We start from the raw sequence: 287,614 nt of genomic DNA, 5'->3' as shown, positions 1-287,614 counted from the left end.
CTGAAGGAACTGGTGTGATGTGAACAACCAAAATTCTGACCATGGTAGTTTCTCTCAGCTACTAATCTTGTGTGTTGGTTTATTTGGGGATGGCTGTGAGACGCAGTAGAAGAAAATACTGTGTGAACTGTCCACTCTTGACCAGATGGCACATTTATGATCTGGTGTTAAAGAACATTTGGGGGCTTCCCTGGTGGCGCAGTGGTTGAGAATCTGCCTGCCAATGCAGGGGACACGGGTTCGAGCCCTGGTCTGGGAAGATCCCACATGCCGCGGAGCAACTGGGCCCGTGAGCCACAACTACTGAGCCTGAGCGTCTGGAGCCTCTGCTCCGCAACAAGAGAGGCCGCGATAGTGACAGGCCCGCGCACCGCGATGAAGAGTGGCCCCCGCTTGCCGCAACTAGAGAAAGTCCTCGCACAGAAACGAAGACCCAACACAGCCAAAAATAAACATAATAAGTAAATAATAAATAAAAATTAAAAAAAAAAAAAAGAACATTTGGGCTCTGGAATGATACACTCCAGGCCAGACCGGGCCCCTGCCCAGCTGTGTGACTACAGGCAGGTCACCTCACCTTTGTGAGCCTCTGCTGGGGAAGGATATATGAAAATATTTATTTCTTAGAGTTGATGTGGGGATTATGTGAAAGAGTGCATGTTAAGTCCTTAACACGGCATATAGTTAGTGTTCAATAAAGAGTAATTGCAGTTAGTAATTTGTAGTTCTCTTTTTAGAACGATTACTGACAATCAGGCATACAGATCATCCTGACCAGTTAATAGGGTCTCATCTCAAGAATCTATAAAGTAAATATTTATTTGGTATTAGCCTAAGAAACATTTTACCTTTCTGTGGTCAAAATGGTTATGTATCTCAGTAGGACTAGGATGAGACAGTAAATGGAACAGGACTTGCACAGCATAGAATCTCTTAACCCTGAACCAAAGGCTTTTTTTTTTTTTTTTTTTTTTTTTTGGCAGAAGGAAGTGTTTTAAATTGTAGAGTAAGGCTTCTTCAAGCCTGAGGGGCTATTTTGTGGCGGCTGGGAAGTGTGGCTAGGTTTTGAAGGCATTCACTGTTAGGTTTAAATACAGCTGTGCATTATGCTTCACTTACATCGTTTTAATTGTGGCATCTGAGCTTTAGTCCAGCTCGAGACTAAATTCAAATCATGCTGGAGCTGCAGACATTCTCATTTTCCCTGCCCGTGGGTTTCTCTTTTCCTGTTCTGTATGCAGTTCTCTAAATGTAGTACATCCCTTGTGATTGTAGGTTCTTTCCTTTTGCTCTGGGCTGATGGTGGTTATGTACACGTTTTTATTTTTATTTAAAGTTATTTTTACATGGCAGTGGAATGTGCCTTTCTCTATGTGTCCACATTAACCCCATTGGACTTGCAGGGCACTCCCTTAAAAGGAACTGTCGCTTAGGGGATTAGGCAGCTAAGCCGGACCTCCTGGGTCATTTCTCCCAGTGTGCCATCTGAGGAAATGCTGATTGGTTGATGTTAACGAAGGATTCACTAAGGATTCAAATTCAGGATCTTTGTTCCTGGGGCAGGTGAAACTGCCCACAGGCAAAAACTCTGCGGGTCTGAAAGATAGATTGTTTTGTGGAAAGTAAAGAGTCTGGTCTGGAAGAAGCTGTTTCCCTAAGGCGTGTTCTGGTGTGATTCTGGTGTGTGGGGCTTCGAAGCTACTGCATGAATCACAATGGTTCATTGAAATGTACCGACCAGGGACTGCTTCCTCAAGCAAGCTCTGAACGCTGGTGGGACTGGTTTTTTTTTTTTTTATAATTTTTTTTTTTTTTAATTTACTTTTGGCTGTATTCGGTCTTCATTTCTGTGCGAGGGCTTTCTCTAGTTGCGGCAAGCAGGGGCCACTCTTCATCGCGGTGCGCGGGCCTCTCACTATCGCGGCCTCTCTTGTTGCGGAGCACAGGCTCCAGACGCGCAGGCTCAGCAGTTGTGGCTCACGGGAGTAGTTGCTCCGCGGCATGTGGGATCTTCCCAGACCAGGGCTCGAACCCGTGTCCCCTGTATTGGCAGGCAGATTCTCAACCACTGCGCCACCAGGGAAGCCCCGGGACTGGTTTTTAGAAGCTAAGATTTAAAACCCTTTTGAGTGTCTGCTACTGGAGTTTGTTTCTGTTCGTGTTGTACAATCATTATTGTATATATAAAGGCTTCAACTTTTATGTTTAAAACTTCTCTTCCATGGACCTATGACTTTAACTCTTGTGTAAAAAATTACTGTGCCCCAGAATATTTTCTGAAATCCAGTATTATCTGACTTTTTCTTTCTAAAGAACCTGAGAGTTTTGTGACTTATTTTAAACTCTGCTTCCACTGTAAAGTGAGGATGGTAACCATGCCTGCCTTCTAAGGTTCTTGTGAGGCGAAGTGGAATAGCAGGCGAAGTCAGTAGAGGCTAGCCCCCTTTCTTTAAAGAGATTTTCAGAATTGTTAGACGGTCTTAGGTGAAATCCGATCCCTTATTTCATTTAGTTGTGGTCTCCTTCTTTTGTATTGATCAGAAGTGCAGTGGGGGTGGTATATTACAGAACTGGCTTTTGATACCAGCAGTGTGACCTTTGGCAAGTATTCAGTCTTTCCAATTGCAGTTTCCTCATTGAAAATAAAGGGGATAATAGCAGTAAAGCTACTCCATAGGGTTGAGGGTTGCTGGGTGGACTAAGTGAGATAAGCCTTTAACATGCTTATCATAGGAACTTCCCTGGTGGCCCAGTGGATAAGACTCCATGCTCCCAATGCAGGGGGCCTGGGGTCCATCCCTGGTCAGGAAACTAGATCCCACATGCATGCCGCAACTAAGGAGCCCATGTGCCACAACTAAGACCCAGTGTAACCAACCAGTGAAACAAATAAATGAATCTTTTTAAAAAAAAAAAAAAAAAGATGTTTATCATGGTACCTGGCACAGAGTGAACACTCAGTAAACTGTTATTATTCAGTAGTATTGCCAAAACTAGAAGGCATAGTGTCCTTTCTGCCATTTCAAGAGATTCCATTTCGTTTAAATGCTGTGGAGCACTTACTGTGTGCGAGGCATTATAAAGGATAGAAACATGAATAGCATATACTTCCTATATTATCATCTAGGAAAGAAACCAAGTACACAGACATCAGTACAAGAGAGAGTAAGAGGTAGGGAGCTTCAGTTTGGGGAGATGAAAAAGGTTATGGTGGCGCTGATGGTACAGCAACGTGAGTGTACGTAACACCGCAGGAAGCGTGCGCTTAAAAATGGCTAAAGGGGTCAATTTCATGTTTTGTATATTTTACCACAGTTTTTTTGTTTTTGTTTTTTTTTTTTAGAGAGAGGGAGAAAGTAAGAAAAAGGCCACATGTGAATTGTAAATGACATTGAAGTTCAGATGAGAGGCTTTCTGGCTAGATTAGGTTCCTACTGCAAGAGATGGACTTTGATAGGCAAGTAAGATTTAAGAAAATAAATGATCAAATACAGTAATTCCTATACGAGGGTGTGGAATGATACAAGAAACATCTGTGTACTTGCAAGCGGCTTTGGAAGAAAACACGACCAAGCCAGAGAAGAGCCCTCTGTGCTCCATCCTGAACGTGATTCCCCACCCCCCAGGGAGCCACTGTCTTGAATTAGGTATTTATTTCTCTAAGTAGTATTTTGACAAAAGTGGGGGCCCGCGAAGGAGTGACAGCCTGAGCACGGCACTGAGCAGGAAAGCACGGGACAGGTTTTATGACTCGTTGAGTTACCAGATCAGATATGCTTGTGCGAAGGGAAGTGATAGGAAATAAGGCTGGCGAGGCGGAGAGTCAGGCGAGAACTCAATGGCGGTTCCTTTGGTAGCACTGAGTTTCCGTGACTCTTTGGAGCAGGGCAGCAGTGTGACCAGAAGAGGACTTTAGGAAGAGTATTTTGGCGGCAGGGTGTGGGCGGGAGTGGCATGGGGAGGTTCAGGAAGACCAGGTCAGAGGTGGAAACGGAAGGGCAGGTAAGAAGAGGTTAGGATTTGAGCTAGAGTTCTGGGAGGGGAGTTGCAGACCAGCTGGTCGGACCCCTTCACACCACGGTGCCCTTGTGGAGCTGTCCCTCCCCCTCCCCTGCCCACCGAGGGACCCCATCAGCTTTGCCTTCCAAATGCTCTCCCCCCGTCAGTCCCAGACACACGGTCCCTTAGCCTCTTTGTATGCCTCCTCGGTGGAATTTGAGACACATTTTGTAAGTCCCTTGCTTCCCTGTGTCCCCGACTGCCCTGGGGGTTCCATTTTATCACGTTTATTTTTGTGTCCTTGGCACCCAGCACATGCCTGGCACACAGGATGTGCCCAGTTAGTGCCGCTGAGTGAGTGGAGGTAGCTGGGCTTTGAGTGGAAGTGAGAGGGTGGGCCAGAGCGAGGCTGGAGGAGGGAAGAGGGGGTCCTTGAGACCGTGGTGGCCTGGGTGTGGGGGACAAGCAGGGCAGCTACATGACATCGTCCGGTGGGCAGCTGAGAGTGCAGTTCTGGAGCTCAGGGGGATGGTTTGCTTAGAGATACAAATCTGGGGGCTGACTTCGTCCAAGCGCTTGTGGAAGTCAAGGAGAATATAAAAGTTTGAAAAGCCATTAGGAGTAATTGGGTTGCGAGAAGGAAGGAGGAGCCATGGACGGACACGGTCCGATGACTCGACTTTACAGGCAAGTTGACATCCTGTTGCAGTGCCTGTACCGTACAGACTAGTCAGGAGGAACCCAGAAACAGGCTGCACTGGTTGAACCTCATTGTCGTGTGCAGAATCGAGGTGCTCTTGAGCTAAGCCAGCCTCGTTGTAGATTTGGCTTTTATCACAGTATTTGTAGCGGAACGTTGCTATGGGGATCATGCCAGGTAGCAGTGCAGGGTTGCCTCTAACGACCTGTGCGTCAGCCGCTGCTCACAGATGTGATCGCTGAGGCTCAGCACATGCCGGGGCAAGGGTTCTAGCTGGTTTATTTCCTTCCTCAGCTGTGTGGGGTTTCCACATCCCATCATTATTCAGGAAAACCATCTTACCCAGTGGCACAAAGACAGAGGAAAGTTCTTCGTAGAGTTACTTCATAGGGAAGAGTGAAAGTAGAGCAGTAGATGGAGTTTTGTGGGCAGTAGGTTACCTTGCAGTGCGTCAGGGGAAAGCTTGTCAACGCATTTCTCATGGAACTGTGAGCAGCATTGGTCATCGTACCAAAGAGTGCGTGTGAAGAGCAGATGTTTGAATAGCTGTTATATTACAAGCAACGTCATAGTTAATAAAAGGCTTGATTTGAAAGAAACATTATCTCCAAGGTTAGCTAATGGCACCTTGAGGTTATATTCGTACCCATAGCCCAGGGCTGAGGTTGGCAGAGGGACAGTAAGTGCTAATTGGTGTTTGCCGTCAGACAGCGGCTTTCATTAATGTGAGCACAGCTGAGGTGGGGTAAGTTTATTCATTTACTCAACCTTTATGGAGCACCTTGCGTGTGGGGCACGGGGTGTGAAACCGCTCAGCCAGAGTTTTCATCTTGTAGGATCTCGCAGGTATGCAAAAGCCAGTTTCAATGTATGGGTGAAACAGTAGGAGTGAGGACATGCCTTAGTGGGAGGGAGGCCTGGTGAACCTTTGCAGGGCTCAGGGAGATCCTTGGGAGTGTTTCCTGGAGGAGATGACTCATGAGCTATGATTGGAAGGGTGAGTTAACCAGGTAATGAGGGAGAAAGACTTCCAGGCTTGGGGCTGGGCTGCATGAACAGAGGCACAGAGGAGAGAAGCAGAGATTGTGTGCACAGGAATCCTGCAGGCCTTGCTGGAGGGGCCAGGGCAGGGCGTGGGGGGAACGAGGCCAGAGAGGCGGGCAGAAACCAGACAGCCCCATGTTTCCTGAGAAAGCTTGGGCTTCACTCTCCAGTCAGAGGATTTTAAACCAGGGAGTGGTGTGGTCATACTTGGCGATTTATGTAGATGATTCAGGCAGCCAGGAGAGGATGGATTTGAGGGGGTAAGACCAGAAAGTGGGGAGATCAGTTAGAAGGCTGAAAGAGGATTGAGAAGAAAGATTTTCAGGCAGCCAGACTCTTTGACTTGGAGGCTTACACCAGACTCATTGCACAGCCTGCTGAGTCTTGCTTTGCACACAATTCAGATAACAACAGGCTTGGTCCTATGGCTAATCTGTCAGCGGCAGATTTTTTAAAGGGTGTAGGGAAAAACTAGTAGAGCCAATTTACACCATCCAGAAATACATGAAGCTGCACAAAAAATGTAAGATCAGCTGTTAAGCATAGGATTTGGGTTGCTAGAAGACTTCGGACACGGATTAACCTTTCTAAGTATTGGTTTCCTCATCTTTAAAAGGGGAGAATTAAAATACCGTCCTTATGAGACTTTGGAGGATTAAATAAGATAATGTTTGTAAACTGTGGAACACAGCGCATGACCATGATAAATGCCAGTAAATGAAGCTGCGACGGTTGTTAATGAAGTGGTTGAGGCTGTTTGGTTTAGGGTAGTGCTTCCCTAATTCTGTGATTGTTAATGGCGATTACAGTAAGAGGGCTCTGGTAAAGAAATCGGGGGAATCTGGTTAAATAAGAGGGGTTTTGCTTTGCTTTGCTTTGTTTGGTTTGGTTCTTACAGCTAGTGTGTGTTGTAGTATTTCCCACACTTACTCCATCGCGGAACTCAGTCTGGTGGGGCTAGGTTCCCCGGGGCACACTTGGGCAAATGCTTATTTAAGGACATAAATGTATCCATCTGCTTCCATGGCCCAGGGGTATTGGTTTTTCATAGACCCACTGTAGTTACTTGATATTGATGATTCTGTCTCATCAAAGGCTGTCCTTTGTGCTTTCATGTGCTCTGTTTAAGAAGGCAAGGAAGGAGACTTCCCTGGTGGTGCAGTGGTTAAGAATCTGCCTGCCAACGCAGGGGACGCGGGTTTGAGCCCTGGTCTGGGAAGATCTTACATGCCACGGAGCAGCTAAGCCCGTGCACCACAACTAATGAAGCCTGTTCACCTAGAGCCTATGCTCCGCAACAAGAGAAGCCACAGCAATAAGAAGCCCAGGCACCGCAACTAGAGAAAGCCTGTGCACAGCAACGAAGACTCAGTGCAGCCAAAAATAAATAAATTAATTAATTTTAAAAAAATAAAGCAAGGAAGTGTATATAGTATTTAAGATTTCTGATCCCAATTGATCAAACCTTTAAAAAATGACATTTTTAACATGTTTATTATAGAAAAATTTAAAAATACAGAACTATAAAGAAGAAAAACATAATCACGTGTAATACCACCGCTCAGATAAACACTGTTAAACATTTTATACATTTTCTTTATGTGTTTTCTACCACTAGGATCATTCTGCATGTAGAGTTTTTGACTTCTTCTTTATCTAAATTTATGCTCTGGGCATTTTCTTATTTTTTGTCAGAAGATCCTTACATGACATGATTTTTAGTGGCTTATGATATTTTATCATGGAGGTATGCCACAATTTATGTGACTAGTCCTTTATTACTGGATATTAAGGTACTGGGTTTTTTCGCTTTCATAAATTATATTGCGGTTAACATCTTTGAACATAAATCTGTTAAAATATCAACACCTAATTTTTTTGAAAATGAGTCAGTCTTAAGTATCTAGGCAGTTCTTTTAGTTAGAACATCTTATTCCCTACATCACTTATAATTGCAGTTTTTTTGTTGTGAAATTTAAGTAGAATAATTTAGAATAACTCATCCTCCTTTGACTAATCCCTTTCTCTACCCACAGACTAAAAAAAAAAAATCTCGTTATTAGAATAGCATTTTCTCATACTGAATAGAAGATGAATAATTTCAGTCATGTGAGAGTAAACTTTTATCTATTAAACTGAATTCTTGAGTCAGGTGTTGGAAAGTTCATGTCATGATGTATTTTAAATGTAAAAGCAAAATTGTCAAAAGATGTAGTCTTAATATACATCTGGGATCTACCTGGATAGGCATTTTCTTATCTGCATCTGTGTAAAGACTATCCCGGAAAATTCACATACATGCTTTTCTTGTAGTTTGTGGTGAAGAGGGGAAAACCCCAAAGCTCTTACTAAACAAGTGAACGCTTTGGTTGGTTGTCTTGGCAAGAAACTACTAATAAGAAAAGGAAAGTTTAGAAATTCTGTCTTCTGTAGGCTGCTTTCTTTTGGGGACGGGGGGAGGGATCTGGATTTTTAAATTACGGTAGAAGCTATTAATTGACCTCCCTCTACTTAACTAAAGTGTTCCAATAATTGGCATTCTCCATGCCCTTCATCAAATATAATGATTGATGCCTCCCCCCCAATCATGATTAGATGCCCGGGCATTTCTGCTCCCACACCACACTTGCGTAATTACCGAGAGTCAAGTGTGTTTTCTCTCAGACCTGTTCATTCTGATTTTTTTTCTTTTTTTTTAAATTTTTGACATTTAATTAATTAATTAATTAATTTATGGCTGCGTTGGTTCTTCGTTGCTGCGTGCAGGCTCTCTCTAGTTGCCGCGAGTGGGGGCTACTCTTCGTCGTGGTGCGCAGGCTTCTCATTGCAGTGGCTTCTTGTTGCGGAGTACGGGCTCTAGGCGCGCGGGCTTCAGTAGTTGTGGCACACGGGCTCAGTAGTTATGGCTTGCAGGCTCTAGAGCGCAGGCTCAGTAGCTGTGGCGCACGGGCTTAGCTGCTCCGTGGCATGTGGGATCTTCCCGGACCAGGGCTCGAACCCATGTCCCCTGCATTGGCAGGCGGATTCTTAACCACTGCGCCACCAGGGAAGTCCCTCATTGTGATTTTGTTGCAGTAATTACATGATTTCATTAAGTACTGTGGCAACCGAGGAACCGTGTGTGAAAAGAGTGAAAACTGTAAGCTGAGTGCTTTGGAAAGAGTTACTATAAGGTGATTCACTAGGGAAAAAAAAGCTTGCTAGTATTCCAGGAGGATTCTGCTCTCATCTTGCTTGTCCAGTGTCTTCAGTTTCCCCACATTAGAAGGTATGGTCTAGGCAAAGAACTTCTGGAAATCGAGCTAGTGGACCCTTTCTCTAAGAAAGGACCTTTGCCTTAAGTGAAAAAAATGGATAGATCTTTAAAATTCTATGTGTTTAGTGAGTTACTGCTTTAACCAAACTGCTTAGTTAACCAGCAGCTGACTGGTTCTGATTATATGAAGTGAGGGCTTCTCTGTGTTTTCCTGGCTCACCTGCTGTGAGATTCTGATTCTGTAGGACTAGGCTAGGGCCAAGTGTGCCAAGCCCCTTGCTTTTGGGAGATGAGGGACAGAGGCAGGTAACATTGTGTTCAGCTTGGGTCCCGTCCTGCCTTCTGCTTCTCATCCCTTTCTTCTTCCACCCGGAGTCCCCAGGAATTACAAGGCCAGTGATACTAGGAAAGTAACATGTATTATCGACACCACTATCCACACAAGTCCAGGAAGTGGGGAGATCTTGGTTCCCCCCGCCCCCCCCCCGCCAAATATTAGGAAATACGTCTTCTAGGAAACAAAAAAACAAAAAAACAACGGAACACCCTGGTATGTTGTGCCTGCCAGAAGTAGAAAACAATCAAATCCTGTGTAGCTGAGACCACGTCTTCCCTGGGGCTAGTCCGTTTATTTTCAAGCCCAGCTTTTTGCATTTCCTGTGGTCAATTGCACTTACAGTGAATAACATACTAATTTTTAAGATGCGAGTCAGCTCCATATGGAAGGGATTGGTCGAGTCTATGTCCATTGTCTGCTACTTTCTGAGGACAGCAAGTTTCTCTCAACAAGAAGGATTTTGATATCTGCGATCAGAAGTAGCAGTCGTTATTAATCTAATATGTTCTGCTTGTTGAGTGGTTGTTTCGGTGGAACATTTGATAAGCAGCTGGCAAATTTACTTTCCCGAGTAGGCTGTAGCCTTGGAGATGGTTTCACACAGCCCACGAGATTGCTGTATTTTAGAACAGTTTCATAATGTTCTACAGTTCTTTCACTGCATTTTTTGTATTTTCATATCCTTAATTTTTTTTAACATGTTAAACAGTCCAACTCAGCAACTGTTAAGTTTTTTCATAGAAACTCAGGGAACATTTGGATTGAATCAAGCCACATTGGGTTGTGTTTACAGGTCACCTCTGGGTTATTATAGGCTTGGATTACAGGCTCCACCTGAAAGCCTGCCTTCAAATGGAAGACTGGTGAAATGAGTGCATCACTGGGAAGGTCTTTTCACTGAATGGAAGATGAATTTGGGTTTTCTGATAACCTAACCTTTAGTATTAAAGCCCAAACTCAAATTGCATGTGACTTTGGTGAAATCTACCGTAAAATTAATTGGTGAACTAGATCAAGTGTAGCACGATAAAAGGAAACGAGGTTAACCTGGCTGAATGCATGCCAACCTTTTTATCACCTAATCCATAAGCCTGCTGTGTTTAACGTCTGAATGCAACCTGAACTTTTCTAGTGGAAAGTAAAAGGCTAAGATTTCTTTCATTCTGTATCTTTGTATTATATATAACTTTCTATTTAATTTTATTTGGAGAGGAAAAAATCAAAATGAATTTCCCACCAAAAGGAACCAGTGTTTCTTTGAGAAGGACCCATCTGAGTTAGGGGCAGCAAATGTACAGATTGGTCTGGGACATCTTGTTTTACCAGAGAGCAGGGCAGCTGTCAAACCTCTGGAGTATGTCAGCCTAAGAGCCAGCTCGAAGTGTCTCCCACTGGCCATGGACAATTTGAGCATTAGAAAGATTAATGACTACAGCTGATTAAAAATCTGTTACTTAATAATGATACCTCCAAAAAAAGCTTATTGGTCGTTTTTGGAGGTTGCTTGAGCACTAACTCAATCTTCTAAAAGTTGGCTTTAAAAGTGGAGGGGCGGCAAAATCAAACATTAATCCTGCTTTTTCCTATATAAATTATTTCCGATACTCAAACAGATGAGGCAGAATGCTCATAGAGGAATTCAAGCCAATACATACAAAAGATGAAATTAAAGAATTTTTAGTAAGTGTAGTTACAGCATTGTAGTTAGAGTTATGAAGTTCTTGCCCATTAAACATACATATTAAAGTTTTTAAGGGTGAAATGATATTATGTGGAGATTTGCTTTAAAATACTTCCCCCCCAAAAGTGGGGAGTACAGAAGAAACAAGACTGGCAAATGTTGCTAATTGCTGAACCTGGGAGAAGGGCGCACAGGGATTCATTATACTACTTACCTCTGCTTTTGCTTTCTGTTTGAAATATCCTAATAAAAGGGTAAATGAGAGGCATAAATAGAAATGAAATTTAGGTGATTACTGGAACTTGAAAATAGAGAAGTGGTGGTAGACTGGATTTTGTGTAGTAGGGTAGATTCTGTGGCATAATTCATGGTGTAATCCTGTAGAAAACACACCTGGAGACAAAATACCCTAACTCTTAATGTCATACCTCTGGAGTTACTTCCTGGCACTTGTGACTTTGGTGATCTCTAAAACCTCCCTAAGATTGCATTTCCTTTTTCCTGAGTAAAATGGGGACAAATCTGTCTCACCCTCGCTGAGAGGATTAAGGAGATATAATGCATGAAGGGACGGTGGCAAAGCGCCAAGCACGCGGTGAGAGCTCAAGAAATGTTCACAGGTACTGTTGAACTGTGTCAGGTGCTGGCGAGAGTGAAGCTGTCACGTCACCACCAGTAACTTGTCTTACTTAAATCTTTAAGTTCACATCTGTTTGATTTTTTTTTCCCCTTTTTCTCCCCTGAACCTTTCTTTTTTAAACTTTTTATTTTATATTGGAGTATAGCCGATTAACAATGTTGATAGTTTCAGGTGTACAGCAGAGCGACTCAGCCGTAGATATACATGTGTCTGTTCTCCTCCCCTGAGCCTTTTCTTTGAAGAGCAAACACAGTCAGGGCTACAGGCTGCAGTACAGGGTGAACGGCGCCCTCTGGCGTTAGGCCCTGGGAGCTGAACCCCGCCCATCTCCGTGGCGGTCTTGGCGCGGAGACTTAGGCTCAGGAGGACAGACTGTGTTCTGGTTGCTGCCCTCCCAGAGCCTGGCGTGTAATGGTGCTTCTTAAGTATTTTTTGAATGAATGAATGAAACGCGCAAGCCGCTGTGCTGGAGCATGTTGCGGTGGCTGTTAGGAGCCATACATAGTCTAGGTACTGGAGTTCATTGAGTGTCTTTTTTTTTTTTTCCCACGTTCTTTTATTTATTTATTTATGACTGTGTTGAGTCTTCGTTTCTGTGCGAGGGCTTTCTCTAGTTGCGGCAAGTGGGGACCACTCTTCATCGCGGTGCGCGGGCCTCTCACCATCGCGGCCTCTCTTGTTGCGGAGCACAGGCTCCAGACGCGCAGGCTCAGTAATTGTGGCTCACGGGCCCAGTTGCTCCGCGGCATGTGGGATCTTCCCAGACCAGGGCTCGAACCCGTGTCCCCTGCATTGGCAGGCAGATTCTCAACCACTGCGCCACCAGGGAAGCCCCCATTGAGTGTTTTAAAGAAAAAAAAAAAGATGTGTAAAGTATTGTAGGTTCCAGGCCATCACAATCATAAACATTACTCCCACATTCTCGTAGGCTTTCCAAGAGGGCTGAATTTCAGCTCAAGAGAAGGGATTGTGTGACGCTGACCCACCTCTAATGAGTCTCCACATATGTGTTGCATGTCTGATGTCTACGCAGTAATGGGTAGTTTTGCTTTAGAGCAATCACTGTCATAATCTTAATTTTTTCCCTTTATGCTTTGCTTCCAAACTGTGATCACTCCTGTGGTGAAGTAGGGGTGCAGATAGTTTCACCTGGCTGGTTGTAATAACGAGCATTAATCTATGATGTTACTGTTTAAAAATTTATTATAAACATTCAAAGAAGCTAATCTTCAGAACAGCTTAGCAAGGTTTTAACAACTGACAGGTAGTGGCCTGAGGCCCAGCAATCAAGAGTCCTCCAGATTGAGTTGAACACATATTTAGCAGTAGGCATGTGTTGGCCTGGGTACTGTGCTGGGTTCTGGGTATCGGGGAGTGAACAGGGCTCAGTTTTCCTCTTAAGGGGCCTGAGGTTCTCATCAGAAGGGTGAGCGTGAGCTCAGACGCCATTGTATTTCATGGGGAAAGCCATTCCAGTTCTGTCAGTCAGGCCTTTGGCGAGACACGGCACTCAGCTTGGGGAAGGTGGGTGTAGACGCCCCCAGGACTGGTGCAGGACTGGCCACAGGTGTGCACTTCTCAGCCCCAGGCCTGAGGGATGGAACTGGGTGTGGAGAACGAGAGAGGGGGCTGCTTTTGATTGGGTTGGGGGGTTTGGTCACCTACAGCGACCCCAGAGGGAGGGGACCCAGAGAACCCCCGCCTCATTTCACTCTCGTCCCACCCTCAGTCCCCATCGCTGAATCCAGCTAGAACCAGAAGGCAAGGGGCCTCGGTGGTGGATGTGGATTAGCCAGTTGGCCCCTGGGGCACAGAGCAGGATGGAGAGGGGATCTCAAGGAGAGATGGAAGATTCCAGCCCTGGATTAGTCCTCTGGATGCCATAACACATTACACAACTTGGTGGCTTAAAACAAGACAAATTTATTCTCTCACAATCCGGGAGACCAGAAGTCCTAAATCAGGGGTGTCCATGCTCCCTCCAGAGACTCTAGGAGAGAATCCGTCCCTTGCCTCTTCCAGCTTCTGGTGTTGCTGGCCTCCTTGGCTTGTGGCCGTATCACTCCATTCCCTGCCTCTTGTCTTCACATGACCTTCTCCTCTCTCTGTGTTCTCCTCTGTGTGTCTTGTATAAATCCACTGGCCATTGGATTTAGGACGACCCAGGTAATCTGGGATGATCTTTGTCTTCTTTAACTTAATTACATCTGCAAAGAGTCTTTCCCCAAATAAGGTCACATTCCCAGGTTCCAGGGATTAGAATGTGGACATTTCTTTTGGGGAGCCACCATTCAGCCCACTACACGCACCCGTCACTCGCAGGAGAGTTAAAACGCCATTGTGATACCGTGATAGCTGTTGGTGTGACTTTGTTTAATTTGCCTTCAGTCGAGGGGCACTCCGCGAGGGCAGGGTCCGGCCTGCCTCGTTCACCCCTGTGTCCATCGCCGGCCCTGCCCAGGGTCAGCGCGTAACAGTGCCTCAGAAAATCCTTGTTTGGATGAATGAATAAACAGATGAACAGACAAGCACCATGAACTACAACACAGAGTAAAACCAGGGGTGTGCTCTGTGAGGCCACAAAAAAGAGAGCTCAGATGTCACTGTGTGCTGAAGGAAAGCCAGTTCAGTTACATCAGTTGGGTCTCTGGCACGACAGGGGCTGCTCAGCTTGGGGGAGTCGAGGGACGTTTAGTAAAGGTGTTCTTTACAAGGAGATGGTGGGTGTAGACCCCTCAGGGCTGGTGCAGTTCAGCTTCGAGCCGAACACTTGCAGGGACGGATCGAGCAGTGTGTGAGTTGTGCCTCGGAGAGCACCCGGCGATCAGGCAGCGAGAGCGTGTGTAGCTTTGCGTGTGGCTCTCGGAGTCGAAAAAGGCCCAGAGCCACAGCCAGGGCAGGGGTTTGAGGAGGGGCGTTATATATAGGCCGGGGAGCAGCGTGAGCAGAGTTGTTGGTGAGGAGTGTTTTATCTGCCAGACGGAATGTTTACTTGTTAAATAAAATGGGATCCTTGACTTTGTACAAATACTAGGCCTCTGAGCATGGCAGTAGGTGAGAGGGCAAACCTGTGTTTTTTTGTTTGTTTTGTTTTTTGTTTTTGGGCTGCACCTCGTGGCATGCGGGGATCTAGTTCCCCGAGCTGGGATCGAACCTGTGCCCCCTGCAGTGGAAGTGCAGAGTCTTAACCACTGGACTGCCAGGGACGTCCCCCAAACCTGTGTTTTTATCTTAGTTCCCCAGCCCAGATTCTGTGTCCTTACTGGGTTTTGAGCATTTAAAGGACTTCAGTACGATCAAGAATTTCCATCTATTTTGTTGAAATTTGCTAACATAATTCAATAATGTCATTTACTTTGTTATGATAAGGATTATATTATAGTGTAAAGGGGGAATAAGGGACTACTCTGAGTATTTTTCCATAAAAGATTTAGCTTGGAAACGTGGGCAGATTTGCCCATTGTAGTGTTTATAGGAAGGCACAGTTATAATTATAGTTGAAGGGGCAGACAGGCCAGCTTAAATCGGAACTTCACATTGTGGAAGCATCTGGTTTGGAAAACATCCAGTACAGACTCAAACCTTGACCCAGCTCTGGACAGTGGGGCGCAGGCAGGCCCCCGTCCTGGCCCCGAGTGCCTCTCAGTTGTAACTACTGCATGTGTCATGCAGAGGGGGGTTTGTCTGTTTTCCTCCTCACCAACTTTATTTTCTACCACACTCCCCCAACCCAAATAAATAATGACCTGTGCATTTGAGGTAGAATGTACATTCTGTGAGAACGTCATATAGTGATGTAAGCCTCCCAGGAGAGAACAATATCTCCACTCTGCCTGGACAAGTATATGTAAAAGACCTTGGTTTTTTGTTTGTTTTAAACAAAGGCAGCTTATCTCCCTAGAGCCTCTGCCCTTCTGGTTCTACTAATACCTAACAGGTTTTTTCTTTTTTAATTAAAACATAATTACTTTTCTATAAATTTATATATGCTTATTATAAATGATTCAAACACTATACACAAGTAGAAAGAGGAAAGTAAAAATAAAAGTCACACCATTGAGAGGTCGCTGTTAGCTTTGGGTGACCGTCCTTTCAGACTGCCCTGCTCACGGATGGACAGATGGGCAGAAATCACTGTATAAGTGGATCTTACTGTAAATGCTGCTATCACACATCTCAGTTTTCTTTGCTTTTGAACAGAAAAGGAAACTGAAGTGAAACTGAGTACATTTATAAAAATGTTTCATTACCACAGAGAGATTATTTCCTGAAAAGATTTCTCTATGGTTAAGAAAAAGAATCATGAGAAACCATCAAGAGGCTGGGACCCAGTTTTCAATTTCAGGGTGTATGGCTCCGCACGAGGCCTCGGATCAGTAGGACGGGGTGGAGAGTCAGACCGCGCATCACCCAGCGTGGCTGCCACTTAAGCCTTGCTGAGTGTGGTGGGCATGGTGCCCCGAGTCCTTTGCAAACGATAGAACAAGGCTGGCTGCTTCCTCCCAGTTTTCCTCAACTGGGATGATGAAAAGGAACGTTGGGGAGGAAGGTCTTTCTCTAATGCAATATCAAAGGCGTGTTTGGGCGCTGATGCTTGTGCTGGAAGAGCTTTATCAGAGGCTTAAGAAAGAGGCTTTTCCCCACTTCAGCCTACGCCCTGGCCACCGCTCCCGCCACCACTGTCTCCACTGTCCACCTGGAGAGGGTGCGGGTGTGCCCTGGGTGGCCACTGAGAATTTCCTGATAGTCTTGTAGAAACATCTGAGTACCCGGGGATAGAAAGAGTACAGTCAGCATAACGGTCGTCTCCATCGGTTGGAATTCTATTTTGCCTCTGCATTCTGTGCATGACATGTTGTAGGAGAAGTGATTCTGACCTGACTTGGACCCCAGGAGAATAAGCTTTATTCGTAGATATATTTTAGGGTGGAACTGTGAGGCAGGGATCACCTGGGGGCTTTGAAGACACTCTCTAGGCCTGGGTCCCCTCATAGAGAATTGGGCTCATCTGGGGCTGGTCTGGGCCTGGGGAACTTGTCAGCGCCCCCTTGCCTTCAGGTAGTTCAGCTGACGCTGAGAACCCCTGCGGTAGGCTGGCACTTGGCGGTGCTAGGACGGTGCACTTCCGTCACGCGATGCCTTTCCAGTGGCCCCTCGGGAGCCCTGTGCTTGTGGTCTGCCTGCGCTGAAGACTTGGGGAAACTCCTGATCGGATGGCCCTTAGATCCAGGACGAGTGAGGCCCTCCACCGCAGTCCCCAAGGGTTCCTCTATTACGGGAGCCCGTCTGTTGCATAAAGGATTTGGGGCATTTGTTGCTTGACAAGCACAGCTCATGGTTTTTTTCTTTTTGACTCTGCATTTTGTTACCCACCTTGTTTGCCAGATCTGGCCTCAAGTGACTGGCTTTTTAGGGGATGAGAGGGTCTCTGATTGATTGAGCAGATCCTTGCTGAGTGGCTGCTGTGTGCTGGCTGTTGGGCACACCACAGACGCCAGGACGCCCAGAGGGGGTAAGAGTGAGCGGGCGCACAGACGTAGTGCTCACTGGTTGCCGTTGGTGGCAGGAAGGAAACAGGTGCTGTGACAGAGGGCGGCTGCTGGCTTAGCGACGACGGCCAGGGAGGCCTCTGCGGACACGGCGCTCAGCTGGGGCCGGGCAGTGAGGCGGGGCCGGGGGCCTGCTGGGGAGAGCTTGGCTGGTCCTCAGAACTGCTGGGACGGGGCGAGCGAGGGCCAGGTCACCCCAGGGCTCAGAGATCAGGGCCTGTCGAGTTCGGTTCCATTTTCGCTGATTCTCAGTTTGAGAATAGGAGGGTGCCTGTTCCTCTCAATTCTCTGGGCCTCACTCAGGGCCTGGCAAATAACAGTTGCTCGCTAAGTGTTTATTGAACACAGAACTGATTGAGTCAGAATGATGGCGTGCACGGGGCAGTGGGTCCTGACGGTGGCCTTGAATACCTGTCCCTTCCCGTCCATCAGATGAGACCAGTGGGAGCAAAAGATCTCATCAACAGTCTGTTTTATTTATTTATAATTAAAGTTTAAATTTTGAGATAATTGTAGATTCACATGCAGCTGTAAGAAATAACACAGAGATCCTGTGTAGCCTTCACCCGGGTTCCCCCACTGACAACATCTTGCAAAATTCTAGTCCACTCCCAAGCCAGGATTTTGACACCGATATGGTCAGAGCAGGGCACCGTGGCCACGAGGAGCCGTCCTCTTGCCTCTTACAGCCACTTCCCTCCCGCCAACCACGAATCCATCTCCATTTCTGTAGTTTTGTCCTTTCAAGAATGTTGTATACACAGAATCTTGGAGTCTGTGACCCTCTGGGCGGGTTTGTTTCTTTCGCTTAGCCTTGTCCCCTGGATCTTCGTCCAAGCTGCACGTGTCTCAGCAGCTCATTCTTTCTTAGGTCTGCGCTCTGCTCGTGGTGTGGGTGTAGTACTGCATTAAGCCGTTCACCTGCTGGACACCTGGGTGGCTTCAAGTTTTTGATTACAGAGAAGGCCGTTCTGAACATTCATGTGCAGGTTTCTGTGTGAACATAAATTTTCATTTCTCTGGAATAAATGCCCAAGTGTACAATTTCTGGATGATACGGTAGTTACCTGTTTTGCTTTAAAAGAAATTGCCGAGCTGTTTTCCAGGGTGGCTGTACAATGGCTGGTTGGTTTGTTCTTTTAAATGGCTTAATCGAAGGAAAGACTCTTCTGCAGGACCTCTGCATGCAGTGTACCTGGAGGCTGAGCTGCTGTGGGTAGGGGTTGGGGTGGTGCTGGGAGCCCCCCAGGACCCCTCCAAAGTCTGCAGGACCAGGAACCCGATTAAACCAGGTCTTTCCAGCCCCCATAGTCCTTGCTGGCTGAAAGCAGCAGCAAGAGAGGAGAGTATTTCTACTGTACTAGTTTTATAGTGTTGAGCTAGAGGCTTAATATTCTATTTTAACTTAAATTTCGCTTTACCCTGAGCCTAATCTTGAGGGCCCTGCCCTGTGGTCCATGCGAGAGATGCAGATTATGTGTCTGCTGAGGAGAGGAGCCCCCCACTCGGTGCAGGGCCTCCTGCTAGAGACCTGCATCCATGGCTCTTTCTTTGTTCTCACACGTGTGAGAGTGTGTGTGTGTGTGTGTGTGCGCGCGCGCGTGCTGGGAATTGTGCACTAGCACCAAAGGGTATGACTGGAGGGGGTGGGGTTGACGCGGAGGCAGCAAGACCAGGAATCTACAGTCAGACGAGCAAGAGGAAGGAAGTAGCAGCGAAAATAGCCTGGGTGGGGTGGGGTGTAGAAAATATCAAGGGGAGGACAGGATTGCTGGTGTGGGGCTGACAGAGAGCTTCGGAGAGAAACGGGGGCAAATAAGACTTCAAGTCCAGAAAGCGAGGCGGCTGCAGGCCGTGGAGGAGCCCCTCACCAGCGAGCGGAAAGGGGACTGAGCTAGAAGTAAGACACGTTGGTATTTTTGCTTTTTTATTCAAATGTACTCTGGTTACGTTTCATTAGGACTTCCTCACCTTTTCTCAGACCTCGCATTAACCCCTCTCACCCCTGAGGTCCAGGCGGGCTTCTCCACCCACTCGTGACCTGCCACCCCCGGAAGCACAGGACCCCTGTCGGGCAGATAAATCCCCGCCCCCAGCTTTGGGTCAGCGGTCAGGAGCTGGGGAGACTCAAGCCTCCGCTCAGACGTGAAGAGCCGGTGTCGGGCGTAGGGGCAGAGTAGAACAGGGCCCCTGAGTGGATTCCTTCCCAGGGTCTCGGGCTTTCGTGTTTGATCTCAAAGCCTGATGACTAAGCCTGAATTGACACCATGCCAACTGGCCCTCCTCTGATAAAAAGTGATTCTTTCACTTCTCTGGAACAGCAGCAACTCGTTTTGGAAAACTCTAGCTCCAAATCTTTAGAGCTGTCCGCTCCTAAGAGCACAATGGCAGTGGTAAGGAATTCCGGTCACAGCGCAGCTCCTGGGGTGAAAGCTTCAGCAGGTCCTGGGACAAAGCCCGTCCTGCAGGCCTGAAGGAGAGGAAGTGGTCTCGCTCTTTAAGAACGGGAACAGCGTCCAAACTAGAAATCGGGGCTGGCGTCGGGATGGGGGCAGCTGCCCAGCCAAACGGAAGCTGCTGCGGTGGCCCCGGGGGTGGGGCTCGGGGCTCACACTCTGGTTCTCATCACCCTGTATGGTCTTTGCAGACGCAGAATGTTCAGCTTAACAAAGAAATGACGCTGGCCAGCAACCGGAGCCTGGCAGAAGGAAACCTTCTCTACCAGCCCCAGCTGGACTCTCTGAAAGCACGTTTGACCCAAAAATACCAGGAACTCCAGGTGCTCTTTGAAGCCTATCAGATAAAAAAGACCAAATTAGGTAACTCTTTTAGGGTGATCTTTCAAGAATAAAGAGCTGAGGCAAGGGTGCATTTTCAAGCTGTTGCACTAACCAGGAAAGAAATGTTATTATGGAACAATTTCAGATTAAGACAGTCATTACTGCTGTGAAAAAATAGTTTATATATAGGATTGTGTCAGTAATTTAGAAAAAGAGACTTGACTACTTTTTAAACAAGACCATACCTTTTCCAAACAGTATAGAAAAAAGGCAATTTTCTGAATTATGATATACAACTAATGTTTTATCCTTGAAGTTAGGCCCTCACAGTTAATGTTGAAAAATATTCATCCCTGGAATACTTTATTTTAATGTCACACTTTACTTTGGAGCCATTATGAAGTGACACAAGCATTGACTATTGTTGAAGCCTGAGTGCATTGGGGGTAGCTTTCAAGGAAACTCTGAGATTAAGAGAAGGTTAAAAGGGGAGTTCCCTGGTGGTCCAGTGGTTAGGACTCAGTGCTTTCACTGCCGTGGCCCTGGGTTCAATCCCTGATCAGAGAACTAAGATCTCACAAGCCGAGGGGCACAGCCCCCAAAAAAAAAAGGAGAGAGAAGGTTAAGAAATCACCCCCTTCAGTGAAGTGTACAGTGACGTCCGATACCATGATCCCTATATCCGTATAACTGCAGTAAAAATGCACTGTAACATGCCCGACCAGAATGAGTAAAGGTGAAAAGACGGGCAACACCCGTGCTGGTGGGGATGTGCGGTTCTTCCATTGCTGGGAGGAGTGAAAATTGGAGAAGCTGTTTGTTAGCACCTGCTACAGTGAAAAGTAGGCATGCTCTGTGATTCAGCAGTTCCACTGCTGGGTGTCTCCCCAGCAGAAGCGAATGTTCACTCATGTCTATCAAAAGATGCACGCAAGAATGTTCGTTATAGCTTGCTCTGTGAGAGCCAAACTTGGAAACAGTCTAAGTGTCCATCTACAGAATGATGGGTAAGTCGTGACACTTACACAACTTTCAGTGCCGCAAAGCGCTGAAAGAAATGAACTGCCGATTCGTGCAGCAACACGGATGGTCTCAGAGACGTGGTATTGAGTGAAAGAGGCCAGAACAGAGCACTACTGTGTGAGTCCACTTGTGTGAAGTTCAGAACCAGGCAGAACTCTTGGGTAGTGAAGGTCAGCACCTCTGGGAGTGGGCCTGGGAGCCTGTGCAAACATTCTGTATCCCAGTCTGGGTCATGGTGGTTGGGTTTGTGTGTGTAAAAATTCAGGTGGTACGCTTAAGATGTGTATACTTTATGTATTTATGTAAATTATCACTCAGAACTCCAAAGGAAATAAATTACGGGGTGACTGCAGGGTTAGGTTGCAAGGTTAGGTCACATGCTCAGTAATCGCCGCTGTGTTGTGAGGCAGGCGGGTGACACTGGCTGCGTTACGGCCTTTCCTGTCAGCTTCCTGGAAAGTCAGCTCAGTAGCTGTGACTCTCCTGTCGCCTATCCAGCGAAAGTGCACTCTTTCTTCGAAAGGGAAGTGGGGAGGAGACTGGGGGAGCGTGTCGTCCTGAGGGGCCGGGGGTCATGGTGGTTTCTGAGGGTGTGCCGGTGCCCCTCACCCGATCGTGCCTCCTGCTTCTTCCAGATAAACAGTCCAGCAGCGCTTCCTTGGAGACCCTGCTAGCGCTTCTGCAGGCGGAAGGGGCCAAGATCGAGGAGGACACGGAGGTAAATCCAGCCAGCCCAGCGGGACGCCCCAGGGCAGTTACCCGGGCCTGGGCCCAGCTCCCCCAGGGCCAGGCATGCCGGCTGCGCGGAGAGGGCGGCCCAGCCAGTGGGCTGGGGAGAGCGCCAGCCTGGGGGCCAGGGGAGCAGCGGGGGCAGTCTGGTCCGCAGGTGAGGGGTGCACGCTACACTGAATCGGCGCCCGTCCCGTGGGTGCCGCTGGCTGAGTTACCTTCTGTCTGCGTCAGCTGGCCGGGCACAGCCTGTGGGCACAGCCAGCTGAGCACCCGAGGCTTGAGCCTCGCTGAGCGATAAGGAAATGAGTCAGGGTCCAAAGTTGTGCAGTTGTAGCCTCGCCGGACTAGGCCGAGTGCTCTGAGGAACCGTCGGGCGGGGCGGCCGTCGTGGGCGCGAGCAGGTTTCTGTCCTGCCGACCGTGTGGGGCTGTCAGGGCGCAGCCAGTGGAGGGAAGGAAACGCTGGTCTCCGGCCGGGGGCTTAGCAGCTCGGGCCCCTCACCTTAAGGCGGGCTCTCCCCAGGGCCCGCCACCTGTCCGGCAGGTGGGACCAGCCCACCTGTCTTCCCGCTCACTCGGCCCGGGTGGGGCGCCAGCGGGGTCTGCAGCGAGCAGCGGCCGGGGACAGGGAAGGGATGCGTGTTGGGAGGAAGCTGGCCCTGCCTCCCCCGGTGCCCTGGGGGGTGAAGGGCGCTTCCTTCCCTCACGGCTGACCTGCCCCGTAAACCGGGTTTCTCCTGCTCCCTCAGAACATGGCAGAGAAGTTTCTCGATGGAGAGCTTCCCCTGGACTCCTTCATCGATGTCTATCAGAGCAAGCGGAAACTGGCCCACATGCGAAGGGTTAAAATCGAGAAGCTCCAGGAGATGGTGCTGAAGGGGCAGAGACTTCCCCAGGCCCCGCCGCCGGCCCCGCTGCCCCCCAGGGTGCCCGAGCCGGTGCCCGCTGCCCCCCTGCCCTACTCCTCCCCAGAGGCCAGCGGGCCCCCCTCCGCGGTGCCTCGGCGCATCCCTCCTCCACCGCCCCCGGTGCCTGCGGGACGCTTAGCCGCGCCGTTCGCCGCCGCCCTGGGCTCAGGACAGGGCCCCCTGCACCCAGTGGCGCAGTGCCCACCGCTGCCCCCGCGCGGGGGCCTCCCCGCACAGCAGGGCTTCTCCCTGCAGCAGTTTGTGTTGCCACCGTACCCGCCGGCGCTGCCCCAGAGACCCCCGCCCCGGCTGCCTCCGCACCAGCCGGGCTTCATCCTCCAGTGAGCGGCCCTCGCCCTCCCCGCGAGACTGCCTCGCCGGCGCCTGCTGGCCGGGTCCGCGCGCGCAGATGGGGGCCGTGAGCACCGGCTGCTCTGCCAGGGGCTCTGGTGCTCGGGCCAGGGCGTCCATCTGGTTGTAGAGCCGTAGGTCAGGGGTAAGCAGACGTAGAACCCTGGTTGTGGACACCTAGGCGGTTGTGCGCTGGGCCTCAGCCGGGCCTCCCCGTGGTCGCGCTGGTTTGTCTTCTCGGTGTGATTCCTCAGTCTGGTGTTGAAGTCGTGAGTTTGGGAAAAGGCTCCCCCCACCGCCTCCGTTCCCACGTAGGATCGTGGTCCTCCCGTTGCAGCTTTATTTAATAAGCATGGTTCATCATTTCTGCTTTATTTTCAAGACGGTTTTGTGTGTCCCAGCCCACCGCCCACCGCAGCCCCTGGTGGGGGTCGGTCGGTGGGCCAGCCCGGAAGGTGCTTACTGAACCCGTGTGGGGCGGGCGGCCCTCACAGCCCCTCCCTCCCCCGAACCTGGATGCTTCAAAGCCACCCTCGGAGTTTGCACTTGGCCCACTGCCACGTCCAGAGGCCGGGCGAGTTGCAGCTGGGTGAGGAGGTGGCCGGGAGCTGGACTTTGCACAGCAAATGACGGCCCCAGCTCCTCCTCCTCTGCCTCCGCCTCGAGCCAGCCCGAGGCTCTCTATGAAGAAATACTCCTCCAATATTTTTACTATGTGTGTAATTTTCCTGTTTTATATTGGGAAAGAAAACTTTTTTGACACTCATAAGACCATTCAGGGAAACTTTATGAACAATGCACATACTGTTCTGAGCAGGTTGAGAACACAGATGACGTGAACGCGGTTTCCTTTCTTGCAAGCAGCGCGCGGTCGCCCCTGCGGGGGCCCGTGCTGTGCCTTCGCTTACCTGGTGCCGAGTGGCCGGCCAGGCGCTGGGGCGGCGTCACCAGCCGCTGCTGCCCCTGCGGCTCTGCGTTCCTTGTCGTGTTGCAGGTGGAAGAAAAGCCCACCCACCTTGAACCAGAATACCCTTAGCCAATATTCTCTGCCTCTGACTGGGCCTTGGGGCAGGGGTGTGACAGAGGGATGCCAGCAGCATCTCAGCTCGGCCTGGAGAAAGCCTGCCCCGCAGCGTTAGGGAGGTACCAGCAAGCTCCGATGCTCTGGCAACACCCCGGGCTCTGCCTGCCCCCTGGGTTCTCATCCGCACGTGCCATGGGTGCTGGATTCCCAGGGCCCCAGGCGGGGCTGGGGGTAGTGTTGCCGCCCACCTGTTGACCAAAAAAGGCCCGTGTGCTCAGTTGTGGAACTCCCGACTCCGGCCTGTGACTCCCCAGCTGGCTGCTGCCCAGGTGACGGAACCCAGGCAGCGCTCACACGGGGTCTGTCCTGGCAGGCCCTGGGCGAGGCCACCAACCTTTGTCCTCAGTTACTGTACATTTCTACTCCTGGACTTGAACTCTGCTGTATCGAAATTGTTTTTAAAGAGAACAGCTGCACAGGACGATTTACTGCCCTGCCAGTCAGGTGGGCCTGTTCACGTCTGTGACTCTCGAGAGTGGTGCCACCCACCCCGTACCTCTGCCGCCTGCAAGGGGCACAGCCAAACGTGTGAGCTCGGTGGTGATGCGGGGGAGGGCCGCCAGGCTGGCCTTGCCGTCTCCAGGGCCACACCTGCGCTGTGGTTCTAAAGCTGTTAAGACCCTTTTTAATAAATAGAGAATTGTTAATAACGGCCCTGTCCTTTATTTGCCTGGGGACCCTCATGACGTGTTTGGTTCTAGAGTATCAGCCATCAGTGTTCCAACAGTGAGGCTGGCTGGTGTGGCTCTTGAAGTTACAAAAACTAAAGGCCACTGAGGTGGCTGAAGTGGCCGCCTGGCCCTAACAGCAGAGTTGTTCTTGATCCGAGATTCTCACGTGCGTCCAAAGAGTCAGAAGGAAGCGCGCTCCTCCTGTGTCGGGGTGTCTTTGGGATCTTAGCTGCCCTGCCAGGGCCTCAGCACGGGACTCAGGGTGCCCCCCGGCTTCTGTCCACAGGGCCAGCTGCACAGCTGATGGAAACTCTACTTAGAACATTCTCTGCTGATTTCAAGTAAATGATACAATCCTGTGGCTGGCATTTTGCTCTCGAGACTCGCCCACAGGTGTTTAAAGGGGACCCATGGCTGAGTCACGCGCTGCTGGCGGCTGGGAGGAGGGACCTCACTGCCCACTGGCGCCTTTGTGCCCCTGGGAGGGACTCTCCTCAGGGTGTTTGTGGAGCAGGAGTGCGAAGCAGCCCCATGAAAGCTTCCCTGTCACTGTGTCCTCTGAACGGATGCCATTGCCTTCGCGGCACGGTGCCAGGAGGGCGTCTAGGAGACACTGCTGTGCTTCTCCTGTAAGAGGGGAGCGTCTCCTGAGAAATCATCTTGCTTTTGTTTATGAGAATGTGTCTGACAGTTTTGTCTTTTCCCAGTGGCTGCTGGGAAGCTTACAGCCAAATCTGCAGTCCACCCCGCCTGGGGGCGCTGGGCTGGACAGAGCCACGTGTGACTCTCTCCTCCCTCCTCGGGGCCGCTTTGCTCACGGGACAGCCAGGGAGGACCAGTGCCTGACCTCAGCCGACGGGTAGGTGCCGCGCGTGCTCACTGAGGACCTAGGTGCGGTCGGCTCACGCCATCCTTCACTGGTTTGGATTTGGTGAGAGAACCGTCTGCTTTAGTCTGTTTGCCGGAGCGGTTTTCCTTTCAAACAGGGACCAGACACCGCTCCCTCTCACTGCCCTTCCGGTTCACGGAGGCTGCTTTTCAAAGCCCTTTCTCACCTGACCACAGCCGCCCCCTCACAGCCCCACTTCATCCTCCGGGAAACCGAGGCAGGGGGCGTGGCATGCTTGCCACGCGGCAGGAGCCACACGAGGTGCCCTTTTCCTCCCCCGACCTGCACTGTCCTTTGGATCCACAAATGCTGGTGACCTTGGGGGAGGGGTGCGGTTGCTGAGGGCAGCCGGCCACGGGGTGCTTTCAGGGAAAGTGGGTGCGGACACAGCCAGCTGTGCGCTCAGGAACCTAGATGCCTGGTAAGTTCTCCAGTGTCAAGGCTGGTTTGGCCACTCCAGTCAAGTCCAGCCAGGGGGTCAGGGTCACCACCAAGCTCAGACGTGAAATTCAGGTAAAATTTGTAACTGAGGAATCGGCCTCATCCCCCCCCCACCCCCACCCCGGTTCCTGAAAGAGGCAGAGCTTCCAACAGCGCTGCGGGGAGGGGGCTCAAGACCCGAGGGGGCCTCTGGCTGGGAACAGAGGCCTCTCAGACAAAAGCCCTGCGACTCCCCAAACAAGCGTGCCAGAGTCACAAACCTCCCGGGGAAGCGAGCCGGACACTTCTTGGCAGAACCGGAGGCGGCAAGGTTTTCTGTGGCTCCCGTGTTCCACTGTTTGCTGCAGAAACTAAGGGGGTCCCTCCCCTCCCCTCCCCTCCCCAGCGTACTGGCCCCGGAGAAATCAACAACCAGGCGCAGCCCCTCACTGTGGGGCGACGGTGACAACAGTCAAAGTGCGGTTTATTGCCAATCATCTGACACTTCCAACACAAGGAAACACTACACGCAAAGCAAATCGAGCTGGCCCCTTGTGCTCCTCTCCAGACCGAGGTTTCCTCCTTCCAGCCAGGCCTCCCTCTGCCCAGGAGGAGGTGGGGGGCTCGAGGAGCGCGCGTTCATCCCTCCCTGAGGGCAGCCCCCGCCCGAGGAGCGCCAGGTGCCTTTGGTCCTGATCCGCAGAGGGGGCAGGCGGCTCGTTTCTGGGCTTTTTCTGGCTGAGCTGGAGAGGCCTGCGGGAGGGCCGGAAACCTCCCAGGGATGGGGAGGCAAAGGGAGGAATGAGGTGGCTGGGCATGGGGAGTGGCCAGCGCGGGGCTTCCAGCGCAGGGGCAGCCAGACCAGGGGAAAGAAAAGCAGGAAGCAGGAGAGTCCCCGCAGGTGCCAGCAGGAACAGAGACTCCAGGAGGATGGCAGCACCTGGCCTGCCCCCCTGCCCAGGCAAGGGTCTCCTTGTCCTCAGCGCTCACCGTCACTGACGCCCTAGAGCGAGGCCCAAGGAGAAAGGGGCGATACCCCCAGCCCACCTAAGAGCATCCTGCTTCGCCTGAGGCTGCACCAGGTCCCAAGAAGGCCACGAACAGGTGATGTCTTCCCCGTATCCCCAACAGCCAGCACAGACTGTGTTCTAGTCACCTCTAACCTCAGACCGGGAGTCCCAGGGGCAGGGGATGCACGGCCCAAACACCCGCTCCAGGGGCCCTGCTTTCTGGTGTGTTGCACACAACTCACAAAAGAAAGATCTAACTCAGAATATTAGAAATGCTCTGTATTTCCTGAAGTGCTGTGGCTCAGGCCTGCTGGGTCCTGGCTGCTCTGAGAAGTTCCTGTTGCAGGTAACTAGGCGCTCGTCTGGGAAGAACTGCTCTGGTCAGCCCCGGTCAGCCCTGAGCCCTTGCGCTCAGTGAGGGCTGGGCCTTCTCAGAGGCTCCTCAGCCACGAGGCCCAGGCCTGGCCGTCAGCCTCTCCGCTGGACCCCTCCGGGGGGTGGGGGGGGGAACCTAGTAGTTGACGAGTTGAGCCGCGTAGCTGCCATCCTTTTTGTCAAGCTGCAGGAATCAAAGGTGAGGGGCTCAGTGGCCACATCCAGGGGTGCCTGACGTACCCTGCGTCAGGCCCCAGGCACCCCGCCGCTCCTCGGCCCCTGCCTTCCCTGGCGCAGGCCCTTGGCACCTGCCGTGCTCCCCGCGTTGCTGGGGCCGCGTGTCTGCACCCACCGGTCAGTGGCTTCTGACCGTCCCCAAGGTCCACTGCCCCCCAGGCCAGTGAGCAGAGTCCAGGACAGCACTCCCTGGGCTCCTCCCGTCACCCCCCCACCTGCACTGACTCCCCGCACCTGGTGGTCCTGCCTGGGGGCCACGCTGGGCTTCTGGGCCAGGGGCGGCTTCTTGGAGGTCCCACCGCGGGGGGCAGCGCTGGGCCGGCCGGGCTCCTCCTCGCCGGGCGTCCCCACGGCCCCGGCCAGCATGTAGTGCTGCTTCCGCAGCTCGCCCAGCCGCACGCGCTCCACCTCCAGAGTCTTCTCCAGCTCCAGGACCCGCACCTGCAGCCCCGCGTGCAGGTGCTCAGCAGGCCCCACAGCCTCGCCCCAGGGGCCTTCCCGGAGCTCAGCCGCGGGAGAGGGACGCATGGGCGAGGGACGCGGGTAGGAGAGGGACGGCCGAGGGCGCCCACCTGGGTCTCCATCTCCTGCTTCTTCAGCTTGATGAGGGAGAGGCCGGAGAAGTCCATGGTGTCTGCAGCCAGAGGGGAGAGGATAAGCGTCTGGGCACCCGCCCCCAGCCCAGCCGCTGCACCGGGGCCCCAGCACTCGCCTCTGTCCTCGATCTGCTCCTGGCCCGACCTGGTGGAGGCTACCACGCTGGCGGCCATCTCGTTGACAGCGCGCGAGCATTCCTGCAGGCGACTCAGGTGTGGGCTGTGCTTGTCGGCCTTCACCTGGGGGGCGGGGCGGGTTAGGGGGCGGGACGGCCTGCTGGCTGCACCACCCCCACGCCCACGGTCTCCCCGCCACACGTGGTGCCACCGCCGCGGCTGGGAGCCCAGGAGCCCGAGGGGAGCCTCACCTTGGAGGCCGCCACCAGCTGCGCCGTGCTGGCCGCGATCTCGTGGGAGCAGACGATGAGCTCCTCGTACTTGCCCGTGTGAAGCACCACCTTGTCAGCCGACTCCCTGGGGGCAGAGCCGAGCAGGGCCTGGGTCTCTGAACCCCTGGACGGCGGGCCGCCTCCACACCCCTCCCCAGACCCTGAGCACCACACACCCTGCTGCCCCCCGACCTGGGGCAACATACACCAGCTGCGTGGCTCCCCAGCCCACGGCCTTGGAGGCGGAGATGAGGCCTTCCGTCCACCTCGAATTCTTGGCGTAAAATTCCTGCTGCGTGGCTGCCCCCTAGTGGCGACAGGAGGGCGGGGCGGACCAGTCAAGGAAGTCCCGGGTGGCAACAGATCCCCGCGGGTGGGCCCTCCTGCCCTCACCCCGGCCCTGAGAGCGCATCCCTGGGCTGTGGGGGATTGGACTGGGACTCCCAGTACGCTGCACGCACTGGGAGGGCCTGTCGGCACTCTGCACACTCAGGCATCTTGTGCCCGAGAGGAGTCCCGTGGCCGGCGTAAGCCACAGGGCGGGTGATACGGACGGAGAGGGCTCTGGGGTCAGGCCCCGCTCAGGAACCTGTCCCTCAATGGCCTAGCTGTGTGGCCTGCCCACTAGGCAGGGGCCCCACCTGGCCCCACCAGGGAGGGCCACCAGGGAGGCCCCGTGAGACCAGCGGCCCAGCTCACCCTGCCGCTCTCCACGATCTCCTTCTGCAGGCTCGTGGATGCTGTCACCAGGAGCCGGATGGCCTGCCAAGACCCAGACGTGTGTCATCCTCGGGGGCCCGGCCAGGCACAGGGCCCGCCCTGGGTCCCAGCCGGCCACTCACCTTCATCAGGTCTGTGCAGGAGTTGAGGATCCTGAGAGGAGCAAAAGGGTGAGGAAAACAAAAGGATCTGCAAGGCGGCCCCAGAAGCCACGGGGGCGTCAGGGTGCTCAGCAGGCAGGCCCACAGGGTCAGGCATGCTCTGCGGTTCCCAGCCCTTCTTTCTGGAGAGCTAAGCAGTCAGGAGGGCAGAAGCCACCTCTCCCCTCCCCCAATCTGGAAAAACTGGGGAACCCGCCCTGGGGCGACTGGAAGGCAGAAGTAGGTCTCACCTCTCATTCACCTCCAGCTTCACCCCAGAGCTGGCATGGCGGGCCTGGTTCATCATGTCCTACACCCGATGACAGAGCTTTGAGTGGGTTGGGAGGAGGGCAGCGTGCAAGGACAGGGGACACCCGCACTGGACCAGCCGCGGAGTCGGAGGGGAGGGCGCGGCCCAGGGAGGGAAAGCTAGGGCCCCTGCCCACCCTCCCACCTCTGACCTGCAGAGGCCGCCTGGCCCTCGCACGGAGGCTGAGTGCGGAGGTGGGTGCAGCCGGCACTCAGCCCAGCGCCCCCCGGGCTCCTGCACCCTGGTCCTCACCTGGATCCTCCGCACCGCATCTTCGATGGCCGCAGACGTGGCCGCCATCTCCTTGTCCACCATGGCCCCAAGCTCCTCCTGACGCACATCCAGGCTCTTGGGCTTCAGCTCCTGGGGGATGAGGGAATCCAGGAGTCAGATGGGGTGGATTCGACCCCCCACCACCCCCACAGAGCCTGGGAGCGAGACTGGGGCAGCCGGGCCCTAGAGGGTGGTGCTCTGTCCCCGCCCCGTGTCTGCAGCTACAGGTTCTGCACGTGAGCACCTGTTCAGCCCAAACTGGAAGGAGGTGCAGAGAAGCTGGGGACCCCAGCCCAGCCCCACCGCCCCCTCCAGACCCTGGGCCACGCTCGGCATCCCGGCTGCACACCGCACCTGGCCCAGCTGAAGGATGCCCTGCAGGGGGATCCGCACCAGGCCGGGCTGGGCCTGCAGCAGAGCTCGCTGATCCTGCAGCTGCCCCACGAGCTCCAGAGCCCGGGCTCCACACTCCCTGCAGGTGTCCATCAGGCCTGGGGGGAGAGGGCTGAGGGGACCCGGCGCCGAGAACCCCGGGAGACCCCAGCCAGGTCTGACACCAGGACCTAGCGGCAGCCGCCCCCCTTTCCCGGGTCCAGCGTGAGGAGCATGTGGGACAAGCCCAGGGCACACTTACGGTCAGCAGGGTCAGTGGGGGCCAGGTGGGAGGTGGCACTGCCGTGGACGATGGTGTCCGCGGCCAGGTGGGAGAACCGGGTCAGGGCTGCCACAAGGGCAGAGGCGTCTGCTCGGGAAGGACAACCACCCTCAATGCTGCTGCTCTGGAGCAAGTCCCGGTGGTGCCTCTCCTGCCCGGCAAGCCCGCACAGCCGGAGAGCAGCATCGCAGGAACCGCCCCCGGGTCTAGGTGACCCCTGGCCCGAAGGGCTGATCTCTGGAACGGGGCTGGGGCTTCCTGGAGAGGCGCCTGTGGTGGGAAACCGCCCCAAAAGCAGGAGGCGGCCATGGCCCGTGGGCCCGGGTCAGCACCGCTGGCGGCCTCTGCCCTGCCCAGGCCCGCCCCGGCTGCACTCACCTGCCGTGGAGATCAGGTACTGGGCATGGCCCTTCTCCAGGGCGCTCACGGCATCGAGGGCAGCCTGGGCCCTGCTCACCAGGTAGTCTGCCAGCACAGGGAGAACCGGTGAGGGGCAGAGCCTGGCCTGAGGCCTCAGCACCCTCCTGCCCGCCTCCCTGAGGGGGGGCGGGGGTGGGAAGTAGGGAAGGGCGACGCCCGAGCGCCTGCCGCCGCGGCCCTACCTGGAGAGCTGGTGCAGCGCAGGTGCAGGGGGTCGTCCAGCTTGCCCACGGCGTCCTGCAGGATGCGCTCGGCCTCGGCGGCGGTGCCCCGCAGCATCGCAAACTGCTCATCCAGCAGCCTGCGCTGCAGCCCCTCCTCCTGAGACTCCTGGCAGGAGAGGGCGAGGCGGCGGTGAGCCGGCCAGGCCCCAGTGGAGACCCTCGCTAGGGAGGGGGCTTTAGCGAGAGGCCCTGCTGCACTGCCCCCCTCCCCGTGCCGGGGCTGCTCCCTCAAGCGGGGTGCACACAGCTCGTGATAAAAGAGAATTCTGCCCCAATTCAGCTGTTACGGGGGGAAGAGGGGGGGGAGGGGGAGGGGGGCCCGCACCTTGTCCGCCAGCCGCCCCTGCAGCTCGTCCCTCTCCCTGGAGCTGCGCTGCTGCTCCCAGCTCAGCGCCTCCTCCTTCTCCCGCACCAGGCTCTGGGCCGCCACCAGCTCAGCCTGCCGCTGCTGCACGACGCTGCTCAGTGTGTCCTTCTCCGCACTCAGCGCATCCAGCCTCGAGCTCAGCTCCAACCCGCTCTGTGAACACCTGGCCGGTGAGCAGGGCTTCCAGAGGCCCCGCCCCCATCCCCACCCAAATCTACAGACCATCCCTAGGGCCCCAGGAGATTGAAGGCTGACTGAGGGCCAAGGAGCGGGTCCTGTTCCCTGCGTACCCCCCGGGGCTGGGTCAGAGCCACACCTCAAGGCCAGGGTGAGCCGCTCTGAACCACCCCGCGCTCCAGTGGCAGCCCGGCCTGGGAAGGCCCACACCTGCTCCGCGAGGCTCAGGGCCTCCTGCGCCCGCACCAGCTCTCCCGCCTTGGCCTCCAGCTCCCTCTTGAGCTTCTCCAGCTGGTCACTCTGCTCCTCCAGCTACGACGGGAGGGGACAGGACATCACGGAGGCAGTGGAGCTGGGGGGCACGGGGGTTGCAGGGGGTGCCTGCGGGGTCTACGAGGCAGGGCCTGTGCTCACGGGACGCACCTTCATCTCTGACTCCCGTTTCACCTGCTCCACCTGGAAGGCCAGCTGCTCCTTCACCCGCGCCACCTCCTCCTGGCTCTGCTGTGTCACCGTCAGCTGCTTGGCCGTGTCTGCGTTCTGCACCGGCGGGGACCGGGGACAGGCTCGGCTGGGCTGCGCTCGGGGCCCCCCACATCCCACCGGCCCCCGTCCGCGCCCCCTGGGCCTACCTTCCGGAGCAGCTCGGCGTGCGTGTTGATGAGCTCGCTGTGCTTTTCCTTCAGCTTGTTGTAGCGCGCCTCGGTGGCGCTGGCCTTCTCTGCGGGGGAGGGGGAGGCCGCGGCCGTGACCCCCAGCCCCCCCAGCGGCGGACCCCGTCGCCCCGCCCCGCCCACGCCCTCTCCGCCCAGCCCATGCACTCTCCACCCCGCCCCGCCCCGCCCCGCGCACGCACTCTCCGCCTCCTCTCGCAGCCCCCGGTCTCGCTCGCCCTCCAGCTGGGCGGCGCACAGTCGGGCCACCTCGTGGCGCAGCTGCTCGTTGTCCACCAGGGCCTTCTGCTTCTGCTTCCGCTGCTCCTCCAGCTCGGCCTCCAGCGCGTTCACCTGGCCCTTCAGCTGCGCCATGTACCGCTGCGCCTAGGCGGCGGGAGGGGAGGGGAGGGGGTGGGGTGTAGGTCCCCCGCGCGGGGCAGCCGCCCGGCCCTGCGCCTCCGCCCGCGCCCCTCACCTCCAGCTGGATCTTGTCGAGCTCCGTGCGGAGCGTCTCCACCTCCCTCTTCAAGGTCTCCATCTGGAGGTCCCTGGGGACAGAGGTCAGGCGGGGTTTTCCCCAGCCCGCGTGGTCCTGGCGTTCAAGTTCACTCAACCAGCACGATCAGGGGACCCGGGCACGGCCACTGGCCCTCTCATCAGCACCCCCTCGGGGTTTGAGCATCTCAGGTCTGTGTCCCCAGCCGAGATCTTTCGGGATCACAGTTCCCGGAAGGCTGTTTCCCACTATGGTGGGCTCCCCAGGCCCTCACCTGTCGTCCTTCATGGAGCCATTGGGGGGTCCAAATGTCTGCTCGAAGAGGTCAGCCACCACCTGCCACGGCAAAGCACGGTGACCTCCACCCCCACTCCCCCAGGCCAGGAGGGAGACCCAGCCACCCCCAGTGCCCCCAGCAAGAAGGGGGCAGCTCACCGCTGGTTCCGCGGCAGGCGGCCCCGTGCCGATCTCGATGAGGCTCTCGGGCTCCTCGTCCTCGGGGGCCTCCTCGGGGATCACCACCACCGGCTTGATGTGCTCGGCCAGCGCCGAGGCCCGCAGGAAGTTGGGGGGTCCCTGAGGGGGCAGCGGGTGAAAGCGACCCAGCGCTCCCCCCACCGGAAGGCCCTCTCTCTGCCGCTCCCACAGCCCACACGAGGCCCCACGCGGGGCCCAGCCAGGCGGCCGCGGTCCTCAAGCCCAGAGCCCAGGGCAGAACAGGGCTGCAGGCAGGCGGCGGCCTCTGGAGGACGCAGGTACCTCGGGCAGCCGGGGGATCTGGATGAGCCGCTTGAAGTAGAGCATGTCAGAGGCTCTGCGGAAGAAGTTTCTGAGGCTGCGGGGACAGAGGCGGGAGGTCAGAGGAGCCAGGCCCCAGCCCGGTAGCCCCAGCACACGTCGCCGGGAGCCGAGGAGCTTCTTTCCCAGCCATCCTCAACCCCGCCCAGGCTGGTACCTGTGAAACTGCTCATGGAACCGGTCCCGGTGGCCTTGCAGGGTGTCCGCTGGGAGACCTGGGGGCAGGGAGGTTTAACGGGACTTCCTCCTTGCTCACTGCTCTGTGCCCGAGACTTCAGATCCGCTCCCTCCCTTCCCCCTCCCTGCTCCTCCACGTTCTAGAAACCGTCATAGATTAGACAGATTACCTGCCACCTGGCTGCGTCCCACCCACCATCAGGAGGGCCCAAAGAACCCCCTGTGAGGAGTTCAGCTCTTGACTGAGGGAGGGAAGGAACCAGTGAGTGGGATGGCCAGAACCTTGACCGCAGCGCACTGCATGTGGGCCCTGCTGGTCTGTCAGGTCGCTCTCACTCGAGTTTGCCCAGGGTTGACACTGGAACAGCTCACAGAACCCAGGCCAGCAGCCCAGACCCTCTCTGAGCACTCAGGAGCCACCACGTGCCTCCCCCAGTCCTCCCCGCCAGCCCAGCGAGCACGGGTGAGGTCCCGCTGCCGCCTCCAAGGCCAGGTGGTTAAGAAAACTGCAAACACGTAAAACTACGTGGCTCTTCCCACTAAATCTTTGTTTTGGAAAATAGTGATTTTTTTTTTTATAACAAGTATGTTATTTATGTTAATGGGTAATGAGTTCATTACTGTTAAGTTTAATTAATAAATATCTTAAAGACTGCTTGATTCCCATCCCTGATGCAGTCTATCAACATAGCCCTATGGGGCTTCGGCTGACCCTCAGGGCCGAGGCAGGCAGGGGTGGGGGCAGGGGGACTCACAGGAGTGCAGCTTGAACATGAGCTTGACCGTGTAGTGGTAGAGGTGGCTGCAGTCCTGGATGACCTGGATGAGGGGGGCCAGGCGGCACTGGCCCGAGGACATCTGGGACACGGCAATGGCCGTGTTGAGCTGCCGGAAAACTGTAAAAAAAAAAAAAAAAGGGGGGGGGAGGCGGGAGGAGCCTGAGCACGCGGAACCGGGAGACGCAGGCGCAGACCCCACTCTGCTTACAGGCGTAGTGACGGCCACAGCGAGGGCAGCGGCCGAGCGCTGGCCCCGACCGGCATCTCACGGCACCGTCACGGCAACCTAGAGAGCTGGGTTTGAAGACGGGGCAATGGCCTGGGTAACTGGCTTTACCAGTCCCAGTCAGGCAGTGGGACTCTGCCCCAGGCCCTCGGACACCAACATGCTCCTCGCGGCGAGGAAGGACCCCGTGCGCTGAAGCTGCCGAGGACTAAGGCCCAGCGCTCCCACGAACTAAGGTGGCGGCAAGGTGGGGGGCAAATGAAACGCAGCTCAGCTCGGCCAGGGTCTCTGGAGAGCTTCCAGGCAGTGGGCCCAGGACGCGGAGCTGGAGAGACAGGGTGACTTCAACAGTCCTGTACCCATGGGCTTCCAGCTCACTCTGAATCTTAGGGACGGATGGAGGCCTAAGGCTGTGCAGCCCCAAGGCCTCGTTCTGCAGATGTGGAAACAGGCCCGGGCTTGGTCAGTCTCACAGCAGCGGGCTCAGGACGTGGTTCTGCAAACCCCAAGGGACCCCAAAACCTCACTTGCTCTCGGGGTCAATCTCCCCTGACCCTGAGAATCAGCCTTTCATCCGATGGACCAACTAGGAGGGAAAGAGGCAGACATACTGCCACCCCTGACCGGCTTGCTCTCTGGGGCAAGGAGAGAAATGAGCACGTGACACCCAGGGCGGCCCACGTGGGACCCTGTTCCAGATGGGTGGCCCCCAACCCAGGCCTACTCTCACCTTGCCTGGGGTGGGGCGATCTGCAAACCTCCGCAGTGACACAAGGACGCCTGGGAGGGAAGGGACCAGGAGGAAGGCGCTAAGCGCTGTCCCTCACCCGCTTAAAACTTAATTACATGTCACGTCAAGTCCATTTTCCTTGTAAACAATTAAAATACACACACAATACTGTTTTGCGTTTTAAAACACAATGCAGCCATTTCTCATCTGAAGGGCGTTCAGGACATTTCCCATTTGGGGCTGTTACAAACCTCGGGGCGGGGAATGCCCACTCCCCCTCACTCTCAGGGAGACGCTGGCACAGGGGGTGTGGGCGCTGGCTGTGGCCTTTCTCCGCCTCCTGTCGTGGCGACTGGGGAGAGGCCCATCTCTGCAGCACAGCTGCCCCAGACTCGCCCAGCCTCAGGGTCCAGCCCCGGCGCCAGGAGGCTGCCCAGACACCTCTTCCTCATTCCTGGTTTTCCATTAAAAGGCATTTGCCTCTCACTCTCCCGCGGAGAGTGAGAGCGTCGAGTCACCCACAAGTTGTTCTGAAGCTGCCACTGAAAACAGTCACCTCTGCAGCCCCAGGAGGGTGAGCCCCCTGAGATTTCCTGTTCAACGGCTGCCGCCGCGTTCCTGGGCTGGGAAATCTGACCTGACTCAGAGGCCTTTTACAGCAGAGAATGGGCAAGAAGGCTGAAACCAACTGCCTCAGGGCAGGCTCAGCTGGGAGGTGGATCAGGAACCTGAAGAGGCGGCTCCTGGCTCCCCCCCGGCTCCCCCCGGCAACCCCCCACCCCGCGCCTTGGTGCCAGAGTGGGTTTCCTTCGGCCGAGACTGTTCCCTGGACGTGCCTGGCGTCCTGCAGGGGCGGTAAAAGCCTCTCCTTCCCATGCTCTGGGGGCACCTGGAGGCCCCGTGACCTGCTCCTGGTGGGAGTGTGGTCCCCAGGGGGCAGGTGTGTCCAAGAATGGCTGGCCCCCAGAGGCAGCAGGCCCCGGGTCAACCCCCGGCCGGCTCACCTGATTCAGAGAGCTTCAGCTCACCGTCCATGTAATCGAACATCTCCACGGTAAGCTGGAAGCTACGGGGGAAGGAGGAGGGAGAGATGAGCGGGAGGGGTGCGGGGCATGGCCCTGCGAGGACCCCCAGGTGGGAGAGGGAGCGCAGCGCGTGCCCACGCCTTTGCACGGATGCACAGACGGCAGTCCTTCAGCCGAAATGCCCAGCTCCAAGTAAGCCCCATCCCTTTAGCTTTAGCCACATCTGCTGGGCACGTGACGACCTCCAGCCCCAGACAGAGCACGGCCCCCGGTGGGAACCTGGGTGAGGAACGCCGCAGGAACAGACGGGAAACCGGGGGACTCACATGTTGTTGACGTCGGTCCCAGCTGCCTTCTCCAACACCTCGTCTGTCACCTCCAGGCCCGCAGGGAACTCGGGGTGCTGCGGAGAGGACACCCCCACTCAACCGCAGCCCCTCTCAGCTCTGGCCCAGCACCGCTTCTAGCTTTTGAGGGAGGCGAAGGGGCCAGAGAAGCCCCCTAGCCTGTGAAGCCACCGTCTGCCCCGGGCAGTGACTACAGAGACCAGGACATAGAGGATGGGACATCCATCGGAGCTGAGGGCAGGGCTGAGACCACCTCCCACGCTGGGAAATGCCTCCGGGCCTTCTGACTTCCCTGCCGTCTGTCCCAAGCTTCCCCTTGGTTCAGGTGGGGACAGGACAGATCCCACCCTCTGAGACATCTTGGAGGGAAGAGCCCAGGGTCCCACCAGCCCCACGATTCCCCCGAGGAAACTACCTTGAGGTGGAAGGAGATCTTGGTCAGCAAGAGTTTGGTGTAAATATTCACCAGCTGCCCATATCGGTCATGCAGATGGCCCTGTGGAGAAAGGGCCCTGGGTAAGGACACACTGCCCATGAGCTCGCCCAGGAACCCCGCGGGGCAAACAAGGAAGGTGAGGCCGGAAGATGCAAGATGATGAGCAGGGTGTCAATCCTTCACCCTCCCACGCTGTCACTTATTCATTCAACAACCACTGCTCAACCCACCAGAGGTGGCCAACCTTCTTTCCCAAGGGCCTCTGCCAGCCCCCTCTCTGCCTATCGCTCTCTTCTTCTCACTCTTGCCAGAGAGACTCTCGTGACAAGAGAGCTCCTCGTCCAGGGCAAGAGGACAGTTCTGAGGTGGGACACTCTTCGGAAATGCTGGTGGTGGCTGGGGAGGTACGTTCCGACGGGCACGTGAACACATCCTCCCCGCAGCCGCCTCCAGACACCAGGTCCCCTGCGGCCACGCCCGCTGGGCCCACATCTGCAGATGGCACCAGGGGTGCCACCTTCCTTGCTTTAAGGGGTGTCCCCTCTGCAAGCCGGTCAGTTCCCAGAGGCCACCCGGCCCCCGCCCCGGCTGCTGGGGCCCCAGCAGTGCTCCCAGAGGACAGATAAGGCCAGAAGCCCTCTCTCCACGCAGGGGACGCCCCTAACTCCTGAGGGTCGTGGAGTGGATCTAGAATACAAGCTCCTAGGGCTCTGAGACTTCACTGTGGAGGAGACGCTGCTGGAGAGCCTGCTGAAAATGCAGACTTCCAAGATTCAAGAGCTGCCGGTCTTGGGGGCCCAGAGTCTGCACCACTTACCCAGACTCAGGGCGGGGTAGTGAACTCACAGGGACTGAAGGGCTGCTGATTTCTGGAGCCGGAGGGCCCGTGAGGGGTGTGTTTGGGACTTGCTGCGCCAGGCCTTAAAAGCAAGGCTCAGTTTCATTTACGGACGCTCATCGCCCGCTGCCACGGCCCCACTGAACGTGGCTCTAACTCTGCTGGGACGAGGAGGATGGGGGCACCACTGCAGGTGCTCTGTTCCCCCCTCGGCCCTGTGTGCCAAGCAGGACGGCGGTGGACTTTCCGGGTGGTGTTGCTGGCGAGGCGCTAAGGCCACCGTGCCTGCTCCCCGCACCTACCCACAAGTCTCCGATCTCCCGAATGTTGCTCCGGTACCGCTGGCAGTCGTGCAGCACCTGCCCAGAGGGGGAGACGAGGAGGGAGGATAAAGGGGCCAGAGCCTTCGTCGGTGGTGGTGGTGGTGGGGAGCCGTCCCGACACTTGCTCCCATGTATGGGGTGCGGGCAGCAGGCAGGGCAGGCCAGCCTGGAGCTGAGGGACACAGACGCCGGGACAGCCCTCATTTTAAAGGATGCGGCTCTGTGCCTCCCTGGGGTGTTCAAGAGGCGGCAGATGCAGGGCCCGGGCCCCCGGACCAGCGGCTACTCACGTTGGGGTGCCCGTCTCGAAGGACCTTGTGGAGGACGTGGCAGAACTTCCAGCTGAGGATGGAGCTGCTGGGAAGAGGCAGCCCGATGGCGTAGGACCAGAAGGTGAAGGCCCCCTTCTCGTGGTGAGTGCCCAGGATGATGCCTACCAGGGTCAAGGCCAAGTGCACGCAGCAGGGACTCAAGCGTGGGGGAGGTCGGGTGCTCAGCAGGTGCAGCTGAACAGGTGACTGAGCGCAGAGACGCGGGTGGAAGGCCGCCCTCCCCCCTCCCCACACCCCTCCCTCGGCATCGGCCACAGCTCACCAAGAGCTACGGCTCTCAGCCAAGCAAGAGAAAGGGCAAGGTCATGCCCCACAAATTTAGCTGGGCCCAATGGCCTAAGACAATAGGTGGCCTTCCTGAGATGGGACTGAGTCTGGAAGGAGCTGAGCGAGGCTGGCCCAAGGCCACAGGGGGACACCCCTCATCAGGCCATCTGCCACGCCCACTGCTCCCCTAATTCATTTCCCCCACGTCCTCCTCACACTCCCCGCCTCCCCTGGGGCCCCGAGGGACGGAGGCCGGCCGGCAGCAGGGAGGATACGCCGGGCATGCTTCTCCTTCACGGGGGCCTCCTGGGTGTTGATGGCTTTGCTGATGCTGATGGCCTGGGAGGGAACAGAGGAGGCAGAGGTCAGAAACCCACCCGGCAGGCTTCCCGGGACAGACCACCGAAAGGGGGAAGGGGCGACACACAGACGGGACCGATCCTTCCAGCCGGTTAAAGGCGAGAGTACACAGATAAGGGAAAAATAGAAATTCTCTAACCTAAGCAAACCAGACCACTCAAGACTCTTCTTCACGTGACATGTGCAGCTCAAACTACAGCTAATACCCGATGCCACAACCACACAGAGCTTCCAGAGGCCTGGGAGGTAAGGACAAAAGCCGGCTTGTGCTGCAGGAGAGCAACTCTGATCTGAAAGCTGCGTGTGATTCGTTTTCCCCAGAAGGCATGGCCCCTGGGCCCCAGGGGAGCCGCCAGTCCCCACAGGACATCCTCCATCGGGTCTCTCCTCTGGGAGAGGCTGCTGTGGCCTGAGCCCTCTTGCACTCCACCAAAACATGCACGTCACCCCTGCTTTACCACGGGGCACGGCCTGGAGACATGAGGCCTCACAGCCACTTCGTGGAAAACCAGGATAAACCAGGTCCCATCGCCTGTCTACATGCCTCCTGGGTGAGGGCGAATCCTGACTCAGCTCCCACTCCCACCGACACAAACAGCGACCGCGGCCCCGCCAGTGGTGGCAGGAAGGGGGACCCGCTTAGCACACATGCTGCTACCACTCAGGCCCTGAGCAAGCGGCAAACTCATCCTTGATGCAGGTCCCCTCCCACCTCCACCTGCTGGAGTCTCGTCTCTTCCCCCTTAGTTCAACGCTGCCTCTTCCGATAAGTCTTCCTGGATGTGACTGCGCCCTCACACAGGCTCAGGGCACTTACTGTCACCCCCATCCCACTCACCCAGGAACCACCGCCGGCCCTGGGTTTACTTATGGATATGTTTTAATTCTCTACCTGGCGGCAGGTCTTGTAAGCCTCTGTCCACCCACCTAGCCCCGAGCTGGGGGCATCTGTGCTTGCGGACCAAATGAGAAGAGCTGCCAGTGCCGTTGGTGGGAGGGATGGGATGAGGTCCCTGACCCGTGCAGACTCCTCTCCAGGTCAGCCGATTCTCCCAAGTCTCCCACAGGTCCTCCACCAGGGCCCACACTGCCCCAGGCTGTCCAGGGAGCTCGCTGAGCAGGGCAAGCTGTGCGCTCACCCTGCAGCCCGGCCCTGCGTGGACTTGTCCACGGCAGGCCCAGCAGTGGCGGGAGCAGGACAGGGCGGAGAGAGAGCCCCGAGGGGCAGCAGGAGCTTTCTTTCTTTTTAACCCAGAAGCCACTGTGCTCTCCACCTCTGGCCTGGGAACAATATTAACTGTCCCTGCCGGGCAAGGAAGCGACTTCTCTCATCTACGGTCTATTGTGACCCTTCTGTGGTCCTGCTTTGCAAAGCAGTGAGATTTCCTCTGTAAGAAAAGCAACCCCCTGAGAGCCATGGCCGTGCTCTCTGCTCAGATTCACGGACCTAGGAGCTGCTGGGGGCTGGGCTAGCCCCTCGCACCCACCCCAGCCAGGCTGGCTGACCTCCTTTCACACACAGCGCCCATTGTGGCCATTCCCCGGGGCTCAGGGAGAGCGGGTCTGCAGCACACAGCACAGCGGGCCCCTGGGACACGGACGACTCTCCCAGCATCAAGGCTGGGCTGGGGGAGTGGCTCTGGCCTCGCGGTACCGGGGTCCTGAGAGGAACGCAGACAGGCTCTGGCTCCTCTTACCCTCAAAGCCTCAGCGAGCCAGACACGAGAGCTCCCTCACCATCTGTTCTGTGTTTGCCGATCCTCTGCCAACTCGGCCTCCCCGAGGCCCCAGCGCCTGCCTTCCCTCCACAGGCATCACTGTGAGAGAGGCCGGACCCCGAGCGTACCGTTCCCGGCCCCGCGAACATCACGCCCCGCCAGGCAGAACTCTGCCCACAGCAGCAGCGACGAGGACAACGATCGACAACCAGCCATTCCTGGGTGCTTCTCCCCTGCGCCAAGCACAGGCAACACGCTGCCAGCAACAGCCCCAGCAAGTGGGCATGCCCCCACTTTCCTGATGAGGAAACTGAGGCTCAGGGAGTTGGGGTATCTCGTCCGTACAGCTAATAAGGGCCAAGGCAGGTCTGGCTGTGTCCTGAACGATTCTGCTATCCAGCTCCCAGGCACCCCCCTCCAGTACAGGTACAGAGCTGGGAAGAGACACCAGCCCATAAGCCGGGAGTGCCTGTCTCCCTGACAGGGGGTGTGTAACCCTGTCCCCCAGCTGCCCTGACACCTGAGCTGGCTCTGACGACTGCCACCTGTTCAGAAGATCCCAGGCAAGAACAGAGCAGAGCCAAAGTCACACAGGCAGAGCAAGCTGCCCAGGAGGCCGGGGATGCAAAGATGCCACCTGCAGTCCCAGCAAGTGCTCTGTCCTCCGCAGACGCCCATGAGGCGCGTGCCGACCCCCTCCCCCCAGGGCCTGCAGCAGACACGCCCTGAAGGGATGGGCTGGTGGGGCCGGCGGCCCAGGCTAAGCATTCCCACCGCGGAGCCTCCCCCAGAGGCCGCTGGGCACAGGCTTTTACTTCACTATCGGTCCAAACGTATACGGAGCGCCCTCATGGCTGGGCCCTGGACCCCCAGAAAGAGTGCCTGCCCCTCCCCTCCGGGGAACCTGCTCACCTGTCCCCTTCCTGCTGCCACCCTATGTAAATCTCCCGGTTCATGCTTCTCCATGTGGTCAGCACCCCCGACAGTGTCTTCCTTATTTGTCTATTACCCTCCCCCCACTCCCAGCCCATGTCTACGCCGCGGGGGGAGTGGTTCTGCCTCTCGGGGGCGGCTGTGGCCCCAGCCCCTACACGGCGCCTGGCACACGCAAGGTCTTCAGAGGCTCCCGGGCCCCAGAGAGAGGTGGCGACTCAGGCACACGGGAGTCTGTCTGGCCCCCTCCGCCCAACCAGTGCCGCCCGCTCCCCGCGCCGGCTGTGGGAACAGGGTCCCTCCCGGCGGGAACACGGCCCTGCTGTGTGCAGGCGGCAGATGTGTGGACCGGGAGGCCTCACAAGGAGGCACAGTTCTCACACAGAGGCGGGTCTGTGGACACTGCACAAGCCTGCTTTTCCTGCCAGGCGCAGCAGCCGAGCCCCGTCCCAGGCGGGGACGGCAGGCCCCAGGGATGCCCGTCCCTCCCCTGCGCGTCCTGAGTGGGCCGAGCACTGGGGCGCCTCTCCTCAGCCCTGGAACCTGTGCTGGGCGATTCTGACATGGCTTAGCTCCTGGGTTGACAGTCCAGCTGCAGCTCTGACTGCAACATCTGCTTCCGTCTACACAAGCATGGCAACCTCACACCAGCCCAACGAGCGACTGCAGGAAGACTGAAGGAGGAGGGGGGGTCAGAGGGGCACCGGGGACCATCGTGTGGGTTCTCTCTAGCTTGCCAGCCTGAAAAAGGCTTCCTTCCGCCCTGGTACAGGGGCAGTTCTGACAACAGCAAGCATAATCCCTCACGACGGGCGGGATCAATTGCCATGGAGAGAGCCTTCTGGGAGACAGAAACTTCAAGTGGAATGGATTGATTAGGGGCCTGGGTGCCGAGATGGAAGAGCCAGAGCCGGAGAGAAAGGGTCCTGGGGGGTGGGGGGGCGGGCAGAGGGGGGCAGGTGGCGACCGCCTTGGGGATCTGTTTATCTGACTTCCCACTCGACCTCTGAGTGGCCACGGATGGGGGGCAGGGAGCAGCAAAGCAGGACAACAGCAGTAACGGTGGGTCTATGACACCCCCAGATATGCCCAGGGGGGCTCTGGGGGAGGGAGCTGGAGGGTTTGCAAAGACAGCGGAGGGCGGGCAGAGACACGCTTCTCAGACCCGTGAGGGTGGGTGACTAAACAGTTTCACGGGCATTCAGACCACTGCTGCTCCTGCTGTGCTGGAAAAATCCAAGCCCAGGCCCGGGAAGCCACTCACAGCGAGGGGCCTGACCCTCCGGAGGGTGGCGGGGGACAAGGCCGAGGGGTGGAGAGGCTCTAGCGGGCTCTGGAGACACGGTCGGAATTGCTGGCCCCGGGAAGCTCGCAGGAGGCATATCTCATGCCAAAGGCCAGCAAACTGGCCTCAGTAAACGAATAATAAAATGATTTTTATCGAGTTCAGCCATGTGCCAGGCACCGTGCGGAGCACCTCACCGTTATCATCTCATTTAATCTCCTAAGTAACCCTTGAAGCATGTGGATGAGGAAATCAAAGCTCAAGGTCACAATGACGAACACAGGCACTATTCTAGGCACTGTCCCCACAGAGACAACCCTCCCCCGCTAACCCGGGTCGAGCAGTCCCCAAGGTGGCCGCGCAGGAAGGGAACCCAGGCTGCTGGCTCTGTAGACTGTCCCCTCAGCCACCACCGGGTCCCCGGCCGCCTCTCTCGCTGGGGGAGGGGGCTGGGCTGAGGGAGCCGTGCGCCAGCACGCACGTCCTTCTGGTCCCTCTTTGTCCCACTGCAGGGACCCAGCTCCCGAGGGCCTGGTGTCACTCAGGGAGGACCTGGCCCAACTCCAAGTCAAAAACGCAGGTTCTGGATCCAGGATTCGTTCAAAGCCCGGGTAAGAACAGCAACTGGGTGGCACCGAGCGGCTCAGGGGGCTCCCCCACGGCTCCCCCGTTCCTGCAGGCGAGGCCTTCGGGCCCTGGGCCCCCTCTGGGCCTTCAGCTCGGCCCACTCCGGCTCCCTCCCGGGGCGGCTTCTGTCTGCAGCCAGGGCGGGGACGTCTGGGAAGGCCTCTTACAAGGGCCCCACTGGGTCCATGGGAGCCAGAGCCTCAGGACACACTTGCCCCTGCTTCCAGGAACAATCTCGTTCTTGTTTGTCAAATAAAAACCCCATCTGGTGCCAGGAGAGGCCCTGGGAGTCAAGCCTGAGGAGGCAATCCCAGGACCGGGCCAGACAGAGTCACCAATGGCACTTGTCCCTGGGCAGGTGACTCCCAGGGACACACGAGAAAGCATCTCGGTGTCGGTTCAGAAGAAAGGCGACCCGGCTGGGGCAGCGGGGCCGGGGCAGAAGCCCCAGCAGGTGATACTCCCAAGAGCCTCAGCGCCTGCTGCGGACTCGAGACAGAAGCCTTGGGGTGTGGACACCGTCAGCGAAGCCGGGCAACCAAGCTGGGACGCTCTGGTCAGCAGTTGCACACAGCAAGCCCGTCCCTGCCCCATCGCCTGTGGGGCTGCACGCCAGGCAAAGGGGCCCCAGGAAGAGCCATGGGGAGAGGACAGTCACTGAGGACGGAGCAGGAGCCAGAGCGGCTCACGAGGCCACAGCCCGGTGCGTACCAACATTGGCAACACCGTTCTAGAAACCCACAGCCCCCTGCAGGGGGTCAGAACCACGTGACCGCAGAGGCTGCAGCCCCGGACGTTCTCTGCGAGATCTGACATCCTCCAGGCTGTGGGGAGCTCTGCACAGCAGAGGAACGTGGATTCGGGGAGACCCCTTCCACAGGAGCCCACGTGAATGGGGCCAAATACAGGTCTGCTCACCCAGTTCCACCATTGCCAGCCGTGGCACCCCAGCGCACAGACCCCGGTCCCATCCACTCCGACCCACAGGGGCGCCTTCACTTTAGAAACTTCCCCTTTTCCTGTCTGGGAAGCAGAAGCAAAAAACCCTTGAAATCTTCGAGAATGCAAACATACACAAAGTGTGTCTGGAACATCTTGCTTTGTTCTAGCCACACCGTCTTCCTTCTGTCCCTCAAACAGGACAAGCCCGGTCCCACCCCCAAGCCCGGCTGTGCTTCTGGGGTCACCCTGCTCGGAGTTAAAACGCCCCTCCTGGGGGGTCTCCCCCAACCATCCTATCTAAAGCAGCCCCCCACACACACACAGACAGCTTCCTCCCGGTTACTTTCACCCAGGACATTTATTCCCTGAAACCGTCTTGTTTACCATGTGTTCTGTTTCTACCTCTGGCCCCTGAACAGACGTGCTCGGTACAACAAACCCTGCTGTGCCTCCCGAAACCCGTGCCTGGGGGTCAATAAATCTTTGCTGGATGAATGGAAGAGTGAATACTTGAATGAACGAAAGCGCTTTCAAATACAAGTACTGGTTAAATTCAAGGCAATGTGTGTGTCTCTTTCTCTAGCTAATAATTTATCCACTAGAGTTAAATAGTAAAGGCAACTATAAAACAATTTCCATTTTTAAAATCAACCCTGAAATGAATCAGACTCAATCCTCCTTGTACCATTATCATGACGCGCTTCATGGTGGCACTTGGCAGGGACAAAAAAACATCCTTCAAAGAGCCGGGTCACAGGGGCTGGCAGAGAGGTGGGTTATCCTGCTTTAGTGTTTCCAAAGAGTTGTTTGAAGGACAGAAAGATCTCATTCAAATGCTTCTGTCACCTCAAAGGCCACTGATGAAAGCAAACACAGGATTTCTGTAGCCAAGGAGGCAGCTGAATGTGGTCTCAGGCAAAGCGGTGGGGAGCTCTGGGCTGGAGGTCTGCAGCTCAGTCATTTCAGCAGAGGGAAGTCAGTGCAGCAACACCATCCTGCGATTCAACCGTCTTTTCCCTTTATTCACGTCCCCCAGTGCCCGCTCTGTCCGGGCCTCTCAATCACTCGACCGTTTATGAAACCGGAGGGAGGGCCGCGCTGCAGCTGCTACTCCTCTGCAGGAGCCGTGGGCGGGATCCTCCCATCCACCAGGATGAGGCCCACTGGGGGACACTGCCACCCCTCCCCCGGGGCTCTGCAGGTGACACATGAGGAGGAGGAGATGGTAGAGGAGGACGCGGCCCTGAGTCCCGCCTCCAGGAAGGACAGGCAGCCAGCCTGGGCAGCTCCTTGCCTGGGCCCTGGTGACATCACTCCATAGACCTGTCTGTCCCACAAACCAGGGGGCTGAGTCACTCCCTGGCGGGAGAACCTAATGCAGTTTGAAGGTTGTGTTTATTTCAGCAAGAGGAAAAACAACCCCGCCTCTACTAAACTTTTCTCCAAGAACTCAGTCTTTCCCTGCAGTGGGAGTCATGGCTTTTTAGGCCTCACTGAGTGGCAGCATCAAAACAGGGAGACCCACGGGCCCCCGTGGCACCCATTTATTCAGCGCACGCACACCGAGAGGGTCCCCTGAGCCGGGCACTCCTGGGTGCTGGCACACAAGGAGCCAACATTGTCCGTGCCTGAGGATCTTGGGGTTCAGAGGGTAGTGCTTAGGGGCTCGGAGGGGGAGGCAATGCAATCCCTTCTCCGTGACCCTGGATCTAAACACACGCCCGACCTCACGGCCGTCCACTCCTGCCGGTTCGGCTGCAGGGTTTGGGGAGACAGGGGAATAGTGGGAATAGTATCGCGAGAACTAGGGCAGCCTAGTAAGGCTCGGGCAGGAGGAAAGCGGTTGACAGCTTCGCAAACAAGGTGATATTTGAGTCCTCCCTGGAGTCAGGTGGAGCTGGGGGGAGCAGGTTGGGGGGAAGGGTATCGCTGACAGTGCGGCCGGCTGGCAAAGGCTCTTCAGGCCCCAGCTCAGGTTAGCCCGCTGCGTTTCCCTGTCCCCCCGCCAAGCAGGCCTAGACTCGACTCCAGAGTTTCCACTTCGCACTGCTGGACTCAGAGCCCAGGCAGGTTTTATTCACAAACGGGAGGCTGGCCTGGGGGCAAGGTCAGGAGGGCCCGCGTTTAAGTCACGGCTGGCTTCCCCAGACCTCCCTGGGGCACCTCCCTGGGGCTCCCCTCACCTGGGAGCAGGGCCTGCTGTCCTGGAGAAGCGGGGCACCGCAGGATGGCTCTTCCAGGAATGGGCTGCTCCCCACCTTCCCAAGTCCGCCCAACCCCTGTGGCGGATCTACTGTCCTCCCCAACAGCCCCAGCTCCCCATTTACAGAGGCTCAACTAGGGGCTCAGGGACGGAACCAAGAGGGCATCATTTCCATCTCTTCAGTCCAGCCCGCCTTCCCATACACAACGTAACAGCCAACAGCCGCTCAGTGCAGCATTCACTCCGCACCAGGAGCTGTGTCATCCTGCAAATCCTCCATGACTCGGGCACTACGATTATATCCATTTTGCAGATGAGGAGACTGAGGCACAGAGTCTCACTCTTAACAGCTCTGCCACAGCACACCTGTTCATCTCCCACCTCCGTCGTCAAGATGAAAACCCTTGGAGGGGATGAGAATGATCTTCATCTTCCCGTAGCACATCCCAGAGCACCAGAAACAAGCCAACACATACACAGTAAGTGGTCCCTCATGAACGTGTCGTGGGACAAACGTACAAAGATGGGAAGGGGGAGGGGAAGGACGAGCAGCCACAACCCCACCCCAGCCTGAACCAAGAGGTCACCGGATACCCGGGGAGCCCAGGGGGACTGCGGCAGGAAACCCCAGGAACCAGGAAGTCAGCAGCTGCCCTGAGCATCACCAAGCTGGCTGATGCGGCAGAAGCAGGTGGAGGGTGTCTGAGGGGCGGGCAACAGCAGCGCAGCTGGAAGGAAGGGCACAGCTCACCACCCACCGCAGCTGGCCCACCTCCAGGGGCCGGGGAGGAAGGCAAGCGCTGCTGGGGCAGCTCACACGAGGCTTTGCAGGCAGCATCCTAGGGGTCGTGAGCCTGGTTCTTTCTCTCCTCCTTTTCAGAAAGCCTCGCTCACCTCTGTTCTTTAGCCATTCGACCAGCCTGCAGTGGGTGCCAGGCCCCTTGCCCCTGCCCTCAGGGAGCTGACCGACGTGGGCGGAGCTGGGGAGGTTTTCTGGCTTTCACCATGTGGTTTAGATTTCCTCCCAAGCTCGGGGGTGGGGGAACTTTTTTAAAATAAACATTTAAATGAGGCCCAGAAAGGGGTTGGTAGCTAACAGTGTGGTAATGCCACAGCATCTATAAGAAATAATGAAGACAGAAAGGGAGCGTGTGTAACTATTCACAATAGCCAAGACACGGAAACAACCTAAATGTCCATCGACAGATAGATGGATAAAAATGTGGTATGTATATATACATATATATACATACATATATATATATATATATATATCCACACACACACAAACACACACACACACACACAAAATGGAATATTATTCAGCCCTTAAAAAGAATGAAATAATGCCATTTGCAGCAACATGGATGAACCTAGAGATTATCATACTAAGTGAAGCGAGTCAGAAAGAGAAAGATAAATACCATATGATATCACTTATATGTGGAATCTAAAGTACGACACAAATGAACCTAAATACGAAACAAAAACAGACTTACAGACTAGAGAACAGACTTGTGGTTGCCAAGGGGGAGGGGGTGGGGGAGGGAAGGACGGAGTTTGGGGTCAGCAGATGTAAACCATTACATATGGGATAGATAAACAACAAGGTCCTACTGTAGAGCACAGGGAACTATATTCAATATCCTGTGATGAACCACAATAGAAAAGAATATATATGTATAATTGAGTCACTGTGCTGTACAACAGAAATTAAACACAACATTGTAAATCAAATATACTTCAGTAAAATTTTTTTAAAAAAGGGAGTGTGCATAAGTCTGCCTGCCTGGCAGAGGGGGTGATGGCATATGTGGGAAGGGAAGTCAGGGCAGAGGAAACAGTGTGCAAAGGATGGGAGTCCAAAAGACTATTGCCAATTTGGGAACAGCCTTCAAACCAGAAACTCAAGTTAAGTTCCGAAACACCTGTCTGTGTCCTGTGGCTTGCCTTCAATAATGAGATTCTAAAGAATTCCTGGCTGGGGAACTTGAAGAAAATAGACCTATGTGCCCAGGACTCCAATCCAAGCCAAATCACTCCAAATCTCCAGCATTTAGACATGGAAGAGTTTAAAAGCACCCCAGGTGATTCTAACACCCTGACGTCCAATCCGGTAGCTGCTGGCCACGTGTGGCTAATGAGTGCCTGAAATGTGAGCCCAAATTGAGATGTGCTATAACAAACACAAAATGGAGTTTGAAGACTTGGTAGGAGGAAAAGAATGTAAAATATCCCATTCATAATTTTTATAGTGATTACGTGTTGGAATGGCTATATTCTGGATACACTGGGCTAAATAAAATATATGATTAAAGTGAATTTCACCTGTTTCTGTTGGTGTCTTAGTGTGGCTAAGTAATCTAAAAACGATACACGTGGCTCCTGTTCTGTTTCTACTGGACAGCGTTTTTCTAACGTGAGCCGGCCTGAGAAGCCCTGAGTGTCAATAAATGTTAATTCTTACAAGATTTCACTTCCACAGAGGCTGCAGAGGGGACGTGTCACCGACCTGGAAAACTGGACCTACGAACAGTTTTCCTCCCGCTGCTTCCCCTCCACAGCTCCCACCCCACCAGAAAACCCCTAACACCTGGCGAGCCTTACGCCGTATGCCTGTATCTAATGCCCTTCTTCCCCGCCAGGCCTGGTTTACTGAGCAGCGTGGCCCCTCTCTCATCCTAACCTTAGAGGAAGCTTTTGGGCTCTGTTTCCATTTCCTGCAGGGGAAACCGAGGCCCAGATGGCAAAGGCGCACTTAGACAAGGAAGAAGCAAGGTTGGAGTTTAGCATTTCCAGGACTCCCATCTGCTGCATCCTCACCCATGCTATACCTCAAAGACGGATCTCCTCCCTCGTGGAGGGTCTGAAACAGTTCTCAAATTTTAAAGCTTTTTGTGGGTGGGGAAGGGAGAAAGATGGCTAGCTGACCATTTGCAGAGCACCGTACTACGTGTTTTGCATCCTGTAGGTATTCGTGGCCTATTGTTGCTACAACAAACGGCCACTATTGGCTCAGTGGTTTAAAACGACACAAATTTATCATCTTACAGTTCTGGAGGTCAGAAGTCCAAAACGGATCTTCCGGGGCTAAAATCAAGGTGCCAGCAGGGCTGCGTTTCTTTCTAGAGGCTCTGTGGAAGAGTCCATTTCTTTGCCTTTTCCAGCTTCTAGAGGATGCCCACGTTCCTCCAGCTTCAAAGCCAGCGATGTCCGGTGGCGTTGTCCTCACCTCACACCACCCTGACCTCCTCCCCAGCCTCCCTCTTCCACATTTAAAGGCCCCGTGATTACACTGGGCCCACCTGGATAACCCAGGCTACGCCCCCTATTTTTAAGGTCAGCTGATTAGCATTTTCTTACCCAGGGCTGTAACATATTTACAGGTTCCAGGAATTAGGATGTGGACATCTTTGAGGGGTCCCTCTTTAGCCCACCCCACCATTTCTATACCTTAAAACAGCCCTAGGAAGTAGATGGAATTACCTCTATTTTTATAGACCAAAAAACAGGAGTTAAGCACCATGCCCAGGAACACAGGCTAGCACTCGGGTGTTAGTTACCGCTTTCCATGATACCACACCATCTTTTTAACGAGACGGTCAATTTTCAGGTTCAGAACACACAGGTATACTGTATTCCACGCTATTCTGCATTCAGAATACTACAACAACAAAAAGCCAATACAATTTTGTCACTTCCATTTTGAAAAGGGGTTTTATCACCAAAGGGACTAAAGTCTTGGGGAAGAATAGGCCAGCTTTCTGGACGGTGCCCCTGGGATTACACACATGCACTCGCATACCCACATCATACAGCAAACACAAGTACCTGCCACACGAAGGACGCATGACTGCCCCCTTCCTTCACACTCCCAACTGGGGCGGGGAAGGAACCTTTTTGCAAAACAGGGTGTGGCCAGTCAAGAAAGCAAATATGGAAGTATTTTTCCTCCTCTTGACCCAGAAACCCAGGAGGAAAAGCAAGGCTGGCAGGATGGTGGGAGACTTAAGTTCTAAGGAAACCAAAGCGCCCCTCTGCTACACAGGACGCTGTGGTCAACGTGAAGCCACAGGCAGTGCAGTCCAAAGGGAAGGTGCGTCGGTGGGTTGAATGTACTATTTTCTGTCCAGAAGGAGACATGTAAGCAGCAACCTCAGCTCTCCTCGTTCTTTTCACCAATGAGGTCTGGCTGGCAGCTCACTAGATATTTCTGGGAGCGATCTAATTAAATATTAACCATGCACAAAACCTTATTCCTACATCCCTCAATAAGTCACTCTGAAGACAAGCAAATCTAGACACTGAACCTGAATTCCATCTTTCCAGAAAAGAGCCCTGGAATGGGTAAATCCTATGAGATTCACCTATTAGAAAGAATTATTCATGAAAAGTAACCCTCTCGGCCCCTGAGAAAAACCCAGCCAGCAAAAACAAAACACCCTCTTGTTTACCAAACCAACCACCAGAATAAGTTGTCCTGTATCAGAGATGCTTCCTCTTTGACATTCAGAAAGCTTGCCCTTGATTTATAACAATTTAAGAGTAAGATCAATGAACTTGGCCCTTTAAATTCCATCTCCTCTATGTAGCAATCTGACCTCTTTATAGCTCCTCAAAACCACAGAAAAAACAAAAAATCAGTGAATGAATAAATCTTCTGACAACATCCAGATTCTCTCTGCCAATTAAAATTTTCTCCCCTTCCTTCCGCAAGTTCCTGGCACAATTAATTATGTATTAATGATTTTAAATTAAATGCCACATTTGTTTTTATGACGGGCTATCCGGGCTGAAAATACACCAGGGGCCAGATGATGATGATTTCAAGGATAAATTAATAATTTGCGGCTAGGTTGGTTCAGCACTAATCCTTTATAGAGCCAAGGTTTTATCATTTTCCTTGTTAATCTCAAGCACAAAGGTTAGATGTTTCCCCTGCATTTTTTCTTACTTCAAAACCAAAGTTATTGTAGGCTGCATGTGCTAACTTGATTTGAAAGACACAGCACAAGTCACTGCTCCTGGCAGGGAGAGGTGGGAAGGACCTTGCTAACGGCAGACACAAATGTCATCATCCTACTTCAGACAGGCGTGAGTGGGTTCCTTCTGGCTTTTGTTTTTTTTTTTTGGCCGCGTCGTGCGGGATCTTAGTTCCCGGACCAGGGATCGAACCCGTGCCCCCTGCACTGGGGGCGCGGGGTCTTAACCACTTTCCGCCAGGGAAGTCCATGGTTTATTTCTAAAGTAAAAATTTTCTGCTGTTTCAGTCCTGGTTGACTTACTTTGGCAAAAAAACCCAGTATGCTCCCCCCCTCCCCCAGGCATAAGAATACCTCAGTGTTTGTAAAATAAAAAGGAACAGAAAACCAGAAACAGCACCGCCCTCATCAGTGTGGTCTCAGCAGGAACACAGGGACAAATACACACCCCCGTCATTGTTTCATTTTTAAAATAACCTTCCCAGGATAGGCCACCCTCTGGAAGAGATGCGGGCGCGTGGGAAGTGCAGGAAGGGAGCCCTAGGAAGTTTCTGTCTGTCAGGCGCCGTCATTTAATAAGGGGGTGTGAACCTGTTTATACGTGGGCCAGCGCTCGGGCAAACAAGTCTGGCTACAGACGTGAAACTTTTCGCCCAGCAGATAATAAGATATTGTGCGGTCCTGAAAAACAGCTCAGGAGAAAAGGAAGCAGGGAGTTTCCTTTAAGGAAATGCATTGCTTCTCCGAGGAGGGGGCATTCTTTTAAGGCGTGGGAAAAGTGGACGGAGCCCGGGAGAGGCGGCGCGGCCAGGGCGGAGAAATCCAGTCGGGCCGCCCCGGCCGGCCGCACCCGGGCCCGGGACGCACCTTGACCCCACCTGGCCCCCCGCCGCGTCTCGGCTCCCTCCACCTGGCCCCCTCCCGCCCCCTCGGCTCCTAGTCACCTCGGTCCCCGGCCGCCTCTCAGTCCCTGGACACCTCGGTCGCCTGGCCATCTGGTCCCCCGGTCGCATCTCAGTGCCCGGCTGCATCCCAGTCCCCGGCCACCCCGGTCCCCCGCCACCTCGGGCCCGGGCGCCGGCTCGCGCTTCCGGTTCACCTGCGCGCGGGGCGGCTCGGGCGGCGAAGGCCAGGGAGCCGGGTGGCCGCGGCCGAGATGAGGCCGGGGAGCCCCAGGTGGCCGGGGAGCAAGGGGTCCGGGGGGCGGCCCGAGCCCCCGGAGCTCTGGAGGTGGGCGCAGGCCGGGCCCCAAGGGACGCGTGTGAGGGGAAGGGGAGCCGGCGCCGCCCGCCCGCGGCCCCGCCACTCGCCTGGGTCTTGTCGAACTGCTCGCGCTCGGCCTCCAGGCTGTGGCCAGGCCTGCGGCTCAGCACCCGCGCCGGCACGTTCTTGATGCTATTCATCCTGCCGCCGCCTCCGTTCCTGGGCCCGGCTCCGCGCGACTGAGCGATCCAGGCCGGCCCCCCGCGCCTAGGCACCGCGAGGCCGCCCGCCGCACGGCGCCGCCCGCCCGCCCGCCGGGGGAGGAGCCGCCGCCGCCCCGCCCATGCGCCCCGCCCCGCCCCGCCCCGCCCGGCCGCGCCCCTGGCCAGGGTAGGGGCCCGGGCCGGGGCCCCCAGGCCCTCGACGCCTCTCGTGTGCGAGCGGAAACACCCGTACCTCCTCCGTCCTCGCACACACCTCCGCCCGGACTCACCAAATGCTGTCCACACCAGGCCAGGATCTGGTTAATTGGAGAAAACTTGGCCTCGATGAAATCTGACCAATGGAATCACAACTGGACATTTTTTTCTTTCCTTTTTAAAAGTCCTATATTACTTTATGTGTCAAAGGCATACCATTGAGCTGTCCACTCTGTGTGCATCTCGAATGTAACTGCAGCTGTTATCAACGCGGGACTGTGCGATGATTTTTCAGAGACTGCGGGCTCTGCACGAGGACACCTTGCAAGAGCTGAGAAACGGTAAGGGGACCAGGAGAGGCAGGGCTGGGACAGCCTGCAGACAGCTCTGGACCAAACGCAGAGCTGGGCCATCAAAGTGCATGGAACAGGTGCCACAGGAGGTGGTGTGAGATTTTTAAAAAACATTGTTATTACTCGTTTGCTTTTAAAATTACCGGCCACAAGACTGAAGTTTTTCTTTTCTTTCTAAATCATAGTGTATACTCTCAAATGGTTATTTTGTTTCTGCTATCCTCAGCTTTCCTCTCAGAATATAGGTGTGAAATCACCCAATACAGGTACTAGGGAAGGTACACCCCCTTTGAAGAGGGAAGGTGATGCCTACATAACCCTGAACATTGTCTGCCTGACCCTTTCTGTAACCTCACTGGTTCCTCACTGCCTAGTCCCAGAGCTGACACTGGGAACTTGAAAGATGTATTTAACAAGGCTTTCCTCTCACTCCCCTAAAGATAGGAAATAACCACGCTTTATCTAATTCCAATCACCGAAAAGCTTCTTTACCAGAATAACAATAGAATAACAATAGCTAATATTTACTGAATATTTATCATTTGCTAGGCACTGGACAAAACCCTTTACTTGTATTATTTCATTTTTAACTCTCAGCACCCTAGTCAATAGCTGTGGTGGAATAAGGCCTGCAGTAAAGGGATTTGCAGGCTCCAGACCAGCTGTTTCTCAGACTCCTTTTCCCACATCCAACGAAAGCGCTTATCCTGTGATCTTCACACTTAACACAGCGTCTTCTTTTAAAGCAGGCAACACCCCTCTGGGTTTAGAATGTCTGCCACAGGGACTTCATCAGTAACCAACTACCACTCTTTCAATAATAAAGAGTTGATTACTGTGCCAGGCGCAGGGCTCAATATTTTCGGGATCCCAGAGTACTTCGCTAAACCATCGCTATTGAATGTAATTTATCTGTTTGTAAGAAAGATTTCTGAGCAGCTGGAGGGCAAGGACCACCCTGTCTTACTCAGTTTTGTTTGTTTGTTTTGGCTGCACCGCATAGCTTGTGGGATTTTTAGTTCCCCAACCAGGGATTGAACCCAGGCCCTTGCGGAGTCCTAACTACTGGACCACCAGGGAATTCCCTGTCTTACTCAGTTTTATACCTTCAGTGCCTAGCAGGGTATCTGGTGCATTAGCAACGTCCAGTAAAAAATGTGTGTGAAATGAAGGAGTTGAAAAAGTGAGTGAACAGCCCCCCATAATTTGGCACTTCAACATACCGCTTAGTGTCATGAAAGAGCATTCCCGGAGATAAAAGGACACAAGCTTCCCCACTCTCAATTTGTCAGGTTCACCTCTCGGAACACCTTCAGGCAGGAGACCTGGTTCTAGAACTGGCTCTGTCACTGTTTGGCTGAGATTCTCCTTGTTGTGATGTATCTCCAGGGCTGTTTAATGCTTCCCCTGGGCCATTACAAAGGCAAAGCATTTAGGTTACAAATTAGACCTGATTTCAAGGAAAACCCAAGAAGACAAACAATAGAGTTTACATCACTGGGCTTACTAAATGATGGTGCTGCAGTCCCCACACTGCCTGCCTCATTGACACGCGTGTCTGATCTGGTCCCAGCGTCTTTCCAGCTTGCTGCATTCTAGTCCATCAGGTCCGAAAATGTGTCATGCTCCTTTCCACCTCAGGGCCTTTGCACATGCTGTTACCATTGTCTGGAATGCTCTTTCTCTTCCTGTTTGCCAGTTAGCATCTACTCATATTTCAGCTTAGTTCAGATGTCGCTTCCTCAGGGAAGCCTTCCCTGAGCCCTCCACCCTTGACCTATGCCCCTGTTATATGCTGACACAGTAGCTCAAAGCTTTATTTCGTAGCACTTACCAGTTTTTCATGACCTATTTGTCATTATTTGATTAAGATCTGTCTCTCCCACTAGACTGTAAACAAAGATTGAGTCTGCTTCGCTCATTGTTGTGTCTCCAGTGGCCAGCAAAGCAATACTTGATGTGCGCTCAAATTATTTTGTCTTCTTTTGTTAGATCTCTTAAGCATGCATTTGGCTGAGAACCCAGAAATCATCATTTACAGGACTGATTAATGTGCCCTCGTTTGATGAAGTTCTCGCAAAGGCCATTCTGGTTTTTAACCTACCGTGTCAGCTGTGGTTCTGATTAATGTGTCTGGTTTCTTAATCTGATCTTATTCACTATTCTCTATCACGTATGAAGTGGTTGCCAAGATGATTGTTTAAGGTGCAGAATCATGAACCTTTCTGAAATGGACCCCAACAAAATTGTCATCACATGGCTCAAGAGAAACAAAGGTGCATGACTTTGAAACAGTCACCTAGCTACAGGTATCTAACCAGAGAAGGAAAATCTCAGGTCAAGGCCACCAAGAAAAACTGCAGGATCAATTAGCCATGGTATACAATGTTCCGAAACTCAGCCACATTCCTGAAATGAACCAACCTTACCCCTTAGAGGCTCTCAATCTCCTGCATCCTATTAGCACTTTTTAGTTAAAACTGTTGTTAAGTGTTTATGTATTATCTTGATTCAGAGTTTCTTTCTTTGGGGTATTTCTATTTCTGTTTAATACAGCTGTTCACAAACTCTAAAAATATACTCACATCAGTCTCTTTTGATGGCTGAGATAATTTCTGGCAGGCAAATTACAGTACAATTTAGTTGCCTCCTCTTTTTTTTTTTTTTTCTATTTTTGGCCCCGGGGCCTGCGGGATCCTAGTTCCCTGACTAGGGATCGAACCCGTGCCCTCAGCAGTGAAAGTACAGAGTCCTAACCACTGGACCATCAGGGAATTCCTGCCTCCTCTTAAGATGAAAGAATGTTGATGACAAAATATAAAGGCTAAAATCTAGTTTCATTTTGCAACTATTTCAACATACTGAGGCTGCCTCTCTTTAACAGAAATTGCTCACATATTTAAATAACTTAGGTTGAGAGAGATAAATTGATAATTTAAGGTTTCCATTTTTGAACCGCATGTGCTGTAATTCACAAGAATGTGGAAGGGTAAGAATAGGTGTTGTAGATACTATAACCCTATGAGCTAAAATACATTTAGTAACAAAATAACTTTTGACTTCTTTCAAATCCTTTAGTTCCCTGAAATTGTTCTTTTTAGCACCTAACCAGTGTTCTCTTTCCACTAGGCAAGTTGACATGCAGCCATAAAACTATCATAAAGAGAAGGAGAAAATTTAATATTTTGTTTCTCAGAGGGAAAGTCAGCCTCTCCAGGGACATTTCAGGTTTCTACCTTGGAGGCAATAGTTCAGAATCGACTATACACTACCTTTCTCAGTCTTGCTCTGTACACACCAGCCTATCCTGGGCAGAAAGCAAGCATTTATAAAGAACATAGCCAAACCTCGCCCAATTTCTCTTTTCAGCACCCTAATTAAAAAGGCTAAATGGGGTGGCTCGTCCACTCTCATGAAAATCACCTCTGAAGTAGCACTGAAACCTTTTAACAAAGGGGCATTTATACAGCACAATAGAACTTTGATATCTGCAATGCTTAAAAAAATACATTCCCTGTTCCTGAGGAAATTAACTTGCCAGGTTTGGTTTCAGGAGACTGACTTTCCTTATTTCACCCCCGTGTCATAAACAGAAATCCCAGAAAATTATTTTTATTATTAAAAATATTTTTTATTGACTGAAGCTGATCAGTATAGTCTTAAAAAAATTACAAGTTAAAACAGAAATGTTTTAGTCTTTAATGATTTAAAAAAATGCATATAAAACTTGATCTTCCAGCAAACTTTTGTTTGTATAAGTTGATAGGACTACTACTGACCGAGACAAGAGGGGGCTCTGCTCAGCTTTTGGAACAGAAGGACCTCGACTGTCAGTAACCCAGGAGATAGTTTCTGGTTTAAAATATTTTATATCATATCATTTTATGTCTTTACACAGCAAAGTTCAGGGCTAAAAACCACAAGAGAACATATTTCTCATAGATTTGGAGCTGACTCTGATAAGCTACTGGTTATAATTTAAATGTATGCACAGGTTTTAAAAAAATCAGTTAAAACAGCATTTTATATGCATGGATTCTCTATTTGATGTTCACACTGTTAAAGAACTTCTCGAGTATTGAACTGTAGTGTGCATCTTTACAGAGAAGGCTTTTTCTCTCAGCATAATTCCAAGTTTGTATATTATATATAATATACAATTAGGTCTAATTTCTTACACATGAAAAATATTTCTTACACATGAAAAATATTTTTTACACATGAAAATGGTTAACCTGAAGACAAACAAAATATAGATGTTTAAAAATTAACTTTCAGTTTCTGCTCCCCTTTGGTATTAAATGTTGCTTACGAAGGATTACAATCCTCTTTTTGTTTTCAAGGTTAAGTATTAGGTATTGATGTCTGCTTCCTGCCTTCCACATGGATGAGAAATCGGCTTCTGCGGGAAGGAAACGGAGTTAAATAAAAATCAATGAGCACTGGATGGTGTGCTGTAAACTCCCAGTCTCTAAAAAATTAACTATATGTCTTGATTCTCATCAACATAAGGTCATGCAAAATATTATAAATAAGAAAACTTCTCAGCAAAGAGAAAGAACAGAAGACAAGGAGACAGGGAGAGGGCTACTTACTGCTTTCAGGGTCTTAAAAATACTCTTATGCTTAAGTGGAAAACAACGGAAATGATTTTACCTTTTAACTGATCAAAATGGATTCTAAAGAAACTTTGCCTATGAAATGAAGGTCTGATAGAAGGAAACACAAATCAAGAAAGTGCTTACTGGGTCAATAAGCCTTTTTATAAGACTTGAAACCCCAAGGAACGATTTCTTTCCAGACAGACATTCAGATGAAATGCTGACATGTGAGTTTACATTCCGATTTTGAAAGCTATATGAATTCACTTCCTTAGGTTTAAAATTCTGGGTACTGAGAACAAGAACTTTCTGACCTGCATTTCTCTTATAAGTAACTGGCATTTTACTGTGATTAAATTTAGAAGGTATGTATAAATAGGTCAAACAAAAGAGAAAGGATTACAGGTCAAACAAATGCACTGCTGTGACTGCACATTATCAATGTTCCCAAGTTACTTATTAAATGTAGATATCAGGTGAGATAAGGAAAGGTGACTTACCCATGATCACCATGAATACATGACTTTGTTTTCTTCAATTACTGAGAAGGGTATTTTTTTCAGCTGACTCTTCTGAGACTTCCACATTCTACAAAACAACTCCCAAATTAATACCCAGGATAGAACAACTAGAAAATACTTAAGAGGACAATACACAAATATAGCGGAAATGCCTTTAAAAGACCTTAGGGAATTAAGGAAATACGATGAAGTAATTTCATACAACCACCATCCATCTACCCAGAAGATGTATTGATTTCCCGCTCATGTGTGGGGTCCCTGTCTCTAAACTGTAGCTGGAATGTTCTGTTTGCTTTACCATACGTGTTATGGCTAAACCCTGGCAATTGGCTGATGCCCAGATATAACTGGCTCTTTGTCAGCCTTTATATAGACTCTGCGGTGAGCCTTTAGTGAAGACAGTGGTCATCAAGAAGAATCAACAAGTCGTAGCGACACTCTAATTCATTACAGTGCCTACTGAGGGTGTAGCATTGTTAGGTTTGGGGGAAATATTAAAAAAGAAGAAGAAGAAAAGAAGGAAAGAAGAGGAGGATGCTTGGAAAGACACCAGTAGACTCCAGTGGTGAACCTGGCCTTGCTCAGCCTCTGCCTCCTCCCATGGGGCCTACGTTTGAACCATGTTGGGATTATTCTCGGTGCTTCCAGACCTCTGTGCTCTTAATCATGCTGCTTCCTCTCTACTGGAAGAGTCTTCCTAAGTATTTTACAGTCTGATGTATTTTATTTTATTCATTTAAAAACATCATTCTAGGGACTTCCCTGGTGGTGCAGTGGTTGAGAATCTGCCTGCCAACGCAGGGGACATGGGTTCGAGCCCTGTTCCAGGAAGAACCCACATGCCACGGAGCAACTAAGCCCGTGTGCCACAACTACTGAGCCTGCGCTCTAGGGCCCATGAGCCACAACTACTGAGCCCGCGTGCCACAACTACTGAAGCCCGCACGCCTAGAGCCCGAGCTCCGCAACAAGAGAAACCACTGCAATGAGAAGCCCGCACACCGCAACGAAGACCCAACGCGGCCAAAAATAAATAAATTAAATAAGTAAATTTATTAAAAAAAAAAAAAGAAAAAAGAAAAGGTTAAGAACCCCGACAGGTCATCCCGACAGTTGCAAACTAGTGATGAGGATGTCCAGTCCCATGTTCTGGTCAAAAGTCCAAATTCGGTTTCAGGCTGTGTCCCCCTGACCCCAACACCACAGGAAGCCTGCCGTGGGTGAATGAGATGTGGCAGCTGTGCTGTTTTACTCTCTTTCCTTTTTTCTCTATTTTTAAATTATTGGGGTTTTCAAAATAGTTAATACCTGAGCATGGTTTCAAAAATATATATATTCTTAAAGAAATATATATATTATATATATATATATAATATATATATATTCTTATTCCCATCCCATATGTAGAATTCCACATGAATCTTTCAGCGTCCTGCTTCTTTTCACTTAATAGTATATCCTGGAAACATTTCCGCATCCAAGACCTTCCTATTCTGTCTCATGGTAATATTCCATGTGCCACAGCTATTCACTCAGTTCCTTCTTGCTGGACACCTGGATCGCTTCCTAACTCTTGCTGTTATAAAGCAATGCTGCCATGAAAAACTTGTACATATACCATTTTACACACATGCAGGCTGTACCTGAACGAGAGATTCCCAAAGTGACACTGCCACGGCAAAGGGTCAGCTCTTCTGCAGCTTTTAGAAAACACTGACAGATTCCTTGCCAGAAGGACTGAATCGCCTTGTGCTCCCCCAGCAATGTGTGAGAGTGCCTATTTCAGAGAAAGGCTTTGAATGAAGGAAGACCCTTGTCTTTAGCGACAGATGGCAAAACCCTGGTGAAGCAGACAGGCTGCTCAGAACTTACCCTGCTTCCTTACTGCAAAAATTAAGAATTTTTTACAACAGTATTTACTTTTTCTGTAACCAGTTATACTCTGTTCAAAGGACCAGAGGGGAGGAGTTTGCAAAGTGCATTGCCAAGTAGACTTCTGTTAGTTAAAATTCTGTTTTCCCAGCATCTTTAGAATCAGTTAATAATCCATGGGAAAATATATTACATCTGAAGACGATATTTTTTTCCAACTAAATGATTATCTGATTATAATCCTGTGGGATGTTAAGCAAGAGATTTAATCACTTGCCCTCCCCTGTAAAATGAATGGTTGAGACTGGATCTCTCTTTTGGATCCTTCTAGCTCAAAAATTCTCTTAAACCAACTTTTCACCAACCTCAAATAGCTTTAGCATTTTTTCAGTCTATACCTGAGGGTCACTGTTCTGCCTTTTTCCTGAACTCCTCCTATCAGTTCCATTCAAGGAGCATGCTCTGTAGCAGGTATGGCATGTGCTACACTGGGGAAGCCAGGATGAGTGAGAGGGGCTCCTTAACGCACTCACGGAGGAGCAGAGACCCATGGATGTAATCAGCTGTCATGTACTGTTACACGCACTCTGATGGAGATGCTTACACAAACACACTCCCAGCTGTGCTGTGAGGACAAAAGTGAGGGAGCTCCTGATTACATCTTAGGTAGGAATTTAACATAAAACCCCAAAGGAGAGGTTATTCTGAAATACAGTTGGTTCTGCTATGACACTTGTTTTGAAAACATGGCATTTGTTCCAACGCATCGGATATATTAGGGAACAACTTGAGCATGGTGTGAAGTTTGTGTTTGTTAATGTGCGACTCTGTCCACGGGAAACACTAGGTGAACTGGGCCGGGCCATGTAGGAATACACCCCCCACACCCCTCCAAACACCACCCGCGGCGTGTCACGAGCCACGTCCATCCACATCTGCTGCTACGACTTTCCATCCACTAACCCTTCTCCTACCACTTTCCAGTAAGTCACAAGCTGCAACCTCTCCGATGCCCAGTTCTACCTGCAGACTTCAGGTCTTTTTCAAGGTAAACGGCCACATTTATGGCAATATTTGTGTATTTCTTAACTACTTAACATGTATAAAACTGTACTACCATTTAAGTTACATTCCTGTCCTTTTAAAAAATGTGTCACTGATAAAGTTTTTGAGTGTTATATTCAAAACCCCATTTTCCCCATAAACTGTGTGGTTTTTATTGTGCAGGTTTGCATTGTGTGTTGATTTTTAGGAACGCGTATATCGCATTACGGCAGATATAACTGTGGTTATCAAAATACTAAACAGGACTGTGATATAATAATACATATCCTTTTTATTAGTGCATTAAATAATAAGATCTAGCAGCAGGGCTAATGGTCTGTAATTCTGAGGTAGTACTAAGTGTAAGTGATATTTCAAGATATATGTAATAGGGCTTCCCTGGTGGCGCAGTGGTTGAGAATCTGCCTGCCAATGCAGGGGACATGGGTTCGAGCCCTGGTCTGGGAGGATCCCACATGCCGCGGAGCAGCTGGGTCCGTGAGCCACAATTACTGAGCTTGCGTGTCTGGAGCCTGTGCTCCGCAACAAGAGAGGCCGCGATAGTGAGAGGCCCGCGCACCGCGATGAAGAGTGGCCCCCGCTTGCCACAACTAGAGAAAGCCCTCGCACAGAAACTAAGACCCAACACAGCCATAAATAAATAAATAAATAAATAAATAAATAAATAAATAATTAAAAAAAAAAAGATATATGTAATAACAGTAATATGGTAGGAAACTCTCTGTGATCCCTACTAATGACAGAGTCACAGGTAGTATGTACTATGATGGCTTGTTTCCTATATTCATAATTGAAGGAAGTGCTACATTTTAATTAGAGGTTAATAAAAATAACCTTACGTGTAATCTTTATCCCGGTCAAAGTTTATGGATCCCCTGAATTCTATTCAACAAACTCTGATTAAAAATCTCTGCCCAACAAATCCATAAAGACAGGAAGTGGATGAGTGTCAGCCCGAGGCTGGGGGAGGCGCAGGGGGGAGTAAGTGCCAGTGGGTACAAGGTTCGTCTGGAATGATGAAAATGTTCTAAAGTCGGACTATGATGATGGTTGCACAACTTTGTAAATATACTAAAACCACTGAATTGTACGCTTTTACATGGGGGAACTTTATGGTATGTACGTTATCCTTTAATAAAGCTGTTAAAAAATTTAAAAACCCTTACCAATACTTAAAAATATGTTCTGCCCCAATGTAAATAAACTACTTCACTAATGCTTCAAAGATTTTGTCAAGAAAAAAATCTTCCTAGAAAACCCCACAAAGTCCATCACGGTTTCTACTCTGAAAAGCTTATACGGCGCACATGGCACAAATACTTTTAAAAATCACGATTCAGGGAGCCCATTATTCTTTAAGGTAATCTTTGCAATGACCTGTTGAAGCTAGTGGCAGTGAGCATGTTGATTCTAAAATGGTTAATGTCCTAGTTTCAGATCATCTGTCGCACAGGAACTGCCCCATAGAACTCTGAGTCTAACAAAATTCCAATGTGAAGAAGAGCTAAGCAAGAAATGCCACCAGAGAGAGTATTTCATGGAATAAGGCAAGGATGTTTGCTCTCACTATTTCTATTCAATATTGATCTGGAAGTCTTAGCCAGAGCAATAAGGTAAGAAAAAGAAATAAGGCATAAATATTAGAAAAAGAAATTCTTTATTCACAATGACATGACTGTGTATGTAGAAAATCCTAAGAAGCTACAGAAAATCTACTAGAATAGGTGGATTTAGCAAAGATGCAATTTTTTTTTGACATTTTTTTTCTCTTATTAGTCATCAATTTTATACACATCAGTGTATACATGTCAATCCCAATCTCCCAATTCAGCACACCACCATCCCCACCACCCCGCGGCTTTCCCCCCTTGGTGTCCATACGTTTGTTCTCTACATCTGTGTCTCAACTTCTGCCCTGCACACTGGATCATCTGTACCATTTTTCTAGGTTCCACATACATGTGTTAATATACGATATTTTTTTCTCTCTTTCTGACTTACTTCACTCTGTATGACAGTCTCTAGATCCATCCACGTCTCAACAAACGACCCAATTTCGTTCCTTTTTATGGCTGAGTAATATTCCATTGTATATATGTACCACATCTTCTTTATCCATTCATCTGTCGATGGGCATTTAGGTTGCTTCCATGACCTGGCTATTGTAAATAGTGCTGCAATGAACATTGGGGTGCATGTGTCTTTTTGAATTATGGTTTTCTCTGGGTACATGCCCAGTGGTGGGATTGCTGGATCATATGGTAATTCTATTTTTAGTTTTTTAAGGACCCTCCATACTGTTCTCCACAGTGGCTGTATCAATTTACATTCCCACCAACAGTGCAAGAGGGTTCCCTTTTCTCCACACCCTCTCCAGCATTTGTTGTTTGTAGATTTTCTGATGATGCCCATTTTAACTGGTGTGAGGTGATACCTCATTGTAGTTTTGATTTGCATTTCTCTAATAATGAGTGATGTTGAGCAGCTTTTCATGTGCTTCTTGGCCATCTGTATGTCTTCTTTGGAGAAATGTCTATTTAGGTCTTCTGCCCATTTTGGATTGGGTTGTTTCTTTTTTTAATATTGAGCTGCATGAGCTGTTTATATATTTTGGAGATTAATCCTTTGTCCTAATCCTTTGTCCGCTGATTCGTTTGCAAATATTTTCTCCCATTCTGAGGGTTGTCTTTTCATCTTGTTTATGGTTTCCTTTGCTGTGCAAAACCTTTTAAGTTTCACTAGGCTCCATTTGTTTATTTTTGTTTTTATTTCCATTACTCTAGAAGGTGGATCAAAAAAGATCTTGCTGTGATTTATGTCAAAGAGTGTTCTTCCTATGTTTTCCTCTAAAAGTTTTATAGTGTCCAGTCTTACATTTAGGTCTCGAATCCATTTTGAGTTTATTTTTGGTATGGTGTTAGGGAGTGTTCTGATTTCATTCTTTTACACGTAGCTGTCCAGTTTTCCCAGCACCACTTATTGAAGAGACTGTCTTTTCTCCATTGTATATCTTTGCCCCCTTTGTCATAGATTAGTTGACCATAAGTGCGTGGGTTTATCTCTGGGTTTTCTATCTTGTTCCATTGATCTATGTTTCTGTTTTTGTGCCAGTATCATATTGTCTTGATTATTGTAGCTTTGTAGTATAGTCCGAAGCCAGGGAGTCTGATTCCTCCAGCTCCGTTTTTTTCCCTCAAGACTGCTTTGGCTATTTGGGGTCTTTTACATACAAATTTTAAGACTTTTTGTTCTAGTTCCATAAAAAGTGCCACTGGTAATTTGTTAGGGGTTGCATTGAATCTGTAGATTGCTTTGGGTAGTATAGTCATTTTCACAAGGTTGATTCTTCCAATCCAAGAACATGGTATATCTCTCCATCTGTTGGAATCATCTTTAATTTCTTTCATCAGTGTCTTATAGTTTTCTGCATACAGGTCTTCTGTCTCCCTAGGTAGGTTTATTCCTAGGTATTTTATTCTTTTTGTTGAAATGGTAAATGGGAGTGTTTCCTTAATTTCTCTTTCAGATTTTTCATCATTAGTGTATAGGAATGCAAGAGATTTCTGTGCATTAATTTTGTATCCTGCAGCTTTACCAAATTCATTGATTAGCTCTAGTAGTTTTCTGGTGGCATCTTTAGGATTCTGTATGTATAGTATCATGTCATCTGCAAACAGTGACACTTTTACTTCTTCTTTTCCAATTTGTATTCCTTTCATTTCTTTTTCTTCTCTGACTGCCGTGGCTAGGACTTCCAAAACTATGTTGAATAATAGTGGTGAGAGTGGACATCCTTGTCTTCTTCCTGATCTTAGAGGAAATGCTTTCAGTTTTTCACCATTGAGAATGATGTTTGCTGTGGGTTTGTTGTATATGGCCTTTATTATGTTGAGGTAGGTTCCCTCTATGCCCACTTACTGGAGAGTTTTTATCATAAATGGGTGTTGAATTTTGTCAAAAGCTTTTTCTGCATCTATTGAGATGATCATATGGTTTTTATTCTTCAGTTTGTTAATATGGTGTATCACATGGATTGATTTGCGTATATTGAAGAATCCTTGCATTCCTGGGATAAATCCCACTTGATCGTGGTGTATGATCCTTTTAATGTGTTGTTGGGTTCTGTTTGCTAGTATTTTGTTGAGGATTTTTGCATCTATATTCATCAGTGATATTGGTCTGTAATTTTCTTTTTTTGTAGTATTTTGTCTGGTTTTGGTACCAGGGTGATGGTGGCCTCCTAGAATGAGTTTGGGAGTGTTCCTTCCTCTGCAATTTTTTGGAAGAGTTTGAGAAGGATGGGTGTTAGCTCTTCTCTAAATGTCTGATAGTATTCACCTGTGAAGCCATCTGGTCCTGAACTTTTGTTTGTTGGAAGATTTTTTTTTTTAATTAATCTATTTATTTATTTATTTACTTATATTTATTTTTGGCTTCATTGGGTCTTCATTGCTGTGCACGGGCTTTCTCTAGTTGTGGCGAGCGGGGGCTACTCTTCATTGCAGTGCGCGGGCTTCTCATTGTCGTGGCTTCTCTTGTTGCGGAGCATGGGCTCTAGGCACGTGGGCTTCAGTAGTTGTGGCACGCGGGCTCAGTAGTTGTGGTTCACGGGCTCCAGAGCACAGGCTCAGTAGTTGTGGCACACAGGCTTAGTTGCTCCGCGGCATGTGGGATCTTCCCGGACCAGGGCTCGAACCCGTGTCCCCTGCATTGGCAGGCGGATTCTTAACCACTGCGCCACCAGGGAAGTTCCTGTTGGAAGATTTTTAATCACAGTTCCAATTTCATTACTTGTGATTGGTCTGTTCATATTTTCTATTTCTTCCTGGTTCAGTGTTGGAAGGGTATACCTTTCTAAGAATTTGTCCATGTCTTTCAGGTTGTCCATTTTATTGGCATAGAGTTGCTTGTAGTAGTCTCTTAGGATGCTTTGTATTTCTGCGGTGTCTGTTGTAACTCCTCCTTTTTCATTTCTAATTTTATTGATTTGAGTCCTCTCCCTCTTTTTCTTGATGAGTCTGGCTAATGGTTTATCAATTTTGTTTATCTTCTCAAAGAACCAGCTTTTAGTTTTATTGATCTTTGCTACTGTTTTCTTTGTTTCTATTTCATTTATTTCTGCTCTGATCTTTATGATTTCTTTCCTTCTGCTAACTTTGGGTTTTGTTTGTTCTTCTTTCTCTAGTTCCTTTAGGTGTAAGGTTAAATTGTTTACTCGAGATTTTTCTTGTTTCTTGAGGTAGGCTTGTATAGCTATAAACTTCCCTCTTAGAACTGCTTTTGCTGCATCCCATAGGTTTTGGATCATCATGTTTTCATTGTCATTTGTCTCTAGGTATTTTTTGATTTCCTCAGTGATCTCTTGGTTATTTAGTAACGTATTGTTTAGCCTCCATGTGTTTGTGTTTTTTACGTTTTTTTCCCTGCAATTCATTTCTAATCTCATAGCATTGTGGCCAGAAAAGATGCTTGATACAATTTCAATTTTCTTAAATTTACTGAGGCTTGATTTGTGACCCAAGATCTGATCTATCCTGGAGAATGTTCTGTGCGCACTTGAGAAGAAAGTGTAATCTGCTGTTTTTGGATGGAATGTCCTATAAATATCAATTAAATCTATCTGGTCTATTGTGTCATTTAAAGCTTCTGTTTCCTTATTTATTTTCATTTTGGATGATCTGTCCATTGGTGTAAGTGAGGTGTTAAAGTCCCCCACTATTATTGTGTTACTGTCGATTTCCTCTTTTATAGTTGTTAGCAGTTGCCTTATGTATTGAGGTGCTCCTATGTTGGGTGCATATATATTTATAATTGTTATATCTTCTTCTTGGATTGATCCCTTGATCATTATGTAGTGTCCTTCCTCGTCTTTTGTAACAGTCTTTATTTTAAAGTTTATTTTATCTGATATGAGTATTGCTACTCCAGCTTTCTTTTGATTTCCATTTGCATGGAATATCTTTTTCCATCCCCTCACTTTCAGTCTGTATATGTCCCTAGGTCTGAAGTGGGTCTCTTGTAGACAGCATATATATGGGTCTTGTTTTTGTATCCATTCAGCAAGCCTGTGTCTTTTGGTTGGAGCATTTAATCCATTCACGTTTAAGGTAATTATCGATATGTATGTTCCTATGACCATTTTCTTAATTGTTTTGGGTTTGTTTTTGTAGGTCCTTTTCTTCTCTTGTGCTTCCCACTTACAGAAGTTCCTTTAGCATTTGTTGTAGAGCTGGTTTGGTGGTGCTGAATTCTCTTAGCTTTTGCTTATCTGTAAAGCTTTTGATTTCTCCATCAAATCTGAATGAGATCCTTGCCGGTAGAGTAATCTTGGTTGTAGGTTCTTCCCTTTCATCACTTTAAGTATATCATGCCACTCTCTTCTGGCTTGTAGAGTTTCTGCTGAGAAATCAGCTGTTAACCTTATGGGAGTTCCCTTGTATGTTATCTGTTGTTTTTCCCTTGCTGCTTTCAATAATTTTTCTTTGTGTTTAATTTTTGCCAATTTGATTACTATGTGTCTCCGCCTGTTTCTCCTTGGGTTTATCGTGTATGGGACTTGCTGCGCTTCCTGCACTTGGGTGGCTATTTCCTTTCCCATGTTAGGGAAGTTTTCGACTATAATCTCTTCAAATATTTTCCCTGGTCCTTTCTCTCTCTCTTCTCCTTCTGGGACCCCTATAATATGAATGTTGTTGCGTTTAATGTTGTCCCAGAGGTCTCTTAGGCTGTCTTCATTTCTTTTCATTCTTTTTTCTTTATTCTGTTCCGCAGCAGTGAATTCCACCATTCTGTCTTCCAGGTCACTTATCCGTTCTTCTGCCTCAGTTATTCTGCTATTGACTCCTTCTTGTGTAGTTTTCATTTCAGTCATGGTATTGTTCATCTCTGTTTGTTTGTTCTTTAATTCTTCTAGGTCTTTGTTAAACATTTCTTGCATCTTCTCGATCTTTGCCTCCATTCTTTTTCTGAGGTCCTGGATCATCTTCACTATCATTATTATGAATTCTTTTTCTGGAAGGTTGCCTATCTCCACTTCATTTAGTTGTTTTTCTGGGGTTTTATCTCGTTCCTTCATCTGGTACATAGCCCTCTGCCTTTTCATCTTGTCTATCTTTCTGTGAATGTGGTTTTTGTTCCACAGGCTGCAGGATTGTAGTTCTTCTTGCTTCTGCTGTCTGCCCTCTGGTGGATGAGGCTATCTAACAGGCTTGTGCAAGTTTCCTGCTAGTGTTGGAGGGTCTCCTACAGAGGCGGGCGGTGGCTATGGCTCACCATGGGGACCAGGACACTGGCAGCAGAAGTTCTGGGAAGTACTCCTTTGCGTGAGCCCTCCCAGAGTCTGCCATTAGCCCCACCAAAGAGCCCAGGTAGCAAAGATGGAATTTATAAAAGGCAATTATAGTTCTTTATATCATCAACAAACAATTTGAGAATGAAATTTAAAATACCACGTATGATGGCATCAATAAACAAAACGTTAGGAATAAATTTTTAAGAAGATGTGTAATGGGGCTTCCCTGGTGGCACAGTGGTTAAGAATCCACCTGCCAATGCAGGGGACACAGGTTCGAGCCCTGGTCCGGGAAGATCCCACATGCCGCGAAGCAACTAAGCCCGTGTGCCACAACTACTGAGCCTGTGCTCTAGAGCCCACAAGCCACAACTACTGAGCCTGCGTGCCACAACTACTGAGCCTGTGCACCTAGAGCCCGTGCTCTGCAACAAGAGAAGCCACTGCAATGAGAAGCCCATCAACACAACTAGAGAAAGCCCATGCGCAGCAACAAAGACCCAACACAGCCAAAAATAAATACATTAATTAAATAAATTTTTTTAAAAAATGTGTAAGACACCTACAATGAAAACTACAAAATACGGTTTAAGAGAAAAGAAGGAAGACCTAAGCAACTGGAGATATACTCTGTTCACAGATGTCAATCCTTCCCAAAGTGATCTATAGATTCAATGAAATCACAATACCAGAGGGCATTTTTAAAAAACTGACATGTTGACTCTAAAATTGCTATGGACCTGGCAAAGAGCCTAGAATAGGCAAAACAATTTTGCAAAAGAACAGAATCAAGGATGTATACTGATTTCAAGATTTCCTATAGAGTTATGTAATCAATTTGGTGTGGTATTGGTGTAAGGAGAACAACCATATCAATGGAACTGATTGGAGAGTCCAGAAATAGACCCCTGAATATACAGTCAACAGATTTTCAGTAAAGATGCTGAAAGTAATTCAATGGAGAAAGGACAGTCTTTTCAACAAATGATGACGATAATGGAGCTAAAATCTGTATGGAGAAAAATGAACCTTGATCTTTACTTCACACCATCTGCAAAATTTAAATAAGAGATGAACCATAGACCTAAACAGAACCACAAAACTTCTAGGAGGAGAAAATATTCACAACCTTGAGGTAGACTTCTTGGAACACAAAACGCACCACCGTTAAAAAAAAAAAAAAAAAAAAGGATAAATTGGACTTCATCAAAATTTCAAATTTCTGCTCTTTTATTCTTAAGAGAATGAAAAGGCAAGCCACAAACTAGGAGAAAATATTAATAATATATTTGACAAAAGATAAAGAACTTGTGTCTAGATTATATGAAAAACTCTTATAACTCAATTAATAAAAAAGGAAACAATCAAATTAAAAATGGGCAAAGGACTTAAAGACACTGCACAGAAGAAGACATATGACAGGCCAAAGAGCACATGAAGATGCACATCATTAGGTTATCAGGAAAATGCAAATTATTCAATGGCAACGAGATGCCACTTCAGATCTACTAGAATGGCTAAAATCAAACGGACTGACAAAACCAAGGTTGGGTGAGGATATGGAGCACCTGGACCTCTCACACACGGCTGGTAGGGATGTAAAATCATACAACCACCTTGAAAAACGGTTTGGCAGTTTATTAAAAAGTTAAATCCTATACCTAGCAATACTACTTCTAGGTATTTACCTTAGAGAAATGAAAACATATGTCTGTTAAAAAAAAGGCTTGTGTAAAAATGTTCATAGCAGGGACTTCCCTGGTGGCGTGAATCTGCCTGTTAATGCGGGGGACACAGGTTCGATCCCTGGTCCGGGAAGATCCCACGTGCCACGGAGCACCTAAGCCTGCACACCTCAACTACTGAGCCTGCGCTCTAGAGCCCACGTGCCACAACTACTGAAGCCCGCACGCCTAGAGCTCGTGCTCCACAACAAGAGACGCCACTGCAAATGAGAAGCCTGCGCACCGCAACAAAAGAGTAGTCCCCGCTCACCACAACTAGAGAAAGGCTGCACGCAGCAGTGAAGACCCAACGCAGTCAAAAAAAAAAAAAAAAAAGTTCATAGCAGCTTTATCTACAATAGTCCAAAATTGGAAACAACCCAAATATCCCATCAACAGGCGAATAAACAAACTGTGGTCTATTCATATACAATGGAATACTAATCAGCAGTAAAAAAGGAGTGAAATACTGATACCCACAGCAACATGGATGAATCTCAAAATAATTCTATTGAAAGGAGCTAGATAAGGAGTACATAGTGTATGATTGCACTTATATGAAGTTCTAGAACAGGAAAAATTATTCTCTGACGATAAAAGTCAAATCGGTAGCTGCCTAGAGTGGCAGTAAGGGAAGATTCACTCCAAAGAGGATGAGGGAACTTCCTGGGGTGATGGAAATGTTCTATATCTTGATTGGGATGTTGGTTACACGGGTACATATGTGTAATGTACACATACATTAACATACATTAGAGCTAAATAAACTGATTGAACTAGTGATCTATACCAGTTCTTCATTAAAGAACAAGTATATAGGCATTAAAGACATTCTTTTATTTTTTATTTTGGCTGCGTTGGGTCTTCATTGCTGCACGTGGGCTTTCTCTAGTTGTGGCGAGCGGGGGCTACTCTTCATTGCAGTGCACAGGTTTCTCATTGTTGTGGCTTCTCTTGTTGTGGAGCACGGGCGCAAGGTACGCAGACTTCAGTAGTTGTGGCACAGGAGCTTAGTTGCTCCGCGGCATGTGGGATCTTCCCAGACCAGGGCTCGAACCCGTGTGCCCTGCATTGGCAGGCAGATTCTTAACCACTGCACCACCAAGGAAGCCCTAAAGACATTCTTAATAAAATGTCTTTATTGATTGAGATAGTATAAATTACACCTACATAAAGTTTATTTAAAAAGAAAGGTATTTCAGTGTTTTGCAGACCTTTTTTAATTTTAGATTTTTTGGTCAGGGATACAAAAAAGTTTAACTCAATGGCCTTCAAATACCTTTAACTATGCCCATAGCACATCCAAGTAATGTACCTGGAATCTTAAAGCATCCGTTTCAAGCTCTTATTCTGCAGATTAGGAAATTGGGACCCAAGTATTCTGATTTCAAGTTCAATGTTCTTTTCACTATTTATGTTAGGCTATAAAATCTACAAAGCAACTTATATCATTGCTACTGAAAGGTTCCTGTGCTCAGAAAAAGCAGTTAGAGGGAATTCCCTGGTGGTGCAGTGGTTAAGAATCCACCTGCCAATGCAGGGGACACAGGTTCGATCCCTGGTCCAGGAAGATCCCACATGCCGCGGAGCAACTAAGCCCGTGCACCACAACTACTGAGCCTGTGCTCTAGGGCCCGCGAGCCACAACTACCAAGGCTGTGTGCTGCAACTACCGAACCCTGTGCGCCTAGAGCCCGTGCTCCGCAACAAGAGAAGCCACCGCAATGAGAAGCCCATGCACCACAGCGAAGAGTAGCCCCTGCTCACCACAACTAGAGAAAGCCCACACGCAGCAAAGAAGACCCAAACGCAGCCATAAATAAATAAATAAATAAATAAATAAAGAGTAGTATTAAAAAAAAAAAAGGCAGTTAGAATTAACGTGTGAAACACTCCCCGAAGAATGATAAATTTAGGAAATTACTATTTTGCAATTCCTCATGAAATAACAGATCTAAGTCATAAAAATCAAGGAATGCTAAAATCCTTAAGTGAACTTTAGGGAAACTCTATAATAAAAAAGCTCAGGCTGACAATCTCCTGAACTCCCATCAAGCCTGACATCCAAAAGTGGGACAACCAGACATGAGGATCCTCCCGATACAATGCACTAGGCAGTAGACAGCATCGCCCAGGAAGGCATCGTCCCAAAACAGACAAAAACCCCAAACTGATCCCAAGTCTAATCAAGTTGCCAGATGGAAACACTAGTTTACAGGAATTTGGGGGATAAAACAACAGACAGGATGGAGTCAGCAAGATCCAGAACGTGGGAAATTCTACTGGACAATGACCCAGTGTTTCTTCCACAAATAAATGGCATTATTAAAAACAATGAAAGAAGAAGAAGAAAGAGGAGGAAGAAGAAGGAAGGAAGAGGGAGGAAGGAAGGAAAGAGGGAGGGAGGGAGGGCAGGAGAAGGAACTGTTAGTGATTAAGAGAGACCTTAAGGGACTTATCCAAGCGCAAAGTATGGACCTCGGTTGAGTATTGATTTGAATAAGCAGTAAAAAGACATTTTTGAGATAAATGGGGAAACCTTAACGTGGTCTAGTCATTAGACGATATTAAAGAGTTCCTGTTAATTTGGCTGGGTGTGAAAAAAGTCCTTATCTGTTAGAGCTACAGAATGAAGTACATATGAGTGAAATGATATGATGTCTAGGATTTGCTTTAAAATGTTTCAGGAGAAAACAGGTATGGATGGGGGAAGATGAAACAAAAACAGCAGAAAGTTGATGGTTACTGAAGCTCAGTGATTGGAAGTATTCTTTCTACATCTGTATTTGAAATTTTCTACAATAAAATATTTTTTAAAAATCCCCCAGAATGTACGTGCATGTGCCCAGGTAACTGGAAAGAGGAAGTCTGGGTGTGGCGACATCTGAGTATGACTTTCTCTTCCTCCTTAAACCCAGCCCGCTACCTCCTCCCCTTTCCCTCTAACAGAAAGGGACGTTTGTGCACAGCAACTGGAGTGTTTGGATACTACAAATGGGGTCGAAAGAAAAGGAACCACGTACATTTCTGGCGCTGCTGCTGAGATTCTCAGAGCTCATGGGGAGCAGCGTGCTCAGCTCCAGATCTGTAACCATCTGACGGGATTCTGCCAGCAAACGCTGAAGCTTGCTTGTGGGAGAAAAGTCATCCTGGGCAAACAACACAATTCAAGCATTCATGAAATCAAGAAGCACTTTTCATTGTTTACGTTTACAAGTACAATGTAACGAACACAAATGTTAACTGTTCATTAATGTTTGACTTTAGGTATTACATATCAAAGCAGGGCATTAAACACTAGAAGAACCAAATTCCATTTATTTCTTAGAACCTACTTTGCTAAATAATTTGACTTAAACAGAACTTACTACAACTAATTAAGTAACATCCATGTGATGAAAGAATCCTAGGCATTGTTTACCTCTCTTAAATCAACTTGCCAAGGCTGTAATTACCAGGTCAAAATACTTACAAAATGCAACTTTAACACTAAAGGCTTGTTAGCTTTTAAAAATAAGTAGAAATACGCCTTAGTTTGTTTATTCTTATTTAATTTTCAACTTTGTGTAAAAAGTTTTCCACAGTGTACAATCTGTGAGTTTTCCACAGTGGACATACAATTAACTGTACAATTAAGTGTACAGGGGCTTCCCTGGTGGCGCAGTGGTTAAGAATCTGCCTGCCAATGCAGGGGACATGGGTTTGATCCCTGGTCTGGGAAGATCCCACATGCCATGGAGCAGCTAAGCCCGTGCACCACAACTACTGAGCCTGCGCTCTAGAGCCCACGAGCCACAGCTACTGAGCCCACGTGCCACAACTACTGAAGCCCACACGCCTAGAGCCTGTGCTCCGCAACAAGAGAAGCCACTGCAATGAGAAGCCCGCGCACCACAACAAAGAGTAGCCCCTGCTCGACACAACTAGAGAAAGCCCGCACGCAGCAACGAAGACCCAACACAGCCAAAAATAACTAAATTAATTAAGTGTACAATCTGATGAGTTCCTACATACATGTGTACATGAGTACACACCCATGAAGCCATCCCCACAATGAATATGGGTAGCATTTATCACGCCTTTGGCCCTTTGGAATTCCTGCCTCTGTGAGTGCCTCCTTGCCATTCCCAGACAACTACTGATCTGCTTTCAGTCACCAGAGATTAGTTTGCACCTTCTAGAGTTTTTTATATAGATGCATTACATACTTGTGTCTGTCTGGCTTCTTTCACTCAGCATAATTATCTTGAGATTTACCTATGTTGTATGTGTATAAATAGTTCATTCCTTTTTATTGCTGAGAAGTACTCCATTGTATGGATATACCACAGTTTATCTATTCACCTACTGCAGTATATTTGGGTTGTTTCCAGTTTTTTTAGCTAGTGCACATAAAGCTGTTTTAATATTTATGTGGACATATGTTTCCACTTCTCTAGGAGTAGAACAGCTGGGTCATAGGGTAGGTGTATATTTAATTTTTTTTTTTTAAGTAGTTTTTTAATAGAAAGTACCCAAGTGTTTTCCAAAGTGGCTCTACCATTTACATTCCCACCATCAGGGAACAAAAGTCCCAGGTGCTCCCGATTCTAGTCAACACTTGGTGCAGTCAATTTTGAACAAAGAGAACTAACACTCATCAAATACCCATTAGGCGCCAGGCCCTACAATATCCCCTTTAAACCAAGCAACTGTGATGTTATAATTGCATATTTGCAGGCGAAGAAACTGAGGCTCAAAGAAATTAAATAACTGTACTAACGTCACTGAGCTATGACAAAGCAAAACCGGGATTTGAACCCAGATGAGTTTGATTTCAAAACCAGATATCTTCCCAAAATAACACCAAAAATAACTAAGTTTACTTGAACTTATTTTCTTTACGAACCACCTGCAAGGGGGACCCCATTCATGATGAAGACACTGGCTCATCCACAATAATGACACTGTAGACACAACCTCACTGCCTGTCTGTAGGGGCGTGGACAGACTGCGGTTTATTCAATCACTGGCCCGCACATCAAGCAACAATCAAAATGAAGAGGATAGGTCCACGGTGTCAGCACAGATGAAGGTCACAAAACACTGACAAAGCTGGAAAATCACATCAGAAAGGGATACAGACAGACCACAGAGCACTGAGCTGAGCTCCCTGTGCTATACGGCAGGTGCCCACTAGCTATCTCTTTTACACGTGGTAGTGTATATATGTCAATCCCAATCTCCCAATTCATCCCCCTCTTCCCCCGCGCCATGTACACACGTCTGTTCTCTACGTCTGCGTCTCTATTCCTGCCCTTAAGTGTACACTTTTATGTAAAACATAAAAGCATAAAGCAAGCATGGACGCAACTTCAGGGTAGTGGTTAACTGGTGGGGGTGGAGGGTAGGCACAGGCAGAATGGCACATGAACTTACCCTTTATCTGTAACATTTTATTTCTTTAACAAGTTGAAAAATATAGCAAACATGGCAAAATGTCAACATGTTAAATCCAAATGTAAGTACATAGTTACTTGTATTTTTCCTTTTCTGTGTGTTTAAAATATTTATTAAAAATAGATATATCGGGCTTCCCTGGTGGCGCAGTGGTTAAGAATCCGCCTGCCAATGCAGGGGACACGGGTTCGAGCCCTGGTCTGGGAAGATCCCACATGCCGCGGAGCGGCTAGGCCCGTGAGCCACAACTACTGAGCTTGCGCATCTGGAGCTTGTGCTCTGCAACAGGAGAGGCCGGGACAGTGAGAGGCCCGCGCACCGCGATGAAGAGTGGCCCCCGCTTGCCACAACTAGAGAAAGCCCTCGCACAGAAACGAAGACCCAACACAACCATAAATAAATAAATAAATAAATACAAATAAAATTAATTAATTAATTAAAAAAAAAATAGATATATCAATCACCTGGAGGGCCTGAGGGACATCCTACCTGAAGTTATCTATAGGATATTTAAAGAAAAGAGAAGGTAAATAATTATGACTTCAGTTAAATAATATAAATTAAAGTCCTATAATTAAAAAAAACCTGAAGAATAGCCAAAATTAAACACACTAACAGTAGTGCTCTAGGAGAATTAAAAGTATGCTGGGGCGAAGTCTTGCTTGAATAAGCTGGGTATTTCTAAGCGAAATACAAACCTTTTCACTGGGCAATGCTGCATCTTTGTTGACTAACAAAATCTCAGATGAGTTCTTTTTATCAGAAGAGGACTCCGTCTCTATGAACTTCTCATCCTCTCTTAAGGCAGATTTTGAAGAACACAAACAGTGGGACTGCTGGATGGCAATCAGCTCACTGTGAATAATAAAACCAAAACAAAAACAGGCATCTTGAAACAACAGCACACACATGTCACCAATACTGTTATACTTGAAAGTATCTCAACAGGACAAAAAAAAAAGAAAATGTTTTCTTTTCTGATGCCGAAGCTCAAGTTTGAATAGAACATTAGAGACCTGAGCAGAATATTTGTGTAGAATATTATAAATGAATGCATACCTTTAGCAGTAAGAATTAAAACCAAATTCTTCGTTAAAGGGTAACTACAGAAGAGAGAATTGCCCTCCTCCCCACACCCACAAAAAAAAGCAAAGAAAAGAAGGTGTGAGGGACGGGATCATCCAAAAGAGAGGAAAAAAATGAATACAGCATAAGGTGAAACATTTGAAGATTTTAGGTTTTTGGTTTGTGAGACTGATTTTTGTTAATGGTCTTTTACAAGTCCTTCTGTGAAAGCAGAATGGCACTGTTGTGGGTCCTTGATTCTTCCATAGGGTCTCAGTAGTTAGAGAACAGACACGTGTAGCTAAGTTTCTGGTGTGCTGTTAACACTGGGCTCAAAGCAGAGCTGAGAGCGAGAGGCCCTGGAAACCTCTTCCTCCCACAGGCCCCGTAAGGCAGGCAGAGCTGCGGTGGTTTCTCCCTCCACACGTAAACCCCTGTACGTCAAACGGAACGGCGGTATAAATGTGAACATTTTAGTCAGATGATGAAGTAGGTACACAAGCTCTTATAATCTAAGGAAAAACAGGAAAACGTCATTATCTTTTCCACTTAATCACGCGTTTGTCATGCGATGCCTTGGCAAATGCCTCTGCTGGCAGAACAAGAAGTCACTTGAATCATTTCAAGCCATGGAGGTCAAAAGGGCCTCGAAAGAAAACTCTGAAATTGTCTTTGAATTTCTTTCATACGTTAAATTTAATATGTGTCCACTCTGCTCTTAAAACTACTTAACACAAGCTTTTCCCTTAATATATGCGTGTTTTTGTTCAATAGTGAAAAATAGGAAGTTGTGCCCTCCTGGTACTTGCAATTATCTAAGATGATCTTTAAAAACCAAATATGAATAGATAATATTTAGTGTAATAACCAGTTTTTGTTGACAGAATAACTGTATGATTTTTAAGTGACTCAGGCTTCTAAAAGGGCCAAACGATAATCCAAACAATGAAAATACCAGAAGGAAAGTTTAATCATAGAGTCCTATGAAGGTCAATGTGGGGGCTTCCCTGGTGGCGCAGTGGTTGAGAGTCTGCCTGCCGATGCAGGGGACACGGGTTCGAGCCCTGGTCTGGGAAGATCCCACATGCTGCGGAGCAACTAGGCCCGTGAGCCACAACTACTGAGCCTGCGCGTCTGGAGTCTGTGCTCCGCAACAAGAGAGGCCGCGACAGTGAGAGGCCCGCACACCGCGATGAAGAGTGGCCCCCGCTCGCTGCAACTAGAGAAAGCCCTCGCACAGAAGTGAAGACCCAACACAGCCATAAATAAATAAATAAATAAATAATATATTAAAAAAAAAAGTCAATGTGATGATTAAAATAAGGCTCTCAATACAGAAACTTCATCCTTTCTGTAATTTAAGATCAAAGAGCTAGGTTTCCTTTAACAATAGCAGACATTAGTATAGCACCCCTCAACTAACTACAAGATTCAGCAATTCGAACAGTAAGATGAGCCTGAAAAATGCAGCCTATGCCAATAACTAATCCATTTTTTTTCTCTTAAAAAAACCAGTTGGATAAGGGTGGTCAAAAGGCACAAACTTCCAGTTATGAGATACATAAGAACTAGGGATTTCATGTACAGTAGGATTAATGTAATTAACACTGCTGTAGGTTATATATAAGTTATTGAGAAAGTAAATCCTAAGAGTTCTCATCACAAGGAAAAAATATATTTTTTTCTTTTTCTTTTATTTTGTGTCTATAAGAGATGACGGATGTTCACTAAACTTACTGTGGTCATCATTTCCTGACGCACTGGAATCATTATGCCGAACACCTTAAACTTATACAGTGCTGTATGTCAGTTATATCTCAATAAAACTGGGGAAAAAAACCCCAATAACTGTTACCAGCTTATTAAATACAAATATTCTTTCTCCTGCATGATTTTTAAAAGTAAGAAAGTTTGGGAAATGTAAAGTGAACACAAAGGCCAAAGCAGTTGGATGTGTAAATAAGCCAATGGGGGCAAAAGGAATGTCTTATCTGGGGTCTAGGGAATGTAATCTGGACATGAAAGAAATGGCTTATCGATTCAAAAGGATCCTGGCTGAGGAATGCCCCAGAGCAGCATTCTACTCTGTAAAGTGACCTCCCCGTTTGTTTTAAAATAAAACATGTTTGCTCAGCTCATGACAGCTGGCTTTGTTTTTAAGCAAAACTTTTGCCTCAGAAGCTGTCCTAGGCACAAACTTCTCACTGGAATCCAATACAGTCTCTGTACAATCAAAAAACTCAACAGCCTACCCTGTGATGAAAAGAGGAAACGGTTTGTCAAACGCAATTTCTGTTTGTAAACACTGCTTTCCGTTTCACGGTTGGGGTGAAGTGGCTACTGCAGCCCTTTTATATTTCTCAAAACAGTAAGTAGGCTCCCTGGGTGTTTACAAACATGAAACGAGACTGACCTTGTAGAGGAGTTGTATTTGGTTCCACTGGCACTTTCCGAACAAGTGCACACCGATTTGTGGCGCACGATTCTCTGCACTTTGGAAGGCTTGAAGATGCTCATCCATTCCACGTCAGACATGTGGCCTGGAGCTTCGATTGTGAAGTTACTCGGGTGGCAGCACTTGGATTCCCACGTGTCGCTTTCATCCAGACGGGCGTCGCTTTCATCCAGACAGGCTTCGCTTTTATGGCAACATGAGACTCCAGACCTTTCCAGGTGATCTTGACATTCAACATCCAGCTTTTCTGGTTGTTTTGAACCAGAACAGTTGGCCAGGCCCAGGTAAAGGCTGACGTCATGCCACTTTTCACCGGATACAGATGTTGATGTTTCCGAGAGTTGTTTCTCTTCATTCTGAACCCCAACTCCATCACCTTTTGGTGATTTTGCGTGGATCTTGCAAAATGTACTTTTGTTTTCGGGTTCAGTCTGGATTTTTCCTCCCAGAGACCAAGACTTTTGTTTCTCCACTAAGTCTTTTGCAAATAGAGATGAGACAGCAATTACACTTTTTCCCCCAAATGAAGTATTAACCTGTAGTTTCTTCTCTTTGCATACATCATAAGAGCTCTTGTCTGAGTTATTTTGCTGAACCAACGTGGTCTCAAATTTTTGGTCCTTAACCAGTGACTTCTGATCTTCCTCCCTCTTAAAATCGACTTTTAGGTGGTTATTTTCAAGGTCTGATAAACACATTTCTCTGCTATGGTAGCATTACAAAAAACGGAAGTTATAAGATACATTTGATACTGTCGTTCTAAATATTTCACTCAAACCTCATCAGCTGAGCTAAACCCTAGTAAGACCCATTTGTCTGAGCTGAAAATATGAGGTAGAATTTGTATATTCTTCTGAGCCCAATTTTAGCCCAACCTCCTCCAGGAAGTCTTGCTGACCACCATACCCACTCCCCTCTTCCCATCCTTAACGTCCACTGTACTCACTATCCATACTGCAAATCATTATCTTACTGTACATATTAATATATATCTAATTAATCAGATAGCGAATTTCCTATTATAACTATATCATTCACTGTTTCATACATATAAAAATTTTGTCAAAAGATTCTTAAGGTTTTTTTTTCACATGTAGAAGCATTTTTAATCCTCCTGGAACCTAAGACAGCCTTTAACATACACTAAGTGTTCTGTAAATACTTGTTGATTGATCTGTTATTTCTCTTCCTAATTCACAGTTAAATAGACGTAAAGTCAGGATTGAAAGGCAATGGAGAGTCAAAGTACAACGATAAATTGGAAAGTGCCAAATGTGTTCACGATACTGCATTCATGACCATCCCATTTATCTGCTGGATACTTATGTATCTATATATTGAAAACTGGTCTAAGGTAAAAATGACACCACATGTGCATAAAATAAAAATCATTGTGATAAACCTTTTAATAAATTGTCAAAGTTTTTCATGTCACGCCTATTCAGGTGTTCTAATCTGTATGATTCTGATCCCTCCTTCTAGAATGGGATAAGCCACTTTACGTTCTTAAAGAATAACCTCAATCATCTAGCCCAGGTACCTCCCAGGGGAAATGCAGTGCAAAAAGGAAAAAGAGCCAATAGCTTAGGGGCTTTTGTCTGCAAGAGGTCGCTGGGTTGGTCTGGTGTTTATTAGTAGCAGCCACAGCTGGGATACAGAGCAATGGTGCAATAACCCCCAGCAAAAGACCTCGAAGAAGAGTACAGCAAATGCAGCAAAGTGCGGGTGAGTCCCCGGTCCTACTGTCTGTAGCAGCAGCTGCTCCTTACATTCCTCCCTGCAACTCTGACCACCCCCATCCTGAACTCCACCCTCTGGGGAAAGGAGCTGCGTCATCCAGCCCGGCTTCTGCGCCTATGTGCGGTGATGGGGAACTCCCTGAATTCCTGTTCCTTTCCATGACTCCCTGTACCATTTCTGCTTGTCAAAGTGGACTCAGTTTAACTGTGGGGCAGTTGTATGCTTGTTAAATTAAACCAGACCTCATATATTTATATTTTAATTTTACAGAAACCAATTTAATTCACACACTGCCTTTTATAGGTAAGAGTAGACATCTCCTCCTATTAACAAGGAAAATGGGAAAATCAAGCTGAGAGCAGAGATCACCCTCAGCTGAACTCCTACTGCAGTTATTTATACCATTCTTTGGCATTATTTTAAGCAAGTACCATGCCCAATATATCTTCATTTTCCCTATTCCTAGCCCGTGCCTAAAATACTGAGTGCTGAATGAATGAATAAATGATTCATCTCTGTAATTTCTACTTTAGCTCAAAGCCTTCTACACAAGCACACAAATAATGTGTTTAATGAATTTAATCAAATGGTTAAATTAAGATCATGCCTAAAATTCTCACTACAACCCAGGATTAGCTCACATATATTTATTCCCTACTACCTACCAAACAGTAGTTAAGTACTGGCCCACAGCAGGTACTTAACAAATATTGACTGAATGACGGAATAAAACACAAGATCATATTAATAGCATCATACTAAGATTACCTGGATTCCAGGGCCTTTGATTCCTCCATCTTTGAGTCATATATCTGTATTAATTCCTGAGAATTTTCCACATTGAAATTAAGAAACTGCAGGTCACGCTGTTGTTTTATGTAAATCTGCCGTAGATATTGATACATCAAAATAAAGTGTAACAACAAAGCTAAACTGAGCCAACAACTGGCACTTTCAAATGCCAAAACAGATCAGATAGTGACTAAAGAAGTATGCTGAATATGTTTGCTTTTATTTTTCCTATGTTAGCACTGAGATTTGTTAATGTAACTAGTCTCCTAACCTTTCATTACCATAAGCAAGACCCTATCTGCTAGGTTAATATGATATACCTTTAATGTAGTCAGGATTCCAAAAGCATCATAAACGAAATCACTGGGCATACACTTTTCCTAATTTGATGTTTGTTTATAAGCGTTTCCCACCTAATAGAGAAGGTTAAGTGGGAACCTACCTGTCTCAGATTATGCAGCTCTGCGCTCATGCGTTCTTGCTTTGACTTTGCGATATCCAGTAACTCGTCTTTCCTTTTTTCTCTCTCTACTATTTAAGAACAAATATTATTAAAACGTTTTTCACCAGCCCACATCATCACAAACCTCTTCATTTCCAACAAGTTTATGCGTGGCTAAATTTTTTCCCCTCCTTCCTGAATTTTAAAATTGCAAAATGGATGGCTGGAAAGAGCTTTAATCAGTGATTCTGACTAGATCCTTCACCAAATTTGAAAACTTTCACAATATAATTAATGTTAAGTCAAAAAAGTATTCAAAACTGTACCAACTCTCTGCTCAAATTACGTGTGTGTCTGTATGTAGATATGCATAGAAAAAGGCTGAGAGCAAGTATACTGAAGTATCAAATTAAGTTATTTTTTAGATGGAAGGATTAATGACAATTATTTTCCTCTTTTTTTTTTTGAGGGGGTGGTTTCTAAATCTCTAAATTTAATACATATTACTTTATTCTTTACTTACTTATTCACATTACACAGGTAACTTACAAATGCATTTTCCTTGTAAAAATCCAAACAGCATATTACCTTTACCAACAGAAAAAAAACTAACATTACAGGGGCAAAAAAAAAAAAATCACTATTTTCACCAGTATGTAAGTCAATCTGATATAATCTCACAATCAGGCCACTTGTATGTATTCTCACTGAGCAAAAACTGAAGATATTTGGACCTATGAGGTGACCCCATAGGTAGACAAACTTGTCTTTCCATTTTAATGAAAGTCCAGCACTCCTTTACAGACTTTCTTTTTCTTGAATACTCTTTACCTGATGGGTAATTAAGATTCAGAATTTTCTTTAATATACATAGTATTACACTCAATTTTCTAGCCCAAAAAGACAGAACAGAGGTTTTTTTTTTTTTAAATCTTCATTCTTTTACAAAGACCATAAAACGTTCTGCTGAAACGCAGACACTTCGCTGTTACTAGAGTTGGGGTATGAGAAATCAGTATTTTAAAAAGTTTCAGAACTTGGCAGATGAGAACCCCCAGAAAGGAAAGATCTAAAGTGCTATACGAAGACTTGTACGGGAAAAAAATATTAATATTATGCTTAAGGGGAAATAATTTCATTCACATAGAAGTGATAGATCAACAATAAATGTCTCACCTAAAAAAACCCACTATCTTTATAAGAAGTTCAAGCTAAATGCATAAAATGACCCTCTAATTATTTTTGTTTTGTTTTGTTTTGTTTTTTGGGTTTTTTTGGTAATTATTTATTTACTTTATTTATTTTTGGCTGTGTTGGGTCTTCGTTGCTGCTCGCGGGCTTTTTCTAGTTGCGGCGAGCGGGGGCTACTCTTCGCTGTGGTGCGCCGGCTTCTCATTGCTGTGGCTTCTCTCGTTGTGCAGCATGGGGTCTAGGTGCGCGGGCTTCAGTAGTTGTGGCACGTGGGATCAGTAGCTGTGGCTCATGGGCTCTAGAGCACAGGCTCAGTAGTTGTGGCGCACGGACTTTGCTCCGCGGCATGTGGGATCTTCCCGGACCAGGGCTCGAACCCGTGTCCCCTGCATTGGCGGGTGGATTCTCAACCACTGCGCCACCAGGGAAGCCCAAAATGACCCTCTAATTATTAATACATGAATCGGTTTTGAGAAAATCAGGTGCAGCCTAAGTCAAAATTTACAACTTCTATGGTTTATTAACAAAGCACCGGGCTTCCCTGGTGGCGCAGTGGTTGGGAGTCTGCCTACCAGTGCAGGGAACACGGGTTCGAGCCCTAGTCTGGGAGGATCCCGCATGCCGCGGAGCAACTGGGCCCGTGAGCCACAACTACTGAGCCTGCGCGTCTGGAGCCTGTGCTCCGCAACAAGAGAGGCCGCGATAGTGAGAGGCCCGCGCACCGCGATGAAGAGTGGCCCCCGCTTGCCGCAGCTAGAGGAAGCCCTCGCACAGAAACGAAGACCCAACACAGCCAAATAAATAAATAAATAAATAATTAAATAATTAAAGGTGCTAATAATTAAAAAAAAAAAAAAGCACCTTTTCCACATGTCATTTTTCTCATGGATGAAAAAGAATACAAATATTGACTATTATCGCTTTACATTTGGAGCGTCACAGAAACCATTTAAGGACAAAGGCATGAGCTTTGCTGGAGACAGCAACTCTACTGAGACAGCTTTTCTGCAAAGTGTCTGCTGGCGGTCACTGGGGACCAGGCGGAATAAAGCGTGAGGAGGGATCTGTGAAAGCCACTACCTCCTAGCCAAACACGCTTAATGCTCAGCCCTTCTGATACGGGTCTGCAGCATCATCTTTTTCAAGATTTTTTTTGATATGGACCATTAAAAAAATTGTATTTATTTATTTATTTGGGGCTGCATTGGGTCTTCACTGCTGCACATGGGTTTTTCTCTGGTTGTGGCGCGCGGGGGCTACTCTTCGTTGCGGTGTGCGGGCTTCTCATTGCGGTGGCTTCTCTTGCTGTGGAGCACGGGCTCTAGGCACGGAGGCTTCAGTAGTTGTGGCACGCGGGCTCAGTAGCTGTGGCTCGTGGGCCTAGAGCGCAGGCTCAGTAGTTGTGGCGCACGGGCTTAGTTGCTCCGCGGCATGTGGCATCTTTCCAGACCAGGGATCGAACCCGGGTCCCTTGCATTGGCAGGCGGATTCTTAACCACTGCGCCACCAGGGAAGTCCGATGTGGACCATTTTTAACGCCTTTATTGAATTTGCCACAATATTGCTTCAGTTCCATGACTTGGCCTTCTGGCCACGAGGCATGTGGGATCCTAGCTCCCCGACCAAGGATCGAACCCGCACCCCCTGCATTGGAAGGCAAAGTCCTAACCACTGGACCGCCGGGGAAGTCCCGCATCATCTTACTCTTAAAGGTAATCCCCGTGCACAGAATTGAGAACGTGGCACAGTGAAAGCCACGGCGTCGGGTTTAAAACTTACGTCTCTTCAATTCTGAATTTATTTCTTTGCATTAGTTGAGTCAACACCATAACAAAAGCCTATAAAAGTAGTGCACTTGCAATGTTCACGTAGAGTCGCATTTAGTTTATGTGAATTCAACTCTATGCACAAAGAAAACAGTAAAACAGTAGCTCTTTCCCGGTGGAAGTGACGCCCTCAGGGCATCTGGGGACTCCCGGCTGTTCTCAGCTCTACCCACCTCTTCCGTTAACAGCATGATCACACACTGGGTGCATTGCCAGCACTCAGAGATACTTGTTTTGGACACAGCACAGCCCCTAAACAAAAGCCAGCTACTTTATTTGGCATTCAAGGATAATTTTAAATATATTTCAATACTGCCTTAATCTGACTTTAGAATAATCTGCTGTTGCATGAAATAGAATTGTTTCCTTAGATCTGATACTTTCGTACGTGGCTGGGTTATCTGGGGTCAAAGTGGAGTGAGCCCGCCTATTTCACAAGTTGGTCACTGAAGACAAAGAGGTATGGAACTCTGCTGACACCTGCCTAAGCGGGCAGCCTAAGGAAGACAGCACAAAGGAAAGGGTGCTGAAGTCTGAACCTGCCAAATTCTGATCAAGCTTCTGTGCCTTTTACTGCCTGGGAGACCTTCACTCAATCTCACAGGGCCTTGTTTACGGGACTCGCAGGGCCACAGAAATGTAAACTAGTATCATTGTTTTATTTGTGAACTTCTTATATGCAACATGTACAAATGAAACATGTCTCTAAGCCTCTGTGAAGAACTTCATCTTCACAAGAGGAAAAAGAAGTTTTGAACTTAAAAGTACATTTTTAAGACATCTTCCAACCTTGAATAAAATGTGTTAATTTTTAGCCATGACACCTGATAGCATGTTATCATGTTAAGCCTTTAAAAATTCTTTTCAGGCTTTAATTCACTTTTATAATTTAAACACACAAAAATTGTTCTGAGACAGTGGTACGAATAGAAAAGATATTTAAGAAATCAGCTTAGGAAATGATAAAAAAATATTTCACAAAATGGATTTATTAGAGTATTATCTAACAAATTACATATACTTTACCTAGTAATACATAATAGAATGAGTAAAAATAGATGAACCAAAAAGAAAGGAGATTATTAAAATGTTCTGTAAATGTTTTTCCTTCCTCTGACCTCGCACAACATTTTATTCACAGCATCTGTAGAGCACTAAACTCTCTTTGGGTCTATGAGCTTCTTAGTCACTAGCAGAGTGCCTGGCACACAGATGCCGATCCAAAGATTGCGGGAATTCAGCTGTAAAGCTACAAACATATGTATATATGTATATCTTTGTGTAGATGTACAAATATATGTATATCTTTATGTATCTGCAACAATGTAAGATACTTTGAGACACAGTAATCCTAGAAATAATGGAAATAGTGACCTCTAGTGGTAGAACACTGCATTTCCCCAATCTTTAATCACACGAGATTAAAATTAAGAATTTCATTTTATTTGAAAAAAATGTAATATAATACTGTATTCTGCCCTTTAACTTATAGAAATGCAGTCTCTTCCTAGCAGGAAGGACAACTGAGGGTAGGTATGAGTAGACCCAAACATGTTCACTTAATTAATTTAATTCTTGTTTCTTTTGGTCACACCACATGGCATGCGGGATCTTAGTTCCCTGACCAGGGATCGAACCCGCGCCCCCTGCAGTGGAAGCGTGGAGTCTCAACCACTGGATCTCCAGGGAAGTCCCAGTTCATTTAATTTCTATTTGGAACTTTACCTCCAAACCTATGATTTTCTTCATACAAACTACCAAAATTAAAGTCTAACAAAATCTTCTTGGCTGTCAGGGCCATATATAGATAAGCTCTAAATATCAGTGATTCTCAGTTGGGAGCAGAGAAAGGGGAGGCTAGAAACTCTGACATACTGGGGTGGGTTGGGGTTAGAGTGTAGGAGAACATGGCGGTGAGGGAGAGTGGGGAGTGGCCACTTTTATGTTTATCAGAAGGGGGCCTAAGTTACACACCTTATTGACAAACTTGCTTTTAAGTCATGAAAAATTCATCTCCAACATTATTATTTTGCGGTCATACTGATGTAACAAAACACATGAGTACTTTCCAACTGTAATAATTACAGGTGGTCTATTGGCAAAATTGAAAAAATGTTGAATTCCTAATTTTTATCTAGTATTTGCAAATACTTGGCTCATAAGATTCTTTCTTACTGAACTTTTAAGCACAAGTGCTATGTTTTTAGTGAGCTAGTGTAGTCACGTACTCAAGCTGGAAGGGAGAGCAGCTCATTTCACAGAAGAGGAAACAGAGTGAACTGGGAGGCAGGATAACAGCTTTAAAATTCCCTGCCTCGTCCCTCCTCATTTCTCAAAGGGTGTTAAAATAAATTAATTAAATACATAAAGTATTTTGAGAGAGGTACAATTCATTTAGCCCGTCATGGTAGTATCGTAGAACGTTCAGGTTACTTAAACTAATTATCTATTTTTACCAGTAAAAACCAATTCATCATGCAGGCAACTTTTCTCTTGCTTGAGGCGAATGATCTCTTCTCGTTGTTCATTATTTTCTGTTGTCTTTTCATTTAGATCCTCTTCACAAATAGAAGGGAAAAAAAAGTCCTCAAATAAATACTAGTTCCTAGAAGAATATACACTGTGAATACCTCTCATGTCCTCAGCACCCGCTTCCAATTAATATGAAGTCCTGCTGGATCTACAGCCACAATATGTCCCTCATCTAACATCTCACTGCACCCCCAGCAGTGACCCTGGCCAAGGCTCCCACTGTCTCCCTGCTCGAACCCTGCCTCTCCCTTTGCAGCCTACTATCCACGGAGCCATCTGGGCCATCTGCTGGCGTCACTTCTCTGTTACAAGCCCTTGTGCTACACTTAGGAGGAAATCCAAACTCATTACCTTAAGGCCTGCACAGCCTGGCCCTGCCCTTTCAATCTGTTCCTTACACTGGCCCCAACCTCAAAACCCACCCCAGGGCTTTTGCATTTGCTGTTTCTTCTGCCCAGAAGGTCCTGGCCCAGATCTTTGCACGACTGGTTCTTCCCATCATCCAAGTTTTAGCTCTAACGTTCTCTTCAAAGACGCCTTCCCAGCGCACCCAAACTAAATGAGTCTCTTTCCCTCACTCTCTAGTACACTATCCATGATGCTGCTTTTATTTTTTTCATAAATATTGAATTTATAAAATAAGACATAAAAGTTGATAAAACAGACTTCTTTTTACTTTAAATCTTAACCTAGGTAAACACAGCATTCAATAAATACTTATCGAATGCCTACAATGTACCCCAGGGGCTGTGCTATTAACTGTGGATCCAAAAAAAGAGAAGACAGAGTCCGTCCCTGCTGTCAAGGGTCTTATAGTACGATTATGATTTTAGCTGAAGCTACAAATGGAGACAAAATTATGATTTACCACAAGTCAGGGCATCATAAGAACAAGATTTTAGGAGGTGGAGTTTTTTAAATTAAACCTGCCCCGATAGCCTTTCACAATTTGAACAGCAACTCCCTGCCTCATGAGGGATTCCACCAGGGACAGAGGCGGAGCAACTGCACCATCGCACGGCTCTGTCATTCTAAGTTTGCTTGTTCCACAGCAGGAGTCAGTCTTCGTGTCGAATGTGATGACCACTTATAAATGGGACAGTCTGGGTGCAGATTTCAGACCTGGATGGCGCCCGCATCCAACAGCTTCCCCTGCCCCACAGTGGGGAAAGGCCAGAGAAAAGTGGGCCTCCCTCCACATCCTCTGTAGACGAATATAAATTTTTACTCCATCACCTAGATCCATATTCCAGTACACAGCACTAACCTATCTGGCATACCCAGCCTTCGTTTCATTAGAAAACTTCAAGTAGTAGAAAAATAAACTGTGGGGTTACTGTGAGAATGAAAATAGAACAGGAGGACACAAAAGGAATTCCCCCCAAAATAAAACATGCACCAAAAAGCCACTCTGGGAGTTTGTGTTGTTAGTGGTAACTCCTCACCCATCCCTGCATTCCTCCCCCAATTTTTTGTAAATCCTCCCACAGAGGATTGTCTGACTCTGGGTTCAGCCATGTGACTCACTTTGGCCACAGAATGAGGGGGAAGTGATGGTATATATAGGTCCTCCCATCTTTCTGCTTCTCTTAAGCTTCTGCCTTCACCGTGGGAAGAAATGCCCAGGCTAGCCTACGGGGGAGGAGAAGATGCCCCAGTGGAGGAGCTCAGCTGGGCCCAACAGAGATCAGCCAATTCCCATGTGGCTTCCAGATACATGAGTTTCTCAAATGCTCGTGGCTGCATGCCACTGAGATACTGTTATTGGTTGCTACAAAGCGTATAGTAGCAAGAGCTAGCCGGTACAGCAAAGGCAGAATTATTTTTAAAATAGAACGCATTAGGCAGTTACCCCCAACTCTGTTATTTATCTTGTAACACAAAAAGTTGCAGCATAATTCTATACAAATGAAATGAACATCTCATGGTAGGACCTAAAGCTAACAACAGACCTACTCTCAGTTATGAGATTAAGTGAACCCAAATGAAGAAATATATTCCCAAGATAAAATGCTTAAATTTATGCCTCTTCCTTACCTTTTAGCTTATTGACTTCAATCTTAAGTGCCTTCAATTTCTGCTTATAATCTTGCTTTTCTTTCACAATACAGGTCTCCACCGCCTTAGCGTCGCGTAAGGCATGCTCTAACAATTTAAATTTACCCGAACAGTCAGCAATGTGATTGACTGCCTCGATAATATCTTTGTCCTACAAACCAAATTTGAAAACTGTTACATAAGATTTTAAAATTCCAACTAAACAATAAGAAAACACTACACTTATTAAGAGCTCATTGTGGGAGACGGATAAATTGGGAGATTGGGATTGACATATACAAACTACTATATGTAAAATAGAGAATGAGTAAGAGCCTGCTATAGCACAGGGAACTCTACTCAATACTCTGTAATGACCTATATGGGAAAAGAATCTAAAAACAAAGAGTGGATATATGTATATGTATAACTGATTCACTTTGCTGCGCACCTGAAACTAACACAACATTGTAAATCAACTATACCCCAAAAAGAATTAAAAAAAAAAAAAAAAAAGATCTCATTGTGTACCCAGTTTCATTCCAAGCACTTTCCATGTGTTACCTCGTTTAATCCTCACGGTAACTCTCTGAGGTAGGGACTATTGTTACTCCCCACGTGATAGAGGACTCGACAGTAAAGTGGCCACAGTTATACAACTGGTTAGTGGTGGAGTTCCGATTTGAACTTAGCCGGCTGCCCCTGAAACCATGCTCGAACCACCATAGTTTACTGTCTCAGAAAGTTTAGAAGCAAACATTTGATTACCTATGAAACTGTAATAGCAACAGGAAGGCTGGTGGCCCTTGAGGGGGCTTATTCTCTGCATTACAGATAAATCCCATAGGCCCTCTCTTTCTCCCCTTCTTTTCAGCTTGTTAAAATGACAGACTCCAAGACCTTATCCCAAACCTACCCAATTCAGAACCTCTTATTGTTGAGGTGGTTATTTTAATTACATGAAAGGTATCTATGTGCTTGTTGAAAAGCAATTCAAATAACACCTGAAAGTATAAAAATAATAAGGGGCTTCCCTGGTGGCGCAGTGGTTGAGAATCTGCCTGCCAATGCAGGGGACACGGGTTCGAGCCCTGGTCTGGGAAGATCCCACATGCCGCAGAGCAACTGGGCCTGTGAGCCACAATTACTGAGCCTGCGCGTCTGGAGCCTGTGCTCCGCAACAAGAGAGGCCGCGATAGTGAGAGGCCCGCGCACCGTGATGAAGAGTGGCCCCCACTTGCCGCAACTAGAGAAAGCCCTCGCACAGAAACGAAGACCCAACACAGCCATAAATAAATAAATTAATTAATTTTAAAAATAAAAATAAAAATAAGCAAAAGTACTCCCCCACCACTCATGTGGAATAACTATTACTTGCAGGTTTTACCTTTGCTTAAGGACAAAGCTTTCTGCGATAGCATCCTATACGCGTTCCTAAAATACTTCACAGTCTGCACATCTCACGTTAGGACTTATGGGAAAAACAGGGTTTGGGCAGACCATTCAAAAACCGATGGAAGTCTGTGATCAGACCAGTAGCAAAGAAACAGTAGTCCCGTTACGTACAAGAACACAGTTCAGCAAATGCCACTGTAGACACATCAGTCAGGCAATCCTCTTCAGCTTCACCAGGAGTTTGCTACGATGGACACTGTAGGGGTTGCTGAAGCCAGGAAACTGGTCACTACTTGATTAAAGACAATTCTATAGATTTTAATATTTTCTTTTTAATTTTATGAAAGCTTGTCCCTGATCACTCAAAAACATTAATGTGCTGGGGAGAATCACATATGAATTAGCATGAGTGTCCCATTATACCAAAATCACTCCTCTAGTCACCTGCTGTCCAACACGTGTTACCACATAGAAGAGACTTTATCAATCACTGTTTATGGCATGTTAGTGACTACATCAACTACTTGACTGCTAAGTTTTCTTCTCAGCTAAAAACACATTAACGGGCTTCCCTGGTAGCACAGTGGTTAAGAATCCACCTGCCAATGCAAGGGACACAGGTTCGAGTCCTGGTCCGGGAAGATCTCACATGCTGCAGAGCAACTAAGCCTGTGCACCACAACTACTGAACCCGCACTCTAGAGCCTGCGAGCCACAACTACTGAGCCCACGTGCTGCAACTACTGAAGCCCGCACGCCTAGAGCCCGTGCTCTGCAACAAGAGAAGCCACTGCAATGGGAGGCCTGTGCACCACAACGAAGAGTAGCCGCCGCTTGCCCCAACTAGAGAAAGCCCGTGTGCAGCAACGAAGACCCAATGCAGCCAAAAATAAATTAATTAAAAAAAAAACATATTAACAAGCAATTTGATAGCTAATGACTTTATGAGACCCAGTAATGGATACCTCAGAAGAAACCAGCTGAATGCAGGCATGCTGCCTCCTCTCAGTGCCTTGGGGGCATCATTTTAAACTTGTTTCCCACATTTCTAAAACCAGAATTTAAAAAAAGAGAGCAACATTGATAGCTCAACCTATCTGAGTCGCTGTGGGACTTCAGTAACTTAATGTACATTGCTATCAACTACAAAGTGCCCGGCAAGTGGAAGTATCGTGATTCTGAATTACCTTCAGCTTTATCATGGTGGTGAGAGCCTGTTCTCGAGCTTGCAATTGTCCCACTTGAGCAGAAAGTTCCACTAATGTGTTGCTGAGATTTTCGTTTCTAGCCTACGAAGGACAACACAAAATACTAATTGAGTCATTTAAAAGCTTTCATTACTCTCACCAGCCACAACCTGTGCTCATTCTTCTGTTTTGTTTTTTCTGTTTAGCTTTTTTAGTAACAAAGCGGGCTAAGTAGGCAGTCATCAAAAAGGAACACAAATATCTATTTCCCCATTATCCCCAGCATCTTCTCAGTACTTGAGTTTTGCCCTACTGAATTCTATCAGTTACGTTTATAAACATGTCTACTTCCTAATGGTCTTTAATGTATACTTCCAGGTTGGCAAGAATGAAAACTGGATTAGTAAGAGACTTCCTTTGCTGAAATAAAGTAGCATTAATGAACTTTTGTGCATCTTTACTCTATGTTGAAATAATTTCATACTGGGGTATTCCCACTTATCAGGGTTTTTTTTTTTATCCATAGATCTAGATTTGATATAATTATTGTGTACATAATGTGTTTATTGGTTGGGAAAAAAAGAATAATCAGGCTTTTTAAAAGAGATCTTCATGGAGGAAACTTAAATGCATGTTACTAAGTGAAAGAAGCCAATCTGAAAAGGCTACATATTGTATGATTCCAACTCTATGACATTCTGGAAAAGGCAAAACTCTGGAGACAGTAAGGAGATCAATGGCTGCCAGGGGTTGTGGCAGAGAAGGAGGGAGCAGAGCAGAGAGGGTTTTTAGGGCAGTGAAACTACTTCTGTATGACATTACAATGGTGGATGCAGGTCATTATTTGTCAAAACCCACAGAACGTACAACACCAAGAGTGAACCCTAATGTAAACTATGGACTTTGGGTGGCAATGATGTGTCAGTGTAGATTCACTGATTGCAACAAATGTACTACTGTGATGCAGAATGTCCACAGTGGAGGAGGCTGGCTGGGGGAGGGGGCAGGGTCTATGAGAAATCTCTGTACATTCCACCCAATTTTGCTATGAACCTAAAACTATTCTAAAAAATAAAGTTTATTAATTAAAAAAAAAAATCTTCCTGCTATGGACTGAATTGCACCCCCCACCCAAATGCACATGTTGAAGCCCTATGAAGCCCTAACCTCTAATGCGATGGTGTTTGGGGGTGGAGCCTTTGAGAAGTAATTAGGTTTAGATGAGGTCATGAGGGTGGGGCCCTCATGATGGGATCAGTGTTCTCATAAGAAAAGACACCAGAGAGCTTGCTCATGTACTGTCTCTCACCCTGCCACATGAGGACACAGTAAGAAGGTGACCATTTGCAAGCCAAGAAGAGAGCCCTCACCAGAAACTGACCAGGCCGGCACCTTGATCTTGGACTTCTAACCTACAGAACTGTGAGGAAAGAAATTTCTGCCCAGTCTATGGTACTTTGTTATGGCAGCCCAAGCTGACTAACATGCTTTCATTTTTTAATTCAACATATCAAGAGATTCCAGAATAGTTTTCACTTATTTTATAGCTAGAAACTGTCTAGAAGAGTAATCTGAAAAAAATTTTAGACATAAAATCTATACAATTATTATGAGTTATTAAGACTCACTATATTACCAAGATCTATACTGATATCATTATGAAACAAGAATACGAAGGCTATAACAACAACAAAAAAGGCTTTCTCACTGCGTCTCTCAAAAAGCATGAGCTCAAAAGATACCTGATGACTCACCAGCTAGAAATGAAAACTGAAAAATCACTCTTACAGATTTTATTCCCAATATGCCACTAATGTGCTATAGATATTTGTTTCATCAGATTAGACACAGTTATTCAGAAAGCATAATTTGAAGCTACTTGATGATATGGATCTCAGAATCTGAGAAAGGCTTTCTAAAATAACCCATTGTTGATAAAATGGTAGATGCTACCAAACAGATGTCTTAACAGTTAGAAAAGGGCTGTAATGAAGGTTCATCTCCAAGACAAGATAGCACTAGCAGCTAATCAAAGCCCCACAGTGAACACAAAACTATGATGATGGATGGATGTATATACTTTCATACACACGCACATACATTTTTAATGGAAATATTTCAATCTAATTTTTCAATAACTGAAACACAAACAGAATTTGGGCTAGGGAAGCTTATCTTAAAACCAACCTCAAGATCTTCAGAGAGGAGAGTGGAATGAGTTGCCTTTTGGGCCATTTCTTGAAGCTGTAGTTGAGTCTTTTGAAGAGTACTTTGGCATTCAATGTGATTCGATTCAAGGGTTTTTACCTTCTTTGTGAGTGACCTGATTATTTCAGTTCTTTTATGTAGTTCACCTGAGGGAGATTTCATCAATAACTTACTTGTGGTCAGATTTGAAGCTGAAAATGCATTATTTTCAAAACACATGGTTAAAGGTTAATACTTCTTTTAAAAGTTTTTATTATGAAATGCACGATATTGTACCTTAGTCAAGAAAAAGAACACCAGCAGCAACCCAGAAGGCCCTGTATGTCACTTCCTGAACACAATCTCTCCAATTTCCCACCTTCCTAACCACCGTCCTGATCTTACTCATTTCCTTGTTTTTTTTTTTCCTTGTTTTTTATTATAGTTTTACTATCTATGACCACATCCCTAAGAATAGTTTAATTTGAACCATATGTAAATGGAATTATACTCTATGAATTCTTCTGTTTGCTTTTTTTGGTCAAGAATATGATCCTGGGAATTCCCTGGCGGCCCAGCGGTTAGGACTCCACACTTTCACTGCCAAGGGCCTGGGTTCAATCCCTGGTTAGGGAACTAAGATCCCACAAGCTGCCTGGCACAGACAAAAAAAAAAAAGATTATGATCCTGAGATGTATCCATGTGGCTGTAGGTAACTCCTGTTTGTGCACTGTCATTGCTGTATAATATCATTATATGATCATGCCAAAATGTATTTATACATTCTACTACTGGTGGCCATTTGGACTGTTTCCACTTTGCAGCTATGATGTACAATGCTGCTCTAAATATTCTCCTACAAGCATCTTGGTGCTTTTGCAGGAGTTCCTCTAGAGCCTCGATACTCAAAATGTGGCCCTTGGACCAGCAGCAGGGACATCACCGGGGACCTTGTTAGATACACAGACCTACTGTATCACAATCTACATATTAACAAGATCCTTAGGTAATTCATGTGCATATTGAAGGGTGAGTAGATATCCTAGAAGTGGAAATGCTGGGCCATAGCTATGTATATCTTCAACTTTACCAGAACTGTCAAATGATTTTCCAGAGTAGCTGTACCAGCTGACACGCCCACCAGCAGTGAATGAGCCTTCCCTTGCTCCACACTTTTACCAATACCTGATATTTTTTGCCAGTCTGGTAAGTATAAAAAGGTCTCATTATGGTCTTAATTTGCATTTCCCTAATTACTAATGAGAATGAGAACTTTTTTGTACATTTATTGGCCATCCAGTGTTCCATGAAATGTCTATTCAGGTGTCTTGCTCATTTTAAAACCAGATACTGATGGTTATACAGGCAGACCTCGGAGATATTGCAGGTTCAGTTCCAAACCACTGCAATAAAATGAATATCACAATAAAGCAAGTCACACAAATATTTTGGTTTCCCAGTGCATATGAAAGTTATGCTTACAGTATATTGTAGTCTACTAAGTGTGCAATAGGATTATGTCCAAAAAACAATGTGTATACCTCAATTTAAAAATAACTTATTGCTGGGGCTTCCCTGGTGGTGCAGTGGTTGAGAGTCTGCCTGCCAATGCAGGGGACGCGGGTTCGAGCCCTGGTCTGGGAGGATCCCACATGCCGCGGAGCGACTGGGCCCGTGGGCCACAACTGCTGGGCCTGCGCGTCTGGAGCCTGTGCTCCGCAGCGGGGAGGGGGGGCCCGCGGCAGTGGGAGGCCTGCGCACCGCGATGGAGGGTGGCCCCCGCTCGCCGCAACCGGGGAAAGCCCTCGCACAGAAACGGGGACCCAACACAGCCAAAAATAAATAAAAAAAAAAACAAAACAAAAAACTTATTGCTAAGAAATGCTAACCATCATCTGAGCCTTCAGCGAGTCGTAGTAGTAACATCAAAGATTACTGATCACAGATGACCGTAACAAATATAATTATAATGAAAAAGTTTGAAATATTACAAGAATTACCAAAATATGACACAGAGACACAAAGTGAGCAAACGGTGTTGGAAAAATGGTGCTGATAGACTTGCTCAGTACAGGGTTGCCACAAACCTTCAATTTCTAAAAATCATAATATCTGCAAAGTGCAATAAAACGAGGTATGCTTGTATATAATGTTATCTTTGTTCTTTAATATGTTTATATAAAAGATATTAATTATATAAGATATATTGCATCTAATGTACAATCATATTAAATACTGCATTTATGTGTATCTACATGTGGGTGGGTGTGGTCAGAATAAAATCAGATGGTCATCAACGAAATGGAAAAATTACTCATATTTAGATTGTCGCATTTACAGAATCCTTTGTGTAATATAAGTAAAAAAGCCGATATATTGTTGTCTTTCTATTAAACAGATCTAGTATTTTCCCCTCTAGCACATTCTAGTATTAATGCAGTGTCAATAGAACATTCAGACTTTAGGGCAGCACGAAAGGGATGACAGTTAAAATATGGTACAAAAGGAAATTTTTGTAAGCCATTTTTGAGATTGCTCTTATTTAAAAGATGACTATTTCAGGTATTTGAGATCAAGTTCAATACCAAGTTTAAAATCTTTGAGTCAGTTCAAGAGAAATGGCCAGTTCTGTGGCATCTTCATTCATACTTTAGCTCAAAACTAATTTCCTTCAGGTTCACTCTTGACACTCCATGTTGACTGAAGCTGCCCAGCCCTCTTTCTACAGTTAAGTACTTCGCTTGCCCTACTTTAATTCACATTGTGTTTGTTCTGTTGTGAGTGTTCATGATGTCATCCTATCTTCAATTAAAATAAACTCCAGGGACTTCCCTGGTGGCGCAGTCGTTAAGAATCCGCCTGCCAATGCAGGGGACATGGGTTCGAGCCCTGGTCCGGGAAGATCTCACATGCCACGGAGCAACTAAGCCCGTGAGCCACAACTCCTGAAGCCCACGCGCCTAGAGCCCGTGCTCCACAACAAGAGAAGCCACCGCAATGAGCAGTCCGTGCACCGCAACGAAGAGTAGCCCCCGCCCGCCGCAACTAGAGAAAGCCTGCACGCAGCAACAAAGACCCAACTCAGCCAAAAATAAATAAATAAATAAAAAATAAAATAAACTCCAGTGCAGCAGGGATTGTGTTGAGATATTCCTATCTTTCCCTTGAGCCCTTTTAACGTGTTGGCATGTACAAGTGCATGACAGATGCTGCTGCATATATGTCTGACCTTCTAATTTGCTGCAACGTTCTTCCAAAGTCAACACTTTCTGCCGATCCTCTTCCCATGAAAGAAGCTGTCTTTGATGTACTGCAACCATATCATTGAGCTCTCTATCTCGATCTTTTAATTCTCCAATGAGCAGCTGTAGCTCTCTCCGTTGTTTCTCGATAGTGGAAATCTCAACTTCTGACCCAATGCCCTAAACATAGAACGTGGCTTCACGTCAGGATAAAACTAATCAACATAAATCGGCCAAAGCATATTCTCCAAACAATTCTATCTTCTTTTGCTGCCAATTCAAGGTAGTTAAATTAACTACGTTTTATTCACTGATTATAACATGGCATCAAAATTATGTATATTTAAATCAAGTTCACACCTACTGTACACTCTGCCTCTATCACTTTCTGTCGTACCATTTACACCACTCTTAAAGAGTGGGACCATTTGTAAAACCTCCATTGGTTAATCACAAATGAACCCATTTCTGCATTTTTTTTTCTTTGCTGTCAACCCTCTCCTTGTATCAATCAACAATATTATCCCTCAGCTTGCCCCAGAAATTCTACCGCAGTAAAGTAAAGGGAAACAGGAAGTAATTACTGTTTAAATGTAACTGATCCAACTCAACATACCTACTTAAAAACAAATTTTGTAAAGGAAAAATTTCAAATATACACAGAAGACAAGAGAATAGTACAATAGACTCCCATTTGCTCAGTACCTAGGTCTTTCTTACCACTATCAAGATTTTGCCACATCTGTTTCAATTTTCCTTTATCTTTTTGTTGTTGATAAAAAATACTTTTTACTTAGATACTTTAGTATGCATCTCTAAAAATGAACGTTTTTATATTACCATGATGCCATTTTCATGCCTAACAAAATTATCTACGATAACTCCTTTTAAGCATACATCATTTTAAAGTCTAGTGCAGTGAAGTTGGTCTGACCTAAGTTGGAATCCAGAATTAGCCACTTAGTGGCTCTAAGACCATGGGTAAGTTACTTAATGTCCTTAAGCCTTAATTTCCTTGTCTGTAAAATGGTAATAGCAGCATTTTAACTTCTTAGAGTTGTGTGGATTAAGCAAGATAATCTCTGTAAAGCACTTCACAGTACTTGGCACCATTGTAAGTGTCATTAAAAATTAATCAATAGTCAATCTAAGAAAGAAGTGGAAAATTTTATTTGAGCCAAGCTGAAGATTATAACCTGGGAGACAGTCTTTCAGAAAGCTCTGAGAACTGTTCTGCCTCTAAGAGGTCAAAACACAGTTACAAACACTTTCAAGACAAAGGGCTACACATCAAAATAATATATTGACCTTTACACAATGCAGATCTGCGCATACAAGGCAAGTAGTGGGTCACTGTGACCCCTTACAGGATTGAGAAAGGAATGTTATCTCCTAAGGAGTTCCTTGCTGACACCAGGAGAAAATAGCTTTTTTTTTTTTTTTTTTGGCAAGCAGGCATTCCTACGTCTTCTAAAAGGATCTAGTTAATGTATAATGCAGATGCACAATACACACCAAAGCGGAGGAAGCAGTGGCAAGACGACAGAGAAAACTTTGTTAACTTTTTCTTGTCCTGCCTTAAAATAATTTTGTTCTATCATAAACAACCAACAAACATTAGCTAGTATTATCAATATTATTTTATTATTAAGGTTGTAAGTCACATTCCAAAGTATGGTACTGTCCCCATCTATGAAATAAAGAACTAAAAACAAAACAAAAAAACCCAAAAACCGAATCACTATGCTGTATACCCGAAACTAACGCAATATTGTAAACCAACTATACTTCAATTAAAAAAAATAATAACTAGAAGTGTTACTTTAAGAATTCTACCTTAAAGACAGTAGTTTAAAGTTCACCAGAGGCCCATGTACATCATTATTGCTTTCTGAAAAATAAGATTTGTAAATAAATAATAATGACGAGTGAATTACAGTTTCTCACTAAACAGAGAAAATGGAATTTGGAGTCAAGGGATTCCAAGCCACAAGACTTGAATTCCAGTCTTTGGTAAGCCATTTCACTCACTCACTCATTCAACAAATATTTACCGAGCGCCAAGTGGCTGGGGACACAGCAGCCGGCAAGGAGCACGTATTCTAATACAGGAAACAAGCAATAGGCCAAGCGTGCAAAACACGTTCATCTTATCCTATGCCGACAACTGCAAATCTTGGGCAAGTTTACTTCCAAGACTTTTTGGTAAAACGGTCTATCAGAGTGCTGCTCCACTCGCAGGGTACTGTGAAGCAAGTGAAGCGCAGGAAACGAGGAGGTATATAGAGAAGCAGCTGCACAAATGCCCAATGTTATCGTTAAAAAGCGAGTACCCAGTACTCGCGACTCGACTCTGCGCCTGGGCTGAACAACCCATTTTCATTAAGGTAAGGAAACTGATGTGACGCTCCGTTTTCCTTCTGCGTCCTGGGTATTAAATTTTAAGCAGAAACGATTCCTGAATAACCCCAATGCACGTCGTCCCCGCGGTCTGCTCTCCTCTCTCCCCGGGACGCGCCGGCGGAAACGGGAAGCGCGGAGCAGCGGCCGCTCACCTGGCGCCCGGCCAGGAAGGAGGCCGAAGGGTTCATAGGTGTTTCCTCCGCCCCCGGAGAGAGTCGGTGTGCGCAGCGTCACCCTAGAAACGCCATCGGCGCGCCTACCCGGAGCGGCGGGGACGAGCCCCGAGCCCCGAAGCCCCGCGCCCTCGCTGGCCCAAGCAAGCTCGCCCAAACCGCCGGCCCCGCGGAACGCGCCCGGCCCACTCGGCCTACGCCGTAGCCGAGCGGCAGCCCCGGCTCTCGCGACACCTCGGCGGCCGCAAGACCCCGCAGGAGGCCGGTTCCCACTCGGCCTCGTCGGGCGCGGCCCCCGCCCCCCTCCTGGCGTTTTGTTCTTCCAAATCCGGGCCTGGGGGCTCTCGAATGGTTTACCTGGAGATGTAAAAGCCATTATCCCGGCCCGCAAAGAACCGTTCCTCACCATGACCCAGGGATTGATGGGCAAATGAAGGGCTGTTTCTGCCCCGTCGCCCTGGCGTGACCATGTGCTCGCTTACTTACTTCCCTCTTTCCCTCCTAAACTCTGAGCGCGGTTGCTCTGGCTGCTGTGTACACTGGGCAAGGAGAACACTTCCTGGCATTCAAACAACAAACAGATGGAGGCAGACGCCACCCTTGGTAGTTAATAGTTGCTGGCCATCCCAGCCGACAGCTCTAAACTGAGAATCACAGATGAAGAGAGAGAGAAAAAAATTAAAAACGGTTTTTTTTGGACTCTTGATGTAGCTCTTTTGTTAAATGATGATGATGTACCCCTTGGGGTGGACGTGCACCCATTGGGGTGCTCGTGCACTCCCTGGTGTACATCAAATGATGATGTATCTTTTAGGGTGGACGTGCACCCCTTGGGGTACATCAAATGACGATGATGTACCTTTTGGGGTGGACTGCACCCCTTGGGTGTACGTGCCCCACTTAAGATGGACGTGCACCACCTGGCGTACAGCCGGGGAGGGTGCCGTCCCCCTTGGGGGTGTGCCCAAGCTGATTTAATCAGCCCCTTGGCTCGCGTGATTCCTATTGTTAAATCAGCCCCGTACATCAGGTGACTCCCATTGAGTCAATCAGCACCATTTATCACGTGACTCCCACGTGTTAAACCAGCCCGCGAATCACGTGACTCACACTGATTAAATCAGTCCCCATGAGTCACGTGGTTCTCGTTGATTAAATCGGCTCCCTTAAATATCGTGACCCCCCACTAAATCAATCGTCCTTCTTAAATCTCTTGGCGTTCATTAAACCAATCAAACGCCTTAGGTTTCCTGGCCCCCATTAAATCAATCTGCCTTCTTACCGTCTCAGGGCATCCATTAAGAAAGATGATTGATTTAATTAGGGTCACCATATTTACCAAGGCAGATTGACTCAATGGGAGTGCTGTCCCACGTGGGCGGGTGCTCAGGCGCCCCTTGGGGGACCGTGCACCCCCCCTCGCTGTATATCAAATGATTATGACGTACCCCTTGGGATGCACTGCACCCCCTGGTGTACAGCCAAGCAGGGTGCTGTCCCCTTGGGGCAAGAACCTTGACACTTAACCGTGACTATTTACCACATTGAGTTGAAGCTATCTTCTCGTTTTGTTTCATAGTCACTCCTTCTTCCCCCTTTTACTCTTCGTTATAGAGGGACTATGAAAAAAATGCTTATCGTATTTTACCCCTGGTCACTCACCCCCTACTGCTTAACCCATAAGATGGCATTTCTGGCAAGACAAATTACGAAACAGTCTTAATAGTATTTCAACTTTCCTTTTTTTTTTTTTTTTTTTTAAACCACCTTGTTAGTGTTAAACCAACACTAACAAGTGCTTTTTTTTTTTTTTTTAATTTATTTATTTATTTATATTTATTTTTTGGCTGTGTTGGGTCTTCGTTTCTGTGCGAGGGCTTTCTCTAGTTGCGGCGAGCGGGGGCCACTCTTCATCGCGGTGCGCGGGCCTCTCACTGTCGCGGCCTCTCTTGTTGCGGAGCACAGGCTCCAGACGCGCAGGCTCAGTGGTTGTGGCGCACGGGCTTAGTCGCTCCGCGGCATGTGGGATCTTCCCAGACCAGGGCTCGAACCCGTGTCCCCTGCATCGGCAGGCAGATTCTCAAACACTGCGCCACCAGGGAAGCCCTCAACTTTCCTTTTTGGTTGACTGTGAATTAGCGAAACGTGCCCTTGGTGTTCATAAAAGACAATCTGAACATGGAAAAACAAATTTAAAATTTCTTACCTTGAAGCTTTACTGATTTGGGTGAGTTACCTCCTTAGGATAGGCTCATGTTCAGGAGAACCAACAAGACAATACCTTAGAATTTAAAAATCGAAAAAACAGGAACTTCCCTGGTGGCGCAGTGGTTAATAATCCACCTGCCAGTGCAGGGGACACGGGTTTGAGCCCTGGTCTGGGATGATCCCACTTGCTGTGGAGCAACTAAGCCCATGTGCCACAACTACTGAGCCTGCGCTCTAGAGCCCACGAGCCACAACTACTGAGCCCACATGCCACAACTACTGAAGCCCGTGCGCCTAGAGCCCATGCTCTGCAACAAGAAGCCACCGCAATGAGAAGCCGCAGCGGAGAGTAGCCCCCGCTCGCCACAACTAAAGAAAGCAGGGGCGCAGCAACAAAGACAAAGACCCAACACAGCCAAAAATAAAAAATTTTAAAAAAACCCAAAAAACTAAAAGGTAGAATTCGTTTTTAAAAAATTGTAACTTACCAATCTTTAAGAGCGAGAAAGCTACCATGGATTACACCTTAAGTGACAGCTGATTTACTGGGGCTTCTATTTAATAACTAAAAAGGAATTTAAAATCACATGTTGCCAGCATCTATTTTTTTAAATGAATAAAATACTACATATCAAAACTTTGTCATGTTGAAATAATAATATTTGGGGTATACTGTGTTAAATAAAATCTATTGTTAAAATTTTTAAAAAAACTTTATTTGTATTTGAAGTTGCCAGCTTAATCTTTGCAAATCTCTTACATAAGGCTGTTTAAAGGTTAGTATTCTTTTTGCTAAAAATACTAGATTGTAAAAGCATTTACATAATATAAACATACACAGAATGTATGAATTAAACTCAATCCTTGAATATATATATGTATATATATTATATATTTTTTGGCCACATCACGCAGCTTGTGGGATCTTAGTTCCCCGACAAGGGATTGAACCCAGACCACGGCAATGAAAGTGCCAAACCCTAACCACTGGACCACCAAGGAACACCCCCTGAACTACACATTTTAATCAGAGATTAAACTCTTGCATTTTAAATTTAAGGTCAAAGAAAAAGATTCACACATATTATACACAAGGACGATTTTAATCCTGCATTTTCCTGCAGTACCATCCACTGCTGGCTATATAGGGACTGAAACTGCATTTGCCAAGAACTGTGAACATTAAGAATCTTCACATGAAGTCACACGTGTTGATACAAGCACAAAGACATCTTCCAGCACCAACAGAATACACACATAACCACGTACCAATTGGTTTTGATGGATAAATTTGCTTCGTCAGATAATTTTATTTAGCTAAATTCACAGTTAATGCAGAATTTCATTTTCTTAATTTACATCTTTATTATACATTCTAAGATTTCAATTATTTAAAAACCCACTATTTAAGATTGCAATTTGCATGGCAATAAACAATGGGTTCTAACTTTCTTATAGGTGTCTATAGCAATTTAAAATACCATGAGTCTTCTTTTTAGTTTGTAGCACCTGACGTAAGACCTTTATAAAAACAGATTTTAAATTCATTTAATGTACTCATTAAGATTCACTGTCACTGTTTCTCTTGTAAGAAAAACACATTTTAACTGCTATTTCCCAGACTATATTGAGCAATGGTGTATATTATTTTCAAATGGTTAGAATTTTACATAAATTTATAGCCAGAAAAAGAACTCAGCCTCTCTGGAGGCCTATCCACTCAAAACAATGATGAAAATAACGTATGAAATGGATTTGGGTGTCTGACCTCCTACTTAACATTATCAAACACCTTTCCAAGTATTCTTAGAAAATATCTTAAAATATATGCAAATATTCTACCATATGACAAACCATCATTTCTTTAACCATTTCCCAATTGTTCATCTTTATCATTTGCAATTTTTTTATATTATGAGTAGCACTTTGATGAACACCTTCATCCATAGTTTTAAGCAAAACATTATATCTTTAGGATAATGTCAAGAAGTGGGTCAAACAGTGCAGATGGTTTTAAGGCTTTTAATATACTTTACCAAATAATCTCCAGAACAGCTTGATAAACTATTACCAACAATATGTTAATAGGCCCACAAAGTGAACTTGGTTGGTGACAATGAAGCAAATTCAACCACAGATCCATGAGATGCTCAAGCATCTCAAAACTATCACACCAAAGAAGCAAGGAGACAGTTATTACTGGTGATGAAGCCAAATTCAAATTCTTCAAAGTATCACTCAGCTTAACAACCAAAAAAAAAAAAAAAAAAATCATGATTTGATAAAATCATGATTATTCAAAAATAATCAACAGAAAAGCTTTCCACAGAAAGTCTAATTTTTCCAAAAATAAAAAGTTAAAAAGAAAGAGAAAAGTCAGTACCAAATGACCAAAATTTTTTATTTGACTAAATTCTATTTCATGCATAAGCATGACAGTCTCTCCTGTTTATCAGACTTTGGCAACAAAAAAAAAAAAACAAGCAGCCTTGTACAGAACAGTGAAAATGCCAAGGGTGAGGGTAGGCTACAGTTTTACTGTAGGATAAATATATATATATTTTTTAAAAGGCCTCTCTCCCTTTGGCCATATCAACAATCAGTTCAGATCTTTAAATACAGACAAATTTTCAAAATCACTTCTTCACTTCTCCAAGATCTTCAATGCTATCATCATCCACCTGTAAAATAAAAATAATCACATTTCATGAGCTGTGGTTATCAACTAACACAGAAGCAACTTGCTTTAATAACTTATTTCTATAGATGCACATGTTCCAAATACTCACTTCTGGCCATTTTTCCTGAATGACATCAATTATGTCATCTGTAAAGTCTCCCTGAATGATGATTTCATCCTCCCCTGTTACTGAGGCACCACAGGAGAATTTCTGAGCAAAAAACCTTTGTGCTTCTTTAAGATCGATTTCTGTTATTTTAAAAAAGAAATAGCAAGACTATAATTGGAATCATATGTCAAAGATATTTTTCCATCTTGAAATTTAATCTGCATTTTAAATTCGTAAAACAGATTGCGTTAATGGATTTCATGTTCCTTTCAGAACAATAATTACAAACTACCCAAAGGCAGTCATCTTAACAATTCAACTTATATTTTTAAGGTCAAATAAAGCCTCAGTACATAAAAATAAGATCACCCACACTATTCCTAACTCATATAGTAAGACCAAAATAAATCCAGGGACACATTAATTCCAACATTACATATACACTTCCAAGTATATGAAGTTCTTTTGGTTATCCCTTTTTACAAAAGAAAAATATACAGCAGAGAAACAAGCCTAATATTTATGATGTGGTCTAGTGACTGTTTTTCACTCCATGTTGTCAAATGAAGGAACCTAATCACCCTGGTTTCACTATTCATTCAAGTCTTCCAGGAAATGAAAGGGCTCTGAAGCAGGACATTCTGCCACTAACCACCTTCCCTCACCCTCTACTGTCATCCCAGAAGGGATAGGTCATTTTGCAACCACTGGGCTACCGAGACTGCAGGGAACAAAGAGCAGTGCTGGTAGACTTCACAGGGAAACCTATCCAGCCCTCCTCATTCTACATAAAACGTGCCCAAACAAAAATTCTGGAAAGGAAAAAGTTAAACCAGTCCCCTGTGCAAAAGATTTTTAAGTTGCTTCAAAATTTGATTTTGAACCTATAGTTAGAAATGCAAAATCTCATTTTGTATCTTCTTAGCAAAAAACAGAACTGTAAAATTTTCATGATACTAGATTAAAAAGAGAAGAGAATGAAATGAATGAATGTCGTTCACACATTTTAAACATACTTAAGCTTGGACTCACCAAAAGTTGCAAGGCCACACACTCTTGTTACATATTTCTTCTTTGCTCTGGGAATTTTGGCTATCGTAACCTTTTGTGGTACAGTCTTCTTTTTTTGTTTTATTTGACCCCTTCCACCTTTATTTATTAAGAAAGAGCTCAGGATTAGTTGTTCTGTTCTTATCATAAATAGAGAATACTGTCTCTAAATTTATTAACTTTCAAAAGTTATGAAATACTAATTTCTAAAGTTTCTTTTTCTAATACAAAATTAATAAACACATGCATGAGTATTCATTCAATCCACAGTTATTAAGTAGTATGTGCCACGCACCGCCCTAAGGGCTGAGGACACAAAGACGAACAGAACAAGAACAGAGTCGCTGCCCTCCAGGGACTCTCAGTCTAGTGCAGGGAGGCAAAAAGTTAAATAAGTACAGCAACCTGATATATACTGTAATAGGATCCACGAATATGGCACTACCACAAGCTTTGCAGAGAATGGCTAACTCGGCTTCCAGAGGACAGGACAAGTTTCCTACAGGAAGTGGCATCTAAGTGCTTGCAGAATAAGAAATGGTCCATTCGAAGGGAGAAGGGCTGGGGAGATATAAAAAGTATATTCCAGGAAAGGGAAACAAGTACAGAGACAAGAAAGGGCATTATATTTGAGAACTACACTTGTCTTTTTGTGTGTGTGTGTGACAGGAAAGTAGGATCTACTGGTGAGCGTAAGGAAGGGACAATGGCACTCAGGAGCGCAGGGCCCGCCATCTGTCCAGGGGCCACGATTAGGGATCTATTTGACCCCACAGTCATCTGGGATGGGCCGGTTTTCTGCCACTATGTTTTCAAATTCATCCATATTAAACTTAGTAAATCCCCAATTCTTGGAGATGTGGATCTTCTGGCAGCCAGTGAACTTGAACTTGGCCCTGCAGAGGGCCTCAATCACATACTCCTTGTTCTGCAACTTGGTGCGGATGGACATCACTTGGCCAATGTGACCGAAGTGGACCCTGGCCACTGTGCCCTGGGGCTTTCCAAAGGCACTGTGCATATCTACCCGGAGCCTAGACTGGGGACAGCATGCGTGAATGTCCACTGGAAAGGGCTGTCTCCAAGATCCCTTAGGGCAACCCATACAGCCAACAGGCTGCATACACTACCAAGGAGGCTACTGCTTGCAACCACTGCACACCCGGCCCCAACGGGGAAAAGAGCACAGTCGGCTTAACTGGCTGCAAATACACTTGTGTTGATGAAGGAAGCGTATGGATATGTAAGGAAGCCAGAAAAGCAAAGATTATATACCAGTAATTTAAGGAACAGCACAAGCTCTGTCATCTTATATTGCAAAGAAGAGAAGCCAGTGAACAACTGACTATGCAGGAGTGAAATTACTGATTCACGTTTTGTCAAGATCACCATGCAGTGTGGAGGGCGGGTCTGTGCAGAGCGACGGTAGAGAGGCCACTGCTGGGGCTCCTACATTAGTTCAGGCAGAACTTAATCAAAATCTGAACGAAGCAGTGGCGACAGTAATGGCCACTGGCACAGGATAAACAGAGGAAGGAGAAATGACAGAATTTAGAACTGATTAAGAGGGTCAAAAAGAAAGAATCTAAGACGGGTCTCAGGTTTCTGGCTCAGATGACTGGATAAACTGTGCTGTTAATAACCAAAAATGGAGAAAACAAAAGATGCAGATTTGGGACTTAGTAAGTTTACTTTGGAAGTGCTGTGTTTGAAGTACCTGTGAGACCACATGCGCATTTCTAGTCTAGAGACGTGGGCGAGGACTAGAGATATAAATTTGGGTACTGTAAGTGTAGCGTGGTGGCAGAAGTTAAGGATGTGGAGGAATCATCCAGGGAGGATATGCAGAATGAGGAGGTAAGTGGGCCGAGGACAGAATCCTGGGAAACACCAATTTTTAAGGGACACAAGGGAGAAGAGAAGTCTGCACAGAAGACTGAGGAGGAGTGAAAGGAGAATGAGGGAGGAAGCACAACACTTCAAGGGAGGGCTCAGATGCTCTTACCACTTAGCAATCACCTAGCCGTCGTGACCCTTGTTAGAGGAGTTTCAGTGGCATGAAAGTCAGGTTAGGATGGACTGAGGAGCAAAGACTCAATGACCAAACTGAAAGGGGGATAGTTAAGTCTAGTCTTATTAAGGAAGTCTGGCTAAGAAGGAAAGGGGGAGGAGAATAGAGCAAAGAAAGATATGAGCTCTTGGGGGAATTTTTTTTTAATGCAAAGCCCTAAAAAATATTTATAAGCTAATTTCAGTCACGGGGAGAATTAATTCAGGAAGAAGAAACAGGCGGGGACACGATCCAGGGCACAAGGAATTCATTTTAGAAGGAGGAGAGGTAAACAGGTATGCCTAACAGCTGTAAAAAGAAAAATTCAACTGAGCTGACAGAAGTAATGAGAGAACAAAATCTTTTTTAAGTGTCCTCACTCTAATTAAATAGAATACACAGGTATTTTAATAAGGTAACAAAGTTTTTAAGTCATAAACAAGCTAGCTGGATGCTTTTTATGTATATATATGGCAAATAAAGCATATTTTCTTAGATCCAATTTACTGATAAAGCCCAATTCATACGAAATCCAGTCATCCTGAGAACATGATCCTGTATCCCTCTGTATGGTGTACACACAGAATTACTGTAACAGGTAGATGTTATTCACTTTGGGAATGCTTTCATTTCTTATTTCTTCAAGCAGAGGGAGGGTATGTTTGTGTAAATCAAATTATGGATTCAGGTCTCACCTCTCTTTTGTTTTTTCTTCTCTTCCTCTTCCCCTGCTGTTCCTTGACCCTCACTAATTCCAGCTTCTTGTTTGGGTGAATTTTCTAGATGTAAAAACAAAATCCAAAAGCATTAACATCACTTCATTACGTTAAAAAAATTACCCTTGAGGAACCTCAAACACATATAAGGTATTTTACCAACAAATGAGTATAACATTTATAAAGTAAGCGATTATATTGCTAGATTCCTATCAAGCCTAACTCTGAAGTCATTATGATAAGTATATGGTGATAGAAGACAAAACAAAGTCTTTGATATGTGAGAATCACCATTTTTTAAGCCACATTAAAGGAGCATAGAACACTCAAGACTCCACAGGAATATTTAGCATCTAAGCATACTAGTTAGTTCTGTTAACAGGAAGTCTGGTCCTGAATATGAAGGTATGTCCTAGGCAAGTCACGTTCAGGGCCCACCATGTAGACCGTGACATCAGATGTGAGGGTTCTTATCCAATCACGGACAGCGACTGTGCTGTCTCAGGGGCTGTGTCTCATGGAAACTATCAGAAAATCAAAGCAGCAAATAGTGGGATAACACTGGGTATACGTGACAGGACTGTTTCCAGCCCAGGATTTCCCTTCTCCCTGCTACTGCCTTCATTTTTAACAATCTTGTAAGAGAGGCCGTCAATTTTAGCTAATTGAGGAAATCTGTTGCTCTGCAGTTTCCTTACCTCTGGCAACAGCAACTCCATTCTTCTAGTTGCTTCGGTCAAAAATTTAGCTGCCCCTTTTCCTCACATCCCACATTCAACACATCAGGAGACCCTGTCAGCTCTACCTTGAAAAGGTATCCAGAATCTGACCACTTTTCACATCTCCACTGCTACTATTCTAGTCGTCGTCATCTTGACCAGATTAGTGCAGGAGCCGCCTATTTGGTCTCCCTGCTTTGCTGCCTAAGCCTCTCTTCAGTCTATTCTTAACACAGCAGCCAGAGAACTGCTGAAACAGAAGTCAGACCGTATCACTCTTCTGCTCAAACCGCTCCAATAGCTCATCTCACTCAGAGTGAAAGCTGAGACCTGGCATTTAAGCCATGGTCCTTCACTACTTCTCCGACTTCATCTCCCTTCCTTCTCCCTCTCCAGAAACAAAGGCCTCCTTCCTGTTTTTTAAACATGCTGTAAGCGCTGAGTGTTTGCCTCAGGGCCTTTGCACTGGCTGCACCATCTGCTTGGAACGTTGTTCTCCCAGATAGCAAAAGGACTCTCTCCCTAACTATTTTAGGTCTTTGTTCAAATGCCATCTTTTCAGCAAAACCTTTCAGGGCTACTACCTAAAATTTCAAATTCCCTCCCCAACAATTCTTATCTCTCCATTCCCTGCTTATCCTAATTTAATGTACTTATTTCATTTGTCTTGTTTTACTTATTTTGTCTCTCCCTCTAGAATATAATTTCCAAAGAGTAGGTCTTTTGTTTACTGCTTTATTCTCAGCATCCAATAAGAATGTATAGCATATAGTATGCTTACAAGAAGCAATTTGTTGGACTTCGCTGGTGGCAGTGGTTAAGAATCCGCCTGCTAATGCAGGGGACACAGGTTCGAGCCCTGGTCCAGGAAGATCCCACATGCCGCAGAGCAGCTAAGCCCGTGTACCACAACTACTGAACCTGCACTCCAGAGCCCGCGAGCCACAACTACTGAGCCTGTATGCCACAACTACTGAAGCCCGCGCGCCTAGAGCCCGTGCTCCGCAACAAGAGAAGCCACCGCAATGAGAAGCCCATGAGCCGCAACGAAGAGCAGCCCTGCTCACTACAACCAGAGAAAGCCTGTGCGCAGCAACAAAGATCCAACACAGCCAAAAATAAAAATAAATTTTAAAAAAAATTTGTTAAATGAATGAAAGAAAATATATGCCCCTAAATCATTTACTCTTCTTTATATAAGAAAGTTAATACTTTGACCTATCCTGTCTCAGAGATAAGACACATGAAGCAGTCTGTGATTTTTTTTTTTTAATTTACTTTTGGTTGTGCTGGGTCTTAGTTGGGGCCGGTGGGCTCCTTAGTTGTGACTGGTGGGCTCCTTGGTTGTGGCATGCATGTGAGATCTAGTTCCCTGACCAGAGATCAAACCCGAGTCTCCTGCATTGGGAGGCGAATTCTTAACCACTGCACCACCAGAGAAGTCCCACAGTCCATGATTTTATGTAAGGAATTTTAACCCAAGAACTTAAAACAGTTTTAAAGTTAATCGACATAGATAGATATAATTCTGTAATATCCTACTAAACAAATGCACGCTGCATTTGTTTCAGCTATATAGGCTTTGATGAAAGAGGAAAAAAAATGTTCATACCTACAGTAAGTTTTGCAAACTCATTTGGAAAATTCTTCTCTAACCATTGTCTACATTTAGCAACATCAGGCATATATTCACAGTACTGGAGGGGGAAAAAGAAACTGAGTCACAACAGTACATTTTTAATCATTTTAATTAAAAATCATTCCCTGTGCTTGCTATATATAGAATCATAAAACCAACTACTCCCACCTGACATTTTATCCACAGGAAATCTGTATTCAACCAAGAAATGTCCAATAAGAAATTAAAAATTAAGACACCTCCTCACTGTAGCAATTTATTTCCTCTCCAACAAACAGAAAGGCCATTAGAAAAAGGAGGAAACAGACAAAAACGAGCAGGTGTTTTTCTTGCTTTGGGCACCTAGGTGTCTCATTTTCATGACCTGCCCTTAGAGCCTGACTTAGAAGCTTATCAACAGAAAGTCTTACACATAATTTATGCTTTCTCTTCTCTGTTTGGATGTTAAATTTTGGCTTTAAGGTTACTCTTGTTTTATTAGCTGACTATTCATGAGTTCGATGCAAAAATCAAAACTATGTATAGCCAAGTGCAAAAGATGCACACATATAACTCAAAGTCTAAAGAAAAATTTGTAGGACCATAAAATTATTCTAAACCAAAGTTCTCTATAAAAGGTTGAAACTCTGCCATCAAATAATAGAAAATGAAAAGTAAGAAGTTCCCAAGCTAGCTCTAAAATCAATGACCTCAAATGCAGAAGTTAAAAAAGAATTTTAGAAGGACTTACCTCTGTTGGTAATGAGCAGACTGGGGATGGAGAGGAAAAAAAAAGATTTGAAAATGTAAATAAATAAATAAATAAGTACACACACACACACACACAGACACACACACACACACGGCTCATAACAAATTTTATTTTTAATCTGACAAAATGCTTCATTTGTTTTTTCCTATAACTTTTCTGTACCACTTTTCAAATACTACCCCGTCATGCACTTTTTTTTTTTTTTTTGAGGTAAATGGCCCATGATTAATAGAGATATTATCTTAATTTTTTTTTTTGGATCTAAAGAACAATGTCTCCTTCAGTTGGTAGAACATCAAACTATACTATCTGGCATGTCTTAAGGTTTTACCACAACAACCTCAATGGGTCTGAAACTAAGCTAGGATGGGAACAATTCCCCATACAACAAAGGTTGAATGGAGCTGGTTATTTCTTTTGATAACTTCACCAAAACAGCCGCTACTTTTTATTCATACTAACACATTTACAGACTTCAGTAGCACTTTTGCTACCATTGCTTTGCAATACACTTTTCCTTTTCTTTTTTCATATTATGCTACATAAGACCAAGACACTGTGAATTTCCTTCCTTAGAAGGAAGGTTGGTTCAATCCTGTCACTGTATAGCCTGCAAAAGCTAAAGGACTAGAAAAACTCAAAGGGTTTCCCAATTTTAACTATAACTCTATTATTGGGTCAACTGCTTATTTTATTTTTATTTTTAAGGTGAGGAATGGAATAGTTCAGTGTGACAACACCTTGAGATTTGTGAGGGAGAGGAGGGGTGGTACACCATTAATAATAACAGCACTTACCATATATTGGGCACATGCCAGGCACTTTGCTATGCTTTATATTATTATGTTCAATCGTCACAAACTTATAAGGGAAGAACTACCATATGTGTATTATGAATGAGAAAAATGAGACTTAGAACAAGTAACTCATTTGTATCCGGTTAGAACAGGATTTGAACCCTGGTCTGTTTCTGAAGGTCATGCTCTTAACCACTAAATTAGACCACACAACACATAAAAGCAGTGCACCTGTGTGCCAGCCCATCATCACTCTTTTACAGATGAAGCCGAAGAAGGTTAAATAGCTTATCCAAGGCCGAAGGTGGCACAGGGCAGAAAACTAGAATCTACCATCTCTATTTCAGTTTAGAGTTCTTTCTACTAAAGCTCTCCTGGTTAACCAGAAGCTCTCTAATCCTCACAGTTCAAGTTCAAATACTAGTAGGTACAGATATTCAGGCACACTTTCAGGATATAATTATAGGTTAAATACCATTACAGCAAATACTAAAACCATAACACTTAGTACACCATTTCAAATAATATTTGGTTCAGCAAAATTCTAATACAATGAAAAAAGTTGGACAAATATTCCAAATTCCACATTATTTGCTTTTACAGTCTATTTCCCTCCACAAATGATTTACTATTTGTAAACTGTAGCTTTTCAAGGAAAAGACCGAGCAGTCACCAGCTTCACATCACTGACAGTGGAACAACCTGACATTATGCATCTGCTGACATGATGAGATATGATGAACAAAGCCACATCATCCATGAGACCTTCTGCTATGGTCTGAATGTTTGTGTCCCCTCAAAATTCACACGTTGAAATCCTAATGCCCAATGTGATGGTATTAGGAGATGGAGGCTTTGGGAGTAATATTTCATTTATTCTTCTCAACAGCCCTCTGAAGTAGGCTGTTATCCATTTTATGGATGAGGGAACTGACCAAGGTCACCAATGAGTAAATGGCTAAGCCAGGATTCAAACTCAGACTGAATTCAGATTCTGAAGTCTCAATCCTGCAGACATATATCTCCCCAGAAATGACCCCATCCTACTTACCCTTGTTTCTCACTATACTTCAATCAGCATTCTGCTCCAATCAGCCCCTTCTTTTCCCTCTATCCCCATCTTTTCCCTCGATCTTTAATATGAAGATACCATATTAAACCATGCCCCCATATTTTTCTTATGAATTCATCCACCTTTCCTTGCAAACTCTGCCCATTACCTAAGGCTTCTCACTTCCTCACTTTGCTTTCCCAGCTTCCCTCTGAACAAAGATCCCTCCCTTTCCTGAAACCCTAATTCATAGCTATGGTCAGTACAACTGAATTTAGCATTTAATATTCCCTAAGTGCTTCTCCTACAACTAGACCTTAAACTCTTTGAGGAAAAGGTGATCCTGTCTCCAACCTAGTGCCTGGAATATCAATACAAACTAGGGAGGGAAATAAAAATAAACTTTTCTCAAAAAGGTTAGGCACCTCTGGTCAACACAAAGTATCACTGGGGTGGACTGCATACTTAGTGCAGTTGTTCAAAGCCATCTTAGGAGTGACCTAAGCACTTGAACAGGATGGCTTTCATATCCTGTATTTCATTAATTCTAATTTTTTTTCATTTTTATAGGGATGCATTCCATAATTATGGCATGTCAATCTAACAATTTTTTCTTTCTCAGTGGAACCTAAAATAATGGTGCACCTTATAACATATGGAGTCTTAGATTCGGTGAATTAGGGTACAAAGAACAATAGCTCCTAACTATATCTGACAAACAAGGAGGAATAAACTAAACTAGTATACTTTCCTAATAACAGTAATAATAGCACTTATTGTATTATGTTCTTATGTTAGTTGCTGAACCAGCTTTATAGGAATCATCTGACTTCAGATGTAATCATCATTTTCATTTTACAGACCTTAAGAAACAGACCTCTAACCCTTAGTGAAATCAGGTAACTTGCCCAAGGTCACACAGCTAAAATTAAGCAGGAGCAGCTGGTAATGCCCAAGGTAAGGATGCAAACCCTGGCCCATGACCCCAAAGGCAAACAATATAACCAAATAAGACGAACATCATAACAAGTCTCCATCAACCCTACAAAAAGTTCCCCTGCCTACTCTCTGGGATATTTTACACTCATTTTATTTTATCATCAAAGATAGTCAATAAATGATGAGTTGATACAGTTTTTTAACTCAGTGACATCACCTCTCCTGTAAGTACTGAAGTACTTAAATTCCAGAAGAAATCCCTATCACACTCACAAAATGTAAGGTCCCCGAGCAAGACCTTTCCTGACTTATTCATTATTCAGTCCCCAGCATCTAAAACTCTGCTAGGCACATAGTAAGTGGCCAAAAATATTCACTAAAAAAAATGTTTACTTGCCCTTTTACTTTACTGTCTTACGTCTTCAGATTTTTCTAAACCTTTCCAAGATGCTAGTAAAATTAGAGTATTTCCAATTCACAAATATTTCTGGATTGAAAATGAGGAAAAACACTCAAAGGGAAAAAAATCTTGATTTACATTTTATTAATCAAACCAAGAACACTTTCCCAAGACTGTCCTACTACCCATCACTCCAACCTCATGATCTTCCACTCATTATTGACACCATTCCTATACTACACACTATACTAATAAAAAGATGCTTATTTCTCCACAGACAAGCTTTTTCTTGCACAGCTATTCACTTCATCCGGGATGCCTTTCCCCACTCCCTCAACCAATCCTTCTCATCCCTTAAGATTCAATATCTTCCAAGAAGCTCACCTTTAATAGCCAGACTAGCAAGTAACATTAGGCTGGAATAATCTATTTACACATCTCTGTTCCAACTGGACTGTAAACTTCTCCAGGCCAAGTAACAAGACGCAAGTCACACAGGTTGGGAAAGGTCTGTTAATCCATGCCTCCTCTTCCCCAACTCCCAATTAAAGATTCACCAAATGACAAAGATGAAAAAACTACTAGGACCAAACCAATGTGAAACCATTTATCACAATGCATAAAAATACAGTGAGTAAAAGCCATTTTCTGCCTTCCAACACTTGCCTCCGCAGTAAAGGACTCGAAGCGGGTAATCGGCATCTAACTTGGTATTGCTCCTCGGGTCTCCTTTGCAGTCATGCCCACCGGATTCAGAAATGTCAGCAGCCATTTCAAAACCTGCAATCAAGGAAAATAACACATCTTCACTATTTTAGACCAAGACGCCCAGAGAAGCTGTGTTCAGGTGTAGTCTGGCCTCCTCCTACTAGAAATCCCCCCACCCCGAATCTGTTTCAATTCTTTGCTGAATGAGAGATACAAGCTGCATTAGGATTCATAAAATATGAGTAATTCTGGGCACACCATTTTCCAGGTCTGCAGGGAAGCAAGTGACAACAGTGAGACTCACAGCAAATGGCCCACGACAACTAGGGGGAGGAGGGCACTAGTGGAAGAGGACGCAATGGGGAAAAAGATGGGGAGGGTGAACTCGGTAGGGACAGGGCAAAAGGTCTGGGGGATGATCCGGAAAGGATGCAACAAACTGCAACAACAGGGAAAGGCCACAAAGCAGCTGAAGAGGCTGGAAACGCCTACGAAGAAGGGGTGGGTCGCCGGAGGTGCCCAGAGGGCAGGGTGTGGGGTGGGCTAGAGGCCAAGGGAGGGACGCGTTAAGAGTCACGGAAGGGAAAGGGAGTGGGAGGGGGCGGGGAGGCCAGAGTCTGAGGATAGAAAATGCGGGCAAAAGAACCAAGAAGGGGCAGAATGTAAGAGCACTGAGGCGACGACAAGGGCGGCCAGGTGTGAGGGCACGACCTGAGGCGAAGGGGCAACCCCGGGGACACCAGAACGGCCCATGTGGGCGGGGGTGTGGAGACGCCCGGCCCGGCCCCCTTCCGCCGGGGAGCACCTCAGCTTCCCCCACGCTCTCTACGAGCTTCTTGGAAGCGGGAGAGGCACGAGGGGTCGTTACCCAGGCGGTCGCACAGCCTCCGCCGCCTCCGCGCCCGCCACTACCGCCAGCTGAAACGACACATGCGACTCCTCTTCCCCGGCCAGAGCCGCCCGAAAGTCCGTCTGCCAGCCGCGGTCCCGCGAGACAATAAACCTTATCGCGAGATTCAGTCTCCGCTGGGCGGCTGTCGCGAGAAGCTCGAAGGCGGGGGCGGAGAGGAATTGGGGAGCATGCGCGTTTCGCTCAGGGGCGGAGCCAAGCAGTCTAGAGGCTGACAGCCAGTAGGCGGTGCTCGTTACCTATGGGAGAGGAGGGGTGGTCCGTGGTCGGCGCCCGGAAGGGGACGCTGTTTAGAGAGTGGAGACATGCATCTAAATCAGCAATGACTCATTATTTTGAGTCGGAGAACGTGGCCCCCGGGGTCTGGGGTGCATCCTGGAGACCTGACTGACCTCCAGCCTGTTGGATAAATCTTTCCTTCCCCGGGGAGATTGCAGCTGGAAAAGGCGTTTGGTTTCATTTCAACACAGTACCCTACATTGGCGGAATTCTTTTTAAAAAGACAGTATTAACGCAATTTACATTTTTCTCATTGCCCCACAGTCTCACCACCCTAACAACTGTTTTCACAGCTTCCTAGTGTTTATCGATCTTTATATGTGCTGTGAATTGGAATTAATCTCTCCCATGTGAGTGTTGACTAAAAAACTGCACAACCTAAAAGTTGAGATTTATGTTTTATTCGACAGGAATTTTTAGGACTTCAAGCCCGGGAGGCATCATCTCAAGTAACCCTGAGAGAATTGCTGCAAGGAGGAAAGGGGGCAAGCCAGCATATATAGGAGTTCTACAACCAAGGGCAGGTAGTCTGAACATCAAAAGATTATTGTTAATTAAAGACAACCAGATATGTCTAGTTAAGGAATTTGGAGCTTTTCTCTGTGTGGGAAGATGCAAGAGTCTGGGCTCACTGAAATCATTCCTTTGATATGCACCTCAGCTATCTGGGGCCAGTATCCTGTGTTTTCACATCCTGAGTTTCCTCAGGGCTCACCGTAGGGAGTGGCTGCAGTCTGATGGCTGCTAGACAGCAGGTAGGCAGGTGTTCTTTTGCTTCCTGAGTTCCCTCAGGGTTCACCAGCTCACCGTCTGGTGGTGGCTGCAATCGCTGATGACTGTGAAATCCTTTGTTTAAATATTCTATTTATCAGAGACTTCAGAGAAGAGGCCACAGTCTCCAGTGCAGATTATGCCGGATGGCTTCGTGTGCAGTTTTGAGCACAAAATTTAAGGGTGGTAGTGGTGGTGGCAGAGAAGTTTGCAAAGGAAGGAGGGGAATGAGGCAGATATGAGTGGAGGATAAAGCAAAATAGAAAAGAACAACCTCCACCATCTACAAAGCTCTTTTTGGTCACCATTTCCCTAACTCTCATAGCTCTGCAAGTGTTGTAGTGTTATTCCCATTTCACAAATGGGACTCAGGCTGAGGATGGATATGAAGGGTTTTTCCCAAAATGAAACAACTAAATGGAAGCAAAGCTAAGACACACCATGTGTGAAAACCTGATGATAAATGGAATATTTCCTGTCACATTGGTAGAGAAAGGCTGTCACAGTCATCAGCGATTGCAGCCACCACCAGACGGTGAGCTGGTGAACCCTGAGGGAACTCAGGAAGCAAAAGAACACCTGCCTACCTGCTGTCTAGCAGCCATCAGACTGCAGCCACTCCCTGCGGTGAGCCCTGAGGAAACTCAGGATGTGAAAACACAGGATACTGGCCCCAGATAGCTGAGGTGCATATCAAAGGAATGATTTCAGTGAGCCCAGACTCTTGCATCTTCCCATACAGAGAAAAGCGCTAAATTCCTTAACTAGACATATCTGGTTTTCTTTAATTAACAATAATCTTTTGATGTTCAGACTACCTGCCCTTTGTTACAAAACTTCTGTATAACCTGCCTCCCCCCTTTACCTTCTCGGAGCAGCTTCTCAGAGCTCTCTGAAACGCTGTCTCCCGGGCTGCAGTCCTCATTTTGCCCCAAATAAAACTTAGCTCGCAACTCTCACGTTGTGCATTTTTTTAAGTCAGTATCTTTCTTAAATAAAAGAGGGGGTTCCCCCCCTCACAAAAGAGAGTCAATTCTAAATGACATTCGTGAAAGAAGATCTTGTTCCAGAGCCTATTTGATTCCAGTAATAATATCTTCCATTTGCTGATACTCACCTCCCACTATGTGCCAAGAACCTGCTCATTTGGAGATAGAGTCCAGGTGGATTCATTTCACAAAACTTTCTTGGGTTCTTACCATGTGCCACGCACTGTGCTAGGCACTGGGGAACAGTGAACAAGAGACAAAACCCCCAATCTCACTGAATTTAACAGTCTTAGTTACAAAATCCCTACAAAGTAAGGATTGTCTCTAATTCCCAGGTGGGTGGTAAAATGGAAGCTCAAAGATGGGATGAATTAAGTTCACCTATTCTTAAGATCACACAGCTAATAGCATGTTATTGATCTTAAGACACACATTTTTCACATTTTCACATCTTTCATATTGTCACTGAGTACAAGCTCGCCCCGCTCGCCACACGACAGGCCAATAAATCGGAGACGAGGTGTTGAGGCAGGGAATACGACTTTATTCCGAAAGCTGGCAGACTAAGAAGACAGCAGACTACTGTCTCAAAATAACCATCTTATTGGGGTTTGGAGGCCAGTTTATTTTACAGAACAGAGAGTGGGGAGGAGATGAGGAAGTAAAGTGAAAAGGCCGTAAGATTTGCGAATGTCCCCTGGAATGGCCAGCCTGAGGGAGGGGATGTGTTAATTTCTTCTTTCTTGCAGCCATCCACAGGTGGACAGGGGCCGGATGTTTCCCTGAACAAAGGCACTTTGGTTTAACAGTCATGCAAAGGGGCAGGGTTCCCTGAGGCAGGCCATTGTGTATAGATAGTATCCTTTTAGTGAACAAAAGCAGCAGAAAGCAAAGGTTAAAGTAAAAGAAACAGGTCCAACTTGTAGTCAGATTTGGCTCTTCCCTGTTACAATATCAAGATGCTTTGCAATGGATGGAGTCTTAGCACTGTGGCATAGTTTATTTGGCAGCATTTTTCTCTCTTAGTGATGCATAAAATAATGCTGCATCTTACAACCAACGGCATCTTAGATGTGATGAAATATGGATAAGTGGCCAGTCCTGTGTAGTAGACCCAATGTTCTCAGTTCTTTCCCTCACCCTTTTCCTGCTCTGCTTTGTAGGGAAGGGGGTGCTGATCCCTATGACTGAATGCCCAGGCTTTCCTGTTCCTGAGCTTCCATCTAGGTTAAGCTAATGGGAAACAGCAGTGAGACCTCCCCACCCCCTTAAGCAGCCTCTCTGGCAGTAGGTAGCTGGTTCTCCCCCTGCATTGTTTAGGGATCCCAGCCCCTGGGCTCCTGTAACATAGTGCCCTCCCTGGATCTAGTCTCTAGCCTACCAGTGGTGATCGATGGCTTCTTGCTACTGCTAATCTACGAGTTGCCTCACCACCTCTGTTTAGCTTTTCAACAGTTCCATTCCCCGTGTTACCAATCCCCTGAATGAAATTCTCCTCTGCTTTAAATACTTAGATGGGGTGCTGTTTTCTCGGTGGACTCTGCCTGACATTGCTGGCATTCAAACCCAGAGCTACACTTCCTAGCGCACACGTCACAACCTGTCAGCAATCAGGTACTAAAAGGAGGAACAACCCATTAAATAAAGACACATAACAGTGGTTTCTCATCAGGAAGCCACAGACCCCGAGAGGCAGTGGAATTATTGCGAAGAATACAGGAATCCAGTTGAGGACCAAGGACTGTTGGGAAGTTGACTAAATAGCTTTCAGGCTTAAGTATTACTATTTTTCTAGAGTAAGTTACAGTTTTGTTCCAATGAAAGTCCAAAAGTTGAATCTGATTGGGTTGTTTCCAATCGTGTCCATTCCTAAATCAATCACCATAACTAGACAAGCCCTGAGTTAAAAGTGTCCATTTTTGGAGCTGGGTTTGGAGAGTGGAGACAGGGTACATCCCAAAGGAAATTTGAGGAACTATAAATAGAAGAGGGAATGATGCTGAAGTATCAAAACCAACAGATGTTTACTCCAGCCATCCTCATACATGTGCTAAAAATTATTTTAAAATCTAGTGCCCTAGGGACTTACCTGGTGGCGCAGTGGTTAAGAATCCGCCTGCCAATGCAGGGGACATGGGTTCGAGCCCTGGTCCGGGAAGATCCCACATGCCGCGGAGCAACTAAGCCAGTGTGCCACAACTACTGAGCCTATGCTCGAGAGCCTGCACGCCACAACTACTGAAGCCCGCGCACTTAGAGCCTGTACTCTGCGACAAGAGAAGCCACCGCAATGAGAAGCCCGCGCACTGCAACAGAGAGTAGCCCCCACTCGCCGTAACTAGAGAAAGCTTGCGCACAGCAACAAAGACCCAACGACGCCAAAAAAAAACTAGTGCCCTTAACACATCAAGTGGGTGTATAGGTGAGGCAGACTTCCTTACTAACAGAATCCTGTGTTGCTGGAGATAGCAGTGTGTCCAGCTAAAGATACTTGATTTCCCAGCCTCGCATGCAGTGAAGGAGGCTATGTGATGCGGTTCTGGTCAATGAGATGTAGGTGGATGCTGAGATAGGGCATGCTTTCTCTTGGGAAACATTGTGAAAGATTTTTAAATGGACAAAAAAGAATATTGGGTGTCCTATTTATCATTCTGTTTAGTGTTATCTTTCATTGTCTTTGAGCTATTTTACAATTTTGTAAGTTGTAGAAAACTGATAGTAATGCAGTTTGCTCTTGTCCATAGAGATGCAAATGACTTTTGTCTGGTGGAGCTCTAATTGATTATTTCTCTGTTGACTAGTTTTCCATCTACTTGTAAATTCATTTCAGCATTTCTTTTTTTCTTTTTTAAAAAATTTATTTATTTATGGCTGCGTTGGGTCTTCGTTGCGATGTGCAGGCTTCTCATTGTGGTGGCTTCCCTTGTTGTGGAGCACAGGCTCTAGGCTCGCCGTCTCTAGAGCACAGGCTCAGTAGTTGCGGTGCACGGTCTTAGTTACTCCACGGCATGTGGGATCTTCCCAGACCAGGACTTGAACCCGTGTCCCCTGCATTGGCAGGTGGATTCTTAACCACTGCGCCACAAGGGAAGTCCTGTTAATGTGTTTTGTTTTGTTATTTTTGGCTGCGTTGGGTCTGCATTGCTGCGCGGGGGCTTTCTCCAGTTGTGGAGAGGCGGGGCTACTCTTTGTTGCGGTGCGTGGCTTCTTACTGCGGTGGCTTCTCTTGTTGCAGAGCACGGGCTCTAGGCACGCAGGCTTCAGTAGTTGTGGCTTGTGGGCTCTAGAGTGCAGGCTCAGTAGTTGGGGCACACGGGCTTGGTTGCTCCACGACATGTGGAATCTTCCCAGACCAGGGCTTGAACTCGCGTCCTCTGCATTGGCAGGTGGATTCTTTTTTTAAATTTATTTATTTATTTATTTATTTATTTATTTATGGCTGTGTTGGGTCTTCGTTTCTGTGCGAGGGCTTTCTCTAGTTGCGGCGAGCGGGGGCCACTCTTCATCGCGGCGCGCGGGCCTCTCACTATCGCGGCCTCTCTTGTTGCGGAGCACAGGCTCCAGACGCGCAGGCTCAGTAATTGTGGCTCACGGGCCCAGCCGCTCCGCGGCATGTGGGATCTTCCCAGACCAGGGCTCGAACCCGTGTCCCCTGCATTGGCAGGCAGATTCTCAACCACTGTGCCACCAGGGAAGCCCCGGCAGGTGGATTCTTAACCACTGCACCACCAGGCAAGTCCCCATTTCAACATTTCTGATTGCTTATGTATGTGGATATGATTGCCTATGTATGTATGTTTTTTAAAATTCTCCTTTGAATTGGTTTTCACATCTACTAATTCCCTTATTAATTAAGAAGTGAAATAAAACCTTTAATACATGTTTAGTTATAATTGGATTAGTCATGCTTTTTTATTTCCACGCCACGCAGCTTACAGGATCTTAGCTCCCCAACCAGGGATTGTACCCAGGCCCCCAATGAAAGTGCAAGTCCTGACCCCTGGACTGCCAGGGAATTCCCTATTTAAAAAAAAAAAAAAAAATCACTTAACACTTCTCAAATAAAAAGGCAAGGCCTCATTTAAAAACAAAAGAAAACAAAACAAAAAAACCCTTGACTTTTCTGTCTTCTTTCCAACTGAAACATGAACATAAGCCATCTTGCAACCGTGAGGACGGATTACAACCATCTTGCAAGCCTGAGAATGCAGGTGCGTATGCTAAGGATCTTGGACTGGAAACATAAATAGCCTGTGTTCTGGATAGCATTGCTGACTCACCATATCAGCTCCTGACTATCCTCCTTCCAGAGCTTCCTATTGTGAAAGACAAACACAACCCATCCCTACCCCCGCCCCCCACCCCCAGACTGTTTAAACTAATACACTAGGGTTTTCTATTATACCAATACTACAGAATGCATTCCTAAATGATACTATCAGGAAGCCAGGTATTTCTGAGACTGGCCTGGGACCTGGGACCCTTTGCTGCAGTGCTGCAATGCTTGTACCTGGACAAACCTCTCCTCCAGCAACAAAATACAAAGAAACTATAAGGGAGGGACTTCCCTGGTGGTGCAGTGGTTAAGGATCGGCCTGCCAATGCAGTGGACACGGGTTTGAGCCCTGGTCCGGGAAGATCCCACATGCTGCGGAGCAACTAAGCCTCTGCACCACAACTACTGAGCCTGCGTTCTAGAGCCCACCAGCCACAACTACTGAGCCCGCGTGACACAACTACTGAAGCCCACGCTCCTAGAGCCTGTGCTCTGCAACAAGAGAAGCCACCGCAATGAGAACCCTGCGCACCACAATGAAGAGTGGCCCGTGCTTGCCGCAACTAGAGAAAGTAGGCACACAGCAACTTAGACCCAATGCAGCCAAATAAATAAATAATAAAAATTTTTAAATAAATAAAATGAGCTCTCTAAAAAAATGTGCTCATTAAAAAAAAAAAGAAGAAACTCTAAGGGACTAAAAAATAACTGCAGGTATGCACAGTTGGGGCAGATTCTGGACAAAAGTTACAAAAAGACCAAAAAAAAATCCCAACTGCCACTTCTGAAGAGCTGGGAGCAGAAACAGGGTGTCCAGGAGCAAAAGCAGGGTACTGCACATGCCCCCTGCCCTCAGCACCACCTAAGGGGTGGGCAGAAAACCTCAGCCACCCCTCCAGCCAGACCCCTGGACACACCCCTACCCTCACCCCATATAAGGAACCCGCTTACCTCCCACTCCGGGAGTGAGCAAGCAAGGGAAACTGTTAATTGTTCTCGCTTCCCCTGCTGCAGGAGCCCCAGTAAAGCCTTGCCTGAATTTCCTGTGTGGCCTCTGATCAATTTCTATTGACTGGGGAAGGCCAAGAACCCTGGTGGGTATCATTTCCTTTAACACAAGAGGGGAACCCATGGTCCAGCAAAGCATGTGTGAAGGAAGGGGACAAAGGTTGAGACCTGGCTAAGAGACAATGGGGAAGTGACGTGAGACCTGTCATTCAGATGAAGCATGGAGGAAGGAGCATTTTGTCACTCATTTTCTGAGAATGATTTCGGATGCACGCAGCAGTAAGCGGCAGCTTGCATCAAGCAACAGCGAACAGTAGCTAGAAGCAAGATCTTAGTTCCTGGACCCGGGGTCCTAACCACTAGACCACAGGGGCCAGCGGCTAGGACCTGGATCCCTAGTTCTTGCCTGTCTTGTCAAGAATGAATTCAGGCAAGGAGGCAGAAGGTAAAGAGAAAAGAAGTTTATTGGAAAAGCAAAGTACACACGGAAAGACGTACACACGGAAAGACAGACGCACGGGCGAACTCAGAGAGAGACGCGCTTTGGGGAAGTTTAAATCCTTTATAAAGGGGCAGTTTTACGGGTCTTTTGTCTTCCTTCTCGCCAGTCATCTTGTTTTGTCCCCACTGGCTAAATTGTCTCAGGAAATGCAAACAGGAGTCTAGTTGTAAGTATCCGGCCTGAAGCCCACTTTTTTCTGCCTCATGAAAAGTTAAGCGGGAGGCCAGTTGTAAATGTCTAACCTGGGGCCCATCTATCTCCTGCCTCAAGAAGACTTCTGTCAAAGAGAATGAAAGCGTTATCCCTGGGCTCCCTGAATGAGAAGTGACTTCTTACCACACGTGATGCTTTGTCATAACATCATCTATTTTCTCAGGAAATCATGGGTTTTATTTTTCCACTCTTGGGGCTGGCTTGGCCCTTAGCCAGACATTTTCTTTCATCTGGTTCTTTCTGGGCATTTTCAAGATGGTCACTTGGGGCAGAGTGGATATTTGTTGACTGTCTTTCTAGCATCTCCTCCCTGTAAAAGGTCCATCTTGGCTTGGAAGTGTTCATCTCCTCCCCACACTCGACCCATGTGGTCCGATCGAACCGTCACAACACCCCCATTCAGAGGTGGAGCCTGTGACCCAGGTCTAAGGCAATCAGCACATGGTGTCCTGCTGGTAACAGCGATTAATTGATTCAAGGGTAGATCAATCAGAGTGAATCCCAGCACACTTTTGAAGGAGCTTCTAGAAAAGAGGCTCTCTCTTTCCCACTGGACTTGAGTCTCAGAGGATTCACACTAGAGCTGCTGGCAGCGATCTTGTCACCATGTGGGGTTTTTTGTTTGTTTGTTTACTTATTTATTTATTTGGCTGCGTCGGGTCTTAGTTCCCTGATCATGGATCGAACCCAGGCCCCCTGCGTTGGGAGCACAGCATCTTAATCACTGGACCACCAGAGAAGTCCCACCCCGCTGTGGTTTGAGAATAAAGTCAATATGGAGAGCAGATTTGAGAGACAGAGAATCCAGCCACACCTGAGGTCAGCCTTAACCCTCAACTTTTCTGGATAAAAGTCAACACATTCCCATTTTTGCTCAGGCCAGTTTGAACTGGAATGTCATTTTCAAATTAGTTCTGATGGACACATAGGGTTAGGGCTAGTGCAGCCCTTACAGGGGTTTGTTAAGACCTGTTCTACCCAATGTTTCCTAACATTTTCCCCCCACTGTGATATACCCAATGGATTTTATGCCCTTGCAGAGCACAATCTCATAAACAAATCTACATTTTGATGACACCTCCAAATGACTGCAAGGATGTAAATCATTATAATAATTTGTGATTTTCGCAACTAATTACAATACACACATAAGGTAGGTGGCCATGGACTATGGCAGGTTAAATGGGTTGTTGTTTGATTCCTTTCTTTCCCCCTCAAGAAGGCATTTTGGAGTTCTTAGAACAAGGCCCAGTCCAAAGAGAAACATAGGGCTAACCTTCAATCTGTCTCATCTGCTTAAGTAAATAAAATTTTAAACTCTAATACTTCCATATTAGCAATAAATTACCAGACACATGCCATACATGAAACTGAATTCAGGGAATTCCCTGGTAGTCCAGTGGTTAGGACTCCTCACTTTCACTGCAGGGGGCACGGGTTCAATCTCTGGTTGGGGAACTAAGATCCCACAAGTTGTGTGGTGTGGCCAAAAAAAGTAAATAAGTAAGAAATAAAAACTGATTTCAACATACCAGTGGATTGAGACACACATGGATGAGAACTGACAAGTGAATTGGGCTCAGTTTATTCCCAAGCTACATGAACTATCTTCAAAACTAATACAATTTTCATCTGTTAGCTCTGGTCTAAATTGAAAACATTTATTCTTTTCTGAAAAGAGAGTTTGTATTTGTTACCTTTCTCTCTTGAAGGACAGATAGCCTTTGAGAATTATTTTCTCAAGGGCAAGATGGTACCTTTCGCTTGGATCTTTGATGTTTAAACTGGTTTAGAAAAAAACATATTTTTAAATTAATACAGTATTTATTTGTCTTTTCTCTGTCAAACCCTGAGCCAACCAATTTCCCTAGGCTGCCTGGGGAGGTACAGGAAAAGGAACATACAGGGCAGAGAAACACAGGAGAAAGAACTATAGGAAGTGGAGACAGCTCCTTCACATGGTAAAGAGGATGAGAAAGGCCACCATCAGGCAAAAGGTCCCCATCGCCTCCGAGAGGGCAAAGGCCAGAATGGTGTAGGAGAAGAGCCGTTGCTTCAGAGAAGAGTTCCTGGCATAACCAATGGTGAGGCTCCCGAACAGTCCTGATTCCAGCCCCAGAGCCAGCCACCTCCCGTGGCCGCCTCAGGGCCAGTGAACTTGGCTGCTGAGTTGATGTCCCTTGAAATGGCACTGAAATGTATATGTATAACTGAATCAGGGACTTCCCTGGCGGTCCAGTGGTTAAGACTCTGCGCTTCCACTGCAGGGGGCGCGGGTTCAATCCCTGGTCGGGGAACTGAGATCCCACGTGCCGTGCTGCGCGGCCAAAAAACAAAATAAATAAAAGAGTAAACGGGGATTCTTGTACCATCTTTGCAAAAAAAAAAGAATAACGGAATCACTTTGCCGTACACCTGAAACTAACACAACATTGTTAATCAACTATGCTCCAACATAAAATAAAAAGTTTAAAAAAAAAGCTGGGGGGCACTGGTTTGGAAGCTGCTGCTAAGAGTAAGCGAAGTCAGGGGACATGGGGCTGCCAAGCTGCTGAGGGTCTCATCTGTCAGCGTCTCTGTTCATTTCAGCGCCACTGCAGACAGCGATGGGCTCAGCAGCTTAGAGGTTCTCCTGACCTAGAAGGAGGTGGAGACAAACGTGCAAATGTACATTTTCAGGGGATGAAGAGCTGTGGCAGGAGAGCTGCTCCCAGGGCAGAGAGACAGAGAGCTAGAGAAAAAAAAAAATTTTTTTATTGAAAAAATTTTAAGAATCCAGGATTGGATTCCAGTTTCAGGAATAGCTGGATTCTAGAGATAAAATAACATACTCAAGAATCTACCTCTCTCAGGGGCTTCCCTGGTGGCGCAGTGGTTAAGAATCCGCCTGCCAATGCAAGGGACACAGGTTCGAGCCCTGGCCCGGGAAGATCCCACATGCCGCGGAGCAACTAAGCCCATGTGCACAACTACTGAGCCTGCACTCTAGAGCCCGCGAGCCACAACTACTGAGCCCACGTGCCACAACTACTGAAGCCTGTGCGCCTAAAGCCCGTGCTCGGCAACAAGAGAAGCCACGACAATGAGAAGCCCGCGCCCCGCAACGAAGAGTAGCCCCTGCTCGACACAACTAGAGGAAGCCCACGCACAGCAACGAAGACCCAACGCAGGCAAAAATAAATAAATAAATAAATAAATAAATTTATTTAAAAAAAAAAAGAATCTACCTTTCTCAAAGGATGGGGAGCCTGGGATTAGCAGATGCAAACTAGTATATATAGGATGGATAAACAACAAGGTCCTACTCTACAGCACAGGGAACAATACTCAATACCCTGTGATAAACCAGAATGGAAAAGAATATGAAAAAGAATATATGTATGTATAACTGAGTCACTTTGCTGTACAGCAGAAATTAACACGACATTGTAAATCAACTATACGTCAATACAATTTTTTTTTAAACAACTACTTCTCTCAGAAAATTATAAAGCAAAAGTGAAAAGTGCTTATGCTTGATACTTCTGGGTACAGGTAGGGGAGTTACTTTGTACTATTCTCGTAGCTTTTCTGTAAGTTTGAAATTATTTCAAATTTAAAAGTTTTTTAGGGGACTTCCCTGGCAGTCCAGTGATTAGGAGTCTGCACTTCCAATTCAGGGGTCACAAGTTCGAACCCTGGTCGGGAAACTATGACCCCACATGCTGTACGGCGAGGCCAAAAATTAAAAAAAAAAAGAAAACGTTTTTAAAAAAGAAACTGTCTCTTTTCATGCTTTGTCTCCTCCCCTATGCTGTTGTCATACTCTCCAAATACTTCCCCAAATTTACTACTAGTTTCGCAATCCCAGAAGAAAGATTATCTTTTCCAGTGGTTCTAGCAAACAACTCAGGTTGGTATCTGCCATAGATCAAATGTTTGTGTCCCCCCCAAAACTGTACGTTGAAATCCTAACTCCCAAGATGATAGTATTAAGAGGTGGGGCCCTTGGGAGCTGATTAGGTCATGAAGGTGGCGCCCTCATGATGGGACTAGTGTCCTTACAAAAGAGACCCCGACAAGGGCCTGCTTCACCTGCACCCTACTCACATGACTGACCTTCCTGTGTACTTGCCCCAGGTCCCAGATAGCGATAGCGTATCGAAGGGGCAGTGAGGGGCGTACCCCTCTACTGGTTTCCCTGGTAGCAAATGAGCCCACCTGACGTCAATTCCCCTATAATTTGTCATCTCCCCTCCCCCTTGAGAGCGAAGACTGGCCACCAAGTCCTGCCTGCCATGCGCTGCACGTGGTGGGGCATCGCTCCAGCAACTTGCTTCAGACACGTAAGCTCCCCCATCCATTCAACCACTGATGTCTCAGATAAAATAAAACAAAAGAGACTCCAGAGAGCTCCCTTGCCTTCCGCCATGTGAGGACGCAGAGAGCAGACAACAGGAAGTGGCCACTCACTAGTGATTCTGCTGGCACCTTGATCTTGGACGTCCCAGCCTCCAGAACTGTGAGACATAATCACGGAAATAACCTGTTGTTTATAAGCCGCCGGTCCGTGGTATTTTGTTAGATCAACCCAAGTGGAGTCATCAGTCCCTTGAGTCCTGTGCCCACCTGACCCAGTCACAGTGGCCACAGGGATGAAACGATCTGATCTGCCAGATGTCCATTCCTAGAGCCAGACCCTCCCAAACCTCAGAGATGGTCAAACCTCGGGGATGGAGCAGTCAGCAAAGGAAATCCGGGTGCCAATGCCAAAAGGAGGGCACGTAGATGCTGGGAAGACCCATACAGCATAGAACTACCCCATCAGACAAGCTCTTGATCCCAGAAGCCCTGCTCAAAGGAAGAAGGATGGGGGAACTGAGATGATAGGGAAGGAGCAGACATGACAGAGGTTAATGAAAAGCAACCTGTTCTGCTTCTCCAAAAAGCTTGATGTTTCATGAGGTCATTTGCCCTTCCTGCCCTTCCTGCAACACAGGACTAACAAGGGACACAAGTTCTGCCACAAGAGGCCCATAAATATTCAATATAGAGGAGGATTAATTTACAAAGATGATACAATTTTATCATGATGGGGCAGGAACTTGTCAGGTTTACAGTGAAACCCGTCTTTGTTTAGCCCTCGTATAACGGGCGCAAAGCCCCCTGACATTCTTTTTTTTTTTTAATATTTATTTATTTGGTTGCACTGGGTCTTATTTGCAGCAGGCAGGCTCCTTAGTTGTGGCATCCATGTAGGACCTAGTTCCTTGACCAGGGATCGAACCCAGGCCCCCTGCATTGGGAACTTGGAGTCTTAACCATTGCACCACCAGGGAAGTCCCAGCCCCCTGACATTCTGAGAGTCATATTACAATACATTTAAGTATACCTCTCTTTTATTACAAATATATTACAGGGGCTTCCCTGGTGGCGCAGTGGTTGAGAATCTGCCTGCCAATGCAGGGGACATGGGTTCGAGCCCTGGTCTGGGAAGATCCCACATGCCGCGGAGCAACTGGGCCCGTGAGCCACAACTACTGAGCCTGCGTGTCTGGAGCCTGTGCTCCGCAACAAGAGAGGCCATGATAATGAGAGGCCCGCGCACCGCGATGAAGAGTGGTCCCCGCTTGCCACAACTAGAGAAAGCCCTCGCACAGAAACGAAGACCCAACACAGCCATAAATAAATAAATAAATAAATTTTTAAAATAAATAAATAAAAAAAAATATTACAAAACATTCATAGTGTGTACAGTAAAAAACCAAAATTTCCCCCTCTCCAGAGTGCTATTAACAGTTTGGTACATATAATGATATTAATAGGAATATTAACTAAAACATATATAGCATTTACTCTATGTTGTATACTGCTGTAAGCACTTTACATAGATTAACTCATTTTTGTTACTCAGTTCAAGCTCGTACTGCTCACCGCACAACAGGCCAATAAACTGAGAGACGAATTGTTGGGGCAGGGAATAGCGACTTTATTTGGAAAGCCAGCAGACTGAGAAGATGGTGGACTAAAGTCCCAAAGAACCATCTTCCCTGAGTTAGAATTCATGCTTCTTTTATACTAAAAGCGGAGGGAGTAAAGTCCTGGTTCCGGTCAGACTTGGGAGGGGATGTGTTAATTTCTTTCTTCCTGCAGCCATTCATAGGTGAGCCTGGTCAGGAGGTTTCTTGTGAGCTAAACCAATGTATTTTATTTTATTTTATTTTTTTCTTATTAGTTAACCATTTTATACATATTAATGGATATATGTCAATCCCAATCTCCCAGTTCATCCCACCACCACCACCACCACCACCCCGCCCACCCCCACTCCCCGCCGCCAATTTCCCCCCTTGGCGTCCATACCTTTGTTCTCTACATCTTAAACCAATGTATTTTAGCTTAACACTCATTACACAGGAGGCAGGGTTCCCAGAGATGGGCCATTATGCATAATTTAAACTTATAGGCAAAATCCCTTTAGTGATTAACTTGTAATAGAATGCAGAAGTTCTTCCCTATTACAATTTTGCCTTCATATTAGAATAACATGGGTAATATCATTTCCATTTGACACGTGAGGAAATTGAACCTTAAAGAGGGAAGTAACTTGCCTAAAGATCTTGCAGCCAATAAGTGAGAGAATTAACTTTAAACCCGGGCAGCCTAACTCCAGAGCACATATTCTTATCTTCCAGATTTCTAAAATGCATATACATGTTTTTTACTGAGTTACAGTTCACATAAAGTAACCATTTAAAGTGTACAATTCAGGGATTCCATGGCGGTCCAGTGGTGAAGACTCCACACTTCCACTGCAAGGGGCACGGGTTTGATCCCTGGTCAGGGAACTAAGATCTCCCATGCCACACAGCATGGCCAAAAAAAAAAAAAAAGGTACAATTCAGGAGCATAATACGTTGTTGTGCAAACACCACTTCTATCTAGTTCCAACATTTTTTCACCCCCAAAACAAACCCTGTACCCATTAAGCAGTCATTGCCTATTCTCCCCCATCTCCAGTCTTTGGAAAATACTAATCCACTTTCTGTCTCTATGATTTATATATTCTGAATGTTTCATATAAATGGAATAATACGTTACCTCTTATGTCTGGCTTCTTTCACTTAGAATGTTTTTGAGGTTCATGGACTCTGTAACATGAATCAGAACTTCATTCCTTTTTATGATGGAATAATAATACTTCATTGTGTGTTGATACCACAATTTGTTCATCTGTTCATGTGTTGATGAACATTTGAATTGTTTCTACCTGTATTATTCAGGGTTCTTCAGAGAAACAGAGCCAATAGGGTGTATATATATACAGAGAGAGATTTATTTTAAGGAATTGGCTTATGCAACCGTGAAGACTGGTAAGTCGGTAGGGTAGGCTGGCAGGCTGGAGACCCAGGGAAGAGCCAATGTTGAGGTCAAGTCCAAAGGTCATTTGCAGGCAGAATTCCTTCTTGCTTGGGGGAGGTCAGTCTTCGTTCTAGTAAAGCCTTCAGCTTACTGGAAGAGGCCCACCCACATTATAGAGGGCACTCTGCTTAACTCCACCAATTTAAATGTTAATCTCAATGTAAAATAGCTAGCTAGTGGGAAGCAGCCGCATAGCACAGGGAGATCAGCTCAGTGCTTTGTGACCACCTAGAGGGGTGGGATAAGGAGGGTGGGGAGGAGATATGGGGATATATGTATATGTATAGCTGATTCACTTTGTTATAAAGCAGAAAACTAACACACCATTGTAAAGCAATTATACTCCAATAAAGAAGTTTTAAAAAAAATGTTAATCTCTTCCAATAGACACCTTCAGAAAAACATCCAGCATAATGTTTGACCACATATATCTGGGCACCGTGGCCCAGCCATGATGACACATAAAATAAACAATCATACCACCTTTTAGCTATTGTGACTAGTGCTGCTCTGAGCATTTGTGTACAAGTATTTGTTTGAGTCCTATTTTCAATTCTTTTGGGTATATACCTGGAGTGGAATTGCTGGGTCATATGGCAATTCTATGTTTAACTTTTTGAGGAACTGCCAAACTGTTTTCCACAGCGGCTGAGCCATTTTACATTTCCAACCAGTGACGTACAACAGCGTATACATTATTTTTTTAGCTTCCAAAAATGGGATTATCCAACACAAACTCCAGTGCATTTTTTGTGTTTTGGTGGGGGCCTGATCCAAAGGTAGTGCTGTACAAGTGAATGCTACTATTCTTTTTTAATAAGTACACAGAATTTTATTGAATGGAGACACCATAATTTATCTCATTCCCCACTGATAACAGATTTAAGTTGCTTTCAACTTTATTTAACTTTTTATAATGGAAAATATATACAAACAGGGAGAATAGGACAATGAATATCCCTGTTCCCATAATCCAGCCACAACAATCAAAAATTCGTAACCTCTGTTTTTCTATTTCTCTTCCCCTCTCCTGTTGGACTCCTTTGAATCACATCCCAAATACCATGTAATTTCATCTACACATATTTCAGTATTTATTTGCAAAAGATAAGGACTCTTTCTTTAAACATAACCAAAATACCCCATTATCACACCTACGATAATTAGCAAGAATTCCTTATTATCCTTAATTAGCCAGTCCTTGTTCAGATTTCCCCTAATGTCTCATACTTTTTAACAGCTGGAGTTGAGAGTACAAACAATTGGTTAATATATCTAGGTTTTTTTTTGTCCATGCTGCACGGCATGCTGGGTCTTAGTTCCCTGACTAGGAATCAACGGACAACAGACAACGGACAAAGGATTAATCTCCAAAATATATAAACAGCTCATTCAGCTCAATATTAAAGAAACAAACAACCCAATCCAAAAATGGGCAGAAGACCTAAATAGACATTTCTCCAAAGAAGACATACAGATGGCCAAGAAGCACATGAAAAGCTGCTCAACATCACTCATTATTAGAGAAATGCAAATCAAAACTACAATGAGGTATCACCTCACACCAGTTAGAATGGGCATCATCAGAAAATCTACAAACAACAAATGCTGGAGAGGGTGTGGAGAAAAGGGAACCCTCTTGCACTGTTGGTGGGAATGTAAATTGATACAGCCACTGTGGAGAACAATATGGAGGTTCCTTAAGAAACTAAAAATAGAATTACCATATGACCCAGCAATCCCACTACTGGGCATATACCCAGAGAAAACCGTAATTCAAAAAGACACATGCACCCCAATGTTCATTGCAGCACTATTTACAATAGCCAGGTCATGGAAGCAACCTAAATGCCCATCGACAGATGAATGGATAAAGAAGTGGTGGTACATATATACAATGGAATATTACTCAGCCATAAAAAGGAACGAAGTTGGGTCATTTGTTGAGACGTGGATGGATCTAGAGACTGTCATACAGAGTGAAGTAAGTCAGAAAGAGAAAAACAAATATCGTATATTAATGCATGTATGTGGAACCTAGAAAAATGGTACAGATGAACCAGTTTGCAGGGCAGAAGTTGAGACACAGATGTAGAGAACAAACATATGGACACCAAGGGGGGAAAACTGTGGTGGGGTGGGGATGGTGGTGTGCTGAATTGGGTGATTGGGATTGACACGTATACAGTGAAGTGTATAAAATTGATGACTGATTAAAAAAAAAAAAAAAGACTCATTTTGAAATGGTGAGGAACTTCTTTGTCAGCTTGTGTCAGGTCAGGGTAACTTCTCTTCTGATCACCCTGTGAAGCAATCCCCAGCTCTCTCCTTAACCTTCAGGCCCCTAGGTTTCTCCTGGGCTGTAGCAGGAAACAAAAAGAAAAATGTGATAAATCATTTACACCATAAATTCCGTCAGTAGTTCCTCCTCCCTTCCAGAGAGGGCATTTTGAAATAGTTTGGTAGAGAAAGGAACTCTGAGACTCAAACACTGACGTTGAAAAGGTCACTGTAGGGCTTCCCTGGTGGCGCAGTGGTTAAGAATCCTCCTGCCGGGCTTCCCTGGTGGCGCAGTGGTTGAGAATCTGCCTGCCAATGCAGGGGACACGGGTTCGAGCCCTGGTCTGGGAAGATCCCACATGCCGCAGAGCAACTAGGCCCGTGAGCCACAACTACTGAGCCTGCGCGTCTGGAGCCTGTGCTCCGCAACAAGAGAGGCCGCGATAGCGAGAGGCCCGTGCACCGCGATGAAGAGTGGCCCCCACTCGCCGTAACTGGAGAAAGCCCTCACACAGAAACGAAGACCCAACACAGCCAAAAATAAAAATAATAAATAAATAATAAATAAAAAAAATTAAAAAAAAAAGAAGAATCCTCCTGCCAATGCAGGGGACACGGGTTCAAGCCCTGGTCTGGGAAGATCCCACATGCTGCAGAGCAACTAAGCCCGTGTGCCACAACTACTGAACCTGTGCTCTAGAGCCCGTGAGCCACAACTACTGAGCCCACGTGCCACAACTACTGAGCCCGTGCGCCTGGACCCAACACAGCCAAAAAACAAACAAACAAACAAATAAATAAATAAATAAATCTCCCCCCCCCCAAAAAAAAAAAAGTCACTGTAGGGGCTTCCTGGTGGTCCAGTGGTTAGGACTCCGCTTCCACTGCCAAGGGCCTGGGTTCAATGCCTGGTTGGGAAACTAAGATCCCACAAGCTGCTCAGCATAAATAAATAAATAAATAAAGGACTCTTTTTAAAAGAAAAAGAGAAGGTCACTGTAATGCATGGAGTGGTTACCCCTCAAAAAAAAGATATGTCCACATCCTAAACCCCCAAAACTGTGAATATGACCTTATTTGGAAAAAGAGTCTTTGCAGTATTTAAGTTAGTGATCCTGAGATCATTCTGGATTATCTGGGCCCTAAATCCAATGACAAGTGTCCATAGAAGAGGCACACAGAGGAGAAGGCTATGTGACCATGGAGACAGAGATTGGAGTGATGCGGCCAGAAGCCGAGGACGGCCAACAGTCCCCAGAAGCTGGAAGAGGCCAGGAACAAACCCTTCCCTCGAGCTTCTGGAAGGAGCACAGCGCTGCCGGCACCTTCATTTCAGAGTCCTAGTTTCCAGAACTGTGAGAGAATACATGTCTGTTGTTTTAAGCCACCAAGCTCGTGGTGATTTGTTCTAGCAGCCTCAGGAAGATAACACAGCCACACACCAGGTCTCTGATTGGGAAAGGCGTTTTGGAGAAGCAGAGGCCCTGGATTTCTACCTATGACATAATAGGAAATATATATGTTGGTCTCTGCCCCTGGTTGCCGACACAGAACTCCTAAATCCCTTGGGATTTCCGGGGTGATAGGATTGTCTCGTGTTCTAATGAGGTGCCTTTTTATTTTTTTTTTTGCCATGCCTCGAAGCATGTGGGATCCTAGTTCCCCGACCAGGGATCGAACCCAAGCCCCCTGCAGTGGAAGCTCACAGTCTTAACCACTGGACCGTCAGGGAAGTCCCATCTAATGAGGTGACTCTTAATGGACTGTTGGATGGGGGCTGGTTACCAGAAAGACCGAGCCATGATTAGAGGCTTGGAATTTTAGCCCTACCCCCAATTCTCCAGAGAAAGGAGAGGGGCTGGAAATGGAGTTAATGAGCGACCGTGCTTACATGATGAAGCCTCCACAAAAATCCCAATTCTATGAGGTTTGGGGAGCTTCTGGGTTGGTGAACACGTTCATGAACCAGGAGGTCCCCAACCCCATGGGGACAGAAGCTCCCGCGCTCAAGACCCTTCCAGACCTCACCCTACATACCTTTCATCTGGCTGTTCTTCTGTCTCTTTATCACATCCTTCATTATATAATAAACTGGTAAACATAACTGTTTCCCTGAGTTCTGTGCGCTGTTCTAGCATATGCTAGAATCTGAGGAGGGGTGCCATGGGAACCTCGAATTGCAGCCATGTCGGACATAAGTTGTAGGTATCTAGGGGACCCACAACTTGCAATTAGCATTCAAAGAGGGGGGCAGTCTCATGGGACCGAACCTTTAACCTGTGGGGTCTGGGCTAACTCTGGTTAGTGTCAGAGTTGAATCAAACAGTAGGACACCCAGTTGGCATCACAGAGAATCGTGTGGCGTGGGGAAAAAAAAAAATCCCACACACCTGACATCGGAAGTGTTATGAGTGTGGCCGAGGTGTAGGAGTGAAAGAGACACACCAGGAGGAGTGTGAGTTCCTAACACACCGCCACACAGACACTCCCCCCTCCTGCCACCTGCCGGGCGGTCCGGCAGGGAATGTCCACTGCCTGCCCCCGTCCCGTACAAAGTGCCATGTTATCTCACAAAGCATCGGGGGAGGTGGCCCGGCGGGGTCCGAGAGCTCCAAGCTCACACCAGATCAGCCTGGCAGGTGTGGCTGCAAGTCCTTTCAACCTGTCCTTCCTGTGTCTCCTCAGAGCCAGGAGAAGAAGTAAACTACAGAGGTCTGTCGGGAGTCATTCGTGCACGAGTTCATTCGTTTACTCAGGACATACTTCTTGTGTGTCCCCTTGGTGCCAGGCTACAGTCTGGGCTTGCAGAGCTGAATCAGACCCAGCACTAGGCTTCGTGGAGACAAGGGGCTGGGGGGAGACACACAGGTAAACTGTCACAGTCCTGCGTGGTCAGTGTGTGAGTGGCAGATATGGGCAGAGACGAGGGTTTAACCCAGACTAGAGAGGGAGAAACACAGGAGGCTTGGGGGCTGGAGGACGAGGTATCCCCTGGGCTCCCTGTATGGTAGCCACAAACCACATGCGGCTTTTAGAATTTAAACTAATTAAAATTAAATAATATTGAAAATTCAGTGCCCACTAGCCCCAATTTCAAGCACTCAAGAGCTGCATGTATATTACAGAACATTTCCATCATTGTATTTAGAAAATTCTAGTGGAAGCTGCTGAAGCCAACAAAAGAGGAGTTATCCAGCACTAGGAGGGAAGGGAAATGTGTTCCCAGAGGTCCCTATAAGACAGCCTTCGGACACTAAACACTGTTATGCCTCACGTTGGATGTTGAGGCCAGTTCCTATGGTGTCTTGAATTCCCTGCTAAGGACAACAGGGAAGCATGGGAGCATTCAGCTGGGTTGGTGGGTGACAGGTGACATCATCAGGTTTGAGTTTGGGGAGATGTGCTGGAGGAAGAGCACGACAGGAGGCAGGAGGACCCATCAGGAGGTGGTTGTTTCCTCTAGAAACTCGGACCAGCCAAAGTGGTAGCAGTGTGGAGACTTCTCTGGCGGTCCAGTGGGTAAGCCTCTGGGCTCCCAATGCAGGGGGACCGGGTTCGATCCCTGGTCGGGGAACTAGACCACATGCATACCACAACCAAGAGTCCACATGCTGCAACAGCCTAAATAAATATTTTAAAAAGTGGTAGTAGTGTGGGTGGAGAGAGATTTCGGGCGTATGATCTGTAGATGGGGAGGTGGCTAGCAAGGAAGAGGGAACCAAGCTATGGCTTGAGCTACTTGATGGATGGTTCTAACAGTTCCCTTTGTCTGATGTGAACTTTATTTTAAAAGTGTTGGTACTCAAGGGCTTCAGTTATCTGGGACACCACACTCCTTGATAACATTGCCCCTATGGCTCACCATGGAACACACTAGAAAGAGAAGTCATGGGCTCCGACCCTGCAGAATTCCCAGGTGACAGCAGTGGGCAGTACTATGGCTCCAGGGTAGGCAGGAGAAGCGGAGGGGGGACACATATTAAAAGCCTGTAGGGGCTTCCCTGGTGGCGCAGTGGTTGAGAATCTGCCTGCTAATGCAGGGGACACGGGTTCGAGCCCTGGTCTGGGAAGATCCCACATGCCACGGAGCAGCTGGGCCCGTGAGCCACAATTGCTGAGCCTGCGCGTCTGGAGCCTGTGCCCCGCGACGGGAGGGGCCGCGATAGAGAAAGGCCCGCGCACCGCGATGAAGAGCGGTCCCCGCACCGCGATGAAGAGTGGCCCCCGCTTGCCGCAACTGGAGAAAGCCCTCGCACGAACCGAAGACCCAACACAGCCAAAAAATATATAAATAAATAAATAAATAAATAAATAAATAAGAAAATCCAAAAAAAAAAAAAAAAAAAAAAGCCTGTAGCTTTTTCATCTCCTGCCTCCGATCCTTTACAACGTCACTCACTCAAAAATGGTTCCTCCAGGGCTTCCCTGGTGGCGCAGTGGTTAAGAATCCACCTGCTAAAGCAGGGGACACGGGTTTGAGGCCTGGTCCGGGAAGATCCCACATGCCGCGGAGCCGCTAAGCCCGAGCGCCACAACTACTGAGCCTGCGTGACACAACTACTGAAGCTCACGTGCCTAGAGCCCGTGCTCCGCAACAAGAGAAGCCACCGCAATGAGAAGCCCGCCCACCACAAGGAAGAGTAGCCCCCGCTCGCTGCAACTAGAGAAAGCCCGCACGCAACAACAAAGACCCAACGCAGCCAAAAATAAATAAATAAATAAAATAAGTTAAAAAAAAAAAAATCTTCCTCCATAAGAACCTGCTATATAAAAAGATAAAGAAAAAAAAGGTCCCCCCTGCCACTGAATTCAAGGTCCTCTGCAAAACAGCCCCACTCAGTGTGACCAGTTTTATTCCTTATGTTTCTGCAACACAGACTCCAAATTCCAGGCTCCTCGAACGTTCCTCAGATGCCCCCTCCACCTTACTTTTTCCATGCTCCTCATTTTCCGGAATGTCTGTTCCTTCTATTTCTGCCCCTAGAAATTTTAACAACTCTCCCTCATCCCCCCCAACTCACAAAACTCCAATAAAACAGCTGTATTTTTTTCGAACACATATTAAAATAAAGTCATAGCTATAAAGTCAAAGTCCATATGGATATTACTCTCCATCATCTAAAATCATCTCACGTATCATCTGTGGCGTGTCCACCACATTGTGGACAATATTGCCTTAAACCGCTTATTCAATTTGCTTTTCCTTTATTGTTATTTATGCTCTTGTCTTATTTCTCCTAGTAAACACTCAGCTCCAGACAGCAGGTAACATCCTCATTTTGGGGATCCTGAAGCATCTAGATAAAGTACCTCAGAGGTTCATTGAGTAACCATTTTTTTAATCAATAAAGCCTCTATTTTATTATTTATTTATTTATGGCCGTGCTGCATGGCATGTGGGATCTTAGTTCCCCGACCAGGGATCGAACCCGCTCCCCCTGCAGTGGAAACGTGGAGTCTTTACTGCTGGACTGCCAGGGAAGTCCCAAGCCTCTATTTTATATCAGGCATTGTAATTGGTAGCTAGAAGTAAAAATCAGAACAGTAATGAAATTTGGCTTAAAGAAAATTTAAGACTTTTTTTTAGAGCAGTTTTAAGTTCACAGCAAAATTGAGGGGAAGACACAGAGATTTCCCACAAACCCTCCATCCCCACACATTCGCAGCCTCCCCTATTATCAGCAGTAGACTTTCAGAGAAAGAGAAACCTATCTTTTCTTCCTTAATCCTCTGCTAACTCTAGAGGGAGGAAGAGAGAGGGAGTGGGAGGTGATTCGACAAAACAGAAAGGTTGTGGAAAAACAAGGCACGTGTTAGTCATTCGGGAAAAGGGAAACACTTGTGTTAGTGTTTACAAGAATCTCGACGGTATCTGCTAACCCAGAAGGAAGAATCTTTTCCATTAGTTGCAAAATCCAGCCTGATCATACTGAGGTAGTACTCAGGGTCACCCACCCAGCCTCATTTTGGGGCATTCCAGCCTACGGTAGTTTCCCCCCCATCAGTTAGCATATTCTTATAGAATCACAAAGGTCCACAGAGTGAAAGTGGCGGATACGTGCTCTGAGGAAAAGTAGGAGTTAATCATCAGATCCTTCTTCTAGGTCCTTACTGTCAAGAACATGGACTTTATCTCCAAGGACCTCTTGGATTGGTGAGGGAGCTAAATGTAGTTGTCTGGTGGACACGTTTATTTGTTAGAAGTTCAGAGACTCACAGGTAGGGTGGGAGGAGGAAAGTGACAGGAGAATGACACTGGAAAATTAGTTTGGGAACCATCTGTGAAGGGCCTTGTAGACTAACCCAAGGAACTTGACCTTTAACCTGGAGCAGAGGTGACAAACTTAAAATCCCACAGAGACCAGGCGTGTCGATGAGTGAAGCTGACTAGGTAACAGGGAGGGGTGAGGACTGTGGCAAAATGGGGATTCTCGCCTTGTCTCAAGGGTGCAGCTACTCTCAGCTTCAGCAGACTGTTACCAGGCAGGAATGGTTGGCCCAGTGTGACCAGATCTTCCAGTTTCCAAGAGAGGCTGGACATCCAGGTGTGTTTTTGTTTTGTTTTGTTTTGTTTAATGAAAAAAAATATTTTTTTTTATTTTTCAGCCATGCTGTGTGGCACATGAGATCTTAGTTTCCCGACCAGGGATCGAACCCAGGCCCCTTGCAGTGGAACCACGGAGTCTTAACCCCTGGACCGCCAGGGAAGTCCCTGGAAATCCAGGTTTTCATATGACAGTCCTAGGTTTTTAAAACATACGGGCCAAGTCAAACTGGTTCTCAAACCAGATACGGCTCACAGGCCACACAGCTATCACCTTGGCAGACTGAAGGGTTTTAAGGGGAAAAAGAAAAGATATGATCATATCTGTGCTTTAGAAAAAAATCACACTGTAGAGTGGGAGAGGAGTTACAGAAAATAGACTAGAGGCAAGGAGACTCAACTGTTTCAACAGGAGGGAGTTGACAATGATCCGTGCTAGGGTGGGGACAGGGGAGAAGGTTGTTGGGATGATTTGGAGTCCAGGATTCAGGGGGAAGAATTTAGCTTTCACCAGCTATCTGGAAGAAGGCATATTCCTCCTCTCCGTGCACGCCCTCCCCTCACCCTTTCCTAAACTGAAAGCTGAAAGGAAGGACAGATCATCTCTAAAGCCAAAGGACAGGGAAGTTTAGCAAAGACTCTGGTCTTGGGAGCAGACTAATTTTACTAATGATCGTTTTTGAGATAAACTCCTTGACCAACTGCCCCAACTCTCATTCTCCCCCACCAATGGGCTCAGCACGTAATTAAAATTTAAAACTTATAGGGACTTCCCTGGCCATCCAGTGGTTAAGACTCAGCGCTTCCAACGCAGGGGGCACGGGTTTGATCCCTGGCTGGGGAGCTGAGATCCCTCGTGCCGTGCAGCCAAAAAAGAAAACAAACAAAAAAACCATACAGATCATGGCGCTCTGCTCTTTTGAGCAGCGGAATTTGGGAAACTCAGAGCCAAATCCTCTTTTGCTAACAGCAGAGGAAGGACCTGGCTCCCAAAGAGGCTGTTTCATGAATATGGACGTGAGAGGCGGCTTCAGATCCATTTCATGGTCTTGGTGGTGGTGCAACTGGTCACTTGGCTCCAAGGAAGAATGCAAAGGGTAGGAGGTGCCAATGGGGGAGAGGAATGGCGACTCGCTTCAGAGAATTTTTCTAACAGCCAACAAGTGCTATATTAAGGATTTTTCTCCTCCGCGGATCCTTCCGATTTTTAAGTGCTGTGTTTTTGGGTCTGGCATAGGAAGTGGCCCTGAGGAGCTGCAGAGCTAAACCTCCCCTCCCTGGCACGGCCTGGGAGCGCCCCACAGGATGAGGGAGAGGACAGCAGTCAGGCAAAGGTTAGGGAGGAAAGCGCAGGCAGAGACCCAGAACGGCTCCAGGAAATGTTTGTATTTCTCCACCGGGAGGGAGGACAAATAAGCTTTTTTTCATTCCTTCTGGGCAGCTTTGCTTATTCTCCAGCTAAGAGAGAGGCTGAAAATAAAAATCATTCTGGGACAGGACTCAACTACTCCTCTCCAGCATGAAATTCCTCGGACCTGCCAGCTGCTTCCCAGAAATGACAACTGCGTGAAATTACCTGCGTTTCAAAGCCCTGGGGTGCTACATGCTTTGGCTCTCAGGGAGACAGGCGGCTTGTGACCCAGGCTCCAGAGAAAGGATCCCCCCCACCTCGAGTCTCCCATTTCCTGGCCGAAGTTTCTGTTCTCCGTGGAGTGGCTGCATCCATGTGCATGTGTGGTACCTGCGTCCCGGGGTGAAGAAGTTGGAAACGTAGCAGCTGGAGCATTCAGGTAAGCATCTGTGTTCTGGGGGGAGCTCCACAGCCCAACACACAGAACACTGGTCCTCTGTCCACCATGGAAAACGGGTCGTGCTGCCTCATCCAGGGGGACCCCATCTCCCAGGTGATGCCGCCGCTGCTCATCCTGGCCTTCGTGCTGGGCGCCCTGGGCAACGGCATCGCCCTGTGTGGTTTCTGCTTTCACATGAAGACCTGGAAGCCGAGTACCATTTACCTTTTCAACTTGGCCGTGGCCGACTTCCTTCTCATGATCTGCCTGCCCTTTCGGACAGACTACTACCGCAGACACAGGCAATGGGCCTTCGAGGACATCCCTTGTCGGGTGGCACTCTTCATGCTGGCCATGAACAGGGCTGGGAGTATCGTCTTCCTCACGGTGGTGGCCGTGGACAGGTATTTCAAAGTGGTCCACCCCCACCATATGGTGAATGCCATCTCCAACCGGACTGCAGTTGGCATCGTCTGTGCCCTTTGGACCATGGTCGTCCTGGGGACTCTGTATCTTTTGATGGAGAACCATCTGTGTGTGCAAGAGAAGACCGTAACTTGTGAGAGCTTCATCATGGAGTCGGCCAACGGCTGGCACGACGTCATGTTCCAGCTGGAGTTCTTCCTGCCCCTCAGCATCATCTTGTTCTGCTCCTTCAAGATCATTTGGAGTCTGAAGCGGAGGCAGCACCTGGCCAGGCAGACTCGGATGAAGAAGGCTACCCGGTTCATCATGGTGGTGGCGGTTGTGTTCATCACCTGCTACCTGCCCAGCGTGTCGGCCAGACTATATTTCCTCTGGACGGTGCCTACCAGCGCCTGCGATCCCTCTGTCCACGTAGCCCTCCACGTCACCCTCAGCTTCACCTACGTGAACAGCATGCTGGACCCCCTGGTGTATTATTTTTCAAGTCCCTCATTCCCCAAATTCTACTCCAAGCTCAAAATCCACAGTTTGAGACCTAAGCGTCCAGGACACTCCAAGAGGCCAGAAGAGATGTCCATTTCAAACCTCTGTCGCAAGAGTTGCATCAGTGTGGCAAATAGCTTCCAAAGCCAATCCGATGTGCAGTGAGATCTCCAAATGTGATGGATGGCACCAGAACAGACAGACGGACAAAATCAAGGAAGACCCATGGGCGACTTAGAAATAATTCATGCTGAGGGGTGGAGAGCTTTGAAAATGCCATTCTTTCTTAGCTGTATCCTCCTCACTCTGTTAGATACGAAATTCAGATCACTATGTCTTTTTGGAAGGTTCCAGTTGAGAAGTGAGTCGGTTGCATTTATATGATTTGATTCCAATGACAGGGGCGTGTGTGTGTGTGTGTGTGTGTGTGTGTGTGTGTGTGTGTGTGTGTTGGGTGGTGGGTTGGGAAGAGCTTGGCTCCTGTGTATTTTTAAATGGCTGAGTTAATAGGTACTAATGTTTAAACCCATCATGTTCTGTCTCTGGGGGAGTTAGTGAATTTAATAACCTATCCTCTGACCTTAAATTCTTACCTGTCTTGGAAAATAGAAACTAGTGTAAGTCAATATTTTTATTTCAGGGGGAGTGAGGCTTTAGACTGGGAAGTCTCGACCCTGATGATTTTCATCTTCCTGGGGCCCCTCTGTACTTTTCTGACTTCTCAGGAACCCAAGAAAAATGACAGCCAAACAATCTGCTCCCACCTTCTTGGAGCTCCACGTTTATCTGCAAGTCTTTGCATTTCAAAGAAAGTACTGAAGGATATGTTTATTCCAGTGGGAATTTTCCAGTGGGAGCTGAGTGCTTGAAAATATCCCATTAGCCTTTGGGAAGTGCTGAGTCTGGCGTAACTGCTTTGGCTGCTTGTTATGTGACTATGAGTTTGAATTATTCAATCACTCATTTTCCACATATTTCCTGAATTAATATTCTGTGCCAGGTACTGTGTTAATGTCCCTTTTACCTGGATGGTCCTTAGTCAACTTGTGTGTGGCGGGGTGGGAGGCGTGTGTGTAGCAAGCAAACAGAAGTTAATGAAGTTCACCCTTTCAATGACTATAGTTTCTAGACCTGTTCTCTGCAAACACCAGTTTTCCTCTTATTGTAGGATTCCATACAAACACGAAAGGGAGGAAAGGGTAGTATCCCTTATACACATGAATTTCCCAAATATGTCCATGGGACCCTCAAAACTAGATGATTGTATGAATGACATGCTGCCCCTGCCCTGGATTAGGGGGAAAGATTCCAAGCCAACCTTAGCTCCGTTCTCAAGCCACAAAGTGGTGAAAGTGTTCCCGGCTCCTTTATTTACACTTTCTCAAATTCCCAGGGGACTTTCTGCAGTTAAGGCCCTTACCAGCTTTTCATTCTTTAGCCTTGAAAAATCCCACTAGGCTGTTCCTATTAATTCTTTTTTCAGGGGCACTGCACAGCCCAGGCATGGGCTGTACAAAGCTCAAATCACAGCTCAACTGCTTATGATGTGTGATCTAGGGACAGATTTTTTTTCCTTTGGCTGCACCGCGGCATGCGGAATCTTAGTTCTCTGACCAGAGATCAAACCCATGCCCCCTGCAGTGGAAGCTCGGAGACCTAACCACTGGACCACTAGGGAATTCCCTGGGGGAAGATTTTACCTAACCACATTTAGTTTCAATTTCCTCATCTGTCAAATAGGGGTAACAATAACGTTGACATCAGAAGGTCATTGGGTGGATTCATTGAATGTAGGATCCTGAAGCACAGGGACTTTGTTTACTATTATATACCCAGAGCCTAGAGGCATGCCTGCACATAGTAGGTGCTCAGTAAATATTTGAATGAATGAATAAGTGCATGTAAAACGTTAAGCGCAGTGTCTGGCATAATATAGTGCATAATATTATGACGTATTACGTTAACACACTCTACGTATAAAGAAACTGAGGCACAGAAGCAATTTCCCCTGGGGTTCAGAGCCTGTAAGTAGCTGCTCTGTTGTGACTACTTGAGTTCCCTGGCTACCTAGCTTCCAGGGGAGAAGTGAAAGCAAGGATTCTCATCAGCACCAAAGAACCATATATCCTCTTGATAGAAATCTGTGAAAATCCCACACTTCTGCTTTAAATTCTATTCTTAGTTCATTCTTTCCTGGGCTGCCCCCTTGTTGCTTCATCTTAATAAAAACGGATTCCAAAAGAAAGTCTGCGTCCTGTGTGTGATCCTATGTTAAAAGATTCATGAGGGGCTAAAGACGCAGATGTAGAGAATGGACTTGAGGACATGGGGAGGAGGAAGGGTAAGCTGTGACAAAGTGAGAGAGTAGCATGGACTTACATATACTACCAAATGTAAAATAGATAGCTAGTGGGAAGCAGCCACATAGCACAGGGAGATCAGCTCGGTGCTTTGTGACCACCTAGAGGGGTGGGATAGGGAGGGTGGGAGGGAGACGCAAGAGGGAAGAGATATGGGAATATATGTAAATGTATAGCTGATTCACTATGTTATAAAGCAGAAACTAACACACAATTGTAAAGCAACTATACTCCAATAAAGATGTTAAAAAAAAAAAAAAAAGATTCATGAGACTTTACCCTCCAAGGAAAGAAATCCAAAAAAATCCAGAAGCATACGGTAGGCTGAGGTTCTCACTAAAAAACAGCAAAAACAAATGAAAACAAAAATCAAATCCCCAACTGAAACAAGAGGGAAGGGGGCAGGGCACAACCTTTGAAAGGATGACAGTAGCCCAAGGACATGACATACACTGATTAGAACCAAATGGGTCCAAGATGGCGCACAAGTCAACTTCCGCTAGACCTTGAGCCTCAGTATACCTCACTGTAACACATCAGCAAGCTAAATGAACACCCACAGGCGCCATGACAGTTCCAAGATGACCATAAGGATCAAAAAGTGGGTGGTGGCCCAACTCCTGGAAATCCCTGCCCCTTCCCAAAATAGCTGGAATACTCCTCCCACTCATTAGCCTATGAAATTACCCACCCCTATAAAAACTGACAACCCCATACCCTGTTGCCTTTCTCACCTTCTGAGGTGGCCTACACTCTGTCTGTGGAGCGTGTTTCTCTCTAAATGAATCCACTTCTTACCTTACACTTTGTCTCTCACTGAATTCTTTCTGTGATGAGACATCAAGAACCTGAGCTTCATTAAGTCCTGAAACCAGGTGTGTGATCACAGTTGGAAGACTGTGGGTTTTGGCTGGGTTCGAATCCTGGCACAAGTGTTCATGTCCCAATCTGAGGTGCACCGTTTCACAACCACAGTCTTGACTCTGGTTTTGCTTCTCTTTTTTAAAATTCATAGAATGTGATGAAACAAATGTTATCAAGAAGTGTTCAGAATTGTAAGGAAGAGTCATATAGCTTTGTTGACAAAGTTTTGTTTAAACTACCTGGAATAGGAAAATGTCATCGATTTAAAAGAAATACTGTGTCCTCTGACTCAGGGTCTTTCAGGAAAGTCACATAAAAGCGAGAAGGGATAGTAGAGCATTATTGTTCAGAAATTGTATGGAAAAAATAAGAGGTACCTTTTATTGGTGCTGACAACATAAAAATTTAGGTTCTGGTCTATTCTCAGAATGGGTTTCCTTACCCTTTCCGACAACTGACATGGTTAAGGTGGTGTCTGAGGTCACCAGTGTGCAGGGGCTGCTTGGATGGGATTAGAACTCTGGGCACAAGGGGTTGAACCACTTATTAAAGGTTCCCCAGCAAGGTGGGGGAAGTGACCACACTGCAATGCACAGTCTCAGCTTGCTGCTTCCTGGGCCTTCGAATCCACAGAGGTTTCCAATATTACTCAAGACTCCATCATCCCAGTGAGTACCTAAATGGCTTCAGGATCAGCTACATATTGATCATCTGCAGGGCCCAGTTCAAGGTGAAAATGCAAGGTCCCTCATTCAAAAAGAATTAAGAATTTCAAGATGGCGACAGCAGGGCGTTAAACTAAACACAGGACCCTTCTGAACTCATCCATGAAGCTGGGGCCATACGTTTTATGTACAGAGAGGCTGAGATGGAGCTAAATAAACAGATGGGCTCACATATGGGCTTAATCTCTACTCAGCTTCCAGCGATGATACACTTGCAGTGAGAAGGGGGTCAATATTTTCTTCCTTGTAAAGATTCATTCAGTCATTCATTCCCTCTTTCAAGGAACATTTATTAGGCACCAGCTCTGTACCAGGCACAGTAAAAACACAAAAAAAACATAGCCCCTCACCCCATGGGTTACATTGTAGAAACCAAGGAAAAAGTAAATTTACCATTCAGGGCAACTGCAGTGAAAGTGGTAAACTTAGGGTTCTACAGGAGAACCCAGGGGCCCTTAATCCTGGCTTAGGGGGTGAGGGAAGGCTTCTCAGAGGAAGTGACTTGTAAACTTAGCCCTGAAGGATGGAGAGGAGGCAACCAGATTGAAACCTAACAGGACCCTATAGGGCTCCCAGGCGTGGAGGCCTTTTTGTCCCCCATTTCTTGTAGGCAAGACTCCAGCCTCCATGACCTTCCCTGAGTTCCAAAGGGCAGATTAGAACAGTTGCTAATCAAGGGGGGAGCAGCCAGGAAACCACTTGAGGCAAGATTAAAGGGACTAGAAAAGCTCATCAAGATTAGGAGACCAGGGACTTCCCTGGTGGCGCAGTGGTTAAGAATCCTGCTGCCAGTGCAGTGGACTTGGGTTCGAGCCCTGGTCTGGGAAGATCCCACATGCCACGGAGCAGCTAAGCCCGTGCTCCACAACTACTGAGCCTGTGCTCTAGAGCCTGCGAGCCACAACTATTGAGCCTGAGTGTCACAACTACTGAAGCCCGTGCTCTGCAACAAGAGAAGCCACCGCAATGAGACGCCTGTGCACCGCAACTAAGAGTCGTCCCCGCTCGTGGCAACTAGAGAAAAGCCCGCGTGCAAAAAAAAAAAAAAACCCAAGGCAGCCAAAAATAAAAATAAATTTTTAAAAAAAAGGGTTAGGAGACCAACCACCTGAGATCCTGCACACACCCTAATCTTGTCAGCAACCCCACCCTTTTGAAACTTTGCAGAAGAAAGAAGAATGCAAGACTGTTACTGTCTTGATCCTTATCACATACCCCTGACCATAAGCCCCGACTATAACACCTCTCCCTATTCCCCAGGGAGGGGGGCACAGTTCTTGAGGCGCTAGCCTACTGTGTTCCCTCTTTGCCTGGCAAAGAAATAAAGCCACTCTTTCTTTCTCCTCCATAACTTTTCTCTGTATTTCTGTTCGGCATCGGTGCACAGAGAGTCAAGATTTTGGCATCAAGATGACTCAGTGGGGAAAGGTGTTCCAGTTAGAGAGGAGAGAGATGAGAACGCAGATTGTTTGGGAACTGCAGGAAGATCAATGGGACAGGAACGAAAAGTCCAGGCTGGGCTACAACAACCTGGTAAGAGGTGAAGCCCTGAGATCCACCCAGGTGAGAAGGGTCTGCTCACAATCTTTCTTGATAGAAGATTTGTGAATAGCCTTGCAGACCCCTTTCTTTTTAAACAGGAATTACATTTATTTAATCACAGAGGCATACATGTTTTTGTTCAAAACTCAAGGAACACACAAGTATGTAAAGTAAGAAGTAAGTCTTCCTTTCATTCCTCTTAATCTCATTTTCTAGAGGTGATGACTTTTTTTTTTTTTTTTTTTGGCTATGCCCATTCGGCACGCAGGGATCTTTGTTGCCAGACCAGGGATTGAACCCCTGCCCACTGAAGTGGAAGTGCGGAGTCTTAACCACTGGACCACCAGGGAAGTCCCGAGGTGATAACTTTTAACATTTGGGCTATATACACTCTTGCACAAAACTAATGAATCTTTAGTTTTGCTAAAGCAAGATAGTTAGATAGATAGATAGATAGATAGATAGATAGATAATTTTGCAAGGTACTCTTACCAGGAATATCTTCCTATATCAGAACAGAGATCAAGCTCCTTGTTTTTAACTATATTTCATTGTATAAATGGACCACATGTAGTTTATTTAACCAATGACCTTTTAATAGACATTTAAGTTATTTCCAATTTTCCTCTATTGCCGCCATCCTATGGTGAACATTCTGAATGATATATCTTTGGGTAAATGTGCCAGAGGTTTTAGAAGATAGATTCTTAGACATGGCATTGTTGAGTCAAAGGACAGGCATATTGAGTGAGGTAGTGTGCACAGTGGCTGAGAGAATAGCCCCTGGAGTCACACTGTGTGGGTTCAAATCCTATCTCCTTTCCTTACTAGCTGTGTGACCTCGTGCAAGTTACTTAACCTCTCACTGCTTTGTTTTTCTTGTCTGTAAAAGAATAATACCTATCCCTTAAGGATGTTCTAAGCACTAAACAAGTTTAGCTTATAAAGCACCTACACTAGCGCCCAAATGGAGTAGCTCTATTTCTATTAACCCTTATTATTATCTTGTATTAGTTCTTATTATATTAGCTTTTATTATAACCTTGATAGATACCACCAAATCACCCAACAAAAAGGCTGAACCAACTTAGACTCCCACCGACAGTGTTTGAGAAAGACTTCTTCCACGCCCTTGCCAGCAGGCCCTTGTTTGGTTGCTTTGTTTAATAAGCATTTTTCTCCGTCTTTTTCAAAAACGAAACAAAAACAAAAACCTTTACTCCTTTAAAGTGGTGAAGTCCAATTTATCATTTTTTGCTTGTTTGTGTGTTTGGTGTTGTACCTAGGAAGGCTTTGCCTAAGCCAAGGTCATGACGACTTACTCTTAGGTTTTCTTCTAAGAGTTTTATGTCTTACATTTAGGTCTGTAATCCATTCTGAGTTCATTCTTGTGTACGGTTCAAGGAAGGGATCCAACTTCATTCTTTTGCCTATTCAGTCATCCAGCAGCATTTATTAAAAAGATGATTCTTTCTCCCATGGATTTGTTTTAGCACCCTTGTTATAAAATCAGCTGACCATAAATGCAAGAGTTTATTTCTGGACTCTCAATCCTGCTCTATTGATCTATATATCTATCCTTATGCCAGAACCACACTGTCTTGTTTACCGTAGTTTTTTTTTTTTAATTAATTTATTATTTATTTATTTTTGGTTGCATTGGGTCTTTGTTGCCGTGCACGGGCTTTCTCTAGTTGCAACTAGCGGGGGCTACTCTTCGTTGAGGTGCATGGGCTTCTCATTGCCGTGGCTTCTCTTGTTGTGGAGCACGGGCTCTAGGTGCGCAGGCTTCAGTAGTTGTAGCACGTGGGCTCAGTAGTTGTGTCACGCGTCTCTGGAGCGCAGACTAAGTAGTTGTGGCGCACGGGCTTAGCTGCTCCACGGCATGTGGGATCTTCCCGGACCAGGGCTAGAACCCATATCCCCTGCATTGGCAGGCTGGTTCTTCACCACTGCACCGCCAGGGAAGCCCCTTGATTACTGTAGTTTTGCAGTAAGTTTTTAAATTGGGAAATGTGAATTCTCCAACTTTGTTCTTCTTTTTCAAGATTATTTGGTTATTCTGGTTTGCCCTTAGGTTTTTTGCAATAAATTTAACACCACGTTTCAAAACCCTGAAATACCCTTCTCCTTTCTTTTAATGTCTCTGTTAGTCAGTATCACCAGCTTCCTCTGCCCCCTTACTTCCCAATTTCTCCTACTTCATCTTCTTCACTAGTGGTCCAAAGGTCTCTCATTTCCCAAATGTCCCAACTCAATGTCATTTACTACCTGCAGAGGCAAGTCTCCCCAAACACCACCAATGAACTGTGCCTCCTGAAGCCCCAGCCTTATGTGGCCCTCCCCGTGGAATACGGACTGGCGTGGTGACTCGCCTTAGCCAGTAGAATGTGGTGGAAGTGATGCTCTGGGATTTCCGAGCCTGGCGTTCAGAAGGTCTGCCTGTGTGCTTTCGGAAGTGTTGAGTAGCCTCGTAAGAAGTCCAGCGCACTCAGTGGAAAGAATATGTGAAGAGGCTGTGTGCAGATGGCATATAGAGAGACACAGACCATACGAAGAGGGAGAAAAGCCCAGGCATCCCAAATGGCCTGCATGAGCCTACCTGCCATCTAAGAGACCCCAAACAAGGACCAACCAGCTGAGCCCGGTCAACCCATAGAACCATGAGAGATAATACAATGGTGATTGTTTTAAGCCACTGAATTTTGTGGTGGTTTGTGACACAGCAATAGATAACTAAAACAGAGACCCCAGCTACGTTCAAAGACAAACAGTGAGAGTGCCGAATTCTAACCACTAGACCACCAGGGACGGATGGATAAACAAGGTCCCACTGTATAGCACGGGGAACTATATTCAATATCGTGTGATAAACCATAATGGAAAAGAATATGAAAAAGAATATATAGATGTGTATAACTGAGTCACTTTGTTATAAAGCAGAAATTAAACACAACATTGTAAATCAACTATACTTCAATTAAAAAAAAAAAAAAAAAAAAAAAGGCGGGCTTTCCTGGTGGCGCAGTGGTTGAGAATCTGCCTGCTAATGCAGGGGACACGGGTTCGAGCCCTGGTCTGGGAAGATCCCACATGCCGCGGAGCAGCTGGGCCCGTGAGCCACAACTACTGAGCCTGCGCGTCTGGAGCCTGTGCCCCGCAACGGGAGGGGCCGCGATGGTGAGAGACCCGCGCACCGCGATGAAGAGCGGTCCCTGCACCGCGATGAAGAGTGGCCCCCACTTGCCGTAGCTGGAGAAAGCCCTCGCACGAACCGAAGACCCAACACAGCCACAAATAAAGAAATAAATAAATAAAGTAGCTATAAAAAAAAAAAAAAAAAAGGCAAACAGTGAATTAACGTCTCTGGGGTTTCTGATCTGTAAAATGGAGATGGTGAGCATAGTAGGACATCTCACAGGGTTTTTGAGAGGATTAAATGAGATCACGTAGGCACATCTCTTAGCATGCCTGGCACAAAGCAAGCATTTGATGAAGGACAGCTATTGTTATTTTTAATTTTAAAAAGTAGTTCCATCCCTTTCAGGAGCACATTCCAGTTGTAATAAGAGAACTAGGCAGGGAGATTCGAGTTGATTGTGAAAGTCACAAATGTTAAATGGAGTTTCCCCCCAACTCGGTAGAATCACTGCCTGAGCTGTTGAAATGATTCACTGGAACAAGTTTCTGTACAACTCATGCACTAGTAAGAAAAAAAATAAATATATAAAAGAAGGACAGGAGCAAGACAAAACATGCCCACAGCACAATCGGAAGACAGGAAATTCCATAGCAGGGCCAGAATCCAGGGCAGCTGGGATTGACATTCTGTCTGAGTAGTTGTGGACCTGGGTTTAGAATCCTAGGGTGTGAGAACTGGTAAGAAGCTGGAAGATGGTCTCATCCCCCACTTTCTACATGAGGAAGCTCAGGGGTTAAGAGGTTTCACGGCTAATGATGGAGTGAGAAAAAAGCATCCAGGGCCTCCAAGTTCTCTCTTTTTTTCAAACGTAACAGTATCTATTGTTGTTCTTTCCTAATTTTATCCATGGTATTGGTTTTTTTTTTTGTTTTCATTTTTTAAGATTTTTTTGATGTGGACCATTTTTAAAGTCTTTATTGAATTTGTTATAATATTGCTTCTGTTTTATGCTGTGGTTTTTTGGCCGCGAGGCACATGGAATCTTAGCTCCGCGACCAGGGATGGAACCCACACCCCCTGCATTGGAAGGCGAAGTCTTAACCGCTGGACCGCCAGGGAAGTCCCCCATGACTTTTTTTTTCTTTTTAAAAAGCAAATATTGGGCTTCTCTGGTGGCGCAGTGGTTAAGAATCCGCCTGCCAATGCAGGGGACACGGGTTCAAGCCCTGGTCCAGAAAGATCGCACATGCCGTGGAGCAATGAAGCCTGTGGGTCACAACTACTGAGCCTGCGAGCCACAACCATCGAAGCCCATGTGCCTAGAGCCTGTGTTCCGCAACAAGAGGAGCCACCGCAATAAGTCCACACACTGCAACGAAGAGTAGCCCTGCTCGCCACAACTAGAGAAAGCCCACGCTCAGCAATGAAGACCCAATGCAGCCAAAAAAAGGACATATTATGAAATCGTAAAACTTAGAAAGGGAGGATCCCTTGCAAATTCCAGCTCCCCAAAATAACTATCGTGAATCATCAGGTTTTCTGACTCTCAGCTAATAAAGGCACTTAGGGTTTACTTTAGGGGTTACTTTATGAATGTCATTGACAAGTCCACATGCATCCAATAAGGGAGCAGGATATTCACAGGCAGCAAGGATGGGAAGCAAATACTAGTCATTTCACTAGAGTCTAACTACAGCCACATAATGTGACCTCAATCCAGTACAGCCTTCTAGAAGGGGCAATAATATAATAAGAGGGAGTGTAGTGTAATGGTTAGGGACACAGGCCTTGAAGCCAGGGCCAGTTTCAAATCTTACTAGCTGCGTAGCCTTGAATAGATGACCAACCCCTCTGAGCTTCCTCATTTTGAAACCGGAATCAGTAACAGTCCCTACCTCATGGACTGCAGTCAAGGGAAAACAAGATAATGTATTTCAGATAATGATGGGATTTCCCTGGCAGTCCAGTGGTTAAGACTCCGAGCTTCCACTGCGGGGGGCACAGGTTCAATCCCTGGTCGGGGAACTAAGATCCTGTATGCCAAGCAGCGCGGCCAAATAAATAAATAAATAAAAATAAAGCACTGAGCATGGCGTCTGGCACAAAGGAAGCTCTCCCTAATGGGGGTGCCAACACCATCTTCATCATCGTCTTCATCATCAAGTGCCACTGCTTCCTGTGTGAGTCTAACATTAGATCATCCTGACTGCCGTTTCCTGGAAGGAGTCTACAAACCCCTATCGTGGAACCTGGGTGTGAAACTAAAGAAGCAGATGTCCTACTTCTCACTCAAAGTAGAAGCAACACAACTCAGAACCTCTTGCACGGCAAGAATTCATCCGACCAAAATATTACAGGGTGGAAATGTTCTGTAGTGTTACACCCAATTATACTGAAAAGCAAAGAAATGATGTGTGAAACGATGACCTGCTGCAAGGCAGAGGTCAAAGTCTTTTTACATTCTCTAAGTTTAATTTCCCCAAAATGGGGGCTTTTAAAATATCACATGCATCATGGGGGAGGTTGTGTGCGTGTGGGGACAGCTGGTATACCGCTGGTATATATACGCTCTGTACTGTCCACTCAGCTTTGCTGGGAACCTAAAACTGCTCTAAAAAATAAAGCTTATTAATTTTAGTAAGTCACGTGCTCAACAATAAATTACTTACTTGAGCAAGAAGGCATCTCAAAATCTAACACAAACAAAAAAAACTAACTTATTGTAACATACCACTGGCAATCCAAACTGGGTTCAAGTTTTCAAGCATCTTATGAAATGGCATGCTGCTCTCAAATAGCTTTTTCTTCCCCTTAGCTGGGGATTAATTGCAGTGTTCTGGTGTAGAAAAGCAACCCATGTTTTACAAAGAAGATGGCATGGAAACATCAAATGCAACACATCTGTCCTCATAAAATACTAGACAATTACTGTCCTCTCGGCCTTTCCAAAAAAAAAAAAAAAATCATACACACGCTACTGTTTCTTAAAACATAAGCCTGTTAATATTCCATGCTAATTCTTCACGTTTCTGTTGAGCACAGTAAATTATTATTGCTGTTGTTGTTTTGTTCATTATGCAAGGCGACCACATGACAGTGAATTAATTCTCCCATGTTAAGTATTCAATATGCAGGCACACAGCCTTCCACATTTCAGTCTGCTTGAATTATGTCATGTCATAATTCACAATGACAGTCTGCTCGGCCAAACGTATTCTTTACATTTAGAAAATTTTGTGGGTTCTTATATGCCCGGGGGATTTTTTTTTTTGTTATTTGTTTATGCAAATAGCAGGTTGCATAAGAGCCTTGCTGGCCTTTTTTTTTTTTAAGCAATTTCGTAGTTTCCTGGTAACCATTCAGTCATCTATTTCAACACCCTGACATGACATAAAGGCGAGTGCTGAACCACAGCTTCGCCACTCAGACCCACATCTTGTTCCCTGAGCGTTCGCTAGGTGAGGCGCTCCCTAAGACCAACGCGATTCACTCATGAACCCGTCCCACCCGCAGAGTCATTTTCTGGAAATAGGCAAGAAGAACTGCTGTGTGTTCCGGGATGATTTCATTGCCAAGGTGCTGCCGCCGGTGGTGGGGCTGGAGTTTGTGTTCGGGCTCCTGGGCAATGGCCTTGCCCTGTGGGTTTTCTGCTTCCACATCAAGTCCTGGAAAGCCAGCCGGGTGTTTCTGTTCAACTTGGCCATGGCTGACTTTCTCCTGATCATCTGCCTGCCTTTCCTGACCGACAACTACGTGAGGAAGTGGGACTGGAGGTTTGGGGAGGTCCCGTGCCGGATGATGCTCTTCATGCTGGCCATGAACCGCCAGGGCAGCATCATCTTCCTCACGGTGGTGGCCGTGGACAGGTACTTCCGAGTGGTCCATCCCCATCACGCGCTGAACAAGATCTCCAATCGGACGGCGGCCCTCATCTCCTGCCTCCTGTGGGGCGTCACCATCGGCCTGACGATCCACCTCCTGTACAAAACGATGCTGATCAGGAATCGCAACTCGAATCTGTGCAGTAGCTTCAACATCTGCCACACTTTCCGCTGGCACGACGCCATGTTCCTCCTGGAGTTCTTCCTGCCCCTGGGCATCATCCTGTTCTGCTCGGCCAGAATCATCTGGAGCCTGCGGCAGCGACAAATGAACAAGCACGCCAAGATCAAGAGGGCCATCAACTTCATCATGGTGGTGGCCATCGTCTTCATCATCTGCTTCCTGCCCAGTGTGGCTGCACGCATACGCATTTTCTGGCTCCTGCACACCGCTGGTACAAAGAACTGTGACACCTATCGCTCGGTTGACCTGGCTTTTTATATCACCCTCAGCTTCACCTACATGAACAGCATGCTGGACCCTTTGGTGTATTACTTCTCCAGCCCATCTTTCCCCAACTTCTTCTCCGCCTTGATCAACCGCTGCCTGCGGAGGAAGGTGCCGGATGAGTCCGAGAATAACCGCAGCACAAGTGTCGAGCTCACGGGGGATCCGAGTACTACCAAGAATGTTCCTGACACTTTAATGGCCAATCCCAGTGAGCCTCAGAGCCCCTCTTATCTGACTCCAGCCTCTCCTTAAAATAACCAAGCCAAGAAGGGAGATGATCATCAAGGACCAAGACCTCTGGAGAAGCAGTTGGGCTGGTACACAGAGTAACATCATGAGCCTTGGCCTGTGGTTTTCCAGAACTTCCAGATCCAGAGAATCCGATTTAGAGAATTGGTCTGGCAGCATGGGCTGCTTGGTTGCAGCGTGTCTCCCCCGGGATCTTGGGGGAATGGAGGAAGAAGCTTCTAGGCGTCTGAAACTTCTGTTCAATCTTGGACACTCGCAGAACTGAAGATGGCAAAACTGTCCACATTTCTGCTGCTGGAGAGTTGGAGCCGCAGAGATGCCCACTGGCACCTGTGACTCGCTGGCCTCTTTCCTTCACCTGCCTGAGACTTGGATGGTTCTCAGCTCCTGGGGTGACGCCTAGCCTGTTTGTGGGCTCCCACTGGGATAAGGAAAGCTAAGTGATTGGACGGGAATTATTGCTCCTGGAGGGAGCACAGGCAAGCCAGGAGGTCACCTGGGTTCCGTGGGACCAATCCATCTTTCAGCTACGCTTTAGCAGAAATGGACCAGACAGAAACTCATGAGCTCTGGTTAATATCTGAGTTTCCAGTGCTGGTAAGGAGGGGATTTGCCCCAGGAGGGACTGAGCAAAACAGTGTTAGTAAGGGAAAGGAAATGGCATTTATGTTACAACCTGCAAGGAATCCATTCCTCTCTTGTTTACACTAATTTGAAGGTTGAACTGTTATAAAGACTTCAGGGAGAGAGCTGCTTGCCACCTCTGTTTGCTTTTATCACTAAAAGGGAAATGCTGCCCAATGGTTAGAGGGGGGAAAGCTTCCTTCTGGTTCATTTGCTTGTGTTTCTATACTTATAAGAAATCTACCACTTCAATAAACTTTGATATGAGACACACAGTCTGGTGTTGCATGTGTCTGGGTGACGGTTCACAGACATGGACTCCTTACTTAAGTGGAGAATTTTATGGGCTGTTAACCCATAAAATTTTCAACCAGGTTGCCCTGGTAGAAAAATACCACATACTGTAAAGTAAGAAAAGGATGTGGGCTCTGAGCTGCAACATGAGATAGTTAAGTAAAAATTACACATGCATTCGAACAAAGATGGGAGAGAGCTGGGAAAAGTAAAAACAATTTAATTCAGAAGGGTAGTACAGACAGGATTGCAAGAGCACTTTGTTTTATTCAGGGCTTGGTGAATGTTGCTATGAGTATTTGTGCATTAAAAAAGGAATCCAGCCAGACTGGGGGAAGAGAGAACTTCCTGTGGAATGGTTTCAGTTCCCAATTCTGGGATGGAAAGGAGACGTACTGGTTTGAGTCTGTGATGGGTCCAAGTTTCTGTTACGCTTTCACTTCCACTCATTAGTTCTTTAGCAAGATGAGGCTTGCTTTGGCATTGTGACTCTGATGCCGATAAGAAATGCAGATACTCAGCCTCCCAGCCATGGCTGAATGGCAGTAAAGGAAGAAAGATGAACGTTCTTGAGGTTCTGAAGTGTTTTTTGATCAGTGTGCTTGTCTGATTTTTCAATTAACTCCTAGAGACAGAAAGTTAAAAGCAGAGATTACCTTCTTAAAGAGGAAGAGATGAGCAGAGCTGAGCTCAGAGGAAAGTAGGGATTCCCGCAGCCCCAGATGCATGAGTCAGCAGGGCACCCAGTTGTGACTCCAACCTGTTCAGAACTGACAACCCACATCCGTCCTTTTTTTCATTCATCCCATCAGCTTTTATGTATTAAGCACCGGCTGTGTGCTGTTGTGTTCTGAGTGGTTGATGGAAATAGAGCAAGGAACAAGGTCCCCAGGACCCTCTTCTCATAGAACTCACATTCAAGGTGGGGAGGCGGACAGAAAAGAAGTAGACAAATAAATGGAAAGGGAGCTTGGGATGTCTATGAGGACTCTGAAGCCAACAAAGCAGGGTGACAGGCTAAAAAGGGGGTGGGGCTGGGATGACTGGGAAGTGACCTGGAGCTGAGCAATGAATAACAAGACAGAGCAAACAGTGCGAAAATCTGGAGGAAGGGCATTCTAGGCAGAGGGGATGGTAAGTGCAAAGGCCCTGAGGTGTGTGAGTGTATTAGTCTCCTCGGGCTCCATAACAAAGTACCACAAATTTGGTGGCTTAAAAAAACAAAAATTTAGGGCTTCCCTGGCAGCACACTGGTTAAGAATCTGCCTGCCAATGCAGGGGACACGGGTTCGAGCCCTGGTCCAGGAAGATCCCACATGCCGCGGAGCAACTAAGCCTGTGCGCCACAACTACTGAGCCTGCACTCTAGAGCCCACGAGCCACAACTACTGAGCCCACATGCCACAACTACTGAAGCCCGCTCCTAAAGCCTGTGCTCTGCAAGAAGAGAAGCCACCGCAATGAGAAGCCTGCGCGCTGCAATGAAGAGTAGCCCCCGCTCGTCGCCACTAGAGAAAGCCCACGCACAGCAACGAAGACCCAACGCAGCCAAAAATAAATAAATTAATTAATTAAAAATTTAAAAAGAAAAGAATGAAATAATGCCATTTGCAGCAACATGGATGGACCTAGAGATTATCATATTAAATGAAGTAAGCCAGACAAAGACAAATACTGTATGATATCATTTATATGTGGAATCTAAAATATGATACACATGAACTTATTTATGAAACAGAAACAGACTCACAGACATCGAAAACAAACGTATAGTTACCAAAGGGGAAAGGGGGTGGGGGAGGGATAAATTAGGAGTTTGGGTTTAGCAGATACAAACTATGTATAAAATAGATAAACAACAAGGTCCTTCTGTATAGCACAGGGAACTGTATTCAGTATCCTATAATAAATCATAATGGAAAAGAATATGTATATATATGTATATCTGAAATGAACACAACATTGTAATCAACTATACTTCAATTAAAAAAAAAAGAGAGAGCAGTCTCCTAAATACTTCTGTTTCCCTGTCCAGGAGAATGCCAACATTAATTTTAAAAGGGAGCAAGCAATGACATTCTGGGCTAAACCAATGGTGTATTATTCTACTCAGTCTCAAACTGTGTGTGGTACGTGTGAGTGCGTGTGTGTGAGTGTGTGTGTGTAACTATATGTATGCATGTCTGTGTGTCTATATACAGATTGGAAGGGGCAGTTATCAACATTTACACATCTCTTTTTCATTACTTCATTTTTTCCCAGTTTTATGGAGATATAATTGACATACAGCACTGCAGAAGTCTAAGGTGTAAGCATAATGATTTGACTTACATACAACATGAAACAATGATCACGATAAGTTTAGTAAATATCATCTCATATAGATACAAAATTAAAGAAACAGAAAAACATTATTCCTGTGATGAGAGCTCTTAGGATTTACTTTCTTAACAACTTTCATCTATAACATACAGCAGAGTTAATTATATCTGTCGTGTTATACATCACATCCCTAGAACTTATTTATCTTATAACTGGAAGTTTGTACCTTTGACTATCTTCATCCAATTCCCCCTCCCCCACCGCCTTCCTCTAGTAACCACTAAAGGGTATTTTAATTTTTAAATATTAATTAATTAATTAATTAATTTTTGGCTGCATTGAGTCTTCATTGCCGCGTGCGGGCTCTTCTCTGGTTGCGGCGAGCGGGGGCTACTCTTCGTTGCGGTGCGCAGGCTTCTCGTTGCGGTGGCTTCTCTTGTTGCGGAGCGCGGGCTCTAGGCGCGTGGGCTTCAGTAGTTGTGGCACGCGGGCTCAGTAGTTGTGGCGCAAGGGCTTCGTTGCTCCGTGGCATGTGGGATCTTCCCGGACCAGGGCTCGAACCCGTGTCCCCTGCATTGGCAGGCGGATTCTTAACCACTGTGCCACCAGGGAAGTCCCTAAAGGGTATTTTTAAACTACTCTTTATATGAAATCATGCTGACTGCCAGGCGTTCCTCAGATAACATTTCAGACCATCGCCCACATCACTCGCTTAAAAAGCATGTTTGCGCGTTCAGCAGACTTGATCTCAATTCTCTTGCTTCCAAAATTTCTGCCACGTTACAAAACTCTGGAGAACAGACAGGTAATCAGCTAACCTTGAGGAAGAAATACAGTCACACTGCCCCAAACCCAAACAGATGTGGACCTCCAGATGTTGACTGCTAGAGCCCTTCTGAAGGCCTTCCCAGAGAATTAAAATCTTTGCAATTTTATATATTACTTAATAAACTCGAGTCCAAGACATACTCTTTGGCAGGCTTAGCTGTGGTGAGTAGCTGGCCATGACATTCTGTTCACTGAGTTCTGCGTCTGCTATGACAAAGGAAACATGGCTATTTTACAGCCCAGTGCTGGATTCTCTGGGGGCTCAAGTTTAAGATTTGGTCACCCCCTGTCTCTTCAGGGAGAAGGGGTTTGCGTGTGGCATTACAAACATCGGGCCTGAACACAATCCCATGGCCTTGTCTTATGAAAGGCAAACACTTCAAGGCTCTTAACAAATACTAATATACTGGGCACTGGCCAGTATAGAGAGGGATTTATGGGCATCAAAAGGTATTGGGAACAGTACATGACATTCCCAATGCAACTGAAAAGAAGAGAAAACTGCCTACTGATGTCATCAGGTTGAAAGAGAGTGGGTTTCTTTTCATTGTGCTTACAAAATATCACTCCTTTGGAATACAATGCTTCAGTAGGAAAATGGTATTGATTCATTTTTTATTTCAGCAAAACAACATGAGGCAAAGATAGACTCATAATTAGAAAGATGCTTCATTTATCATCATTTGATCGCTATCAATTATTGTATGTAAGATTCCCTCCATGCCGTCTGCCAGACACTATGCCTAGTGTTTTCCATAGGTGATCTCGTTTCATCCTTTCAATAACTTCATAGGGTAAGTGCTATTCCATTTCACAGATAAGGGAACTGAGGTCCAGAGAGTTTGAATAATTTGCCAAAGGTCATATGACCTGTAAGTGATGAACCGAGGGAACAAATATAGGCAGTCTGACTCCAGAGTCTTTGCCTTTCAAGTTCTGAAACAACGCAAAGTGAGAGATGAGCAACGTGAACTGAAAAAAGTAGGGTGAATGCCTTGACCCATTAGGGGTTAATAAATCCAGAACTTTTCAGGCTGCCCAACCATTAGGGATCTCCCAGGTCCAGGCTGAGCTCATGTACTTAAGCTGCCAGGCACGATGCTTGGCACTGAGTGTATCAATAAATGTTAGTTTCCCTTCTTCCAAAGCTAACTGGTGATTGAGCTCTTTCTTCCTTGTTGAATATTCTTCTTGTCTTTCTGATGAAGCTACCATCTCACAAGGAGGCAGGTAAAGGATGTTCAGTGCAACAGTGTTTGTAATAGTGAAAACCAGGAAACAACCTAAGTGTCCGTTAGGAGGGGAAGAGATAAACAGCAATACAGGCACCCAGTGGGATACTATCAATACACAGCAGGGAAGAAAACAATGAACCAGAGTTACCTGTATCAATAGAACTGAACCTTGAGCATAACATCTAGAGCTAAAAGCAAGTTGCCAAAAGATACATGTAATATGATAACATTTTAAAAAATGTTTAAAATATGCTAAACAAAATAACATGGATTTCGGAAGCATCAATCTGTAACAAAACAAAAATCATGGATGAGAAGGATGCACAGCAGCTGCAAGATACAGACGACCTCTGCGGAGGGAGGAGGAACACTTGACTGAGGGGAGGCCTCAACTGTCTCTGTAACCCTTTTACTTTATTTTAGAAGAAGGATCTGCAAATGTCCTTCAAAGGGGGAATGGTTAAACAGCCTGTGACACGTGCACGCCATAGAATACTACTTCACAATGAAAAGAAATAGACTATTTGACACATGTATCAATTTCGGTGGATTTTAACGGCATTATGCTAAGTGGAAAAAAAAAAAGACCAATCTTAAGTTTCATACTGGGCTTCCCTGGTGGCGCAGTGGTTGAGAATCTGCCTGCCAATGCAGGGGACACGGGTTCGAGCCCTGGTCTGGGAAGATCCCACATGCCGCGGAGCAACTAGGCCCGTGAGCCACAACTACTGAGCCTGCGCGTCTGGAGCTTGTGCTCCGCGACAAGAGAGGCCGCGACAGTGAGAGGCCCACGCACCGCGATGAAGAGTGGCCCCCGCTCGCTGCAACTAGAGAAAGCCCGAGTGCAGCAACAAAGACCCAATGCAGCCAAAAATAAATAAATTTTTTTAAAAAAAGAAAAAGACTCGGCGCAGGCTAAATAAATAATAAATAAATAGATAAATAAATATTTTAAAAAAATGAACCTGGAAGACATGATGTGAAAGTCAGATACAAAGGGCCACATACTGTATAATCCTATTTGTATGAAATGTCCAGAAGAAGCAAATCCATAGAGACAGAAGGCAGACTGTGGTTGCCAGGGGCTGGGGGAGGGGAGATGGGGTGTGACTGCTAAAGGGCAGGGGGTTTCTTTTTCCGGTGATGAAAATGTTTTGGAACTAGATAGAGGTGATGGTTGTACAACACTGAGAATGTACTAAATGCCACTAAACTGTTCACTTTAAAATAGTTCGTTTTGGGCTTCCCTGGTGGCACCGTGGTTAAGAATCCACCTGCCAACGTAGGGGACACGGGTTCGAGCCCTGGTCTGGGAAGATCCCACATGCCACGGAGCAACGAAGCCCGTGCGCCACAACTACTGAGCCTGCGCTCTATAGCCCACAAACCACAACTACTGAACCCGTGCGCCACAACTACTGAAGCCCACGCGCCTAGAGCCCGTGATCCGCAACAAGAGAAGCCAACGCAACAAGAAGCCCATGCACTGCAACGAAGAGTAGCCCCTGCTCGACACAACTAGAGAAAGCCCATGCACAGCAATGAAGACCCAATGCAGCCAAAAATAAATAAATAAAATAAATTAAAATAAATAAATAAATAAAATAAAATGGTTCATTTTATGTTATGTGAATTTCACATGATTTAAAAAAAAAACTGTTACAAATCTATGGAGTAACTGCCCCTCTTCTCTAGCTCATCCTCTCTCCCATCCCCCACTCTCTGTCCCCAGTCCTCTCCTGGGTCGGGCAAGATCCCTGCCCCAGAGACTGTGGTCTGAGGATGGCGTTAGGGTGGAATACTAGGTATGAGACAGTGTCTGTCGTGATTTCTGGTCGTCTCTAGCTTGGGTAGTTCTCGTATAAACATTTTCCTCACTTTCACCGAATACAACTCCTTAGAGCAAGACATAAACCAGGGTGTCAGTTATGAGCTGATTTGTGTCCCCCTCCACCCAAATTCCTGTGTTGAAGTCCTAACCTCCAGTACCTCTTTTTTTTTTTTTAATATTTATTTATTTATTTATTTGGTTGGGTCAGGTCTTAGTTGTGGCATGTGAACTCTTAGTTGCGGCATGCATGTGGGATCTATTTCCCAGACCAGGGATCAAACCCAGGCCCCCTGCATTGGGAGCACAGAGTCTTAACCACTGCACCACCAGGGAAGCCCCTCCAGTACCTCTTAATGTGACTGTATTTGAACAAGGGGTCTTAAAGAGGTAATTAAATTAAAATGAGGTCATTAGGGGTGGGGCCCTAATTCAATAGGACTGGTGTCTTTATAAAAAGAGGCGATTAGGACACAGACGTGCACAGAGGGAAGACCATGTGAGGACACGGGGAAGACGGCTGTCTACAAAACGAGGGAGAGGTCTCAGAACAAATAACTCTACCCACTCCTTTATCTTGGACTTCTGGCCTTCAGAACTGTGAGAAAATAAAATTTCTGTTGTTTAAGCCACCCAGACTGTGAAACTTTGACAAGGTGGCCCGAGCAAACTCGCACAGCGTCTGATCCCCTTTGTCCTATGCTGCCGTCAGCCAGTGGTTACAGAGCTCGGCTGGAACGCCATTTGTGTTTATTTAAAACCACTTATCACCTATAAATTAGAATAGAATTTCAAATAAGGCCTCTTGTGCTACACAGCAGAGAAATTCAACTTAAAAAAAGTAGAAGAATAACATTAAAGACAGGTTGACTTTTCACAGGCAAACATTGCCCAACTGCCTCTTCTCTGTCTCCAGCTACCTTTTGTTTAATGATGGAAACCAATCTCAAAATTCATTAAAATGCATATTTTTAAAAAACTGAATGGGGCTTCCCTGGTGGCCCAGTGGTTGAGAATCCGCCTGCCAATGCAGGGGACACGGGTTCGAGCCCTGGTCTGGGAAGATCCCACATGCCACGGAGCAACTGGGCCCGTGAGCCACAATTACTGAGCCTGTGCGTCTGGAGCCTGTGCTCCGCAACAAGAGAGGCCGCAATAGTGAGAGGCCCGCGCACCGCGATGAAGAGTGGCCCCCGCTTGCCACAACTAGAGAAAGCCCTCACACAGAAACGAAGACCCAACACAGCCATAAATAAAATAAATAAATAAATAAACAAACCACAAAAAAAACACATGAAAAACCCAATTGCAAATTGTATAAAAAAAAAAAAAAAAAACTGGGCTTCCCTGGTGGCGCAGTGGTTGAGAATCTGCCTGCTAGTGCAGGGGACACGGGTTCGAGCCCTGGTCTGGGAGGATCCCACATGCCGCGGAGCGGCTGGGCCCGTGAGCCACAATTGCTGAGCCTGCGCGTCTGGAGCCTGTGCCCCGCGACGGGAGGGGCCGCGATAGAGAAAGGCCCGCGCACCGCGATGAAGAGCGGTCCCCGCACCGCGATGAAGAGTGGCCCCCGCTTGCCGCAACTGGAGAAAGCCCTCGCACGAACCGAAGACCCAACACAGCCAAAAATAAAATAAATAAATAAATAAATAAGAAAATCCTTTAAAAAAAAAAAAAAAAAAAAACTGAATTAGAGAAAAAAAATCACACTGCTCTCTGAGGTTCCCATAGAAGCTGACATTTCAGTCATGATTTCAAAAAAAAAATTTTTTTAAATGGAACAACTAAAATTATTATAATCCAGAAAAAAATTGCTGAATAGTCTTATCTACTATTATCATTTCTAACAAAGAATATTCACATAAAGCTCCTAAAAATTATCTTTCTAAAACAAAAATTGAACCATGACTCTTTTCCTAACCTCAACAACCTTCAATTATCAAAAGAATAGAGTTCCAACTCAGCACTGCCAGGCTACCTGGTATCAACGTGGGGTGGAGGTGAAAGAGAATGGCCTTTGGAATTAGATGTTTCTGGGTTGAAATTCCAGCTTTCCCACTCATTGGCCAGGTGCTGGGGATGCAGAGAGGATGACAGGGGTCCTGGGCTTAGGATCCTTACAGCTACGGATATTTTATACTGAAATATAATTCACATGCTATAAAATTCATCTTTTTTTTTTTTTAGGTCATTCATTTTATTGAATATCTTGTGTACTTTCTTATATTCTTTTTTTTTTTTTTTTTTTTTTTTTTACTTTCTTATATTCTTAACTCAAGAGACTTTCTTTCAGATACACATGCCTAAAAAGCCTGAGAACAGCAGGACAGCAGGGGCACACAATTCAAACTCCTGCCCAGGCCCTTCCTATGCCTTTCCCATTGAGGACTAAGCCAGCACTTCCCCTCTATCTCAACAATCCAGTGATCCATCCTTTATAACTGACAGAGTGAAATAAAATGGAATCTGGGAGAACCAACCAGTTGGCAGAGGGAAGCCGGAGAAACTCCCAAGAGAGATGGTCCAGCTGATTCTGGAAGCCACAGCAGGTCCCCGGGTATGGCTGCATGCTGGCAGAGGTGACCAGGATGTCCTGGGTCATGGCTTGGCTCCAGACACAGACTGGATTCCCAGCCACCCAATCTGTGCAACCAAGACAGCATTCAACTCCCTGAGGATGCTGTCCTCCAGCCCTCAACCGCAGTTCACTGACTGAAAACACGGACTAAAAACAGATACTGATGCTTGATCTTAGACAAAAGGCTGAGAAATGATAAATTCATCCTTTTAAAGTACAGTTCAGCCATTTTTATTATTGTATATTCACAAACTTGTGCAAACATCACCACTGTCTAATTCCAGAACTTTTTCATCATCCCCCCCCAAAAAATCCCCCATGCCCATTGTCAGTCATGCCCCATAGAGCTGCCCCAGCTCCTGGCAAATACCAATCTACTTTCTATCTCTATATCATTATTATTATTATTATTTTGTGTGTGTGGCCATGCACCACTCAGCTTGAGGAATCTTAGTTCCCTGACTGGGGATTGAACCCGGGCCCTCGGCAGTGAAATCACAGAGTCCTAACCACTGGACTGCCAGGGAGTTCCCATGATGTATTTTTTAAATGAAGAAATGCCATTACAATGTTGGAAAAATTGAGGTAGGGCGATTTGGGCAGGGGACCTTAAACAGGCTTTCTTCCCCATCTGGTTTGTGACTGTTCTTCTGAGGTTGAGTCCAACAGTCTTGTGGGACTGAGCCCTCCACCTGTGGGATCTGATGCTAATGAAACAGCGTAGGACCCTGTGGGGACCTGCCGGGTACAAATCCTTTCTGTGTCCCCTGTTTCTTGTTTGTAGGAAATAGGCTTTATTCAGCCTCCTTGACCTTCCCTGAGTTAGAAAGGGCAGATTTGAACAGTTGCTTATCAGGGAAGGGAGGGGATGTAGAAACAAAGGAGGAGCAGTGAAGAAACAATAGTGCAGCCTTGGGGCAGGGTACTGGTTCCTCCTCAAGGAATACACAGAACAATATCTTTGAGTTCTTCTGTAGGAACTAAGGCCCCCACCCAGGTGGAGGATGGTAACTTCAGGATGAGCACAAGATTCCTGGGACACCATCCTGTTACCTCACCACCAACCAATCAGAAGAAAGTCTGCACACAGTGGGAGGTGATGAAGACTCTGACCCCATCCCCAAATGATTTCCCTTTAAAAACTTCCCTGGTCAAGCAGAACATTTGGAGTTGGTTTTTGGACACAAGTCCACCTTCTCCCCAGGTTGCCAGCCTCCTGAATAAAGCAAGTTTTCCTTTCCAACCAACACTTGTCTCTTGAGTATTGGCTTTTGAGTGGCGAGCAGCCAAACCCAAGTTTGGTAACAAAAGGTGAGTAGAATCTTTACTGAGATCCAAATGAACAGTCTGGGAGACCAAGTGCAAGAAATGTCTCAAAACATAGAGCAAAATGATAAAGAAATAGAAATCTGTGGGGAAAGGTAAGAGAGTTGGAGGATAGCTCCTGAAGAATGAATGAACACACAATAGGGGTTCCAAAACAAGAATAAGCAACAGATCAACAAATAATAGGAGAAGATTTTCCTGAAATCACTAAAGATCAGAGACTGCAGATTGACAGGGCTCACTGAGTTCCAGACTGGTCTGATAAGAGTCATATGTGGGCATATTCTGGTAAAATTCCCAAACCTGAAAGATAACCATCTTACAAGTGTCAAGCAGAAAGCAGAAGATATTCACAAAGGAAAAAAAATCAGACTGGCATTAGATTTTCATCTATGCCATGGAAAGATGACAGTGGACCAGTATCTACAGAAGAGAGAAAGGACTCCAACCCAAGAATCCTCTATCCAGTTTTCAAAATACTTTCCATCTATTGAGGCAAAAGGAGAAGAGTCAAGGATACCCAAGGATTCAGAGACTATAACTCCCAGGTCTTCATCTGAGGAAATGACTTGAGAAAAGACTTACCAAACTACAACTAAACCTGAAAAGAAAACTGAAAGAAGAAGAAAACAAAAGAGAAAACAGTGTTAAGAACATAGGCATATGACGTCTTACATCTTAGTGGCTCCAGAGAGGGATTTGTGTAACAGAGAAGGACTCTTGAAACCAAATGGACCTCCCCTAAGGGAGTTCTAACAAATACTAAATTATTTCAGCCAAACCTCAGAGATTGGTGAGTGGGGGTGGGGAGGAAAAGGGTCTCATGGGTCTCAGTGGGGAAGATGGGAAAGGAAAAGAGGAGAGGGAGGAAGTGGAAGTGTTCTAAGGGTCTCGTCTCGGAGGGATGAGGGAGAAGAGGAGGAAACGGACCTAGGAGCTGCGAGGACAGTGCACCTCAGCGTGGGACATGGTGAGTTACAGGCCTCCCATTATCAGGACAAGGAAATTCCTTTTGCCTAGTTGCAGCCAAGAAAGCAACATGGGTCACCAGCAGCTCTACTGGCGCCATCCAAAAAAATCTGGCCAGGGTTCTAGCTCTTGCCGCGTCTGCTCAAACCGGTCCAAACTGGCCCAAACCGGCACGATCTGATCCAGAAATACAGCCTCAATATGTGCCGCCAGTGTTGCCGCCCGTATGGGAAGGACATCGGCTTCATTAAGTTGGACTAAGTGTGAACTTCTTGAATGGGTCATCCAGCATATCTACCTTCCTCGGAAACAATACTAACTCTTTGTATATAAAATAAAAAATTTTAAACTTCAAAAAAAAAAAACAACAAAAAACAAGGAAATTCATCATGAAGGAAATGGAGAGACCTTCTTAACCAAGCCTGGGAACTCAGAAGCTATGAAAGAAAAGATGGGTATTTGACTATGTCAACATTAAAATGTTTTATGTGACAAGGGATACCAAAAATAAAGCCAGTGCAAATGATGGAGCTGGAAAAATATTTGTAATACAAATAACAAGTCACCAACTGCGGTTGACTAACTTAGTGTGCGCCATGCACCATCCTATTGACTTGTATTAACTCACTGGTGTCTAGAACAACAGTATGAGGTAGGAATTACGATGTTGATGATTGCTCCTTCACAGATGAGTAAACTGAGGCAAAGTTGAATGACTTGCCAAGGTCACATAGCCAGTCAGGGGCTAAGTTCTGATGCGACCCTTGGCAGCCCGCCCCAGAGGACGATGCTCTTAATCACTCCTCTGCAATTAAGCCAAAGGTCAAATGGATGCTATCTAAAGAGCTTTTACAAATTGACCTGAACAAGACAAACAACCAAGACAGAAATGGACTTAGATTATGGACAGATTATTTACAGAGGAGCGAAACCAAATGGCCAACAAACGAATGTAAAGATCTTCAAATTCAACAGTGGCCAGAAAAATGCAAATTAAAGAAGCAGTAAGACATTGCATCCATCAGAACGACTGACATAACTAAAACGAGCAATGCTCTCAAGTGCTGGCAGGAATATGGAGAAAAGGCCACTCTGGTACATGTGAAGTTTTGCAACCATTTGGGAAAGCAATCTGGCAACATCTGTTAAAATGGAAACGAAACCCTTTGACCCATTAATCCGACTCCTGGGAATCCGTCCCAGAAAAATAAAAATACCAATACTTAAGGACAAGGATGTTGATTGGAACATTGTTTTTTTGTGTGTGTGGTAGGAAGCTGGCCATAAAATGAACGCCCATCAAAAGGAAAAGGGGGGGCTTCCCTGGTGGCGCAGTGGTTGAGAATCTGCCTGCCAATGCAGGGGACACGGGTTCGAGCCCTGGTCTGGGAAGATCCCACATGCCGCGGAGCAACTAGGCCCGTGAGCCACAATTACTGAGCCTGCGTGTCTGGAGCCTGCGCTCCGCAACAGGAGAGGCCGCGACAGTGAGAGGCCCGCGCACCGCGATGAAGAGTGGCCCCCACTTGCCGCAACTGGAGAAAGCCCTCACGCAGAAACGAAGACCCAACACAGCCATAAATAAATAAATAAATAAAAATTAAAAAAAAAAAGGTCAAAAAAAAAAAAAAAAAAAGGAAAAGGGGAACGATGGAATAAATGATGCTCCGTCCACCCTATACACATTTTAATAAAATAAAACCAATCCGTGCCTGCAGCCTGGCAGCCTGCTGGCCCTAAGGGCTGGCAGATGTGTTTTTGGTGAGCCAGCAGTGTTTTTATAAATTCCTACAGGTTTCTGAGTCTATGATCCCCTGCAAATATTTCCATTAGACACAAAGTCTGCCGTCCAAAGGGCTACAGCACACAAACATGTGGTATATGTGTGCTATTAACCTTTCATGGGGGGGTGGGGGGAGGTGTGGGTGAGGATGTGGAGAAATTGGAACCCTCATATATTGCTGGTGGGAATGCAAAATGGGGCTGCCACTGTGGAGAACAGTTTGGTGGGTCTTTGATAAGGTAAACATAGAGTTACCATAGGATCCCAGCAATTCCACTCCTATGAATATATCCAAAAGAACTGAAAAAGATGTTCAAACACTTGAACACAAATGGTCATAGCAACACTATTCACAATAGCCAAAAGGTGGAAACAACCCACATGTTTATCTACTAGATGAATGGATAAACAAATGTGGTCCATCCATCCATACGTACAATGGAATATTATTCAGCCATAGAAAGGAATAAAGTACTGATACATATACAACATGGATGAACCCCGAAAACATTATGCTGAGTGAAAGAAGCCAGAACTAAAAGGCCACGTATTTTATGATTCCGTTGATAGGACATGTCCAAAAGAGGCAAATCCAAAGAGACAGAAAGTAGATTAATGGTCTCCAGGACCCGGGGGGATGGGAGAACGGGATGTGACTGCGTAATAATGGGTTTGGGGTGATGAAAAAGTTCTGGAACCAGACAGTGGTATTTGTTGCACTACACTGTGAATGTATCAGTAGTTAATGTCACTTTAAAATAGTTAAAATGGTGAATTTTATGTTATGTATATTTTATCACAATAAGAAAAAATTCACGGAGCGGGACAATTAGAAAAAGAGAGTCTGAAAAGGTAACTGGGGGAGGGGCAATAAAGGAAAAGGGGTTGAGAAACAGTGGGATAAAGACTAGTTTGTGCTTCAATACATTAAAGATCGTCAGCCTTAAAGCAAATACCTAAATAATTCACCTTTTTTTTTTTTTTTTAAACAGTGAGAGGGAATTCCCTGGTGGTCTGGTGGTTAGGACTTGGGGCTTTCACTGCCATGGCCTGGGTTCAAGCCCTGATGGGGGAACTAAGATCCCACAAGCCGCGCAGTGTGGCCAAATAAATAAATAAAACAGTGAGGGATCTTGTAGGCCCTTGAGGCAAATTACCCCCTTCTCTGTTTCTAGCCCAGGATTTGGAGTGTGTTCTTTCACAGCCCACAAGGATTTGAGCTTAATCACTGTTTCTTGTCCAACTTTTGTCTGACTCTGTGTTACTTGGGACCTTCTGGGTTACCTGGGGTAACGCACGTTATATAAGCAACCAAAGTAAGTTTGCTCAGGAAACTGTCAAGCCTCGTGCAGGCCTGGACCATACTGTCTTAAGCCAAGTCCAAATACCATCTGATAGAAGATGCATCATTACTTTATATGCCACGAAGACAGGAAAAGAATGTGCACCCACTATGGCAAACTTCTTATCACTTTAAAATTTCAACGGATACTTGTAGTCTCGGATTTTTTATTTTTTATTTTTAGTCTCGGAGTTTTAAAGTTCCTATGTCACTCTTGTGCATATATAAAAAGGAAAATGGAAATAAGTTGATTAAGGTATTCCTACAATGTCTTCCTGCTTAGAATCTGACTCTTCTGATCACTTTTCGAAGCAGTCACACTGAGGTCTGTGTTTTTCACTCACCATCGTCCTCTGTGCCTTGAGAATGCTGGTGATGCTGCATTTCTCTCTCTCTTTTTTTTTAAATGTATTTATTTTTATTTTTGGCTGCGTTGGGTCTTTGTTGCTGCGCGCAGGCTTTCTCTAGTTGCGGCGAGCAGGGGCTACTCTTTTTTGCGGTGCGCGGGCTTCTCATTGCGGTGGCTTCTCTGCACGGGCTCTAGGCGCCCAGGCTTCAGTAGTTGTGGCACGTGGGCTCAGTAGTTGTGGCTCGTGGGCTCTAGAGAGCAAGCTCGGCAGTTGTGGCGCATGGGCTTAGTTGCTCCGCGGCATGTGGGATCTTCCCGGACCAGGGCTCGAACCTGCGTCTCCTGCATTGGCAGGCGGATTCTTAACCACTGCGCCACCCGGGAAGCCCGATGCTGCATTTCTTAAAAGACTGAAAAGCCGTTGGCATTGGGTTCTTGTGCCGGCTCAGGAATCAGGCAGGGGAGCCTGCTTTTGACTCCTCCAATGGGAATGTTGCTATACATGTCTGATCCTCTTCTTGCCTCATCCCTCCTCCAACTCCTGTGTTCTTAGCAGTGAAAAAAGTGCTCCACTGTTTCCCGGAGCCATCGACACCCATCCTGGCGCTTTGGACCCCTGTGCTTTTGGCACTCACCTTCCTGCAGGCAAGGTCGCCACTCCAGGATTGCTGCCCCCACAGCAGCAAGAATTAAGACGCCAGCTATTGTTAGACACAGTCCAAGACATTAAATGTCATGAAAAACAAAGGATACATTTGATTTAATTTTTTTCAACTTTATTTTATACTGAAGTATAGTTGATTAACAATGTTGTGTTAGGGACTTCCCTGGTGGCGCAGGGGTTAAGAATCTGCCTGCCAAGTCAGGGGACACGGGTTCGAGCCCTGGTCTGGGAAGATCCCACATGCCGCGGAGCAACTCAGCCTGCGAGCCACAACTACTGAGCCCACGCGCCACAACTACTGAAGCCCACGCACCTAGAGCCCGTGCTCCGCAGCAAGAGAAGCCACCACAATGAGAAGCCCGCGCACCGCAACGAAGAGGAGCCCCCACTCACCGCAACTGGAGAAAGCCCGCGGGCGGCAGCGAAGACCCAACGCAGCCAAAAATAAATAAATTTAAAAAAAAAAAACAAAAAAACAATGTTGTGTTAGTTTCAGGTGTACAGCAAAGTGGTTCAGTTATACATATACATGTATCTATTCTTTTTCAAATTCTTTTCCCATTTAGGTTGTTACACAATATTGAGCAGGGTTCAAAAGATACATTGTTGCTTGCATTGATGAAAATGGTATGCCAGGAAAGAGAAGCTCTAGAATTGTTCCCATTCTCATGATGTGGCCTCAGTTGGTCGTTGCTCTGACTTCTGACTGTCTTCTTCGGGGGTCTCTTGGCTTCTGCCCAACTCCAACGGAGGTGTTTATTTCTTGCATATCTTGCTTGGGTCCAGACTTCCATAAAGAGAGGACCCGACTGGATTGTTGTCACTCTCCAGCATCTTCCCTGATATGACTGGGTCTAATAATCATTATCCAGTGGGAGTGGGTTGAATGGTGATCCTCAAAAAGATATGTTCATGGGTTAATCCCAGAACCTTAACTTGTGAATGTTACCTTATTGGGAAAAAGGGTCTTTGCAAATACAATTAAATTTAGGATCGCAAGATAAGATCATCCTGGATTATCTGGATAAGCCCTAAATCCAATGACAAGCATCCTTATAAGAGACACACAGAGAGGAGAAGGCCATGTGAAGACAGAGGAAGAGACTGGAGTGATGCAGCCACAAGTCAAGAAACACCTAGGGCCACCAGAGCTACAAGAGGCAAGGAAGTGTCCTCCCCTAGAGCCTTCAGAGGGAGTGTGGCCCTGCCAACATCTCAGTTTTAGACTTCTGGCCTCCAGAACTGTCAGAGAATAAATTTCTGTTGTTTTAAAGCACCAAGTGTAGGGTCTTCCCTGGTGGTCCAGTGGCTAAGACTCCGTGCTCCCAATGCAGGGGGCCCGGCTTTGATCCCTGGTCAAGGAACTAGATCCCACATGCTGCCGCAGCTAAGAGTTTGCATGCTGCAACTAAAAGATCCCACGTGCCGCAACAAAGACGTGGAGCAGCCAAATAAATAAATAAATAATTTAAAAAAATAAAAAGTGAAGCACCAAGTGTGTGGTAATTTGTTATAGCAGCCCCAGGAAACTAATATGCAGTATGGAGTGCCTTTTTTTTTTTTTTTTTAAAGCAATCACCTGCCTTTTTTGTTGTTGTTGTTAATTAATTAATTAGTTAATTAATTTTAATTTTTGGCTGTGTTGGGTCTTCGTTTCTGTGCGAGGGCTTTCTCTAGTTGTGGCGAGCGGGGACCACTCTTCATCACGGTGCGCAGGCCTCTCACTGTCGTGGCCTCTCTTGTTACGGAGCACAGGCTCCAGACGCGCAGGCTCAGTAGTTGTGGCACACGGGCCTAGTTGCTCCGCGGCATGTGGGATCTTTCTGGACCAGGGCTCGAACCCGTGTCCCCTGCATTGGCAGGCAGATTCTCAACCACTGCGCCACCAGGGAAGCCCCCTGGAGTGCCTCTTTGAGCAAAGCTTATGTACCAGGCCAGCTCACAGCTGTCAGTCAACCAGTGGATGACTCCCCCGGGCTGGTCTAGTCAGTTGAAGCTCAAATGGTGACATCACAGGGTACTCGAGCCATGGGCTTCTCTCTCAGCACAGCACAGAGTGACACAAGGATTGCAATTCGATTTTTAAAAACTTCCCCGCTCTGGCCTTTATGGGTCTAAAACAATCCTTTGTTTTCAAACCTAGTATTATTTTTCTCATAAACATTCAGTTGAAAACAAATTAATCCCCATAATGCTCTAAGTAGTGTCCCTGGAGCCTGCACTTGGCCTTGCTGGCTAATTGAGGGACTTCAGTGACATTGGCTGATGTCACTGCTTTCCCTTAACCACTCATTGCAGGGAACTGCTGCAGTCTTTCCTTGTGTCTATTGTCATGGAGGATCCAATCAGAACACTTCCTCTCTTCCACACTTTCATTGTACCCTGTGCTTTTTTTTTCTTCATCACATTTATCACAATATTAATTTAAAAATGATCTGCATAACCCAATGTTCATAAGTGACCATCAACAGATGAATAGATGAAGAAGATATTACATATATATATATATATATACACACACACACACACACAGTAGAATACTATTCAGCCATAAAAAGGAAAAAATTTTGCCATAACAAAAAAAGATGCAAACTCACAGAGCACAAACTAGTGGTTACCAGAGGGGAGAGGGAAGGGGGGGAGGGGAAATACAGGGGTAGGGGAGTAAAAGATACAAACTATTAGGTATAAAATAAGCTACAAGGATATATTGTACATCACAGGGAATATTGCCAGTATTTTATAGTAACTATAAATGGAATATAACCTTTAAAAATTGTGAATCACTACGTTGTACACTTGTAACTTACAGCAACTATACGTCAATTAAAAAAAAGAAAAAAGTAATTATTGATAGGTAAAAAAAATAAAAATAAATAAATAAAATGAGCTGCAGAATTATTTGTTTAACCTCAATCTCTTCCACCGCACTGTTAGCTAACAATGTCCTCCATGAGGACAGGAGCTAAGGCTCTCTCCCGACTGCCTTGCCCAGTGCCTGACACATAGTAGACACACAAGAAGTATTTGTGGAATAGACAAAGAAATGAATTCCATACGGCTTGGTGGGGGAGGCAAAGGCAAATCTGGGTACACAAACCAGAATCTAGACAACGTTAAATAAATGGGAGTTCCTTGAAACACATTCCCAGTGTTTCAAAGGTGCCATAAGGAAAACACACCCTGGATCCACCAGGGTCCTTCCTTTAGTATATTTTAAGAGCTTCCATTTCACACAGGCTTCATCGTCTGACATGCTGTTTGTCATGACCTTAGTTCCCACACTTCCTCCTTAAGACAGATGTTTGCAGAATAAGCAATCCCCAAAGGAAAGGTTGCTTGGCAGGTAGAACAGTAAGGTTCACACCCTTGAACAGAATACAAATTGCTCTAACAATATGGGGAGGGACGGTTGACGGAGAACTTGCCTACCTGTGTCATGACATTCACACTCAAGGTCACCACCTCCTGAAAATGGCCCTCTTCCAAGTGACCGTGCCCTTCAGAGGTGACTGGGTTCTCACCCAGCTTCAGGGTGTGAATCTTGATTAGTTTTAGCCAATCGTGGTGGTCTCACTCTCCTTGCCAAGACATGGCTGTAGGCTCAGAGATGTGACACAATTCTGACCTATAGGATGTGAGGGGAAGTCTAGGGATGTGTTTCAGAAAATTTCCTAGTAATTCCATTCCTAGGTATATGTCCCAAAGAACTGAAGATCAGTTACTTAAATAAATACATGTACAGGCATGTTCACAGCAGCACTATTCGCAATAGCCAAAAGGTAGGAACAGCGGAAACATCCATCAGCAGCTGAATGGATAAACTAAATGTGGCATATCCACGCAATGGAATATCAGAAAAAGGAGCAAAGTACTGATGCATGCTACAGCGTGGATGGACCTCGAATACATTAGATGAAGTGAAAAAAGCCACAAAAAAGGCCGCATATTGGAACTTCCCTGGCGGTCCAGTGGTTAGGACTCCGCGCTTCTTCCACTGCAGGGGGCACAGGTTCGACCTCTGGTTGGGGAACTAAGATCCACATGATGCACAGCCCGGCCAAAAAAAAAAAGGAAAAAAGGCCCCATATTGTATGATTCCAATGTCCAGAATAGGCAAATCCTTAGAGACAGAAAGATTAGTGGTTTCGCAGGAATCGGAGAGGAGGGAAAGAGGAATGGCTGTTTAGTGGGTATGAGCTCTCCTCTGCAGGGTAATGCAAATGTTTTGGAACTCAGTAGAGATGCTGTCTGCAAACATTGTGAAGGTACTAAATGCCACTGAACTGTTTATTTATAAAATGGTTAATTTTATGTCATGTGAATTTCACCTCAAATGAAAAAAAAAAAAAGAAGACCTTTGGAAATTCTTGCCTAAGGATGTAATGTTTGGAGCAGCTGAGGCCCGCCCCACCTCCTTTTTTAAAATTTTTGGTCGCACCACGGCATGCGGGGTCTCCCCCTGCAGTGGAAGCATGGAAATCCCAGCTGAGTCCTTTTGTGAGGAGACAAGCTAAGGCCAAACCAGTACATTAAAGGATGGCCAAGTGGAAAGATGGAAAGAACCTGGGCTCAATTTCATCATTGGCAAGTTCTGGGAACTCAATATCTGAACTTCTGATTATGCAAGATAGTAAATGCCCTCTTAAAGCCAGTTCTAGTTAGGTTTTTTATTACTGGCAGCCAAATGACTCCAAAGAAGGTTCTGAAAAAGCAAGGCAAAGGTATTGATTTTATCCAAATGGGAGCAAGAATCACAAGGCTAACAGTAGCCATGTTCGTGTGTCTCTCCCTGGAGAGACAAGATAGCATAATGAGTTGCTACAGCTAAAGTGAAAGAAACAAACCTTTTCAGCTTGTAGGTAGACAGCTAATGATAAAGAATTCTCAAGTGCAGTTAAATCTCAGGGTTAGGTAAGGAGTATGTGTATGTGTGTGTGTGTGTGTGTGTGTGTGTGATCCCCAAGATGAACCCAGGTCTCACACTGTCTCAAGCCAATCTTAGTATTTCAAAAACAGGGAAGGACTAGCTTTAGGTGCAATATGTAAATAATTAGAGAATTTTCGGCTCTGAGTACTGTAGGCAAGATGGAATCACTAGCCACACCACTGAATTTGTGTGGTTTCTCTCGGGATTTGAGAGCTTAGCATCGAACACTGAAATGTGACCAAACGTTGTGGAAAACTCATGCTTTCTCTGTGTGAAATGTCAATTCTATGCGGTGAAGGTGAGCACTTCCCTTTTCAAAGTCAGGTTGACTTTTCTGAATCACTAGGCTGTGACTGGGAGAAAGCAGAGGAAGATAGAAGTGGATCCCTCTCCACCCCCTTTCCCTCAATTTTCTGTGGTTCTGGAAAGTTCTGGCACCTGTTGGGCTGGAAAGTTCTGGCACATGTTGGGCTGTACCCCACAGGCCAACAAGCCCTGTGCTTCCCCAGCTTCAAGAGCCTGGAGTCAGCTACAGATACATCAATGGTTCAATGGATGGGGGAGCTTACACATCTGAAGCAAGGTCCTGGAGCGACACCCCACTGTGCAGCGGTCGGTGGGCAGGACATGGTGGCGGTCTTCGCTCCTGGGGGCAGGGGAGGTTACCAGTTATAGGAGAATTGACCTCACATGGGCTCATTAGTTGCCAGGGAAACTAGCAGAGGGGCACGCCCCTCACCGCCCATTTGATAAGAACAATCACTAGCTGGGGCCTGGGACAAGTACTTAGGAAGGTCAGTCCTGTGTGTAGGGTGTAGGTGAAGCAGGCACTGGTTGGGCAGGGGATGGATAGAGAGCAAGAGAACAGCCATGGTCAGTGGCTTGATCATACCCAGCCTTACACGTTTCCTGCTCTACTCCACAGACAGAAAGCTTTCAGAAAAAGGATAATGCAGCTGGATGGGCTTTTATAAGGGCATTTAAGGGCTAATATTAGAGATTAATACTTGAAGTGTTTGGATTTGATCGTGTTCTTACTATATTTCTTGGCACTTAGTCCTAAGTCATTGTGTAATGTGTAAACTATTAAAATAAATGACTTAGGTTGCCTACGGTAAAAACCTGTTTCCCAGCTGATGGATTAAGGGAACTAGGTCCTTCACCCATACTGATTAAGGTGCTATATTTGTCTATAAATATTGCAGGGCCTTAGCCATGATGGAAATTAATTAAGATGTATTCCTCTGAGAATCTCTAATAGGGACATGGAGTTACCTTCCTCTCTGTCTTCACATCTTGGTTGTTTTTTTTTGACTCAGCTGGGATTTCATATATTCAATGGGTCTTCTCTCTCTGAAGAGGTGAGTTGTTTATTCAAGAAGTCTTGAATCGCCTGGAATGTGAGGTATTTCCAAAACAATGAGTAAGTGTGCTTAAATAAAAGGAAACAAAACACAGAATCCTGCCGACTCTCAGAGGGCTGCCAGGATGAGGACATTGAGTTAAATCTAAACTACTGCCAAGGTCCTTTGGGCTCTGCTTATGAGCCAGCTGCAAAGAAAGGGAAAGGAAAGAGGAATAAAAAAATGTTTTTTGAGACTTGCCCTGCTGCTTACTTGTATCCACTTTTGAAAGTTGTTGATTCTTTAGCTTTTCTGTAGATTTAATGGGATAGTTACAGGAGATGGACGATGGTGAGAGTGGCATACCAATGTGAATGTACTTAGTGCCACTGAACTGTACAGTTAAATATGGTTAAAATAGTATGTTTTATATCATGTGACTTTTACCACACACACACACACACACACACACACACACACACACACACACAAATGGGATAGTTAAAATGCACGTGAGATTGGGTAACACGGCCAAAACCACAGGATCCAGAGCAGAGGGCTAGGTTCTGGTTTAAAAACCCGAAAAACTGAACTCTATAATCACCAAGGAGGAAAACACTAGTGAAACGTACATTGTTTACTAACTAGAATCAGGGATGAAAATAAGTAAACACTTAGCCATAAAAATCGGAAGGAGGTTGTCATCACCTTTCAAAAGAATATGGTTCCTATATTATTCAGCCCTAAAAAGGAAGGAAATTCTGACATGTGTTACAACATGGATGCACCCAGAGACATTACACTGAGTGAAATAAGCCAGTCACAAAAGGACAAATACTGTATGGGTCCACTTAACATGAGTTCCCTAGAGTAGTTAAATTCATAGAGACAGAAGTAGAATTGTGGTTACCAGGGGCTAGGGAAATGGGGAGTTATTGTTTAATGGGGACAGAGTTTTAGTTTTGCAAGACAGAAAACTCTGGAGCAGGATGGCGGGGATGGTTGCAGAACAGTGTGAAAGTATTTAATGCCACTGAACTGTACACTTTAAAATGGGTAAGATGATAAATTTTGTTATGTGTATTTTACCACAAATAAAATTTTTTCTTTAATGGAAAAAAAAGAAAGAACATAGTTCTAATCTATACTGGGAATATTCTGTGTCTTGATTTGGGTGTTTATTACATGGACATGTTGTCTTTGTGAAAATCCATTGCGATTTCCGTACTTTTCTGTACCTTAGTTTACTTCAGTTAAATTTATAAGATGAGAGCTTCCCTCGTAGTGCAGTGGTTAAGAATCTGCCTGCCAATGCAGGGGACACGGGTTCGAGCCCTGGTCCGCGAAGATCCCACATGCCATGGAGCAACCAAGCCCGTGCGCCACAACTACTGAGCCTACACTCTAGAGCCCGCAAGCCACAACTACTGAGCCCATGTGCCACAACTACTGAAGCCGGTGCGCCCAGAGTCCGTGCTCCGCAGCAAGAGAAGCCACTGCAGTGAGAAGCCCGTGCACCGCAACGAAGAGTAGTCCCTGCTCGCCGCAACTAGAGAAGCAGCAATGAAGACCCAGCGCAGCCAAAAAAATTACAAAAAAAAAAAATTTATAGGATGATTGTGGGACTTCCCTGGTGGTCCAGTTGGTTAGAACTCTACGCTGTCACTGTTGAGGGCCCGGGTTCGATCCCTGGTCAGGGAACTAGGATCCCACAAGCTGTGAGGCGCGGCCAAAAAAAAAAAAAAGTATAAAATAATTGTTTCTTATCAGTGGCAAAGTAGAGAGCTCACTGTCACTTAAAGGAGTACACACTTTATCCAAAGGCAGAAGCAGTAGAATTTCAGGAGGTTGGAATGGTTTGAAGCGTCCCCCCTACTCCCCAACCACAATATTCACGTCCACCTGGAACCTCAGAATGTGACCTTACTGGGGAATAGTGTCTTTGCAGATGTAATTAAGGTAAGGATTAAAATGAGATCCTACAGGATTAGGGTGGGCCCTAAATCCAATGACAAGTGTCCTTATAAGAGGCAGAAAAGGGGAATTCCCTGGCAGTCCAGTGGTTAGGAGTCGGTACTTTCACTGCCGGGCCCAGTTGGAGAAGTAAGATCCCACAAGCCGCACAGAGTTGCCATAAATAAATAAATAAATAAAAGACAGAAAAGGACAGAGAGACACACAGAGCGGGCCATGTGATGATGGAGATAGAGACTGGAGTGATGCTGTCACAAGCCAAGGAACACCTGGCACCACCAAAAACTAGAAGAGGTAAGGAAGGATTTTCCATTAGAGACTTTGGAGGGAATGTGGTCCTGCTGACACCTTAATTTTGGACTTCTGGCCTCCAGAACCATGAGAGAATAAGTTTCCGATGTTTTAAAGCACCCGGTTAGTGGTCATTTGTTATGGCAGCCCTAGAAAATGAATACAGAGATATTTGGGGCAAATAGAAGAGAAACTTGAGTTTTCTCCCACTGCCTTTCAAGAGACCTAACCAAGGAGGTTGGATGAAGATGATGTGATGGCATAACTTGGTCACTGGCTTTCATCCTTCTGGTTCTTTCTTCCTTTCCCTCTTAAGATCTCCTCTTTCACTCTTCCATACAACCCTCACCACTTACATTTTCTTTTCAGTCTCGCTAAGCCCAGAAGTAAAAATGAAAATAGAGAAAAATCCCACCGGTAAACTAGATTGAACCAAAAGCATGGAATTTTCTGAGAAACGGTCACCCACTAATATATCAGCATGCAGAATGCAGAATTCTTTTTTTCTTTTTTCTTTTTTGGCCACGCCGTACGGCTTGTGGGATTTTAGTTCCCTGACCAGGGATTGAACCCAGGCCCTTGGCAGTGAGAGGGTGGAGTCTTAACCACTGGACCGCCAGGGAATTCCCCAGAATTCTTATTTTTACATGGCAAACTTATGAATGATTCAACTATTAAAATCAATGTTGTATACTGTGGTTGGTTAAGAGTCATCTTAGAAAGAGAGAGATTGAAACACCAGCATATGCATTTATATCACTTGATGACAAAAATTTTCCTAGATATTCTGGCTCCATATGACCAAAAACATCAGCAACTACAGGGCATGTGATATTATGGGGTGGGAAGAAGAGGAAGAAATTTTGTAAATTACCACTTCTTCTTTTGAGGTATGAAATACAGTATGGGTTATGAGTAACATCCTTTTCAGACTTAAAAAATCAAGTCTATATAAAGAACATTGGAAAAAATAAGTTGACAATAATCCTGGTTTTGAGATCATGCCATTTCTCCTGATTCATCATATTTCTTTGAATGCAAGGACTATCCTAACACTTCATATGTAGATGCATAGTCATATAAATAAGATATTCTCTTAAGTAATTCAAGGAACTTGGATACTGAGTAAATGTCATGTAATAAAGAATGAGTGGGAGTTAACTAGGCAAAGAGAGAATGGGAGCAAAGACTTGAAACAACATGGTATGTGCAGAGAGTCGCTCCCAGAGACAAGACAGGGACTGGAAAAAATCTGATCATAGAGTCTTAACTGATATCTTAAGAATGAGTAAGCCAATATGTATACATACTGAAAATAATAAAAACCCCTCAAAGTATCAAGGTGGTTAAAAAGCTATAGGACATAACAATATTATTTATAATAGCCAAAAGGTGGAAACAGCACAAATTTCCATCAATGGATAAGCAAAATGTGGTCTATCTATGCCATGGAATATTATTCCACCATAAAAAGGAATGAAGTACTGATACATGCTACAACATGGATGAACCTCGTGGCCACTAAAGACCACATACTGTATGATTCCATTTACAGGAAATGTCCAGAATAGGCAATTCCATAGAGACAGAGAGTATATTAGTGGTTGCTTGTGGGCGGGTGGGGTTTGGGAGGGGGAATAGGGGGATGATAGCTAAAAGGAATGGGGTTTCCTTTAGAGGTGACGGAAATGTTCTAAAATTGACTGTGGGGGCTTCCCTGGTGGCTCAGTGGTTAAGAATCCGCCTGCCAATGCAGGGGACACGGGCTCGAGCCCTGGTCCGGGAAGAACCCACATGCCGCGGAGCAACTAAGCCCGTGCGCCACAACTACTGAGCCTGCGCTCTAGAGCCCACCAGCCACAACTAGTGAAGCCTGCACGCTAGAGCCCGTACTCTGCAACAAGAGAAGCCACTGCAATGAGAAGCCCGCGCACCACAACAAAGAGTAAACCCCACTCGCCACAACTAGAGAAGGCCCGCGCGCAGCAGCAAAGACCGAAGGCAGCCAAAAATAAATGAATAAATAAATTTATATTTGTGAATATACTCAAAACTATTGAATAGTATACTTTAAATATGCGAATTGTATGGTGTGTGAACTATATCTCAATAAAACCTTTTTTTGTTTAAGCTGTAGGATTGATTACTTACCAAGGGAAAGTCAGTTTAGAGGTTGTATTCTTTGGTCTTATGGATGTTGGAAGGAGAGTTCAAAAAGAGAAATTACTCTAGAAATTTCTCTATTTCCTTTAGAAAACATTCAGTCTTGGTTGTTCTAGAAGCACAAGTTCTTGTTTTCTGGTTGCTTTTGAATATGTAAAGAGTACCAGGAAGAAAAAAAAAAACCCACTTTGTAGCTCTCTAATTGTTTGTAAAGTTTATGGTAAGACTTAGCTGTTGTGAGTTAAGATTTAGAATCTTGCTGTGCATACTGGTTAAGATCATATAGTGTGATGGCCACTGGACTCTGAGATATGCAGATACACTGTGGATTTAACTCATCCACAAATCTCAAGTGGAAAAGGGAGGGGAGATAAGCCAGAACGGAAGGCAAGATGTTTGTCCTGGCATTTTTTCCCCCTTCATCAAGAGTATTGTAAGGTCTCCCACTAGGATGGCTAAAATTAAAAGGACTGATATACATGCACCCCGGTGTTCATTGCAGCACTATTCACAACAGCCAACACATGGAAGCAACCTAAATGTCCATCTACAGAGGAATGGATAAAGAAGATGTGGTACATATATACCATGGAATATTAGCCATAAAAAAGAACAAAATAATGCCATTTGCAGCAACATGGATGGACCTAGTGATTATCATACTAAATGAAGTAAGTCAGACAAAGACAAATATATGGTATCTCTCATATGTGGAATCTAATTTTTTTAAAAATGATACAAATGAGCTTATATACAAAACAGAAACAGACTTACAGATATCAAAAGAAAACTTATGATTACCAAAGGGGAAACGTGGATGGGAGGGATAAATCAGGAGCTTGAGATTAACATACGTACACTATCTATAAGATAGATAACCAATAAGGACCTCCTGTATAGCTCAGGGAATTATACTCAATATTCTGTGATAACCTATATGAGAAAAGAATCTGAAAAAGAATCAATATATGTATATGTATAATTGAATCACTTTGCTGTACACCTGAAACTAACACAACATTGTAAATCAACTATACTCCAATAAACATTTTAAAAAATAAAAATAAATTTAAAAAATAATAAAATTAAATTAAAACGACTGATGATTCCAAGTGTTGTCAAGGATGTAGAGCAATCTCTCTCTTGCTGTTGGGAGTGTAGATGGTACAACCACTGTGGCAAGACTGTTTGGCAATATATATATATATATTTTTTTTTAAATAAATTTATTTATTTATTTATTTATTTTTGGTTGCTGCGTGCAGGCTTTCTCTCTAGTTGCGGCGAGTGGGGGCTACTCCTCATTGTGGTACACGGGCTTCTCTTGTTGCAGAGCACAGGCTCTAGGCGCCCAGGCTTCAGTAGTTGCGGCTCGCGGGCTCTAGAGCTCAGGCTCAGTAGTTGCGGAGCACAGGCTTAGTTGCTCCGAGGCATGTGGGATCTTCCTGGACCAGGGCTTGGACCCGTATCCCCTGCATTGGCAGGGGGATTCTTAACCACTGCACCACCAGGGAAGCCCTGTTTGGCAATATTTACTAAAGCACTTCCACTCACGGAAACACACCCATGGTCAGTGAGGGCTTCTGTCCACCAAAGACATGTACAGGAGTGTTCAGAGATGCTTTATTCATAATTGTCAAAAACTGGTAATAACCCAGCTATCTGTCAAGAGTAGAATGGATAGGGACTTCCCCGGTGGTCCAGTGGTTAAGACTCCATGCTTCCACTGCAGGGAGCGTGGGTTCAATCCCTTGTCCGGGGACTAAGATCCCACATGCAACGAGGACAAAAAGAAAAAAGAGTATAATGGATAAATTCAGGTATATTAATATTAATACAATAGGATACTCACAAGAATGGAAAAGGATGAACTACTTCTATTGCTACACACAATAACGGAGATGAATCTTATAATGCTGAGTAATGAATTCAGACTCCAGAGTAGATGCCGTAACAGCCCATTTATATGAAGTTCAAAACCAGGTAAAACTAATAATCTCTGATGATAGAGGTCAGAAGAGTGGTTATTAATGGGGGGAGTATGCTCTGGGAGGAGGTAGTCTTCTGGGGTGCTAGAATGTTCTATACTTTGATTAGGATTATCATTATTCAGCTGTAGAAATAGGTGAAAAGTAACCCAGCTTTGAACTTAAGATTTATGTGCTTTATTGGATGTAAATTATACCTCAGTATTAAGAGTATTGCGAAGTAGGGACTTCCCGGGTGGTCCAGTGGGTAAGACTCCGCGCTCCCAATGCAGGGGGCCCAGGTTCGATCCCTGGTCAGGGAACTTGATCCCAAATGCCACAACTAAGATCCTGCGTGCTGCAACTGGGACCCCGCACAACCAAAATCAATCAATCAATCAATCAATCAAAAAGAGTATTGCAAAGTAAAGTCGTCTCTCCCAGTAGTTTCCAAAATGGTGTGCACAGGACAATCCATTGGCTATAGGAAGAAAGTATTAGCATCTCTATTTTTTATTTCCTCTTCTTTTTTAAAATCTAACTATATTTGATTTATAATACTGTGTTGATTTCAGGTGTACAGCTTCAGGTTCTTTTCCATTGTAGGTTATTACAAGATATTGAATATAGTTCTTATTTCTTCTTTTCAAAATCTCTACTAAAAGAATACACATTGGGAGTATGTATTCAGATTTTTTTACTGAGGGACATGCAATAAAAAACTCTGGTGGGGGAGCACTAGTCTCTTATACCTAGGGCACCAACATTCAACAAAAAAGGAACACGTTGGTTATCTTAAGCACCTATGTATGCTTGCTTAGCTACTCCCACCTGGATGGATGTGATCACCAAAACTATTTAGTCTTATTCTCTTACTTAAAGAAAACTTGTCCAAAACTACCCAAGGGAGGGATCCAATGTGTTTACATAAGCACAGCAAGTAGATTCCAAATTTCTGGGCCCCAGAAGAAACAGCAGAAAGAAGACTGAAGTACATACGTTCATGCCCTATCAAGTGACTGGGGTGGGGAGACACTGGCCAGAGAAAAGGGGAGAGTGGTAGGAACTGAGGCCAGAAAGGCAGGTGGGCTGGATCCACTTCTAAGCCATGGTATGGATGGGCAGGTAGCACTGAGCTGTAACAGATCCACCTTTTAAATCCTGTGCTTTAAAAAATGTGACCCTCTGCAGGGTGGAGGGTAGATGTACCGAGCAGCCTTTTTCGGGTAGATGTACCGAGAGGAGGACGTTTTTACAGAAAATCTTCCTAGAGAGTGTTGACAAAAAAAATTAATCAATAGTCAATCTAAAAAAGAAATGAAAAACTTTACTTGAGCCAACCTGAGGATTATAAGTTGGGAGAGTGTCTCAGAGAGCTCTGAGGACTGCTCCCAAGAGGTAAGGGGGGAGGTGAGTATAGATGTGATTTTGGTGAAGGGGTACGTGCAATCAAGCACACATCTTGATAGAAGGTTGCTGCTAGTCACCAGGGAGAGACATCTTAGTGGTTTTAGTGCTTTTCTAAATATGGGAAGATGAAAGAAACTGGGTTCACAAAATCCTCTCCTGAAAATATCTCACTATTTGGGGACCAGTTCTGCCAGTTTTCCCAGAGCACAAAGTGACTCATCCCCATCCTTTCAGGGGGTATTGTAGTCAGTGACTACAGCAGCTAATGACTAGATTCCCGTAGAACCGGATGGTGGGCACCATTCTTTATTTTACAACCCCTTCCTTTCAGTCTTAATTGCAACCAAGGTTTGGGAGGCATTTCGTGACCAATTTGCCTCATGGCACTAGGAATGTGCGTTCCCAGGTCAGGTGAGGATTTTGTTGATGGGCCACTCAGTGTGCTATTACTGGACTAGGCTCTGTTAACTGTAACCAAAGGCCTTTGGACCACCTGTCTTACTGGTCTGCTATGGTCCAGGAAATGGTTCCTTCTCGTTGCTTCTTCCCATATCTAGAGCTACACTATTACAATCGTTGATCTTATAGAAGTATATTTTTGATCATTTCAAGTCATCTAGTCATCATTAATTTTTTTTTTACTTTATTTATTTTTTATTTATTTTTGGCACATTGGGTCTTCGTTGCTGCGTGCAGGCTTTCTCTAGTTGCAGCGAGCAGGGTCTGCTCTTCATTGTGGTGCGTGGGCTTCTCATTGTGGTGGCTTCTCTTGTTGCAGAACACGGGCTCTAGGCGCGCAAGCTTCAGTAGTTGTGGCATGTGGGTTTCAGTATTTGTGGCTCTCGGGCTCCAGAGCGCAGGCTCAGTAGTTGTGGCACACGGGCTTAGTTGCTCCCTGGCATGTGGGGTCTTCCCATACCAGGGCTCGAACCCATGTCCCCTGCATTGGCAGGCAGATTCTTAACCACTGAGCCACCAGGGAAGCCCTGGTCATCATTAATTTTATCTGAGGTCCAGTCACACATTTGGTAATGCAAGAAACAATAATCTTGTAAAATAGGCAGAATACAAGAAATATAGCTAGGGCTTCCCTGGTGGCGCAGTGGTTAAGAACCCGCCTGCCAATGCAGGGGACACAGGTTCGAGCCCTGGTCTGGGAAGATCCTACATGCTGCGGAGCAACTAAGCCTGTGTGCCACAACTACTGAGCCTGTGCTCTAGAGTCCATGAGCCACAACTACTGAGCCCACGTGCCACAACTACTGTGCCCACGTGCCGCAACTACTGCGCCCACGTGCCGCAACTACTGCGCCCACGTGCCGCAACTACTGAAGCCCGTGCGCCTAGAGCCTGTGCTCTGTAACAAGAGAAGCCACCACAACGAGAAGCCCATGCACTGCAATGAAGAGCAGACCCCGCTCGCCACAACTAGAGAAAGCCCGCGCACAGCAATGAAGACCCAGCACAGCCAATCAATCAATCAATCAATAAAAGATTAAGGGAAAAAAAGAAATATAGCTAGTAACATTAGTAGTCATAAGTATTTAAGATAAGAACTTTCATTACGTGCAGCCCAGTATCTCCCCAGGTTGTCTGACCAGTCTGTTCTGCACCAACCTTTTTTTTTTCTTTTTTAAAAATATTTAATTTATTTATTTGGCTGCATCGGGTCTTAGTTGCAGCATGAGGGATCTCTAGTTGCAGTATACAAGCCCTGAGGCATATGGAATTTTAGTTCCCCTACCAGGGATCGAACCCCTGTCCCCTGCACCGGAAGGTAGATTCTTAACCACTGGACCACCAGGGAAGTCCCTGCACCAATCTTTATAAGGGAACCAATATATTGGTATTTTACATACTGCTCACCAAAGATGTCTGCACATGCAAGGCGAGTGGTAGGTCATTGTGACCCGTTATAGGATTGTGAAAGGAATGGCATCTTCTAAGGCAGAGGTCCCCAACCTTTGTGACACCAAGGACCGGTTTTGTGGAAGACAATTTTTCTACAGACGGGGGAGGGGATGGTTCAGGCGGTAATGCGAGCGATGGGGGAGCTGCAGATGAAGCTTCGCTCGCTCGCCTGCCACTCACCTCCTGCTGTGCGGCCCTGTTCCTAACAGGCTGTGGACCGCTATCAGTCCACGGCCCAGGGGTTGGGGACCCCGGTTCTAAGGAGTTACATGGCTGGTGCTAGAAGAAGAAAAATTGAGCTTTATGGTTGAGCAGGTATTTCTGCCATAGGGGAGGTCTGGTTATGCATAATGCAGATGCACAATGCACCCTAGAGAGGCCAAAACAAGTAGAGAAAAAGTTTTAAGTTTTTCTTGTCTTAAAATGCGAAGTTTTCGGGCTTCCCTGGTGGCGCAGTGGTTGAGAATCTGCCTGCCAGTGCAGGGGACATGGGTTCGAGCCCTGGTCTGGGAAGATACCACATGACGCGGAGCAGCTGGGCCCGTGAGCCACAACTACTGAGCCTGCACGTCTGGAGCCTGTGCTCTGCAACAAGAGAGGCTGCGACAGTGAGAGGCCTGCGCACCGCGATGAAGAGTGGCCCCCGCTTGCCGCAACTAGAGAAAGCCCTCGCACAGAAACGAAGACCCAACACAGCCATAAATAAATAAATAAAATAAACTTTGAAAATCTCTTTTAAAAAAAAAAAGCAAAATTTTCTTTTTTTTGGCCATGCCACGCTGCATGCAGGATCTTAGTTCCCCAACCAGGAATCGAACCTGCACCCCACGCAGTGGAAGTGCAGAGTCTTAAGCACTGGACTGCCAGGGAAGTCCCATAATGTGAATTTTTATTTCATGAAGATCTTTGTTTCTAATTTGAGCAAAGGTGCCAGTGTGCCTCAGTTGGTGACTTGGATTTTATGTTAAGTGACAATGGTGAGCCAGTAAAAAGTGTGAAAGCAGGACAAGATGAAATCGGGCTTATGTTTTAAGAATATACTTAGGGAAGGGGACGGAGAATGGCTGTATGGAGACAAGAGTGGAAAGATAAAAACAATCATGGCTGGGCTTCCCTGGTGGCGCAGTGGTTGAGAATCCGCCTGCCAATGCAGGGGACACAGGTTCGAACCCTCATCCGGGAAGATCCCACATGCCACGGAGTAACTAAGCCCGTGCACCACAACTACTGAGCCTGCGCTCTAGAGCCCGTGAGTCACAACTACTGAGCCCATGTGCCGCAACTACTGAAGCCCATGCGCCTAGAGCCCGTGCTCTGCAACAAGAGAAGCCACTGCAACGAGAAGCCCGCGCACTGCAACGAAGAGTAGCCCTCACTTGCCGCAACTAGAGAAAGCCCGCGTGCAGCAACGAAGACCCAACACAGCCAAAAACAAATAAATAAAATAAATAAATTAAAAAAAAAAACGATCATGGCTAATAAAAATATAACAACAAAAAGTATCCTGGCTAATTATGTATTTGAACTTAAATTCAAATATATTTATACTCCATAAAGCTACTTCTTTGGCATATCAAAAGCTAACCCATTACCTATGAGAACTGTGCATGTCTGTTAATCTTCCACCAATTTATTTGATAAATTTTCCTAATCTAAAATTATTTTATTTTGAGGGATAATTGACATATAACATTAGTTTCAGGTGTACCACATAATGAGTCAATATTTGTATATACAATGAAATGATCACCACAATAAATCTAGTTAACATCCAGAGCTTTATTCTGAACAATGAAACCAGTGTTAAGACTGGGAAAGAACTCCTTATTTAGCGCAGCTTGAGTCCATGAAGCCGGAACGTTCATTTCCATTTGTTACGTTCTAGTGCCACCACTGGACCCTTTCATTCCTTGCACATTTATGCCCAAGAATACAATCACAGGCTCTACTTGTGATCTCAGGCTTATAATTACAGTTTTCTTAAGGTTCAATAACATAGATATTAAAGAAATACAAATGTAAATACTGAGACACTATTTTCATCTACCAAATTAGCAAAAAGTTTAAAAAAGTATGATTGCCAGGACTTCCCTGGTGATGCAGTGGTTAAGAAGAATCCATCTGCCAATGCAGGGGACACGGGTTCGATCCCTGGTCTGGGAAGATCCCACATGCCGCGGAGCAACTAAGCCCATGTGCCACAACTGCTGAAGCCCGTGTGCCTAGAGCCTGTGCTCTGCAACGAGAAACCACTGCAATGAGAAGCCCGTGCACCGCAACGAAGAGTAGCCCCTGCTCGCCGCAACTAGAGAAAGCCTGCACGCAGCAACGAAGACCCAATGCAGCCAAAAGTAAATAAATTAAGTAAATTAAAAAAAAAAAGTATGATCACCCAATGTTGGGGAGGATACAGTAAAGTAGACATTCATGTTTCTGGTAGGAATAGGCTTTTGTGAAGAAGACCTTTTGAAATGCATGCAGTTTGGCAATTTGCATCCAGTCTTTAAAATGTCCTTCTGAGAGTTCCCTGGCGGTCCAGTGGTTAGGGCTCTGGGCATCCACTGCAAGGGGCACGGGTTCAATCACAGGTTAGGGGACTAAGAGCCTGCAAGCCACTCGGCATGGTCAAAAAAAACCACAAACCTTTATTCCCTTTGATCTGGTGAATCTGTTCCTGGGAATGTATCTTAAGGAAATAAATCCAAATAAGGAAAAAGCTTTGCAGAAAATATTGGTGTAAATTTCCGGAAGAGAGCAAGCAGATGACCATCTAAACCTCCTGCAAGTAGGAGGCTTACAAACGAGGGGATTAAGGCTTTGAGACGTTATATAACTTGTCCAGGATCACACAGCTAGTAGGTGATAGAGCCAGAGGTCAAACCCAGACTTGTTTTTATCCAAAACCCATGTTTTTAGTCATATTACATTGTTTCCTGTACAGAAATAATATTTTTCTCAACAGGCAAAGCAAAGGCAAACAAATTCTAGTATTATCAAAATCAGTTTATTCACAAGTAGAGCAAAAGACTACACAGGCAGGATAGAGGTGTGAGTGACGTTTCTGTGTGCTGGGTCCCGGCTGCAGGCTCTCAACTCCACGCCGCCCTTGCAGGCCAGCTTCCATCCTGCCGTCCTGCCGGGGGCTTACAGCCTGCAGACTGCGTCTCCCAGACCCCTTGCCAGATGGCTTCTGTTCATTCCTGCTATCTCTTGGCACTGGCACGAGAATCAGGAGGCTGGAGAAAGCAAAACGCTGCCTCTTTTCCCTTCTGGAGGCGGCAGCACTAGCCGAGGGTGACCAAGCGCCGCGTGGGCAGCAGTGCCGGGGGGAGGAGGCTCAGCCTCCGGAACAGCAGCGCCCGAGCTCCGAGGCAAGGCAGCTTCCTTCTCTCTTTTTTTAATTAATTAATTGTTTATTTAATTTAATTTTTATTTTTGGCCGTGTCGGGTCTTAGTTGCGGCACACAGGATCTTCGTTGAGGCGTGCAGGATCTTTTTGTTGCTGTGCACTAGCTCTTTGCTGCAGCTCACGGGCTTCTAATTGTGGCGTGCGGGTTTTCTCTTCTCTAGTTGTGTCGTGCAGGCTCCAGGGCACATGGGCTCTGTAGTTGTGGCACGCAGACTTCTCTCTAGTTGTGGCGTGAGGGTTTTCTCTTCTCTAGTTGTGGCACACAGGCTCCAGGGCACGTGGGCTCTGTAGTTGTGGCACTCAGGCTCTCTAGTTGAGGCACGCAAGCTCCGTAGTTGCGGCATGCAGCCTTAGTTGCCCTGCGGCATGCAGCCTTAGTTGCCCTGCGGCATGTGGGATCTTAGTCCCCTGACCAGGGATCGAACCTGCGTCCCCTGCATTGGAAGGCGGATTCTTTACCACTGAACCACCAGGGAAGTCTCAAAGCAGCTTCTGATGTTAAGCGAACAGCCCCTTCCCTTTAGTTTCTCCAGCGCCCCCTCTTCATCTCCCTTTTGCCTTTCAGTCCTCTTGACAGCTTTGTAACCAATTCCTGACACTCAGTCCTTCTCTGCTTCAACTAGCTAGAGTGGTTTCTGTATTTCTGGCTGGCCACTAACGGATACGCTCTGCAGCAGAGATTATATCCATATTTACTAGAATGCTGTTAAAAAGACGGATATTCTTATTTATATAGATGGAAGAAACAGGATATAAGTAGTTGCTTTTCTTATGGGGGGAGCAAAAACTTTCCTTCATACAGAGTGCAAAAAAACTGTCTTTACACGTTATACACGTAACTGGCAAAGAAAACATTTATTAATTTGTGACATGAGTTCTTTATGAGACAGTTATGCTATTATTAAGCATCTTATTTATTACTTCTTGAGGAACATCTGACAATAGCTACTGTACACAGATTGCACAATTTAAAAACTGTAATAAATAGGGTCAGTTGATAACAGATTCCAAACATCCTCTTATTCTTCTTGAAAAAAGTTTTGATGATCTACTATGATCCATTAAGAAACACCTAAATGGGAAGAAACACAGAAGCATTTTTATGGGTGTCACTTAGTTTTTTAAACAGAAAATGGTTTGATAAACTATAGAACTTAAGCCCTTAACTATATTGCTAAAAATATACGTATGAGATTATTTTGCATTTTAGACAGATATGATTGGAGAAAAACAGATACATTTTAAGGGCCACAAATCTGTCTCCTGAATCAATATTCTACCTTTTTGAAAAAAGTAATCTTAAGCCATTGAGCACAACAGACTGGAAGTGGAGAAGGGAAGTTATTAATGCATGTTAACAAAATGCAGGCTTATTTTAATGTGACTGATCTGGACCAAGGGAAGAAAAAAACCGCTAATAACTTAATTACGTCCACTAAAACTACCAAAATATGATCAAAATTAAAATTTTTACCTTATATTTAAGTTCAGAACAGGAATAAAAGTGATTTACATGCATATTTTATACACAAAAGCATTTGGAAGAATGTACACCAAATTGTTAACAATGATCTTATCTCTGGTTTCTGAGATTTCAAGTTATCAGTTTTCTTGTTATTATTATTTTTGCTCTTCCAGATTTCTTTTTTTAAAAAAATTATCTATCTATCTATTTATTTATTTGGCTGCATTGGGCCTTAGTCGTGGCATGCAGGATCTTTCGTCATGGCGCACAGGCTTCTCTCTAGTTGTGGCACGCGAGCTGCAAAGCACACGGGCTCCGTAGCTGTGGTGTGGCCTCAGTTGCCCCGCGGCATGTGGGATCTTAGTTCCCCGACCAGGGATCCAACTGGCGTCCCCTGCATTGGAAGGCGGATTCTCAACCGCTGGACCACCAGGGAAGTTCCGCTCTTCCAGATTTCCTTTTGTTTTTCTATAGTGAACGTATATGTCTCAGCTAATTAAAGAAGAAGTAATAAAAGCAATGGATACTCCAGCACAACATTAATCAATGCCCTTTAAAATTTAGTTTGTCGGGGAGTTCCCTGGCGGTCCAGTGGTTAGGACTCTGCCCTTTCACTGCCGTGGGCCAGGGTTCAATCCCTGGTTGGGGAACTGAGATCCCTCAAGCCGCACGGTGTGGCCAAAAAATTAAATAAATAAAGCTGAGAGGGGAACCTAGGCCTCTTGGTTCCTGGTCTGGGACTCTCTCACACAAAAAGTGAAATATAAAAATACATGCAGTCATGCATAAAAATACATTTATCTCCAGAACAGGTTGGCTCAATTTTAAGACCCTAGAAATAAAAATCGTGTCAGGTTAGAACCCAGTAACTCTGGGCCAGATTTACCTTCAGAGTTTCACAGGGAGTGGCTTCTGGTGGCACAGGTTTCCCACAATGCTTGTAATATTCAGTTATAAAGATTGAAGCTTCTTCTAAGCTATGGAATCAGAAAGAAGAAGAGGGGCATGAGGAAAACGTGGGAGTGATAAATATGTTTGCCCTTTCCACTGTGGTGATGGCTTCATAGGTGTATACACATATCAAAATTTATCAAGTGGCATACTTGAGGTATGTGCAGTTGATTATATATATCAATTTTATCTCAAAAAATACTACTTGTTCATAAATGACAACCTGTAATTATGGTTGGATCACAAGTGGTAAACAAGCAGAAAGAAATCCATGGCGTGGCCCTGAGAAAGTGACACCTCCCAGGGATCAGCACAGTTAGATCAAATGTAGGGACGGACCCAGAAATATTTCAGTCCTGACTGAGCTTTCCCTTTCTTCTGTGCCAGCCCATTTCTCCCTTCTTTTTACTTTCCAAATCCCCTCCGAGCCCTATCCCAAGAAGCTTACTGTTTCTAAACTTGTGAGTGCTGGAAAATTAGATAACCAAGCTTAGCAAAAATTATGTTACATATAGCTATTGATTCTTTGGTCAAGTGTCTAAGGAGTAAAGTTGTAATGTAGGGTTTTAGAGCAGGACTATTTTGGGAGGTCAGGCAGCTTGATTAATTGTCTGATTCCAGGTTCATGTTCCAAGAGATTGGATTACAAGACAACTAACCTCTTAGTATGTGTTAGTAGCAAGGTATGTGTAACGTAGTGATGCTACAGCTTAATTATTTGGAGTCTTTAATTACAATCAAATAGCTTTACGATTATTTGATATTTTCCTCCAAAATAAAGATAAGTTTTAAGGAAATTCTACATTAAGTTGTTTTTTAAACAATTTTATTAACTTACCTTAACTCATTTGCCAAATAGTTTACTAGTTCAGTGACGTTGTTGGTATTCATCGTGTGTGATTTCAACACTGGGAAGTATTTTGTCTTTGCCAAAATCCCAAACTCCTTCTTATCTATGATATTATTCAGCACCAGACTTCTAACCTGTAGAATGACAGGTATCATCATACGCAAAATGTGTTAGATGCCATGCCATCCTATTCAATACCAAAACATTTCTGACAATTAGAAGTTAAATTATCATCGCATCGTGACTAAGCCTCCTCTTTGAGGGGGTGGGCAGGGGGGACTGCTTTGGTCCATTTCAGTGTACAGTGACTAAATAAAAAGTTGTTGCTAAGCACTTTGGGACTTTTTGCAAGGAAAACTGTTCACAATGACAAGTATTGAAGGCTACAGATTTTCCACTGAGTAGAGCACTAAACAAACAAGACAGCCAGGGTCCCTGCCTTTTAAAAATTTAATGAGGCTTTAATGAAAGCAAAATAATTGTATATATTAACAAACAGATCAAGATGGTAAGTTTTCAGCTTAATCTTGGTTTGGGGAAAATGTATTACCTTCTAATATCAAGTTTTTCATAACAAAAGGGAGAGGAAATTGCCTCTTACTTGATGTGAAAAACCTGCCAGCTGGCCAGTATTCATATGTTCCTCTAACTGCTGTAAAATGATCTGAGGGTCACACGAGCCCAGAAAATTCTAGAGAAAAAAATCAAAACATAATTAATGGAAAAGTATAATTACTATTAATTTCTGTCAAACCTGGAAGGTTTTCATTTTTAAATTTGAAATATCATAAAGCATATCTACTATAGGAAAAAAACCACCTCTATCAACGACAGCAAAATTATTGAAATAAGGAAAAAAAGCATTTTACAAATAACTATTCCAACAGCAAAGAGTTGCTTAATAAGCATTTTGTCATTCTAAGTGCCAAAAGGAATCTATTTAAATACTAAAACTCTGAAAAGCATCAATGGATGAGTTTAAGAAGTCAAAAAGGAACAAAGTCAAAGACAGGCACAGATGGCTCTGAAAAAATGCAACGAACAGAGCAAGTGAGAAATAAAAATTATGTGTGCTCATTTATATAGATCTCTATGTACTGGCTTCTCTACCCGTGGGGAAATAATTGTAAAACATTTCCAAATGCTTTGTTCTATTTATTCTATAGTATAAAGGGGATGGGAGTTATTTTTAAAAGTTCTATCCTCAGAATGCTCGTGGTGCCTTTGTTAGACACCCACACACAACCTGACTCTTCTCTCTTTTATCTCCCACATCTAATCACCAAGTAAAGCAGCATCTTTCCCACCTAGCTCATTTTCGTTACCACCACCCTACTTTGGGTACTTATCCCCTCAGGCTTCCCCTGCCTAGCCACAAGATTGTTGGATATTTCCTATTCACATGCAATGATTCCCAAGAGTTTCACTTCTCGCCCCCTCTCTCCTCTGATCAGGCCCACGTGGATTATTCCTTCAGAAATACTGCCTGATCATTTCACTTTATTCTGGCAGGAAAATTCACTGTTCCCCACTGATAAAGAATAAGGTACAAACTCCTCTTCGGGCATCCCTCAGACAAACCTTCATCTGTCTCTCAGTCTTGCCTCCCACCAGACCCCCACACAAACCTTCCACCCCACTCACGCTTTACAGGTTTGGTGAAAAGAAAGTGGAACCTTTTGCAGGGGACATGCAGCATGAGACCTTCCACACCCTTGGCAGCCCCGGAGCAACAATTTGCAAGATACCTTTATTTCCTGGTGCCTTCTTTCCGAGTGGGGCATGAGCATTAGACAGGCTAATGCAAAAGCCGGAAGCTCTAACTGGACATACTGCCTGGCCACTCTGATCAGGTCAAGATCATCTGAAACTGGACATCTTCAAGAGAACACGTTAATTAGTTAATAACCTGCCATATTCATATACCCTGAGAAAACTATAGTTCAAAAAGAGTCATGTACCAAAATGTTCATTGCAGCTCTATTTACAATAGCCAGGACATGGAAGCAACCTAAGTGTCCATCAACAGATGAATGGATAAAGAAGATGTGGCACATATATACAACGGAATATTACTCAGCCATAAAAAGAAATGAAATGGAGGTATTTGTAATGAGGTGGATGGAGTTAGAGTCTGTCATACAGAGTGAAGTAAGTCAGAAAGAGAAAAACAAATACAGTATGCTAACACATATATATGGAATCTAAGGAAAAAAAAAAAAAAAGGCCATGAAGAACCTAGTGGCAAGACAGGAATAAAGACACAGACCTACTAGAGAATGGACTTGAGGATATGGGGAGGGGGTGGGGTGAGATGTGACAGGGTAAGAGAGTGTCATGGACATATATACACTACCAAATGTAAAATCGATAGCTAGTGGGAAGCAGCCGCATAGCACAGGGAGATCAGCTCGGTGCTTTGTGACCACCTAGAGGGGTGGGATGGGGAGGGTGGGAGGGAGGGAGATGCAAGAGGGAAGAGATATGGGAACATATTGTATATGTATAACTGATTCACTTTGTTATAAAGCAGAAGCTAACACACCATTGTAAGGCAATTATACTTCAATAAAGATGTTTAAAAATAATAATAATAACCTGCCATATTCACTAGCTTATGCTGGCCTTCCTAGTTTTCCACAGTGGTTACCTGTCTATGGTTTCAATAATTTTAAACATTAAAGTGCTGGTGCATAACGTATGCCTAGTAACGAGTAGCTTGAGCCTTTTATGACATCCTTCGTGGAATAAAAGACTTGATCTACAGGAACACAGACTCCTGACTGCAGCTATAATTGTGTCTGAAAGTCTATACATGGCTAAAGACGAATACTTGGAAGACTCAAAATCTATGAGACAACACTGTATGATTTAAGGTAGTCACAAAAGGTGCTCTATACTCACATTAAAACTGGGTATAAAGTTTAGGGAATGCAGGTTGAATATAAGTTTACTAGTTGCACTGCATGTGGAAAGTAGACATGGTAAAAGTAATAGAGATATTTTATTTTCAAATCAAGTGGTATGCTTAACTTCCCCCCAAAAAGGAATTACTCATAGGAACGTTTATTAGAAAGGAATTTTATAAGCAACAAATCTGATTTTGGGGGGTAGGAAAACAAATATTTTACTTACTCTAGGACAGCGATGAGACTCTCACAACAATCTGACAGCTGACTGGGGCTTAAAGGACAAGAGGCTGAAAATAAAAAGCAACAATAATGTGTCTATACACATAACTATAAAATGCTACTGTCAGTGTGTTGGGGAGAGGGGAGAGAAAGATACCTGAAAGTAGTGGTATCTGAACCACACGCTGCCAGGCTCTGCTGAAGTAGGGAACCTGCGGAAACAAGTATATTAAAGAATTCATGTCTGGGATCTTATGAACCTCTCTTATTTTGCAGTCACAGAACTATATACACTTAGAGCTTATATTCTTGATGTTAAGAACACAATTGTAAGATGATATCTCCCAGTTCTAGATCATTAAGATTCTAGGAGAATTTTCTTCATAACTGTATATTTCAGGATATTAACATATAATCCTGGCTGATTCATTATTATTAATTTTGCTCTGCAAAATACCCTCTTATTTATATTTGAAAAAAATTGAAGTAGTTGATTTACAATATTATATGCATAGTGATTCAGTATTTTTACAGATTATACTCCACTAAAAGTTATTATAAGATAATGGCTATAATTTCTTGTGCTATATACTATATCCTTGTTGCTTATCTGTTTCATATGTAGTAGTTTGTATCTCTTCATCCCACATCCCTAATTTGCCACTCCCCGCTTCTCTCTTCCCTCTGGTAAACACTTGTTTGTTTTCTCTGTGAGTCTGTTTCTGTTTTACATACACACTCATTTGTATTATTTTTTTAGATTCGCATATAAATGATATCTTACAGTATTTGTCTTTCTCTATGTGACTTAATTCATTAAGCATGTTACTGCAAATGGCAAAATTGTATTCTTTTTTTTTATGGCTGGGTAGTATTCCATTGTATCTATCTATCTACACCACATCTTCTTTATCCACTCATCTGTTGATGGGCATTTAGATTGCTTCTGTATCTTTGCTACTGTAAATAGTGTTGCTATGAACAATGGGGTCCATGTATCTTTCCACGATTCATTATTGTTGCATTTGGGAAAAAAGTGTCAGAACTCAGTTCAGAAAACAAAATTTATACTAAGTCTATGTATGTCCCAGACATTGTGCTAGGACCCTAGGAAAGGCGGAAGGAGAGAAAGAATTTCAAAAAATGAATAAGGCAACATATAAATTTCCATCAATAGGAGGAGTGGTTAAATAACTTATGATACATTTTATTGCACATTTTGGAGAACAATTAAGAGTTAAAAATAATGAAATACCTCAAAAGATTAAACATAGTTATTGTAAGACCCAATAATTCCACTCCTAGGTACACACTCAAGAGAAACAAAAACATATGTTCACTTATACACAAATGTTCACAGAGCAGCATTATTCATAATAGCCAAAAAGCGGAACCAACCCAAATATCCATCAACTGATGAATGGATAAATAAAATGTGGTCTATCCATACGATGAAACATTATTCAGCAATAAAAAGGAAAGATTTGGGACTTTCTTGGTGGCTTAGTGGTTGAGAATCTGCCTGCCAATTCAGGCGACATGGGTTCGAGCCCTGGTCCGGGAAGATCCCACATGCCGCGGAGCACCTAAGCCTGTGCGCCACAACTACTGAGCCTGTGCTCTAGAGCCCGTGAGCCACAACTACTGAGCCAGTGTGCCACAACTACTGAAGCTTGCGTGCCTAGAGCCCGTGCTCCGCAGCAAGAGAAGCCACTGCAATGAGAAGCCCACGCACCACAACAAAGAGTAGCCCCCGCTCGCTGCAACTAGAGAAAGCCCGTGTGAAGCAACGAAGACCCAATGCAGGCAAAAATAAATAAATTAAAAAAAAAAAAGGTACGATACACTGATACATGCGATAATGTAGCTGAACCTTGAAAACTTTATGGTAAGTGAAAGAAGCACGAAGGCCACATGTTGTATGACTCCATTGATATGAAATGTCCAGAATAGATAAATCCATAGAGACAGAAAGTAGACTAGTGGTTACCAGGGGCTGGAGGGAGGCGGGAAGAAGGAATGAATGATCTGTGATGGATATGGGGTATATTTTCAGGGTGAAGAAAATGATCTAGAATTAGATAGTGGTGTTGGTAACACACTTTGTGAATATACTAAAAGCCAACTAACTGTACACTTTAAAAGGGTAAATTTTACGTGTGAATTATATCTCAAAAAAAAAAAAAAGATCTATATGTGCTGATGTGAAACAATCTCCAAGATACCATTGTTATGTGGAAAAAAACACTTTGTCTAGAATGTGATTGCATTTATATGTACCAAAATGAATACATACACACACAACACCCACACCCACAAATATACACACCCACACCCCTGCTTATATGATAACAGGAAAGCTCTAGAAGAAAACATATGAAATTGTCAACAGTAGTCACTTCTGGGGAGATAATTATGAAGGGAAATGGTAAAGAAAAATTTTCATGTTTTACTCAGCATATGTTCTAATTTATTAAACTAAGAATAAATTATATATTTCTATTATATATATATTATATATATATTATGTGTGTGAACAACACATGAAATTTAGAAAAGATGAATAAGACATGGTCTTTGACTTTAAGGATCCTCAAAGTCCAAGAGGGGCAGTCGAATGCGTGATTTAAATAAATTATACCATGACCAGTGTTGCAGTTGAGCCAAAGTGGTTTTTTTTTTTAAAATTAATTTATTTATTATTTATGGCTGTGTTGGGTCTTTGTTTCTGTGCGAGGGCTTTCTCTAGTTGCGGCAAGTGGGGGCCACTCTTCATCGCGGTGCGCGGGCCTCTCATTATCGCGGTCTCTCTTGTTGCGGAGCACAGGCTCAGTAATTGTGGCTCACGGGCCTAGTTGCTCCGCGGCATATGGGATTTCCCAGACCAGGGCTCGAACCCGTGTCCCCTGCATTGGCAGGCAGATTCTCAACCACTGCGCCACCAGGGAAGCCCGAGCCAAAGTGTTTTGAAGGCATAAATGAAGACGTGATTCCTGAGGCCTGCAGAACTGGGAGAAGTGATGTCTTGGATGAGACAATGTCCAAACTGAGTATTCTGGGTCCAGGCGCCACTTTAACGGAGCAGCACCCTGCAGCTTCACTGAGGAGCTGACTACTTAATCGAGTGTACCCAGCACTAGCCGGTGAGTGGAAAGATTAAATTCTGTAAAATTTACTTTAGAAAACTACATACCTGCCATAAAGAATAGATGCTAGAAATGGCTGTTAAAACCTTCCTTAGATAAGGAATCTGAAAAAATAAAACACAAAAGTTCTGAAGACCACCCAAACAGAAAATTCCAGTGTGAAAATTAAACTTTCACAAGAATATCAGTAAAATTTATCTTCCATGAGGACCACCAGAGAAGGTCACTTACAAATTCACAAACATCAAAAGAGGCCAGGGAAACTTCCATTTGTTTCCAGTGAAATTTATGTCAGTTTTGAGTTTGCACTTTCTCTGGCCTAACGCCAAGTTCTTTAAGTTGGGCATGAAGCCAGTGAGAGTGAATGTTTTCAGCATCCAGCTGTTCAATAACAAGTATCAGTGCAAAATGTTTAGGAGATGCTGTGCAAAATCTTTAAAATATACTGCAGTCTAGGGCACTGAGTCTTACCATTTTGAAGCCAAGAAGCTTTTGCAAGAGTCCATTCCAAAGCTGCAGGTCATAGATTTTGTATTCTAAACAAAGCTCAGTCACCAACCTTACGGCCTGAAGCAGACAAAAAAAAAAAAATCATACTGTTTCAAGACACCAGTAAATCAAACCACCTTTGGAAAAGGTAGGGCAGCTAAAGACAACACATGCTTATAGTCAACGTGTGTCTATTGCCTAATTTCAGTGAAGGCCTTCATCTCTCTAGGGAAAGAAAAAAAAATTATTCTTTTTCTTTCTTGCTGTTATGGATTCACAAACGGCATCTCAGACTCCCCTTCCTCCCCACTTTGTTTCTTCTGTCCTAGAACAGTTTGCCTGCTGGCCTCATACCCTTCCCGCCCTGGGCTCCAACTGCCTCAGAGACTACATTCCCACCAGTAACTAGAAGGAAGAGAAACAATGTTCCCTACACAGGGACAGTCTGTCTAGATGAGCACAGGCAGGACTTGGGGAGGGATTATGAAAGTGTTCCCTCGGGTTGGTAGGGATGGCTTCAGGCTTTCAGGGAGAGAGGTAAGGGGACTTCCAAGTTGCCTTGTCACCTGCCAGGATAGGAAAGTCAGGAAGCCCTCAGAGCAGTAGACCTGTTCAGGAACCAAGAGTTTCTCTGGTTCTGTCTTTCAGAACTCTGAGTGGTGGCAGGCAGCTGAGTGAACACAAGAGCATCTGAGAAGACGGAAGCCCCACCGCCGGAAGACTCAGTGTACATACCATGGATTCGTGGCTGTGGTTTTTCCATAGACCCTTAATCATTCCTTCTTTAGGACTGTTGCAAAATAATTCATATGTGATGGGGATATTCAGAGCCTCAAATGATGCCAGAAAAGTTATACATTTCAAATAAGATCTGGAAAACAGAGGCATGTATGGGAATCATCCTCACCGACCATATTTACATTTAAAATAAAAGCCAACCCTTGGAAATATCGGACAGTTTGTTGTTAAATGTCTATTTTAGGCTTCTAAATATAGTCATGGACTATTAGAAAGAAATCAGTTTGAAGGGCTTCCCTGGTGGCGCAGTGGTTAAGAATCCGCCTGCCAATCCAGGGCACACAGGTTTGAGCCCAGATCCGGGAAGATTCCATATGCCGTGGAGCAACTAAGCCTATGTGCCACAACTACTGAGCCTGTGAGCCACAACTACTGAAGCCCACGCACCTAGAGCCCGTGCTCCACAATAAGAGAAGCCACTGCAATGAGAAGCCTGCGCACCACAATGAAGAGTAGCCCCCGCTCGCCGCAACTATAGAAAGCCCACGCGCAGCAACAAAGACCCAATGCAGCCAAAAATAAATAAATAAAATAAATTTATATACATATAAAAAGAAATCAATCTGAGCAAGATGAAGAAAACACTCAGTTTCTAAATGTCTCAAAGCCTCTAGGGAAACAAGATGTTCTTAAAGGCCTGTTTCCCCTTTGCCAGAACATCAAGGACACTCAAGGCAACAGAACCACGTTGACACGGCCCCTCTAACGCGCTCTTCTGAACTATGGGGCTTAAAAGTTATGCTTCCAAAGAATCTGTTTTCTATTAATACGATTTTTAAACTTCCACTTACTTCACTTCTTCAATGGGTTTTTTGAAGAGAGATTCTACAGTTTCCTTGTCAGCCAAATAGAGGAGACACTGCAGGGCTCGCGTCCTGTGGGCGAAAGTGAGCTGGTGCACACCTAACGTCTGTAAGACCAAAAGAGGTTTGTAGAGCTGTGTCGCGTGCTGTAGTTGGACAACTGAGTTTCCATCTGGGTAACGTGAGCCGCATCAGTTTTTAAAAGATTAAAGTCTATGTCTGCCCTTAGGGAGTCAGTGGTTCTTAAAGGGTGTTCCATGGACCCCTGCATGGGGGCTGGAGGGTTTCTTACACTCTTTGAGAAGGAAAATAGTTAGAACCACTTTTGTAATAATACTGTAATGGTATACCTGCCTATTACACTGTGTTAATATTTGCACTGATGGTGCAAAAGCGCTGGTGGGTGAACGGTAGCAACACCCAACTGCTGTGGCAGCCGCCACGTTCCTCACGTTTGCAGTATTGAGAACAAGAGACGGCCACTTAAGAAGGTTCCTGAAGCAATAAGAATTTTATTAAACCTCAACTCCTGAATATAGTACTATGAGTTCACACTTGAATACGTGTTACTATTAATTAATCAAAACATATTCACTAATGTTCTACATGACTAAACAGGAAGTACTGGTAAAGCACACCGCGATGCGATGGGTTTTTTCAGGGAAAAGCCCTTGTATGACTGAGCTGTGAGCTGAGCCAGGCACTTTTCATGGAACACCATTTTTACCTGAAAGAATGACTATCAGATAAACTAATATGCAAGAAGGGATATTTCCCCCCCCTTGCTGTCAAGGACATACAATCAGCATCTCAGCCTTTTCCCCTTTCTTCCTTCTGTCTACATCTTTACTCTCCCTCTGCTCCAGCTGCCTCAGAGAGCATTTCTATATGCAGAAGCCTGAAGGCCGGAGATCAAGTTGCCTTTAGGGATAAGGGAAAGTTATCCCTAGAGTTTAGTGGGGAGGGGGTGTGACAGCTCAGGCAGGGCCTGGAGACCAGGGTGGAGACTTCTCTCAGGCTGGCTCGTTGGGGCCTCTGGTATTAGGGATGCAGCTGGACCAGGGCGTTAAAACAGTGAATGTGGATAACCCGTGGGAACTGTCAACAGCTGCACCACTCAGTTTGCCAAGCAGGATGTCTTAGAAGCCAGCACTAAATGGAGCTCGGCAGACACTACAATCCTCATCTGTAGAGTAAGATGTACTTTGAGTAAGTACAGAAGTGAGCATTATCTTAATCATTTGTAAATGGTAAATATGCAGGAAAAAAATGTTAAGCTTAGATGCAAAGATGAGCTTTGATTAAGTTTGTAGAGCTTACAGTTGTAGCTGATGTTGCAAAAATGAACAGCATTCTTGAACTATAATCAACCGGACGAGACAGAAGGAGATACAGGACTCTGAAAAAAAATTGTTAATTACATTTAGACTTTAATTTAGTGAGAGATTAGCAAAACAAGAGACCTGTTTTACTGTCCACAGAAAAAGTCATTAGACATCCCAAACACAGGCCTGAAGGGCTATCTCCTTTAAAGGGTGCTTAATCTTTTCTGGAGTTCCTTCACAGCTAAAGAAGATAATAAAGACAATAAATGTCAAGCCTCAGTCCTCTCATCTATGAAATAGCTAGTCAACCTCCCAAAATTTATATTCTTTCTAGTTAAGGAATTAATACAAACCATAGCTGCAAAGTACATTGAACACTACACATGGAAACTTCAGGTTTAGTTCACAGGACCTTGTTAGTGGCACGTTTTAACCTCTGGACTCAGGGCTGACTGGCCCCCTCCAGAGAAGGGCAAGACAATCAGATGTACTGGAAGGGGGGTGGGTGGAGATTCCAGTGGGAAAAGGCAGGAAGTTATGAAATTGGCATGAAGTACCCTTTGGGATCTCCTTCTTGGGATTCTCTCTCTCTCTCTCTCTCTCTCTCTCTCTGAACTGTTTCCCTCTAAGCCTGTCCAGGTGGCTGGTTCAGTCAGATGCTCCAGAAGCTACCTTTTGCTTAGACAAAGGTGTCCCTGCCCTTAAAGGACTAAGCAAGGACGAAGGGGTGCCCAGAGGAAAGAAGGGTATGGAGGGGATACTAGGCCAGTTCTCCCCAAACCAGGAAAAATTCTTTTCCAGTGTTTATCTTTCCACATCCTCTCTCACTATCAGATCTCCAGGGCCAATGTAGGGTGTAGGGCTTCATGAGTGAGCTGACCTACTTTGGTCCAGACCAGAATGGCAAAAAGCTGGGATGCATGCTACCACTCCCTTTCCCATGCCTATGCCAAATATCATTAATAGATTACCACATTTTCTGATTTGAGCACAGATATAGTCTTCTCAAGAGAGCAAGCCACGACCAATCAGACTTAGCACAGTACATGACACCAATGTGCCTTTCTAGGTCTCAGTCTTAGGTTAGAAGGGAAAAAGAAATCCTGGTGGCCTATATCTGAACCAGCCTAGCTCCCCAGGGAGAGAGAACACACAGAGGTTTGGGGCCAGAGTCCTAGCTACAGAAGAGTTTTCCTTTGCTCGATGTACATTCTCTGCTAAAGGTGTTCTAGTAGGAACTCACTGAGGGTTCAGAAACTCTGGATCTTGGTCGTTTTTCATTTATTCCACTGGAGATACTTAACACACTCACAGCCATATATCAATGAACTGATTCTTCTCAGAGGTTCTGATCCAAGTTATACCAAGAAAGTCCAATGTCTGACACATTCATTGGTAAGATTCCTACTAGGCAACAGGATGTAGACAAACGTAAGTACAGGAAGAATACCTTCGTAGTGCTTCATCTTCCTGAAGTTCAAATAATTCTGATGGTGTCTTTGAAAAAGTGAAAAAAAGAAAGTTAAAAATTGAAGAAAGTTGGTTGACTGTATAAGCTTATGAAAGTCTATTAGATGAAAAAGCCCAATATACAAAATTTTATTTACAGGCGGAGGTGTAGCTCAGTGGTAGAGTGCACGCTGAGCATACGTGAGGCCCTGGGTTCAACTCCCAGCACCTCCATGTTTGATGACAGCAAAAAAAAAAAAAAAAAAAAAAAAAGATTTATAAAAAAATTTTAATTTACAGACAGGGAATTACAGTGTAATTCATTACTTTATGAGAAGATTCTCGCTTTAAAAAATGGGTTTGCTCACATTCATTCAGTGAACAAATATGTACTGAGCACTTACCATGCACCAGGCATTTGCCTGAGTGAATAAAACAAATATTCCTGTCCTCCTGGAGCTTACATTCATTGGGTAATTTTTAAAAGGAAAGGACTCCGTGAATTTTATGAGTTATCCATTAATTCAGTATGTATTTATGGGGACTTACAAAGAAATGCATTAGGTGCTATATGTATAAACACAGTTCCTGGTCTCAAGGGGCTTTCAGTTTAGTGCTCCAGATTTATGCGTAAGTTAAAACATGTGGGTTTGAGTCAAACACAGATTCTACGTGGCCTGGATATGCTTCTAAGTCCTCTGTTTCCACTGATACACAGTCCTTGCTCTTGGTAAATACTCAAAAAATACTTGTTAAAGTGAATGCCAAGTAATATAAAAACCAGTAGTTGAAAATCTAATGTCATGTTAGTTATACTATTTGTCTAAAAATGGATTTTATTTTTCAAGGATATCTGCCTAGGTGGATAGAGGAATTATAGAATCTCCCTCATTAAATTCTGCCTGAAAACTCAGAAGAAACAATTCAGAAAATTCTGCATTTGGATTGCCGAATCCCATCATAAATTTAGATGTTAATATTATTTCTAGAAAACTGATGCTATGTGTTCTCATATCTGAAGAGAACACATCACCTACAGAGTATTGCTGCTAAGAATCCATAACCTGAATCTAATCACGATTAACATCAGTAAACCCAGAACGAGACATTTTATAAAGCAAATGGCCTGCACCCTTCAAAAATGTCCAGGTCCCATCACAGATAAAACAGATTCAGGTAAGAATCATCAGTCGAGTCTAACTCAGGGCACATGCGTGGTGCAGGGGGGAATCTGAAGAACAGAATATTTCACTGTCTCAAAACATCTCCCCTAATAATTATAAAAGGAAACGTAGTAACTATGTGGTACAGAAATGGACAACAGCATAACCAAGTTAGCTAAATTAACATCCCTATTAGGGCAAAGAGACATCTTGTGCCCCCAGATGTCAGACCCTGGGAAAGACACACCATCACCCAGGTAATACTCTATCCAAAATGCATAACTCCAATCTTTTTTTTTTTTTTAACTCCAATCTTATCATGAGGACACAGACAAGCCCAAGTTGAGGGGCAAAATAACAGGCCTAAACTGTTCAAAAATGTCAGTGTCATGAAAGACAGAAAAGTTATGGAGCTGTTCTAGAGTAAAAGAGATTAGAGACATGACAAATAAATGCAACACATAATCCTGGATTAGATTCTGGTCCCAGAGGAGAAAACTGCTATAAGGGACATTATTGGCACAACTGGTTAAACTGTAACATGGACCATAAATTCAGGTATACATACATATATATATTTGTATTTTATCAATATTGTATCAAAATTGTATCAATATTAAATTATCTGATTTTGATAATTATACTGTGGTTAAGTAAGAGAAAATCCTTGTTCTTTGAACTACAAACTTAATTCTTAAGGGGTAAAGGGGCATGACACATGTAATTTACTCTCAAATGGTTCAGAAAAATGTTATGGGTAAATATAGGGAGAGTGATGAAGCAGATGTGGCAAAATGTTAAAAACTGATAGATCTGGGCGAAGGATATATAGGGAATTCTTTTATACTATTCTTGCAACTTTTCTGTACCTTTAAAATTATTTCAAAATAAAAAAAAATAATCACATGAATCTAAGAATAGGCCACTTCTTTTATACAAGAATTCATCTGAAATTCATCTGAAATTGATTTAATTCATCAATTAAAAGGTAGAATGTATCAACTATACTTCAATTAAAAAAAAATATTGGCAAGTTAAAAAAAAGAGGTAGAATAGCAGCAAAACAATATTTAAAGGAAAAGAAAATGTAAACAACCCCACTAAAACTCATCAGATAACAGAAGGTATTAAAATGCTCGAATGTTCCTTCTTCTAACATTCCATGCTCCTAATTAGAAGTTGCATCATTGCAAGACAGATAATTAGCCTTTGAGAAGAAACCATCAGCTCACACTCAACAACAGACACTCTCAGAACCAGCACTTACTTCACCAGGTTTGGCAGATGGGCACAGCCATTTTTCCAACAACATGTCCCAGACTTTCTCCAAATTAATTTCATTGACTTCAGCTATTTCTTTGGCAGCTGCGTGAATATCTAAGATATTAAAGGTAAAGAATTAAAGAAAGAAAACCTCAGGTTTTCAACGCAAGATACCTGGGAATCAAAAGGATAGGTCTCCCTGGACAAAAAGATAATAAGGGTTTTGCCCTCACCAGGATAATCTTTGCCAGATGAATTCTGAATTCTTTGATTTATGCTGGGATGTTCGTACAGACTGACAATGAGATGTGCTGGTTTTCCGATCACTCTTAAATACTCTGCAGTGTTCAGCTTGTGGGCTATGAGCACAGCTTCCGTGCCTGATCGCCGGTACTGAATATGAAGCTTCTTCAACAGAGCTTCAGCTTTTTCACGTGTTTCATCCTTTTAAAAAATTCCAAGCAAAAAGAAACTCTTGTTTTCTAAATCGCAAGTGAGCCTAAGAATCCAGCTTTATCAGTCAAGGTCCCTCTCTGCCTTAGTTACACCCTTAAGTATCTACACCAAGCCTCATCTTCTTTTTCCATTTTAGGCATCCAACCCTTGAAAACACCTATCACCAGGGCAGGATGAGAAGGGATGCTAGGAGAGCACAATTTAAATTAAAAAGAAAGCAGAGCCTGTACCCCAGTGTTCATAGCTGCACTACTTACAGTAGCCAAGATATGGAAGCAACCTAAGTGTCCATCAAACAGATGAATGGAAAAAGAAGATACGGTATATACATATATATAAAGGAATATTACTCAGTCATGAGAAAGAATGAAATTTTGCCATTTGCAACAACATGGATAGACCTGTAGGGTATTATGCTTAGTGAAATAAGTCAGATAGAGAAAGACAAATACTGTATGTTACCACTTACATGTGGAATCTAAAAAATAAAACAAACGGATGTATATAACAAAACAGAAACAGACTCACAGATGGAGAAGAAACTAGTGGTTACCAGTGGGGAGAGGGAAGGAGAGAGGGGCAACATAGGGGTAGGGGAATAAGAAGTACAAACTACTATGTATAAAATAAACAAGCTGCAAGGATATATTGTACAGCACACGGAGTATAGCCAATATTTTATAATAACTATAAATGAAGTATAATCTATAAAAATTTTGAATCACTATGTTGTACACCTGAAACTAATATAATATTGTAAATCAGCTACCCTTTCATTTAAAAAAAAAAAAAGAGGAGCCTTCAATCTTACAGTTCAGACACACCTGAGATGGGATATTCTGAAGCCACCTCTCAGCTAAATACAGGCAGAATTTCAAACTGGACATCTTGAAGGAACCTAGAGAGATAAAAGATTTATAAGCAAATCGTAGTCCTTTCAAGACAATGTATTTCAGTCAAATTAGCCAGTTTTTTAAAACAATGACAGGAAGCATACTCATAGTAAAAAAACAATTTAAACAGGCCAGAGGATACAAAGTAGGAAGTACAAGTCCACAGAGGCCTATCTCTTCAGCTTCTATTCCTATTCCCTAGATCCTTACATTCCTCCAGAAGTTTTCTGTGTGTATGTGTGTGTTTGTGTGTGTGTGCACGCACATGTGCTCAAGCACGTTAACCCAAATGGGATAAGATCATACATGTAGTACAGTTTGCTGTTCTCACTTAATATATATCTTGGATATTTTTCCAAATCAACTACATAGAATTCCATTCTATGAATACACTATTTTTTTAACCAGTTCCTGACAAATGAGCATTTAAAAAAATTAGTTATTTTCAACTTTTGTTACAACGAAAAACATGGCAATAAGTGCCTGTGTTTGTGTATTTTTTTGATCATGCAACAATGTCTAAGCATTCATTATTGAAAGTATGTATGATTGGATATGAGGAAGTATTAATCTATATTCAAGCTGAGCAATGCCTATGTCTCTGCGCCCTGGGCAAGCAGCATGGCGTCTTGCTTGGTTCCTCTTTAATGTACAGCAGTGCCGCAAGTGAGGAGAGGGGGCACATACATTTCTAAGCTATCATACTGTTTCTCCTTAAAGATAAGAAAGGAGTACATTTTTTTTACTACAAGTTCCAAAAACAACACAGCCGACCATCTTAAGCCCAATTAAAGGAAGGATCCATACCTTCTGGGACATCCTGGGCTAGACTGATGGCAATGGCTACAGCCCACTCCGGGTTAACGATAGATAACAAGTAGGATTCGATGGTTTGAGTGATCTTAGTTATCTCCTTGTTAATCAGTGTTGAGGATTTAGCTTGTGTTAACTGCAGGAGCTTAGGCTTCAGTTTTTTTTCAAAAACGTGTTTGGCTGTAGACACGTACAGAGTGTCCAAAGAGAACTTCAAACAAAGGAAAAGTTAAGGCTGACTTACGTGCTCACCTTTAAAGGCTTTACATGAAAACAGCATAAAATCTTTCTACACAGGGTCTGAATGAATTACAGAATAAAGATATGACTTTTACGAGTTTTAACCCATTACCTTCATTAACTTAGAAATTAAGAGCAATGTTGGGAAGGATTCTTCACTGAGTTCTGTAGCTAGAAAGGAAACAAAGATAGTATGATTTACCTAAGAAAAGGGTTTTGGCTATTCGGTACAATTCATAAGAAGTTAATGAACATACAGAGAATTTTCCAGAAGCTCTGTGCTGTGCCAAAGAATATTAGGTGAAAAGGCAGTCTAGTTTGGGCAGCTGATGGCAAAGTTATTACGTGCTCCAACATATACTGATATTCTAGGTCCACTGGAGGAGAAATTCTTCTGTATGACTTCAAATGTTTCAGAAGACTCAATGCCTACATTAAAATAAAAAAGTATTTTCCTGTGAGTTTAAAACAATCATTGAGTGTTTTAAAATCATCTAATTCTATACTATCATAGGGTTCCATTCCTGGGACAGTCTCATATTCATAAAGATGATCAAAACCTTTCGTAGTTTTACCTTCAAAACTATTATGCTGTTCTTCTAAACCATAACTTTTGTGATCATTAAAGAAATTATACTAGGAGAAACCAGCGGAACCCTGTTGTTGGTGGGATGTTTTATAAACCAGAGTTTGGAAGTTCTCTACTCTCTTCAAATAGTTTTAGATATATCTCAAAAATACTTGATTTCACTTTAAATACATAGGCAGTAGATCTAAAATTAATCCTCTATATTCTCTCTTAAGTTTACATCTTATATTTTGGGGGCTTGTACAACTTTTTTTTTTTTTGGCCGTGCCACACGACTTACATGTGGGCAATCTTAATTCCCTGATCAGGGACTGAACCCAGGCCCTCGGCAATGAAAGAGACACAGCCTAACCACTGGACTGCCAGGGAGGTCCCTGGGGCTTATATAAATTTTTGAATCAACCCATTTTCTTTTAATTTTTAAAATCCAATTAAAAAATATATGTAAGCTCCTATGACCATATTTGTAAAACACTAGGAAGTTACTGAGTACTGAAACAGAATTTAGTCCAGGACCTACCTACTAATATAGAAAGCTAAATCTGACTCTGGGTCTTACATGCTTTGATTTTTTTTTTTTTTTTTTTTGCCAGATGACAAATATTTTTGCCTTAATTCTTCTAAATCAGTCTTTTAATGACTTTGTACTCTTGGCCAGATTTAAATTGCCTCAGTAGAGCAAAAACTGGATTAAGATAAAACATGGAGAGCACAAAAACTCTTTTTACTTCTGTATCCCTTTTAAAGAAAAGGAAATAGAGTAAAAACTACAGTTTAAAGGGAACTCAGAGGACAGTCCAGAAAGACACTAGATAACAGTAATTTTTTAAAATGGTCCAAATAAAAACATAATTTTAAAATCTATAATATATTTGTTATACCTGATTAATATTAATGTTGGTTATCTTTTCATCAGCTCTTTCTATGACTTTCAGGACGACTTCAATCATCTCATAGTCATAGGGATCCAACTGTATAAAAACAAAAATACGTCAAAACTGGAGAAGACGTTGCCAGGCTGGTTGATGGTTTTATGCAGTTATGTTCATCAGCAGAGATTACAAATACAACAGCTCAGTGCACTACAATATTAAGTTAGATTATTCTTTAAAAAATGAACTAACATTTTCTCATCTCTAAAATTAACTATTAGAATAAACATACGTCTTTAGAATGTCTCAAAAGCTGTTTTTTAAGAAACCTGTACGAGGCAATGTCATTTCAATAAAGAGAAATGTTCTTAAGGTACTAAAAACCTAGAAAGATAAACATATTAAAATTTTATAAGATTTTTAAAAATTTTTATTTATTTATTTATTTTTGGCTGTGTTGGGTCTTCGTTGCTGTGCGTGGGCTTTCTCTAGTTGTGGCGAGCAGGGGCTACTCTTCGTTGCGGTGCGGGGGCTTCTTTTCTCATCGTGGTGGTTTCGCTTGTTGCAGAGCACGGGCTCTAGGCGCGCAGGCTTCAGTAGTTGTGGCACGCGGGCTCAGAAGTTGAGGCTCGTGGGCTCTACAGCACCGGCTCAGTAGCTGTGGCGCACGGGCTTAGTTACCCTGCGGCATGTGGAATCTTCCCAGACCAGGGCTCGAACCCGTGTCTCCAGCATTGGCAGGCGGATTCTTAACCACTGCTCCACCAGGGAAGTCCGAATAATTTTACAAGGTTTTTAAATTAAAATTCTTTCTTCCATTTATGATGGGAAAATTAGAATAGGAGAAATTTGACCTTTTCTTGGAAAATGACATAACTAAAAGTGTGGGCCTCCAAGCAAAACCTTTTCAAAGGATTTCATTCCAGCTATAACCATACACTAAGATACAAGAACTAGCTGGGTGGCATCTATATATGCTTATAACAAGAAAGGAAATATTCTCTTTGTTCTGTTTCTGCCCACACACCATTACTTTTTTAAAAAAATTTTAAATGCCAACTAAATTCATGTGAATAATAACATTGAACAAAGTGGGAAGGTGATCTCTTTAGTAACTAGAAATTTTGAGCAAGTCTATATAATTTTTGGCTGAATTACAAGCAAAACATAAAACCGAAGTATTATAATTTTAGTCTTATAATTTTATTTCCCCTTCTATCCACCTTCACTCCCCCATCAAACTACCCCTTGACCTAAAACTTCCAATTCTCAGAAGATCTCCTAAAAAAATAATCAGACAAGAGGGCAAATGTGTGTATGAAGATATTCATTTTAACAACTTATAATAATGAAATTTACAAACAATTTAAATGTCCTTTCATAAAGGCCTGGTTAAATACAGGATGTTTCATCCACATAGTGGAATAATAAATATGCATCTGTCAAAAATGAGAGAGACGTCTATGCATTGACAGGTAACGACAATATGTTAAATGAAAAAAGAGAGTGACAGGATAGTATATTTAGTCTAAGATATTTACCAAATTATTAACATTTTTATCTGTGGGAGTGGGGTTGTAGGGAAATTTCTCTTTTTGATTTATACCTTTCTCTCTAGTTTGATCTTTTTCAAAGAATGTGTGCTATTTAAAAAAATCTGGGGAAAAAGGGGTATTTTTATTTTGGAGGATAAAAAGACAGGAAACGTACTGTATTAAAGTATAATAAAAATACAGAAATCTAAAATTTTTTGAAAATTAATAGTTTACAAAAAATATAGGACTTACATTTTCAATTTGTTACTATAGATATCTGATTAATTAAGGGTAGGAGGGATGCTTGAAACGACCCAGTGCATTCATTTCACCATTCATCTACCTTATGCAGTATTCCACTAAGACTGATGACCAAATCTTTTGTGCTTGTCAGTAAAGGAACCATTCCGATGGCTTTGGCCAGGAGTTTGGAACGCTGCTGTTTTGTGGATTCCGTGCTTGCGTCTTCCTGGCTCTGGCTGGCATTAGTGTTGTGCAGGAGTGTTTCAATGAACAGCTGAAGAGCTGCATCAGAGTCCAACTGAAATGTGCTGAAATAAGTATTCAATTACACACGAATGTCCCAAAATGCATGCATTTCTACACAGAGTTTCTCACAGAAAACTTAGGCATGAGCTCCCACCACTGAAATCTAACCCTTCCATTGTCAAGTGTCATAACCAGACCATCTACTTGTTTTCAAAGTTAATTCTTGCTTTTAAAAACATCAGATATTCTTGGTGGGCATATAAACTGGCACAATCTTGGAGGGAAATTTGTAATAAAGTTGAAAATATATATTTATGTCCTTTAATAGAGATATTCCACTTTCATACACTTCACGAAAGTAGCAAAGATACACATATAGGATGTCCTGTAACAACTGCTTGTAATATTTAAAAATTGGAAACAAATACTCATCAATAGGGGGCTGGTTAAATAACTTATTCAAAGGAATACCATAGGATTCAACAGATATGAGGAAGAGCTATATGTCCTAATCTGAGAAGACATTATTTTGTTAAGTGAAGGATACATGCTACAAGATAATGTACAATTCTCTTTTTCATAAACTTTTAAAAATGCATGTTAGTAAATGCATAAGGAAAAAAAAAAAAAGGAACAATATAGGCCAAACTCTTTTAACAGTGATTATCCCTGACGGGTGGAATTATGTGGGACTTTGATTTTAGTATGTTCCATCTGAATTAGAAAAAGTAGTACATTTAAAAATTAAGAATCAGGTTAGTATAGACAAATCGACAACTGAAATGCCTTCTAAGCCCTATTAATAAGATAGGGATAGTTTAATCTGTTATACAGAATAACTGAAATGTCAAGAAGAGCTTTACATACGATAATTTTAAAGTGACTCGCTGAAATTGTAAAGGTCATCTAAATTTATTCAGTGGGACTGCCTGAGGCAAGACAGTCACTATCACACAAGTAAAAATCAGCAATGCCATGTAAGCACAATGATTGTGAAATGAGCCTGACATAATTATAGCTATTTAAATTTCAGAAAAGGGGTCACGCCATAAAACAGCAGACAAAAATCTACCAGGAGTTCAAATTAATAAAGAAGAGGGAGTGTGCGTACCTCGTTCTGGATTTGTAGCACTCCAAACTGAGGAATGGCATAGTTTTGTTATATCAGAGTGCAGGTAAGTCACAGCTAGTTAGAGCTATGAGCAGTCTATGGTCCTTGACTTGCAGGTTCAGGATGGTGACAGCCAGGGGCATTATTCCCCACAATCCACAAGGACAAAGAACTAGATCCCTGTCTGGTGAGGAAATGCACTAAGCAGCCTCATTATCAAGAACTGAGATTCCACCCATCTGTCACAAATTGGATAAGGATTACAGCACCCTTGGTATTTTAGAAGCAGTACTTATTTATCTACCTTGAGCAGGGCACCTAATATGGGTTTGTTTTCTCATACATAAATTGGTTATAATATACAATAAAAAGTAAACGTGATGATGTGTGGGAAACCACTTTGAAACTAATAGTGGGCCAGCAAATTTAATATCTAAATTTATCAGATAAAAACAACTGAGATATAAATTACAAATCATTTGATCCTCCTCATCACAGTAAGCTGTATCTATAAATAACACTTAGTCTTAGTTTTTTTAAGTTATTTAAAAAAAATTCTCCCTAAATCATACTTTTCACCAATTTTTAATTTAAGATCAACTTGCCCCTAACTTGACCTGATTTAGAAGTTTACTTGCTCAGAATATTCCCAAACTTCCCTTATCATGTGAATCGTCTGGAGCGCCTATTAAGACCAGTTTCCTGGGCCTCAGCTCAGACCTGCCGAGTCAGAACCAACGCAGAGGGACCCAGGAATCTGTATTTTAAATCAAGTGCCCCACATGATGCTTATCATGAGGCAAGTTGAGGAAACACCAAAGAGTGAATTAAAAAGGTGATATCATAAGAGAATTTAATCTGGTTCAGACTTACTCAGTTTGTGGTTGAGCAAAAGAAAACATCAGAGGTCATGGGCCACATGTAATAATCACTGTTATCACTGTGTTCTCACATTAGCATTACCAGTTTGTTAAGCTAACAGCAAAAATACCAATGAAATTTAAAGAATTACCTGCAATATTCCAGAATGAGGCTTGTATCCATATCTATATTCTCCACAAGAGCTTTAATGAGGTCTTTCTTGGTGAGAAAATGTTGCCTAAAAACTGGCTGGAAAGAAATCTAGAAATAAAAAGAGCAAAACAAAAACCCTGCTAAACTGAAATGTATCAGACTAAGGGCACTGTTGCGACCTGCCCTTTTACTATCCATTTTTTCAGAGAAACATTTTTCCATAGCTCCTTCAACTTTTATTTTTATCATACTACCCAACTCAACCATCACTCTGAAATTTCAGGTATATTTGGCTAGAGGTCCAAAATCTCTCTTAGTCACACTAACCCCTGGCTCTTCAGTAAAGTTTGGTAGTTAGCAACAAACAGTCCCATTACTGCATAGGAACGAGGCTTCAAAACATATACCATTTCTACAATAGTTACATTCCCGATAAGTCAACTATTTGCAAATAAAATAAAATGTTTTACATTCATAGTAAAGAAAACAGGATTTTGTTGGTTTGTTTTTGCAAAGTGAAAAATAAGGGCCACTTACTTCTCCCTGGTAGGAGTTGCTGAAGCGTAGTACAATGTAGATACATTTTAATATTATCTTTAAACAAATAGCACACAAAAACGTATGAGGCTAAACGGTAGGCCTGGAATACCTTAAATGTTAATTAATACTAGATACATTCCTATAATGAGCCGGCTAAGCAGATGAAATGTCAAGCCTCTTCTAATTTCTTTAAAAATATAGCAAAAAGAAAATGAGGCAAAAGGTCCTTATTTCTTTGAAAGCACCAATGCGTGTAATAACTAACTAAAACTTACAAGTCGGTTTATATATAACCTCTCCAAAAGTAAAGGATAATGAGTTCTTTGTTTTAAATTTTCCAACTGGGTAATTATCAGAATGGATGAAACTTCATGGCACTTGAAGAATACTCACACCAAGTTTCCTAAGACGAATACCCCACCGGGAATCAGTACTGAGTTCACAGAACTTAAGCTCCATTTCTATTTCCTGATAGAGACTGGCCAGCTGAGAGCCCACCAGAGATATTGCCTAAAAAATTAAAATAGAATTAAAATTGAATTGCAAATAGAAAATGTTCTAATACCTTTTAAAAGAAACCCAACAATAAAAACCATAATCTTTCTTTATGATAACAGCTGGAATGTTACATGTTGCTTCATACACTGTCATTACTTATATAATACTTAGGTAATTCGGCTTTTAGTGTGATGCCATAAATTTAGTCTGGATTTCTTTCGTAAGAAAAGGCCAAATTTGAGCTATCCTGCATGTAAAATGCCCACAAAGGGCAAATTTTGAAACAAACAATATCAAAGACAAGTTTTGCATCCATTAAACTTGTCTTACAAAGAAGAACTGGCTCATGGGTCTAAGGTTTCCAGTACACTAGAGTAAGCATAAGCAGTGAGGTTCTCTGGCTGAATACAGATTTAAGAAATAAAAAATGTAATCCTCTGGGTTAAGCAATGCTTAGGACCTGCATATACATTCACTGGTGTGTCGCCAGTTAAGGAAAAGCTGGTAGAAACCATGTGTGTTAGCTTGACATTTCTTCTGCTAAATCTTTACGATCTGGTGGCAAAGCCAATTTTACTTCTTCCCCTAAATCTTCAATATTTCAAGAACTGAAGGTGTGCTTCCTTAGGTCATACCAATATTTTGTCGTAATTCTGCCATGCTTTATCTATGAGCTTCCATATATTTTCAAAGACTTCTTTCTGTGGTAAGAGAGTGCAGTACCCCAATGCCAAGTTGAGATCCACCAGACGACAATTAAATACCTGTGGGAAGAAAGCATTCAGAGAAGCAAATTCCTCACAATCAAAACAGAATTCAGTCTCTAAAGGCTGATTTGTCACTAAATTTAGTTTTAGGCCCTACGAAAGAATGAGCATTTCATGAAAAGTTATTTATAGTAAAATAGTTCCAACTTGTTTGCTTAGTTTTAATGTCTTTTATCACTATTATAAATTTAAGGAAAGAAACTCTAACAAGTTCTATATGACATAGAACACTTACCTTCTCTGTATTACTTCTTTTCAAGTCCCCAACATCCCCTCCCCCTCCTCACTCTTATCCTCACTGAAAAATCAGAAGCAAGCAGGAGAGAGAGAGAGAGAGAGAGAGAAAAGAGCTTACCACAAACGAATACTCACTTTGTACAAAAGTGTTGCGGCATTTCCCCTGATAAACATAACGGCTTTCTCTTTCAATTCCATAACAACATGCTTGGATTTAACTAATGTGGCCTCTCCACACAACTTTTAGAAAAGAACAAAAGAATCCTCAGGTCCACGTCTATGCACAGTTTTGAAAACTTTTCTTAAATATTAAGGAACGTTGAAAATTCAGCATTATATGCAAAAAGTATTGTCATTTAATCTATAATGACAGAAAGCTGGGGCTTGCAGGGAAATTGACTGGGAAAGGGCAAAAAGGAACCTTATAAAATACTCTGTAACTTGATTATGGTGTTGGTGACAAGGTGAATACATTGGTTGATATACTTAAAATATGTGTTGGTTTTTTTTTTTATAAATTTATTTATTTTATTTATTTTTGGCTGGGTTGGGTCTTTGTTGCTGCGCACAGGTTTTCTCTAGTTGTGGACAGCAGGGGCCACTATTCGTTGCGGTGCGCAGGCTTCTCATTGCAGTGGCTTCTCTTGTTGCGGAGCACAGGCCCTAGGCATGCAGGCTTCAGTAGTTGCAGCACGCGGGCTCAGTAGTTGTGGCTCACGGGCTCTAGAGCACAGGCTCAGTAGCTGCTCCGCGGCATGTGGGATCTTCCCGCACCAGGGCTCGAACCCGGGTCCCCTGCATTGGCAGGCAGATTCTTAACCACTGCGCCACCAGGGAAGCCCAAAATACGTGCATTTTAATTTTGAAAGCTATAATTCAATAAAGCTGATTTTTTAAAAAATTGGCATTTAGTAAATATGAATAGAGTAGCAGAAATGAATACAAGACCAGCTTCATCAGCAAGTTATCAACAGATAGTTTGTCTTCTAGAATATTTTTAATGATGCCGTCAGGTAATAATTATAATTTGGGCCACAGTAAAACAAATAGCAGATCGACAGTTTTGACCCAATGTGGTCACTGGGCTTGGAGTAAGAGGACTTACCACTGCAACCAAAAGCCTCAGATTATTTACTTTACCTCCCTGAATCTGAGTTTCTTCGTTTGCAAAGTGGAGTTTCTGAGGTTTGTCATAAAGATTAGGTATGAAAATGTGTGCAAGGGCTTCCCTGGTGGCGCAGTGGTTAAGAATCCGCCTGCCAAAATCCTGGAAATAGGAAGTCATGGCTGCTGTGGCTTTCCGCCTCGTGGCGTCTCAGAGTTCTCCGTGAAGAGTGTGGCTCACGTCACCTATCAAGCAAACCCCAAACCTCCTCAGTGCAACACCGTTCCCCCCACCTTCCTTGCTCAGAGTCACAGTGAAGCGGCGCCTGGCTCCAGAGGCCTGGCCAGGTCGGGGAATGGAGCTCTGGCCCAAAGGCTGTGCAGGGGTGCGATGTCTTGAACCTTAAGGTAGTTTATTCTGATTTCTGCCTGAAGGCTCTTTCATCAGCCACCTGGCAAAGGAGTAGTGCACAAAGGAGACTGTCTCAGAGCCCCATGGAAAAGGCTATACCAGGATGTTTCCCTAGCAATACCTGAAGATTCTTCTGTGTAGAAACAAGAGACCTGAAGTGATCTCAAAGTGACCGTGTGGACGAAAGGCTCTTGGTGCTCCAGCCAGGCATCAGGGCCGTGCCTCTGAGGTGGGAGAGCCAACTTCAGAACACTGGTCCACAAGAGACCTCCCAGCTCCACGTAATACCAAACGGCAAAAATCTCCCAGAGATCTCCATCTCAACATCAAGACCCAGCTTCACTCAACGACCAGCAAGCTACAGTGCTGGACATCCTATGCCAAACAACTAGCTAGACAGGAACACAACCCCATCCATTGGCAGAGAGGCTGCCTAAAATCATAATAAGGCCACAGACACCACAAAATACACCACCAGACGTGGACGTGCCCACCAGAAAGACAAGATCTAGCCTCATCCACCAGAACTAAGGCACTAGTTCCCTCCACCAGGAAGCCTACACAACCCACTGAACCAACCTTAGCCGCTGGGGACAGATACCAAAAACAACGGGAACTACGAACCTGCAGCCTGTGAAAAGGAGACCCCAAACACAGTAAGATAGGCAAAATGAGACGACAGAAAAACACACAGCAGATGAAGGAGCAGGCTCAAAACACACTGGACTTAACAAATGAAGAGGAAATAGGTAGTCTACCTGAAAAAGAATTCAGAATAATGATAGTAAGGATGATCCAAAATCTTGGAAATAGAATAGACAAAATGCAAGAAACATTTAACAAGGATGTAGAAGAACTAAAGAGGAACCAAGCAATGATGAAAAACACAATAAATGAAATTAAAAATACTCTAGATGGGATCAATAGTAGAATAACTGAGGCAGAAGAAAGGATAAGTGACCTGGAAGATAAAATGGTGGAAATAACTACTACAGAGCAGGATAAAGAAAAAAGAATGAAAAGAACTGAGGACAGTCTCAGGGACCTCTGGGACAACATTAAACGTGCCAACATTCGAATTATAGGGGTACCAGAAGAAGAAGAGAAAAAGAAAGGGACTGAGAAAATTTTTGAAGAGATTATAGTTGAAAACTTCCCTAATATGGGAAAGGAAATAGTTAATCAAGTCCTGGAAGCACAGAGAGTCCCATACAGGATAAACCCAAGGAGGAACACGCCAAGACACATATTAATCAAACTGTCAAAAATTAAATATAAGGAAAACGTATTAAAGGCAGCAAGGGAAAAAAAACAAATAACACACAAGGGAATCCCCATAAGGTTAACATCTGATCTATCAGCAGAAACTCTGCAAGCCAGAAGGGAGTGGCAGGATATACTTAAAGTCATGAAGGAGAAAAACCTACAACCAAGATTACTCTACCCAGCAAGGATCTCATTCAGATTCGATGGAGAAATTAAAACCTTTACAGACAAGCAAAAGCTGAGAGAGTTCAGCACCACCAAACCAGCTTTACAACAAATGCTAAAGGAAATTCTCTAGGCAAGAAACACAAGAGAAGGAAAACACCTACAATAACAAACCCAATACATTTAAGAAAATGGGAATAGGAACATACATATCGATAATTACCTTGAATGTAAATGGATTAAATGCTCCCACCAAAAGACACAGGCTGGCTGAATGGATACAAAAACAAGACCCATACATATGCTGTCTACAAGAGACCCACTTCAGACCTAGGGACACATACAGACTGAAAGTGAGGGGATGGAAAAAGATATTCCATGCAAATGGAAATCAAAAGAAAGCTGGAGTAGCAATTCTCATATCAGACAAAATAGACTTTAAAATAAAGACTATTACAAGAGACAAAGAAGGACACTATATAATGATCAGGGGATCGATCCAAGAGGAAGGTATAACAATTGTAAATATTTATGCACCCAACATAGGAGCACCTCAATACATAAGGCAAATACTAACAGCCATGAAAGGGGAAATTGACAGCAACACAATCATAGTAGGGGACTTTAACACCCCACTTTCACCAATGGACAGATCATCCAAAATGAAAATAAATAAGGAAACACAAGCTTTAAATGATACATTAAACAATATGGACTTAATTGATATTTATAGGACATTCCACCCAAAAACAACAGAATACACATTTTTCTCAAGTGCTCATGGAACATTCTCCAGGATAGATCATATCTTGGGTCACAAATCAAGCCTTGGTAAATTTAAGAAAATTGAAATCGTATCAAGTATCTTTTCCGACCACAATGCTATGAGACTAGATATCAATTACAGGAAAAGATCTGTAAAAAATACAAACACATGGAGGCTACACAATACATTACTTAATAACGAAGTGATTACTGAAGAAATCAAAGGGGAAATCAAAAAATACCTAGAAACAAATGACAATGGAGACACGACGACCCAAAACCTATGGGACACAGCAAAAGCAGTGCTAAGAGGGAAGTTTATAGCAATACAAGCCTACCTCAAGAAACAGGAAACATCTCGAATAAACAACCTAACCTTGCACCTAAAGCAATTAGAGAAAGAAGAACAAAAAAACCCCAAAGCCAGCAGAAGGAAAGAAATTATAAAGATCAGGTCAGAAATAAATGAAAAAGAAATGAAGGAAACAATAGCAAAAATCAATGAAACTAAAAGCTGGTTCTTTGAGAAGATAAACAAAATTGATAAACCATTAGCCAGACTCATCAAGAGAAAAAGGGAGAAGACTCAGATCAATAGAATTAGAAATGAAAAAGGAGAAGTAACCACTGACACTGCAGAAATACAAAAGATCATGAGAGATTACTACAAGCAACTATATGCCAATAAAGTGGACAACCTGGAAGAAATGGACAGATTCTTAGAAATGCACAACCTGCCGAGACTGAACCAGGAAGAAATAGAAAATATGAACAGACCAATCACAAGCACTGAAATTGAAACTGTGATTAAAAACCTTCCAACAAACAAAAGCCCAGGACCAGATGGCTTCACAGGCGAATTCTATCAAACATTTAGAGAAGAGCTAACACCTATCCTTCTCAAACTCTTCCAAAATATTGCAGAGGGAGGAACACTCCCAAACTCATTCTACGAGGCCACCATCACCCTGATACCAAAACCAGACAAAGATGTCACAAAGAAAGAAAACTACAGGCCAATATCACTGATGAACATAGATGCAAAAATCCTCAACAAAATACTAGCAAACAGAATCCAACAGCACATTAAAAGGATCATACACCATGATCAAGTGGGGTTTATCCCAGGAATGCAAGGATTCTTCAATATACGCAAATCAATCAATGTGATACACCATATTAACAAATTGAAGGAGAAAAACCATATGATCATCTCAATAGATGCAGAGAAAGCTTTTGACAAAATTCAACACCCATTTATGATAAAAGCCCTGCAGAAAGTAGGCATAGAGGGAACTTTCCTCAACATAATAAAGGCCATATATGACAAACCCACAGCCAACATTGTCCTCAATGGTGAAAAACTGAAACCATTTCCACTAAGATCAGGAACAAGACAAGGTTGCCCACTCTCACCACTATTATTCAACATAGTTCTGGAAGTCCTAGCCACAGCAATCAGAGAAGACAAAGAAATAAAAGGAATCCAAATCGGAAAAGAAGAAGTAAAGCTGTCACTATTTGCAGATGACATGATACTATACATAGAGAATCCTAAAGATGCTACCAGAAAACTCCTAGAGCTAATCAATGAATTTGGTAAAGTAGCAGGATACAAAATTAATGCACAGAAATCTCTTGCATTTCTATACACTAATGACGAAAAATCTGAAAGTGAAATTAAGAAAACACTCCCATTTACCATTGCAACAAAAAGAATAAAATATCTAGGAATAAACCTACCTAAGGAGACAAAAGACCTGTATGCAGAAAATTATAAGACACTGATGAAAGAAATTAAAGATGATACAAATAGATGGAGAGATATACCATGTTCCTGGATTGGAAGAATCAACATTGTGAAAATGTCTCTACTACCCAAAGCAATCTACAGATTCAATGCAATCCCTATCAAACTACCACTGGCATTTTTCACAGAACTAGAACAAAAAATTTCACAATTTGTATGGAAACAGAAAAGACCCCGAATAGCCAAAGCAATCTTGAGAACGAAAAATGGAGCTGGGGGAATCAGGCTCCCTGACTTCAGACTATATTACAAAGCTTCAGTAATCAAGACAGTTTGGTATTGGCACAAAAACAGAAATATAGATCAATGGAACAGGATAGAAAGCCCAGAGATAAACCCACACACATATGGTCAACTTATCTTTGATAAAGGAGGCAAGCATATACAGTGGAGAAAAGACAGCCTCTTCAATAAGTGGTGCTGGGAAAATTGGACAGGAACATGTAAAAGTATGAAATTAGAACACTCCCTGACACCATGCACAAAAATAAACTCAAAATGGATTAAAGACCTAAGTGTAAGGGCAGACACTATCAAACTCTTAGAGGAAAACATAGGCAGAACACTCTATGACATACATCACAGCAAGATTCTTTTTGACCCAGCTCCCAGAGAAATGGAAATAAGAACACAAATAAACAAATGGGACCTAATGAAACTGAAAAGCTTTTGCACAGCAAAGGAAACCATAAACAAGACCAAAAGACAACCCTCAGAATGGGAGAAAATATTTGCAAATGAAGCAACTGACAAAGGATTAATCTCCAAGATTTACAAGCAGCTCATGCAGCTCAATAACAAAAAAACGAACAACCCAATCCAAAAATGGGCAGAAGATCTAAATAGACATTTCTCCAAAGAAGATATACAGATGGCCTACAGACACATGAAAGAATGCTCAACATCATTAATCATTAGAGAAATGCAAATCAAAACTACAATGAGATATCATCTCACACCGGTCAGAATGGCCATCATCAAAAAATCTAGAAACAATAAATGCTGGAGAGGGTGTGGAGGAAAGGGAACACTCTTGCACTGTTGGTGGGAATGTAAATTGATACAGCCACTATGGAGAACAGTATGGAGGTTCCTTAAAAAACTACAAATAGAACTACCATACGACCCAGCAATCCCACTACTGGGCATATACCCTGAGAAAACCATAGGTCAAAAAGAGTCATGTACCAAAATGTTCATTGCAGCTCTATTTACAATAGCCAGGACATGGAAGCAACCTAAATGTCCATCGACAGATGAATGGATAAAGAAGATGTGGCACATATATACAATGGAATATTACTCAGCCATAAAAAGAAATGAAATGGAGGTATTTGTAATGAGGTGGATGGAGTTAGAGTCTGTCATACAGAGTGAAGTAAGTCAGAAAGAGAAAAACAAATACAGTATGCTAACACATATATATGGAATCTAAGGGAAAAAAAAAAAAAAAAAAGGCCATGAAGAACCTAGTGGCAAGACGGGAATAAAGACACAGACCTACTAAAGAATGGACTTGAGGATATGGGGAGGGGGTGGGGTGAGATGTGACAGGGTAAGAGAGTGTCATGGACATATATACACTACCAAATGTAAAATAGATAGCTAGTGGGAAGCAGCCGCATAGCACAGGGAGATCAGCTCGGTGCTTTGTGACCACCTAGAGGGGTGGGATGGGGAGGGTGGGAGGGAGGGAGATGCAAGAGGGAAGAGAAATGGGAACATATTGTATATGTATAACAGATTCACTTTGTTATAAAGCAGATGCTAACACACTATTGTAAGGCAATTATACTTCAATAAAGATGTTTGAAAAAAAAAAAAAAAAAGAATCCGCCTGCCAATGCAGGGGACATGGGTTTGAGCCCTGGTCCGGGAAGATCCCACATGCTGCGGAGCAACTAAGCCCATGTGCCACAACTACTGAGCCTGCGCTCTAGAGCTCGCGTGCCACAACTACTGAAGACCGCGCGCCTAGAGCCTATGGTCCACAACAAGAGAAGCCACCGCAATGAGAAGCCCGCGCACTGCAACAAAGAGTAGCCCCCGCTCGCCACAACCAGAGAAAGCCCACACACAGCAACGAAGACCCAACACAGCCAAAAGTAAATAAATAAAAATTTAAAAAATAAAAAGAAAATAAAATAAAAAATAAATAAAAATTTTTTTTAAAAAAAGAAAATGTGTGCAAGCACCTTGAACTATACCTGACTTTGTACATGTTCAACAGACGTTTCCTAAATCTGACAAATTATCAATTTCCTTACTACAAAGCCAAATAGGAAAATGTGGGTTCCAAATTCCTTTGTTTGGCAGTGCTTTTGTATCTGTATTTGCGCAAAGTGAAAGTAGTTGTTCTCGAAACTGTACCTTGTCACTCAAACTGGCATTCATGAAGTTTGACACGGAGTGCTGAAGACAGGTACCAAATGAACCAACTACAAATTTTAGGGCCAGCTCCCATTGGCTAGATTCCTGAAGGTTCTGAAGCAAGGCAGAGATGGAATTGATAATAGGTAACATAAGGCTGTCTCCTGTGAAATGATAAAAGTATTTTACTCGAGTACAAGTATTTTAATATTTAGATTTTTTTTTAAACAAAGAAAGACCATATTTGGAAATTGTTTTCAGGGACGGTCTACTCCTTCAATGCAGGTAATGGTCATAGAATTGATTCTCAAAGTTAGTAAATGAAAGAGTTAACACGAGGCTTGATCTAAACCAGAAAATAGCTAGGTACGTGGATACTGAGGTACTTTGATTGTAACTTGCCTATTTTGAGATGCTTAAATCATTAGCTGAAGAAAACCATTTCTCTACTTGGAAGACCAAAATTTATGAACAGATTCATAAAAGTTAACACTATAAGCCAAATGACCCATTTTCCTGACAGTTTGGAAGAGTAACAATGTGACAGTAATAATTAAGAAACTATATTAAGGACATTACATCAGATTCATATTCAGGATTTCAAGAAATTTCTATGTTGGCCTATTTACAAAATCGTAATTCAATGGTTATACGTTTCTGATGTCAAATACCTTCACTGATGGAGCAGTATGGTAAACTTGTAGAATCGAAGGGATATCTCTTGCTTTCTACAAAAGAGAATAAATTCAATAACAATAAGTAAAATAACTCTCTTTTAGAGCACATAGTCCCAGAGATACTTTAATATTGTGCTCTTACCAAATAATGTTCTAAAGCAACCTGTTACTTAAAAAAAACCAAAACCTTTACAGGTCTGGATGTACAGATAAGTGTACATCCAGACCACGATGCAGAACACTACTAGCATGCAGAAGCCATCCCCTTGCCCGCTTCCAGTCTACCCTCCAAGGGTAAACACTACCCTGATTTCCAATAGCATGGCCTCCTTATAGCCCGTCCTTGTACTTTACATAAATGAAATCATACAATACATATTCTTTTGTTCCTCACTTCATTTGTTCAGCATTATGTTTACAAGATTCATCCATGTTACTATGTGTAGTTCCAGTTCCAAACCTCTACCATTTAAACTTGCATGAAGCAGAAATACACAGAAAAAAGATGACACAAATGAGATTTACCAGCCAGAGGCACAAGTGATGAAATCAATTCATAGATGACAGGGAGCACCATCTGTGACTCGAGAACTATCCCATCTTCACTGAAGAAGTCACAGTAAGACCACTCCTCATATGGATCTTTATGAGTTCCAAAAGAAGTCTAAATATCAAATCATACAGAAAAGACACAGATAAGGACACTCCGGAACACAGATTCCTTCTTCACCAAGCAGAATCCAGAATCAGATCTATCAGAGCCAAACACAATGTTGATGGTCAAATACAACCATGTAGTCTGTTTCTTCTGGTCTATGGCTTAAAATAATGCCTCTTTAAATTAAATTGTTACTCAGGGAATTCCCTGGTGGTCCACTGGTTAGGATTTGGCACTTTCACTGAGGGGGCCAGGTTCGATCCCTGGTAGGGGAAGATCCCGCAAGCCACATGGCCAAAAAAAAAAACAAAAACAACAAACTGTTACTCTGGACAATGTCCAGAGATGCCTTGTTTGAGGCCCAATGTTTCAAAAGATAGTGCAAATTAAAGCCAATAAATGTGACTAGAAAAGAGGAGTGGTCTCATGCCCTTAAGTAGTTCTCTAGTCTAGAGTAAGAAAATATGAGAGGTAGATTCAGTATTTTTATAAACTATGCAAGTGATTTAAAAGTGGTGTGTAATGGATTGGGTAGGGGTTTTGTTTAAGGAAAAGAAATTCAAAGCAATTTACTTTCATGAGAATTCCGCAGTCATCCATTTGGCACTGTCTGGAAAGCTCTACTGCCATTAAAGTATATTTACAGAGTTCTAAGGTATCTAGCAAAAAATCTGAAAGAAAATGGAGAAAAAATCATTAAACTAGTATTTCATGTGTTTAGAACAACAAAAACAACCTTTGAATAATTACCATTCAAAATTCTAAGGTAGGCCACAAAGCAGAGAGAAAGGTTTCCACATAGCTTTGACTACCCTAAATAATACAGGTCAACATTTTTCTTAAGCTTGACTGGAAAGTAAGATCAGATATGGGGAGGCAAGGAATTTCACAATCTTCTGAAAGCGAATATTGTCAATAGTCAGAAATGACATTGTTAATTGTGGAAATACTTTAAAATCATAACCCCCATAGAGATTCAATTATAAGTGTCCCCTTTGTGAAAGAGGGATAATGATCGCTTCTCTACCTCAGTGTCCAACTGTAAGGAGACAGCATTAGACAAGTACGAAATGAAGCAGAGAATATAAAACCACGTAGATTATAAATCTTGTCACCTGGACTGCAGATGGTGGCAGCCTGGCATGCTAGATCATGTATCTCAGAAGGAAGATTTAGTCCCGCAGGGACTGTCATGGGAACGCCATTAGCCAACATCTGACAAAGCTTCTGACACATCAGGAACAGCAATTTCCCAGTGTTGGTGTTGCAGTGATACTTAAACAAGTCTCTTTGGAAGAAAGGAAGTGTCGGAAGTTAGAGCACTCGTATGGAAAGCAGATGTATTTGCCTTTCTTGGATTAATATATAACCACTAACAACATTTACAATGTCTTTAAATGTTTTCATGGTATACAGTGTGCTTCGTTTTTCTACTTGCTTGGGATACCACTAACTGTTGCACTGCAAGGTGACCTAAACTCAATGGTTTGGTTACCTAACTACACAGGGTTAGTCACTCCTCTTCTACGCCACCACTTTCTTTCTTTTTTTTAAATAAATTTATTTATTTTATTTATTTATTTTTGGCTGTGTTGGGTCTTCGTTGCTGTGCGTGGGCTTTCTCTAGTTGCGGCGAGCGGGGGGTACTCTTTGTTGCGGTGCACGGGCTCTAGGTGAGCAGGCTTCAGTAGTTGTGGCACATGGGCTCTAGAGCGCAGGCTCAGTAGTCGTGGTGCACGGGCTTAGTTGCTCCGTGGCATGTGGGATCCTCCCGGAGCAGGGCCCGAACCTGTGTCCCCTGCGTTGGCAGGCAGATTCACAAGTTCCTACGCCACCACTTTCTGACCCAGGCATCCAAAACAGGCTCTCAGGGCGAGAAACCAAGAATCACGTCTGTGGAAGTGAAAGGGTCACCATCCCTATCCTCGTCACCGAAGAAATAAATGAAACCAGTGTTCCTTTCTGATGAGCTGTGTGATTTGGGGACCCGGAACTCACCTGCATTTTCTCAGTGCCACTTCCACGTTCCCGTCGTTCAAGGCCCTCAAGATCATCTTGGCCTCCAGCTCTTGCCGGGACACCTGCAGGGCCAGCACCTGTCGGTGCAGCTTGGACTCGGCGCTCAGCCTCTCCTCCTCAGCAGCCGCAGGCTCTGCTGGCCTCCAGGATTTGTGTTTAGCCTGTGTGATTTGCTGAGCTTTAATGTGCTGTTCCCGGAGCTCTGCTACCAGGGAACTATTGCTGTAATCTTCAAACGAAAGAAAGACCTCAAAGTTCTCCTGTAGCAAGGCAAGCAAGACAAAGCCCGTCTGTTCAGTTCATCTGCGGTTGAAAATCATCGGTGTGTCTCGAACCTCTATTTTACCTCTCTCTCTCCCTTGTAAATTAAGAATTTAAGACTCTATATTTCAAAAGTAATTTATTATATAAAGGTTGGAAAAGGGGAAAGTATCACTTAAGCCAGGGCTTTCTCAACTTTGGCACTACTGACGTTTTTGGGTCTGGTAATTCTGTTGTGGTAATTCTGCCCTAATCCTAATCCTAACCCTAACCCTGAACAGAAGGAGGGAGGGATTAAGTATTAGGTTTGTGAGATTCTACCCTGGTGGCTTGAAGAAGCCAGTTTTGCTCTTTTCTGTAATAACTTCTGGTTAGTTGCTAACTCCAGACCTAGAATTAATTTTTCCAACCCAGTAAAAGGATCCTGCTGAAGCCCAGGGAAGGACACCAAGAGGTAGTGGGAGTGAGTGAGACCTTCTTCTTTGACACCACACTTTAGAACAGGGTTTCTCAATCTGCCAGATGATTCTTTGCCGCAGGGGCTGCCTTTGCACAGGAGGATGTTTAGCCACTCCCACTAGACCTGGCACAAGGATTCTTCCATAAATGGTAGCACGATAACTAAACATGACTTTGCTTAGATCTAAACCATGGCTTTAAAGTACCTGTAATTTTCAAATTTAAGAAGACCGCGGAGAGGTTAACTTATGCTGACTCCTGGGTGCTTCACACGAAGACATCTATTGTTTAATACAGAAGATCGCAAACTTTTGGGTTGTAGCACCTCTTTACACTCTTAAAAATTATTGAGGACCCCAAAAAACTTTCTAAGGAGATATCTATCAATATGTACCATATCAGAAATTAAACAGAAAAGTTTAAAATACAAGAGCATATAAAAGTGCACATACCATCAGCCTTTAGAGCGATGATATTACCACATCATGAAGCCTCTGAAAACCCAGTATACTCTCATGAGAGAATACGGATGGAAGGAACAATTTCTTATTTTTGCTATAAATAGAGTTTTAATCTCATGGACTCCCTGAAAGGGTCTCAAGAGACCCTTGGGAGTCCATGGGCCATACTTTGAGAAACAGCAGTCCTATAAAGCGTGATAAATTATTTCTTCTTTACGCACTTTGAGATAATACAGTTGAGAGTTAAATCTGCCGGTGTGTTAATTTCAAGTTTTCACAAAGAGATCCTCACATCTACCCAATTTCCTATTTGATGAAACTTATCAGTTAACCCTGACAGCCCTTCTATTTACAAAATCTTTTCATGTTAGGAAGGCCCTAGAGCCAAAATAAAATAATTAATTTCAAATTTCAAATCTGAAGACAGTTAATCAGTTCAAAGTTAAAAGAAATTAATTTTCAAGAAAAAGTGAACTACCTAGAATGAAACTATATAGAAAAAAGAATTAAGACATTATGAAGTAGACAGTAATCTTTTAGGCCAGTTTCTATAGACAATTTGCTGTCTTTTGCAATATTTTGAGACACTGTGGTGCCTCAGTTTCCTCATCTGTAAAGGAGAATTATAACAGTACCCTCCCTGGGGATCTACTGTGACAAATAACACATGCAAAGCCCCATGTCTAGTACATGGTAAGTACTGAGTAAATGACAGCTACTGTTAGCCATCATTCCGGGCCACCAGAGTTAAATAAATAATCTATAAAGATACCGTAAACCAAAATGGTTTTTTAAAAAGGCATAAACTAGAATACAATTAAAAAGAGAGAACAGTTCCTTAAAAAGTTAAACATAGAATTACCATATGACTCAGCAATTCCTCTCCTGGGTATATACCCAAAGGAACTGAAAGCAGGAAGTTAACAGATATTTGTACATCCATGTTCAATGCAGCATTATTCACAGTAGCCCCAAAGTGGAAACAACCCAAGTGTCCATCAAGAGATAAATAAACAAAAATGCGGTAGAGCCAGACAGTGGAATATTATTCAGCCAGAGACAGGAAGGAAGTTCTATACATCCTACAACATGGATGAACGTTATACTAAGTAAAAAAAGCTAGACACAAAAGGACAAATGTTTTATGATTCTACTTTATATGAAATTTATGAAATAGGAAAATTCATAGAGATAAAAAGTAGATTAGAGGTTACAAGCGGCTGCGGGGAGAGAGAAATGGGGAGTTATTGCTTAACAGGTGTAAAGTTTCTGCTTGAGGGGATGAAAAGTAGATACTGGTGATGGTGATGGTTGTACTGCACTGTGAATGGAGTCAATACCACTGAATTGTAAATAGAAAAATGGTTAAAATGGCAAATTTTACATTGTATGTACTTTACCACGATTTAAACAACCAATAATGCAATACGTCCAAAACCATTGAATTATACACTTCAAATAGATGAAATGTATGGTATGTGAATTATATTACATTAAAGCTGCTTTAAAAAAGAGAGACAGAAAGAGGAAAACCCAGTATATCTGAAGTCTCTGAAGGCTAGTGCAGAAGGTTTTAAGAAGGAGGAACTGATCTATGTCAAATGCACTGATGAGTCAAGTAATAATGTTCAACATGGCTTAACATCTTTACCTGTAAGCTAGCAACAGTTTTAAATTGTTTCAAGGTTTCTTCCCATTCATCTTTCTTCTGCAGATTGTCTGGAATTAAATTTTTAAAAGTTATAGCATACATCCAAATTCTGATATTATCAGAATTTTTAAAAGCTAAAATCTTAATTTGCTTTGGTTTTCTCATCTCAAGTCCTCAGTAGTTCTTTTCAGATTCTGATAGAATACAATTTAAGTACAAAAAGAAATCTAATTATTCTTTCTGAAGGTAGAAAAGAGAAGTTTGTTGGTTACAAGACAAATGGCAATTTTTCTGAAATAAATTCCAGATTTTTTTTTCCCCAAGAGAATTACTTTGTTAATTGTTTTAAATTCAAGGTTAAATGGGTTTTTTCTCAATCATAACCCAGTGATAAGTGAGCAACGTGAGTAAAAAGTGCAAGGCACCAAAGAAATCTAGTCTAGCATTAAACAGTCACTGAAGCATATACACAAATGATGAGTTGATCTTACATGCTTCTGCTCTTACACTTCTAATCAAAAGAATAAGGCAAGAAAGCCTTTTCATGAAGAAAAGTGTGTGGGATCAAAAAAGACAATCAGAGGCAGGAAAACTGTGGGTCAGGATGGGAGATGTCACTGATGCCCTCTTCTGAAAAGGATCAGCTTTAGAACTAAACCAAGAGGAGCGAACAGAGATGGAAACTACCTTTCTGAATGTCACACAGTAATTTAAGAATGTCTACTGATGTCTTCGCTACAGACAGTCTCCAGGCCTTGTCCTAAAAAGAAAAATGCAAAATGAAGTCTCTTTCTTGTAATTGCCATTGTATATGTAGTGCATACATAGACAAATAAATAAAAAGCACAGAATCAGAATAAACAATAGATATGGCTTAAGAGTTGAGAGGTCTGTGTTACAGGGAGTTGGGCAGCCAAAGAATAGATCATAATTGAATAATATATAAGCTAAACATGAAAAATACCCATATGGACTCTTGGATATATGATTTAGAAATACTATAGAATATGCAAATCTCCCAAATCACCTTTCAGATACACTATAATTAACAGGCATTTGGGTTTTGTTTTTTTAGCAGCTTTTACTTATTATGTGAGAAAAAATCTGGAAAGGATCTCTGGAAAAGTTAAAGAGAACTGAACTTGTTTAGTATAGAAATCAGAAGTCTAAGAAAGGATCATCCTCAAGACTAAAAAAAAAAAAAAAAAATCTTTTTTTTTTAAAGATAAGAAAAACCAAAGAGGGAAAAGCTTTAATTGAAAGACATGGTATGTGTAAAATTCTTAGCAAGGGCCGGGTCCATACAAAGTACTCAAACATTTTGACTACGGGCTGCAGTTGAAGCTGGTGGTTGAGAACACAGACAGTTTGAAATGAGACTCTGCCACTTTCCAAATACCCTTGGGAAAGCCACTAATTTTAAAATTTTAGTTTCTAAACTCAATCAAAAGGAGCTAACAATAGGGCCTCCTTCACAACTCTGTTCACAGTTTTATTGTGAGGAAGAAATGGACAATCCATTTGAAGTATTTAACCTAATGCCTAGTGGACAATAAGAGGATAATAAATTTTAGGTGTTAAAAAAAAAAATCATTTCCCTAAAGGTAAAAAATGAATGAAGCGCACCACTGAGAGAGGCTGGGAGGTAAGTATCTTCAAAGGTTTAAAAAACTCAACTACCCTGGATAAATTAGGTTTTCAGTTCCTTATCTCTCTACCGTGAATTGACTCTCTGGAAATCGTTTCTAAGTTTCAACATTCTGTTCTCAGATTAGATTTACGTTGGCTCTGTGGCTGACATTACTTGAGAGTAATGACTATGTCCCATACAATGCAAAACACTGTCTACACTTCAAGGCATTACGGAAAATTCTTTATGTATAACAGATACTTCAGTTAATCCTTTTGATCTGCAGATCCTAGATTATTCACTGTGGGCTCAAAGCCACTGCTACAAAGCAGCTGTATTTGTTTGTTTGTTTTTCTATATGGTAAATTTTCTATATAGTAAATAGGAATTTTAATGTTAGGCCATTCTAGCAGTGAGAAGAGCAAATACTCATATTTGTAAGTCTGTCTTTTCTATCCTGTTGATAAATATCCATAAAACTTGGATTTATCTACATTTTATTTAGTGAAAATCTCACCTCATTAGAATTATCTGGTTCTTCCTGTAATGCCAGTCGTGCCCATATGATTACTCTTCCTGCAGTTTTCTGAGCTTCAGCAGGAGGCAAAGACCTCAACAGAAGGATACAGTCTTCACCCTGTAAACAGAGTTTGAAAGGAAGAAAAAACAGCTGCTACCTGCAAAGGATGATTTGGATTTACCTCTTACTTTTCTATTTAAAGATGAAAAGACATCATTTTGAAAAAGACATTATGGTTCCATGGTTTAAAAATCTGAAAATTCTGTTTTGGATGACAGCAAACAGAAAAAGTAAATTAAAATACTACCCTTTGTATTTTGTTAATTCTTAGGTATGCCTGTAGTTTTAGAATTATATAAAAATAAAGACACTTAAAAACACAAAAAGAAAACCCACCTCCTATTCTGGAAACAAAGGGTCCTACGCATATGTAAAACATGAGTCTGAGTTTTGTTAACTACCAAAGACTATGAAAGCTCATTAGGTATTCACAAAATACTTAAAACAAAACAAAACAAAACTATATATATATAGGCCAATCTAACGTCCAATGTTGGTATAACTTTATTTTGTGCTTGTCTATTTGTATAATTTGATAGTTAAATCTTTAAAAACTCAAAACAAACAAACCAACCATATAAAAGTACAATATAAAACTTTCACACCTTTTCTCTATCAATCAGGTCAATAATCCTTAGACTGTAGATTTCGTCTTTAGGCAACATATATGCTTCGGCCACCTTTAAAGCATCTTCTAAAGAAGATGGGACATCTTGTTTGAGAATGTATCTTACCACCCTCTGAAATAGAGACAATACACATTTCTTTGTTATGAAATCTCACAGAGAGCCCAGAAATCATTTGTTCATATAATTAAAACAATGCAGCAAACTCTAAACTGTATGAAAAATTAAAACATGATTTGCCTTCTGAATTTAATGACAGTCCTTTCACCCTTCTTTTTTTCCCCTTAGCTTTACTGAGGTTTAATTGACAAATAGAAATTACATATGTTTAAGGTGTACAACATGATGGTATAATATATTCCTTCAGCTTCTTAATTTACTGTCTGTTGTCTTTACTACTCTAACAACCAATCAAACACTCTCTTAACATTCTATCTAACAAAAGGGAAGCGGCGAAGAACCTAGCTCTATTAATCTTAAAGAATATAAAATCCGGTTAAATTTCCCATGTTGCTCTGGAAGTGGAGCAAAGGCGTTAAAACATTCAATTATTGTACTTACCATTATTTCCTTGCTTAAGAGATTCACCTCCCTTATTCCATAGCCTCGTAAAAGTTTTTTCATCTCCATTAGCTTGTAACTCTCCTGTAATAACTTGACTCTAAAAGTAAATTTATTGATGTTAACATAGACTGTCTTTTTTTATGAAATACTAAGGGACACAGTAAAGGATAGAAAAACATATATGAATTTCAACTCAAAACATGAAGTTTATCCAACACCAAAAAAGCTGTTTGGTACAGTGTAATCTTACTTGGGATGGTCCATCTCTAAGTGCTGTTTCACTAGCTGCTCCACAGCTGCACTCCAGGGGACCACTGCTGCATACATTATCTTGAGCACAGCATCAAATATGAGCTATAAAGACACACACACTGACAGTGAATAGCCCTTGGATTTACTTTTCATGCAAATTAATGATGAAGCCTAATCTACAGCAGGGATCTTGCATCTACTGGATGGAAGCTTGAGAATATTTCATCTTCTGACTGCAAAAGCATATATGTCTTCCAATATTCACACATAAAGGGCAATTTTATTATTTAGAAAAATTCAGAAGAGTATTTTCTCTGCTGAAAGTTAAAATCATATAGCTCTATTAACTTTCTATAGACTCTGTGCTTAAAAATATTCTCCATGATTTTATTCACATTTTATAATGGTGACTAATAACAGTGTGAAGTCAAAATAAAGGCATATGATAAACATATTTTAAAATGTCTCTATGTTTGTAAGACCATAGAAATGCCTGAAAATATATGCATCCAACCGTCCATGTGGGTTTTTCTGGGGGTGGGAATGAGAAGACTTTCACTTTTTATTTTCATAAGAAAAAAGGATTGAGTGGTTTTTATTTTCTTTTTATTCTTTTTTTCTATTACACAAATTCTCCCTAACAAATATATGTTGCTTTTGTGACCAGAAAAAAAGTTTTAAGAAAGGATGCAATGCTCAAAAGGAAAATCTATATTATCACTATTTACTTACATCTGTGTCAGATAAACATCCTATTACTGCCATAGCTTTTGCTTCCCATGCTGTATCAAAGAGTGAGGTGAACTTTGAGCTACATCTCTTCAATAAATCCTAAAATGGGATAAACATTTTTTTTAATTTAAAACTCTCACTAAAACACCCACACACACATATATAAACATAGATAAATAGCTTTTATGGATGCGTAAAAAACCACAAACTTCTACTTAGCCATGAATGCTGAACAATGGTCAACAAGTGCAAAATTGCCAAAACCTTGGCCTTCAGTTTTACATGGTACAGAAAACTTTGTTTACGCTCTATTATTTCACAACAACCATTTGGAGAAAGTCCTGTTATTATCTCATTGTGCGCAAGGTGACCAGTCAGTTAATAGCAGAGTTAACCCACATTCTTAACCAATACAATATGCTGCATCAATCCTAGGTAAAGCATGACATTCCGTAAAGAGTTAAACATTTAATACAATGACGCACTGCACAGATCCAGAAAAAAAGACTAGAGCTAAAGAAGAAGTTACCTCTATGTACAGAAGGAGAAGTTCCTCCTCCTGTAAGTCATGTTCCCTCATGTAAACTCTGATAAACTTCTCGAAGACGGAAGGAATAAGCTCGGGGGCCAGCACTTTATCAAACATTCGGAATACAATGGTGGTTGTGTCCTCCTGGATGTCGAAATAAAGACGGCGTAAATGCAAACTCTAGCTGTGTTGGCTATGACAAAATAGTAATAATTCTGATAAATCTAGACTTCTACCTTCTCAAAATCAGAGAGGGCCAATTTGCAGTTGTATTTCCTATGCAGTGTGATTAACTCTCGCAGGTTATTTACCAAAGTCCTTAACTGACAAACTTCCTCCATCTTTTGATGATCCTTATAAAACAAAAGTGTTGAAGTTGTTAAGGATATGAAATAAAAGTGTGAGAGGGAAATACAAATAAGAGGAAACTGCAACTTATGCCTTTAAATTTTGTAGACGTTTAAGCAAAATTAACTAGTACTAATTAACAGATCAGAATCCAATAGAAATCTAAAAGAAATTTTCTTTCTTAAAAAAATAGAAAAAACTATTAATATTAGTGTAATATTTTTTCAGAACCCCAATATACTTAGGTACACAAACATCATTTAGATAATCCTCAGTGTTCCATCCATATAGACCATGAACAGATACAAAGCGATGAGATTTCCTAAAGTTATATACAAGGAACAGAATTTTCAATTGATAAAAGGCAATTAGGGAAAAGACAAAGTACTGTTTTATAGCAAGAGGAAAAGCTCTTCTGTGGAAAAACATATAAAATGATCAATATACATTGTACATTATAACATGTATTGATTATATAACATCAATACACTGCTTGAAACTTACAGAAAAAATTCCCATCTTATTCTTAACAGCACAAAATCAGTAAGTATAATTAATAACAAGAATCTGCTATATCAGAAAGTAGGAGGAAATTTATTATTTATTTTTGGGCTCCAGAAACTTCAGGAATAAATGTAATTTCATAATGTATGTATGATGTTACAAAAGGTCATACCTTCCGGTCCTTAAGTACTTTAAACTTCAGAGTTGAGGTTATACTGAGATGTCTCAACATGTTAGTTTGTAAACTAAATTATGGTACCCCAACAAACTTTTTTAAAATATAAGAATGCATTTTTTTTTTCAATATAATGAATGCTTTCTAGTTTTTAGAAATCTGAAGGGAAAAATAAATGAACTTAAGAAATTTAGAAGCCAAATAATAAATTCAGTTCATTAACCTCAAATTAACATCATATGTAACATCAATATTCCTGATTTTAGTTCTCTTTCTAGCATTGCTATTTTATTCAGTCAGTCAGAAAGTCCCAGATTTTTTTCAATTTGATCTTTTAAAAAATTCTTTGGTACTTAAGCCATTATGACTATAGGAATGCCTAAGAAATGCAATCAAAACTAGAAGTAGTTTACTACTTTAAATAAAAGAAGTAAACCTGATTGATAGAGCCTTTGAAAACTAATCCTAATATGTTACTAAGTTTTGCCCTTTTAAAGGACTGTGAAATGTTACTAATGCATAAAATCCCAATTAGACTACTTAGGAGTATGTTTATATATTCTTTCCCTTTTGGTTGGCTCAATAGAGAAAAACAGTGCATTAAGACAGGTTCAAGTTTTAATAGAAACATAAGGAAGAAAAAAACCTAATTTTCCTTTTTGTGGATTTTAAAAGTACACAACAAAAGAACATACAAAAAGAATATTTAAGAAGTGAATATGTGTCTAAATACACACAGACAAACCCTTCAATATAAATTAAATGTTTTATTACTAAAAATTTGTTTTTCATATCATACCAAGGAACTCCAATGCCAAGAGGACGCCAATCCTAACTCATCTGGTTTTTCTGCTGTAAAAAATACCTCTGCCAGTTGAAGCCCATTTTCTGGCCAGTTTGCCTTTAAAAAAATATTAGAGACCATTAAAAACAACGTTTTATGCCATGGGGAGTACTGGAAATGCCTTTCAGTGCTAATTATACTGGTATTACCTTATCAGTTAGTTCAAGGTTCCTGGCTGCTTGTTCCAACCATTTTGCAAGAACTTTCTGAAATAGATATATCATAAAAAGTATTGATACGAATAAATAATCACTGAAATAATTTAAAACCTCCATCGTAGTCTTTCAAGAGACACTAAAATGAATGAACTGGTGTTAGCATGACTTAATCTTCAATGATATAATGTAAAAAATAGAATCATCAAGAGTAAAAACACTGAGGGAAACTTACCTGTCCTTCAGGTACAGTCCTTCTCACAAATGGGATCACATCATTTTTAAGCCATGGACAAAGCTTTTGCAAAGAGACTGGTGTAGAAATTGAGTTGAGCAAGTTCTCAAGCATTTTCACATCAAATCTGCTTTCAAAGTTTGCCTAAATCGTACAGAGCGAGAAACTAAGATTTATCCAACAAATTTAAACCGATAGCCTCCCAAGAGGGAAAGACCTATTAGAAAGTCATTTCAAGAAATATTTTACTGTGTTTCCCTGGTGGTGCAGTGGTTAAGAATCCACCTGCCAATGCAGGGGACACGGGTTCGAGCCCTGGCCCGGGAAGATCCCACATGCCGCGGAGCAACTAAGCCCATGTGCCACAACTACTGAGCCTGCGCTCTAGAGCCCACAAGCCACAACTACTGAGCTCATGCACTGCATCTACTGAAGCCCGTGCGCTCCAGAGCCCGTGCTCCGCAACAAGAGAAGCCCGCGCACCGCGACGAAGAGTAGCCCCGGCTCGCCGCAACTAGAGAAAGCCTGCACGCAGCGATGAAGACCCAACATAACCAAAAATAATAAATAAATAAAAATAAAATAAATTTATTAAAAAAAAAATTTTACTGATGTAACGACCCTTAAAAGTGACTTACTCTGTGCAAATGATTCAAGTTGGTAGGCACAAATTCCGTGAAACCTCATGGCAGCGAGTGTTAGTTAATAAATTAGAGGCAGAGGAACAGGCAGAGATGGCATTCTAGGGAAAACTTAACTGGAGGTGACAGTACAAACCCTAACAAGCATGTGTCTTTAATAGCATCACACCAGATACTGAGCTTTGGACCTAATATTCTACATCAACATTAAGGAGATTTGGAGCAGCAACTATAATGGGCAATCCTTTTCCACAATCTGAGCTGCAACAGGACTACCCTCTCCACCATTCCTACATAAGAAAGCCCATCAACAAACTGCTTAATAAAATGTTACCTCTTGACCTAAGTTTAGGAGCTAACTAGACTCTGAATGATGAGATAACGTAAGTTTATATTTTATGTATAATATTTCCTCTGAGTTAATATCATCAGAGGATAGTTTTCTCTGGGACAGGTCATATTTTAGCAAATCGTCTGAAAACACCCCATTGCCCAGTCACTCCTGCCACCCTATTAGTTTCCAACACTGATTCAATCACCTCTCACAGGAGCTATAAAGCCATTAAGAAAAAAACGCAAAACAAATTACCCGATGTCTCAGCCAAAGGTACTGTGCACAAACAAGGTTTCCTTCTCTTAGCTGTAAAAAAATATCCTTAAGGTCATCTTCATTATTCAGAAATTCAATCCAAGAACTACCCCTGCAAAGTCAAAGAGAGGAAAGAAGTTAGTAGTCAAAAAATATATATTAAGGTTATATGTTACAATTAGATATCATCATGCATTTTAACTAGGTTTTTTTTTCCTCAGAGCTAAAAAAAGAATCAAAGATTATACAGTGAAAAGTAAGTTTCCTTCTTATCCCAGACCTATAGAACTCCTATATCTCCCCCAGAAGTTATAGCTCTCCTTGTAGGTCCTTCCTGAGATAATCATTACATATACAAGCAACCATTTTTAACTTTAAAATGAATGAGAGTTTTTTATGTATACTATTTGTACTTAAAAAAATTCATTTTATATTATCTTGGCTGCTTGTACCAAATGAGCACATATAGATATAATTCTTTTTAAGGACTACATATTATTCCATGGCATGGATTTACTATAATATAACTAGACACCCACAGTTGAACATTAGGGTTACTTCCAGTCTTTTGCTATAACCAACAAAGCTGTAGTGACTACCCAGTCCTAATTAAAGCTCAGAAATAGATGATGAATACTTCCTTAAAATGATAAAAAGACAAAACCCTATAAGCCTGTATCATGCCTAAATGATAAAACAAAATAAGCATTTTCACTAATATAAAGAACAAGTGAAAGATGCCTATTTACCACCATTATTTAATAATGTTCTACATGGGACTTCCCTGGCGGTCCAGTGGTTAAGACTTCACCTTCCAACGCAGGGGGTGTGGGTTCGATCCCTGGTCTGGGAGCTAAGATCCCACATGCCTCATGGCCAAAAAACCAAAACATAAAACAGAAGCAATATTGTAACAAATTCAATAAAGACTTAAAAAAAAAAAGGCCCACATCAAAACAAAAACAAAAACAAAAACGTTCTACAAGTACCAGTCGAAATTAGGCAAGGAAAAAAAATGAGGAAAAAAATGAAGCAAAATTATCATTATTTGCATATATAATTATATACTTGGAAAAAACAAGACCAATTGAAATATTACTACAAGTGAAAAAGGAATTCAATAAGCTAGCTGGTTTAAAAGTAATTTAAAAAAATCAATAGCTTCTATATCCTTTTGAAAATACAATGGAGAAAAGTCCCATTTATAAAAGTAGGAAGAAAGATAAAATTAACAAAAAAATGTAAAAAATCTATATGAAGACAACTGAGTAGATACCACTCAGGAACATAAAAAAAAAGATAGAATGAGTAGGAAGACACATACTGCCCTTAAATATTGATATGAAGACTTGATGTTGTAAAGATACTGATTCTCCCCAAATTGATTTTAGGTTCAGCACATTCCCAATAAAAATAAATAATAAAAAAATCCAATAAAAATAAGATTTTTAAAAAACTGGATAAGCTGATTCTGACTCCAAGTGTCATACAGAAAAGAGTAGCTGCCCAAATTCTGAAAAATAAGAAAAGTATAGTAGGACTAGTCTACCAGTTAATAGGACACTTTAAAGCTACATTAATTAAAACTATTTGATACTGGTGAATGAATAGAGAGATGAAACCAAGTGAATACAATTACATCGCAGAAACTTAAATACACATGAGAATTTTAGCATGTGATTAATGTAACATTTCAATGAGCAGTGAAAAGGTAGAATGTTTAATGATAGTATCGGGATAACTGAATAGCTATAAGGAGAAAAAATAAAGCTTCCTTCATTGTTAGTTTATCATGATAAATAAATTTGTCTTAGCTTTAAGGTAACTAGATCTCATATTCGTCAATAACGATATTCTTGGTGCACATGTTAGTATATCTAACAGGATTAATTTCCAGAAGTGGATTGTTAAGGCAAAAGGTACGTTTATTTAAATCTGCCTTCCAAATGTATCAATTCCAATGGACGATGTAGGAAGTGCCTAAAGCTTAGCAGGAAAGATAACATTTTCCATCACTGAACCCCCCAGAAACACAAATTCACTCAAAGCAATGCTTTATCTTTTATAACATTCCAAACTTAAATCTAATTCATAATCCAGAATTCAAAATGGGGAATGCATATACCTGAATTTTTCTGGTCCAAATGCTCCATAAAAAGTAGTCAACTTTGCATGAGCCCTTAGTACCTAAAAAGAAATAACTTGACAGTCTGAATGTTGTGTGCAATAATATCAAAATAAAAAACACCAAAAATTAGGCATTCTGTTTCAGAAGTCTTGTACATATTCTCGTTTTATCCCATATTACAAGTCAATTCCCATAAATATGACTGCCTTTACTTAGCACAAAACAAAAAAACTTGAAATAACGGAAATATTTCCAATCACGCTCAATGCAATAAACCTGCAAAGAAGAGGAAGGTATTTGTACATTAATTGTAGGTGCCTTTCAAAATCAATCAGTTTTCCCACTGATTTATAAATATGCCCTTATGGTAAAACCTAGCTGGATTATACTAAACATTTACTTTGAGATAAGAGTTAAAAAATATATAGATGGTCCCTGACATGCAACGGTTCAACTTAAGATTTTTCGACTTTATGATGGTGGAAAGGCAAAACGCATTCAAGTAGAAACCATACGTAGAATTTTGGTCTTTTCCTGGGTTAGCAATGATATATAGGACGATTCTCCCCCGTGATGCTGGCAGCAGCAAGGAGCTGCAGCTCCCAGTCAGCCACATAATCACAAACAACCGATATCCTTACAACCATTTTGTTTCTTCACTTTCAGTACAGTATTCAATACATTACATGAGCTATTTGACAGTTTATTATAAAACAGGCTTTGAGTCAGATGACTTTGCCCAACTCTAGGCTAATATAATTGCTCTGAGAACATTTAAGGTAGGTGAGGCCAAGCTATCATGTTCAGTAGGTTAGGTGTATTAAATGCATTTTTTTTTTGAAAAACATTTTTTATTGAAGTATAGTTGATGTACAATATGGTGATTCACAATTTTTAGAGGTTATACCCCAATTATGGTTACTATAAGATATTGGCTATATTCCCTGTGTTGTACAATATATCCTTGCAGCTTATTTTTTTAATTTTATTTTTAAAATTTAATTTAATTTATTTTTTATACAGCAGGTTCTTTTCAGTTATCTATTTATACATATTAGCGTATACATGTCAATCCCAGTCTCCCAATTCATCCCACCGGAACCACCCCCCCTGAAGTGAATTTTTGACTTGCGGTATTTTCAACTTAACAGTGGGTTGGTCAGGATGTAACCCCATCATAAGCTGAGGAAGATCTGTACGTACATGTGCACGCACATATATTTTTGGCACCATCATAGCTATCATCACAGTTTACAATTATTTGAAATAGCAGGCACCATGCAAAATGATTTATAGGAAATATTTCATCTGACCTCAAAATAACCTATAAGTACTATTATTATTCCCATTTTGCAATAAGGAAAAAATGTATTAATATAACTTGCTCTTGAAAAAATACAGACCTATCTTGAATTCAAAAGTATATTGTAACAGTATATTCACTCCCAAATTAACCTATAAACCCAATGTAATTACCTCTTTTAAGCCATCAGAATAGATAGGAACAGCTTTATCTTCTTTCTTCAAAAGCTAAGATGAATAAGAAACACGGTTAGAATACTGGCTATACTAGGTTTTTCATGAAAGAAGATGGATTTCCTGTGAATTAAAGGAAAAAATCATCTTTAAAAATTAAATTGCACTGAACTCTGAGATGAACAATGAACAATAAAGAAGTTACATATCTTAAAAATAATGCATTTTATGAAAACAGCTCACATTTTGCCCATCTGTTACACCTTGATTTTAAGGTATATAACTAGCAATGGTACTCATTTACAGGTGAGTGAGGGGAACAATCTATAGCAAAAATGGCATCATTTGGAACAGCAAAATAAATGCACTTTAAAAAAGGTCTATGGGAAAAATCCTTCAGTTTTTTGCAAATTACTTCTTTTGCATAAGACAAACTAACATGCACAGAGGTCAGAAACACTTACCCTGGTTTTGGCATAATTCAGCATTTCCTGGGTCGTTTCATAGGTTATCCATTGAGCCTCCAAGCAGTAATTCACCACAAATTCATCGTCCTGTTTCATAAATGCCAGACATGGTAAGGCAACGTAATGTTGATCAATCCATCGATCTGAATACTCTAGTATACGACAGGGAAAACATACCTGGATTTTATGCAGATTTTCCTTAGCTTCATCTACAAGTTTTTGCCATTCGGTCTGCTCACTGGTGTCCAGAGAACTCAAAGCTAGTTTCTCCAATATATCATTTGATTTTACTTTGTAAACAAGCTGTAATATAAACATGCCACATCAAGAAACTTGAAGCAAAATAATGCCTGTGGATGAAATCTTACGCTGTATGCTAAAAAAAAATGTGAATATTCATGTGGTTCAAGAATAAGCATTAAAGAAGGTAACACTTAGATAACTGAAAGGTAACCCAGATTACAAAGTGTTATGGAAACCATTTCTACTGAGTCCTCACTAAATGTGACCAGCAGTGTACTAAGAGCTTTATGTGAATTATCTCAGTTAATGCTCATAAAAACCTAAGTAAGCATTTGCACCTCATCATAACCCTATGGGGTAAATACTAAGATCCCTATTTTACAATCAAGAAAACTGAAGCTCAAGAGAGGGTAAGTAATGTGTCTGAAATTTTGCTGTTCAGAAGTGAATGGAGGGCTTCCCTGGTGGCGCAGTGGTTAAGAATCCGCCTGCCAATGCAGGGTACATGGATTTGATCCCTGGCCGTGGAAGATCCCACATGCCGCAGAGCAACGAAGCCCGTGCGTCACAACTACTGAGCCTGCGCTCTACAGCCCATGAGCCACAACTACTGAGCCCGCGTGCCACAACCATTGAAGCCCGCGCGCCTAGAGCCCATGCTCCGGAACAAGAGAAGCCACCGCAATGAGAAGCCCACGCACCGCAACGAAGAGTAGCCCCCACTCACCGCAACTAGAGAAAGCCTGCACGCAGCAATGAAGACCCAATGCAGCCAAAAATAGAAACAATTTTTTTAAAAAACAGGAAATTAATACTGATACATTAAAAAAAGTGAATGGAGCTGGTTTTTAGAAGAATACCACACAATTATGTTTCACGTCTACTTTTCTAAGTTTATCAAAGGTTCTTTTTTCTAAATTTTATTAATTAATTAATTTATTTATGGCTGCATTGGGTCTTCGTTGCTGTGCACAGGCTTTCTCTAGTTGCGGTGAACGGGGGCTACTCTTCATTGCGGTGTGAGGGCTTCTCATTGTGGTGGCTTCTCCTGTTGCAGAGCACAGGCTCTAGGCGCGCGGGCTTCAGTAGGTGTGGCACACGGGCTTTGTTGCTCCACGGCATGTGGGATCTTCCCAGACCAGGGATCGAACCTGTGTCCCCTGCATTGGCAGGAAGATTCTTTTTTTATTTTTGTACCTTTATTAGCCGCTGAAGATGTCTTCCACTAGACTTTAAGCTGAGAGAAAGAGGGGGGTGTTCCCACAATCCCTATACTTAGCAAGGTTCTCACTAATTATTTGCTAATTGATTTGCTAAATTGATATAGTTTAACTCAGGTTAGTGAGGCATACCATTTTATTTTATTTTATTTTAATTTATTTTTCAAACATCTTTATTGGAGTATAATTGCTCCACGATGGTGTGTTAGTTTCTGCTTTATAACAAAGTGAATCAGCTATACGTATACATATATCCCCATATCTCCTCCCTCTTGCGTCTCCCTCCCACCCTCCCTATCCCACCCCTCTAGGTGGTCACAAAGCACCGAGCTGATCTCCCTGAGGCAGGCAGATTCTTAACCACTGTGCCACCAGGGAATTCCCAGTCTATCAAAGGTTCTTTAGCAGCTAGAAACAGCTTGTGTTAGACAAAGTCAAAATTTCAGGTTCCTTTTTTATAAACAAAATACCGACTTTAACATGGGCTCTCTGGTTCCGAAAGCTAAAAATGATACGAAAGAGCAGTTTCTCTAGTTCTGTGTCTCCACTCCCTGAAAACATCTTTCACTGGTTTTGATTTTTTTGCTTCATTTGCTCTTTTTAAAAATTAGTTATTATGAAACTTTCAGATGTTCAAAAAGGTAATAATATAACAAACAGTCGTGTACTTATCACCTAAATTAAAAAAAAATAAAGCACATTACTAATATAGTTTAATATTACTTGCACTTCTTCCAAATAAATCATCCTCCTTCCCTTAACCAGAAGTCTCCATTATTCTGATTTTGGTGCTTGTTATCCCATTAATTTATATACTGCTTTACTCATATACATTTCTAAACAATATACAAAATTGTTTTGCATGTTTTAAAATGTTACTTTCTTTAAACTTTTTATTTTACATTGGAGCATAGTTGATTAACAATGTTGTGTTACCTTCAGGTGTATAGCAAAGTGATTCAGTTATACATATACAGGTACCTATTCTTTTTCAAATTCTTTTCCCATTTAGGTTGTTACATAATATAAAATGCTACATTTTTAAAACAACAAACACATGGGTACCCACCACCCACTTAGCAAATGTTAGTTCTTCACTACCATCAGGCTTCATCCTTCATTACTTCCTAGGACTTTTCGAGGGATATCAATGAATTCCTAATCACCAAATCCAACAGACAACTTTCAGTTTTTATACCTGATTTTATTGGTAGTATTTGCAACTGCTGATCACTCCCCACTAAACTGTTTGTTTTTTGGCCACACCTCACGCCTTGTGGGATCTTAGTTCCCCAACTAGGGATCGAACCCGTGCCCTCAGCAGTGAAAGCAAGGAGTCCTAACCACTGGACTGCCAGGGAAGTCCCCCTTGGCTTCTTTAATCGTACATTTGTGTGGTCTTCTTCCCAAATATGTTTATAGCCCTTCTTCCTCTATCCCCCGTGTGCTGGTGCCCCTGTATCTCATCCTCAGATCTCTTCTTACTACACACATTCTCCTTGAGTGGTCTGAGCCATTCCTCTGGTGTTACCTATGTCTAGATTCAGCTCAGATCACTCTCCAACTTCCTATCAGACAGCCTCATTTTATAAGATCCCTTACATGCAATTTTTATAAAGCAGAACCCTTCATATTTTACCCCTAACCTGTTCTTCCACACATATTCCTCATTTTAAGTAATGCCATCACATTCCAACTACAGTAAGTCCCCTACATACGAATCTTCAAGACGTGAACTTTCCAAGATGCGAACGTGCGTTCACATGTCCAATCACGTAAGTCAGTTCACGTGTCTGGCGTACACTGTCACATGCGTGCATCCTCTACAAGTGGTTGTGCCTTTGTGTACTTTACTGTGCAGTACTGTATAGAGCACAGTAGTACAGTATCTTTATTTCAAGCCCAGGATGTCCAGAAGCAAGTGTAAAAGCAGTGGTGATGTACCCAGTACTGCTAAGAAGCACCAGCTATTGTACTGCACTACTGTATTTTTCAAGGTATGGTACTGTAAGATTAAAAATGTTTTATTTCTTGTGTGTGTTTGTTTTTTATGTATTATTTGTGTGAAAAGTATTATAAACCTATCACAGTAGAGTACTATGTAGCCGATTGCGTTAGTTGGGTACTTAGGCTAACTCTGTTGGACTTCTGAGCAAACTGGATTTATGAATGTGCTCTTGGAATGGAACTCGTTTATATGTAAGGGACTTACTTGTAGTACGCTGAGCCAGAGTACTGCTAGTCTGCTCCTGACATTTGTACCCCCCACTATGTTTGATCGCTGAGCCCCACTGCTTCTACCTCCTATACACCTCTCTCATCAGACCTTCCCTCCTGTGTGTCTCCACCTCACTGCACTGGGTCAGTTTTTCAGCTGGTCTTTGCACCTCTAGATTTACCCTTTTCCAAACAATTTCCCATGTTTACAAAATGACAACCTAATCAAGACATTCTCCAGCTTAAAAATCTCAGTAGCTCCCCATCACCTGCAGAATAAGATCTAAACCCTTTGCAGTACATACAAAGCCCTCCAGGCTCTGATCCTCTCCTTCTCCATCATCTCCTTTCCCTTCTATGCACATATAACCTACACCCTAGTCCTATCTAATTACTAGGAGTTCCTGGAAGCACCATAAGCCTCCCTCACTTTCTTCATGTGTCTTAACACCTAGAATTCCCTTCCTCTCCCAGGACTATCTGGAACATCTTCAAGATCTGACATAAAATCACCTCCTCCATGAAGTCTTCCCACCCTACTTTAAGGGTCAATATCTCCTTTGAATCCCTACTCTACTTTGGTCGTATCTTAATTATAGGCCTGATCACACTAAATTCCCATTATGTTTTACATATTTCTCTCTACAGCCTCTAGCACATGAAGAAATGTTTTCAATGAATGAATGAATACATGAATAATTACCTCAACATCTAGTCCAAACTGAATGGCAAAGCTCTCGGCTTCAGCAAATCTGTGTTTGTGAAGTAACCGACTCAATCTGATAAATTGAAAGAAATTTCAGTAAAATTTTTATTAATCAGGGAATTCAAGCTTTTCATCAAGGAGTAAGGCTTAGAAGAACACAAGAGGGCTTCCCTGGTGGGGCAGTGGTCAAGAATCCGCCTGCCAATGCAGGGGACACTGGTTCGAGCCCTGGTGCAGGAAGATCCCACATGCCATGGAGCAACTAAGCCCGTGCACCACAACTACTGAGCCTGCACTCTACAGCCCGTGCTCCACAACAAGAGAAGCCACCGCAATGAGAAGCCCGCGCACCTCAATGAAGAGTAGCCCCCGTTCTCCGCAACTAGAGAAAGCCCACGCACAGCAACAAAAACCCAGTGCAGCCAAAAATAAATAAATAAAATAAATTATTAAAAAAAAAAACAAAAACACAAGAAGTTACCTGTTTTCTGGCAAAGCTTCTGTAAGACATCTAAGTACTAAAACAGAGACTGAGTCTTCAGATAGTCTGAAAAAAGTTTTAATATTGACATTTGTCATCAGTAAGTAAATTTTAACTTTGCTATTATTTAACGACTTATCTGATAAACAAAACAGGACTTACTTTGGATCATTTTTGCAAATTCCTTCCAGAAGGTATATGGTATCCTACAATAGCAAAAACATGTTTAAAATTGAAATATAGAATTAATTCACTTTATAGTTACTAGAGTAACAATAATTTCTGGTTTAGGCGGAAATTATCCATCAATGGATTCTAAAATTACTGGGAAAAACTGGTGAGGAAAAGGATAGTTCCATAGTCTCAAAATAACACCACGGAAATTACTTACTAATTATACAGGGGAAAATGTACCTTTACAATGGAGAAATCTGGCAGAACTGCTTTAACCAAGTGATCAAATTTAACAGCACCAATAACAGGACAAGTGGACATGAGTCCTTTAATGTGATGCAGTTAGGACACAGTATCACTTATGCAGGATGCTTGCCAAAAATCTTAGCACGAATCTAATCATGACGAGACACAGATCCAAATAGAGGGACATTCTACCAACAACCGGCTAGGACTCGAAAAATGTTAATGTCCGAAAAGACAAAAACAGACTAGGGAAGTTTTAGAGATTAAAGTAGACTACCATGTGACCACGACAACAAAATTCAATTCGTGATGTTTGATTGAATCCTGGGTCAGGAACAAAAAAAAGTTCTCAAGTAATTGGCACAATTGGTAAAATCTGAATTTGGATGGCATATTTCATAATAGTATTGCATTAATGTTAAATTTTGTGGGCCTTATTCTTAGGAGATACCCACTGAAATTAGGAGTGAGAGGTCATGATGTCTGCAAGTAATTTCCAAATGGTTTGGAAAAATACAATGTGTGTATATAAAAAGAGATAAAACGGGCTTCCCTGGTGGCACAGTGGTTGAGAATCCGCCTACAAATGCAGGGGACATGGGTTCAAGCCCTGGTCCGGGAAGATCCCACATGCCGTGGAGCAACTAAGCCTGTGTGCCACAACTACTGAGCCTGCGCTCTAGAGCCCGCGAGCCACAACTACTGAGCCTGTGAGCCACAACTACTGAAGCCCATGCGCCTAGAGCCCAAGCTCTGCAACAAGAGAAGCCACTGCAAGGAGAAGCCCGCGCACCGCAGCAAGGAGTAGCCCCCACTCGCCGCAACTGGAGAAAGCCCACACGCAGCAATGAAGACCCAACGCAGCCAAAAATAAATAAATAAATTCAAAAAAAAAAAAAATCCGTCTGCCAATGCAGGGGACAGGGGGTCGATCCCTGGTCTGGAAAGATCTGCAGAGCAACTTAGCCCGTGCGCCACAACTACTGAGCCTGTGCTCTAGAGCCCACGAGCCACAACTACTGAAGCCCGTATGCCCTAGAGCCCACGCTGCAACTACTGAAGCCTGCACACTCTAGGGCCTGTGTGCTGCAACTACTGAGCCTGAGTGCTGCAACTACCGAAGCCCATGTGCCTAGAGCCCGTGCTCCGCAACGAGAAGCCACCGCAATGAGAAGCCCGCGCACAGCAACAAAGAGTAGCCCCCGCTCGCCGCAACTAGAGAAAGCCTGCGCGCAGCAACGAAGACCCAAAGCGGCCAAAAAAAAAAGCAAGCAATAACCTCCCCCAAATTAACAATCATCTGTATTTCCTGTGGAGAGACAAGAAAATTGAATGTTCAATTGACTGATGTTTTATTTGATTAATTTCCTTCTTTTTAAATGAAGACTGACCTCCTGTAAATATATTTGAGGACCTCTGATAACAATAAATATGGTTTACCTGAGATCTATCCATGTATTCCACCAGGTTCCACTTATGCTTAGCTTAGTTATTCTTATTTTTTTTCAATTATAAAAAAATATATTAGTTCAAAATACACATCAACTTACTGTGCTAATTCCTGTTTGGACCAGAGAAGAAACACTAGATACTTCCAAAGAATATAGTATTTCCATCATAGGTAATGAATAGACCATGAGGTTTCTCATCTAAGAAAAATAGGACAGCAATTAATGTCTTAGGTCAATATAAACCTATGAGCACAAGACAGCACTTCACAATCCAGGGCATAGATTAAAACACTTGATACGAAGTTAAGTGCAAAAAATAAGTAAATCTGTTACTGTATTATTTAAATGTTACATAGAAAATTATGTTCTATCTTACCTTTTAAATCTGTTAAATGAAAATCCACGTACCTGGAGTCCATTCTACAATTTGTTTTTAAGGCAAATGTAATTCCTCAGTGCCAGAACTACATAAGTATCACTATAATAAACATTTTCTTATAGACATTTTTATTCCTGAAATGCTCCAATTAAAATGTGGAGCTGAGGGGCTTCCCTGGTGGCGCAGTGGTTGAGAATCTGCCTGCTAATGCAGGGGACACGGGTTCGAGCCCTGGTCTGGGAAGATCCCACATGCCACGGAGCAGCTGGGCCCGTGAGCCACAACTACTGAGCCTGCGCGTCTGGAGCCTGTGCCCCGAAACGGGAGGGGCCGCGATAGTGAGAGGCCCGCGCACCGCGATGAAGAGCGGTCCCCGCACCGCGATGAAGAGTGGCCCCCACTTGCCGCAACTGGAGAAAGCCCTCGCACGAACCGAAGACCCAACACAGCCAAAAATAAATAAATAAATAAATAAAGTAGCTATTAAAAAAAAAAAAAAAAAAGCAAAATAAATAGAAGTCAGGATGTTATAAACTGGCTAAATCTAAAAAAAAAAAAAAAAAAAAAAAAAAAAAAATGTGGAGCTGAGATTTATACCTTTTTTTTTTTTTATGAGAAAAAAGAGCTCTGCAGGGTTATTTCTGATCTGTCAAGTACCTGTGTGAACTAAGAGCTGATATGCTGTGAGTACTACTTAACAACTAGTACTTTTATATAAATGCTATTTCTAACACATAATATGGACGAATGTGATATAAATTTTCCAATACCTTCTTATTAGTAGTAGTTGTCAGAGCTACTAACTTGAGATTTGTAATCCCTTGCCTGAAACAGAAAAGAAGGTTTAAGTGAATCAAAGAAGCCAACTGCTAGATATAAGCTAAGTCAAAGTGATATCCTTGTATAATAGTTAAAATTAATTCACACAGAAGATACTGAACTTGACTTCTGAATGTTTATGGCCCAGACTCACACTCTTTCTAACACATTCACTTGGAGGTTTTTGTGTTGCCTATTTGTTCTCAATGAATTTGGCTAACAATGAAATGGTCTTTACCCTGTCAGTCTGTTCACAGTGTGATCTGGAATGTAACACATAAGAAATGATCTGAACAGAATCAGGCAAGAAGCCTGGTTCTAACAGAAGGGAAATCAGTATGAGCGTCATAGTGTACCACGTGACTGATGAAGGCGAATCTGCTTCTGTGGTGAGAAGAAAGTCTTCTATGTGAAGGGAGGGCCAGTTCCATATGGGAGTTAGGGTGTAAATATCCCATAAGCTCAGCACGTTCTGCAAAAGAGACATTTCATTGATACGTCCTCTTAACGACTAAAAATTTACATTTTGCAATCTATCTTTTGATACGTAACTGAAATAAAGCACATTACACAAGATAGTAATCTACCCTGGCTAAAGTCCTTGTCTTTGTTAAGTTCGACAAAATTTCTGTTGTTAAACATAACATCAAGTGAAAATACTTAAGGGGAAGTATCAGAAACATACACTGGTATCAAGAACAAAAAGTAGATTGTCTATCAGCTGGAACTTCTTTGCACCTACAAAAGAGAAAACAAGGTGTGTAAGGACTATGTTTCTGGGTTACATATAGCCATATTTAAAATAGTAAACTAACATATTTATGGAAAGGCAGAACTACACTTAAAAAAGAAGTTCCCATTCCCATTTATTCCCGTTTCTCTACTTTTTTGGAGGATCACTAAAACGTAAAACCTCCCAAAATGAAGAGTAACAATTGCAACATGCTAAGAAACCAAATACATGGGCGATCATCAGACTAAGCTGGCTTGTTTCCAAGGTTTGGTAAAACGGCTCATATGCCAGACTTAGTGTACTGACATGAAAACGACAACTCACAAGTACCAAAAGTAGTTTCATTAACTGATGTTACCTTCAATAATCTCTGCATCAATAACACTCTTAACGGTCATCCCTTTCCTAGAAGAATCTGGTTCCCATTTTGAGAATGCACAATTACCAGTTCCCTACAGAAGTGAAAATAGTATGTCAATTACAAACTTGGGTCTAGATCTGAATTCTCCTCCAAGTAGAAACATCTAAGTTGTACATGTGACTAATTTCAAAATATATTTATATATTCAAGCCCAGCTAGCTCTTATCATCTAGTTCCTCTCTTAGCTTGTTTTCAACAGAACAGAATGGAAAAAACAGCGAATGTACACTGTTATCACATGAACATTTAATAAGGAGGAGGCATATTCAGGCAACTCACTCTAGAGACATCAGGTAAGCTTCAAGACCTCCTCCAGCATTACAAGATAAAGATAACCTTTGATGAAGTATTTTCATTAAAATAACTACTAATATTTGAAAATCATTCATAAATATTCGCTTCAAATTATTTGAAACCCTGATGAAATACTGAACTAGATACACAAAACGGGGAAAAGTGACTGCTTCTTAACATATTATATAAATTTGGCAAGTAAAAATGTTGTAAATGCTGTAATAATATAATTCAATATAGAATTTTTGCCTACTCCTTGAATATAATATTAGATGTTTTGTTTGCTGCTGTTGTTTTTGCCTACACTCATAATTGAAAGACATGCTAAATGTCAGGTAGAGATTAGTGAAAATAAAGATGCAATATTTTTTCCAACACAGAGACTTAGTTTTACTTGTTGAGTTAATTTTATGACCTTCATTTTATAATTTCCCTGTTTCTGTTATACACTACAAATTAATTTGTAATTTTACCAAAACTATGTTTTAATGAAGAAACATTTCAGAAAAAAAGCCCAAAATTTTATAAAAAGAAAAGAATTACCCCAATTATCACAGGGATTTCGCTTGCTAAATCACCAGCCACAAGATTGAGACAACCAAGGGTATGACAATTTTCAGTAGAAATAAAACTGGACTTGATTTGTCCTTGTAACTGCAAGATTTAAAAAATAAGAATGTTATATATACGCTCCATAGTCCAAATTCCTTGGAAAGACTGATAAAAAATCAGTTTAAATCAATAGCTATAAATGTATTTTTAAAAATAGGAATATTATTAAAATGTTTTATCACGTTAATTCCCAAAATATCAACCATTAGACGATTATGCGGAAACACTTTCCTAAACTGACATTAAATCTAAGTTTCAAGAAGACAATGTGGTTTTGTGTTCTTACCTTTTTTGCCGTATGGAAGTCTACCCTTTCAATCGCTGCATGAAAAAGAGAAAGTAGGCTGAATTTACACTATAACCTATAAAATACATATGAATCTCCCCTTTTGTGTCAAGGTTAAATTACATACAATCTAGGGAGAGGAACACTGGTCAGAAGTTCATAAGGTGCTGGTGACTCTTCAGTTTTGCCCTTGACCAATGAAATAAACTGTGACGACATGTCGTACTCGGGGCACCAGCCAGGTTGCCTTAAGGTCCCTACAGTGTCTCTCCACACCTTCCCTTAAAAGGTTCTTCCTACTAAGATGGTCTTCTCCCTGCTCCAACTCTTCTATTCAAGCTCTGAAGTCCTACCTGTGAAGTCTTCATCACTTTGCACTCCCTTTTGGAAGAGCTGTTTCACTTGTCTGGCTCCTTCATTAAACTATAGAGAACCTTGTATCTTAAATCTCGTTGTATCCCCAGAACTTGGCACATTCTTAGCACAGAGTAGATCTTTGAAAAATATTTGTTGAATACATGCCCGGAATCAATTCCTCAATCTCTGCCAGCTCACAGGGATGTATGGTCCACACCACTCACTTAGCACACACTCTAGATTACTGCCTTGTATTGTTAACACTTACAAAATCATTTCAGTTTCCAGGTTCATTCAGTCCATCAAAAAGCATTTATTACTATGCTAGCGTAACTCCTGTCTCCCCAACTAAGTTGTAAAGTCCTTGAAGGCTATAAATAAATATTTCTTCAGATTCTGTTGTAGCCCTAACTGTGGAGAATAAGTATATTATGAATACTTTAAAGTATACCCAATATCATAGAATGTAGTTAAACTAAAATATTCTTAAAGAGCCTATTTTAAAATTTACCTGGAAAACTAATAAGAAATATTGCAGCAAATCAGTAATAAGAAAATAATACATTACTTACCTTGTTGAATTTTTACAAGCTGAAGGTTTGTAATACAAAAAAATCCATTGTTTGTAAGAAGCAGCATATAATAGGTACCTATTAAAATAAAATCAAGCCAGCTTCTTTAAAAGGCACATGATATAAAATTTAAACCAGGGTCTGGATCTAGCTTAAAAGTATGTCCATTTGCTCATTTAAAGTCTAATAATAAAATAACACAGTAACAATACAAAGCTTATTTACAAAGAATTGGTAAGTTATTTGCAAAAACAATGGTAACTTCTTTGAAACTTCTATAAACCAAATTTCATTTGCCAGAAATAAAGAAACTCAGATACATCAAAATAAATTAAGGTCCAGTTAACACTTGTTAAAAAGAAATACGATAAATACACTGAAACCCATAAGAACATATTAAAAGAATATTATGTCTCCCTGATAATCTATAGAACTCTCAAAACTGTAAGAAGTTTAGGATATTATACTTAAGAAGAGTACATTTAAGCCTCTGAAAAGAGCTAAAATCAAAAACTTGTTTTTTAAAATAATATTAATTGCATCCCTAGAAAGTTTAACATTGTGTAGGTAGCACCAATTAATTTACATAATATATTAACTATAAATCTGATTTTTTGACTGGGTATTAATAAGAAGACATTAAAAAAGAAATTAAAAACACTTACCTTCATTTGAACTATCTTTCTCAATAACAAGATTCCGGTAAGTACACTGATTTTCATCATTAGCTTTCTGAACAAAAGCCTAATTGCAAATTAATTTCAAATGATAAGATTAAACCCAGAAAATTACAGTCAAGGATTATATTCTTTAAACTCTAGGGATATCAATTATCATTAGCAATAATTGTGCCTATATTCCAAACATTTTAGTTTTCAAATGGAAAACTATTTACAAGTTTCCTCCAAAAATGTTTATTTTCAATACAAAACTGCTTTGGACAAGTATACTATCTTCAAACCATACTTTTTCAATTTTGCATTTATTTCATATGTTTTGTGGATGAAAAATGTTGCCTGCCATATTAGCAAACAAAGGATGCTGCGACCATCAAGCCAAGAGGGAGCCCAGGATGGAGATAAACAGGCTGCCCACTGTCAAGCCATCAGCCATTGCAGCAACCCCCAACTGTGCATCCTGAGGGCACTCAGGATGGAAAAGCACAGGATACTGGCCCTAGACAGCAAAGGTGTATATCAAAGGAATAACTTCAATGAGCCCAGACTCTTGCATCTTCCATACATAGAAAACGCTAAATTTATTAACCCGATATACCTGGTTTTCTTTAACAGTAATCTTTTGATGTTCCGACTACCTGGTCTACCTTGCAAAACTCCTATGTATCTTGGCTCCTCCCTCACCTCTTCAGAGCCGTCCCTCAGAGCATCTGAGAGGCTGCCTCCCGGGCCTGAAGTTCTCAGAAAGTCCGCCCAATAAAACATAATTCTCAACTTTTAGGTTGTGCACTTTTTTTTCAGACAGTTTCTAAGGTATGATTCTTAAATTCAATGTAAAGAAACATTATTCTTTTAATTTAGGCCACAAATCAAGTGATGCTTTGCTAGAGCTTTAGCTGTCTAAAAGATAATTTAGAATTTAGATAATGAAGATGAAAAACATAACAGGGTCTTACATTGGTGAGTAATGTTTGCTTTGATGTTACATGAATAAGATGTAAGTTGCCACTTCTCTCCCCAACCAGAAGAAACTTTCCTTCTTGACATAGGCCAACCACATCCACTTCAGTATCTGAAAATTTCAAGTCAAAGTTACAAGCTTCCTCTGAAAATGTTTATTTTCAACACAAAATATTGCAAATTTTGTTATTAAAAGTCAACTCTTTAAGCTTCTTTTAAATATTTCATGAAAGTAGTGACTAATGTAAAAACGAATGCTACTGACTCTTTGTCAACAAATATTTGCTGAGCACTTAGTATATGCTAAGCATTGTTCTAGGTCTTTTGCATATATCTGAGAATAATAACAAGAGTCCCACCTTCATAGAGCTCAAATTCTAAGGCAGAAATAGATGATAAACAGTCAGCATAGTAATCAAATTGTATGACATAGACAAAGGTGATAAATTCTCTGGCAAACAGAAAAAGTAGAGCAGGGAAAGAGAGCTCAGAAGAGCCATGCAGTATTAACTGGAGTGCTCAGGAGAGCCGCCTTTGATAAGGTGAGATTTGAACAAAGACTTGAAGGAGGTGAGGAAGTTATTGCTTGCACACAGCAAGAAGGCCAAGGGGAATGACATGGAGACCGAGAGGGGAAGACTAAGAGACAAAAGCAGTAACATATAAATTGCTTATAACTAAAATTATTCAGCAGCAATATCTTTATACAAAAGTTATATGTAGGGACTTCCCTGGTGGCACAGTAGTTAAGAAACCGCCTGCCAATGCAGGGGACAACGGGTTTGATCCCTGCTCTGGGAAGATCCCACATGCCGCGGAGTAACTAAGCCCATGCACCACAACTACTGAGCCTGCGCTCTACAGCCCATGAGCCACAACTACTGAGCCCGCATGCCACAACTACTGAAGCCCACGTGCCTAGAGCCCATGCTCCGCAACAAGAGAAGCCACTGCAATGAGAAGCCTGCGCACCGCAACGAAGAGTAGCCCCCGCTCGCCACAACTAGAGAAAGCCCACGCACAGCAACAAAGACCCAACGCAGCCAAAACTAAATAAATAAATAAACAAACAAATTTATTAAAAAAAAAGTATTATATGTAAACACAGCCTCACTCTTCATTGGTGAAACTGTGAATCTTGGGGACCCATCAGGGTAGATGCATTAAGATTCCACAAAATATGGGTTTCTCTCCTGCAAACTGTGATCAAGATTTTGTTCTTATGTGCATACCTTCTAATTCCTTTTCATCTAAGTTCTTTTTAAAAATAATTAATTAATTAATTTTCAGCTGTTCTTACGCAAACACTTCAATAACCATCTTTCTCTCAAAATTTCAGAAAAAATTTCATAATACTATCACCTATTTTCCAGCATAATCACTGACTTGTCTGTCCCTTAATTTACTCTGAAGTCCATACTTGCATATACACACTTAAAGCCCTTTAACTCAATAAAGAATTAATTCATAAGTACTTTTTAAAAACTTTTTATAGTGCTAAAAGTATTCAAATATCTGTTGGTGGTATTGAAATTATGTACAAGATTCAGGAACTTAAACATAATTGGGCTCAACTGTTTTCTACAGTATTCTAACACAAAAACCACGCAAATAAATTGTTGCTTTCCATGTATGTTTTTCCTTAGGCTTATTGAGAGAAGGGATCATCTTAGTACCTGTTCTGTCTGGTACTCAGCACAAGGCACTCAAGATTAATTTCTTGAAATTAGTGTAATTTCGAGTCTTATAAATAATGGAGTAAAGAAAAGGCAATGCTGGGCTTCCCTGGTGGCGCAGTGGTTGAGAGTCTGCCTGCCAGTGCAGGGGACACAGGTTCGTGCCCTGGTCTGGGAAGATCCCACATGCCGCGGAGCGGCTGGGCCCGTGAACCACAATTACTGAGCCTGCGCGTCTGGAGCCTGTGCTCTGCAACAAGAGAGGCCGCGATAGTGAGAGGCCCGCGCACCGCGATGAAGAGTGGCCCCCACTTGCCACAAGCCCTCGCAGAGAAACGAAGACCCAACACAGCCAAAATAAATAAATAAATTAATAAAAAAGAAAAGGCAATGCTGTAGAAATTGGTAGCAAGATATAGTTGACTTCCAATTTACTTTACTGCATTACATTAGACTTACCAAATATAAGATGCAATTGAAGCAATCTACAAATACTGTCCAACAGTATCACTGATTGGTCTGCTACAATAATAAACCCATCACTTAAGCTGCATGCTTGTAGTTTTGGATTTAATGAGGCCTGTGGGAGGGAAAAGCAGGACTAAAATAAAACATTTTTATACATGTTTAACAATACCTATCAATAGTATCACCATAGTCGCAAGCACCCAAGTTTAAAACTTCACTTGATAGGCCTTCTTTCTTTAGCCCATATATCTAATTAGTCAAGCTTTTCTTTGTATGATATATCTTGAATCCGTTCAGAGCCTAGAACAGGGAAATAGTCCAGGGTTGCTAGAACAGGGCAAAGGATTCGAAAGTACAAGTCTTTGTTTCCTAAGGGCCGAGCTTACGCCTGGAGAAGCCAGCAGGCATTAACATAAATGAATGAACCAATAGTGGCATAAGTCTCAGGGTCTGGGAAACAGCAGGGAGGGGGACTGTGAACTGGAGGACACGAGGCCCCACGTAAACTAAAGAGAGCAGAGTCAGCCAGATGAACGCCCCGTGGAAATGCGATCCTGGTATGGCCACAGCTTCCAATTTACCAAGAAAATCTGGATCTTTATGTGAAATATTCTAATTTTTAAATATTGGCAAAGTCAACATTTTAAAAAACACAATGCAAGCCAAATATGAGTCTCCTGTTTGTAGCTTCTGTTGATTAGAGCTTCCCACACATAATCTTTTTTTAAAAAATTAATTAATTTATTTATTTTTAGTTGCATTGGGTCTTTGTTGCTGTGCGCGGGCTTTCTCTACTTGTGACGAGCGGGGGCTACTCTTTGTTGTGGTGCATGGGCTTCTCATTGAGGTGGCTTCTCTTGTTGTGAAGCACAGGCTCTAGGTGCGTGGGCTTCAGTAGTTGTGGCTCGGGGGCTCCAGAGCACAGGTTCAGCAGTTGTGGTGCACAGGCTTACTTGCTCCTAGACCAGGGCTTGAACCCGTGTCCTCTGCATTGGCAGGTGGGTGCTTAACCACTGCGCCACCAGGGAAGCCCTCCACACATAATCTTGAAGCAGTCGGATAGTTCAGTAGTTGAGAATGCTGTCACTTACTAGCTGAGTAATCTCAAGCAAATGCCTCAACTGACTCTCTGGTAAAGCTGGAATAATAATAATAATAATAATGCCTACAACGCTGGCTGGTATGGAGATTCAATGAATTAATTCATGTAAAGGGATTAGAAGGGAACCTTGCCTGTAGCATATGCTCGGATAAATGTTAATTACTCTTAATCTTCTCTGACAAACTAAGCCAATCAGCTCATTTTATACCTGTTTCAATGGGCACCTTCTGCAGGTATAACTTTTGAAAACTACATTCTGATCCCTCTTATACTCTTTTTTTTAAAAAAATAAATTTATTTTATTTATTTATTTATTTTTGGCTACATTGGGTCTTCGTTGCTGCGTGCAGGCTTTCTCTAGTTGAGGCAAGCAAGGGCTACTCTTTGTTGTGGTGCGTGGGCTTCTCATTGAGGTGACTTCTCTTGTTGCAGAGCACGGGCTCTAGGCATGTGGGCTTCCATAGTTGTGGCACGCAGGCTCAGCAGTTGTGGCTCGCGGGCTCTAGAGCGCAGGCTCAGTAGTTGTGGTGCACGGGCTTAGTTGCTCCGCAGCATGTGGGATCTTCCCAGACCTGGGATCGAACCCGTGTCTCCTGCATTGGCAGGAGGATTCTTCACCACTGCGCCACCAGGGAAGCCCCTGATCCCGCTTATACTCTTAACTTGCTTCTTCAATTAGTGAAAAGTTACACCAAAGTGTCGCAAAGAAGAAACTGTGCTACACGTCCTAGTAGGGGTCTACCCAGGCTGTTTTCTCTGCCTGGACTGCTCTTCCCCCTCTTCTTTTTAAGACTTTTTTTGGCCGTGCTGGGAGGCTTGTGGGATTTTAATTTCCCAACCGAGGATTGAACCCGGGCCCTTGGCAGTGAGAGTGCGGAGTCCTCACCACTGGACCGCCAGGGAGTTCCCAAGACTTAAATTTTTAAGAGCAGTTTTACGTTCATAGCAAAATTGAAAGGGAACTATAGAGATGTCCCACAGAGCCGCTGTTCCACACATGCATAGCCTCCCACATTGTCAACGTTCCTCACCAGATGATACATTTGTTGCAATTGATGAACCTACACTGACACATTATAATCACCCAAAGTCCACGGTTTACATTACAGTTCACTCTTGGTGTTTTACATTCTGTGGTACACACATCTAGCATTATGGTCTCATACAGAATATTTTCTCTACCCGAAAATCCTCCGTGCTCTGCCTAGTCAACCTTCCCTCCAACCCCCAAACCCTGGCAACCGCTGATCTTTTTTTCACTGTCTTTTCATTTTCCAGAATGTCATAGAGTTGGAATCAAACAGTATGTCACCTTTTCAGGTTGTTTACTCTTTGTGTGAGTTTTAACAGATTGTGTTTTTCAAGGACTTGGTCCAGTTCATTAGGCTATCAAATCTGTGGGCATAGAGATGTTCATAATATTCCTTGATTATCCTTTTAATGTCCCCAGAATCTGTGGTGATGACCCCTCTTTCATTCCTGATATTAGTAATTTGTGTCTTCCCTCTTTTTTCTTAGTTATCCTGGCTGGTGCCTTATAGATTTTATTCATGTTTTCAAAGAACCAGCTTTTGGCTTCATTGATTTTCTCTATTGATTTCCTATTTTCAATTTCATTAATTTTTGCTCTCTTGTTATTTCTTTCTTTCTTTTTAAAAATATTTAATTAATTTATGTATTTGGCTGCACTGGGTCTTAGTTGCGGCATGCTGGATCTAGTTCCCTGACCAGGGATCAAACCCGTGCCCCCTGAATTGGAAGCATGGAGTCTTAACCACTGGACCACCAGGGAAGTCCATCTTCTTTTTCTAGTTTCCTAACTTGAAACTTAGATTATTGATTTTAGATCTTTCTTTTTTTCTAATATATGCATTCAATTTCCCTCTAAGCACTACTTTTGCTGCATTCCACATATTTTGGTAAGCTGTGCTTTCATTTTCCCTTTTTTTTCTTAATGCCCAAGTCAGGTGCTAGTTTATGAAATGCTCCTTAAATTGTCCCAACCCACAGTGAGCTCTCCATCCTCTGAATTCCTACTACATTTACTGTCTGTACCATTCATTTGGTATTTCTCATATACTGACTTGCACATCTAGATAGAGATCTTTTATTGCTTGTGTCCTGTCTGCCTAACTTTAAGGAAAGATCCTAAAAAGAAGAGATAATGTTACCTTACCAAGGGCCTACCACGGGTTGTGAACACAGCATTTGCTACAAGTAATGCCCCAAGCTAATAACAAATGGAACGTTAGTTGTTAACTGAATTCAAAGCTCAATACACACTATTATTTTTCAACAGGAGCCCTCAGAGATCAAGTGGCCTGGGTCACTTCCATCTTTTAAGGCTGCTGGTAACATTAAAAAAATAAATACCACTTTCTCATTACAGAACTTATGGTATTCTTTACACTTTTGCCTTAACAAATAAACAATTTAATGCCAAAGAACACAATTTATCTGTATTACTCATAAAATTTATAAATTCTGTGACTTTTAAATGCCACAAAGCAGTATAGCCTGACAACAGGATACAAGCTGAATGAAGAATGATTTTTTAAAAAATCCCTATTGGCCAGTGTCTCTGAATGCTCATTTGAAGAAAAGTCAAAAGCCTACACTTGAGGCCATTTGTGAATAAGGTTCCCCAGAGGAGGCCCTGCCTTTCTAGCCCTAGAAAATGAAAATCTTGTCTGGTCTCTTCTCCTTTCTTTTACACTTTTTTTTCTTAATTAGAGAATTAAACATTACATTAACTTACTATGGGAAGTAGAGGAATCCTGGGCTATAATACTGTGACAGAAGATCATTTGCACTTTCTCTAAAAGAAACTTTTGTTTACCACGATCATCAAAATTTTATCAAAAGCAAATTACTGAGAAAGCAAATCAAAGATAAAAAACTAAGAGCAATATTTTCCATAAAAGGCAGAGAATAAGGTTTCAAGCCTGGTGTGAGAATGGTGGAATAGTTATTAAAAGAAGGAAGTTAAAATATAGAAGGAAATTCATGGAAAGGATAATCTCAGCCTCAGTAGAGTGCTTAACTCAGGGCTGGAGTATGAGAAGACCTGGGGTCAGGAGTGGGCTCCAGGGGCTTGCTTCAATTCTATTGGTAATGTTTTACTTCCTAAGCTGGTGGTGGATATTCTTTGTATCATTTTATATACATCTGTATGTCTAAAATGTCAAGAGGAGCTATGAAAAATTCAGGTTTGGAATACTGACCGTAAGATGATGCAGGGGGAATTCAGATGGAAATTTCCAGTAATCTGATACTGAACTTTGATTCCCTGAGAAAGGACTATACTCATTTATAAAACATTTACCACGTGGCCACTAGTCTTACTAAACACTCAGTAAAAATTTTGTTAAAGAAAACAGCGTCATAACCATTACCTTTTCGGAGGAGATCTTCGCTAGTAAATCTACTTGATATAAAGCAGTTCCATGTTCTTTTCTTGAACCAACACTTAGGTACCCACTTCCTGTATCATCATTTGTTAGCAGCTCAATATCATTCCACATGTTTCTGAGATTGTTTTCCTGAGACAGGAACCACTGCCTTCCCTGTGACAACATGTAAAATTAGGCCAAATTATATTGTTGCATAGACTCCAGTTCCTTGGGAAATGAAAATGCTTTATCCCCCCCCCCAAAATATACATATATACACACACACATCAATAAGTAAAGACTTCTCTGTCTTTGTGTTATTTCTGTGGTCACTAGACACTTTGGATCAGTAAGATACATGGAACCAGAGCTATGATTATCACTAGAGAACATATTGGTTTAGGGACACAAGGAAACAATTCCAATCTTACCAATCTGTCCTAGAGCTTCTAGTATTTTGTGTGCCTAGTTGAAATGATAACAAGTTTTCATTTGGAAAAAAACCTTTATCCAATATAGCAATAAATAGTGAAGGCTCTGAAGTCAGACTGTATGGGTTATCTTAGAATGGTAAGGTTCCAGATGAACTTAAAAAAAAAAAAGTCCATTCATGTTTCCAGTATTGTTATACAATAAATGCAAATGTTAAGGAGAGGAAGAAAAAACTGCATTAGGTTTCTGACTGGACCAAAGAGTATATTTGTAACCTTTCGAGTCACTTAACTATCTCATCAGCAAGGACTTCATAACTCATTTCATTGGATATGGGTGGGCATAGAATACTAAAATGAAAAACAATCCTTGGATCAAAACTAGTGGGGAACAATAACCAAATAATTACAGTTGTTTTGGGAAGTGCTTGCAGAAATATGTTTTTAAATCTTTGGAAGGTACAGTACAGGGAAGAAATGATTTTTGACTTGGTGTTCTTTCACATTTACTAAGCTGCTGTCCTTAAGCAAGTAACTTAACCTTTCTGTTCCTCAATTCTCATCTATAAAATAGGAATACAGTTGTATGTAGCCGGAAAGGTCACTATGAGTTTCAAACATTCACAAAACAATGCTTCGTTCATGGCAAGCACTCAATTTAAGTGTTATCTAATTCACTATTGTTATTCATGGAAGCAGGTAACATTTGGGTTAGAAATTTAAGGTCATGGGAGCTTTTTAAATATAGGAAAAGAGTTCTTACTAGGAGTGTAAGCAAGGGCACAAAAACAAAGTATGTTAGAATACACGATTTTAGTGGCTGTGTTTGGGTGGGAGTTGGGAGGAGATTAAGACAGGTTGGAGTGAATACTTTTATGGGTCTCAGAGTCCCACATCTGTAAACATAGAGAAATATCATCAGCCTCCCAGGTCTGTCACACTCACTCATTTGACAAATGTTTATTGAATGCCTACTACGTGACAGGCACTGTTCTAGGAGCTGGGAATACAGCTGTGAAGAAGACAGAAAAGGTCTTTGTCATTATGAAATTTATATTCTCGTACGAAGGATAGACAAAAATAAAATAAAGATGGTATTAAGTAGGCAAGATAGTTTGAATGCATCATTCATTAAATCTGCCCAACAATCCATTTTACAGCTGAGAAACATGAGTCAGGGACTAAGTAAACGGCCAAGGTCACCTAAAGCGAGTTAATGATGTAGCTAGACAAGACTCAAATTCATGCCAGTTATTAACTGCCTCCCTACGAAACAATAAGTAAACGCACAAGTACAAATAGTGCTCAAATGAATGGGGGGAAGGGGCGCATAAGAGACACCTGTTTGGGAAGGGAAAGAGATGACATCTGAGCTGAGACCCGAATATCAAGAAGCCGACTATGTAAAGCTCGGGGGGACAAAGATGCAGGCCGAGTATCAAAGGCTCAGAGAGTGGAATGAGTTTGGGGCGGCTGCCGGGCCACAGCAAGAATGGAAAAGTGCGGGCGCTAAACGAACAGGTGGAGCCAATGAATCCTTGATTACAAGATTGGGTTTCATCCTCAATGCTAGGGAGGGAAAGATACTAAGCAGACCAGTGACATGATGTGATTAACGATTTGAGATTCCTCTGGGTGCCGGGTGAACAGATTAACGAATTAAGCGAAATGAAACAGTTTCATTTAGGCCTCCACGCGTAAATGCTCTCAGCTGGACACCGGGGCCAGCAAGAACCGACTTCAACCTCTCTCCCGCGAGCGTCTTGAGGGGAAAACACATCGAACTGAGCTGAGGCCTCTGCTACTTCGACCTGAATCCACCCGCAGCTCCCTACAGCAGCGCGGCTCACCCTCCTCACCTGCAATTGAAGAAACTAAAGAGGAGCACTCAAGTTTATCGTCCCCGCCCTTCCGAGCTCCAACAGACGTTCCCAGTCTCTTTAGGGTCCATGCCACAAATTTAAATTGGCGGGAGAACACCAAGCCCAACCCCTTTTACGGCGGCCAGCGGAGGCCAAGATTGCTTTAGAATCGAAATAGGAAGTCGCCCCACCCTAAATTCCACCCATTCCGATATCCGGGCTGCGCATTCTAGGGTGTGTTCTAGGCCCCGCCCCACTCCCCGGCCTCACAACCCCCCTTCAAAAGAACAACCAATCACCGTCGAACCGCGTTGCTACAGAAACTCTTATCACCACCCCTTTTCCTCCCAGCAAGCTGTGCGACGCGCCGGTTATTAGCCTCTTTGTGCCATCCGGGTCTCTCGCGCGAGCGACTTCAGTCTGGCGAAGCGTTTAGGCGGCCGGTACTGTGGAGAGCGGGAAGTGGAGGTGCCGCCGTAGCGGCCAGGACTCTGCACTATGGCGGTAGGTGCCGAATCTGAGTTTAAAGTCAGGCATATTTTTCTGCTGCTCTGCAAAGAAGGGATGAACGGCTCCCAGAGCTGTTGTCGGGGCTAGTGTGTGGACAAGATGGCGCCGCGGCCTTCTTCTGCGCCCGCCATCATGGCTGGCTGCTGTAGGGAGGGGGAAAGAAGGCGGTGTCGATGGGGGTGGGGAGCCGCAGGGAGTGTCTTTTCTTCCAGAACTTTCCTCGTGTCTTTCCCAGTTTTATGTTCCTTTTGTTCCACAGAACTGACTCCAGTTTTGCTTACTCACTCTGGTTGGTGATTAATATTGAGTTTCGTTAGGGCTTGGGCATTTATGTTCGCGGTGGGAAAGGGCTGGGGAAGAGAGAAAAGGGATCAGGGGTCGTCTCTGAAAAGTATGGGGTCAAAAAGGCGGTGCCTGTAAGAGGTAGAACGTGAGAAGAGAGCAAGCGGTCTTGTAGCGATTATTTTGCCTACGCTCAATGAGATGATTTTAGCTGCATAATTTCGGTTAGGGTGAACGTCCGTGTAAACCTTAGTTTATTCTTTAGTAAGCATCTAGGGAACGTGTTTCTCGAAGGGAGTAAAAATTCGACTTAATGAGAAGTCTTTGGAGCTACGAATTCTGACGCTCCGTTTCCGAAGCGGCTCCTGATGTAATAATCATTTTGAGGTTTTCGAGAAACATAATCAAAGCCCTAACATGGGCATTGTTACTTTAAATTTGGGAGTCCTTCATAGGCCCGTTTAATTTTAAATGAAAGCTACAGTTCTTAAATTACCTTTTCTGAGAAATTAAGCCTGCTTTGGATATAAGATGCCCAATCCTGATAGATCGCATTATTGTGTGATTACTTCATTTTACTTACCCGGTTACAAGAAAAATGCAAACATTTTTTGCATTCTTTTCCATTGACTAAAAAGTTGTGTTTTCTCGTTTTCGAAGATAAATAGGACTATTAAGCATAACGAAAAACTCGTAGATGACTCATCCTGATCATTGGGGTATCTGGAAGTAGAAATCGTTGTCTGCCCCTCCCCCCCGCGCCCCCATACTTAATTGATTTCATTTAGAACCCAGTTTCTGATAACCGATTTAGAACCCCTGTTGGAACAGTTGGGCACATAATCGATTTAAATATTTTTTTGTTTAACTAGTGTTTTGGGCCTCTTAATCTACTTGAAAGAACAGTATTATTTTACTTGGGCTCAAATATTAAAAAACAACAACAATTCAGACATTCGTTTCTGCAGCACCTTGTTCAATAAAAAGACACGATCCCCTCGAGATGTGGCCTAGTATTAAGTCCAGTGTGCCGTCTTTGCACTGGAAAAAGATTCCTATACTATGTCTTGAGTGTCATTGGGGTTTTAAAGATGATGTGGATTTTAAGAAACCATGTTGTTTTTCTAATAGAGCAAATGGTAGAGTGAAGGGCATTTTTGCAGTTAGCATTTAAGATTTACACATAGGTCTGTACTAAATTGAAATCTTAGGTATTTTCAGAGAAGTTTTAATACTCAATTTTACTTGGATACTTTTGTTATGCTACTGTAATATATTCTCAAGGAAATAAAAGCTTCGGGTGAGCTAAGCGGCCCCCTATTATTCTTATCTGTTTAGTGATAGATGGTTTTTGTTTTTGTCCTGTAGTGTGTTTTACAGATGAAAATGGCTGTTTGGTGTAGGTTATTAGCCCGTTTTACAGAGTGCCTTCCCTTAAGGGCATTTTACTGAGTGTAACTTTACCAACACAGCACATCATAGACCTGTCAGAAATAATCCTTAAGAATAGTGATGAGGGGATTGACATATATACACTAAGATGTATAAAATGGATAACTAATAATAACCTGCTGTATAAAAAAATAAATTAAATAAAATTCAAAAATTAAAAAAAAAGAATAGTGATGAGAGGACTTCCCTGGTGGTCCAGTGGTTAAGACTCCATGCTTCCATTGCAGGGGCCATGGGCTACATCCATGGTCGGGGAACTAAGATCCACGTGCCGCACGGCAAGGCCCAAAAAGAAAAAAGAATAGTGATGAGAACAAGAATAAAAGAAAATGACCAATGTTAGTTGTGAAAATCAGAATCATCTTTAGTTGTGTGATAGAGTAGTGTCATGTATTACTATTAGACAGCAAAGAGAGTACCATCTTACGTGAGTCAGCTAATGTTGCTGGATCTCATCTGTGAAATGGGAAAGTTGAGCTTGATTCTAAGAGATGAGAGTCTTTCTGCACAAAAATTTTGTGATTCCAGAAATCACCCATACATAGAGAAACGTGTGCTGGAATGGGCCTCCCCAGTAATTAGGTGTTTCGTCCTATTTGTTAGTGGGTTTTTTGGTAACATTGTTAGAGGCGTAACACATAATATGTCTTTCATCCTAACTAACCTGTAAATCCTTCCCTTTTAATTTATTATTTTATTCCTGAAGTCTAACATCGAGTTAGGTGCATTTTTGACTGTCAGAAAATAGTTAAAATAATGTGACCTCTCACACTTCATTTGTTAAAGTACTCCCCATTTAGTTTACTTGGTGTTTGTTTTCTGGACTAATCTTCCTAAAGGAAGAAGTGCATTATCATGTGATTATTCCTCCTGCTGAAAATGTATAGTATATTCACTATTTACCCATTCCAGATCTTTTTTCTGTAAAGAGCAAGTTAGTAGATACTTTAGGCATTGTGGACCACGTGCAGCATACAGTCTCTGTCACATTCCTTGCTTGCTTGTTTTAACAACCCTTTTAAAAATGTAAAAGTCATTCTTAGCTCAAGGGCGATACTTTGCTAACTCATGTGCTCAGTAATCAACTCCCCAGGCATATTGACTATTTTCGTATTTCCTCTCTGGTTAGATGGATCACCAACGTCCACCTTCCACATATTACGGAAACTGTTTTCCCTGCCTTTTATCAGAATCTCACTCAGGAGAACATTTAGGTTCTAGTTTCTCCTTGAAGCTTTTTTTCTATGACTTTTTTTTTTAATAAACTTATTATTGATTGATTGATTGACGCTTTGGGTCTTCGGTGCTGCGCACGGGCCTTCTCTAGTTGCGGAGAGCGAGGGCTACTCTTCGTTGCAGTGCGCAGGCTTCTTATTGTGGTGGCTTTTCTTGTTCCGGAGCACCAGCTCTATGCACGCGGGCTCAGTAGTTGTGATTCACGGGCTGTAGAGCGCAGGCTCAGTAGTTGTGGTGCACGGGCTTAGTTGCTCCGTTGCATGTTTGATCTTCCTGGACCAGGGCTCGAATCCGTGTCCCCTGCATTGGCAGGCGGATCTTAACCACTGCGTCACCAGGTAAGTCCCTCTATGACTCATTTAAATCAGTTTCATGAAGGAACCTACTCTCTTAGGTAAATCAGGTCTTTGGGAAAGAGTGTGTACTCTTGACTATTTAAATTTTTTTTAAATTTATATTGTGATAACTTGCTTTAAAGCAGAAACAACTTAATGTTTCCATAGCCCAGAGCATATGTGAGGAGAGGCAGACCATATTTTGCAGCAGCACTGTGCCAAGGGGCTTTCATTAAAGAGGGTTAATGAAATTAAGATTGGGTTCTCAGATAGGTAAGTTAATTTCTGTTTTTTTTTTTTTTTTTTAGTAATATTCTAGAACCATTCTCTTTGCTTTTTAAGATTTTACAGTCCTCGGTCTTTTTAACCTTTAACAGCTCATTTTTAAATGCCTCTTTATGCTAATTTAAAATACAAGTATTGGAAAAGTCAACTAAATGAATTCACAGATCTAAAATGGACTCTATTTTCTCTGCTTGAATACTTATTGGAAATACATGGAGCCCTATTTTCCCCTTCCCCCCATGTTTTGAAAGTTATAAAAATAATGATTAAAAAAAATAAAGATATATCCATTCAGTTACATGTGTCTCTTTGGTATTGGGTTAGTCATTTCAATTTATTCAGGCCTACTTAGCAAGTACAAAGCATATTTAGCTACTTGGAAATAAGTTCTTCTGATTTCTTGATTTTCTTTATTTTTTAATTTTGTAAAACTCAAGGATAACTATCTTTCCTCCCTTCTCACTCTTTTAAGCAATTGGAAACATTCTAAATGCAGTTAAGAATTTATAACCATTTTTCTCTAAACTTTTAGGCTAGTGATACAGAACGAGATGGACTAGCCCCAGAAAAGACATCCCCAGATAGAGATAAGAAAAAAGAGCAGTCCGATGTATCTGTTTCTCCCAGAGCCTCAAAACATCATTATTCAAGATCACGATCAAGGTCAAGAGAAAGAAAACGAAAGTCAGGTATGTATAAGACATAAGTTTACTGATCTAATTAATATGTGTTCTTCCCATTGAGAAATGGATAGTGAAAAGTGCATTGGGAATTTTCTGGAGAATTTTTCAATTATGAGGAGTACGAATGTCCTAATACAGGAATTTTATAACTTGTCAAAGACAAAATGTATGCTTAAATTTGTGTCACAATAACTATTATCCCTCAGATGTTCAAATTTTATCCTTTCAACATACGCAAAACAGTATTTTGAAAGATGTAGTCTGGGCAGTGATATATTCTGAACTTTTTTAACATATTAGACATGAGTTACAATAACATTTTTAACCTTGGTTTTCTTTTTAACTTAATGTTAAAATATTTCTGAAAGCAAGAGTTTTTAGTGTTTTGAAGTGCTCCTTATTTGGAGCATTTTTTTAACTGGACTGATGTGGCACAGAAAGCATGATGTATTGCTAATGGATCAATACTTAAGTAGTTAAAAGAGAAATAGAATAGACATGAGTTTAAAAGTTTCAAGACCTGGGCTCTGGTTATTTATCCTTTGCACCCACAGATAGTCCATCTACAAAATGGTTTCAAATGTAATTTTTATGTATCTGTTTGAAACTGTACAGTATCATCATAACTACTTTTTAATGGGAATTTTTCTAAACTGTAACATCCTTTTGGCTACTTATAAGACACCAAGTATAATTCAACCTGTTTGTTTTCTCTTGCATTCTTTGTTCCTTTTGTTCTTAATTGTTTTCCTCTAATAAGACCCTTTATAAGTTTGCTATGTAATAGGAAGCAAGATGAACTGGACAGAATGTTTTGTAAAAATATAAAGAATCGGGGCTTCCCTGGTGGCGCAGTGGTTGAGAATCTGCCTGCTAATGCAGGGGACACGGGTTCGAGCCCTGGTCTGGGAAGATCCCACATGCCACGGAGCAGCTGGGCCCGTGAGCCACAATTGCTGAGCCTGCGCGTCTGGAGCCTGTGCCCCGTGACGGGAGGGGCCGCGATAGAGAAAGGCCCGCGCACCGCGATGAAGAGCGGTCCCCGCACCGCGATGAAGAGTGGCCCCCGCTTGCCGCAACTGGAGAAAGCCCTCGCACGAACCGAAGACCCAACACAGCCAAAAATAAATAAATAAATAAATAAATAAATAAGAAAATCCAAAAAAAAAAAAAAAAAAAAAAATATAAAGAATCTGTGACCACCTAAAAGACAAAGTCTGTTTGTCATGTGTCATGGAACATGGACTTGTTGTGGAACTTTTTTTGCTTACTTATTTGATTATATTCTGGTTTGCTCAGATTGCTTGATTTATTTCAGATACGTGAAGTATTACTGTAGTAGAATAATCCCACCCCTGCCATAAAAAAATAGGTTTTAGAGGATGACTAGTAAATAGATTAGTTAGGCAAGTGGCCAGAAGTGTCCTTTGTATGAGTTTTGGAGTTTGTGTTTGAGATGTTTCTGTACCATTATTTATGGTGAATTTTTCTGTGTTCACAGATAATGAAGGAAGAAAACACAGGAGCCGGAGCAGAAGCAAAGAGGTAATTAACACTTTGTAGTGAATAGGCACTTTAGAATACTTGTAAAGTATCTGGTAGAAATGTTTGTGTGAATATATGATATTGTCAAGGTAAGTACCAAAACTTGAAATTTAAAAGGTTTAATTCAGTTATAAAATAAGCATGATTTGGATTCATCATTTTTCAAGAAGATAGTTGTTTATATGAAAAGTTCATTCAAAAACTATTAATGTTATGTTGTGAAAATATTCACAATAAAAATTTCATATGAAGAATATAACTGGTTTTTTAGGCCTGTCACACAGAGCTTCCATTAATCTGAGGTCCCGAGTCTCTTTATGCCTGACGACTGCTCAGGACTTTTAAATAGCAATCATCTTTTAAGTAGCAATACTCTAGATATCTATGGGCTACTTTTTCTTTATGGAAGATAATGAGAGTCCTTTTCATTAGTAAACTAGTTTGATTCCCTAAGAATAGTATTGAATTTTGAAATAAAAGTGTCAGTGAGGGACTGCTAGAAAGATGGCGGTGACACAAAACTTGAGGATAAAGAAAGACAGCAGCTGTATTGCAGAGGAGTTAACTTGCCCACCTGAGAAGACAAGGAGTGAGCCAGCAAAGGAAGAGCAGAAGTAGAAGCCAAAAAGGGAGGAGAAGAGTCTCATGGGGGCTGGGCAAGGGACTCCTTAAACAACTGTGGGCAGGGACTTCACCTCTTCCCCTAATGGAAGCTCTGTTGAATTTTAATTTAGGAGAGTTTTTGTGAAAATGACTATTTTGTTTAGCTCACATGATAACATTTCTATAATAAATCATACTCAGCGTGCTAATGCGCGAAGAGACTGAACTGAAGACGCTGCAGACTCAGATAGCAAAATAATAAGCCTACTTCATGATAAGGTAACTATTAGTCATTCAAACTCCTATTTCCCTTAAGTATATCTTAAATCAGTTAAGGGTTTTAATGGTTTTTTAAAAAAATAATAATAGTAATGTTATGTTTGGAAAACTGGTTTGAAGTAAACTAAAACTTTTGCAAGCTTAACCACTTAAAGCTTTTCCAGTTTGCCACCACCATATGGCAAAATCAAGGAAATAGTCTTTTTTATAAGCTCATATGGAGAACTGGCATTGAAACTAAAATTTAGCTGTGTCTCCAGGTCTCTTATTTTTCTGCAAAATATAAATTACAGACTATGATCCTTTTCTGATGTATCACCATGCATGTTCTAAAATGTTTGACTAAGTTTTTTGTTTTTAAGAAAAGTTAATCTTGAGTGGAAGGAAATATGCTAAGGTCTATTCTGGGAACTATGAGATAAGTGTCCTGTTGTGGTGGAAAACGGTGGCCTGGGTGTCAGAAGAATATGGGGTCTGGGTTCAACTCTCCTAATATGTAGCTTTGTGACTTTAGATCTTAATTTAGTCATATATAAAGTAAGGGGATTTAGAAGATCTGAGTTTCCTTCCAGCTTTAAAATTGTGATTCTGAAATGTCCAGGATTTTAAGCTTTAGCTACAAGATGGATTTGACAAATCTTAATGTGGGGAAATCGAATGTTTAGCACTTCCTAATTCAGTATGTGAGTGTAGGATGGAGACTTGATCATACAATTAATTTAGCTCAGTCTCTGAATGCATATGTTGTGAAAGCAAAAGCCTTGGTTTTTATAATCATTCAGAATATGGGGGAAGTATGTATTATATAATGGTATAGGGATTAATTGTGTTACACCTAGTTTGATTTCAAAAAAATTAAAACAGATATGGTTGCCATTTTCTACCCTAGGTACATGAAATGTAATAGAACTCCAAGCCTGTTGGGATATTGCAAGATGAAAAGTGATTGCTTCACAGTTTAGGATTGGGAGAAAAATCAAGAGCCGTCTTTAAGAAAGGATGTGGCAGTATAGCTATAAAAAGGACACTTAACTTTGCGTAAAGTAATTTGAAGTTGCAGAAGATATTAATACTTAGGTTAATTTTACTTAGTTACCTAATTGGAAATGCATTTTTCTGGTGCATTTCTTTGTGTCCTTATCTTCGTTATTGTTAACTTTTAAAACTTAATATTATGTACTCTGGATTTAGAAGTTGTTGTATATATATGTCTGTTTCTCTAAAAGGTTTGTTGGAAAATTGAAAAAATTTTGATACATGTGTACTTCCAAGATAAAAGAAACATCAGGGATTCCTCTTTTTCTGAAATAGTGGTTTTTCGATATTATTAACATTGAAAGTTATTGTTTTGATTGTGGTATTGAAAGTATTTGGGGGTGGAAACTGCATTTGGGGGGGTTTATAAAGAAAAAGTAAAATTAGTAATATACATCTGCAACATTTGGGTGATGTGAAACTAGATCTTTTTTTAAATTTGCCACACACTCCTAAGGTTACTAATGTTGCATCACAACATTTTTGCTACTGATACCCATACTAACTCTCTTTGTTGCACTATTTTCCTGAAAGAACCAACTTCTTCTTAAAACAGGCAAGAAGACATGAATCCAAAGATAAATCCTCTAAGAAACACAAGTCTGAGGAACATAATGACAAAGAGCATTCTTCTGATAAAGGAAGAGAGCGGCTAAATTCATCTGAAAATGGTGAGGACAGACACAAACGCAAAGAAAGAAAGTCATCAAGAGGCAGAAGTCATTCAAGGTCTAGGTCTCGTGAAAGGTAAGTAGTTTTTCCTAAGTTAATGCCTTCTGAAGAACTCCTGAATTACATAAAGGTTTGCATTAATGGAGCAACACCCAAAAAAATCTTAGTTAGAAAATTGGTATTTTTAACTTTCTGAGTTGTCTGTCACGGTGAAAAAATTTTTGCTGAACTATGTTTATATAGTTTGCTAATATCATAATCCTTTTACATTGCTGGTGCAGGATTCATTTGCTGCTGAACTCTAATCTAGGTTTTATTTAGGTATGGGTTAAAAGATTTTTGAGAAACTGGGTCATGGTTCACATTTTTGTGGCTTTTTTTTTGTGTTTTAAGGAACCAGTGTCTGCAACATATTTTGCGGATTTCTGTGGGGAATATGTGTGTGGTATCAGATTCGGTCAAAAATTTTCAGTAGTAGAATAACTTGATTGTTACTCTTAGAAATAGTTTGGTACGGCAATAGACTTCAAGCTATTAAACAGAATCTTAAATTGGGGTAGGAAACATTGCTTTTTTGACGTTATCAGTTTATTGTGTTCCCTCTAAGTAACTACAAATTTATGTACTTGAATTTCAGACGTCATCGTAGTAGGAGCAGAGAGCGGAAGAAGTCAAGATCCAGGAGTAGGGAGCGGAAAAAGTCAAGATCCAGAAGCAGAGAGAGGAAGAAATCACGATCCAGAAGCAGGGAGAGAAAACGTCGGATCCGATCTCGTTCCCGCTCAAGATCAAGACACAGACATAGGAGTAGAAGCAGGAGTAGGACAAGGAGTAGAAGTCGGTAGGTATTCATCATCTTGAATAAAATCAAATAGGCCCCTCACAGGGTCTGTTAAGTCAGGCTTAGAAAGGTTAAGTAACTTGCTCAAGAAGCCCAATATCATACAGTTCTTAAATGGTAAAGCTAGGACCTGGTCCCAGATGCATCTGAAAGCAAAGTCCGTATGTGTGCTTAATCCACCGTACTAGTTATACTCTCTCAGATACTCAGAAAGATGAGCTTATAAATCCACACTTGTCTTGATTGGAAGGAAATTTTAATTTGTTTATGCAAGAAATACAATAAAGAGCATTTAATTATAAATATTCAGAGAATATGTTTATTCTCTACTATTATTATTAATAGTGTATTATATCTATATTCACAGATACTGGTAATAAAGTTAATGTGACAGCTTCTTTGTTCATTGTTCATTAAGTCAAACAGTCTATAAAAGAATGAAGTATGGGTAAAAGTGTACTTTGGTTTATAATAACTTGGTTTGTCACTTGTTTGATCATTTTTTCAGTTTTTAATCAGTGGTTTTAGTATGTAATAGTTGCCTAAATTGAACTTTACCAGTTAGGAGATTTAGTCAATCTAAAGTGGTAATTTCACCATTAATTACCATTGTTTTTGTTTTTTTTTTTTAAATCACCATTTGGGCATTCGGGTCATTATTTATGGCATTTCTAGTTTTAACCACTGATACCTTTGATTCTAATCAATGACTATTCTAAATTTTTCTCATTTTGTTTTAGTGATTTATATTTTTGAAAACATTTACAAGTTAATTCATTGTACATTAGAATACTAGGACCATTTAACTTATCAATCCCACTAGTAGGAATTTATCCTATTGACCTGCACAAGTGTAAAATGACTAACGTACAAGTCTAGCCTTTGCAACATTGGGTATAATAGCAAAAGATTGGAAACAACCTAAACGTCCATCTGAAACAGGGATGGTTAAGTGAATTTATAGAAACTAGTCTTTTACACAAGGAACTTGGGGTGCCTATGGAAGGTGTACAACAGAGGTGGAAAGGAAAGGGTTCAAAATATATTTCCTAGACCAGTTTAATTTTTATTGAACTATGTAACTATAATTTATTTTGATTCAATAAAATAATTATTACTTGGCCATACTGAGACATGTAAAATATGATTTATTAAAGAGATAGAAAGAAGAGAATTGAAAAACCGAGAAGATTTAGCAGAAGTTTAAGCCGAACTCCTAGCCCACCTCCCTTCCGAGGCAGAAACACAGCAATGGATGCACAAGAAGCTTTAGCTAGGAGGTGCGTGTATTTTTTATTTGATACATTTTTTTCTCCTTTTCATCTTGAGGTAGATATTCAATTGTGTGGACCAAATGAATGCTTTCAGAGGATAATTCAGATAATTAAATCTAGCCATAACTACTGTGGCAGTTTTGTGATACAGAACTGCATTAAGTGGTTTGTTAATTCTCATCTTTAATTTGCTTATTTGCACAACTGGAAAGAGTATTTCTTCAACAGTTTCTTTTTTCTTCATGATTAACTAATTCATTTTTCTCAAGTCTAGACTCACAAATATTTTCAGTTGGCCATTGGAACTTTTTAAAAAATCTTAAATGTGATCTAAGAACTCTGTTAATTTTGCATCTAAAACTGCTTTGTCTTTACTTTACTTTCTTTGTTCTTCCTTAAGAAAAGTCTCTGAAACAATAAGTAGAATTCTGTCAATAGTTTTCTTATTTTGAATGTGGCAAATAATAAGCCAGTTCATTTGATCTTAAAGTGTTTACTGCTGTGATAGCATAGGAAGATCATTGTATTTTAAAATTTTCTAATGTTTCAAAGATGGGTGATTGTGGGACCACACACAGCAGGGCTGTCTAACCGAAATCTGCAAAACCATTGAAAGAACTGCCTCATAGAGGCAAGAAGTAAAGTAGAATCCAAGCCCTTGTTTGCAGGTTTTCCCATATTCTGAAAACTAAAATCTTTTGATTTTTTTTTCTTTATGAAATTGAGTTTGTATTTTTTTTTTTATTACAAAAATGCAGTTATCACAATGTAACCTGATGGGCTGCTGCCCTGTGAACCCAGCCTGGCAGAAACTCCAGCTGAACAGCAGCAGCAGCAAAGGTGTGAGCTCACCCCTTCTTCATTCCATTCACCTTAGTGAATGGTATTGATTCCAAACCTGCAGTGGCCATTTAAAATATACAGCCAGTAGCTGTCAATCACTTTCTGACTGAAACTAAAATCAACAGAATTAGGAAATAATTTTCTACAATATCTGAACTAATTTATAAAGAATGGTCCGTTAACTTTGATCATGAATTTTTTTAAGCCCTAAAGTTTATTCTTGTTTACTCTTAAGTTTATTGTATTTTAATTTTTGGATTATACTAAAGTTGAATCTATAACTAGCATCTAAAACTTTAACTTAGTCTACTTAGTGATTTTCAGGTGACAATTTTTAAAACTGCTTTGGAAATATTTTTATTTATGAATCTATGTTTTAACATTAATCCTAATCAGAAACTTGTTTCCAAGGACAAATTCAAGGCTGTACGACTTGTCTTTCTTTCATGTGTGCTCAATAGAAGGGAACGAAATTATAGATTGTTATTCTCCTTTTATGTAAATTACAGCAATTGTTAAATGTCAGTTTTCTACTACTGTATTTTACTTGTAGTGCCCACTGCTCCCCTCCCCCCCAAAATTTCCGCAATCCTTGCCCCTTTATACCACTTGAAAGGAGGGAGAGGGTGGTGTTTAACTTACGATTGGTAAATCAAGGAATCTTCGGAAGAAAAGGGCTTTCTCTTTCAGGAACTCATTGTGAAGATAACATTACTTACGATTTGCTATATACCAGATAGATACCTACTTGACAGCACATTTTGTTTAGTATGTGTATTCAGTGGTGAATTTAGTGTGAATCAGAATTCGTTTTTGTTTGGGGATGAATTTGTGTTTCACGTTTCCAGTTCCTTTGCTAATAATTTCTTTACCTCCTAAAAGTAATTTTCTAATATTTAGTTTTTTTACCCCCATTTTATTAGATTATAGAGGGTGGCAGGGTTTGCTTGCCCTTTTTTAAATTTTATTTTTGGCTTTTTAATTTTCACTGATTTAGAGACTAATAAAGTCTGTTTAGATATAAAAATCATCTGCATGTTTTGATTGGCCTTAATCCTGTATCAGCCTCCCTTAAGAAGCATTTAGGTAATTCTATAAATTATTGCATGTACCCTAAGATTTACTCAGTTTTCAGTATGTTTTCTCAATGCCTCAATTTGCAAGATTTAATTTTATCCTTACTCCTATAACCAGCACTGATGAAGATTGAATAATTTTTTATCTCTTAACCATTTTAATGATTCTCTGTGGGAACTATATATAAAAGCTACTAGAGTTGTTGGCTATTCAGTGAAATTAAAAATGTTTAAAACCAGTAGTGAAATATTATTTAATTGTGACTGATACCATCTTAAGAATGATTGCTTTTTTTCCCACATGCAGATATCAATTTGGGGAACGTATTAAATTTATTTAAAATTCTATATAAAGTGTTTTATGCCTACATATGTATACATAGAGATAAATGTTGGCTTTATATTGATATTTTTATTAAATTGTCTTTGACAGGTTGGAAAGGGCAAAGAAATTACAAGAACAGCGAGAAAAGGAAATGGTTGAAAAACAAAAACAACAGGAAATAGCTGCAGGTAATTTTTGTTTTCTTTATTATGGAAGTATGACATTTTTTTGTAAAACATTTGAAAAGTTCAGGAAAAGTAATAGGAAGAGAATCACATATGATCCCTTCTACCCATCAGTATGCTGTAGATCAGTATGCTGTAAATTATTAATTGAATTGTGAACATGTTATTTTTAGTGTTAACTTTTGTACCTCATAAAACTTTTTTTGCACTGTATTTCTGATTTGGTCAATGTAGATAATTTTGAAAAGTGAATAGTGACTATTCTTGTTCATGTAGCAGTTTAGCCATCACTGCATATGTCTTTTAGTTATGATTTTAGAAATACAGTTTATTAAAGATGATGAACTGAACTGGAGTGTGTATTATGTCTTACTATTAAGGAAATCAAGTTTTTAGACAACACAGACACACTGCCTGTGGATGATTAAAAGGTGATCAGAGAGAGCCTGTATGAAATGTAATCTGGAGGGTGGAAGTAACAGACCTGGCGCTTATCTTTTATAGGACTTGGGCCTAGTATGTTAAGTGTGTATAATACCTGTTTAATAGTTTTAAACGTTTCTTGTGAGTTTCAAATTAGATGTTGTGAGATCATTTTGTGAGCTATAAAGAACCATACAAATAAGTCAATTTATTAAAAGTTTAGCTACAATCATTATAGTTCATTTCCATTGAAATCATACACCTTTATGTTATTCGCAGGATTCTCTTTATCCTCAGAAGTGAAGTTTAAGTATATATAAGGGATCATATACAGAAATGTCTAGTGATGAATACATTAAATAAATGTTTGCTAAAATGTTACTGCTTTATAAGCTTAACCCTCAGTCATTTTTTATTTGGTGAAAATATTCCGCCTTTTTGCAGATTAGTAGCTCTTATATATAAATAATGTATTACTGTAAATTAGGAGGTTTGTTTTGGTTAAAATCCATACTTATTTCCTCTTCAGCAGCTGCAGCTACCGGAGGTTCTGTTCTCAATGTTGCTGCCCTGTTGGCATCAGGAACACAAGTAACTCCTCAGATAGCTATGGCAGCTCAAATGGCAGCCTTGCAGGCTAAAGCTTTGGCAGAGACTGGAATAGCTGTACCTAGCTATTACAACCCAGCAGCTGTGAATCCAATGAAATTTGCTGAACAAGAGAAAAAAAGGAAAATGCTGTGGCAAGGCAAGAAAGAAGGAGTAAGTTCTCTTATTCTCCTTTTTTGTCATTGATTCCTCAGCTTAGAAAAACAAATTTGGATTGGAAAAGATTAGTTTGGGTTTATCTTTCTTCTGAGAGCCTAACTGGAATAATTTAATTTGCTACAATTATTAGCAAGAATAATAAATGCACCATCTAAGTCAGGCTTTCAAAGAAAACCAATATTGCCCTACATTTATTAAGGGGAAAGAGTTGGTTCCTTAGCTTAGATTTTTTTCATATTATTAAGATAATTATAAATTCCATTGGTGGAATGCCATAAATGCTGTTGTTTTTCTACTAAGACTATATTATGGAAAGATCTAGTATCATAATAAAAGGTATTTAAGCTTTACATATGCTAAAAATTCATTGTTTTTTTAACAGGACAAATCCCAGTCTGCTGAAATATGGGAGAAATTAAATTTCGGAAACAAGGACCAAAATGTCAAATTTAGGAAATTAATGGGTATCAAGGTGAGTTATACACTTCGTAATAAAGTTCATGTCATTTTATATTTTTAGGGTAACATTGGTTCTCAACTTAAACATTATTTCAGTGATGTGTCATCTCTGGGTACTTTCTAGTGCTCTTTCATTTGTGTTCTCTAGATTAACTTCACAGAATTAACCAATAAATTATCATCACTAGTCAACAGTACAAATTGTTAAATTTGATTAAAACATTTGTTGAGGGACTTTCCTGAAGGTCCAGTGGTTAAGACTGCACAATTCCATTGCAGGGGACGTGGGTTCAATCCCTGGTTGGGGAACTAAGATCCCACATGCTGTGCGGCACAGCCAAAACATAAGAAATAAAACAGTTATTGATTGTTACTGCATGTTTATGCCTTAAGCAAACCTTGTTCAAAATCATAAGCTTCTCTTAGTAAATTTTTTTTAAAAATTTGTAAAAAGGAATTAATTTGCTTTTAAAAATTCCCATTTAAATGGAATATTACTCAGCCATAAAAAGGAATGAAACAGTTATTTGTAGTGAGGTGGATGGAACTAGAGTCTGTCATACAGAATGAAGTAAGTCAGAAAAAGAAAAACAAATACCATATGCTAACGCATATATATGAAATCTAGAAAATTGGTACTGATGAACCTAGCGGTAGGGCAGGAATAAAGATGCAGACATTGCGAACGGACTTGAGGACACGGGGTGGGTGGGGGAAGGGGAGGCTGGGACGTAGTGAGAGAGTAGCATGGACATATATACACTACCAAATGTAAAATGGATGGCTAGTGGGAAGCTGCTGCAAAGCACAGGGAGATCAGCTCGGTGCTTTGTGATCACCTAGAGGAGTGGGATGGTGGGAGGGAGGCTCAGGAAGGAGGGGATACGGGGATATATGTATGCATATAGCTGATTCACTTTGTTATACAGCAGAAACTAACACACCATTGTAAAGCAGTTATACGCCAATAAAGATGTATAAAAAGAAAAAATGCCCATTTAAGGCTAACTACTTGGTGTGGGGTCGGACTTTCTTAATTTTTTTCAAGGAAGGTTTTTGTTTGAGTTTTTGTGGTTTTTTAAAATTAATTAATTAATTAATGTGGCTGTGCCGGGTCTTAGTTGCAGCAAGCGGGATCTTTTAGTTGCGGCATGCGAACTCTTAGTTGCGGCACGTGGGATTAGTTCCCTGACCAGGGGCTGAACCCAGGTCCCCTGCATTGGGAGCACAGTGTCTTAGCCACTGGGCTACCAGGGAAGTCCCAAGGAAGGTTTTAGGTTTTACACAACAACCTGGTAAGGTCGACAAATGTTCAGATATTGGTTATTACTAAGGGAGTTGGTTTTTCATTGAAGGGATATTTGGTTTAAACTCCATACCCATTTTCTATTTACTTTTCCCTAGACACTTTATTTTTGCCTGTGTTGGGTCTTCATTGCCACGCATGGGCTTTCTCTAGTTGCAACGAGCGGGGGCTACTCTTCATTGCGGTGTGCAGGCTTCTCATTGCGGTGGCTTCTCGTTGTGGCGCACGGGCTCAGTTGCTCCATGGCATGTGGGATCTTCCCGGACCAGGGCTTGAACCCGTGTCCCCTGCATTGGCAGGCGGATTCTTAACCACTGCGCCACCAGGGAAGTCCCTGGCATGTCCTACATGTTCTTCCTTGGGCCCACTGAATGATTTTTGTTAGGTCCTGCTCTATCCCAGCACCTAGAATGAACATTGCCTTGAATTCCATAGGTGCTGAATGAATGAATGGAAGCTAAGTGAGGTCAAATACGTACTGCAAAAATGTGATCTGCTAGTACTTTTTAACTGAGAAGCACTTTTTATTCCTAGGTGAATTCATTTTAATAGTATATTTTGTATCTGTTATTTAGAGTGAAGATGAAGCTGGATGTAGCTCCGTTGATGAAGAAAGTTACAAGACATTGAAACAGCAGGAAGAGGTATTCAGAAATCTAGACGCTCAGTATGAAATGGCAAGATCACAAACCCACACACAAAGAGGAATGGGATTGGGTTTCACATCATCAATGCGAGGAATGGACACAGTTTGAAGAAAATCACACTTTATACTTGGGACTTTTATAGACTTCTGGTTCTGATGTCAGGTCCTTGTTCACCAAACAGCTGGCATTCTAGCTTGCATGGGTGTTGCATTGACTTTAATTTATTGAAAAAATACGATTTTTTGTAAATATCAGATCAGTGATAATGGTGTTAGTGTTGTAATCAGGTTAAACCCGCTTCCATTAAACTTGACAGGACTACAGAAGGACAATATTTTTTAGTTAATGAATTCTACTTTTCAAATATATAAAAGCTGCAGATGGGATAAAGTCTCATACATGGATTTTTGGTGTCCACTGTCTTGTGTACTTTTGTACTTAACCTTGTACAGTTATTTTCATCTCTTGAAACATGAAAGAAATGTTATGTAGATGTTCTTTAGAAGATCTGGCCATTTGGTACATAATCCAGCACAAATAGGCTGGGTGGTGATGATAATAAAAATGGTTTTCTCAAAACTCGTGTTAATTTAAGTTACCTGGAATTCTTATTTGAATTTGTCTTATGGTTTCTGTAGCATTTTGCAATTTCTAGTAGAAGACACTGGCTAGAAATTACTTTTTTTTTTTTTAAAGAATTATGCTATAGGCAATACCATGGTGAGCAAAAATGTAAAAGGAAGTTGGGAGGAGTGAAAAAACTTAGTAAAATAAATCTGTTTTCCTACTATTATAAGGGACAGAACTGGTGTACAGTATTTGTTAAATATTCCATATGTTATTCAGGAAATAGATTAATACATTAAAGGGATGTAAGCACTTTTATTTTAATAAAGTGCCTTATAACAAGTTCTTTGTATGCCCTTTCCTCATTATCCCTTTTGAATTGTCTAACCTGAAGTACTAAAACAGAAAACAACTTTGTCACTAAATTGAGTAAATTTAGGGCATAGTTTTGGTGGAAGGAGGGGACTACAGAACTTGTACTTCATTTGCTTTCACTACAACAAATTCATAATTTTTAGCTTTCCCTGGAAAAACCCTTTGAAAAACATCTCCACAATGTAGTAGCACAAGGGAAGACTGTTTAATGTGTTTTGGTAAATGTTTGGTTTTCCCAGAGCACAGTTATTTTGGGGAGAGATGGCTCTTCATGCTTCAGTGACAAAGTCAAGTTTCTGGGGAAATAACACCATGGTTTTTCATTTTGGAGTCTTCCCAAATTCACATTTTCCT

General features: G+C 43.5%; 8 protein-coding genes, 2 non-coding genes and 2 pseudogenes across 27 annotated transcripts in view; 6 read left to right on the top strand and 6 right to left on the bottom strand.

Annotated features, from left to right (window-relative positions):
• The window catches only part of VPS37B (VPS37B subunit of ESCRT-I), a 28,539-nt gene extending 2,429 nt beyond the window's left edge, over positions 1–26,110 (top strand). The window contains exons 1-4 of one of the 2 annotated variants that reach the window (XM_057527154.1): positions 18,976–19,106; positions 19,854–20,025; positions 21,645–21,727; positions 22,490–26,110. In XM_057527154.1, the coding sequence (XP_057383137.1) occupies positions 19,881–20,025; positions 21,645–21,727; positions 22,490–22,993 (732 nt within the window). In that variant the 5' untranslated portion in view covers positions 18,976–19,106; positions 19,854–19,880 and the 3' untranslated portion in view covers positions 22,994–26,110. Of the gene's footprint in view, positions 1–18,975; positions 19,107–19,853; positions 20,026–21,644; positions 21,728–22,489 lie in introns of those variants that run through there. The other variant, XM_057527153.1, reaches the window with a different exon arrangement.
• A 1,227-nt stretch (positions 26,111–27,337) lies between these two features.
• Positions 27,338–53,945, bottom strand: HIP1R (huntingtin interacting protein 1 related). 3 transcript variants are annotated; one of them, XM_057526430.1, is made up of 32 exons: positions 53,747–53,945; positions 39,662–39,725; positions 39,078–39,220; positions 38,767–38,823; positions 37,606–37,686; positions 37,170–37,246; positions 36,823–36,884; positions 34,839–34,979; positions 34,064–34,121; positions 33,868–33,943; positions 33,544–33,684; positions 33,383–33,444; positions 33,088–33,160; positions 32,813–32,996; positions 32,589–32,677; positions 32,380–32,496; positions 32,167–32,268; positions 31,738–31,932; positions 31,371–31,518; positions 31,147–31,233; positions 30,748–31,038; positions 30,468–30,604; positions 30,093–30,203; positions 29,782–29,840; positions 29,513–29,543; positions 29,370–29,432; positions 28,877–28,977; positions 28,650–28,755; positions 28,398–28,521; positions 28,258–28,319; positions 27,920–28,126; positions 27,338–27,632 (listed from the first exon to the last, which is right to left on the bottom strand). In XM_057526430.1, exons 1-32 carry the CDS (start codon positions 53,837–53,839, stop codon positions 27,585–27,587), a joined length of 3,390 nt encoding a protein of 1,129 aa, XP_057382413.1. In that variant the 5' UTR covers positions 53,840–53,945; the 3' UTR covers positions 27,338–27,584. The 3 variants fall into 3 exon arrangements, with proteins under 3 accessions (XP_057382413.1, XP_057382415.1, XP_057382414.1); XM_057526432.1 differs by having other exon boundaries at positions 30,748–30,855; XM_057526431.1 differs by lacking the exon at positions 53,747–53,945 and adding an exon at positions 42,377–42,452.
• Positions 53,946–58,055: 4,110 nt separating this feature from the next.
• On the bottom strand, positions 58,056–102,088 carry CCDC62 (coiled-coil domain containing 62). 7 transcript variants are annotated; one of them, XM_057527430.1, is made up of 14 exons: positions 101,950–102,073; positions 100,853–100,907; positions 99,004–99,196; positions 95,774–95,940; positions 93,587–93,688; positions 91,005–91,176; positions 88,892–88,993; positions 83,419–83,507; positions 82,953–83,068; positions 80,403–81,149; positions 77,623–77,779; positions 74,509–74,634; positions 59,513–59,600; positions 58,056–58,813 (listed from the first exon to the last, which is right to left on the bottom strand). In XM_057527430.1, the coding sequence occupies exons 3-13, from the start codon at positions 99,092–99,094 to the stop codon at positions 59,547–59,549; spliced, it is 1,923 nt and encodes a 640-aa protein (XP_057383413.1). In that variant the 5' UTR covers positions 99,095–99,196; positions 100,853–100,907; positions 101,950–102,073; the 3' UTR covers positions 58,056–58,813; positions 59,513–59,546. The 7 variants fall into 7 exon arrangements, with proteins under 7 accessions (XP_057383413.1, XP_057383412.1, XP_057383410.1 ...); XM_057527429.1 differs by lacking the exon at positions 101,950–102,073 and adding an exon at positions 101,572–101,768; XM_057527427.1 differs by lacking the exon at positions 100,853–100,907 and having other exon boundaries at positions 101,999–102,088.
• Positions 102,089–106,180: 4,092 nt separating this feature from the next.
• Positions 106,181–118,431, bottom strand: DENR (density regulated re-initiation and release factor). Of its 2 annotated transcripts, none has more exons than XM_007189591.3 (8): positions 118,278–118,431; positions 117,368–117,481; positions 113,494–113,513; positions 112,737–112,821; positions 110,385–110,468; positions 107,622–107,738; positions 106,590–106,729; positions 106,181–106,481 (listed from the first exon to the last, which is right to left on the bottom strand). In XM_007189591.3, exons 2-8 carry the CDS (start codon positions 117,471–117,473, stop codon positions 106,437–106,439), a joined length of 597 nt encoding a protein of 198 aa, XP_007189653.1. In that variant the 5' UTR covers positions 117,474–117,481; positions 118,278–118,431; the 3' UTR covers positions 106,181–106,436. The 2 variants fall into 2 exon arrangements, with proteins under 2 accessions (XP_007189653.1, XP_007189654.1); XM_007189592.2 differs by having other exon boundaries at positions 118,215–118,368.
• LOC114238770 (small nucleolar RNA SNORA70) lies at positions 108,713–108,847 on the bottom strand. The gene has a single exon (XR_003624056.1). It is a non-coding gene; the product is annotated as a small nucleolar RNA SNORA70 (small nucleolar RNA).
• Positions 118,432–128,311: 9,880 nt separating the features above from the next.
• LOC103011487 (ATP synthase F(0) complex subunit C2, mitochondrial-like) lies at positions 128,312–129,072 on the bottom strand (annotated as a pseudogene).
• A 15,143-nt stretch (positions 129,073–144,215) lies between these two features.
• Positions 144,216–145,691, top strand: HCAR1 (hydroxycarboxylic acid receptor 1). Its single transcript, XM_007189590.2, has one exon. The coding sequence runs from the start codon at positions 144,439–144,441 to the stop codon at positions 145,444–145,446; it is 1,008 nt and encodes a 335-aa protein (XP_007189652.1). The 5' UTR covers positions 144,216–144,438; the 3' UTR covers positions 145,447–145,691.
• Positions 145,692–157,344: 11,653 nt separating this feature from the next.
• On the top strand, positions 157,345–159,394 carry LOC103015623 (hydroxycarboxylic acid receptor 2). The gene has a single exon (XM_007198547.3). It carries the CDS (start codon positions 157,407–157,409, stop codon positions 158,496–158,498), a length of 1,092 nt encoding a protein of 363 aa, XP_007198609.2. The 5' UTR covers positions 157,345–157,406; the 3' UTR covers positions 158,499–159,394.
• A 271-nt stretch (positions 159,395–159,665) lies between these two features.
• On the bottom strand, positions 159,666–269,351 carry KNTC1 (kinetochore associated 1). 2 transcript variants are annotated; one of them, XM_057527008.1, is made up of 64 exons: positions 269,252–269,351; positions 266,965–267,135; positions 262,459–262,579; positions 260,320–260,435; positions 259,352–259,430; positions 258,687–258,764; positions 257,758–257,792; positions 257,403–257,513; positions 256,503–256,596; positions 256,097–256,149; positions 255,768–255,883; positions 255,363–255,417; positions 254,313–254,411; positions 252,505–252,548; positions 252,343–252,408; positions 251,859–251,934; positions 247,653–247,778; positions 247,473–247,562; positions 247,009–247,062; positions 245,530–245,591; positions 243,405–243,516; positions 242,175–242,318; positions 241,934–241,990; positions 241,740–241,841; positions 240,150–240,266; positions 239,914–240,057; positions 239,385–239,483; positions 238,651–238,754; positions 238,398–238,497; positions 237,816–237,950; positions 237,148–237,267; positions 235,688–235,760; positions 235,001–235,068; positions 232,148–232,428; positions 231,265–231,437; positions 230,723–230,820; positions 230,017–230,155; positions 229,486–229,542; positions 228,815–228,978; positions 221,058–221,162; positions 220,554–220,682; positions 219,814–219,930; positions 218,879–218,988; positions 216,610–216,817; positions 214,741–214,830; positions 213,528–213,699; positions 213,383–213,441; positions 213,025–213,241; positions 212,149–212,222; positions 211,102–211,312; positions 210,873–210,982; positions 208,444–208,490; positions 206,989–207,067; positions 205,657–205,775; positions 204,803–204,938; positions 204,050–204,145; positions 203,626–203,682; positions 200,590–200,644; positions 200,437–200,500; positions 199,050–199,179; positions 197,903–197,992; positions 197,290–197,435; positions 196,387–196,477; positions 159,666–160,038 (listed from the first exon to the last, which is right to left on the bottom strand). In XM_057527008.1, exons 2-64 carry the CDS (start codon positions 267,091–267,093, stop codon positions 159,931–159,933), a joined length of 6,711 nt encoding a protein of 2,236 aa, XP_057382991.1. In that variant the 5' UTR covers positions 267,094–267,135; positions 269,252–269,351; the 3' UTR covers positions 159,666–159,930. The 2 variants fall into 2 exon arrangements, with proteins under 2 accessions (XP_057382991.1, XP_057382993.1); XM_057527010.1 differs by lacking the exon at positions 159,666–160,038 and adding an exon at positions 193,615–195,107.
• On the top strand, positions 170,561–170,760 carry LOC114238765 (40S ribosomal protein S29-like; annotated as a pseudogene).
• Positions 182,538–182,611, top strand: TRNAD-GUC (transfer RNA aspartic acid (anticodon GUC)). The gene has a single exon. It is a non-coding gene; the product is annotated as a tRNA-Asp (tRNA).
• Positions 269,352–269,601: 250 nt separating the features above from the next.
• RSRC2 (arginine and serine rich coiled-coil 2) lies at positions 269,602–286,897 on the top strand. 7 transcript variants are annotated; one of them, XM_007189585.3, is made up of 10 exons: positions 269,602–269,758; positions 273,887–274,043; positions 275,539–275,582; positions 278,056–278,246; positions 278,809–279,012; positions 280,170–280,292; positions 282,639–282,718; positions 283,671–283,900; positions 284,289–284,378; positions 286,247–286,897. In XM_007189585.3, exons 1-10 carry the CDS (start codon positions 269,753–269,755, stop codon positions 286,424–286,426), a joined length of 1,305 nt encoding a protein of 434 aa, XP_007189647.1. In that variant the 5' UTR covers positions 269,602–269,752; the 3' UTR covers positions 286,427–286,897. The 7 variants fall into 7 exon arrangements, with proteins under 7 accessions (XP_007189647.1, XP_007189646.1, XP_007189649.1 ...); XM_007189584.3 differs by having other exon boundaries at positions 283,668–283,900; XM_007189587.3 differs by having other exon boundaries at positions 278,034–278,246.
• Positions 286,898–287,614: the final 717 nt, after the last annotated feature.

This window comes from Balaenoptera acutorostrata, chromosome 13 (assembly GCF_949987535.1).
Source record: "Balaenoptera acutorostrata chromosome 13, mBalAcu1.1, whole genome shotgun sequence".
NCBI classification, from domain to species: Eukaryota; Metazoa; Chordata; class Mammalia; order Artiodactyla; family Balaenopteridae; genus Balaenoptera; species Balaenoptera acutorostrata.
The sequence above is the reverse complement of the archived record's forward strand: the minus strand, read 5'-3'. Positions and strand labels throughout refer to the sequence as shown.

Coding starts and splice junctions, on each gene's coding strand:
- HIP1R (XM_057526430.1), bottom strand. CDS start 53,839: ATGAATAGCATCAAGAACGTGCCGGCGCGGGTGCTGAGCCGCAGGCCT. Junction 31,933..32,166: donor CCCTGAGCCTCGCGGAGCAG/GTGTGGGCCTTC, acceptor AGGTGTTCACAG/AGCGGGTTGGAGCTGAGCTC. Junction 28,978..29,369: donor AGATCGTGGAGAGCGGCAGG/GTGAGCTGGGCC, acceptor TGTCGCCACTAG/GGGGCAGCCACGCAGCAGGA.
- CCDC62 (XM_028168328.2), bottom strand. CDS start 101,607: ATGAACCCTTCGGCCTCCTTCCTGGCCGGGCGCCAG. Junction 93,689..95,773: donor TCCTCTCTGAAGATCTTGAG/GTTGGTTTTAAG, acceptor TGTCCTTCGTAG/GCTAGAAACGAAAATCTCAG. Junction 83,069..83,418: donor AGCTGCATAATCTGAGACAG/GTAGGTTCCCAC, acceptor TATCTACGGCAG/ATTTACATAAAACAACAGCG.
- DENR (XM_007189591.3), bottom strand. CDS start 117,473: ATGGCTGCTGACATTTCTGAATCCGGTGGGCATGACTGCAAAGGAGAC. Junction 110,469..112,736: donor GTTTGCAAAACTTACTGTAG/GTATGAACATTT, acceptor TTTTACATCTAG/AAAATTCACCCAAACAAGAA. Junction 106,482..106,589: donor TTCAGGAAAAATGGCCAGAA/GTGAGTATTTGG, acceptor TTTATTTTACAG/GTGGATGATGATAGCATTGA.
- HCAR1 (XM_007189590.2), top strand. CDS start 144,439: ATGGAAAACGGGTCGTGCTGCCTCATCCAGGGGGACCCCATCTCCCAG.
- LOC103015623 (XM_007198547.3), top strand. CDS start 157,407: ATGAACCCGTCCCACCCGCAGAGTCATTTTCTGGAAATAGGCAAGAAG.
- KNTC1 (XM_057527008.1), bottom strand. CDS start 267,093: ATGTGGAATGATATTGAGCTGCTAACAAATGATGATACAGGAAGTGGG. Junction 259,431..260,319: donor AGCAAACATTACTCACCAAT/GTAAGACCCTGT, acceptor ATTTGCAATTAG/GCTTTTGTTCAGAAAGCTAA. Junction 204,146..204,802: donor ACCACAGCCACGAATCCATG/GTATGTACACTG, acceptor TGTCTGCTTCAG/GCCGTAAGGTTGGTGACTGA.
- RSRC2 (XM_007189584.3), top strand. Junction 275,583..278,055: donor GCCGGAGCAGAAGCAAAGAG/GTAATTAACACT, acceptor TTCTTAAAACAG/GCAAGAAGACATGAATCCAA. Junction 278,247..278,808: donor AGGTCTAGGTCTCGTGAAAG/GTAAGTAGTTTT, acceptor CTTGAATTTCAG/ACGTCATCGTAGTAGGAGCA.